Genomic DNA, 281869 nt, shown 5'->3' with positions numbered 1-281869 from the left:
CCCTCTAACCTCCCCAGCCACCCCCTGCCCTCCCTCCTGGTCCCTTATCCCTCCAACCCAGCTCTGTGCAATGATGAAAACTGGGTTAATAGATGAAAGAGGAATTGCTAAAGCAAATATTTTCTTTCCAAAGCTCTCTTCATTAGCTATAAACACAGGGAACTGCTGCAGATAACCAGCGTGTTTTAGAGGGTTGTGGCTCTGTGGTGAAAGCAGAGATTGGGGACATATGGATTTCTGATTTTTTTCTTAAAACCAGCATTGCTCCAGCACCTCATCCCTACTTTGTGGCCTGTCCCTAGGGCTGGAGTGGGAACTGTGGCACAGTTCCAGCATGGTTCTTTCCTCCCACAAGCACTGCCAGGGTGGAGGATGTCATTAAATCTTGATAATCCCAATTTGGTGGGCAAAGATGTCTTCAGACACCTTTCAGGGAGCACACCAGCCTTCAAAAACAACCCCCTGGCCAGGAAAATTTTCTGGCAGCAGCAGTGGAGCAACAAAAGCCAAGGAGCAATAAGCACAAGATGCTCCCCTCACTTTAACATCCACTTAAGAGCAGTGGTGATGTAAAAATCCCCCCAACCTTTGGGAAAAGGGAATAAAAATGTGATTTGAACACCTGAGGGGCATTAAATCCCCAAGAGTTCTCCTGGCGTCTCTTGTCCTGAGCTGGAGTCGGCTCACGAACCCGGCTTTGCCGTGATTATAATCCCTAATTTCTGATTTTGCCACCTGCGCTATGTTTCATGAAATTTTAAAGCTAATGCTCTGCCAAACTCAAATGGCAGTGGAGCAGATGTTTAAGTGCAGCCAAGGATGAATAAATTATGGGGCTGGTGGCTGTATGGTGAAGGAGGGAGAGGGCGGATGGCTCCAAATAGGGAGATAATTGATTTAAATGACATTGTCTGTTGGAGTCACCTGGGATCAGCTCCTTGGGCACAGGCAGAAGAGATGCAGCAATTAAAGACACTGGTCTGAGCAGCAGTGACTTGCCTCCGTGCAGACTGTGCTCAGCCTTTCTTTTTTGGCTGTTCTATGGCTTTTCTACCTCTTTATCCCATCTCAATATCAGGCAGGGAGAGGAAGATGAGGCTGATTTTGATCTTGGTCCACCTGTAGTTGAAATAAGCCTGCTTGGGTTATGCTGGGGCTTTGGGAGGGAAGGGAATATGTTGAATCTTTAAAATGCATTTTAATTCCACAGAGAAATGTGTAATAATCATTGATGGCTGGACACGAAATCCAGACCTAGACCAATCTGTATTTTTTAATCACAAGATGGATCAAAAGTGATGGTGACTCAGGAGCGCACAGGATTTTTGCTCTTCTCTGCTACAGACAACCCTGGTGACCTTGGGCAAGTTACTTAGCCCCTTAGCATGGCCCAGTCCTTCTGGAGGGCACGGTGCTCACCTGGCAGGGGTAAATAAATTCCCCTGGCAAACCCATAGCTGCCATGGAGATAAGGATTCTCTGCAATCCAAGATCTTGGTAATCCATGAGCCCTCTCGTCCCAGGGATGCTGTGGCTGGTTCTGCTCTGTGCCCTTCCAAGGACCTAAGTTTTGGGGGCTCAGTGCCACCCATGCCCTCACAAACCGCAGCCCAGGCGTGGGACCTGCCTGAACTTGCAGTATTTTTTTTTGCATTTCACCAAAACCAGGTTTTTTCCAACTCAGACAAGCCCTGTTGGAACGTGTTGGCTTTTCAATCATCTGCCTGTCTGTGGCTCCTGGCAGCTTCCTGGCACAAGCTCCAAGCCAGAGCACAGCCTCTCTCCAGGTGCACACTGCCTTGGGAGCAAAGGCAAATCCAGCAAAAAGCAGGAAGTGAAGGATTCCTGCCTCTGAGGATGTTCACCTCCAGCCAGAGCCAGGACTGGTGGCAGAGGAAGGGGGATCCAGCATGCTGCCAGCAGCAGTTTTGGGGCACTCAGAGGTGCTGAGGTTCTGACCTGTGCGGAAAGGACACCAGGCAAAAAGGGCTCAATCCTGCTTATGACTCCTGGGAGATGCTGCCATGGAGAAAATACAGACGAAGGAGGTTTTCCAAGAACAAAAGCAGACTGTGGAAACTGCAGGAAGACTTCCAGTTTTGCAAGACAAGCTGAGTAGGTACACAGGAGGGTGGGTGCTCCTGCATGCTGCGACACAGAAACCAGTGCCAAGTCCCAGGCAGACAGTGGCTACTCCCGTGGACACAGTGATCCCTGCAAAGGGAGTGATGTCCCATCTCAGCAGGCATGTGAGAGCCAGGGCTGCCCCCAGAGCAGGACATGGTCCCCAGGAAAGACCTTAGCAGCCTCCAGTTCCACACACCATCACAGTCCCACGAGGGAGCTCTGTGGAGCTGTGTTGGAAACGCTGGCTCTTGGGAACACCAATCCCGGGTGAGCGTGTTCAGCACTGACACAACACCAGCTCCTTCGGGAAGTGGGGCCTAGGGGAGCTGCATGGAGACTCCCTGTGCTGGAAGCTTCAGCTATGCCCAAGCAAAAAAAATTATCCCTGGGGATTTCCTGAGTGTGTCTGCGTGGCAGGGATGGGGCCATGCCATCCCCTCTCTGCAGCTCCCTCTCCTCATGCCAGCAGGAGTATCCAGGTGCTAAATCACAGTAGGAACTCTGCTGGGCTGCAAAAATAACCAATTGCTTTTCTCCTTTGCACTGCACTCGGCAGGCAGCTACCACTCTTTCTGGTCCTTCAGACCAGCACTGGGCTTGCTGTCCCTCCGGAGAAGCTCCAAGCTCTGCAACAAGGCACAGAGAGGACACAGGCTGTTTCCTAATGCTCCTGGCACAGGTTGCCTCATGGGAGAACACTGATTCAATACAGCCCCCTTCATCCAACAGACACCCAGGGCACATGGATTATCTTCATCTTGCCACCAGCTGCAGGAAAATACGCTCACTCCTGCCCTCTCTTCTGGGAGGCAGCTGCAGCAGAGGGCTGGAAAATCCTCCTCTGGCCAGTCCCAGCTCTGCCACCAGACAGCCGCATGCAGGAGGGGGCTGTGCTTGTGCTGAGCCCCTCAGCCCACTGAGACACCCTTCAGAAACTCCCTGTTCCCTCTCTACCCTGCCCCATGTGGACAGTGCTGGGGCAGAAGTGATGTTCCATGGATGAGCTGAGCAGGGTGATTCAGTGCTCATTGTAGAGCCCAGAGAGCTCAAGGTGCCTCAGTACCTCTGGGTGACAATGCTGAGTGATCCAAGTGCCACTCTGACCCTCGTGCTGCAGGGCACATCTGTCTGACTGTCATTGTCTCTACCAGACCAGGGGCTGTGAGCAGAAACAGCAGGATCAGAGACTCCCAGAATTATTTAGGCTGGAAAGATGTCAAAGATCATATAGTTCAACCGGTGACCAATCCCCACTTTGTCAATCAGACCCAGGACCTGAGTGCCAGGTCGAGTAGTTCCTTGAACACCTACAGGGATGCTGACTCCACCACTTCCATGGGGAGCCCATTACAATGCTGGACAACCCTTTCCATGAAGAAATTCTTCCAGAAAAGTACCTTTCCTCCTTCCAGGGGAACAGCAGTGGCCAAGGGCAGGGCGCTGTGCAGCAGCGCTGCTTCAGTTTCGGGTTTGGCGGGGACATCCGTCTCCTGCCCACTGTGGCAGATTAGCGCTGCAGCCAGCAGGGTGCTTTGGGGAGAGCTCATGCTCCCGACCTCCTCAGCCTCTTAGAGGTTCAGGATCACCCCCTTTCCCCTGGATTCCTTTGGAATGACAGCTCCTCAGGCAGACCCTCACCTCCGGCTCTGCCCGGAGCTCCACGTGCCAAGGGGGAGCCGGCTGCCGTCCCCCCCCGGCGGCTCCCTCCTCCCGCTGGCGCTGGGCCGCCTGCCATTTCCCTTTGGCGAGCACGCTGTTCCAGCCTTTTTTCCCCCATTCAGGCTGACAACTGGGCCTCAGCATCAGCTGCTTGTTGCTCAGCATCAGCCTTTCAGCAAACAGCAGGTGCAAGCGGGGCGACCCTGGGCTGCGCTACAGTAATCCTGCAGCCCCCCTGGGCCTCCCTCGCACAATATTGTGCCCTCGGCTCAAGAATGTTTTTGTCTCCCCTTCACAGTTGTGAATTCTTGTATAGATTGAAAAGAAATCTCTTTCTAATCTTCCTGCGGTGCCGTGGCTGGGAGGAGCGGGTGCCTCGCTGCGAAGGGAGCGTGGCCGGCACAGCTGTGCGGGAGGAGCGGGCAGCTGCCGCCCGGGACGCAGGGATCGCGTCCCCTCTGCCTGCATCCGTGACAGCGGGTACGTGTGGCTCCGTGGGCTCTCACTCCGGCCTGGGAAAGAAACCGACTCGTCACCCACATGAGCAGTACGGCGGTGACACAGCAGCAGGTCCCTGCTCCGGCAGCGGCGTTGAACCGCAGCGAGGGCTGCCCGGAGCCCCGGGGAGGCTGAGGCGAGCGGGACTCTAAACACACGGGGATTTTGAATAACACATCGTGCTGGGCTGCAGGAGGGAGGCAGGAGCAGGAGGGAGGCTCGTGAACAGGGATGGAGCATCACCGTAGGGCTTGGCTTCAGCACATCTCTGTACAGTGAAATCAGGACGCGATGACACTTTTGTTATGTGTCACCCTGTACTGAAATTGCTCAAAGCCCAGCACGGGAGGGAAACATCATTCTTCCCACAGGCTACCAAAGCCTCCCTTCTGCTCGTGGACCAGCTCCACAGGCAAGAAACCACATCCTCTGTCACACATATACACAAGCACACGCACTCCCCACTGCCCAGAAAGCAGGAGGACAGGCAGTGAGACAGAGCACGGGACAGAGGGGCTCTCCAAGGAGCTGCTGAGAGGGAGACACTGGTCCCACAGCAATGCAGTAGGCTGTGAATCCCATCTGGCAGCCCCAGCGGGACTCAGCACCTTTTTTTTTGGGAGGTAAACCACTGCAGCCTGGTCTCTGTGGAGGACTGGGGAGAGCCACTGCCTTGCCTGAGGTGCTGTGCAAACACGAGTTCCTCTCCCACATCCTGTACCTCTTGGTGTGGTTTGACCTCGCTTGACAAGGCAAGATTTGCTTTAACCACAGCCCAGCCCCATGACGGGGCCATGGCTCCTGGGGCAAAGGGGCTGTAAGCCCAGCTGGCCCCACAGACCCCGTGCAGCAGTTTTACCTCACAAACTGATTTTAACACCATGTCCCTTGTGTGTGCATAAAGCAAACAAGTCCCTCACACTGTGGGCAGCCCCCCAAACACAGCCTCTGTTTAAACTCATGCTCTGTCCAAAACTGGAAGGAGATGTGGTCCCTTCTGCCTGGGAAGCATGAGGCAGAACACTGGAGATGTCCAAGCCCATCTTCCCCACTGCATCTTCCACTTTTCCCTTGAGTTTCTGGATGAAACTCTAGCAGTGCCCCAGCTCAGTGTGAGCCCAGCTTTTCTACCACAAGCTGATCACCGAGTCCAACTTGTGCCTGACCCCCATCTTGTCACTCAGCCCAGAGCACTGAGCACCACATCCAATCATTCCTTGGACACCTCCAGGGATGGGGACTCCACCACCTACCTGGACAGCCCCTTTCACTGTCTGACCACTCTTTCTGTAAAGAAATTCTTCTTTATATCCCACCTGAACTTCTCTGGTGCAGCTTGAGGCTACACCCTCTTTTCCTGTCATTAAATGAACCTCATTCTGAATGCCACACTGCTGAAATAAACTCTCTGTTACCTTGTACTGGGTTTGTGGCAAGGTTTCGGTAGCCAGAGGGCTACAGGGGTGGCTCTGTGAGAAGCTGCCAGGAGGTTTCCCCATGTCCAGCAGAGCCTATTCCAGGCAGCTCCAAGATGGATGCGGCAAGGCTGAGCCAATCAGGAATGGTGGTGACACCTCTGGGATGACATATTTAAGAAGAAGAAACTTATTAGGCAGAAAGAATTGGGTCTAGATAGGAGCAGGGTGAGAATGTGTGAGAGGAACTGCCCTGCAGACAGCAAGGTGTGGTGCAGGAGGAGCAGGAGCTGCTCCAGGTGCGAGCTGAGGTGCCCCTACAGCCTGTGGTACAGAGATGGTGTAGCAGGTTGTCCCCCTGCAGCCCACAGAGGGCTATGGGTGTGTAGAGATCCACCTGCAACATGCAGAGGACCCCACACTGGAGCAGGGGGGTGCCTGAGAGGAGGCTGTGAACCTGTTGGCAGTCCATGCCTGTCCAGGGACCTGCAGACCCATGGAGAGAGGAGCCCATACTAGAGCAGATTTCCTGGTAGGACTTGTGAACCTGTGGGGGATCACCTTGGAGCAGGCTGAGTCTGAAGGACTGACCCCATTGTTCTGTGGAAGAATGACCCACACTGCAGCAGTACATGGAGAGCTGCTGCCCATGGGATGGACTCACATTGGAGAAGTTCATGGAGAGCTGTCTCCCGTGGGAGGGACCCCAAGCTGGAGCACGGGAAGGACTCCTCTCCCTGAGCAGCAGCAGAAACAACTTGTGATGAACTGACTGTAACCACCATTTCCGTCTCCCTGCGCTGCTGTGGGGGGAGGAGTTAGAGAAGGGAAGGAGGGAAGATGTTTTTGAGGTTTTTTACCTCTCATTATTGTGCTCTGATTTTGTCAGTAATAAATTCAATTAACATCTCTAATTCGAGTCAGTTTTGCCTGACAGTTTTGGGTGAGGGATCTCTTCCAATCCTTATCTCAACCCATGAACCTTTGTTATATTTTCTCTCCCTGTCCAGCTGTGGAGGCCAGTGATAAGCTTTGGTGGGTGCCTGGCACCCAGCCAGGGTCAACCCACAGCATATCTTCATTCAATTATTCAATTCCCCCCACTGCTCTCCATGCCTTCTCTGCTCAGCAGCCAGCCAGCTGCAAACAGGGCAAGGATCTTGAAAAGCAGGGAAGATGCAGCACATCCAGCCCTGCCAGCAGCCAAAGGCTGTCAGGCCAGGGCAATTTCCATCACATATCCCCAGCAGAAACCATGCAGGTGATATCCAGCAGCACAGCCCCCTGTGTTTTCCCTGTTAGCTCTGCTGCTCTCCAGAGGAGCTAAAGCACAGCCTGCATGATCTCTGTGAATGTATTTCTTTTAAATGAGAATTATGGGGAAAAGCTGTGGTTGGGAAGACAGAAGGACAGGCAGGGAAAGCAACACCGTGGCTGTTGCTGCTGCCAGCCTGGATGTGCTTTGGTGGGTAGCAGAGCCTTCACTTCCCCTCTGCTGGGGCCCTCCCAAGAGCACAGGCCACAGCAAAAGCTTATTTTTTTAGTATAGTACAAAGATTAACCCTCTTTTCCCCTAAAAAGCTCTCCCATCCCTTTCCCAAGGCAGCTGCTATGGAAGGGAGTGAGATTTGAATAATACAACCCTGCTGAGGATTTATGAATCTGTCCCTGCCCCTGTCCCAAGATCTGTTAGATATTGATTCATTTTATCTTCAACTCCAAGGTGCTGATCAGCCTGGAAAGTGAAGGCATTATTTATTATGTGTATTAAAACCAGACCTCTCCAATGCTGAAGGACAGGTTTAAAAATCTCTGGGTTCCTTCCACCTTAGAAAACGTAATTTTAACAATCTGAATCTCACACCATCCTGTCAGGGCTCTGACACTCCCTAGAAAAGTTGCTGTGGCAGGAATGGATCTTAACAGTGGTCCAAGATTAATTTTGTGACAAAACATAAATGTCTGGTCATATAACTAAATTCTTACATCCGTGGACACCAATGCACTGAGTATCTCCTGTCTGAAGTGCACCTCAAGATTCACTTCCACAGCATTTTCAGATGCAGCTCAACAAAATATTCCTGACAAAGCACCTCTGTCCACCCCCTATCCAGAGATTTAGGCTGAAAATTAAACCCTGGGACACTTCCTGAGTGACAGCCACCCACTGAGGCTGAATAAATATGAAGCTTTGGAGGAAGGTGTTACCACCAGGACTTCAGAAGCTCTTTCTGACTCTTTGTGACTTTTATAAACTCTTGGTGACCTACCTGGCAATCCAGAAAAGTGAACTGTCTTCCATCTGTGGCATTTTAAAATTCTAGTCTATTGTCACCTGGTATAGACAGGAGTCAACTATAACTAAACAAATACACACAGTGGAAAGTGAGTTTTGTTAAAACTGCTGGGAACTGCCTACATGGCAACGGTTTAATTAACTGTTCAATCAACTGTTCAATCACATTTCCAGCAGCCCATTTCCATTTCTGATTCACACTTAAAGGCTGGCAGGACGCTGGGCAATTTCCTTTAAAAAGCTGGATAAGCCGTGATTTGCTGGATACAAGATGCACTGAGATAACTCACAAACACATTGCTCAGCTGCCCAGAGTTGGAGTGTGAGGACAGGCTTGGCCAAAACAACAAAACCAACAACCTTCAGAGGGAACCAAACTCCAAAGAAATCAGCTCTTTCTGCCTGCTTCATTCACAGATGGCACAACACAGCTCTGATGTGTTAACTTGTCCCCAGAGTGATGGATGGTGATGACTCTGAGAGAATGACCTGGTGGGAGCAGTCAGTCAGCGCAGCAAGGACTTGGGCTTGCACCCAAATAACTCCAGAAGCAGCCAGAATAGGAAAGCTGCAAATAGGAAAGGAATTCTGCAAAGCAACACACATGGGAATTAAGGAGGTTTTAGGAATCAGCACCTAAAACGCTGCTTATGCACAGATGACTTTAAGTGCTCATGACAGCAACCCTTCAATGTGGTTGGTGTCACGTTCCCAAAATGGAAGGTATAATCCCATTGGAAGGACACAGCAGGAGGTTTCACCTTCCGATGGCAATATGCTAAATCCTAACTGTTTAATGGCACTAAAGGCTTTTTGGTAAGAACAAAGTTGTTCCCTTATTGTCCATTTTGGTGGGTTTGGCTTGACTTTCTGTGTGCAGTGGCTGCACACCCCTTGCCAGCCTGCCTGGTGGGGTGGATGAATGTCTGCCTTGCAAAACTGAGAATCAATAGCTCATGGACACCATGAATCAGGATGATCACAAAAGAGAAAAAACACTTCTTCCATGTACCCTCTGATTCATTTTGTCCAAGCCAGTCCAGCAGCATCTCTTCCCAGAGCAGGCAGAGGGGACTCCACAAGTGACAAAGCTGGAATGGCAGGCAGGAAGAAGCCGAGTTGTGCGCTCCAGCCTCACGGTCAAGGCCTCATGGTGGTCGTGGTGCTGCCTCTGCAGTGGTGGCATTACTTGAAGGTGGCGTTGAAGGCCCTGCCGATGACAAGCCTGCGCACCTCGCTGGTGCCCGCCCCGATCTCGTAGAGCTTGGCGTCGCGCAGGAAGCGCCCCATAGGGTAATCATTGATGTAACCGTTCCCACCTGCCACACAAAAAAGCCACAAGTCACTCCTTGTCCCTGATTCCGGGGTGGGACAGCAGAGGGAAATGTTCTTGCACTGTGCTTGGCTCTGTCCAGCCATCAGTGACTCACCCAGGCACTGGATCCCGTCCAGGGCCACCTGCGTCGCACACTCTGCTGAGTACAGGATCACTCCGGCGCAGTCCTACGGGACAGTCACAAAGGGACAGTCAGGAGAGGTGTCACCTGCCCATCTCCAGTCCCTGTGCTGCCCTCATGCTGCCATCACTCTGCAGACACCTGCCAAGAACCCTGAACTACTTGAATACAAAGCACAGGGACAGGGAGCTCCAGCAGTGTTCCTGTTACTACAGAACACTCACAGCAGGTCTGTAAAGGTCCCATGAAGACAGAAGAAGGAAAAAAATAAAAAGTGCACCAGAGAAGATGGCTCTCTCACAAAGGCCCATCAATCCCCCAGGAGACCAACATGATTTGCTTTGGGATGCAGGGATTTGTGATCCCACTGTTAAACAGCATCCTCCTCCAACCGAAGCGTGGTGACAGGTGGAGGTGATAACACCTCTAACAACTGCTACAGCCCTTACAACAACCAGGACATCTGTCTGGGCTTCCAATAAACACCTACTGATGCTGCTAAATCTTCTGCCTTGTAAAAGGAGGTTTGCTTTTAATTTGTGAGTGAAAAAAGGTACTTTAGGTGTGAGAAAAGGACCCTTTGGGCTGTGGGGACTTGTTGTACAGAGGGTACCCCCAGCTGAGGCTCTGGGACTGGAGGAATTGCCCCAGGACATACAGCCCAGGGAGGAGTTGAGCTTACCTTGGCATTGAAGTGGCCCTGGTCACAGGCTTTGGCCACGTTGTAGACGTACTGCCGGCAGGCCATGAGCCGCGTGTACATGTCTGCCATCTTGCCCTGCATGAGCTGCACGGCCCAAAGACAAGGGACATTAATTAGCGGGGGTGAGGGGAACCACCCATTCCCCAAAATACCTCAGAAGAATTGGACATGGGAGGAGACTTGGACCCAGCAGACATGAGGGAGCTGGAGGTTCTGTTAAGCCACAGACCCCTAGATATCAGCTACAGTCCCACATCCACCAACAGTGATTTCAGGGGAGCAGGCTCAGAGATCTTTCCACCTTCTCACCACATCACAGCATCCCAGGATTCCCTGAGTTGGAAGGGACCTTAAAGTTCATCCAATTCCATCTCTGCCATGAGCAGGAATCTTCCACTACCCCAGGCTGCTCATTACCACATCATGCAGCCCCAGCACAAACAGCAGGTGACCTCCTCCATGCAAAGCCCTCACCACAACAAAGCTCTCGGTCTTCTTAGTTTTAAAGAGAAAAGAGGACAAAAAGTCCCAATTCCTTTTCTGCCTCACCTGGAAGTGACCAATTTTCTGTCCAAATGCTTCTCTGACATGCAGGTATGGAATTGCATGGTCAAGAACAGCTTGCATGAGCCTAAGAAGAGAAGAGGGAAAAGGGAAACAGTGGAACTATTAATTAATAATGATTTACCTTTGGAAATGTAACCCAAGGCAAAAAGGTCCTCATAGATAAAGTGATATCCTGCTGTCTTCCTACAGCTCCACTCAAACAAGATCCCATATTTCTCCCCAGTGCTCATTTGGGACATCCTGTGAGAAGGTCTGACCTTTTAATTCAGGGGACTGAGATTTGAAGAGCTTTCTCATAACCACAGCCAGGACAGTTTGTGCTCCTCTTACCTCCAGAGGCCCTCAACTCAAGGAATAACAACCAATACCATAAAAAAAAAACAAAAAAACAAGCACAGGTAAGAAGGAGGAGGGGAAAAAATCCTCCTCATGCTTTGTGGAAGTTGATCTTTCCACAAGAGGATTAGCCCAGAGAGACCACTCAGGAGGACAAAAGGACTGTGGGGTGCCAATGATTACTGGGGAGCGTAAGGATTGAATAAATGAGGAACAGACCAGTTTTGTAGTCTCTAGATAGTGTGTTAGATTCTAAGGAATTGATAACACAAATGTGCTGGTTATTCCCTGAGTAATAACATAGGGATACACAAACCAGCCACTGGGGACTGAAGCAGACTTATATCTCTGGAAATTTTTTTTATCAAGACTGATAATTTCCAAAGCATGCTCTGGAGTGACAGTGGACACTGGCAGGCAGACTTGCAAATGTTCTTTCTGGCATTGCTTCTCTCATCCCTTGCCCCTCACATGGGGCTTCACAGAGATGCTTTCAAATTGGAAAATCACTACATGAGGAGCTGAGAGCTCAGGGATGAGAGCTCAGAGCACATTTGAGTGAGCAGTGGCTGCTGAGAGGGCCTTGAGCACCTTCAGGAGAGCCCAGTTGAGCAGCTGTGCTGGTGCTGGAGTTCTGTGCTGGTTTTGACTGGGACACCCAGCAGCCACAGGACCTCCTTGCACCTTGCTTCCTTCCCACATCTGACCCAGCCTTTTCTCTCCTGCTGCCCCAGTAACCCAGTTCTCCATCCAGGATCCATCCTACCAAGAGCTGCAGGCCCCAAGGGATCCTCACCAGGTCTGGCAATCACCAAGGACCCTTCTGGCCTTACAACCTACAAAAGATGACAATCCCTTACCCCAGGGGGCCCCCGGACAGCACGAGCCTCTCCAGGTCCAATCCACTCATCAGAACATACACTCCTTTGCTCAGTGTCCCCAAGACATTTTCAGCTGCAAAGAGCAAAGGAAAAGTGATTTATTTATGTGTAAAACTCAGACAAGCTGCTCACTGAGGGCCTGTGTTCACTGGGGAGAGGAGCAACCTGGGCCAGTGGAAGGTGTCCCTGCCCACGACACGGGGTGGGACTGGATGAGCTTAAGGTTCCTTCCAGCCCAAACCATCCTGGGATTCTATCAAAAATGACTGAATAGCCTGAAAAATTTCCTGGAAAAAAACTGTTTCAACTTCCAAAGCCAAAGATTAGAAGGAGCCAGAGTGCCAAGTGCATTAACTTCCAACACTGCAGTGATGTGCTTCTCCACGTCATCATCCTCTTTCCACGAGAACATGCTGTTCCCTGTGGATGACTCCTGGGACATGATCAGAGCACCGGGGCACTGGCCTTGATGATTTCAGGGTGGAGGCATCCAACACAGTTAGAAATGTTAGGTTTCAGCTGAAACTCTTCCACTTTAGCTTTTGGAGGTGTATATGGGGAGCAGGAGAGCTCCTTGCTCTGCAAATGTGCAATCATTATTTTAATGGTAAGACATCTTCTCCATTTGCTCTAGAAAGGCTGGAATTTTTCTATCAACAAAAATTGCCACTGGAATAACAAATACTGCTATTACAGAGGCCTCTGTTGTGCTTACAAACATGGGAAAGGATGTCCATTTTCAGGCCCTGGCCCCAAAAGAACTCAGAAGTGTTACAAAGCCTGCTGGAAAGTCTCCGGTGAAAAAACCTTTAGGGCAAAGTAGCTCAGCTCCATACAAGACAGGACCTCTAATGGAAACAAATTTCTTGGAGAGCTTCAGCAAGGCTTTGGAGTAGCTGTGGTTAAGAACTAGGTCCATGAGGGTGAAAGAGCAGGGTGAAGAGGGTGAAGGGAGCAAACGATGTGCTCCCTTCCCTCCAATCCAGCAGATTGCACTTTTCAGTCCCATCAGCTCCCTCAGAGGCTGCTAGAGAGAGATAAGCATCTGCAAAGCCCTCCAGGTCACAGGCTGAACGTGTGTGCAATTAGTGATCCAATTAATCTGATCAAGAACACAGGAAACTACCATGATTTGAACCCAACTCACCAGGGACCTTGCAGTCTTCAAAGATCAATTCACAGGTATTAGACCCTCTCATTCCCAGCTTATCCAGCTTCTGGGCTGTCCTGAAACCTTGCATTCCCTGCAAAGTCAAAGCAGTAAAAATATATTTCACATCTTAGTTCCAACAGACTTAAAAAAAATTATGAGATATCTGTGAAATTCCCCTGACCACAGGAACACGTGTAGGGTGCCAGGAGGGAGATAAAGTGACCTAAGAACAAGACCAGGTCTAAGTGCAAGTGCAGAGAAAGCAAATGGACAAAGAAACACACACATATGAACCCTGTGCACCCATTTTCTAATGCACATAAACAGCAAATAAATAAGTTATTTGGACAGCTGCCCACATAGGCTCTCCTACAGCAAGGGTTGGAAGCTCTGCCAGGAACTGAACTGTTCTAATAATGAAGTTATGTCCATCAGAAGGTTTACTGATCTCAGATTCCATTTTATTGAATGTTCCTTTCCTGTCTGAAAGGCAGAAAGTAGTTTGTCTTTGAGGAAGAGGCAGCTATGGAAGGAAAACCAGCTGACTTCCAAATGAGGCTGTTAAGGTGAAGGATTCTGCTTTAAAACCCTGTGGGAATGAGTGTCCCTACCCTCTCCACGATGAAGGCAGTTATGCCTTGGGAGGCCGGGACAGCGTTCATGTCGGTTTTAGCGTAGACGATGAGAACGTCCGCATCCGGCCCGTTTGTGATCCAGAACTTGTTCCCATTCAAAACAAAGAAGTCTCCTGGAAGCCAAGAGATGAAATCTGTTAGCTCATGACAGCAACACTGCTATTTCCACTCCATTTATTCCCTAACAGGCTTCCCAGAATCACTTAGGTTGGAAAAGACCTCCAAGATAATCAAATCCAGCCTTTGGCCCATCACCACCTTGTGAACCAGACCAGAGCACTGAGTGCCATGGGCAAATTCTTTTTGAACACCTGCAGGGATGTGGCCTCCAGCACCTCCCTGGGCAGCACAGGACAAGCTTTACCTTTCTTGTCTGCTTTCAGCTTCATGGACACAACATCAGAGCCAGAATTTGGCTCACTCATGGCTAAGGCTCCAATGTGCTCCCCACTGATTAGCTGGAAGAAAGGACAAATATTAGCAAAAGATGAAGTCCAGCAGCATGGTTTGTGTTCCCTCTTTAGCCCCCTGGCCTGTTTTCCTGCACTGCACCTCCACAGTCACTGCTCTCCACAGGAACTCAAACAAGAGCTGCAGCTCCCAGCACAGCCCGAGCAAGGAGCTCCCTTGCACTGCACGAAGGAACAGAACCAAACCCCAGAGGGATGAGAAGGGTGACTCAGCTCTGTCTCAGCTACACAAGCACAGCCCTGCTTGCACAACACATGAGGAAGGTGCCAAGGAACCATGCAGGCAGCCATATGCCTGTCCCCAGCTCCTGCCTGGGCTTTCTGCTGCCCTTTTACACAAACATGAGCTGGTGAACACAGAAGGCCAACGAGGGGGTGAAAAGGCATGGGGAAGTTCTCTGCAATGTTCTCATAGCACAGTCCCCCCACACTCACCCCACAACAGCAGATGGACCCTCCTCCTGTGCCTGCTCACACCAGGCTCTGACAGAGCTGTTGCTTCTGCCTCACTGTTATTTCATCCTGCCCTTTTCTCCTTGCCTTTTTTTTCCCCTCCCTGTGTACTTTCATCCATCTTCTCCTCCTTTTGATCTCTATTTTTTTAAAAAAAAGACGACTCAATGCTTAAGATATGTTCAACCAATTCAATACATCAGTGCATTGCTACAGAAGTCCCCATGAAGTGCTCAAATCTAGTTAAGCACATTTAAGTGCTCTGTCAGGAGCCAAAACAAGTCAGAGCTGAAGTGACTTCACATCTCATTGAAAGGCAGAGAATGAAGCATGAAAATATACCTGAGGAAGGAGGACAATTTGGGGTTACACATTTGCAGGCTGCACAGTGCTTTGAGGAAGTGACACTGTACTTTGCATGTTGTTTAAATCAAGTTTCTTGTGCTGATAATTCCACTGATAATCTCAGTAGCTGGGATTCAATGTGCTCATTGTTTTTATATGCATTTAAAAACGGAAATCTAATTAATGCACTTCTGAGTTGCAACATCAATGCCCCAAGTGATGATGAAGTTTCACATGTGGTTAATTAACAGCCAAACCAAGCATTTAGGCAGTGAGAAATGGAGAAAATAAAATAGAAAAGCAGTGACTTTCATTCAGAGATCTTAAAGTAATTTGGGAATTTGAAAGAATATTCTCCAGTGTCACCTCAAAGCCTCCCTTAGTAACATGACTGCAGACAGCTGGGCTGTGCTGCCTGCAGACAAGGACACGGGCGTGGGATGAGGTCAATATGGATTAATAGGATAAGAACTGACAAGCCAGAGAAGGGCAAGTTTGGCATGTTCAGTATTTCCTAAGGTTTGGTCACTGAAATCTGCTGCTGCTTAAGATGCCATCCTTGCAGCCAGGGCCCAAAAGCTTTGCAGTGCTCCCCTCCTCCAGGCACACACCTTGGGCAGGTACTTGTGCTTCTGGGCCTCGTTGCCGTTGCGCACGAGCTGGTTGATGCACAGGTTGGAGTGGGCCCCGTAACTGAGCCCCACGGATGCTGAGGCTCGGGAGATCTCCTCCATCACCACCACGTGGTCCAGGTACCCCAGGGCAGAGCCACCGTATTCCGCTGGCAAGAGAGGAGAAAGCTCATGTTACCCACCACGTGCACGAGATCCCAGGGCTGGGCTCAGTCTCCAATGAAACCCAAGACACTGAGAACGCCTCTGGGTTTGACTGTTGCCATCCCTGAGCTGGGCACTTCTGGCTTTCCCCACCCTTTCTTAATTCCATTTTTCTCATCCTAAAGTCACAGGGATATTTTGTCTTTGGCATAAACCATAGTTGACTTGTATAACATAGTTTATATGTAGAACATGCACAAGGACACATCTTGAACATGCTACTGACATTGAGTAATAATGAGTCCTTCTTATCACCCTTAGTATTGTCACAAAGATTAAATCACCAAGTTGCAACCTCTTTAAGGTGAACAAAGGAACACAGGCAAGGTTTGTGAAATCCATATATGTTTGCCCCTAAACAAGTGAGGAATTATCAAACTGCTCAAAAATGTGACACTACGGATGTCTACAAATGTGCAGGACACCAGAATTTTGATGAGCGGCCAACTGAGAACGAGAATGATCCATAAATGTAATTTGTCAGTGACAAGCACGTAGGTTTCAAGAGAGGATAAAGTGAGACAGAGCAGCACTGAGACCCCAGCTAGGCACACAGAGTTGAGCCTAAAACTAATAGTAAAGACTAAAATCACAGAGTAGAACAGGGAGAGAGAAGGCAGGTAAAAAGAGAAGGCTGAGAAACGCGCAATGGCCTTCAGAAGGCAACAGCCTACATAAACATACACACATGTACCTCTAAACACATTTATAGACACACAAATACAGTTACCTCCCAACCTAAAAGCTCTGTTCTCCAGGTAGAAAGCAAGTGGTTGTACTGCTAAGAGAAGCACTACAACATGAATGCCAGGGAGCAGCTAGGGAGATAAGTATGGAGCACTTACTCATCATCAATGTGGAGGCTGCAAGCAAGAGCAACAAGGTAAGAGCAAATCTCTGTCTGTGCTCAAAGTGACCAAAGGGCACAGCTCCAAGGGGCTGCTGTCCCAAATTCCTCAAATTAACATCGCAGCCACTGGCATCACACACAGCCTTTGCTCCTATGTCCTTCATTTTGACTCCTGCTTCTATCTGCAGGGCACTTTATCCTTTAAAATCTCTCCCTACCACAAACCCAAGTTTAAGGGTTTGCTATCAGTATCATAAAATATGGGCTTAACAATTTTTCATGTATGCCAAAACAAGAGGGTTTTTAATTAATTCCTATATAATGGTTGGGTTTGGTGCTTTTGCCTCAAGAAAGGTGGGGTAACTGTGAGCAGCACAAATCCAGGACTGCTTTGCACTGCAAGAGGAACAGGAAAAATGATCCTGCCAGACATCTCCTCATATAACACAAATCATGGTGTGTTCAAATGATGCTGGGCTTTCAAAGCTGCTCTTCGTACATGATATGCCTGTATTATCATTCCATGGAAACAGCATATTTACATTTCTTCACTTTGCACTTTATAAAACAAATGGAAAGTTACAAACACCACAGTTATCTTAGTTTTAGGAAGAAAACAAACAGCACTGTTATACAAAATGTGCCCCTAATAGACTTGATGCACTGGCACCCAAACATGCCATCTAATTGTGTACACCCTCCTAAGATTCCACATGATCTTTACATCCTAAATCCCACTCTCCTCCAACAAAATCAACATCAATAAAGAAACACAAAACTCCACAATCCAAAATAAAGTGAAAAATCCTGGGCATAGGAGGGTTTGAGAGGTAAACCTTTGAGGAAATCAAGAAGGACAGGACTCGCGAGGGGATGGCTTATTTATAGTGTGGGAAACTGCTGTAAGCCTCAGGCACAACATCAAAGAAGAAAGAAGGTAAGAGTGAGGAAAAACAGGAGCAGCAGTAAATGGGGAAGAGGAGAGAGAGAAAGCAGAAATGCAGAGTCTTTCAGCACTGAAAGCGAGGCAGAGGCATTATTCCAAGGCATTGCTATTCAGCTGGATTCTGCAGAGCCTTTGCACAGCCACATCCAGCAAACAGATTTTTCCATGGGGAAAGAAAGGCCCCATCAGCTGCTTTTCTCCACTAAGGGCTTCTCCTCATTACCCTGCCTTGGTGCATTCAGCAGATCACACTCATCTGTAACACTCATCACAACACTTTTCACTAACCTGCTCAAGGCTGAATAAGATTTCCCCTGATTTTTTTCCGACTGGTTGGCTGTGGTCACTCCCCATTAGTTATCACAGCTTTTCAGGGCATTATTTTAGAGCCTTTAACTTCTCCCATTGCAGATGGATGTTTGTTCTGGGATACTTTTATCTCTACCTCTCATTCTTCCAAACTTGCTTCATATTAGAAAGGCACAAATACATTTGAACTACGTATGTTACATCTGGAGAAACCATTTCTGAGCAGTGCTTTTAAATTGTGAAAGGCATTTTGTCTAACAGTGAAAAAGGATCCAAAGTCAGAGAAGAAGAAAAACAGTTGAGAAAGAGTTTTTTTAAATGCAAAGATGGGACAAAATGAATGCTGCATCACAGACAATGAAGGCTGTTGTGAACTGGAAAGTGAGAGTTTTAGTGGTCTGTCATTTGTTTGAAGTATCACCCATCAAAAGGCAAAAGATCAAAAGAAACTTACCAGGGGCTGTGATTCCCAGAACTCCCAGTTCTCCAAGTTTCTTCCAAAAGTCCTATGAATACAGAACATGCAATCAGCCCAAACTGGCAGTCTGGGCATCAGCACAACAAGTTTCCCCAGGGAGTTCACTGGACACATCCATTTATCTGCGAGATATCACAAGAATGAGGCAAACACAACCCTAATTCCAGTTCCTCCCCCAGTGCAGCTCCATCCTTGGAACTGAGAAACCACACAGATTTAAGGACAGTAGTTATGCTACACATGGGAGGAGTTTGTGGAATTCAGTGAAAATTCACATGCCTAAATTTAAATCTGGAAGGACACCTCCTAAGATTTCACTCTCTGACCACTCCAATGAAAATTTTTGTGTAACAGCATAAACTATCCATTACCAAAACTCTGGAAATATGGAGCTATGAGATGGCACTTTAAAACCCTTCCAGTAAAACAGGAGCTGGCAACAAGGAAGCATCCTCGGGGGATATAAAAAAATGGGAATGCCACAGCCATGATAAAATGCAGTAGCAAAGGATGCTGTCACCAGGGAGGCACACGTGGCCTGGTGCTCCTGTCTCTGCTGCTCCTTTCCTCTGCTATGTGGTGGACACATAGGTGAGTGCTCCTCACGTGGCCTTGGTGTCCAGCAGTAATTATCAGAGACTTCAAAAAGTATAATTCAATAGCTCTGGATGACATCTGGAATGCCAGGCTAAATTTATACACTTCACTTCAAAGCTGCACATACATCCCTGGAAATGTCAACATCAGAGCTCTAGGAAATGCTGGCAGATGTTTAGAGCTTTTTGAGTCTTGTGGAGCTTATAAAAACCAATAGTCAGATCTCTCATTTCCATCAATCACAGCACCCTGTGGCACAGGATTTGTTGGGTTTATTAGAAAGGCAAGTTTCAGCATTTGTACACAATATTTTCACAACAAATCTGAAGAGGAAATTCATGTCCAAGAAAGGGACTGAGCCAGGAGTATACAAAGCACACTTGGGGAAGGAGCCAGAACAGACAGGCAGGAATCCCATGATAAGAATCCAAACGAGACCATTATCAATCTTTATTATGAATATTATCGCTGGGTTCTGCCCCAGGTTGCTGAAAGTTGGTAACAAATGTTAAAACAGGAAATCAAAAAAAGGTTTTCTCTGTAGCTTTTAAGTTTGAAAAGTTAATGCACATGTTCCTGTGGTGTAGCTTGGGATTGTCTGGACTAATGCAGAGATCAAAGCCCAGAGAGGCTTTCAGAAGCACACATGGAATACTTGCCCGCATGCCTTTGAATTCATTTTCCTGGTCAATCTGTTGGGCCTTTGGAGCCAAATGCTCTTGGCAGAACTTTGTCATGGTCTGTCTAAGCTGGGAAAAGGAGAGGAAAAACACATCCATTACATCTCAGCAATATATTGTCATCTTCTTCCCCTGATCCTGCCAACACTCCCTCACCAGGCCGCTCCAGCATCCCAAACCCAGAAGCACAAGACCATAAGGAAATCCATGGTTCAGGTAACTGGCTGAAATACCACATCAGAGGGTAACTGCTTTAGTCTTTTTTATAAAAGACTTCATGTACCTTAGTCCCTCTCAGCATTTAACCTTAACTCTACCCTGACATGAGAGAATGTTCCTGAACTCCTACCTGCACTGGGGTTTCAGGCATATTTTTGGGCAGAGAACTTTGGAAGCTGATGAACTGAGTTTATAATGTGCCAACCCATCCCACAGCTGCTTACAGCATCATTTAATGGTGTGCAGATGCCTGCAATAAGCAGGAATACTGATTAAAACATGTTTGTGTCCCAAGCTAGAACTACATTACCTGCCTTGCTACCTTCTACAGTGGGGAAATTTGATAGAGCCAGGAATGTTCATTGATCGTTAATTAACATTAAGTGTTAAAAACTTAATATTTTTCTAAATTTTATACTCTGAACACTTACATGTATGCTATAGAAGTCTATAAGCATACTAACACAATGTATACAGTATCTCACATGTTTTTAACAGGAAGATTTAAAAACTTGGTCTTGATCTTATGGTAGAATTGAACAATAGTTTTTTTTTTTTCTTTTTGGTTCCTTATTTTCACACATTAATTCTGATGAAGCAACAGTTTTAGAGACTGAAACACTGAGCTGTTAAACCAGAACCTGTGTAAGGGGCAGGAACAACAAACCAGAATATGCCCATACTCCGTCTTTCTCTGACTACCAAAACCTAAGTATCCTCCTTTTTACAAGAGAAGATATGTTAAATTTCCAAAGTCACACAGAGCCTGGATTCCAGTACTAGCAAACAAGCTTTTTCTCCATTGCTAGATTTATAAACCTAAAGAGAACCCCAAAAGACATTAGATATCTTTCCACTGTGACAAAGCTGAATGCATTACACTTGGGCAAAGAGCTTAAAATAAATTAAGACAAGCTTAAATCATAATAAAAAAATGTCTTAATCAATTAGAGATTGAGGATGAAGTCAGACAGGCAGCCCTGGCACCCTAAGCCAGTTTATAACAGCTATATTGCCTTTAATTCACAATTTCACTAATATTACTGGAGATTATTTCTGATGTTTTTTGTCTTTTTAGCTTTTCCATCAGACAGATAGGAACAAGATGAATATTTTGCATCTTCTTTTAAATCTGCTGAATATAATAGTACAAAGAAATGTCAGTTTGAGCTGATAAGGCCATAAACATGAACACAATCATGGCAAGGAATAATTCTGCAGCAAGAAAGAAAAACAAGTTTAGTTTGCACATCCATGTGCTTGCACCATCAGAATTGTCTGGAAAGTGAGGCTGTAGCTCCAGTGTTTCACTGGCAGGAGCCTGTGTGGAACAGTCCTGGGAAGACACTGCCCTTCACTCCAAGCCCTGGGCAGAAGGGAATACATCTGGAATGGTCAGCACTTGGCTGCTGCTGCACACAGAACACAGCAAAGCTAAGGATCATAGAACACTGAGCTGGAAGGGACCCACAAGGATCATCAGTCTGTTGGAAATGATGTAACTTTCCTAACTAATGTCTCATTAGCTGCTTTAATTAATTGTAAGCATGCCCACTTGTAGTCAGCATTAGTTAAGCTCCTTTTTCACAGACACTTACTCTGATCATTAAATCACTGAAACCTTAGGTTTGCTAAAACTAATCCTGACAAACTCCAATAAATAAAGCCTAAGGAAGTTGAAAATTGGACAACTGAGATCTTAAATTTATGGCCCTTCAAAGATGTGTTGAAGCAACCAGAAGATACAGACAAGACTGAAGCCTAGAAAGCTGGAAACTCCCAATTTAAGAAAAAATTATAAAAGGACTAAAGAAAGTTAGCCAGATAAGCATGAAGAGTGAGAAATCAACAGAACACTAATTAATAAAGAGAATGGTGCAACTCAGATGATAAACTTTTGCTTGCTAAATATGTGTAAGTGAAAAAGTTTTGTGTCTTGGGATTGTGTGGAGGTCAGAACTTTGTCAGCCACACAGACACGTCTTGGACAAGAATAAAGTAATGCCTTACACACTAACACTAAAGACAGCATAAGAGTCTTGTTTTTCCCAGTGTTTTCAGTAAAACGTCCAACTCCCAGCTCTGTACAGGAAATCCCAACAATCTCACCCTGTGCCTGAGAGCGTTGCCCAAACGCTCCTTGAGCTCTGGTAGCTTCAGGGCTATGACGATTCCCTGGGGAGCTGTTTCAGCGCCTGACCACTCTCTGGAGGAAGAGCCTTTTCCCAATACCCAGCCTAAACCTCCCCTGACCCAGCTCTTGCCCTTCCCTGGTTCCCGTCACTGGTCACCACAGCAGAGATGTGCTGCCCCTGCGTGTCCCCTTGCAGCACAGCCGCAACCTGCATCGAGTTCCAAGAATGATCCTAAACCTTTATATGCCACATTGGGCAGGAGAGCAAGCCGGGAGAGCTTCAACATTCCATTTGGGAGGATGTGGCGCAATCCCACCGAAACGTTCCTTGGGCGATCACGCTTCTGCCGATTATCGCCTCTCCGGCAGGCCGCAGGCGGAGGCAGGGGCCGTTCCCTCGGGCGGTGCGGCGCTCCGTGCCGAGGCCACGGCCGGGCCGGGCCGGTCACCGCCGCGGGCCGCGTGTCCGGGGCCGCCGCGCCCCCGCCGCTCGCGCGGGGATTGGGCGGCCCGGCCCGGCCGCGGCCAATCGGGGCCCGCCCGCCCCGCCACACCCCCGCGCGGCGCGGAGGGGCCCGGCCCGGCCGTACCTGGCGCTGCTCGGCGCTCAGCCCGTTCACCGTGTCGTCCACCGCCAGCCCCGCGCCGCCGCGCCGCGGCACCGCCAGCGCCCGCCATCGCCGCGCCCCGCCCGCCGCGCGCCCCAGCGCCGCCGCCGCCATGGCCGCTCCCCGCCGCAGCCCCGCGCGCAGGCGCGGCCCGGCCCCCGAGCGCCCCGCCCCGGTGCCCGCCTCCCGCGCGGCCGCGGCTGAGCCCACGTCCTTGGAGCGCCTTTATTGAACTAAAACCCACGGACACCCGACACAAGGCCGACCGGCCATCGCTGCCGCCTCAGCCCCCCGTCCGTCCCCACCCCGCCGGGGAGCAGCCACAGCTCGTCCTTTGGATCACCCAACGCAGGAACCGGGCTTGACAAACAGGGACCACTGAACTAAGGGTGAAAGAGCAAAAATCCCAGTCCATCCTCGTGCCTCACATTGCCAGGAGCTTCCCCAGCGCTTCAAGCCTGGATTTCCATTCCTTAATTTGAGCTTGGAAGCCGGAGTGCTTCTCCAGGGCGTGCTGGTTCTCCTCTTGTGCTGATTTCCACTTGGCCTTGGCTGTCTGTGGAGAAGTCAGTGCACAGCACGTTTTACTAACATCAGAGTAAGGAACAGAAAAGCCAAGTCCTAAAGCATCTGAGCTCTTCCTCCTAAACTAAGATAAATCTGGGATTTCTTTTACCTTGATTATTGTGGAAAATGTAAATTTATCTATGGCCAAAATTTAGGAAGTCTCCTATAACGATTATGTTTTAGCTCTAGGTCTCCTTAAGAGTTGTAGAACTGAAATTTAATGACTGTTTTGGTCTCTGTATTGGTAATTATTGAAGCCACTTGTGCTTGCACACTTCTCAGTTTCCAGGGTCACTGCTCTGCAACATTTTCCAATTTAAATCAATTCTCTGGCCTCCAGAATAACAACCAGGCTGGTGGATCCCTCTATTTAAAAGAGGAGTAACAGTTTCCTTAACAAGTGTGTTTGTATTAAAAGAGGAATACTGCAGGTTTTCATCTGGGCTCATGTGGAAGAAAAGAGAATTAGGAGGGGCAAAATAACCTCCCTGAGGGCCTGGTGCTCACTGCCAGGCTGAGTCAGTCTTACCTCAAGCATCTCCTTCTCTTTTGCAGCTCTGTGACAAAATAGCATCAATTCTTCTGTGACCTTGCTAGTTAGCATCTGAAAAGTCAAAAGGAAAATGACTTTTAATATGATGCAAATAAATGTGAGTCTCAGCTGTTTTAGCATCAGGAGAGAAGGGTGAGGGCACACAGACCCCTCAAAGCCCAGTTCAAGCTTTTCTTACTGTTGTCTTTTCCCGGCACGCACGCATCTCTTCCTCCTCCTTTATGCTGCTGCCTGTAAGGAATTCAGGAGGTGCATTAGTGAACTTCTAACATACACATAACTCTGAAAAGCTGTTTGTTCTCCAAGTGACTTTCTACAGCAAGAAATACTAAGTTAGTTTATCCAGGCCAGGGCTTACTACAGGAAGCAGTTCTTCACTTAAGCCACAAAAAACTCCCCAAAACCCCCAAACCCTGGAATTCCAGCAGTATTCCCTAAACAAGGAAGCACAGTCTAAATTTCTTATGAATAGTCAAAACAGAAGGAAAAATAACCATTCCGGAGAAGGAGTACCAGGATGTAAGCAAAGTGCAAACTCCTTACCAGGACTGATGTTTCTGCTTTCTAAAATCGTCATGCAAGTCTCCTGAATTTTCTTGAGCTTCTCAACCTCATGGACCAGCCTCTGGTTCTCCTTCTTTAACTCCCTTAACTTGAGAGTGCCCTGGTTAACACAGGCTGTAAGTGAGACAAGCTCCCAAGGAGATTTTCTTCTCCTTAGTAATACTAACACAAACAAATTCACAGTAGTGCACTTGACACCAAGAATCAGACATTGCCTTCTGTCTTTACCACCACAGCAAATAAGGCTGTTGCAGGTCCTTCCTCCTGCTTCTTGACAGGAGTAATACATTTATTACATCCACACCCCAGAGCAATTACTACAAAAATCTGATCATGGGCAAATTCCTTTTAGGCAACTCTATCTTTGCTTGTGCTCCCTCTCATTTATGTAGACAATGCATGCACTGAGGAGCCTATAAACGTTGTGAAGAAAAGGGTGTCTCGGGTCTTTAAGCCACAGCATTATTCCCTACACAATCCAGATATTACCAGGCAACTGGATAAGCTGATCAGCCTCCCAAGTTGAATGCAATTCTCCAAGAGGATCAATAAGCATGTGGATTAGGGTGATCTGCCTGATAGTGCCAGAAGCTTTGGGAACATTTCATAGAAGTCTCAGAGGCTCTTAAGAAAATCAAGCTGTGACATGAGAGGAATGATCATCCCACAGACTGAGAACTGGAAAATAAAGTGAGATTTTACAGCTGTAGGTTACCAGGTGGGCCTCCTGTACATGCCAGAAGTGGTACTAAGCATGTCCTAGAGATACCTCTGAGACCCAGGGAATAAGGAAGTGCCAATTCTGACTCTAAACCTGATTCCACAAAATTGGGTCTGTTTGAAACACAAGTCCCTGAACAGTCCCAGCTCTCTCAGCCTTTCCTTTCCTCCAGTCCCTCTGTGGCCCTTTCTTGGACTCTGTCCAGTACATCCATATCTCTTTTGTACCAGGAGCCCAGAACCAGACAAAACATTCCCAGTTTGGCCTCCCCAGAGCTGAGCAGATGGGAAAACAACTTGAAGAAGATACAAAGACAAACAACTCAAACAACTTGTCCAGAAGAATACAAAGGCATTCTGACGAAGACAAGAATAAAAGCAAGACAATCCTTAACATGACCCTGTATGGATCAGAATACAGGAATTACTCAACAATTTATTTATTTTTCTCTCCTATCCTTACCTCTCCTCTTGCTAATTGTTGTTTGAGTGTTTCCACCAATTGATTCTTGTTTTTCAGCTCTGCTTCTACTTGGTATCTGCTGAGAGGGCTGTGGAGTTAAAGAACAAAGACTCAGGGGCAAAAATACCAGCGTTGCACACCTCCTAATTTCCCTTTGCCTTTTTTTTAAGCATTTGTTCTGACCAACAGATTTAATTAGCAAGCTTGGCAGGAAAGCTGCACATGGGTGAGAGCTCATCACCAGCCTTCACAGGAGAACACCACACACACCACAAGGACAACTAACAGAGGTGGGAGGCACATACCGCCTGGCCACTGTCTTCTTTGAAACTGGTTCCACTTTCTTCGCAGACTTCGGCAACCTTAAAAGAGAGATAAAATAAAATTACCAGAAGACTACAATGTTCTTGCAAATCACCAAGCCTGTTAGTTTGACAAAATGTGCAAAATGAGCCATCTTTAAGACATCTGCCAAATAAATCCGTCAATATTTTGCTTTGATTTACCCTTGGTTTGCAGGCTTGAAGATGCTGTCTGCTGGAACGTTTGAGGCAAAGTGAAGACTGGGAACCACGCTGAGCTCTGGCTCTGATGTGCTGACATGTTTTCTCTTTGAAGGAAAATTCATTTGCAATTCTGCGAGAAAAAGACAGCTGTGAAAGCACCACAGACTAGAAGTAACCTCCTTTAAGGTCTCTTAAGCCTTTAATTTGAGGTAAAGCAGTTATATCTGGCTAGAATGGAGACTTCTAGATAGAAGTAGACGTAGAAGTAACTAAGAGTAGACTTCAAGTTTTATCCAGGACCAAGGGTCCAGAATAAGCCAGAAACAGGTCAGATGTAGACAGTGTTAAAACACAATCACCAGGCTAGCACTAATGAGAATTTGAAATGATAATACACAATAAAGAAAGTCTCAACATCAAGCAGACATCGTGCCACAAGGTTGTTGTTCAATGCTGGAAGCAAAACAAGCACAGCCCACATTAAATTCTGTTAAGAGACCTCCATATTTTCTAAGAGTGAATAGCTACTAAAATAACATAGAAAACTAGCTTTTTATGTAGAGTTTATTTCTCTTAAATCACAACTGTTTAAGTATATAAAGCTTTGTTCACTCAGTGAGTTTAGGAAGCTGCTTCTTCTCCCTCAAGTTAAGTATTTTTCAAATTAAACACCCATGCGCACATTTACATTACAGCAATGCAGAGTTTCACCGATACAGCCCAGCTCCCATATTTTTAACGCTAATCCTGGGTGCCTTCCGCTTATAAAATGCTACAAAGTGCTGTAAGCAGCATTTAACGATTTAGAAAGGTAAGAGACTGTGAATAAAGCATCTTTCGCATCAAGGGGCCGCTGCCTTTAGCCGGTGGAGGGTACACACAGCAGGCTGAGCGTTAACTTAAGTCCTAAACAGGGACCAAACAGTGGAATAAAGCTTCTAATTAGATTTTGGAACAGCCACCACGTAGGCAGGGATGGAGCACCCTAACGCCGGCGCTCCGCTGCACCCCGGGCCGAACCCCGCCAGCCGTGTCCCCCGGGTGCCCGTCCGTGCCCCGCGCTCACCTGCGGGCGGCTCGGGCCGGTAGAGCCGGGAGTGCACAGGGATGCGGGAGAGCCGCCCGTCCATGGCGGCCGCGCTCCCCTCAGAGGTTCAAATAGGAGCGCGCCGGGACGGTTGGGCGGGCCCGCGCATGCGTGGGGGCGCGGCGCAGGCAGCGAGCGCACGGGGCGGGGCCGGTCCGGGCGGGGCGGGGCGGGGCGGGGCGAGGAGGCGCGCGCGGGCGGGGATTGAGGGCGTGGGCGCTCGCGACGCTTCTCGCTCGCGCCCCGTGTGCCTCGCGCCCCCTGCCTCAGGGAGGCGTTGGCGGCCATTACGGGGGCAACAGCCGCGCGCGAGGCTCCTGCCCTCAGGGAAAGGCGGAGCGCACTTCCTTCCTTCCTTCTTTCATTCCTTCCTCCTTTCCTTCCTTCACTGCTTCCCACTGCCTCTCACTGCCTCACCCTGTGCTTTCAGCACTCGAAGCCCGAAGATCAAGGAGTTTGTGGCCCTCTGTGCGGACGTGCAGGAGTCAAAAGCTGTGAGGGTGCCGGTGCTGCTGGTGTGTGAGGTACTAAAATTGTGCTCTAATGCTGCAAGGTGAAATGAGGCTTCTGTATAAAATGTTTCCGGACTTAAAGACATTTTTGCGATGTTTGCTAACATGGTTTTCTTAATGGGTGGGCAATCTCTCCCGACAGCCAAGGGGAGCAGTTCCTTGAGGAGGATGCTGCAGTTCCAACCTGAGGGTGGCTTTGGCTGCCTAAATACCCATCTGAACATTCACTATGACAATCTCAGGATAAAACCCTAAAACTGAAACGTGAAAAATACAGAACCATGCAACTGACATGTTTGATATGTTTCAAACTCTGGTATTAGCTTTAAAAGTCCATGTCCCTAATGGATATCAGGGAGTTGCTGTCTGTCAGCACAGGGATAACTCCTGGATGTCAGAAGAATAAGTATTTTAAAGATGTGTACTTCCCTTTGGAAAATATTGTGGGCACTTAAAAGATGAATAAGCACAGTGCTCTTGGTAACAATGAAGCATCACACAGATTTTAGGAAAGGTTGTTATAATCATTTATTGCATGTCAACTTGTAGAGAGAATGTTTTATTTTTCAACAAATAAGGGCAAATAAATATTTGTTTTCCTGTTTATGGTAGAGAGGGGAAAAACCCTAAAATTCAAGATTCACCAGATATGTGAATTTTAAAAAGTTACATGTTTGAGGGGAATGCCTTGAGTGGAAACACTCTGTAAAGAGGACACAACAAGGCACCTGAGTCTGGGGGGGACAAGAACTTAATCCTTCAAGGGGGAAATTCACACTGAAAATCTTTGGCAGTATTAAAATTCTTTCAGATAAAACAAGCAGAAGTTGTTACTGGAAATAGGTTTGGGCCGGATTCTGCAGCCTCTTCCACAGTCAGGAAGAAGCTGTGTCAACTCAGAAATCTTGACAGGACTTTTTGTAATATCTGAGCTATTTTGATGGGGTCTGTAGATCTGGACTTTGCATAAAATAGAAAATTAAATACTTTATTTTTTATTATTCACAACACACTTCACTTGATACCTAGATTTTCAGTAGTTCAGTTTTGGGATTTTTTTTAATTTTTTTTTTTTTTAACATGAGCTCTCTTTCTCTGTCATTAAATACCTGGGGAGCTTCACCTCATTATTTATCTCAAGCAAACAAAACCTAATGACCTTGTAGGAAATGACAAACCAGGTGTACTCGGTAAGTCCTGTGAACAGCTCTGAACATGGCACCACACACTGGAAGTCAAAGGGCTTGTAGTCCATCATGATGGCTCTCACATCCTCACTGGCATCAGATCTGCTGATTCCTGTGAAAACACATGGTTTGCACAGCTGAAATGCTAAGAAATAGTCTCAGTCTCAGCTCTGGGAGAGGTGGGAGGAAAAAATTGATATTTACAGCTCTAAGGACATTCAGGCTTCCCATTTCCCTGGCAGCAGCTTTGCTTTCTGCGAGGTCTCAGCTGTTGTAACCAGAACTTTGTGCACTGGATCGTTTGATCCAGACATCAGGCATATCTGGTTGGCTGTTGGGCAGCACGACCGGCCCTTCGTTCCCCACTCCAAACCGATTTTTCCACGAAGAGCTGTTCTGCTGTGATGCAGCTGGGGAGACATCAAAGACCGTCTCCCTCAGGTCCAGCCGCAGGGTATCTCTCTTCCCGTTCAGGTAACCGCGCTCGGCGGCACCGTAGGAGTCAGACAGCTCTAAGGCATCGGGACAGGAACTGGCTGATTCAGCCAGCTTCAGGCCTTGCTCGAAATCGCTGATTGACGTCTCGCTGGAGATGTTGAGCATATCAAAAGAGCTGCCAAGAGAACAAAGGCATCTGTGAATTTTGTAGATGTCAGCAGCAGGGAGAGGGCTGTGGTCTGAGGTATAATCTGACTGCTGCTGGGCAGTGTCACTGGAGCACTGGGATTTATTGAGCTGCCCTTCTTCCTTCATGCCAGCTGGCTGGATGTGGTCCAGCCCAGACCCATCCCATGCTTTCAGACCATACTTTTGACAGCGGCAATCTTGGCAGAGTCTCTCCCTGTGAATTTCTGTTTCTGAGGTGCTGTGCTTGTAAGGAGAGGAAGTTTGCAAGGCAGGACACTGGCACAGGCTGACCTGCTGGTCTCCGAGCGTGTCCTGCAGACTCTGTCTCTCTCTTTCCAGGGAGGGGTGCGTTCCCACTCGAGGGCATCTGTTGTCTTCAACTTGTATGTCTTCAGAGAGCACAGAGGGCCGGTTGGACAGCTTGCTTGTGGAAGTGCTGTTGTCAAAACTGTCACTGAGTTTCCTGGACAAGGGTTGGAGCTCGTATTGCTCGTTTGCAGTGTTGGACTCCTGGACCTTCCGCAACCGGTTTTGCTTCTCGCTGCCCCCACAGGCAAAGTTTCCGTTCGGCCCGGAGTCATCAGAGTAGTCTTTCATGGTGTGGGCACAAGGCCAGAGGATCTGCCCACAATTCTTCTCTGGGCCAAAGAAGCAGCAGAGCGACTGGAAGAAGAGGCTGGCAAACCCACAGCTGATACAATTGATCATCATGATGAATATGCCCAGCTTCCTGTACGCCAGGACCGTGGCAGGCAGCATAATGACCCCTGCAGAGAAGAGAGCAGAAGCTGCCATGGCTGTGGCACAGCTCATCTGCTTCAGGGAAAAGGCCACTCGGCTCAGGCGGTCGGAATGGGGGCACAGGTGATAGGAGATGCAGTAGTTGACAGTGAAGTCAACAGAGAGACCGACTGCAGCTGAAATGAAGAGAGACTCCACTGCGTTGAGCTGCCACTCCAAGAGGACCAAGAGGCCAGTGGTTACCAGGACGGTGCCTGCAATGGCAGTAACGGAGAAAACACTAAGGAGAACATTCCAGGTCGTGAGCAGCAGCACCACGAAGGAAATGGCTATGGAGAGCCCCATGACCACCATGGTTTCTGTGCTGAGACTGTGCTGGAGGTTGTACAGCTCTAATTTACTGGTAAACCATCCGTTCTGAAGCCCCACAGGGGCAGTTTTCATTTCCTCTGTTATCCAGAGGCTGATTTCCTCATAGAATTGTTTGGCTCTGCTATAGTTGAAGGTATAATGATAGATAGTTTGAAACTGCAGCACTAAGGCAGCGACATTTCCCTCCCCATCAAACCTGAGGCCCATATCATGTGTTTCTGCCCCTTCCCTGCCCTCTTCCAGGAGCATCATTTTGATGCAGTGCAGGAAGACTTCGCTTCTGTAAGGGAAGGAGAACTGGTTACAGCAAAGGTTGAAGCTGTGGTCTCGCTGGGAGCACTGGCGACTGTTCATCCACCTGAGGAACTCCTCCATGAAGCACACAGTAGATTTCTGTTCTGCATCAGGGTAATAAAAAGTTTTGTTCTTCACTTTTTGGCAGAATTCGAGGAGCCACTTCTGGGCATCAGGGTTTTGAATGGTAAAGGTGGTGTCTGTCACTAGGGTGCCATTGCTTTTTGGATTGAAATGGTCCCCATTATCCACGGGCAGAATGCCCCAGACTACGGTGACAGGCATACGCTGCCCTTCTCCGTGCTCCAGCCTCTCAAACATGAACTGGTGGCAGTACTCGGAATCGTACCTCTCAAAGGGATGGCTCAGCCTGAACACTTGGACAGACGACGTCTCCAGAGTCGGGAGTTTGAGTTTGGGGTTGGAACAGGAAATGTAGGCACCTCCTATGGCTAAGGCAGCAAACCAGCAGATCCAGATGTACCGAAACTTGATGACCCCACAAGGCAGAAGCTTTTCAAAGAGCAGCTTGGAGGTTTCAGACAGTGTGTTCTGGAGAGCCCGGAGGATGTAATGGACGGAGAGAGCCACTCTCTTGTGGCTGCTGTTGTTCCAGTAGGCTTCTGGCTTGTAAACACAGGTTGTTGCGATGTAGCGCTCGTAGAGCACGGCCGAAGAGGGGAGCCAGGTCATCATGAAAACCAGGTTCACCAGCACCGAGGTGCCCATGTAGACAGCGAAGCAGCGGATGGCTGTGATGTTGCTGATGTAGCTGGCGTAGAAGGCAGCACCAGTTGTGAAGCACGAGGCCAGCATGAGATAGGCAAAATGGTGCATGGTTTGACTCACCCACTGAGCAAGCCCGGCGGAAGGGTTCTGGCTCTTGCTGAGGTTCCACAGGTCGAAGAAGACAAAAGTGTGGTTGGCACAAATGCTGCTGAGAATGATGACTGCTGTAAGGTTTACAAAAGGGAAATAGGTGAATCTGAAGGCCACCTTGTACAAGAAGTAGGAGATCATCAAAGAACTGACAACAGCGAGCAAGACCATCAGGGTAATAAACACTGAGCGTAAATAAAAAGAAATGCTTAGAAAAATAGCTAATATTGCCAGGACTGGATACTTAGTATCGAGTAAAAGGTAGTGCTGGAATAGTTTCTGTTTAAGGCCCAGGTCCATTCCAGTGATAGATGTGTAGTTATCAAACAGATCCCAGGTTTCAAGGTTGTCTAAGTAGATCCCCATCATAGATGCACCTTTTCTTGTAGGCAGGAAAAGCAGGCTGTATTTGAGAGAGGGCACTTGGTACTCCATTGTCTGGGGACTGAGAAAGTCCCTGTCAACCAGGAAGTGAAGCAGCTGGTAGATGGCATTGAAGCGGGTACATTTTTGTGGGACTTGGGCACACTGAGAGTGTTTCTGTCTGGCAGCTTCGGGGCCTATGCAGGAGGGAGTGAGGACACCTCGGTGGTAGTCTGGAGCACAGGCACGGAGCAGGGCCAGCGTGTGGGAGATGTCCCCTTGGGTTATCTCCAGACACGAAGACCTGTTGTACAGGACAGCAATGTAGTTCCCCAGGGACCAGCTTGGGCAGCATTCATTGGCTTCAGTGCGCTGGCAGAGGTCTCTAAAATGCACGTGGGAGCGTATCTGAAAAACATGAGGGGGCATTGGGTCAGACCCTCTCTGGCAGCCTCAATGTTCCTTACTCACTGCAGTAATTCTCCTCTCCTCTCCTCTCCTCTCCTCTCCTCTCCTCTCCTCTCCTCTCCTCTCCTCTCCTCTCCTCTCCTCTCCTCTCCTCTCCTCTCCTCTCCTCTCCTCTCCTCTCCTCTCCTCTCCTCTCCTCTCCTCTCCTCTCCTCTCCTCTCCTCTCCTCTCCTCTCCTCTCCTCTCCTCTCCTCTCCTCTCCTCTCCTCTCCTCTCCTCTCCTCTCCTCTCCTCTCCTCTCCCCTCTTTCCCCTTTATGCAAGGTGTACCACCAATCCCTGGCCATCCTCCCAGGGACAAATCCCAAACACCAAAATTTTGGAAAGTTGTTAGCCTTTTGCAAAAATCAAACCCTGTCCATTATTTATATTTTATAACTACAGATTTGAAATTTTGGCTTCTATAGCAAATACAGCTCATCCAATTAAACTTCCCACTTACAAAACTTGCCACCAGTCTCCAGGCTGGTAGCTCAATTTCTGTAATTATGTTCTGCTGCCCAAAATCCTCAGCAGTTTCTGATGGACACCTTTAGCTTCTGGACCAGCTCCTGTTCAGTCTCCATTTATTCTTGTTTAATTTGCAACTGGCAGGTGGGATTATCCCCATTTTGCCAAGTAGGTGAAATGTTTTGGAATCCTCCAGGTGAAACCTGTTGCATGGCCTGTTTTTTGTCTGGCATCCTCTCAGCAAGACATCAAAGACTGCAGCAGACAGAAAAGAGACAGCCTGTACATGTGTTCTTCCTGCCATCACTGACCTTGTCTTGTTCCATTTGACACATAGACTGAATTGCTTGCAAGTTCCATAAGCTCCCAGCAGTTGTGGACATAAATACCAGCTGGGAATAGCTCTTTTCTGAAATAAAGAAGAAGGAAAAAAATCATAAAATGAGGTAATGAAGATGAATCAGCCAGGCTGTTTGGAGTAGACTCTGTCTTCACAGAAAAAAGGAATATATCTCTGTCTGTAGGACAGCTCTGGAGGGCTCCCTGGAGAGAAGCAGGTCACAAGACAGTAGTGAGCATGTGCCTTGTGTGACCTCGCCCCTGCCCCTTGAAATAGGTCAGCAGCATCAGGGCATTCTCAAAATCAAATGTCAGCTTTCCTTTAGTGACTGCTGGCATCTGGTTCTGCATCCCTGGAACAAGGGAGGAGCTTGAGCCCAGCCAAAAACCCTCAAGGAGCTGTGGGCTTCGTGTGTGACTTGTATCCAGAGGTGGATAGAAGGCAGGGAACAAAACAAAAATACCTTAATGCTGTTCTTCTTTCTACTTACTAGTGCCCATTTTGGGACAAATCTGGGGGCTGTTGGGAGTTTTCTGTTTTTCTCTCCAGATTTTACTGCCATGTACACTTTTCAAGAAGAAAAGAAGGAAGGAACAGAGAGGGAGAAGGAACAGACAAGGGGAGGGAGCAGACAGCAAGCGGGGCATGTGCTGTTTTTTCAGAGTATTCACTTTTGAAAAGGGTAAATGGTAAATGGGTCTTTTAATATGTGTTTGCAAGGTATATTTCTAAAGGGAAAACAAGAAATATGGTGAAGAGTTAAGAAGAAGAAACAACTCTTCAGAATTTCTGAACCAGCCTTTTGTGACCACTGAAGTAAGAAGTGCTGGGAGGGCGCTGCAGAGCTCTCACAGGTGGAACTGCACACACTGCTTGCTTAGAGCAAGTTCAGAGTATTCCCTGTGTCCTGAGCTCTGACAGTTCTGTCAGTTGAGTTCTGGGTGTGCAGTATTTACTGCCTCACCAAAATTTCAGTCACCTGGGGGACCACAGAAGAATCCATCTGCTCCATAGCTGGTTTCCACCATTCTCCGTGTCCTCGCTGCTTGTTCTCCCTGAGCAGCCTTCTGTCCTCTGCCAATGCCAAGGTCATCATAGCTAGCAAGAGGGCAGATTATTGTTAATAACTGTGATTATTAACAAGAGAGTGTCTGGCTGGGAGTTGCATTCACTGACAAGGCTCTGGTGCCAGACACAGCAATAGGGAGCCTAAATCCATTGCAGGCACAAGGACTTCAAACCCTCCAATGCCTCAGTTGCTTTTAAGCATAGAATGTATGGAATTCACATAAATATTTTGGAATATTGAATATGTGACTTTACAACCAACATGTTCCTCAAATCCCCCAAACCAAGCTCAAATACCTTTTCTTCTTGGCATAGGGAGAAAGGGAAAGAGTCTTCTTGTAGCCTGTATGGCTCTCAATATTCCTCCACACAATGAGCTTCCTGCCAATGTCAGTGTCCCGTGGCTCGAAACCCTGCACCAAGGAAAAGGGCTTTGTCACAGCTCAGCTATCCTTAGGCCTCCTCCAGCACATGGAAACTGTAGGAGACTATTACTGCATCTTGGAAAGATACAAATTGAACTTTCCCTGGAAATACTGCATCCCAGAGATAAGAGAAAAAATATGAACCTTTTCCCTTTCCCCTTCCCTTTCCCTTTCCCCTTCCCTTTCCCTTTCCCCTTCTCTTTCCCCTCCCATCAACAATGGCTACAATTATCTCTCCCTGATCTACTAAGAATTTCTCCTCCTTTTTAAGTGTAGTAGTTCCTTACAGAAATGGCACTAATTCTCCTTTTTGTGGACAAACTCTAGTGTATTCTTATTTTCTCAAGATTCCTCCATGAGCCAGAGGCAGGGATGATTTTAGGGAATGTGGCATTTGTCATGGAAAACATTCCATGAGCATAGTGCTCAGAACAGGGCATGCTCTCCAAAAGCCTCATGCACAGACTGCAGGAGCCAAAGCCAGCTCCTCTATCCCGGCTCTGCCAAGCCCAGCTATTCACTGTGGGCAATCCCAGCCTTCCAGCCTTGGAAAGGGAGCAAAGGGAGCAATCCCAGTTTGTGCTGGCAGTGTCTCCACACTGGAGTGAGGGCATGGTGGGAGTGCACAGCACAGCTGAGGGATGAGCGTGGGCTGTGTTCTCCCTGTGTGTCAGGGGCAGCTGTGCAGGACTGGCACGTTCTGCTCATCTTGGAGGGATGATTGATATCGCTGGTTGGGCGTGGATTTTCCTTGCATTCCTGTTGATCCCTGAGCTGTAGGCACTCACCATGAGGGGCTCTGCAAAGTCAGGCAGGTTCCCAAGCAGCAGCCCAGCCACGGTGCAGATGGCTGCCGCCGCGGAGCACAGCAGCAGCACGGCCAGCGGCCACTCCGCCATCAGCTGCGAGTAACTGCACACAACAGGAGGAGAACAATGCAGCTGGTAAGGTGCTTCTGCTCTGAGCACAAACCTGATGCTGAGCCAGTGAGCTGTGAGTAACTGGAAGGAAAACATCGGGGTCTCTGGTTTGCACAGTTATTTACTGTGAAGCTTGGAGGCTCTAGTGCAGCTATTAATGAACATATTACACCTCTAACTGGATATTTGCAGGGAGCTCTAATTAAGTCGGGTAATTACATTTTGCCTCTCTGCGTTTTCCAGCTTTTTCAATCAGAAATAATAAAAACCAGACTCTTGTGTCCTCAAGCAAAATGAAGCTTTAAACATTTAAGTTCAAAGATTGCATTTAGAAAGAGCCTCTTAATTTCCCCCAGATTGTGCAATGTCAGCTGGTGGCTGCAACAGTTTAGGCTACAGATTTCCAAACTGGACCCTGAGAAATCTTTGGGTAATTCTGAAGAGTCCTTGAAGGTAACTGACCAAGCAAGCCCACTGTCATTGGTCTAAATTAGTGTATTTAGACACTGCTCTAAATTCATACATATTCACTAGAATACATTCAATTTTAATGATGTGTCATAAAATTTTGATGACATCAAAACCCTTCCAGGGAAGCAGCTTACTCTGGCCCAAGTATTATTTGTCAGTTACTTTTGTTCTTAAGGAGCTTGTGTAAAATTTTCTCTCCAAGTTCTGTTTTTCCTTTGGGACAAACTGTCTCACATATAGGATGATCTATGAATGTTACTCTCCCACATTTTTTACCAGTGCAAGTTTTACTGTGTCAAGATTTTTGTCTTCCTCAGGAATATCAGTTGAGATGTAAGATAGCAGAATGGGTTCCTGCTCTGGTTTGGCAGGCTAGTTCTTTCTGATGTACTTCTGAAATATAAAAAATTCTTTGTTCAAAAATAGCTGACAAATATTTGTGAAGGGAAGTGGAATAGTTAGGAACTTTATTTGAGATGGAATGTTTCTCCTTGCCTGCTCTTTTCCCCCTTTTGCCTGGGACTCCACCACAGCTATTTCAGAATTAGAAGTCATCACAAGCACTTCAAGCAGCTTTTCACATGACTTTGGATTTTTTTGTTATTTTGCCTTTTTTGTTTCAATTTACAATTGCCTTATCAAGTTTGTTTTCACAGATGAAGTCTTTACTATAAAAATGAACAAAACTGCTCTTCACTCATTAGAGTACTGAATTTCTGGAGGCTATTTTGGATATTTCCATGTCCAATTACCAGAAAAAAGAACAAAAAAATCAGCTGCAGTCGCTGATGACAGAAGGTGCTTATCCAAACCATCCAGAACCAATAGTTTACAAAAGTCAGATTTTAAACAGAAGTAGAAGGCAATCAAATTATTTTAATTTTGATAAATGTATTTAAAATTTTCTGTCTTTTGAAAAGATGAGTTTACTTCATGGACGGGCTCTTTTCCTTATTGCTCCTCTGATGAGACAAGCTGGATTAATCTTACACACACACACACACAGACACAGACACATCTAGAATTATTATATATATATAAATATATATATAAAGCTACTGTATGGGTTAGGGCCAGGCACCTGCCCAAGAACAGCTACTGAGACAGTGTTACTATTCATTAATGCAGGTTAAATTGATCTCACAAGCAAATGGAGATTTTTCCAAGGAGTGGAAAGCCCCAGGAGCGCTGACCTCGCCTCTGGAGCCAGGCCTGCTGGGATGTCACCAGCAGTAGCACTCTGCTTCTCCTAATAGCAGGACAGGAGAGCACTGATCACAGGGTACAAGGACAAAGAAGCTTTTGCTGTTAAACATACCTTTTTGGCATCCTGAAAGCTTTGTCATGTCTGCAGACAGAAAGGAAAAAAGATGTGTTCATTTATTATTTTCCTGGGAAGCCCTATCAGTGCTGGGCTGATCCCTGAGCAGATTAACCCTTGCAGTGATGTAAGCACCAAGGTGAGCGAGTGCTGACACAGTTCTGTCACTGTGTGAATTAGTTAAATGAATAATAGAGCCTTTTCCTCTCCCATTTTAACCAAACAGGATGGGAAGCCATGTAGTCACTCCTCCTTTTGTCCCTCTCAGAAAACCTTCCAGAGAGAACTGAACATTAGCGATGCAGTCCTATAGAAATCCATTAAAATCTGTCTGGTTTAAGTGCTTTCCCTGCACTTCCTAAAGTGTTTCTTGACAAAAGCAAACCTCTTTTTCAAATCTCATGAGCTGGGCTAGCAACAACTATAGTTAGTTTTTATTTTCTCTTTAGCCCAGCTCACCAAAAAAGTGACTCTCATTTGTTTCCTGGGTCCCTCCAAGGACTGTCTTTTCAGGCTATAAGAGCAGAAAGCCAGTGGAGCTGCTAAAAATATTTGATTTGGATTTTCTTCACAGAGGAGCATTTGTTACTCCTACTTGAAGGGCTCTAAGAGGGGGAATAAAGAAGCCTTCTCCAGGGGATCCAAAGTTTGTTAATGAATCCCTGAGGACAAGCCTTCCACCAGCATCCTGGCAGAAAAGCTGCATCTTGTTGGGTCAGGTATCTCCAGGACCTTTTGTTCTGCTCTCTCTTTCTGCACTGAAATGTCCCCTTGAAACATAACCCAGTCTGGCACGGCCTTGGCTTGGTCACAGCTCCCAGAGAACTGCTCCCACCTCCTTCCACAGCTGTGCCAGGCTCTGCTCAGCCAGTGCTCCCTCCTCCTCTCACCCTCCCACAATCCTGCTCAGCCTGGGAGAAGGTCCTGCTGCACTCCAATATCTGTGCTGGGCAGATGGTCCCCCCTTCCTTGCAGCAGCCAACCTTGAGGCAGCTCATCCTTCCTGGCCTTGTTATGAGTGGGAGAAATGGAGCAGCAGTGGAGGAGAGTTCCCCATGGCACAGTCGCTCCGGGTGGCTCATGTAAAAAATGATTCTGTGTTTTGCTCGTCACGCTAATGCTCTGCAGATTCGGGACAGAGAGGGGCAGAGCAAAAGCCTGCCCAGATTATCAAAGCGAGCTCTCTCTGCAGCAGTACACTGCCCATCCTGTGCTAATTCCCTCACAATAGCTCTTCAAGCAGATTTGCTTGGATTAAAAACCTCATTCTGGCATTATTATGTTATCACTTTTCTGACTGCTGGCGCTGCACACTCTGCCAGGGATTTACAATCCAGTTGTGCTTCCTGCTTAAATAACCTGTTACAGAGGATGTGGTTGGCAATTTTGTTGATAGCACATGAGTGAAAAAGGATCCAGAAAAAGCATCCAGGAAAACGATTCAGAAAAAGGACCCAGGCTCCTTTGACTGCAGTTCCTCTATACAAACACAAGCAAATTAAATTCTGTGTAAATGGCTGGAAAATGAGACTCTAAAGGGCCTTTGTGCCTAACACTGCAATGCTGTACACAGGCAAGAAAGGGATCCTGTGCCATCTTTTATCAGGATTCAGTGGCTATGGCTACAGCAGTGAAGGGATCACGATCTCTTGTGCCAGAAGGGGACCCTAAAAAGCACACTCAGGAGGAAGGATGGTGCTGGCTGGAAGGAGCAGAGGTTGTAGCTCAGGCTCTTGTTACCCAGGCACTGCACACAAATGGATTCTGTCATGGACAACAAAGAATACATACACTGGTTGCTGCCCAACCTGGAGAGCCAAATAATGTTCTCCCCTTTTGTATCTCTCACTGCTCAGCTGTAGCCAGTGCTTGTTACCCTCTGCTGCCACTCTCTCCCAGCACTGGTAGCAGCTTCTGTGGGGGCAGGAAAAGAACAAACTCTATTCCCACCGCTGAGAACTCTGCCAAGATAAAGGACTGGCAGCTGGGTGGCTTGGAGTGCAAAGGGAGAAAATACAGAGGTAAAGCAAGATGGGCCTATTCACAGCTGCATGACCTAGGAGTGACTGAGTGACCTTGGCTTTAGCCAGCCACTCCCTTGAGAAGGAAATCCCACCTCTCCCTGGCGTGGGAATGGCTGCTCTCTGTACACCCACACAGAGGTAGAGAGCAAACTGGATCCTTCTGTGTGTTTTGGAGCAGCTGCTGCCCCGAGCTGAAGAGCAAACCCACGTTCCATCCATCACAGCTCAGACCCTGCTCATCCCTCCCAGTTCCCCCCACCGAGTGTGGAAGCTGCTCTTTCACGCCGCCCTCCCTGTGCCCCTTACCTGACTGTGACAACGTGGTGCTGCACCGGCCGCCGCTGCCCGGGGGACCACTGCTTCCAGGGCGTTTCCGAGGCCTCGGCGTGGGAGGCGGCCACAAGGTCCCCGCTGGAGAGGTGGGAGCACAGCACGGGCCTCTCGCCGTGCCCAGGGAGCGAGGGCAGGCCGTAGCTGCCTCGGGACTCCTCCTGGCTGCAGGGGTAGTACGGGTGCTGCTGCTGGGAGTCCTGGGAACTGGCTGGCACCTGCCCGTTGGACTGGGTGGAGCCTGGCCCAAGCGTGTGGCTGGAGGAGGGCAGGTTGTCTTCTCCCAGCCCAGGGGATGCAGGAATGGGGCAGTGATGGACTGGGCAGATTTTTTCCCAGGAAGTGCCACTGTAGCTGAGCTCAGCATTCCCAATCTCTGGCATGGCAAGGCAGGTCTGGCAAGGTCCTGCATTTTGTTTTTCCCTATGAGAGAAATGAAGGGAAAGGTAAAACGGGAGAGGTTGAAAGGCTGCGCTGGGGAGCTGCAACCCAGAAACTGGAGATGCTTACAGACCTCCCACATAACACAAATGTCAAACCTCACCCACTGTATCCTCTACCAGGAGTCTGCCTGAGGGCTGAACTGGATTATGCTTTTTATAAAGACATCTATGACTCATTCAGGGATCCCAAGCGATGGAGAATTCTTTAATCCATCCTTTGTGTGTGTTGCTTCAAAAGTTTGAAAAACTGGGTAATATCCCACCCAAAATTTCTCTGGGATATTTCATTGTGCCAGGAGGGTCCTAACTGAGGACCCAGAGAAATTACACAAGTCTGGACAAACAGAATTGAAAGGAATCTGCATATGAAGAAGCCACTCAATTATCTGCACTCCTTGGGAGGATTAATTAGTGTGATTGCTCTGCAGGAGGACTGGCACTGCTCCATGTTGGGTCAGCAGGAGAGTGAGTCATCCCTGGCACTGACACAGCTGAGCAGTGAACCTGAGGGCTGTGGCATCTAACAGGGCCTTCAGCCTCCAGCCTGGCACATTCCTTCATGGCTCCCATGTCCTGCATGCTCCACTGGGCTCTTCAGGAACTTTTTAGACACACATCTCCCAGGGGTGACAGCAACAAATTTTATTGGTCTTACCTTGTAGGGAGGGGATGGACTGGGATCTCTATAGATCCTTTGAATCTTGACTATCCTCTGGCTGCTGAATTTACTTAGACAAAACATTTGCAGACTCTAGTTCCCAAGTAATGAGGTTTCTGCAGGATACACTTTCTTCCCTCCAAGGAATGTAAAACATTATTTCATTCCTATAGTTCTTGATTTATGGAGCCTGAGAGGTTTTGCTAGCTTTGAGAAAGTTTGAACAATACTTTGAGGGATTGCTTAGTATGTGTGACACCAAAAACCCCTTCACACACCATAGACTGAGGTCCTTATGACCCCAAAAGTGCTTTAGGAATTACTGTCCCAAGAGATGCGAACAGCAGCAGTTTCTGGTCCTTGTTCAGAGCACGTGCCATGGTCTCTTACAGCTGAATGATGTGTCTTGCTGCAGTGCCTGGCGTCCAGGATTAAAAAGGACAAACAGTTCAGGCCAGCCAGAATCACAAAATGTCTCAAGTCATCAAAGAATTATGAGATTTGGAACAAGACTGCAGTGAAATGAACTTTAGCCTAAGGCATCTTGTGTGATCTGGGAAAAAATGAAGGTAAAAAGTTGGGGAAAGGATATCTTTTATATTTTTCTCACAGCATTGGAAAAGGGCAGAATTTTAGTGATTACATGTCTCTAGAATTGCACCCAAAGTTAACTGGCATGAGATTTTTAAAGACAAAAGAATCTGGAGAATACTATTAGCTCAGTATTGCTTGAAAATTGCTATTTTTTCCAGAAAGCAGGACATATTGGCCTTGGCAGTCTGTGCTGTGTACTTTCCAACATCAGCTGAGTTTATCAACACTGATAAACTCTATTTCATGATTGTACCAAATGGGCTTATTTCATTACAGTCATGACAGCAGGGTCATGTTTGTGGTAGCAGTTACACCACTGCCAATGTGGACACTCATGGCACAGGCATCACATGTAGCTTCACGTGCACATTGTACTAGTTCAGGGAGCAGTAACAGAGAAATCTTGCCTGATTAAACCACCATCCAATGCTACATTTAGTTTCTGAGCCTAAAGAAAGCTGCAGCAGTTACAGACACAGATAGCACATTCCTGGGTCCTGACTTCAGAAGCCATAATTGATGTGGTGTCTGTGCTGAAGCAGGTGCCAGAAAACCAGCAGACAGGTGTGTGCACACACCTTATCTCACCACAGTGAGATAAGGTTGAGATAAGGTTGTCCCCAGCAGTTCCAGTGCTCATTTGCCTCTAAGCTGCAATCAAGGTACTGGTACTGAGCTGGTTCAAAACAGCAAGAGGGAGAGCAGCTGGCAAAGCGGAAGCTCCTGAACTGTGACAATGATATCCCAGTAACCCACAGAACTTGTCAAATAACATCAACAATAGGCTTGAAGTCCTTGCTGTCCTGTCCCAGGTGGATTAGTGACAGGATTACCTGGCCTTTCAAGCGTGTGATTTGTGTTAGAGCTCTGTGTAAAGGTAGTTCACAACAGGAGATTCCACACTTGTCATATATGAGATTACAAATGCAGAGCCAGCAAAGCTGCTCAGGAGGTGCAAACTGAAATCATGTTTGGGGTTCTTACAGCCCCATCAGAGCCCAGGGAGGGATTCAGGTGCAGCACGGGGAAGGAGAGCTGCAGACAGAGCAGGGAAAGATCAGGGTCTGTGGCAGTCAGCACATAAAATTACACCTTCAATTAGTCATTGCACTTCTCTGCTAATTACAGCAGCAACCTGATGGGAGCATGCTAAACCACCATGTCCCCTACAGTGCTGGTGAGCTGCAGGGGCAGAGGTTGTTTGGGACAGCTGACCTGGAGGGTCCCTTAAGCCACACTCTCAAGCTTTAAGTGTAAATCATTTCACTCCTCCCATGTGTCCAGTGACTTTGTGGTTTGTAGTTTTGTGCTGCAGGGAATTTTCATCAGAGCTGAGGTCATGGTAGTGTTATGATTTGACAAGGTCTAGACCTTTTCTGACTCCCTTTTTGTTGCCTCTAAGTTACTCTTTTTCCTCTACCTTGATCCCATTGTTTTCCCTAGCTGCACGCTTTAAATAGGTGATGTTCTCCTACAGTGCATAATAATTCATAAAGACACTGCTGCACTGACATCTTGTGTTTTGGTGTTCCTACACCTGTACTATATTTCAGATTTTTTTTTCAAAGGAAAAGCAAAATTCTTATCCCTTTAAACTACTGTATCTGCACGGTAATCTGGGACCAGAGGCTTTTCATGACTTAATTAGCCTGTCTGCCTCATCTGAGGGTGAGTATGTGACACTGGACAGAACAAAAGGGCTTTTACAAAATACACTTTGAATGTGGTCAGGGAGAGGCAGGAGACCACGCAATGACAAATTCCTCCTCCACAAACCTCTCGGCTACAAAACCTCCTGGTGGGGAAAGCAGATGCCAAACTCTTGGATATTGCAGATTGCCTCCAGGTTTTCTGCACATACATTGGTAACGTTGAGTCTAATATTTCACACAAAATCACGCTCTCCTTGTTTACCATCTTTGCTGTGAAATGCTGTCAAGTTCTGCTCTTCCCCCGCATGTCGTTTCCTAACTCAATCCCTGACCTGCTCAGTGACTTCAGATTCTGGAATAACTTTGGCAAGTTTGGATCATTCACTCCTGACTTCTCTCCATTATCTCTTTCTCAGACTAAACAATTACAGCTCTGTCAATCACCCTCTGGATATGAGTTCCCTTATGCTCACCCCTCTCCAACTCCATGACGATGTGACCTTGGCTATCCACAATCTCCAGGGAAACCTGGAGCTTGCAAATAATGATGGGTTTGGATAATCACTGCTGGCAGCTCGGCAGAGTTCGAGTCTCCACTTGCTGCTCTCCCAATTAGCTGTACTGCTGGTGAGCTTAACCTTTACTCTGCTGAGGTCTGCACCAGACACGTAGGCTGCTCCTCCTTTGCCTGAAACCGTGTCACTATTACTTTTCTGGGCCCTCAGAACCCTGAACTATGTTAGAAGAATGTTTCTGGGGATTTTTGATGTCTGTTTGCTGTCAGACATGAGGAGAAGAGGGCAGAGCACCACACTGGACTCTGCTCGCCACGCTGACACTGACAAAGCCTTCTATTTTTAAGATTCATTCCCACTCTGGGCTGTGTCAGATATTTGATATGTTTGGGATTAAACAGGCAGAAATTGTGTCTCAGCTGCAGAAAAGCCTACAGAGGCAGCTGATGGCCCCCATTTTCTTTTCCAGGCTCAGCTGGATGCAACCACAGAGATGCTGGCAAAGGAGAAAAGAAGGGGTGTAAGGGAAGGGATGGACTAGGGTTAACTGCTCCTGTTACCACACCAGTGAGCTGTGTTGCTCTCACTGTTTGCTTCCCTGTCCCTTGCCCTGAGATGTCTAGACAGAATAATAATCCAATTTGTGGACCTGCCCAAGCCACTCTGAGTGCTGCAGTGCTTCTCTGAGATGAGTACCAGGGCATAAACACCCCACAGTATGTGGGGGACCCAGCAAAAGGACTGGAGCTTCTTCCCACCAGGAAACAGGAAAGAGAAGGTCAGGATTCCTAAGGAGACAGTTTTCTGCCATTCCAGGTCTGCAGGGATGTGGAGCAGTGGTGGCATACAGGGTTTGTGGCAGGAGCCAAGGGCTGTATGCTGTCAGTCTGTCCCCCTGGCAGGGATTATCTCCCTTTTCCAGAGACCAGCATCCATCTGCCCCACAGAGAATGGCTGCAGGACCTGCCTTTAGGGTTTAGCTGCTCACTTGGCCCTAGCAGGGTGCTTTACTGGAAATATGCCATGTTGGCTTCTTGCTCCCACACAATTCCCCTCAGGATGGTTTTGTTCTGCAGCACACAGAGCCGAGCTGGGCTGGAAGAAGATTTGCAGGCAGGGAAATAGTAGCATATGACCACCTTCCTTTTCCTAAGCAACTCCAGTTTTTGTCTCTCTCTGGTCTTGCTGTCCCCCCCAAGCCACAGCAGCAGGAGAGCAGCAGGAGAGGTTCTGAGAGGGTAATGGGCCAAAAATATTCAGCCTTTTGCAGGACTGGCCCCTTTCTCTGCCTAATTCCACCCTTGTCACCAAACCCATTTCTATAAGCACTGGGTTTTTTTTTTAATAGATCATTTCCCCCTTTGCATACTAAAGAGAGGATCAAGAAAGAAGCACTTTGCATATGAAAGATGGGAAACACCTACCGAGTGAATGGAGCTGTCTGATGCCTGACTCAAACTACAACTTCTCCTGTTGCCTGAGGATTCTCAAGGGGGAATAAAAACAAGTGGAAAAATGGCAGAAGTCTGTACCTTGCCTACAACCAGAGCCCTTTTTCATCAAGAACCTTTGCTCAGTTAGACATTAAGTGCCACAAAATTTCATTCAGCAAAAAAAAAAAAAAAGCTAGTTTGTTTCTCTTTCCCCTTTTTTTGTTTGCATATCAGCTGTGCAAGTGTTCCCCAATGAAAAAGAAATATGAATTCTTTCTGGATTAAATCCATGTGCTATAGGTCAGCTTCCATCTAGACTAATAGCTTTTTCCTAGAGAGCTGTAAATGACTTTTTAAGAATGTGCTTTTATAATGGAATTTAAATTTCTCTTTGAACATACCACCAGCAAAACTGCAGTGGAGCTCTTGAGAAAAAGAGCTTTTTTCTTTGTATTTTCTAAGGAGATAAGAATGCCCTTTCCCTGGGATTAGGGAAGGGTTCAGTGAGTTTCACTGTCACCTCGTTATCTCGCTCCCTGTCTCCCTGACAGGGAGAGACAGGCACTCCTGAGCAATCCATCTCCTGCTCTGGCTGCGGCAAATCCTTGTGCACTGAACAATTCCTGCCGAGTTCTTTTGTTTTGCTTTTTCAGTCTAGCAGCAGGATCATGCATACCCTTGAGAAGACCTACAGTTTTTTTGTTAGTGAGACTCCTGAGTATGTTAAATCATCATGAAAAATTAATGAGACTGCAAAACTCTGCTTCCCACATAGTCTGCCAGGAAAAGTTTAGTTTTATAAACCTTTCCGTTGACTCGTGCAAACAGCCTTACCTTTACGCCAGGCAGCTGCTGCTGCTGCTGTGGGTACAGGTGTTTGTGCTGGGATAGAGCCAGAGGCAGAGAGCTCAAGGCTCCCACCCAGCCTTCAGTGCCAGAACAGCTCTGTCTGCACTGGGAAAATCATACCTGCTAAGCCGTGTTTAGAAGGAAAAAAAAAAAAAGGACTTAAATAGAAAGGGAAAGGAAAAGAAAATCACCACCTTAGTGTCCCAGGCTGGAAGAGGCCAGGAGGAAAGTGGTGTTTTCTGACATCTGTGTTTTTTTGCTGATGCAGTGAGCATTGATGATGAAGAGCCTTGGCTAGGGCAGAAGGTGGAGACCACAGAGCTAAGACTGAGTGAGCAGCGTGGATGAGAAATGCATCTGTGTCAGGTGGCTTAACTCTCTGTAACTTACCTCTTGCAGGCTGCAGTGTTCATTTCAAGACCTGTCTGAATGGCCAAGGAGTACTCAGACAAGCAAAGAAAATGGCTCCAGTGACAGCTTTGCCCCCATTGAATGCACGAGGTCTAAACCAGTGCTGGACTGTGTGAGAGCCACATGAGACTGAGACCCCCAGGCACCGCAGCCTCTGGCCGGGGACATCAGAGCTGTCTGACAGCAGTGAGTGCCCTGCCAGTGCTCCCGGGCGGGTGGGGCTCCCTCAGCCTGAATATCCTGTACCAGACAGAAATGGAACCCTTGGGCTTTCAGAAAGGATTTGTGTGCTGCTGACCTCGGGGTGTGCTCCGTCAAGCAGAATCTGAAGAGCTTAGGTCTGTTGCCCTGGTCTAACAAATGCCAATGTACTTGTGAATATGGGATGGCTCCTTGCCCATGATTTTGGGCTTGTTGATGTTTCCAGAAAATGTTGATGATTGTGGCTGCTAACCTGGCTTAAGACACCAGGTAAGGGAGCATATGGCACAGGGGGATGAGGGATGTGGGGGTTTATGGAGGAGATCTTTGGACTGAAACCCATGTTTGCCCACAGCTGATTGCACTGAGGCTCTGTCTGAAACACGCTGAGCTTCCCAACAATAGCTCTCCCGTTGCTGCAGAAGGGAGAGCACACCATGTTGCAGGATCAAAACCTGCCCGCGAGGCCAAACCAGGAAGCCCCCCGGCACAAATAGCTTTGCTGGGTGCTCCTGGCCCCAGGGCAGGAGCAACCAGGACCCCAAATGGGCAGCACACGTCGCCAGAGCCCGAATCGCGGGTGGGCAGCCTTGCAGGCTGCGAGGGACTGTCTGCACCTCCGGTGGGAGGATGGGACACACCTCGGCAGGACTGGGGGGTCCCGGTCCCAGGAAAACCCGGTGACACCGACCACTTCCACACACAGAACCGGTGGTGGCGGCAGGGCTGCAGTTCTCACCCCCCGGGGCCCCGGCTCCGCGTCCCTGTCCCGATCCCGCAGCTCCTACCTGGGCGAGGCGGGGTCGCGACCGCGGCGCGTCCCCTCGGGCCGCGGCTCCCGGGGCGGCGGGGCGGGCGCGGCCTCCATGGCCGGCGGCGGCGGGCGCTGTCCGTGCCCGCGGTGCTGAACACTCCGGAGCGGTGGTGGCGGTAGCGCCCCGGCGCGTCCCGGCTCTTGCCCGGCTCGGCTCGGCTCGGTGCGGCGCGGCTCTGCCCGATGCGGCGCCGCTCTACCTGGCCCGGCTCGGCTCAGCGCAGCTCGACTCGACTCGGCTCGCCTCGGCGCGGCTCCACTCGGCTCGGTTCGGCTCTGCCCGGCTGGGCTCTGCCCGGCTCGGCGCGGCGCTTGCGCGGCCGCGGAGGCGGGCCCGCCGGCGCGGGGGGGGGGGGGGGGGGGGGGGCACGGGGGCGCAGCCGCCGGCACCGGGAGGGCTGCCAGGGGAACTGTGAGCCCCGGGCCAACCTGGCTGTCGGGGATGGGGCTGAGCTTAAGGGTACGGAACAGGAGCTCGAGGCACCGGGCATCCTTTGGGCGAAAATATTCCCTCATCCCTGCAGTTGTGCTCCTGCTTGGCCCGGGCTGGGAATGCTCCCAGAAGTGCTCCTGGCCCTGTGTGGCAGGTGCAGGGCAGCGTTTTGAATTGTTGGCTTTTAGAAGTATTAAATAGGTAAAGGATCTTTTGAAATAGATGGTAAGTTTGAAACAACTGAGTTGAAAGCATGGAGAACACAAGGAGGTCAGGCGTGTCCACCTCCTTGCAGGATCCTTCAGTCCTTGTCTATCCATACTATGACATTGCTCTGAGCTGGGTGGTAGCCACACGTGTCTCCTTGTGCATGAGGATAGCTTCCTACAGAGCTGGTGGAAGGTGGCTGCTCCTTCTGTAGCTGCTCTCATGCCAATAACCATGTCAATGACTCATGCAGGAAGGACTTGGGGCTTTCTTGTGGCTGTGTGTATGGCCATGGGAGTGACAGCGACCTTCTCTGCCTTGTCACTATCCTTTGTGTGGCTGTGGGGATGGCTGTGACCTTCTCCTTCCTCGTAGCCATGTCTGTGGACCTCACAGTGGCAGTGACCTTCTTTCTCATGAGGGTGGCATCCTTTTGCTTCAGACATACAGAACAGCTGAAGCAAAAAGGGAAAGTATTAGAGTGGAGAGTATCCTATAACTTCCACTAATCCTCTAGCTGCTTAGAGTAAGCCCTTCCTGCCTTAATGACTTAAATGCCCGAGGCAGTTTAAAGAACAAAAAGCTTTTCCTAATGCCAGGGTGGGTGACTCTCCCACCGAAGGCTGACACCTCTCTGAACCCAGCAGGAGGGAGTTTCCAGGACAGCCTTCGGGCAGCGCTGCTGGCCCAGCGTGGTGCTCTCTTCTGGGCAGGGCCGCAGGGAAAAGCCTGCTGTTCTGAGCCTAGCCACAGAAATGTCACTTGCCTGGTAGGATCGGATCCACTGCGAGGAGCAGCTCCTGAGCAGCTTGTATTGGTGTGGCCCAGCAGGCAAGACTGAAACCTGGTATCTGCTGAAAAGATTAGCTAGCATTAATGTGGTGACAAGGACATAGGTGATATTTCCTTTTCATTCTTGCCAATGCTAAATAAAAATTCTTGCAACAGTAATGGTATTAATAGAGCCATGGGAGCCGCAAGAATGGTGGGAATCAGCTGGATTCCAAATATCCCACTGCTTCTGACAGACAGGCACATCTTACAGCTTTAGTTTGGCTCAGCCCGAGGTGCAAACTCCTTGTCTGGTAAGTGGGGGTGATCACGCTTCCTCAATCCCACAGCTTGGCAGGTTTCCTCTGTACTGCTGCAAGGTATTCAACACATGGATTAATTATTTTTCATTGCCCTTAGCCAGGGGCTATAGCAGGGCTGGTGCTCCCAGCTGGCTGCAAAGCACTGCCCTAGGCAGCAGCGGTGTTGCCCACATCTCTCCTGGGGCTGCTGCTGCTGCTGCACTGCCAGGGCTGGGGGGACCGGCTGTGGTGGCCAAATCCGGGAATCCAGGAGTCCCTTACTTCAAACCTGCTTGGCTCCTGCCCCTGCAGTGCAGCAGAAGAGGAACTGCCTCTCCCATCAGCCAGAAGCTGATACTCTCCTTAATGTAGTTTGTCGTTTGGAATATTGCCACTCTGTGACCTCCCTGTGCTTGGCCAGCTTGAGACTGGTGGGGCAGATCTCAGTGTCATTCTAGGGGAGGCATGTGCTGATCCCAAGATGTCCTCTCCTTACAGAAACAACCTAAGGGTGAGCAGGAAGAACACGTAAATGGGGTTCCCAAACTATTTTAGGAACTAGGGACATAAATGCTTCCCACAAGACAATTCCATCAAGATGTAAACATCCTTCATCCAGAGGAACTCTTTCTTTCACAGTGCCTGGCAAACCACAACGGGTAAGTCAGCAGCATGGAGGCCAAGTGGTCCAGAGCAGTCTCTTTGGATTGGGATGCATCCCCGCCTCTTTTTCTGCAGGCAACACTACCCCAAATCTCAGGGAAACCATGCTCAAAGCTGACAGCTTGAAGTGGTGACACCACCATGGTGTTTTGCACAGTGCAAAAACACTCATGAGTTTCGTAGACACCCAAGCCCCTGAAGTCATCATGGCCAAAGCAAGGCTGGGGATCATTGCGCAGCTGCCTTGGATTGCAGCAGACTGCTGGTTTCCAGGCAATGTGCAATGGCTCATGGATCTGCAGCCAGCTTATGAACCCTGGTTTGTCACTGCTCACTGGAGCAATGAAATAGCCAGGGTATTTCTGCTGCTCAAAGCCAGTGACAGTGTGCCAGACACCTCCCGTGCTGGAAGATTTCCATGGGTACAGCAGCAGTCCTGGCTGCTCCTGCTGCATAAACCTCCCATTGTCTCAGCCACTGAAATTGCTTCCTTAGCCAGAGAACAGCTCTCTGGCGGGGGCAGCACTGCATTAGCCAACTGAGCCCCAGTCATTTCACTGTGCAGAGCTTATTTTACAGGTGAATGTACCTGCCCACTTCCTGAAACTTCAGGAGGGATTAATTTAGAGATATAAAGTGCTTTAGTCATGGTTTCAGTGCCAGGACCTGAGACAGAGCTGTTATCTGAACATTTACATTTTACACCAAAGCCATTGGTGCTGGGTGCCTGAAGAGAAAGGCCCAGATGGATGCTGGGTCTCCACTACACAGCCAGTTTGATTTGCTCCTGTCCCAGCAGCACAGCACAAGCAATGTCATTGTGCACAGAAGGATGTGTGTCTCTGCAGGTGTCTGCACTCCATGGAGCCCACCTTTTTCTGAGTTCTTAGGAGTATAACTACCTAAAAGAATAAGATTTAGTGCCTTTTTGTTCAGTGCTGTTTGTGACCACTCTGTACTGGGACGGGCTTGGAGGACTCATCACCTTCCAAAATCTGTGCAGTTGTCTGTGTTGATAAGAAGCATCTTCCCCAGTATACACCATTTTAAGGCACGAGGTTGAAAAGGGCTCAGGAATCAGGCTCACAGGTTGTTTTTGGTTGTCAGTCATCATTTCTGCCCAGGGTGTGTGCTGGAGCATGGCCCACATGCTGCACACAGATGAGAGATCCATGCAGGGCCCTTCTCTCTTTCTCAGGCTTCTGTGAGGCTCCTGCAGTGCTGGAAAGCTCTGAATAGTTGTTGACCCAGTACCAGGGCTGAGAAGGTTGCAGGCATATGGCAGTTATGTTTCTGGGCACTGGTACATTGAAAACTGAAGCAAATAAGAGATGTGCTGAATTTGCACTGTGTTTGAAGGGGCAGGAGGCCCATGGAGACCCAATTCCATTTTGTCTTGGCAGGGGAAGTCTCACTGTGGCAATATTGTCCCATTTTTCCTGGTGCTGTGTGCTGGGAGTGCAGCCACATTCGCTCTGAAGCCGCCCATATGTTCACACCATTTCCAAGCGTGACTGACAGTGAGCCAGTTCCCTCCAAGCATCCTGAGATATCCCAGACTAATTCATCCTTTGTACATAAATATTCTTCCTGTGACATTTGGGACACAAATTCTCAGCCTGGGGAAAGCCAAAGAAGGCACTGGGGTATGTGACACACCTTGACTAACTGCCTGTTACAATACCTTCACAGCCTAAACAAGGTCCCAATGGCACCACTGCCAGCGTGTCAGTGTCATCCAGAGATGGCCCAGTTGACATTTGGCTGAGGAAATTGGCCAAAACGGCTCATTTCAGGAGGATCAGAGCCTTGGGGGGATGAAAACCAGTTCTTTTGGCTCAAGAGCAGATATATGAGCAGAGTGGAAAGCTTACACTTCTCATATTTGTTGAAATGTTTCTGCTTTTTTTTTTTTTTGGTTAGTAACTGTGCTTCAGAAATGCTCCAAGTATTTCATCTGGTGCTTCCAGAAAAAGGCATCTTTAAATGTTTGTTCCAAACCTTTCTTATCAAAAGGTTTCAATAACAACAGGGCAAAGGAAGAGTGCTTTTAATCAGTTCCTTCTGAAAGTACTGAAGGGAACAAAATATTCCAGGGAGAAAGGAAATGGAACTTTTCCTTTTTTCAAACCCAGTTCTGAACCCTAATTATATTGTAGCCCACCCTAATCCAATGTGTTTGGACTGCACAATGTCTCTAGGCCTGGGCAAACCCTCAGCCTTTCTGCAGAGATCAAGTCAGAAGCGCCAACAAAATATCCACATTCCTAAAGGAGAATCACCTGGCTCAGGATCTCACTCAGGGACCCCAAAATGGTCATACCCCAGAGAAAGGTATCACCCTCTTGAATTATGATTTCCATCCTGTTGGAGCAGGGATTATTTGCACTTTCAGAAGTTTTCTGCCACTTGAGTGAAGCTCTCAGCAGCCAGGCACAGCCCAGCAAGTCTGCAAGTGATGCTTAAGATTTTTAGCTTTTTATATTTTTAACATATTTGTAGCTTTGTAGATTGCTAAAGCATGGCTGTAGCTTCTAGTAGTTTTCTTCTCTTTCTTCCCTACATTTAGGAACAATAGGATAACTTTACAAACCTAAGTATTGTGTAGTCTTATTTCAAGAAGAGAACAAACTACAAGGATGTTCTGTTTTCCAACCAGAATCTGGACTAGACATAATAAAAGTGGGGCAAAAGAAAGCTCTGGACTGCTTCCAGTGGACACCCAAGGAATTATTACCTAATCAACTAACCTTTTAAGTGGACAGTATATGATAAATATACTAATTGACTAACCTTATAAAAATTGTACAATTACTATATCATGTGTGATTTTTGCCATATAGTGTACTTGCAAGCTTTCAAGTAAAGGTTTGCTTTTATATTCACTCTAACATTATTGGAAAGATCTATTCTATTTTCCAGGCACCTCCACCCCTTCCCTTCACCCAAGTACTAATTATTGTTGAACTAGTCCTTTAATATTTAATTGCCACCTTGACTCCCCTTTTCATCTCCTCCCTTCCCAGGCTGGTCCATCCTGTGTTTGTGCTCCCAACCAGCTGCACACCTTGACCCTCTGCACAAGCAGAGCCAGTGTTCCTGCTGAGCCCAGTCAGAATCCATGCAGCATCCCTGTGAAGTGGCACCGCTGGAGCCCACGGAGATTCTTCAGTCCAGCTCAAACCCTGGAGCCAAGGTTGGTCTCTGGACTTGCTTTTGAGTTCTGCTGGCAAAGGGAAATGAGATGGTTTGTTAGGCTTTAATGGAGTTTGGCTGGGATGAGAGGGACCGAATTTGCCACTTTTTTCTTCTTGCATAAGACCCAGAGTGGGTCACTCTCATTCGTGTAGCCCCAAAGCAGCCATACCTGGAATAATTGTGACTTTTTGGAGTTCACAAAGGGCATGTGACCACGTCAAGAGCAAGCTGGCTCTTGGCTGCTCATTTGCAGCTTGTAAGCCCCGGCCACTGGGCTATCCGTGTCCTCCTAGATCTGGGCTGAAGCCATGGCTGGAATGGGGAACCTCCCTGGGCCCCTGCTGATGACAGGGCAAACAAGTTGCTGTCTACAGCATTCCATGCTTTCCCCAAGGAAACATTTCCATAAAAGATGAAAAAACCTGCCTAACTGGCTGTCCCGGCCACTTTCCACATCCTCACACCCTCCCAAGGCTGGGTCCTGTGTCCTACATCTGAAGGCTGGGTAGTGAACAAGGTCAGCAAACCTGTATTTGTCCCTGCTGAGCGTGTCTGCAAGTGAGAAAAATTAAGTGGACAGATCAATTTTTCATTTGCTCAGCCTTTGACCACTTCAGGGGTCTTATACTGGAATGATAAGTTTTCAGGAGCAGAAAATATTGGAAGAGCTGATAAGATCATGGGTTTTTCAAGGTGGCATTAAACACAAGTATGCACAGAACTCACCCACAGGACTTGAGGCCGGACCCTGCACGCTGCAATGATGCACAGGGAAGGGGAAAAGAGGGGATGTCTTGTTCCAAATGAGAAGAGGGCTGCCCTGCACATCCTGAGATGTTTCTGTGCTGTGCCATGATTGGTATCCCTGTGGAAGTACCAATAGGCAGCTATGATCCTTACTGCTTTTAAATGGGACCGAGCTGCCATTACGTCCTTTAACTGTCTTTAGTTAATAGTTTTAATTTTGATCCATTTCGAAACAAATGTCTCAGCAGTGCTTTGATCCCCATGAGTCTCTCCAGTTAAAGCCCATTTAAGGTTCCTGCCTGGTCTCTCTTCCCAGTCTAGGGAATATGCCAACCTTTCTCCTGGCTGGAGGAAACACCTCAACCCCTTTTTAATCCTGCAGTGCAGCTGCTTGAAGGACCAGAGCTGGGGGAGGCAAGGGAGGCAAGAGGAATTGCCTTATTGTGTGTTTGGTAGGAAGTGTGCCTCCAGGCCTCCCGGAACTCTTCTTTGATACACTGTGTTCCCATCCCTCCCTCTGTCCAAGGCATGGAGAAGGATTGCTAGCTCAGCTCAGGAGCCTCGGGCAGCACATCGCTGTACACAGTGCCTGGAGACTCGGCCCTGTGCCTTATCTGCAGTCCTGACACATAATACAGAAACAGCCTCCCACAGCATCCAGACTTCAGCTCCTTCAGTGGGCTTTTGGCAGCTGCCTCCCAGATCCTCCCAGCAGTTCCCGAGTGCCATCTGTTGACTCGATAGCGGTCATGCAAAAAATGGAGAGGAGCCAGGATAAGGCTGGGTGAAGTGCACTTGGGAAAAGTGGCAACATGGCACTGAGTGGCTCTGGAGGAATTTCGCAGAGAGCAAAAGGAAAAGGAGAGAGGATTTCAAGCTGAAGTAGTTCCTGCTGGTGGAAGGGCTGATGAAGGAATGCCAGGAATACTTCTCGGAGCAGGCAAGTTTGCATTTTTTGAAGAATCAGATTCTTTCCTTCAGTCTTTGTGTAAGGCAGAGAGACAGAGTCTTACCGATAAAATATGGGGCAAAACTTTGTGCCAGATGCTGAGTGCTGTCCTGGAGCAGGGAGATGGCAGACTCCTGTCAGGGATGGTTCTTTGTGCCAAAACTGAAAGGCCTTGCAGCACACAATTAGAGAAAGGGACTATTTCACTGTCACAAGCACAAAATGGAGAGGTCATTGCCCTGCTTTCTTTCCTTGGCCCCAGAAAAATCTCCAGCAAACTTTGGCCCAAGTGGAGAGTGAGGGCTCCAAGTAGGCAGCTGGAGGCTGTGCTTAAGGACAGTCAGCTGAGCCCCTGTGCAATGCAGCCACAGCAGGGCAATGCAGAAAAGACCCTTTTATATCCTTTTGATTCCTCCAGCTTCCAGGCTTTCCTGAAGGAAGCTGCTGTCCACCCCAGCGACTTCTTCAGGGGCAGCCTGAGGTTAGCAAGAGCTGAGAGATCCATGAAGCAGAAACCACAGAGCCAACCTGGGTACACTTCATGTGCCCACTGTGCTGAGCAGTTTCAGAGATGGCACCAGCCAGAGCACAAGAGAGCCCAGAATTAGACCATCCCAGCAGGTCTTTTGGGATTTGAAAGAATAAAGAGATTCACTCTAGGTGTGGTGTACAAATTGCTGAGTGAGTAATGAGGCTGGTTTCTCCAGATGTCCTTCCTGTTGCTCATGGATGCAGGATACACTTGCTGTCTGAATACTCTGTCAAGCTGCTGCATATGGGAAGCGCTGCCACCAACGGCTGGAGAGGCCAGGATTGGTGTCCTGGAGCCACCCAGGTGGGAATGTGAACAGGATTCAGTGTGTCCTGAAGTCCTGCAGGACTCCCAAAATGTCACGCATCCAGCACACCCCGCTCACTAGAGCAGGAGTAATAGGAACCTTCTCTGGCTCCTCTCCTTCCCAAAAGCAAACCTCTGGGTATTGGAATCCCTGGTGCCTGGATGATGGTCCAGAAGGATTGCCCATAGCTTGATGTAGGCACGGACCTCATTGGAAGACAGTGCCAGTTTTGGGATTGACACTGCACTGTAGAGAAAATCAGGAGTCTTGACAGCTTTTCAATGGGGACAGCGGTGGTGTTACTGCAGCCCTTTCTGGCCACAGTGCTGGGAATAGTTAAATGTACATGCATATTCATAATCCCATAAATCTTGGCACATTCATAGAATTCTGTTTTCTCCTCTGACTGTCCCAAGGGCACCGGCAGGTCCCCAAACCAGCCTGTTTTGCCTCACTGCTGCAGCTGCAGAAGCTGCTTCCTTGACTGGGCCCTTTTGCCCATGGGTTTCTGTGTCTGCAGTGTTCACTGAGGGTTCCCATTGATGTCAGATGATGATGCAGAAGTAGGTGCCTGTCATTTGTACCACTCAGACATGGTAAAGGACAGCTGAGACATGTCAGCTCTTTGTATTGAGGTCAGGAGCAGCTGAGACTGCCCTGGAGGGAAATGCAGCTCTCCAGCAACATCAGCAAAGGCAAAGGTATTTTAGGGATCTTCGCCCCTGGTTCATGGCACTGCTCATTGCTGGAAGAGCTTGGTCACACTGCCAGGAATGGCAGGGACATAGGATGCCATGGCTGTGAGGTCTGGAGAAGTCTGGAGAAATTCCTTGTGAGCAGTTGGCTTAAGCCTTGATAATTTGAGCATGACATGGGCAGCACAACAGACCCAGCTGCATGTGGTGTTCAGCCAGCAGTGCACACAGAACCTGGCCTTGGAGTTTGGGTAATGGTTTCTGTTTTAACCTGAACCTCAGCATCAACATAGTCTGCAGTGTCCTTGAGGCAAGAGACATGACCACCTCACAAAGAGGACAATGCACAGGATAATGCACTGGGGTCCCTCACCCCAAAAGGCCACACAAAGACTTGCATTTCCTTCAGGGTGGCCTTTCAGCGACTGTCACTTTGTTTTCTTCCCTTTCCTGGCTGCCAGCAGGCACGGGGGAGCAAATAAGCCATACTGCACTGCAGGAGGGGTGCTGGGGGGACACATTTTTGGGGCTGGGGTTTACATCCCTGGCCAGGGCAGGTTGTGATGGCTGGTCAGGACAAGGTGCCTCCCAGGAGGCAGATAACAAAAAGAAATGTAGGCAGTGCTGGATGGTGCCTATACTGATGAGGGCTTTAGTGTTTCCATGAACCCTGACTCCCTGACTCAACCCAGTCCTGGGTGACCTTGTCCCTGTGGTCTCCAGCCCAGCTAAAAATGGGATATCACTCTGCCCTCAAAAGAGAGTGTGCCAGCTTGGAAAACCAAGGCAGTGCCATCCCACAGTTCCCCTCTGTTCCCAGGTCAAGGTAAAGCTCCCCGTGACTCTGCATCTCCTGCACAGCTGTGTCCACTACAAACGTCTTGACAAGCACTTGGGCTCCAGCAAAGCTCTTTTTACTGATTTTCTGCCCACAGCTGAGTCTTCATTTCCTTCATCAAGCCTGAATCCAGAAGCACTGCCTTGGAAATGGTTTCAATTTCCCTTCATCATTGAGTACCTACTAATTAATATAAGTCAGTCTGTCCCTCCAAGAGCTTTTACTAAGCTGTGCTTCCATCTCCTTAGTGCCTTAGCCGTGATGTCCAAGTCATGTGCAAAGAAGGGACCAGATTCTGAGTTCTGCAAAGTCTTTGGCAGATTTCCCTTCAACTACTCCAGGTTTCAGGTTGGTTTTCTCGAATTTTGTGAGGAGTTGAACTGCTTAAAGGTTTAGAGTGGACAGTGGGCAGCAGTGGACCAGCTTGGTTTTTTTAACATACAAACATAGAAGAGCCCACATTAAGGGGGGGCTGTGCATCAATCCTTGGGCAACAAAACATTCCCTGGTGTACTTCCATCTGCTGTTTGCCTCACACTCGATCTGTGTCCCTCAGGATGGAGGGAGAGGGCAGCCAGTCTGTGCTGAGGGAGAATGTAGCACATGGCCAGGACACATGGCTGAGGTTTGTTCAGCCTGGAGGAGACTCATTGGGGTCTGCAGCTTCCTCACAAGGGGCAGTGGGGGGGCAGCTCCGATCTCTGATCTCTGTGACCAGGAGCAGGAGCCAAGGGAACAGCTGGAGCTGTGTCATGGGAGGGTTAGGCTAGATATCAGGAAAAGTTTCTTTCCCCCAGAGGGTGGTCAGGCACTGAGCAGGCTCCCCAGGGAGTGGGCACAGCCCCAAAGCTGGCAGAACTCCAGGAGGGTTTGAACAATGCTCTCAAACACAGGGTGGGATTGTTGTGGTGTCTGGGCAGAGGCAGGAGTTGGGCTGGATGATCCTGTGGATTCCTTCCAACTCAGGATATCCTATGGTGAGGTAAGGGTTCATGTGGTGACTCAAGATGCAGCAGCTGAATGCTGTTCCCTCAAAACCCCGTTGCTACTTGTGACTCTCCTGAGAGTTGTTTTGGCAGCTTTCAGACAGGGACTCATAGAAGTCCCTCTGCTTTGGCTGTGTGCTTCCTGCTAGTCCTGCTGCCAGCTGGTGATGCCCACCCCACAGCACTCTTCTGTTCCTTCCTGAAAGAAAGGCCCACTTTAACAGTGGGGAAATCATTCCCAGAGAATACTGAAATTGAACAGAAAAAGGCAAATCTGACCCATGTTTGCCCATGAAGGCTCGTGCACACACTCACGCTCACAAGACGTGCAGGACCCCAGATATTTCCCGGCCCCGCCAGGCGTGGAGCCAGCCATGCATAACAAACAACACGACCCCGTGAATGGCCACGCAGCGAAGCCAAGCTGTTTGCCTGATCCATCCGTCATTGTTCAGCCGGCTTTTCCCACTTTGAACGAGGGTTTGTGGCATCAGGAAGTTAAAAGGAGTCAGGAGGGGGGAAAAGGGGGAGTGTTTCTTTTAAAAAGAGAGTGAGATTGGAGAGGAGGACACAGGCACTCCAAACCCTGTCTGTGCTTGGTATATTAGGCAGCCAGTGCTCTTGGCTGGGAGCCCAGACGAGGCTTTTGTAATCAAAACATGATCTTGTATGCTGTGCAACCAGTGCTGAGAAAGGCCGTCTGATGGCTCTCCTCTTTTAGCTCTGCTCTGGAATCCGCCGGGCTCCGCCGCCGATGTCCAACATGCACCGAGCTGTGAGTGCTGCCTGCGCGGGGCCTGGGAGGGGCGGGGGCGCTGGGGTCCCTCACCCCAAAAGGCCACGCAAGGATTTGCACTCGCTTCCTTCAGGGTGGCCTTTCGGCGGCTGTCGCTTTGTTTTCTTGCCTCGCCTGGCTGCCAGCAGGCACGGGGAGCAAACAAGCCGTACCGCACCGCGGGAGGGGTGCTGGGGGGAGCGCATTTTGGGTGCTGGGGTTTACATCCCTCGCCGGGGCAGGTTGTGGTGGCTGCCTCAGAATAAGGTGTCTCCCGGGAGGCAGATAACAAACAGAAATGCAGGCAGTGCTAGATGGTGCCTGTGCTGGTGAGGGCTTCAGCTGCAGCTGTCAAGGAAGAGGATATTTCTTAAAAAGAGCGGATACATTTGCTTACACAGAAGAGCGTTAGTACGGGCCGCTCCTGTCCCCTTTCCCTCCCCCCCTTCCCCGCCATTCACACTTTCCCAACCCCGCTGTCTCCGAGGTCTGGCTGTGGAAGCAGGCGATCGTAGAAGTGTATGGGAAAACACTGCACGCAGAGACAGTCTGGAGCGAGGTGTCCCTCCAGCCCCCAAGGAGCTGCGTAGCCAGTGTGTGTGCCACTTAGGAGAGGGGCTGTCACACAACGGGATGTCGTCATTTAACTGAAGCCTAAAGCCGATAGCTTTCAATTTTCTCCTTTTGTGACATTTTAATTTGCAATAGAATGAGGCCTCTCGTTCCGTGGCTGTGCCCTGCTCTCGCGGAGGCTTTGGGTTCAGCTGATTGCTGATTCAAAGCCATCGCACGTTTATTCTGCCAAAACCATTTATAACTCTGTCGCGGTGACATACGGGCACCTTGGCTCCCCGGAAGAGCTTTACTCTGGGGAGGGCACGGTGGAGCCACTTTCCATCCTGAGCATCAGCTCCAGCACGGGCTGGAGCAGCGGGTTCGTTCCAGAAAGGGAGGACAGGGCCCGGCCCCCTGTTATCGGCTGGCTCGGAGCGGCAGCTGACGAGCAAATGCTGACTGGGCTGAAGTGTACAATGGGTGAGCCCCTGGGAGCTGAGCGTGGGCTCCACACGCTGCCCGGCGCTTCGGCCGCGGGGCCCGGGTGTGCGGGTCAGCGACCCCTCCCGCCCACAGCTTCCCAGCATTCGCTGAAACAGGTTGTGCACGGAGAAACACCATAATGGCTTCGTTAATAAAGGGAAGGAGAAGTGCTGAACACCAGCAAACTTTCCTTCCAGTGACTTGTTTCCAGCTGGAAATGGAAAGACTCCCTCCCCCCCAATACCAGCCGTCTTGCAGTGTAGACAAAATGCTGACAAATGGGCAGAGGGAGGACAGCCTGACAGGCCTTTTCCATTTTTTGCCTTAAAAAGAGAAGAGCACGAATAAAACCTCTGCAGGAATTTTAAATTTTTTCTCAAGCCGGCAGCTCTGCCAGTTCTCCTTCAAAAGAATCTGAAGATGAAAGGGGTGTGTTTGAGGGCATGCACCACTTTGATCCCACCCTCAGCAGCCAACACCCCAGAGCTCAGTAAACAGTGAACCTGCCAATTTAGTGCTCCCAGAACAGCTTCTGTTCAGGTAAACACCGAATTTGGCTTTAATCAGCATTGCAAAATGCCCATGGAACTGTATCCACCCACAAAGGCAATCTGCTCACCTGTCGCATATCCGATGATGAATGGCAGTGGAAAAGCCATTTGTTTCCCACAGATCTTGACAAAATCCCATTGTCCAGCAGAAGAATGTGTGGAGGCAGTTTAAATGTTCTCGTTGTCCCACCGGGACACAGATGTGTGCCTGTGTCCCTGTGTCCTGGTGAAGCAGCCCTTGGCAGGGGCTGTAGGATCAGATACCCCTCACAAGGGATGCCTGTGGGGATGGGATGGTGCAGGAGCTGCGGTCTGTGTCATGAGCAGGTTCTGCTGCCTTTCCTTCACTGATGTCTGACAAGGTGCCTGAGAACACGTGAAGGTGAGGGTCATGTACTGCATGCAGATAAGCAGGGTGTTAACTCTGGAGCCCACTGACAGCCATCAAAGTGGGGCAGCAGCGCTTTGCTCAAACTACCTCATTGCTGAACAAAAATTGTAAGAAAAGGAAATGTGAATTCTGTCAGGAAAAGTCAGGGAGAAGTGATGGGAAAGACTCTTTCACTTCCCACCTTGTCCAGACAGAAGGAGCAGGCTTCATCCTGTTGGTAAAATGACTGAGAAGAGCTTTGCTCCTTGTGTTTCTAGGATGCTGCTGTGGATGATGCTGTGTTAAGGAAGAAAGAGCAGAAAGATGTTGAACTTGATAAGAAAATCTTGGCTTTGCGGAAAAAAAATGAAGCACTGATACGAAGGTACCAGGTGAGTCTGCAAGTCTTTACCTTCCCCAGCTCTGATCTGGGGTCCTCAACTCACAGTGTAGATTGTCAGCACAGTCAGAATGACTGTGTTACTTAGATAGCGTGTTTGTATTGGAAACACTCAGAGAAGGTGGGTAGAGCTCTGCCTTTAGCTTAGGCTTTACCTTAGCCTTTAACTACAATTCTTGAGTTGCTTCAGAGAACAGACACTGACACTTGTCTCACTGCTGCAGCATCTCCTTACCCACTGCCACCTTCCTCTGTCTGCATCCCATAACTGGGACACAAGTTGGTCCACTCCCTCTTAGAGGTGGAGGTGGGTCCATTTAGCAGAATTAAACAGGAAAATGAACAACATCCAGGTACAGGCTTGTGATAAGGGCTATCTGTGTTTCAGGAAATAGAAGAGGACAAAAAGCGAGCGGAACAGGAGGGAATGGCTGTTACCTCCAGGAGGCCCAAGCAGGATGGACTCACTATTACCATCACCAAAGCTCACAATGTAAGTGATGCCTCTCCTTCACCACGGGCCAGCTCTCACTCCAGTCCTGCTCCTGCAAAATGGCATTTCTGAGAGAGACCACCCACAACAAAGTTCTTTGAGCACAGGAAATACATCCTAAGCCCTGAAAAGTGTGTGTGAGTTCTGCAGAGATGTGTGATCAAAGTGATTTTAGGTGCTGCACATATGTTTCCAGCCATGCCCAGGCACCTCTACCCATGCACAAAGAGATAACTGGCAGATGACTGGGTGTGTGAACAGGCACACTTGGCCCTTGACAGGTCCCAGGTGTCAGCATCACTGCAAATATGTAGGCAGAGTATATCAGGTGTGTGTGTGTGTCACTGGAGGCATCAGGAGTGCCTCTGAGAATGCCATGGAAAACTTATGGTCTCCTTAGGCTTTGGGAGTGAGCAAAGCAAGTGGCCCTGGGCCAGAGACTGTGAGTCCCAGGTTTCCTTCCTAATTGGATCAAATCTGATAAGCTCTGTCCACCCATCCTGGCAGCATGGGGCTTGGGAAGCCAGTCCTGCCTTAACCCCTTGGTGAACTTCTCTGCCAGAGCTCATGCAGAGCCTGCTGAGCCAGCCCACCCTGCTTTCAGCATTCAGGGTTGTTGGATCCAGGCCAGTGCATTGCTCTCCTCCCACCCTGGCCACGGCCCTCACCTCTCTCGGGGTGCTGCTGCACACATTTTTCTCTCATACAGGACCTGAAAGATGCAATTACCCAGACTGAACACTATGGACAAGATAGCCCAGGCCTCTCGATGGTGAGCACCACCCTCAGCCATCCACTTGGCTTCCAAGGCCACCTTCAGCAGGACTTGGGCTTTCCCAAGCTAACTCAGTGTGCTGCAGAAAGAGATGAGGATGGCATTTCTTTCCCATAACTCTGGCATTTTAGTCTGAAATGTCAGATTTGTAAGTGCAAAGGATTTTTCAGCCCTGCTGTCTTTGTGGGTTTTGCTGCTGAGCAGACAACAAGCCCCTTGTTCCCCAGGAATGTCACAGCAGTGTGCCGGGCACAGAGAACTTCCTGGGGGCAAGGGCTGTTCTGTAGCTGCCTTCCCGCTTGTGTGCACGTGTGTTTGGGGAAGGGAATCACATCCCTGAGTCAAGGCTCTGGGTTTGCTAATGGAAGTGGTTCATTTTCCAGGACAAAAGGGTGGTGAGTGAGAAAAGGGGAAACCCCTGTCCTACAAGCCCTGGGTTTGGCATTGCCAGTGAGGAAGAGGAGGAGGAGGAGGAAGCAGATCATATGTTCACATTCAGGATGGGGAAGAGGGTGCAGCTGGCTGTTACCATGGACAACAAAGCAAAGGTGAGTAGGGAAGAGGATTGCTCTCACACTGCAGCCTCTTGCCTTACAAAGGAGCTTCTGTTCTGCCTCTCACTTGAGCTTTCTGTCCAGCGTGTCACATCCAAAGGGAGCAGTTCCTTGCTGCTTGTTTCCTCTCATTTCACAGTTATTCAGCACAACCTCAGAGCTACCACATGCTTCCCTCTCTATATTTGATTCCCAGGAATCAGCCCTCAGGCCTTGCTAGCCCCCTCAGCAACACCCTCCACCCAGCCAGGTGGAACCAGTTCCCTTTCTAAGGGATCAGTCAACTTATTGCCCTCCTGGGCCAGTCTGGTGGTAAACTGTATTGCTGTGCCTGGAAAGAGGGGCTTGCTTGGTGACACTGGTGTGACTGAATGAGGCACCACCATCCTTCCTGTGACCACTGCAAGGTCCCAGCACCAGAGATCCTCGGCTGTGCAGGAAACCACTCACATCCAATCATCAATAACCTAAATCATAGTCAAGCGAGATGCCCCAAAGGAAAGCCAGCTGGAAAGTTTCACAAAATGGACGTAAGTCCAGGAGTTTCCTTTGTTCCCCTGTTCTTTTTCCTGGCATGCCCCGGATGAGTATTTTTAACACTGCCTCTGCAATCTGGGGCATGCCTCAGGCATGAGATGGGCACAGCTCACCTTACAGTGACTCTGTATGGGGAGTGGTGTAGTTCTGACTAAGCTAAAGAGCTGGTGCCAGAGTCCCAGATCTCTGTCAGGCAGGGAATGACCCAGGACAAGCCCTGTGGAGAGGAGGAGTTGGCTCTGCCAGGCGCTGTGGCTGTAGACCTGCTCTCTGTCCCTCTTGGCTCTGCATGGGTGCTCTCCTCATATGACATCTCTCACTCTGGGAGCTGGGGCACCAAGGACCAGGATTTCCCAATGTGGGACAAGCAGGCTGAGAGATCACCCAGACTGTAAAATAGGAAACAAGGAAAGAAGACACATGTCAGCAGACACATTGAGCAGAATGTGCCTTCAGGCGAGGCAGCTTAGCCAGAAGCAAAATGGGGAGGAAGGGAGGGAAGAAGGGAGGGAAGGAGTGGTAAAGGGAGGGAGAGCAAAGGGTGTTACACAGAAAATCTGGTGGTCTCCCAGCCTGGATGTGTCTAGCTGCTACATCTATGTTAAATAGCTGCTTCCTGTATTTCCTTTGAGTCTTCCTTGCCATCTGCTCAATAAATGCAGGGTTAAAGACTTTGTCAGCACACCAGCCTTCACACCATGCCTTTTAACATCCAGTAGCCCAGGGATGGTGTCACCTCCCTGTAATCCAGTGATGTTCTCTGAGGCTTCTGTTGAGCTCGAGGTGTTTGGGCACATGGTTCTTTGTGTTGGGTCTCATGAGAGACTTTCTCAGACAGCAAGTGATGAAGTCACCTTCAAATATCCTCCCAGTGCCAGACCTCCCTGGCAAGAGGTATCTGTGACCCTGTTACATGTCTAAAGGATGAGCCATCAACACCTAAACACTGAAGAGCTCTAGGGAACAGCTGTTGACTTAAGATGAATAAATGCTTGATGTACAACTTGTGGATTAATAGCTTGCTGTTGCCTTCTAAACCATCTCTGGGCTTACTTTCTTAATAAAAAAATTATGTTAAGTAGAATGCCAAACACCTCACACAAGTGCTCTGAGTAGGGCAGAGCCAGGCCAGTCTCCAGTTCAGGCTCTCACCTCAGCAGTACAGCCTAGAATTACTGAACCCAAAAGCAGAGCTAGAAATCCCCAAGGGAATATGTAACAAGGTTCCCACCATGTCTGTTTATCTGGGGCTGACAGGACAGGCAGAGCCAGACCACTCCTCTCCCCTGCATCAGGCTGACTCAAGAACTATCTCTGCTGAAACAGCAAAATCACACAAATGTGAAAGATGAATAAACAAGAGACTGAGGTTCTGCTGCTGGAAATACTCCAGTGTCTCCTAAAACATTTATCATGTGCTAGGAAGCCTGATGACTGAGAAGCTGTAAAAAAGGTCATGCTGATGGAGGCTTGTGAACAGGAAGGCTCTCTCCTCGCTAACATCTGCGCTCCTGGCAGAGCTGAGGGAAAATGAGGTTAATGTGAGGCTTCTTGGTATCACATGTCATGGCAAAGGCCCTGATTGCATGTCTTCCCTACAAAACAGAGGTCTGGGTGTGCTTTTTGTTTTTAAAAACAATTTTGTAGCAACAAAGTTCCCAAGTTTCACTAAAGTTTCCTTGGAGATTTTGAGTACCTTTTAAATCAAGGCTTCAGTAAATGTGAAAGATCAGGGTGGAAAACAGAGTAAAATGCACTATCCTTTAGAGAGGGAAGCTGCTGAGGTTCCTTCATCCCTGGTGAAGTTGAGCAGACTTCATATGGATGAAGAGAAAAGAAAAAGATCAGAGATAACGATGGATATGACTTATTAAGTCTCTCATTTCCTTGTAAGGCAAAAATAAAAAGGCACATGACTGGCCTGAAAGATGATACTTTTAAATGAGAAAAAGAATGAGTATCTTTTTGTACAAAAGATGTGCTCATTTTGTGGAATTGATGGCTGAGGGCACTGGCAGGACATCAGCCAGCAACAAAGATCATTAACAAAATAAGAAACAGATGTAAATCCATGTAGTGAAATCATGACACTAATACAGACAGCTGTAAATAATATCTGAGAAGGGTAAACTGCCCTTGCTCAAGGAGCTTATATATCAGGTTTCTTAAGTATTCCACTGCTGAATAAATAATTCCAGAAATACAAACACACAATGACTATGAATCGATGAATTATCAAATGCTAATCTAATACATTTCAGGGGAGTAACTGCTATGTGGACAAGGTTGAAGAGAATGAACCCCACTGTTCTCCTTCTCCTCCACCTTCTAGGCTTATGCTCTAAGGTAGCCTCACATTTTATTGGGACATGTTGTATGGGGAGGGGACAACCTCACATTTGTTTCTAAGACACAGACACTAGCTTAAAATAAAACCGTCCTTCAGTGTTCATGCTACAGATTATCTAAGCAGGGTAAATCCCACCATGCTGGTGTTGTGCTCAGGTAAACACACCTCTGTAATATCACAGATCCCTTGCAGTGGGGTGGCAGCTTTATGAGCCAAGGGGTCTGACTGTTCTGCTCCTTTTCTGTTCTGCCAGGCTAAAATCCTTTGCAGTTTGGGATGGCCACTCTCCTAGGAGGGCTGATGTGGGTGTCCTTAACTGAGCCTGTGCCTTCCAGGGCAAGAGGATCGTCAGCGAGAAGCGTGCCGAGAGCTTCCCTGGCCCGGGCCGAGTGCCGGAGCTGAGCGAGGAGGAGATGGACCATTTGGTGGCTTTCCGACGGGGAAGGAGGATGCAGATTGCCATCACCATGGACAACAAGGAGAAGGTAAGTACAGTGCTAGTGACTGGGCCTGGAACCTATCCATGGCATCCACTTCTGCTGGCATGAGGAGAGCCTAGCCACAGGATGTTGGGAGACACTCTATGTTAATAGGGCGGCTTATCTCCTTATCTCTGCCTTCCATCCCTGTGAAAGAAGAAAGTCACAATCTTTTCCCTCCCCTGTGATCCTAGCTAAAGCTAGAAGCCTCCTAAACACACTGAGTTCATCAACAGATGCTGCTTTGGAAGGATTGATGAAAGCACTGCTAGATATGGGGCATGAATCTCACCTTGTCTCTTACCAGCTTTTCTTTGAAGCTACACCGCAGACTGGAACAGGAGCAGTGTCCTCCTGACTCACTGCACCACTTAAACGTTAACAGAGCTGGGCTATATCTGCCTCTGAACCACATCCTGCTGTGCCTGGCCATCACCTGCTGAGTGAACTGGCTGAACTTTGTTAATCTTTGAAACATATTTCAAATACTTCTTTACAAATACCTTTCTCTTTACACACACAGAGGCATGTGCTATTTTCCTCTTTGGAAGCTTTCACAGATAAGAAAGAATGCCTGCAGCAAACAGGGTCAGAGACTGTGTAGGAAAACACACTTGGTGTAGCTACCAACCACCCAGGAATGCTGGGAGACATCTGCAGCCCCTCTCTGGAATAGTGCCAACCATTTGCTGCTACTACCCACACTCATCTTCAGCTTCTCCTCCTCCCCAGGGCTTACCTAGGCTCCAGGAGTTCAGGTGCTCTTTTCTTGTGGCTGCCAAGCTGTGTTTTGAATGCCATAAAGCTCAAATGAGCTGCCTGCTTGAGCCACTGGTAACCCCAGAAGTCCCCATGACAGACATCATCACCAGCATTCCTGGATGTAATGGGATTGACCTGACTGTGCTGTTTCTGCCCTTAAGCTTGTCAAATGTACTTCTGTAATGTGCCAGGCAAGTGTCTTCTGCTCTCTGCTGGACCTGTTCAAACACTTGTCTCTGAGGTCATCAAGGTTGGGGCTGTACTAGGATAGAGCAACAGGAGGAGTGCCTGGATGTTGGCTTTAGATCCTGTGGTCTCTTAAGTGTATGGACTGCCCTGGAAGGTCATCTCTTATCTGGTTTTATTATGGAATATGAAATTTGAGGCTTAGCATCCATGTATGTGGTTTTGGCAATGCCTTGCTCATACTGGCCTCAAAGCATCTAGATTCAGAGCATATGAGGGTGGGCCTAAGGCTGCACTGGCTAAAGCCATAGAACCATGGAAGCTTGGAATCCCAGACTTGTTCAGCCTTGTTCCCTGACAGCTCCATGTGCTGTTCCTGCATCAGGGGAAGTAGTGAATAGATCATTCCCAGCACTTCCCAAAGCACAAATGATTTTATCGACCTGTTTCACATCTTCCCTCAGCTATCTCACGTAACTTAAGAGATTGTCCCTATTTAGACTTGTCTGCTGAGGACTGTTCTTTATTTCTGATCATTCTCATTGTCCCCATTTGTGCTTTTGTTATTTTTACCATATTCTTTCAGTACAAGCAGACCAGAACTGCACATGGTATTCCAGCTGTGAGCTCTCCAGGATGTACTCAGTGACATAACAATGTTCTGGTTTGTTCTCTATTCTTCTCCCAGCAAGTTTGCATTTTCTTTGCTTTTTTTTTTTCCTAAATAATTGAGCTAACATTTTTAGAGAACTAGTCACAGTAACACCAAAATTTCATTCCCGACTGTTAATCATAGCTCAGGACTCATTACTGTGTGTGTGTATACAAGAAGGGACATTTTTCTCTGTGTGAGTTATTTTCTATTACTGATATTGAATTTCAGCTGTAATTTTATGATGCAGGCATTCAATGTCAAGAGATCTTTCGCAGCTCTTTCCGGGCAAATTACATTCTTTGCCCTGGATGATTTAATGTCATCAGCAAACTGTCATCCCTCTCTTCAGCTCCTTTTCCAGACCATTTATGAGCATGTTGAGCAGCACATGTTCCAGTGGCACACTCCTGCTAATCTTCTGCCATGGAAATCACCATTTTCTTGCCACTTTTTCTTTTCTCTCCTTTAATCAGTTGTTAAAAGAGAAACTTCATTTTCATCCCCAAATAATCAGCTGCTGGGGAGCCTGGTGGGGTGTCAGTGACTGGGTAGCTATGTGATTGGACCTGAGCTGGGACCCCTGATTCAAGAATTAACTTTCAGTCCCTCATTAACCCCAGCATGGTTCATCCTTTGGGCCTTTTTACCTTGTGCCCCAGCTGGTTCCCTGCTCTTTTGGGGTTCCCACAAAGGCCTAGGAGAAAGAGTCACATCCATCACTCCCCCTCCAGTAGCCTGGCCCCTGTCAAATTTGCTTCCTCCTCTGTGCATGTGTCATATTTATCCAATAAAGTATTTGATGGGCATCCTCATTACCACACATTTTCTCTATTTTTATTCTTGATGAAATTCAATAAAGAAAAAAAGACCAAACTAACAAAACAAAACAAAACAAAAAAATCTCCAAAGAGGAAACCTGCTCCCATTCTTGCTGCCCGTGGTGCTTCTGGCTAACCCCACGCTGTCAGTCCCAGACTGCAGCAGAGCTGAGATAGGAGCTACCAAAGGAAATGCAAGGGAAAAAAGATGCTTTCATGATCTCCTTTTCTGAGACAGCTCCAGTGCCATAAGCAGAAAGACTCTTTCACTCTCTGTTAGTCCACAGGGCTGAAGGGACCAAATTATCCTGTCTCCTTGCAGAGTCCATCGCTCTACTGCTGCAGCTTCATGACCTCCAGTGCTGCTGCTGGCTTGGAAGTGCCACATCTGGGACCCATCTCTGCCTGGCTGCCCCTAAACCTGCCTCAGGGCTCTCCTGCATGTAGGGCTGGAGACAATCCTTCATTTTTAGCCCTAAAAAGCCACTTTGGCGGTGTTTCAGACTCATTAGTACATTAGAGCTGGGAGCCAGCAGCCCAGGACCAGTGGAGCACAATGGTTAATTAACAGGTTACAAATCATCTTTTAAATGGGCAGTTGATAGAGCTTCAGGGCTTTTAAATTGTCCTTTTATTAACAGAGTTTCCCAGGATGGTGTATAAGAAATGACTGTAATCAAGAGACACAAAAACTGCTTTCAGGGACTAACACAGAGAAGTCCGACTTGGTGCTTGCAGAGGAGAGGAACCAAATCTGTGGCAGGAGAAACACTTGCTTTTACATTGCAGATGGGAGGGAAAAATAGGCAGAGAGGGTGGCTGAAAAGTCTTTAGCTCCCTTCAGGCAGCACAATTAAGGAGGCAGATTTTTCAAAAGAGTTATAAAAAAATCCTCTCATGTACTAGTTTCAAAAAATCCTGCCCAGTGGGGAATCTGAGCACTAGAAAAATGGCTTTAAGCTTCTACAAAAATCTCCTCATTTCTTCAAGAAGAAATGCCAGTTGTGGTGCTGACATGTGCCTGGAGAGGTGGGTACCAACGGGTTTGTTTAACTCATCTGATTGTCCTTATTTTTAAAAAAAGAAGGCGTTGAACTAGCCTAGAGATATGGAAGCCTGTCAAAGCTTCTGGAGAACTGTTAGTACCAACCAGTACTTGGCTGGATAATGGCATCAGTACTGTCACCACTGCACAGTGACATTAGCTGGGAATATGTGTGCCAGGGAGTCAGAAAGACCCAATGGCAAAAGGCATTTGGGATCCCAGGGCTGGTTTGGAGCAGGCTCTGCCCCACCTTGGGCCCCACCCTGGGCCACTCTGGACTGAAAAACTGAGAAATCTTGGCAGGAACCTCAGGATAAACAATCATAATCTTCCTTGACTGCTTCAGGCTTTTGTGTCCTCCTCCTGCTCTGCAGGAACAGTTACACTAGGAATGATAATGTCCATGTCATTTTTCTTAATTTTGGGGGCAGAGAGGAGAAGAAAAAGAAAAACATGTTTTGCTCCCTCTTGGCCTGGGTGTGTGGTAACAGGAGGAGCAGTTCTGGGACAGCAGGACAACAGGAATTCTGCTCCTCAGCCAGTGCAAGAGCCAAGCTGACTGTTCTCTGCACAGCTCAGACCCGCTGTCCTGGTACAAAAGAACTACATTTTTGTGGTCTTCTCCATTTTCCACAGTGCCCTCTGAGAAGCAAAAATAGAAGCAGACTGAGGCAAAAGGCAGCTGACTTGCAGTGAGGGTGTAAAAGGATGAAGGGTTGTGCAGTGTCTCTGTGACCCAGGTTTGTGGTGGGCACTGATGAGCGACCATTCCAAATGGGACAGCCACTGGGATGTAGGGCCCTGGAGAGCAAAGTTTCCAGATTTCTGCTGTTTGATCTCTCAGTAAATGCTCAGTTTGGGACTTCAGAGAGCCATTCAATCTCTCACTACAGGGTTCTTCAAACAGGGCTGCCAGAGCAGGTGATTTTGAGTCCAGAGGGAGCATTTTTGGTTATAAAAGTTTTCACAGCAACATTTTGAAATAAATCCCCAGTGTCATCTTTCACCATATCCCCTTTTGCAACAGGCAGGATGTGGTGAGGGGCAGCTTCTCTGAGCGCAGACCCATCTGCATTTTTCCCAAATCTTTGCAGAGAAATCCCAGGACAATATAGCTAAAATTTTCCTTGTTATTTCCAAGTATCTGTTTGAACAAACCTCCATCTGTACTGGAGCTACAAGTGAGACCAGTGAAGCTGTCATGCACCAAGTGCAGTGACAGTCCATGAACTGTATGGCCACACTTCCCACCTGCCTCAGACTTAGCATGTGTGGGCAATCCCCCAAAAATGTGTCCCCAGCTCATTCCCTGCATGATTCCATGGGATACATGAGAACAAGCTGCAGCAGCATTTGTTGCCTTAGGAGATTGGGCAGAGCTGCAGGTATCAAGACTGATATCCCAAGTTTTCCCTGTAAAACTAAAGCTGTGTCTGGTGAATGCATGGAATAAAAGTCCTGTTTCCAGCCTGGGCTGGACCTCACCACGCTGCTGCTTTCTGGAAGGGCTGAGCTGGCAGTTTGTGCTGCCACGTTCCTCTTTGTGTTTCAGTTCTGCTTGGCACTGCAAAATGGCAGCAGGACAAGCTCAGCCCCCCACAGCCCCAGCCCTGTAGCTGTCCAAAGAGGCAGAAAGCCTTTCCTAAAAGATCTTTATGCTCTGCAGACTGTTTTGTTAAGACCCACTGCAATCTCACCCTGGCCTCTGACATGGCTCTATCTCAATTATTCATCATGTGTGGGGACAGAGAACCCCTGGCTTGGCCTGTGTTTGGTGCCTGTAGCTCACTAAGAAACAGAGGCTGATTGTCACCTCCTGCCAGGCTGGGGAATATCAGCACCACAGTAGAGCTTGCCAGTCTGGTGGCAGCATGGGTAAACCCCATGGGAGCAGGGATGGACTGTGGTAGAAGGATGCCATGTTTGCCAGAGACTGAAATCACTCCTAGTTTGACCATGCTGGGTTGTAGCTGCACCAGATAGCTCCTGTTTGTAGCTATCCAGATCTTGTACAATGGAATTCTAAAATGGCCCAAATCTGTAAAAGTACCTGAAACTTGGTCTGCCTTGGAAAGAAACAGGGCCATGCAGGACACCACTCTGCTTCCAGCCTGGGAGAAGGAACGACCTCTGGGAATGCTTTTCTCATGCACCCCTTGCTTTCTGACTTTTTTTTTCTACATCAGTTTGATTTGGGGCCCCAGAAAAAATCCTTCCTCTTTTGCTGATCTTTTCTGAGAAGTTCTTACATGTCCTGGTCAGCATAGGTTCAGGTGCTGATTCCCCGGCAAGGAATCCTTGCTTAATCCTGAAGTAATTCCTGTGTCTGTTCTCTTGCAGGGAGAAGAGCGGAGAACAGCAGAGAAGAGGAGAACAGAGAGTGACAGAGGCCCAGAAAGTGAGCACAGCCGGAAGGTGAGTGGAACCCAGGTCCCTTTGTGGGGACCTTTGTCTTGGAAGAGGAAACCAGTAGAATGTGCCTTCCCACCATAATCCTAAAGGAAGGTGACCTTTGAGGTCTCTTGAGACCCAAACCATCCTGTAATTGTGTGAAGCAGCCTTGTGCTCTGATGTGGCTCCTGCTGTTCATCACTCTCATCATACAAAACTTTGCTAAGCAGCTGACACACCTGGAGCAAGCAGCACTGGAAAGGTGACAAGGACCTGCCTCCACACCTTGTCATGGCTGCTCAAGCCCTTCAGACAGCCATAGGGATGTTAGGAAGGGTAACATGCTCACCTCTGTGGCAGCACAGTTTTGGCTGTTTCCTCTCTCAAAACCATTTCCTTGTGGATTGAAAAGCTCAGGCTGTATTAGCTACAGCTCCTCACTTCAGCAGGAGCTGAGTAGGATGGAGGTAAATTAAAGCACAGGCCTTCCCACTGACTGTTTAATGCAAAGCCTGGAGACATGCTGGCTCCCTCGAGCCTGCAGATGCTTTAATTAATGGAGCACAAATAGAATAACCCCACCTCAGTGTGATTCATTAGGAGGACACAGATGGGCTCTTAGACACTAAATCCAGCTGAGCCCCCCAGAGCAGGAAGGGGGAGCACAATAGCCTGTGGTCCAGCTAACCACAGCTACGCTGTAATTGAGGTGAGGGACTGACTCCTCCTGCTGCATGGGCCCCCAGCCATTTCTGCCTCTCCCCAAAAGGGAGCACAGGCATCAGCCTCAGTCCTTCCCTTGCTTTTGGCTTTATGGATGCATCAGGGTCCATCCTGGCAGGACCCCCTCATCTCTCCCTCCTTGGGGACACGGTGTCAGGTCCCCAGCTCCTGCCAGCTGAGGAATGCAGGAGCAATTGGTGCCACCCCAGCTCCGGCCCACGCAGGTGAGTCACCTTGGTAACAGGGCTTTCAGTCCCTTCTTCCTGCTGCTTCTCTCACCCGCAGTGCAGGGCTGAGGAGTTAATTCCTCTTTGGGGAAGGTGTGAAGGTGGCTGGCATGGAAGGACACGTGTATGAGGTGATGAATTATCTGCTGGTAATTAGCACCCCAGGACTCAGCTCAGCACTAAGCTATTCCCTACACACTGTTGCTTGACAACACACCACAGCCTGTCAGCTCCTGCTTCCACCTCATCCATTAACCTGACAGCTGGGCTACTTCCCCCCCACATGCTCCATCAGCTCTGAATTGTCTTTCCATTAAGCTTTAAATTTTTGAGCAGTGTCAGCCCTTAACCAGTCTGTCATGAGGAGTGATAAACCAGGAGCCTGACAGCAGTGAAGGTAAAGAGCCCCTTTGCTCTGAGAATGCTGCTCTTGAGCACAGGGTTGGCTGCAGCTCTGTGACTGTGGGCTCCCATGGATGCCTGGTGGTCACACAAGGCTGGCTTCCTTCCCTGCCTTCTCACTTTAAAGGACTTCACAGGCATAACTTCAATTTATGTATCCCAAAGGCTTCAGGTTGGGGGTCTCATTATTCAGACCCTGTTGAGAGATATTGTAAGCACTCCAGGAACTGACTCTATGCCATAAGTAAACCTTAGCAAAGGTTCCTGCCTCAGTTTCCCTTCTGTAGAGCCAAAAAGCCCCAGTGTATTTGGGCTTTGGGTAAAGCACAGTCCTGGTGTGTACACAGCACTTCAGAGAAAGGAGCTGACCTTGTCCAAAGTTGTTTTCAAATATTCCTGAGTATTTGTGATGGTGACAGTACAAAGCACCCTGAATGCAGCTGTTTCAGACAGTTTTATTAACCAGAAGCTCTTTTCCCTCCCCTAGGATGGTGGGAAGCAAGTCCAGAAGAGCCCTGGAGACCCGAGTTTCCCCATGAGTGGCCGGGAGCGCTCGGAGTACATGCGCTGGAAGAGGGAGCGAGAGCAGATTGACCTGGAGCGCCTGGCACGTCACAAGAATGCCAAGGGCGAGTGGCGACGGGCTTGGGATGTGGAGAAGTCGGAGCACATGTAGGTCCTTCCCTGTCCCAGGGTGCTTTGCCTGCACCAGGCCTAAAGCTGGAGGTGGGATCTTGTGCAGATACTTATGAATCCCATGCTGTCATGTGCCTGACCAAATCCACACTGCTGCTTCTTCCTCCCCAGAGCATGCCCATAAGTGGGATCTGGTATCAGAGTGATTCTCATGTTTTCTTCCTAATATGAGCTCTCCTGAGAGGGGATACCATGTGCTGACAAAGATTGCCTGCCTTTGGTCCAACCAGGATATGGACTGTAGGAGGGAGGGGAGCATGAACCAAGGTTCAGTCTGCATCTGGAGGATGCTTCCATTTCCACACAAACAAATCCAATGGCAGGAGTGTACAGGTGCTCTTCCAGAAACCTGGGTGGACAAACTTGCATTGCTAGTCCATAGGTTCTCTAACTGCCCCCACTCCTTTGTCCTTTTTGTCCTTTTTAAGCACAGGAGAGCCCAGCATGCCTAAATCCTCCCCACTCTGCAAACTGAGCCTGTTCAGGCATTGCAGGGCAAGGGGGTCACTTCAAAAGGCCACCTGTGTCATACAGGGACAATGCTGAGCACAGCAATGTGGGACAGCTGGGAATGGGGCCGGACACGTCCCTGCCTTAATCACTGTCCCTCTGACTGTGCTGGTTCAGCTGGGTCACACCAGCTAGAGAGCTTTGGAGGATGACTTGGCTCCTGTAGCAGGAAAAGCTTCTGGTAGGGTGCGGAGTTAGATTGTTACAAAGGTTTGGTGATAGAACAGTTTGCACAGGACAGGTAGGTGGGACAGTCCTTTGGTTGAGGAATGGAATCAAACACATCAATTTTCAGTCGCTGAGACCCCAATAATTAGGGGTGAATTGACTGAAGTGGGAGCTGAGTGTTGATGTCAAGACAGCCCTGAGCCCTACTGTTTTTCCAAAAATCCATTTTTAAGAGAAAAGCCATAATATAAAACAAGCAGGGCTAGAAGCCAACCAAATGGTCTGATTTGAGACGACAAATCCTGAAGCTACTTCAGATTGTATTTGGAAGCTTGGGAAGCTGCATTTGAGTGTAGTACAGCTACATCTATACATCTACAGAGTGGAGTACACCCTACATCTATAGGAGGTTCATAACATTCAATATATACATATGGGTACTGATGAAAGGTTTTAGAGGTTCTTCTTTGGGGTAGAACTACCTCACAGCCTCAGTTAGCACATGCTGCTTCAGCTGCTGCTGAGAAACCTGCACAGGTTTGCCTGGGGACAAGTGCAGAAGGCCAAAGGCCGGAGCTTGCATCGTGCCAAGGGCTCCTGCCCACACTTTGCACACTGGAGGAGGATGGTCAGGTCTGACAATGCCTGTTTTTAACCTGCAGGTTTGAAGAGGACTTTGTTAAAGATGGGGAGCCAGCCTTGGATAATCCCAGCAGTAAGAAAGGTTGGCAAGGGACACCTAGACTCTGTCCTGATGCTAGTGAACGCTGATCGTGCGCATCCCAGTGCCACAGCAGCTGTCATGGCTGTCAGCTGTGAAGCTCTGCTTTCCTGGGCAAACACCTCTGAGCTGGGGGCTCAGCCCTCCCTGCTGGGCAGAGGGCTTGGGGGATGGGATTTGAGCAGCTGCGTGCTAGAGCTTTGGACCTTCCCAGGGAGAGCAGTGGCTTCTGGAAGCTGGTACAACACAGTGTGGAGGCACAGCCCCGCCTCCTTTCCCACACACTCCTTTAAGAGGCAGTCCTATTCCAGAGCACATCATCTCTGATCCCTATGGCACATGCTGGCTTCTTTACAAGCATAAGTCCATCCTGATTCCTGTTTCTCAGGAGATGGACTGGCAAAACAAAGCTTTCCCTCATGACACCATATTTGAACATCAGGTTTTTTCTGCCTGTCCATTACAGACCCTCACTCACTTTAGTTCTTCCTTTGTTGTGTCCTTGCAGGGGGAAGGAATGCAAGGAAATTCCAGCACAGGTCCTTTCCTGCGGATGGGAGAGGTGAGTAAACCACAGAATTGTGTTATGTCACCCCACTAAATGCCAGCACCTCTGATATCCCTCAGGGAGAATGTTCTCTCCAGACACTTGCAGATTTGGAGAGCCTTTTGGAACATACCACATGGCTGCTCTCATAGCTGTGTGCAGGGGAGAAGTTTTCCAAGAACAGCACAAGTAAGACTGTATCCAAGGAATAAGATTTAAAGTTAGAATTGGAATTTGGAATTTAAAAAAAAAACACAAAAGAAACACCCTAAAATCTTTATTGTCTTCATTACTTTAGAAAATATATGTGCATTATGCACACAGCTTCAAAGGCTTCCCACCTCAGAGGTCCTGTCCAAGATTACAAGGGTGTTGGCCTGTTCAGTGGTCCATCAGCTGCTTCTGCCTGCTTTTGCATGGCATTCTAACTTGTTTTCTAGGTGGAGGACATCATGGAGTCAATGTGAGCGACCCTGGGCCGAAGGCAGTGCCTGCTGTGAGCAGCCGAGCCAAGGGGAAGGACAGACTGACAGGCAGAGCCAGAAGGTGAGGAGCTGGCAGCACTGCCATGGTGTGCACATCCACACCTCACTCCCTGCCTAGTTATGAAGAGGCAACCTGTGCTAGGGCCTCATCACACTCACATGGAAGCATATGCCACCTAACACTTCCCTGTGTCAGTGGGAAGCCATTGGCCCTTGTCCTGTCACTGCAGGCCCTTGTAAATAGTCTCTCTGACTTCCAAGCTACTTCAAAGTAATTTTAGCCTTCAATATCTGCCTCTGTGATTGCTGTCGTGGAGACCTGGGACACTTGGCCACTGTCAGGCAAGCAGGCCCAGACTCTGGCAGGCATCAGCACAAGCAAACTCTGTCTTCTTAGTCTGACTCAACTGTCTGTTCTGTCAATTGAAGTTCATATGTTCATTACAACTAGAATTACAACAACCAGTTCATTAAGATTTAGTGATCTCAAATGAGTGTCTCTGGGTAGGCGTGGACAAGAGGCTCAGACAAGGAATACATGGCCCTGGAAGAAATCCCTGTCTGGGTGTCAGGCAAGGGACACTGGCTTTTTAAGAACTTCAAGGCCTAAATTCTGATTACTTTTTCTTGACAGATGGGATGCAAAAGAAGGCGAGGACATGTCTCTTGTGAAGGATGACCTTGATGGCCAGGTGAGTTCCTAAGTTGCAGGCTGGCAGCTGAGATTTGCAAACACATGCACTATCAGGAATATTGGATAATTTCAGCAGTGAGAAAGGTTGGCAAGGGACCAAGGAATCTCTATTCTATTCCAGAGCTGGAATAGAGCTGGTTTTGGGTAACTGTACTCACCACTAACACTCCTCACATGGCCTGGTTACTTCTTACCCTGACCCTCTGTCAGCACAACCACCTCACCTATTCTGGTCCCTGAACACTTCTCCACCTACATCCTTTTACATCCTTTTTTCTCAGGTTTTCAGAACCATCACAGACTAGAAATACGATATACTGGTATTTTAATAAGCTAAACTTAATATGTCCTTTGTTTCTCAGAGGAGCCTTGGTATGGACAGGCAGAAGAGCAGAGGTGACGAGGGGGTGGAAGAGAACTGCACAGCTGAGCTGGAGGAAAAGGGGAAGCAGCCAAGCCTCCAGGATCACGGGGCCTCCTCCTCCCAGCGGCTGCGAAGTGGGAAGGTCCAGCCTGCCCAGAATGGCCAGAAGGAGGAGCAGAGGGGAGTGAGGGGCTGCAGCACAGAGGTGTCTGTGGCCAGCGCTGGAGATTCAGAGCCAGGGCCCACGCCAAGCAAGGAAAATGCTGGGGAAGATGCCAATGGGAAGCCTGGCACTGCTGACGTCTCCCAGGAGAAGGAGAGCACTGACAGCACTGCTTCACAGAGCAGCCTACAGAACACTCTGCAAGGCACCAGGCCTGGCAGCGAGGAGACCTTGTCACTGCCCGTGGGAGCGAATGTAGATGGAGCTGGGTTGGAGAAGCAGCCAGCTTCGGAACAGGAGTCCTCTGAGAACTCTTCCAACAGCCACGGAGGAAAGCTCGACACTGCAGCAGGAGACAGGCTGGATGCAGACCAAGGACAGCTGGTGAGAAAAGGAGGGGAAGAAGTGACCCAAACCACTGTTCTTGAGGGACAGGCACTTGCACTGAAAGGAAGTGAAGATGCTGAAGGCACTGAACACCACGAGCCTTTGCCCCCAGGGAAAGCCAGCTCTGACAAGGCTGTTGTGCCTGAGCAGGACATGGCAAAATCCCAGTCTGGGGAAGGGGACCAGCCTGAGGACTGCAAGGACAAGGACAGTGGGGACACTCACAACTAGCAGATTGCCCCAGCTTGCCTGAGACATAAGGTGAGTCATCACATTAATGCTCTCAGCCATAGTACAGAGCCACAACTCCATTTTCTGAGGTACAAAGGCATCACACCAGATAACTGTTTAGAAATGTTCATTAGCAGTGCTATGGATCTCTAAGGTAATTAAATCTATGGATCACAAAGGCCTGTCCTGCAGTGGGTGGGGAAGGAATGCAAAGTCAGACAAAAATTTAGACAGAAAACTGAGCTGCTGAAGTTTGTTGATGACACACATTAGTTAAGGCACATACTGATCTATTCCTGGGAAACTATGACCTTAGAAAGGATGGGAGGAATAACCTCAGTGGGATGAATTTATTTCTGTCTCTGGGGTGATCACAACTTGAGGTCAGTGTGGTCCTTCCCCAAAACACTTGCAAAGCCACAGGGGTCCACCTCATGGGCAGAGCTCGAGAGAAGGTTGACTGTATGTGGGATTCTCTTCCAGTAGAAGATCTGTGAGTGCTACACTTTGAATTACACATGGTAACACTGATGTGCAGGGCAGTGTATAAATACACAGGGTGAGATGATTCCTGGTGTAAAGGCCCACGAACCAAACAGAAGGGAGGGAGAGCAGAGCCAGTTATGGAGCAATGCTCCAGGTTTCACACAAACAAATAATTTTTCTTCCATAAAGGCAAATGCAAAGCCAGGAGAAGGAACAATGGATGACAAGCACAAAGTTAAGGTAGAAATTAGGAGGAAGGGGAAAGGAGAGAGGGTAGGGGCTCTTTGCAAGGTGTGCTTTTTCCAGGCAATGTCCCACAGAGCAGAACATCACACTAAACAGAGATGAGTATTCCCAGAACACAGTTCAGCTTGCCTAACATGGGAGTGGCTCTCAGGATACTCGTGCCTCTCTCCTGCACAGAGGCAGCAGCTCTGTTCCATAAGTAGGCACGGGAGGCAATGAGCTGCTCAGAGCCAGGCAGGCAGATCCCCCCACCAAGTGCCTTTCCCGGATTCCAGAAGCTTTTCTGCAGACCCTACACAGCAATGTGTCCCCTGGTGTTGCTCAGTATTCCCCCCAGAGGTACAAATGAGCTTAGGGATGAAGTGGCTAAGCTGCTAACAAAGACTCTCCCTATAATCCAATCCATATAAAAGGCAGGGAGAAGTGCAAGCGTCATAGTGACTTCAAAAAGACAAAACATCAGGAACCAGCAGGAGCTGGTTCTATGTTTGAACTAAAATTCCTTCAAGTGAGGGAAATTAATTCCAACAGCATTTAGGAGTATGTTATGAAACACCTGGATGGACATAGTGGGAGATTACTGTCCAGCCACGCCTCTCCAATCTCCCAAAATTCCCACCAAATTAGAGGATGGAGGAATTAATGACTGCTTTGCATACTCAGGATAACTTTAATTAGACACCAACTAAGAGGAAATGATAAATTAGAGTAGTCCATTTTCATCTCAGTGATGGAGATTCCCATGTTTTGGTAATAGGGCCCTGAGTCCACTTCAGAGCTCAGCAGGTATGTGTAACAGCTGGAAACATCTGTACTCAGTGATAACGATGTGCTGGCCCCTTGCCCGGCTCGTGGGGCCCGTGTCCTACTCACATTAAATGCAGATCTCATATCCCTTCCTGCACAAGTGCAGCCCTGTGCAGCCACCACGTGGGTTTCACAGCTCCCCCTCCCAATGTCTATTTATGGCACTAAAAATCTCCACCACCTTCAAATCAGTGGGAGATGCTGTGCAGAGAGTGTGGTGGGGCTTTCATCCTTCGCTTCAAATAACAAGGAATAAATATTTACTCGAAGTGCAGGACTGGAATCCCTGGAGAATGTCCAACAAGTCCCAGAGAAGTAAACGATACACAAAAACCACAGAAGCTTTTCCCTGAATTCTCTTGAGAAAATTAATCTTAACATCTTTAGAGAAAATGCAGCTGGGGGTAGATTTCCAGAGCAGCTCCAGGAATCTGACCTTGCAGCACTGGCTGACGTAAACAGGAGTGGGGCAGGCAGGGCCTGAGTGCTGCAGGACGGAGGAGGTCAGCAGAGGTCGGCTCTGATGCAAACCAGCGCCCAAGGTTGGTGCAGGAAACAGCACAAGCAGAAACCAGCACTTCCCAAAACAGCTGTGGAGCTGCTGAAGGACAACCAGCTTCCTTGAGGTTCAGGAGACAGGAAGGTACCATCTGCTGGTATGTTTGGGGAGTTGGCCTAGGATTGGCAGGGTCAAGGGCTTGCCTTGAATAGCATTGGCTTCCCTGGTCCTTCCTGCAGCCCACACCACCCTCTGGAGCCCATCCTCATGCCATGGGCATTTTAAATTCCCAGAGCACCTCTGAGTACCACCTAAGTGGAGAGCTCGGTCTTTATGCAGTCAGGGAGTGGGACTTGACATAGTTGTCTCCATATCTCTAGAGTCATGGCACAACATGGGAGGAGAGTGTTAACGTTGGAAAACACAGGGATTCTGTGAGAATGGTGCAAGAGACTAGGGACACACAGGGAAGGCCCCAGAGCTGTTGAGGGAATGTTGTTTAGTCCAGGAAAATGAAGGCAGAAAGCAGTGGAACTGTGATCTCTGTAGATATGTGGGTAGTGAACATCAGCAAAGGGGAAGAAACATCCAAGCCAGAACACAATGCTGGGGCAGGGACCAATGTATTGGAGAAGCCCAGGAATAAATACGGGAAAATTAGGACAAGGTGGCTTCCAGAGCACTTGGAAGCTCACCGTGGCTGAATCCTGAGGGCCACTTACTGCAGCTTAACATGTCTAAACATAACTCAGGGCTCTGATGGGCGAGCTGCTGCCATTCCAAACACCAGGAATGGAGCTGCTCTCATATCCCACAGTTGTTCCTGCTATCCCAGACCTTCATTGGTTATGTTCAGCTGCAGCTTCAGGGAGTTCTGCACATCCCTCCATCACATGGGGCCTGACCAGTAGGTCCCACAAGGACCTGCTGTTGGCTTGGCTGTGAAGGCCATCCCAGTGACATCGCCCAGCCAGCCAGGCTGGGAGGTGTGAGACAGACAGCAGTGATCTGTGACAATTCTTTCCTGTGACACTGACACACAGAGGGAATTCTGCCACCACACAATTCCCACTCTGGTGGCAGAGCCCAGGCAGCACAAGGTGGCATTGCCGCCCTGAGCCCCAGCTCACAGCCAGCCCACAGCTGCTCCATCTCCCACTGGCCCTGGAGTTATGTATGGGAAAGAGGATACAGTGGGAAATGTGAGAAAGGCTAATCACTCTGGCTAATTACCATGAGAAGTAATGACTTTAAAGCCCACCAGTGTCTTGGCTGTAAAGACTCACTCATGCATGGGAAGAAGGTGTCTGTATTGAAAGGATAGTACTGCAAAGCGGGAAAGGGAATTGTCTCCCAGCACTGAAACACAGTCAGAGCCTTCTGAAAGCATCAGTGATCAAATAGATCCACAATAGAAGAACTCGTGCTGGAGTCAGCTCAGACTCATAAACCACATTACTTTACAATATCTGGACCACCAAGTGTGACTGACAGTCTGCTTCTGGCCCTTCCCAGTGTCATTAAATCCCAGTGTGCTGCCACAGCACTGAGCAGCCCTGGGCAGCAGGACACAGCCAGCCCTCACTGCTGCACACAGACAGGAGAAGGAATTAAGTCTCCAGCAACAATCTCATCTCAGCTGTACACAGCATCAGTTGTGTCAGCACCTCGGGTCTGATTTCAGTGCAGTTCCTTATTAAATACATGTGGCTGTGTCTTTAGATGATTCCTTGAGAAGTTTCTTTTTTATGCAAGCCAAGTTTCCTGTGACCTCTCCTGCCTTTGGAGGATTTAATCTCTTCTTTTTTATATCCCTCTCCCCAACCTTTCTTGAGAGCTTTGGGTGCTGAAATCTGCATCAGCAAAAGGCAGATCTATGGATTTAAACATGGATGCAGGAAAATGCCAGCTCAGCAATTATGAGCAGCACCCAAGCATCTGGCAACTAGAAAAGAATAAAAATTCTGTCTTTCCCAGTTAAATTCAGCATGTCTGGGTCTAGGACCAGCTCTAGGACAGCAGGCTCCACTCACAGGATAGTTTTTCATTAGGAAAAGCTGATTCAGCCTCTGCCCTTGGGGTTCACAAGTGCTGCACACCCAGGCCAGGTTCACCAGGAAGGATCACAAAGCCCTACCTGAAATCAGCCTAATCAGCCTCTTCTCTTGGTGCTCCAGGTGCTGAACCAGCACACACAAGAACACATCAGGATTGCTGTTCCTGAGATATAAGGAAAGAGTAAAGTTGATGTATCCCAGAGGAGGACTGAGAGTGTTTAATCCAAACTGGTACAGTCAGCTCGTCCCCTGGGCTGCAGAGCCTCCACTGCTCCTGTTCTGATTTGGCAGCAGGTATCTGGGTTATGCCCCAGTGGTGCCTCCCAAGCAGCCCCAGCCGTGCAGGAAGGGCAGGGTGGAATCAGCAGACATTTTAATTTACAGCTCAGCAGTCCCCTGGAGACTGATAATCCTGCGGCTGTCTCTGCTCTTGTTTCACAGGATAACGTGCTGGAGGCAGTGGAGAAGAGGAGCACAAGCTTGTCCTCACTCTTTTACCTTCTATGAAATCAGCTTCAGCCCCTGTGCAGTGCCCTTCAGCACCATTCACAACGTGGGGTCCCCATCAGCACCCACTCACAGTTCTGGCATCCCCCTTCCCTATCTGTGTGTCAAAGGCCAGGGAAGGGTGCACACACTCCCACCCTACAGAGAAAACATCATCACTTATCTGTTTGTTTGGCATATATTGCAGCTGCGTGGCAAGCCAAGGAAATGTCTACTGGATGCACTTTATTTTATTTAATGACTAATTCTTTTTAAACTTATGGCTTGGGTTTCTGGGCAACACACGCTGTTTTTTCCCCAAAGGCTGGAGGCACGTGCCAGGGGCTGTGCCAGCAACTGGAACAGCAGGAAGAGGTGACTGGCAAAGCAGAGGAGTGAGGTGTTAGGGTGTAGTTCAGTAGGTGGGTGAAGAAGTTGTGTTCAGAGCTCTTGTACTAGAGGTTTGCACGTGGTTGAAGTGTTGGCAGAGGTGTATGGTAGTGGCAGGGGCTGCAGGGCATGAGCAGGCTGGATGGATGGATGGATGGATGGATGGATGGATGGATGGATGGAGCGCTTCTGACAAGCACAGATCAAGCCAGCACCTCCTCCTTGAAGAGCCTCCAGCTGTCCTCCCCTTTCAGAGGCTGAGGAGCACATCAGGACAGTGCTTTGTGCCAAGGAAGGTGCCTGCTTGGGTGACCAGGTGTGTGCATAACCCAGCAAACTCCGTGCCCCCTTCCTAAGCATAACTGGGCATCCCTGCAGCACGGCAAGGAGGGGGACAGCACAATAATCTTCCTCCCCCACCACACTGCCCAAAGCAGTTGGCAGCAGGACCCAGGCCAAACTGGAGCTGGAGGTCCAAGACTTTGTATTAAACATTTTCACCTTCCTGGTTGTGCCTTCCATAGCCTTGTGTTTCATTAAGAGAGCAGGAATCCTCTCTAAGCTGCTCTGTAGACCTTCTGACCTGGCCTTAAAGATACCTTTAAAATGGAGGATCTGGAGGAGCTTTACAAGCACAAACATGCAGGAATTCTAGCTGCTTGGCTTTCCAGTTACAGCAAGCTAGGACCCAGCTGGAATACAGCTATCAGTTAAGGAGAAGGCACAAGGAATAACACAACATAATTTGTGACTTCTGAATGACAGGGCAGAGTGGGCATGACCCTCACTTCAAGGATGCTCTAAAATCTGATGCCAGAGTAAGCATCCCTGGGACAGGTATATGTGGAGACTGCCTGGAATATCCTGCAGGATGTTGGCTGACCAGGCTGGCAGACTGCCCTGGAGATCAGGTTGGCACATGTGGACTGAAATACTCTATGCTGCTTTAATAAACTAATATTTGCACAGACAAGCATTTGTTTTCCCATGTGACTCAGACCTGTGACACCTATCATGAAGCACAAGCCTGGGAATTTCCTCTATGTGCCAAATTCAGGAGACTTTACTGGCATCACACCAGGTATTATCAAGAAACAGAGCATGCAGCTTTTGTGTTTTATCAGTAGAAACATCTCCACCCCACCAAAGCCCAGACTGGGTTTATTTGGACTTATCCAACAGATAAAACAGATAAATAGAAGATTGTAAAACTGCTCCAGGTCCTGGAGCTTCTCCATCACTGTTAAAGGCTGATTTTCCTTATCTGACTGGCTCAAAAACCTGCTTGCAATTGTTTAGTTTTTTAATTCGTTATTATTTTGTACATCAGGTCTCTGACCTGGCTCTTAGTCCAGTCAGACTGAGTCATTACCAGCATTTCCCAGGAGCCAGCTTGCCTCATGGCCCATGGAACACACAGGCTCAGCTCAAGAGCTGTTGTGCCCCAGGAACAGTTGGACACATGGCCAGGCAGGAATTTTACATTGCCCTGGTCCAGGACTGTGTTGAAGAGATAAAAAAACCTTACTGCCCTAGACTCCATTCTGCAAGGAAAAACCATCACTGGTCCTCCATTCCCTCCTTTTTTTCCTTTCTTCCAAGTGACTTTGCAGGTAATGATGCCCAGGAAGAACTGAGTCTGATCCAGGCTCTGGGAATGGGACTGGACAGCTTGTGCCTGTTCTAAGTGTATTTTTTCCTGCTCATTAACACTTTGCTCAATGCACTTTGTTTGGTGCCTGGGTTGTGATTTTTCAGACAACTGTGGCTTAGCTGTTTCTTCTTTATGGTGAGAGAAAAAACTGAAAAGTTGACAAATCTGATGTAGAGGGATTATTTATATGAAATAAAAGTTGGAATGAGGAAAAACCTCCTGTGTCTTACTATTTCTCAGTTCCACATGTAGAGATTTCCAAACAGAGTCAGTAATCTCTGCCTTTTAGAGCAACAGCTCTGGTTCAGAGCACTGATTCCTTTGGGAAGCACTGAACTCCTGGGCTAGCTCAGCTTCCTCACCACAAAAGCTCCCTGCAACAATGCCAGGAAGATGAGGATCACTTTTTCTATGAGGCATCAGAGCCATCACCTCATCACCACTGGACTTTTCCTGCAAGCAAATGCAAGGACAGCTCACAGAGTTCAGTCACCTGCCTGCACAGGACCTGTTCCTTCCCAGCAGTGGCTGATAGCTCAGGGATTTCGTGGAACTTGTTCCAGCTTTTCCAGACACAAGGGAAGCAGCAGCACTCCCAGGCAGAATGCTTTTTCCTTCAAACCAAAGGATCAGCTGGCCACTAGACAGCGTTCTTTTCCTTAAAAATTTGGAAATCAATTTCAACACAGCCACTCTGTAGCTAAAACTATCAGAATTGATCCCAGACTGGTGAGTCAGCTCTTGCATAAAGAAGGTAATTTAACAAACTTCAAGCCAAGGACAAAAATACATTTGGATAAAGTTGGAGATACTTGTTTCCAAAGTAATTACTGAAGGAGGCAATAACACAAAATCCTGACAGCAGTTCAGCTCTCCATTCCTACCTCAATAAGTCCAATACCTGCAGCAGGAGCATACACACAGACCACTAACCAGTAAAGCCCAATACAGAGTCTCTAGATACAAAAATAACAGAAAATTTCACTGGTTTTCCACAATGATCTCCCTCCAGATAAACTGGTTGCAAGTGGCAGAGGACAATGAGGACACTGAGGACACTGGCACTTAGCTATCAATTTTATATTTTAAGTGCATAATTACAGTAGTTATGCTTTTCAAGTCAATGGGAGGCCCAGAGCAAGAGAAGGATACAGGACTGCTGGGAAGTTAAGGAAGTTCAGGCAGCCTGCTGCCTTCCCTGGAAAGGTTTTACAGCAGCAGCTCAACCAGCTCCCAGGCTCTGCAGCACTGGCAGGCAACACTGGAAGTCCATGGCTGATTCCTGCTCACACCATCCCAGTGCAGTGACACAGCACCTGGCCAGTTTTCCTAAAACTACCTCTGAACGTGTGTGGAACAGACACAAGCCAAGCTTCATCCCCTTAGCTTCATGCTATGACTGTTTCTTACGCCATTCCCCCCTCTGTGTGCTCCAGCAGCTCCAGGACTCAGAGCCAGCCGTCGGTAACACCCCCCTGAGCAGCCCACTGAGATCAGCTTTGACTTCTCTGGAGGAAATCCCCGATGGCCAGAAGCAGCCACTGGTTTTGTTATCATCCCTACACCACACAACTGCTTTTCAGCTACGCTCAGGGATTAAGCCAAGATTCCCTGTCAGAAATACTGCACAGGAATCTGGGATTAAGATCTGATGTGCATTGCATCAGATGAGCCCGCAAGAGAACGCGCACGGGGAAAAAAGAGCTTTTAGAGATGGAAACGTGAGCCAGCTGCTGGAGCACATTACATGCTCCAGTAACTCTTCCTGCTATTTCCCTTCTTTCTGGTCCCTCTGCATGTGAGTTATACTAAATGCTCTCCTTGGACAAACTGGACTCATTTGGACAAGACCAGTCTGCACAGGCAGAGGGCAGGTATTAGATGTCTACCACAAAAGCAAAAAGCTTTAAGGTAGACTCAAATTTCAGTCACATTTGAGTATTTCCTTCATCCAACTGACTTCCAGATGTCTTCCTTCCTCACCGACATGGGAACATGGCACAGCTCTGTTGGTAGGTGACATGTAGGACAGCAGCTGTGTGAAGGGAATAACCTTCCCCAGCAATTCCAAGGAATCAACATCTTGAATCACAAGGTTACAGTAATTTCTACCTGGGAAGCAACACACAACCCCGTGCCTTGTCGTGCCTGATACAATCACACTAAGTGAACCTGAATTTTATTATTTTTTTGAGGAGCAATGAAGGGAAAGGGTGAACTGGAGCTGAAGTAACACAACAGACGACACAACCATCTGCCTTTTAAACCTCAGCTTTACCCCAGACTGGTGACTGCACCATTTTAGGGCACTAAAGCAATTCTGCTGAGATGCAGATGACTGTCTCAGTACAATGATAGCAACATAATGTAAAAATTCGCAGTCCAAGTATCTGTTGCAGCCAATCTACTTCCCAAGAAATCCCTAGTGCCCTGAATTTTAAGTTAGCTTACATCTAGAAACCAGTCCAGATGAGCCATTTTTGTTACTGGAGTATTTGCAAAGTACACTTAGTCACTGATTTCTTCGACAGTCTGTCATGACAAGAGTAAGAAGCACAGCAACGGGCTCATCACAGGCTGACAACAGCATCCCAATGGGAACACATCTGCCTCTGGAGGACTATGACTCCTGGCTAGGAAAAGGATGGAGAAATGATTATAGCTGAAGAATATATGTCCAGAAGATTTGGAAAACCAGGCTGCTGCAATCACCAGAGCTCCCTGGCTGTTAGGCTGGCAGCACACAACCCTTCTGCATCTTCCCCAGGCAGCTTCCCCTCCCTTGCACACTCAGTACAACCGGAGTGAAGCCCCAGGATGCTCCAAAGCCAGTTGTAATAGGTACAGAAATAGCAGCATTTCACTGAAATCTGTTTGTCAGCAGAGGAGAAGATGCAAAAACACAGTCTGGGAACTCACCAAGCCTGCACTTTCCTACAGGAATGCAGACAGCCACAACCATCCTCATACTGGCTCATCAACTATTTTTAGCACCAGAAGGGGAGGCAGCCATCAGTGAAGGGCCTGTTCCCTTTGATCCAGTGGATCTGAGCACTGTCTCTGTCCCAGAGATCCTTTGCTACCAAAACCACAAACCAGGTAAAGAACTTTAGGTTGTTCCTGCTCCCGAGTACAAGGCATCTCTCAGCAGTTACACGACAGGTTGGAAGAGGGCCACACAGCCCATTTAATTCCATTCACTTCCTCTCCCCTCTGCACCACGCAGCCAGGCTCTATTAGTCTTCTGAGAGCAACTGTAGTTAAAGTGAAGGATGCCAGGAGGCCCTGGGCACTCAGTGCACAGAGTCACCAGCTCCAAGCTGCAGGCCAGCAGCACAGAAATCCCAGCATCCATGGCATTGCACACAGCTTTATTTATCTCCAAGGTTTTACAAGTTAAACACAAGCTCCTTCTCAGAGACACTTCCCAACTGGTTCTGCATTGCCACCTGAGCTGAGAAGCAGACTAAACTCAGCTGGCACCACAAGGAGCTTGGTTTCTCTGTCATTCATTTCTCCCTTGGGAAGCTGCAGGAACTTTGCCCCACAATCAAAGGTGTACGCTAAGGCCAGCAAAAGGCATTGATGTCACCACGAGCAGAACTGCTGTGGGTGTGAGCAGCCCCACAGAGGGATCAACACGCTGCAGGCAGAACCACCAAAGGAACACAATGCCCCACTCACAGAACAGACACCCATGGGGCCTGGAGCCAGTGCTGCTCTGGGACACTCAGCCTTCCCCCTGCAGATGAACAGGGAGAGCAGAGAAGCACCTCAGGAGGTGACAGCTGCAGGGCACCTGTCTGCTGACTCAGTGCTTCCAGCTCTTCCACCTGCCCTGCAGGAGGGTGGCAGTGATCCCATGATTTTGGCTAAAGTGACTAAGCGGGATCGTTTTGTCCTTCCCACCAGCTTTTTGCTCCAACAACACAAAGCATTCCCTGCATGCTCTCCAGAAAACTGGAAAAGAGGGTGAAAAGAAGATCACAAACCACTCTCCATTTACCTCATTTCTCCCTGCAAACCTTCTGCTCCTGGTTCTACCTTTCACAGATGGTGTGAAGGCAATGCCCAGTTGATGATGCAGCCTTAACAAACCACCAGTCCCAAACCCCAATTTTGATATGAAACAGCTCTTTTCAAGCAGCCAAGTGCTGTATTTTATAGTACCTTTGTGATCTGCACAACTCAAATACATATGCCACGTTACACCACATTTGCATCCCTCAGCAGAAGGAATCTGAACTGCTGTGATTCTTTCATAGGGATGCAGCACAGCCTGGCAGCCTCACAGATTCAGCTGAATCCATCCATCTGGAAAGCAGCAGCTTGGAACAACATGGCTCTTAAGGTTTCCTAGTTTATATCCCACATCCCAGAATCATTAAGGGCCATTTTTTCACCCTGCTCATCAAGGAATAGAAGATTTCTGAGGACCACAGGGCAGGAAACCATGGAGCTGGGAGGACAGCTTTCCCAGTACTCACCAGGAGCTGCCTGGGCCAGACCTACCCTGGTTCTGCATGCCCCAGAGGTGCGGGCACTGCCATCCCTTGTGGGCAGCAGCACGAGGGTACAACCACGGGTACAACCAGGCTGCAGCTCAGAGCCCACCAGCACCCACCGCCACAGCTCTGCCAGCACAGATCAAACCTTTCCAGCACCACTGCTTCGTTTCCACAATTAGCCACCTACAGAGGTTTCTCCAGCCTCACCTACAGAGACCAATAACAAATGAATCAACATCATGTACCACAGCTGCCCATTGCAGTGGCCAAATTTTTGTTACTCAGACCCCTTCCAGTTCAGCATTCCTCCTCCCACCACCGAAGAGAACATACTTTGTTACAGAGACTTTCATATTGGGAAAATATTTTAATATAGTAAACAAGTCAATTTACCTTCCACATATTTTAAATAAGTTTATGCTCATCGTTAAACAAAACTGTTTTTACTTCAACAATGGATTACAGCCTCTAAATTCGTATTGTTCCCAGCTGATCCTGTAAATAGCGAGGAATTTTGGACACCGATATCCTTGTATAGGTAACAGACTGGCATAAACAGCGCAGGAATTCAATGCGGGTTCAAAGGGAGAGAAGCTAGCCCTGGTGAGGAAGAAAACGAAGCCACAAAATTCCCTTTTGAGGAAAAATCGGGGGGGAAAAGAAGATACCGCAGTTCCACCGAGTCCAAACGGGGCCGAGTCAGTCTCCAGGTCAGTCTCCAGTCAGTCTCCACGGGCGCTGCACGGTGCCGCAGGGACGGGCGAGCCATCGGTCTCCATCCTCGGCCGAGCCCCGCGGCCGCATCCCCGGCGGCGCGCGGCCTCCCGCGGCCCGCCCGGCTCAGGGGCTGCCGGCGCCCGGCCCGCTCCCGGCCGCGGGCGAGGGGGACGCGGCCGGCGGGGCGGTGGCGGCGGGGCCGGGGCCGGTGCGCGGCGGCGCGGGCGGAGGCCCCGCCGTAGGTCCGGCGGGCGCGGCGCGGAGCTGCGCGGGGGTGGCGGCGGCGCCGGGGCCGGGGCTGGAGGAGCCGCCGCTGCCGCGCACCGGCTGCCAGATGAGGCTGTAGTAGACGGCGAGCACGATGGCGGCCAGCGAGACGGAGAGCACGTAGGCCAGCACGGTGGCCAGGCGCACCCACTTCTTGTTGGTCTTGGCCGCCATGCGCGCCTTCTTGTCCCCGGTGTAAGTGGCGGGCTTGCCCCGCTCCGCGCCCGCCTCCTTCTCCTTCATGGGGGCCCGGCCCTTGGCCCGCTGCTCCACCGAGCCCTCCGTGCTGGCTCCGGCCCGGATCGGCCGCCGCCGCCGCTCAGGACATGCCGGTACCGCCCGTGCTGCCACCGGTGCCGCTGCCCGCGCTGCCCCGCCGGGGGCGAGGGGCGGAGCGTAGGGGGCAAGCCCGCCCTGAGGGGTGGGAACGACAGGAGGGGAGGAGGGCAGGGGAGGAGAGGAGAGGGGCGGGCACGGGGAGGAGCCTGGGCCACCTTTAAAAAGAGCCCCCTCCCCCGCTGCCCATGTCACCGCACCCTTTACCCGCCCCGCAGTGAGGCGTGCGCGGGAGCGGTGCCTCAGGGATACGGGCAGCGCTCGCCGAGCCGCAGGAAAGCTTCTGGCACGACCTCCTGGAACGTGCCCAGCGCTGGAGGAGGTCAGGAGTCTCCTCTCTACCTTGGCTTCCCGACGGAGTACTTCTTGCGCTCTCCCTAATGCAGGTATGTGCTGCCTGCACCTCTGTGAGGCTGCAAGGGTGCCCGAGCCAAGCGGCAGTTTTTTAGAGGAAAAGACTGCCTTAGTTTTGTCCAAATTGGATTCTTCCCAAGCCCGTTATTCATACAATCTAAACCTCCTCTTAAGTTATGGCTTCACTTACTCTACAGGTGTTAGTTCCCTACAAAATTGCTCTATTGTCTTGTTCAAAAGACAACTAAAATGATGATTTGGGGCATAAATTAGTTGGTTTTTTTTTCTTTATGCCGCAAGAAAATTACTTTTTGGAATGATGTAGTTGTGCCTTCTGCAATCGTTTTCTCCCTCCCCTCAATCTGAGGTCAGTCAGGTGTAGTGGTTGCAGCAAAAACCTCTTGTAAACCACAACTTGTAGATCTGGAGGAGCCTACAGCAACTGGAGAACTGCCTGTAACCCAGAGGCTTCCCTAAGAAGACATGTTATGGAATAAATGGAGTAGCTGCAAAATAATTCTAATTCTTGGAAAGCAAATTTATAGCACTTCATACAAAATGGATTTGCTAGTAATTTTTCAATGTGTTTTCCCTCAGTGATGGGTTTGCTCCAGCTCCTCCTTTTTTTTGGTTCAGCAGGTGAAATGATGATGAGTTTGTACCTCCCACAAGTCGCTTCCCTACGCTCTTGCTTAATTCCAGTTAAGAGGCAGAGGGTTGACATGTACCAAGAATGCCTCTGGGGCTGCATGAGGTCTCGACAGTTTTTGCCTGGTGCTTGTAGGGTTGAAGTACTGAGGCTTGAACAACAGGCCCTGAGCCAAAGCTGACCTCTCGATGAACCTTCCAACCAGATGTTGTATGTGTCCACTCATTTCAACCAATACCATTAGCAATATGGTAGATGTATCTGGTCATTCTCAAAGCATGTATTTGCCTTTCCCTGTTTAGGAACGAGATAAGGCTGGATGTGCAGGGGAGCTGTTGGAACATTCTCAGCAAATGTACAGAGTGTGATGGGCTTGCGATGTTCTGCCTTCAGCCCAACAGCCTCCCCTCCCTGTTGCATTTATTTGTGACTCACTCATGCTGCACTGGAGACTTGCCCTTCCTAAAACACACAATTCCATGGTAATATTCAAGAAATTCAGTATTCTTAAGGCACTCTTCTCCCTGCCAACGCTTTGCTCTCAGGGCTTTGAGTAGGAGCAGGCTTGTGTTCATTAAGTGTGAAGTCTTGGCTTTCACCAAGGTCAGGTGAAGGCTTTTCATTTTATTGTGGACAAGTAACTGCATGTGAGCTTCTCTGCAGGCAGCTGTGAGCAGGTCTGTGCCCTCTTTCCTAAAGAGAGCTCCTTGCTAACAACCATCCCTAAAGAGCTGCAGTAATGGTGCTTGCTTTGGCCTTGTGGTTTTAGCAAAAACACCAAGCTGTGCTCTGAGTGGATTCCTGTGGTACAAAGCTGGAGCTCTGGGGTCTTGTAAAGTCAGTGACTATGTTTGACACTCGACACAGCTTGCAAATTATCCCTCTCTGGGATTCTTCCTAAAGAGCACAAAAGAGGTCACTTGGAGACAGAGTCAGGGATACGTGATGCCCTCAGGGACTCCTGCCAGGGAAGAACTGCAGAGTCCCTAAACAGCCTTCCTCCCACCACTCCACACACTGCTCTGCAGGCTCCTGTTCTTTATAAGCTCCTTTAATTTTGACTTCTCATGTCGGAGGGCCATAGAAAGCTTAAATTCTGCTGCTACCTCTTGCAGTGGGATGTTTGTTTGGTCTCCAAGGGCTCCCGAAGGATGTAGCTAAATGAACCTGCATTATTGATTTCCCACAATCACAGTCAGTGAATAGCTTCCCAGTGCTGCAGGATAGGGAAAACTTAATTAAGGGAAGATTGCTGGCCTGAGATAGATTCTCTCCATGCTTCTGAGAGTAGCAGAATATTGGATGGGATGCCTGGGACATCTGTCTGAGCTGTGCAAAGGCCTTTGCAGGGAGGAGGAGAATGCTCTAGGTTAAGGCTGGATATTGCAGAAATGAGAGCTTTGGGCTAGCATGTGGAGAAGTGAAGGGAAGACTGTGGTTGACACTTGTTCAGTTTCATGAACCCAGCAGGCAAACAGAGTAAGCTGGGCTGGTGCAGTGGGAAGTAAATGTGGATGAGCTTAAGAGCACAATGGGGCTTTCTCCCCCAGTATCCTGATTTCCTCTGCAGTGTTTTGTACTGGGGGTGAATATGGGTGGGAACAGGCTGCATTCACCTCCAGGTGTGGTACAAGTTGCTTTCCTCTTCTTGTTACTCTGCTACTGAAGTGTACCATGAAATGGGCACGTTGTTTGTGTGCCACTGCTCCTCATGCTTCCTTTCCTGTTAATGACCTGTCTTGGAAAGTCTTGTTCTTTTCCCAGCAGTCAGGAATGGCATGGTACAGCCAGCCCTGGGCAGCAGTGACCTGTCACTGCAGGAATGTATGGGATGTTTAAATGTGATCCTGCTTGCAGCCTCACTGTGCTGGCTGGAAACATGCTGAAAGCTGTCAGTGCTGTAAACACAACACACTGCCCAGTGAGCAGTTAATTACAGGCCTAACCATGTCTTGGTGGTTGGACAGATAGTTTATTGGGATTTGGGTTGTTTTTGCACAAGACCTCACTGCTTTTATGGTTCTGTGGCATCTGTGGTCACTTCTCTGTGCCATAGTCCACTGTCCTCTGACTTTTGCAGATCAAGCTGAAGAGTCATGCTGAAAGCTGTCAGGAGTCCTTGGCCTTGTGGTTTCGGCTCAGAATGGGACACAAGATATGTCCCTGTACACACACTCAACAGTTCTGCTCTCCAGGGTGGTAAGAAAATACTGTCTTTGTGGTCTTAATGGGATTGTTAATCCTTTCCGGATCGCCAGCGCTCTGAGGGCAGAGCAGCCACAGGAGCAGTGGGATGGGCTGGCGATTGCAGAGCTGGGAGTTCATTGCTGATGTGCAGTGTCACAGCTCTTCACTAGAGGACAGCATTACACATGGCAAAGCAATTCTCCTGCAACAATGCTGGGAGAGATTTCTTACAGATTTTCTGTGCCAGGAGTAAGCTGGGGTGGAGGTTACAGTAATTTGCTGGAAGTCAGGAGGGAGGTTTAACGGTGTGGCTTAAATGAGTGTCTGGAAACCTTGTCTCCTAAACCTTGTCTGAAGGGTGATGCTGCCTGCCTTGCTGCTGCATGCACCCTGAGGGGGGGTACAGGCTGCTGGATAGGTAGGTAGCACAGGGAGAGAAGGAAGAATATTAAATTTTAAAAAGAGAAATGTTTTCATATCAAAACTATTGTAGCAAGTGGTGGGTAGCCTGGCAGGGAAGGTATGGGAGGAAAGCAGGGAGACAGGGATGTGGGACAAGTGTGCACTGAGCGATGTGCCTTACAGGACAGAGAGAATAAAGGATGCTTTGAATAAACAAATACTGCTCAAGTGCTGCTGTTCGTGCCTGCTCTGATGTTGCAGCTCTCAGCAGAGGGCAGGACTGCTGCTCTGTCCTATCAGGGCTCCATCAGCCATCTCTGCATGCAAGGGACAGAGGCTCCTACAGAGCAAGGAGTGTGAAGTGGAAGATAAGGAGGCTGGGTTGGGCAAGAGGAAGGGAGCTGCAGCTTTTGTGACAACCTTTGTGCAAGTGGGGGTTTGGCCCTTGCTGTTGGGCATCACGTGGCCTTGCAGGGCAGCCACCAACTTGGGCACTGATCTTCTTACTGCTTGTGTTGAGTCTCAAATATGATTTCATTATTCATCGAATTAAGGTTTTATTCCTTAGGGGAAGCTGACCTTGAGTGACATGTAGAGTTAAGCTGTGGCAGGATTCTTGCTTACTTTGTTCATGAGGCAGAGAAAGCTGATGAATATCCTTCTGAAGGACAGAAGCAGCCTCTCAGTGAGGCCCTGGCAAGAAGCACACTTGGTTCACAAAGCTGTGATAACTGACAGTACCAATCAAGCCATGGGATCCAGTAGCTATGACTGATCTCACCTGCCCTTGGCAGTACCAGGTGGCAAAGCTCATCCCACCTCTCACTGCTTTGCAGCTGTGACCTGCAGGGCCTTCCTGCAGTGCTGTCAGTGTTCCAGAGGCTGGGAGGACTGCAGCACCTCTGAGCAAGATTAATGCTCTCTATTCCCTCCATTGCTGCTCCCTAATTTAAGGGAAGCGAACATGAAGCTGCTTCTGCAAGCCAGAGCCTTGCAGAAGAGATTAGGTGAGTCTAGAGAACTCTCACTGCACTCTTTATCATCTTCTGTTTCTCTCCTTGGGAGTAACCAACTTTCCTGAGTGTGGGATCCTGGTGACACTGGCTTGGCTGGGCCTGGAATATCCCAGTGACCCTAAGGAAAGAGAGCCAACTGCCTTCTGTTAGATAGCCAATTCCTGTAAGTGCAAGATTGATAAGTGCAGAAAATGCCATGGTAGCTGGAAATGCGGAAGCTCTCTTATTCCCAAGGTTTTTTTTTTTTTGGCAGACCCCTTGAAAGACAAAGGATGTTGTGTTTGCTCAGGGTTCTCTTTTCCTGCAGCAGGGAGCTCTGATTCCTGCTTTTACTGTTTTACAGTTGGAGCACTTGCTAAAGTTCCACTTTATCTCTCCTGCCTCATGTCAGTAGCACCTGAGAATGCCCTTAGGATTCCTTCAGTGACCATTCCCCAGCTGTCCAGGCTGCTCCAAACTGCCAGACTCATCACATCAGGGCTAGGAAGAAAGGAAAGAACAAAACATGCAGCTGGCTCCTCTTACAGAGTTGGGGGGGGGTTGTTCTCCACTTTTTCTGTGCTACTTTTGCAGCAGCTTGTCCCTTTTGAGCCATGGCAATCTTGGCTTTGATAGGAGGTGAGGATGACATCCCATCATGTGCCTGGGAATCCACAGCAATCATAGCACAGTTATTTCCACTTGTAATTAGTTGTGGGGCTCTGCCTCTGACTAAAATTGATCTTGGCCATGTCAGACCTTTTCATAAGCTGCTCTCTAGGTTAGCCAGTGCCCATCAGCCAGTGGAGCTGCTTTCCTCCTCTGCTGCCCACATGGAATTCCTTTGTTCCAAGGTCAGAAGCAGAGACTTGTTTTGGCCCTGTTTGCCTCTAACCTGTTCTGCTTTTGGTCCCTTCCCTGCTGCTTTGTCACTATAATCCCCATCTTGCCCACCTCTCCTGTTCTATGTCCCATGTATCTGCCACAGAACCAAGTGAGTGTGTGGAACAGTGCAGTTCCTGGGACTCTGGGAATGTTTCGTTTCATCTGGGGAATTTCCAGCTGCCCTGCTGGTCTGTCTCATTTTGAGGCTGACATTCAGAAGAGCCCATAAGAGAAAGGAAAACTGTTTAAGATTGGACAGTGCAGTGAGTGGCCTCAGAAATGGCATCTGTCCAGAGCAAGGAAGGAGTTTATTTCCTGGGACATCTGGCCTCTTGCATGAAGGGGGCAGTCTGCTTGTAGCCAGAGCTGAGCTGCTCCGTAACCACAGCTGCAGAAGCAGTTGGAGCGTTTCTGGCAATGCCTGTACTTCGTCAAGAGAGCATTTAAGGAAGTTGAGTTGCGGAAGTTCACTGAGCCGGGTGCCTCACCAGCACAGCTCCAAGGAGTGGATCCCTCCCGGAGGGACGGTGGCTGTTTGTGCCCACCAGCACGCCAGCCATCGCCAGCTTTGCTCTGGGTGACCTTGGGTGAGGCTCTACTTGCCTGGAGAGCTGTTGATTTACAATGCAGATTCATCGCTCCTCGCCTGCCTGCCCCTGCCCCTCCTAAATTGGACTGGGATATAAGAGGTTGTTTGCTCTCCGATGCCAACAGAGGCCATGGCAGAACGCCCTGCCACGTGAGAGGCAGAGATAGAGGAGAGGGGGCTAAGGAGGAGTGAGCTGTGCAGTTGCTCTTGCTTGTGGTAGCTGAGGAGCACATCTGCAGGACCATGTCTGTGCTGAACCCTGTCCTGCAGCCCACGAAGGTGAAGGACTACCTGTGCAAGGGCGGCCGTTTCATCAAATGGGATGATGTGAGTACTGGGGTGTCCCTTCCCTGGGCTGTGCCTGTGGTGGCAGGGAGACACTGGCTGGGTCACAGTTTGTGGGGAGGCTGGGGGCCTGTGTTCTGTGTGGGATCTCACCTGACAGCAGAGATCTCTAGATGGGGAGAGGGAACTGGGAAGAACAGGAAAGCTGAGGACTGAAGTTAAGGGGATGTTGTGTGTGTGTGTGTGTAAGGGGCTGGGGATATGTTTTCTACATCTCTTATAGTGGAGGATGGAAACAAATGGAGCGAGTGTGCTCTGGGTCTGTGTGTGCAGCCCCTGGTGTAGGACACAAGGTCCAGCCCTGAGGAAGATGGTTGCTGCTGGGAGTCTCTGTGGGGTGATATGCAAATGCCACATTTGGGCTTTCTGGAGGCACATAAGGGGTAGGGTAGGATCTACTCCAGAGCAAAAAACACACATTGCACTTTTCAGATAGAGATGAAATCAGGCTCCAAGTTGCTTCCTCTTATGGCCCTGTTGCCTGAGTGGATCGGGGGTGAGCCATGGCCTCCCACGCCTGCCCGGCCCCTGGGCCTGGGAATGACTGAAGAGCAAAGGGCCTGTGCTTTAACAGGGCTGAAGCCTCAGGGTGCTGCAGCAAGCTGCTGCTCTCTCCAGCTCATTGTCCTCTATACCTTCAAAACAGCTGCTATGCAGTCACTGCCTTTCTGTGTGAGGGGAACAAAGTGTAGAGCAGCAGCAGTTCATTGGAACGTAAGGGTTCCCCTCCTCACTTTCCAAGGAGGCGAAGGAGTGCTCACCCCAGCACCCACAAACCTGAGCAGGAGGAGAGCTGCTGCCCATCTGTGCTGTCTGGAGATGGACTGTCTGCTGTTGGGCAGGGATGTTGATAAAAGGGGGAAAGCCCAGATTATGGTTATTCACAGGGGTCTGGGGAGATGGTTCATGTGGTGGTGCAAATGAGATGATCAGAAGGAGCCTGCAGCAGCAGTGCAGGAGGGATTAGCACTTTTGTGGGTGTGAAGCTGGAATAGAGTGTTAAGTCCCAAAGGAGCATGTGGGGGAGTGGATCACCTGTGCTCAACATCAGTGGGGTGGTCCAGCAGCACTGAGAATGAAAACAGTGTACTGTGCAGCTGGCAGGAAGGATGGATGTGAGGAATAGGAGCTGGAATATGGCTGCCAGTTCCCCTGTGAGCAGTACATAAACAGGAGGATGACACTGGGTACAGTGAAAAGCACAGCCTTCCTCTTTCCTGTGGGCCTGCTCCCTGCAGAGTGCACTTAGGGCTTCTCAGAATTTGAAATCTGCTTTCTCAGAATCACAGTAGCCAAACTTCTCTAAAATTGCTGATGACTTTGTGTTCAGTCCTTGGGGGCCATTCTCCCAAGCATTGGAAGCTGTTAAGTTCATCACTGGGTATTCCTGGGTTAGGGTCCCCTGAAAACCAACGTGAGTCAGTTGGGCTTCCAAGACCCACCAAGTGTTTATTTCCTGTTGTAGCTGTTGATTAGGGAGCTCAATTCCTGTCTGGATCTTTCCTTAAGGTTTATATATTTGTAAACATTTCTAAGTGGTTGCCTCAATTAAGTAGTTTACAGGCTTCATCTCCGCCAATAAAGAAAGGCTTCTCCATGAGTGGGCTGTTCTGGTCACATTGCTCCATCACATTGGGCTTTCCCAACCCATGGTTAGAATAGGCTGCAGAGGATGATGGTGAGAGCTCCAGACTGCAGGATTGCTGCACTTTAGAATTCACAAGTGTTACATTTTTTGTATCTCTTTCAATTGACAGTACTGTACTGTTGGTAACAGTTTTGAACTCCCTCCAGGATAAGTGAGGCAAAGGAGTTCAGGAAGATCAGGCTGGCCTCTTAAATCACTGTTCAGCTTGGGACTGAACTAGGGCCTTCCAGCAAAAATGCATACCCACACTTTTTCTGCAGAGCCCTCACCTTGTCCAGCTTTGGTAAGGCACTGTCCAGAGGAGAGAGCAATGGGTCCCTGACAGGCAGGACTGTTCTGACCTGTCCCATGGGTTAGTTGCAGAACCTTGGGGTAAAGAGCAGCTCTGCAGTGCTTTGGTCAGCATCCAGCAAGCTGGGGCTCCTAAACAGACTCAAGAGGTGAAGTTCTGCTACATGGGTGGTAGCTGGGGTAAAGAACCAGCTGGGAACCCTGTCAGAACCCCAGGCAGGGCACGAGGCAGTAGATGCCCTCTTGGGCAGGGCAGATGGGTATGGGTATGGTTCTGTGCTGCCTCTGAGTCCTCACAGTAGAGTCAGAACTGTTCCTATCTCTGAAAGATTATGGATTACAGGATTTTAGCAGGCAGTGTTTGCTTTTTGCCCCACAGAGTGAGAAGCAACCAGGTTGGCTGCCAGACCATCTTCTGTAGGATTGCCCATTTCCTTTGCTGCCAGGAGCTGCCCCATGGGAGAGGCTGCCTGCACCCCCTGCCAGGAGTCTGGCTGGCAGCAGCTTCCTTGCAGCCTCAGCTTGCCATCCAGAAAGCTGCTTTGTGGGAGATAAGGGTAATCTAGAACATGGCACAATCCTCTGTGGTGGTACTGTGAGACCTGTTCTGCTCTCCATGGCCACGTGTGCAGGGAGCAGCCAAGAGCTCTGGGAACATGGACATGGTGCTGGGCAGGCTGGTGCTGGCCCTGGCACAGCAGGGGAAGACAAGAGGCTGTAAAAGGACCACACACAATGTGCTGTGCAATGAGCACTTTACTGCAAATATTGTGTATGGAAACGGAGGTCCCTGAAAACATAGATACACTCTAGAGTGAAGTATGAGTTGAGCAAAAAATGGAAGAATCTGAGGCCAACAGACAAGTACAACTTCCAGATTTCATTACTGGTTTCATATTAGCAGTGATGTGCTTCAGCTTCCTGAATTGAATCTGGAGCCTTCCCAGAAATGGCTGTGTGGGGTTCAGGATCAGCCCCAAATGATTTCATCTTATTGCAGCCTCTGGTGTGGGTGTTTGTGTAGCTGCTTCTTTCTATAGTCTGTGTAGAGACTGAGTGTACAGTCTGTGGAGTTTCAGAATCTCCATCTAAAGCAGCATAATGATGCTGCATTGATGTATCCCCTCCTTGAAGCCTTCCTGACAAGGAGCCCAGAAAATCTGCACAAACACCTGGATGGGAGATGCCACAGATGAATGCTTTCTCTGCTTGGCCTGGGTTACTCCTGAGCTTGTAGAATGGAGCAGGTCAAAGAAGACTTATCACATTACAAAATTAATTGAATCTCCAGATACTTTATCTCAGTTCTTTATGTAGAAAACTCCAAGACAGCTGTTATTGTTAAACGCACAGATTAGGTGAGACTCAGGATTCAGCTTCCAGAGCCTCGCAGGTGTCACTGTGGAGATGTCCTAAAATCTTTGGGTTCATTTTCATGAATCCCAGAGGGTGTTCACCTGCTGGGTCTGTATTTGAACTGGGAACCTTGTGTCCCAGGATGTTTTCTCCAAGTCACCCAAGGTGCCAACATTCTTTTGCTGTTTTTTTTCTGTCAGGAAACATCAAATGCTTCTCCTGTGATTCTACGAGTGGACCCCCAGGGCTTTTATGTGTACTGGACCTATCAGAGCACGGTAAGTGCTGAGGCTGCACAGCTCGGGCTCCAACCAGCCAGCTTAGGTTTGTGTGAGGTGACAACACTGCCAGTACTCGAGTCCTGCACTTGGGAGCAAACTGCCACACTTATTCCTCTTAGTAGGGACACTCCACCATGGAGTGAGAGCTGCTCAGTGGCAGGTTGGTCTTCACAGCACCAGGAAAGTGCAAGAACTGAAGGTGTGAGTGTGGTCTTTCTGTGCCTTTCACTCTTTCACATTTTTTGACTCCTGCAAAGCTTATGTGTCCTTCAAAGGACTTCATGAAGAACAGTTTTAGTGATATCACTGATACCAGTGAAAAGCCAGTGCTGATATACCTGTCACCCAGCAAGATACAGGATTCTCCTAACCTGTGCAGTGGGGCCATTAACTGACTCATTGGGCTTTTAGACTTTTTAATTAAAAAAGTAGTGACTGTAGTGATGTAGGGCCTACATGGAGTCTGGAGAGCAAGTTGTGCTCAGGGTGATGTTTGCAGGCTGCTGGAGGAGAGGGAGAGACAACGCATGGAGGAAAGAGAATTCAGTTCCTCACTGATGAGTACATCAAATGATGGAGAGGGAGGTGGAAGGCTGGCCTTACTTCCGCTTTCCAGAGTGGGCTGTGGTTCAGCTCTACTTCCTCCGCCTGCCCTACATGCCATGGCAGTCAGACAGTCCTGCCCAGGCCTGGCCAGGGACCTGGTGGGTTGGGTGGGCTCTGCCTTTCCAGAGATTGTGCCCAGTGCCAGCTGGGACCGGGCACTGCCACAGACACATCCCCTGAGAACAGTGTCACAATGCTGGGGACTGTCACACCCCTTGGTGTCACTCCCGTTCTGCTTTCAAGGTCCACTCAGGCAGTAGAATATCTGCTCTAAGGGTGCCAGCAGGATGAAGAGGAGCACAAAATGAGACAGGGGGAGCTGGTGTCACCGTGGAAGGGAGATATTTCATTGGGATACCTGGGGAAAGGGCTGGGGAAAGGAAGCTTAGCTGCCACAAGGAAAGCCAGACTGGAAGGGGTCACACATCCTGGAAAATGCTGTTGGTTAGCAGCTAAAGTAAACTGAACTGCTTTTGCACTAGAGACTCAGAACGGAGTGGGATTAGGACTAAAATTACTTCCTGCTTAACAATAAAATGGGGATACAGCCAGAAGACATGGCATCCACATTGTCCTGTAATGTGATCTTGGAAAATAATATTATCTGCTACAACAAGTATAATTTGTTCTCCAGATCCATGGTGAGAAGAAAAATTAGTAACAGAGGAAGGAAATTCAGGTTGGATATTAAAAGAACAAACAAGACAGCAAGCCAGTAGTGAGGACACGGAGGGGCTGCCTGGGGAAGGCTGTGCAGTGGGAATGGCTTCCCTCCCTGCCTTGTTCCTGCTGGGAGAGCTCTTCCACAGGCAAAGACACTAAGCCATGGAGTGCCTTCCTTCCTCCTTTGTCTTTCCTCATTTTTTTTTTTTTTGTTCTTATTCTGTTTGTAGGAAAGAGAAATTCTGGATATCACCAGCATCCGAGACACCCGAGCAGGGCGGTTTGCCAAAACGCCCAAGGTGAGGCCACAGCTTCTTTCTGTCCTGTGTTTCAGTGGGAAGGCAGGGCTGCCTGAGGTTTTGGTGGGCTCAGGCAGCTTGTCCTGGATTTCTGTAGGAAGAAGCTAGAGAGGATCTCATCTCCTTACATCACAGCTATGTAAATACAGAAAAGCCATCTTGACTCTTGTCCCTGACCTCCCAGGGGCCCTCTGTGCTCCCAAAAGCAGCACTTCCAGACTGTGGTAGATGGGCTCATTGGGAGGAATATGTCAGAAAGCCAGGAGAAACAATTCCCCTTCCAAGTGCCCTGCTGCACTGCTAAGTCCTGCTGGAGACTCTGATGCTTCTGCTCTGAGACACTGGAGCTGCTCTTGTGTAAGGATACACAGGGTACCCACAAACCTGGAGTTACAATGCCACTCCAACAGTGTGTGCTGGGATCTTGCCTTTAAAGGGCAGAAAATGCATTTTCAGAAAAAAACTTTTCCCCCCTCCCCATATATTTTTACATTTGCACATGATCAGTGCTTTGTTCTCAATTTCAGTTATAATTGAAGATTCTTGCAGCCCTTGTTAGGACTTTGCTTCTGGGACTTTGTTTGTTTTTAACTTTTCCATGTATGGAAAAGACAAGCAGAAAACTTAAGTAAAGCACAAAGGTGGAAAAGGGACCAAAGAAGTAAAGCTGATGCATCATGTGGTGACATAGGTGACTCTCTAAGGCAAAAGGGAAAGGTTTTGCAATATCTCCTGAGCCTCAAGCAGCCTTTTGCATAAGTTGTGTGGCTGTTTTCTCAATCTGCTCTGAAAATGTCTATTCAGAGCTCCCCAAGAGTGGTATTTTTCAAAATACCATAAAAAGGTGGGTGCTAAAGGCACAGCAGAGCTCAAGAACAGTGCCCATCATAAAAATCATATCTCCTTCAGAAAAAATGCCTTTCTCCTTAGAAGCTCACTAGACTGCAACATACTTGAGTTTTCAATGAGCCTGAAACTTTGTCAGCAACTTGTTTTGTGGGAATTGTGCTTTAAAAATGCTGTCAGAGGTTGGATTTTCATTTGAGAGAATAAAATATTTGGGGCTGTTTGAGTTGGTGCTGCCCTCCAGATGGGTCACACTAAGAGGCTGACTTAAAGGAGATACTCTTTTCTAGGGTGTTAAACTTTGAGAAATAACTTGTTGACAAAATGAATTGATCTTTGATATAGATAATAAATTGCTGGGGGAAGCACTGAGGCCATGGCTGGATGTCCTGGTGGTAACAGAAGGTTGGAGATGGCCTAGATTTTAAGAATTAGTTAAGGAAGACTAAATTGAAGAGTACCAAGAGAAGACAGTTTGCCAATGGTACAGAGTTATTTGGGGTAATAAAATCAGGCTGGTTTGTAGGAAGACCTTGAATTGCTGATTGAATGCATGATCTAATGAGTGATACATTTTATACAGATAAAAATCAGGCAATGCATACAGAAAAAATCCCTCATCCTTCTGTAATAACAGGCCCTGAGTTGACTGTTGCTACTCAGAAAACATCGTGGGTGTGTGGTAAAATATCAATGTAGTGTTCAGCAGTATTTGCCTCCTAAAAGTAAATTGTATCTTAGAGATTATAAGGAAATCATTACAAAGTTGTGCTATTGTTTACACCCCAAATTGATCCATATTTATGTGCAATTCTTAGTGTACTCTCAAATTTAGTGAGAACTGGAAAAGGTATGGAAGAACAGCAAGATTAACAAAGGAATGAAGTGGCTGCTGGGGGCAGAGCATCTGAGTGGGAGGGACTGTGTTCTGGCAGAAGGAGTAAGGTGAAGGGGATGTGGAGTGCTGTAATATCAGCAGTTGAATGGAGAAGGGGAGCACGAAATGCTTACTCAGAGTTTGAAGCAATTACTCAGGGTTTCTTCCAGTGCAGGATCTCCATATAAGGTGGAATTTTCCAGAGGTAGGAGTGGCACAAGCAGGAGGTGCTGCTGACTGTCCCACCTCAGATCACCATGCCATTGGTAAGCTTCCTGCCCAGTCATGGAAATGTGAGTATAAAAAGTCAGTACAAGAAGGAAATGCCCTGAGGGGGTTATTAAATGTGAGATAATGTCTCTGGGTTAGGAAGCTGCTGATTCCCAGATTGCTGGGAGCTGCAGGAATGTGTCAAAGAAGTGCCAGTGCATATGCCCTGTTCCAGTGCTTTTCCCTAGGCACCTGGATGGAGCTGCTGTGTTCTAGTTGTTGTAATACGCCAGGGATGGGATTTTAGAGCCATGGGAATTGGCTGCAGCTCATTTTTGAAGAACAGTGAAGCAAGGGTCAAGCACTGACTGATTTATTAAATATTCTCAGTGGGCAGAAGTGATGCACTTGATGACAACCTTTGCTGTGAAAATCCTAAGTGCTCTTTGAATTCTGCATTTTACAGAGACTCATTTGAAATAAGTCTCCTTTTTATTTCAGGGAGTTTTCTGGAATTCTGTGATAACATGTAGTAAAATACACTAGATTGGCTCCTTATCCATCTTTTCCTCGTGTATGCTGGGAGGCCTTATGTGGGTACCAAAGGGGTGTTGAACCAAGATGTGCCATCTGGGTCTGGAAGATTGTTACTTACACATAGCTCTGCTATCCTTGATGCCTCTGGCTTAAAGCCCTCAGGGTCGTGTTCATTTGGCTGTCCTGAGAGCAGAAGTTCACAAAGGAATGCAGAAAGCAGGGAAAAATTCTTCACATGAACCACCACACCCTCCACATGGGGCAGCTGTGTCTGGGGTGTTGTTACAAAAGGCATTAATATAAAAACTGGTGTGGTGAAGCAAATAAAAATCTGTTTAGAGGTGGAAGAATGAACACGGGTGCTCTTCTGCCCTGTTACAAAATAGTGGTTTGGAATGGTTGTAGAATAGAACTGTTGCAATTAATACAAAGAGTTAATTTTTTTCACTGCCTGAAGGTGAAGAAGAAATGAGCCATCAGCCTTGTATAGGACTGAAGAAGAGCAGGATCACAGCTGTAGGAAGAACTGTGGATGGCACCAGCAATAAAAAGAACATCCTTTCCCCTTCCCTGCAAGTGATGCCCCAGTCAATCTGCAGCTGCTCTGAGGCAAAGCTTGTAGCCTGATTTTCCTGCTGGATTGTTACTGAAAGAAGTCCAGAGGAAGGAGAGTGCTGTATGGAGAGCATCTGTACCACTGCTTTTCACAGCAAGGGGCTGTGCAGGTTTGGGCTGTGGCACAAGGATGTAACCTGCCCTCAGTTTTCCAGTCCTGTGGCACGGAGAAGTCTCCCTGGGAGGGGGTGGGTCACTGTGGGTGTTGGGAGTTCCCTGCTTTCAGCAGCACCTTCCCACGACTGCCTGCTCAGAGGTTTGGGGTTTTTCTTTGTAACCTCTACACACAGCAAGAATAATAACACCAAAGCAGCCACGTGAAAAACCACTTGAGAAGAGACCTGCTGCTGTGGCACTGCCAGCACAGGTCACAGCTGGAGCCCTGTCCATGGTTAGGGATGCTTAGGGAGCAGGTGAAGCATGGAAAGGGACTCACCAGGGGCTGCCAGCCATAGGAGCAACCTCCAAATGGAATTGGCCCTTGCCTGCCTTCCCCAGTCCTTGCCTCACCACAGAGCAGAATCTTCCCCGGCCCCTCGTACGCAGGGCTCCCCTGTGAGGTTCTTTGAGGGTGGCTCCGCGTTTCTGCCATGACTTTTCTTTGCAGAATTTTTTTTTTTTTTTTTACGTGGGGCAGAGCGAACTTTGGCATGTGTTCAAGAGAATAATAAAGATAAGAATGAGCAGTGCCTTTGAACAGCAAGGAGACAAGATTTAAAAGCTATTGACTGTAGTTCAGCAGTGTGCTGATACAGATTGGGCTGTTATTTACAATCGGGTCTGTGTTTTCTTTTCAGTAATGAGGAACAATAAGGGCTGCTCCATTTGTGGGGCTTCTTGTGGTTTCTTTTTTAAGGCACCAAGACCCTGGAATGCTGACAGAGAATCTAATAATAATAAAGGCCAAAATAGATGATGTTTTAGGCCAGACTTCTGGCTATTGGCTATGTCTTGGGGTTTGTTTAGATGTTTTAGGAGGCATTGGCTTTGAGACAGACATTTTTTAATAAAAACAAAAGTTGTACTTTCTGACTGTCATGATTATAAACCATCTTCACGCTCTGTCCTCATTCTGTTGGTGTTGAACCTGGAGCTACAGCCTGAACTGCACATGTACAAGAAGAAAATTGTACCAAAGCATTTCACTCATCATGTTTTGAGATGATAAAGTTAATGCCAGTGGGATTGTTTAGGAACCCTGCAGGACAATCACAGTGCCCTCACAGTTGTGGCTGTGAGCCACAGGCTCTAAACACTGTGGGTGGTCAGTGGTTCTGCTGCAGCACAGGGGCTGACCAGCTCTGGCATTGGGATTGAGCAACTTGTGAGCCCAGGATGGAGCTGAACTAAGTCTAACTCCAGCCCTCCAACTGGAGAGTGATCATATGGAGGCACCAATCTGTGAGCGTGCAAGAGAGAGGCAGGTACCAGCCTGTGTCTGGCAAAGGATTTATGAGTGGTGGAGCAGGAGCTGAGCAAGGAAATGGGCATGTGTGGGTGATGACCTTTGCCATGCTGGGCCCTCCTGCTTCTGCCATCGTTGTGCAGTGAGTTCTGGGGCCACAACATCCACAGTGACACATTCTTCTCTGTCCCTGGCAGTGTGTCCCTGCTGGATTGCAGAATACCATGGGCTATTCTGTGCCTGCGACTCTGAGCTGCTGATTTTCCAGTTCCTTTAGGCAAAACACTGAGGGCTGAGAGTGCTTCACGGTGGATTTTTGTCTGCCTGTGTCCCTAAGATGCTTGGCACAGGGACAGGTTGGCCCTCCCCATTCCACAGCCGATATCTCCAGTGTGGAGCAGCAAGGCTAACAGGGACAGGAGTGTTACCTCCAGAGTCAAAGGCATCCCCCAAATATCTTGGGGCTTCCTTTTTCCCTTCTGACAACCAAATAAGAGCTCTCTTCTCCAAAAGAGAAGATGTGTTGTCCTTGTGCCACAAGACACAGCTCTGTCAGGGCACAGTGACAAACAGGTCCTGCAGTCAGTTGGCTCTGCCCCCTCTCAAGGACCATCCCTCTCCATCCTGTGTCTGTCTCTGACTCTTTGTTTATATTTGCATGAGAATTTGCTTCTCTCTGGACTATGGATCTCTGTAGAGCTGAGGATTTTAGGGAAATCAGGAGGGTGGCACATGAAACTCCAGCTGACTCCATATTTCAGCCACTCTGCTAATAGGTTGTTTTTTGCTTGTCTGGGTTTTTTTTAGGAGATTTGCTAAGAGTGTTTCCCTTCTGATTTGCATGGCTAATATGCGTGTCCTGCTTTTCATGCAGCAGTTCCTATTTTTCTTTCATGGCTGCCTGCAAGGTGACAGTGAGTAATCCCAGAGTAAAGCTGTGGCACAAGGTGCTAAACGAGTGCAGGTTGTGAAAGAGCCATGATGTGGCATCAGGTTCAGAGCTCCTGCACACAGTCTCTGGTCCTCTCTCCACATCTTCCTTGGGTGTTGGATGCATCACTGCCTGGATAAGGGCAAAAGTGCTCGGCTTGCTGGGGACATGGCCTGGTCAGAGAGGTCTGGAGAGAGCCAGGTAACAAATGTCTGCTAGGGAGTAGCGAGAGTAGCGTGCGGAGAAGGAAGGGGTGGGTGGAGCCCCGGATAACAAATACAGGAAATGAGTTCAGCACAACCACAAGTTCACTATTGTTTGGGCCTCCTCTTCTGTACAGCCCTGGAGCTGAACAAATGCTGGTGCATTTGCAAGATGAGTTAAAATCCCAACATTTTGCTGCTGGCACTGGAAAGTTGAGCTCCAACATGGAGTTACCACGAGCCTGGAAAGGAGATGTGGGTGTTTGGTGGTGCTCAGTTCTGTGAAAGAAAGTGGCTCACGAGGCAAGAAGGAGCCATTTTTGAAATCCCCTTGTAGAAAATAGGCAAATCATATTCCTTCCCTTCCCTCCCTCCAAATGCTCTGGGATAAACAGGTTGCAGAGTTACCCCCTTGGAGAGTTGCTTTTCCAAAATAAGAGACAGCAGTCAGATGATCCAGAGTTACAACCCACCTTGTCCTGTTTTTCTTAAAGATGCCTGTTTGCTACTGCTGTGACAAAATAGCAAATGCTTCAGAAATTAGGAAAATTGAAGTAAAAAAATTCTGCAGTTCCTTATAAAATGTGTATTCAGCTGTGTGTGTGATGTGGTGCTGAAACGTAAAGGTGCTGTCAGATTCCAGCTCCAGTTTAACTTCCAAGTCTGACCTGCTCTAACAATCCCAGACTGTGGATTTGCCCTGTTTCTAAAGGAGAGCAGGTGCTCTGACAGCTCCCTGTTTGCTTGGCTTGGACTGGGATTTGTCCTGCTTCAGATAAGGGATTCCTGTGCTTTATTCTAGGAATGGAAATTTTTATCTTCCCATTATAAATAGCACCATCAGTAAAACTCTAGGATACCTTGGATACCTTGGCTTAGTGACACCATGCATAGGAATGCAGAAAATTATGAATAATTTAAAGCATTCTATAAATACTTTCATATGGTGCTGCAATCCAAGTACCACTAATCGGATGAGCCTTACACTTAACAAAACAAGTCTCTGGTGAGCCATTGCTATAGGGTACTGGAATTGCTATGGGAAAAACCACTACTACCAACTGACAGCAGCAGAAGATGGGGCTTGGAGGGGAAGAAGCCAACTCTGAAGTGACAGGGGGTCCCAAAAACCGGGTGTCACACTAATACGCTTTCTAATGTGTGTATTTTGATAAAATCAACTGGTTACACCTGGCACAAGCAGGCCAAACCCTCCCCTGCTTGTTTGCAAGTCCAGCCTGAAGTTTCAGAAGAAATTTTTTAAGAGCAGTCTCCAGCTTTGAGTTTTTCAGGGTTGTGCAGGGATGTTAGTCATGGTGATTTGTCCCATGGAGGATCCAGTAATGCAGACTCCAGAATAAAGATAAAAAATAAGGAAAGCCAAGGAAAGGAAGATTACACTAAGCAATTTTGCAACCCTTCAGATGCTTTCTGTGAATCTGAACCAATGTGTGTATCGGAGTCTGGTTTTTTTGGGTACAGTTTTCCCTCATTCTCCAATTACTCCCCTCTGTTCTGTTTCTTTTGCAGTCCCCGAAGCTCCGAGATGTTTTTAACTTGGATCACCCTCACAGCACCTTCCTGCTGAAGAACCTGACAATTGTATCTGGTTCTGATATGGTTGACCTCACTTTCCATAACTTTGTGGCCTACAAGGAGGAGATTTGCAAGGTATCACGGCCTGAGGTCTTGGAAGTACTGGGAACCTCTAAGGATTGGGATATTCATTGGGGAGCAGGAAAGGAGAGGAGGAAACATGATAATGTAAGACAGGAATTTAAACATAAAGCTGAGCTCTTTCAGCATTACTGACAAGGTTATAAACAAGCAGGTTTATGTTCCAGTCAGGTGTGGTATCTCCAAAGTTCTAGAAGCTTCTGCCCTGTAAGGAGAAGGACCAGTAGAAACTGGTCATTGTTGTCTTTCATGTGTTTTGTGTGGATGAATAGGCAGCTGAGAAGTAGAAAAGTTTTAGCTCCTAATGTTTATAGGCAGGAGGAAGGTGATAGAGGAAAGCCCAGAAGTCTCAGACAGAATAAGGGGTAAGAGTTTTAAACTGCAAGAAGGTAGATTTTGATTGTATGTGAGAAGAATTTCTTCCCTGTGAGGGTGAGGGGCCCTGGCACAGCTTGCCCAGAGAAGCTGTGGCTGTCCCATTCCTGGAAGTGTTCAAGGTCAGATGGGGCTTGGAGCAACCTGGGATAATGGAAGCTGTCCCTGCCCATGGCAGGATGTGGCACTGGATGGACTTTAAGGTCCCTTCCAACCCAATGATTCCAGGATTCTGTGCCCTTTCCCTGTTTGCTGTGTACTTCCTGGAGCAGTTCAGTAGTGCCCCACTGCCTCTGCCCTGTTTGTTCCAGGACTGGGCTGAGGATATCATGGCCATTGCCCGGAACCCCCTCACGTACAACGCTCCCCGCTTCACCTTCCTAGAGAAAATGTAAGTCCTTTCTGAGTAACTTTTTTCTCTGAAATGTCCATGTCCTGCTCTTTCTGACAGTGCTTGAAAAAAAAAATACTTCAAAGCATCCAGGTCCCTTGGCAGCCTCCAGACCAAGGCCTGGGTCATGCCAAGGTTAAGCTGATGGTCTGTAGGACCCCGATTTTCAGTTCACTGTTAGATTGTTTTCCCAATTGCATGTTTTTCCTTTCTTCTCACTTAGTGGGATCTCTTAAGATGGTACAAATGCATTTTTGTAATCTTGTTTGGGTTTTTTTTCACAGTCTAGTGAAGCTGAAGTTGCAACTGAATGAAGAGGGAAAGATTCCTGTCAGGAAGTGAGTGTGGATATTTGTTTCATTGTGTGTTCAGTCAGACTACAGGCAGAGCACCTGGTGAGAGGATGGTTGCTCAGTGGCTCCACTGTCTGCTCTTCCTGCACTTAAGAGGAGGAGAACTTTCCCTCTGTGTCCAGAACATGGAAGTGCTCTTGCTGCACTGCCATAGGTGACACATAATTTGAGTCTGGAAAGGAAACTTTGTGGCCTTCATTTACAGCAAGAAATGGCTTAAATAGCACAGATATAATTTCCTGCTTGTTGCCAAGAAAAGACCAACAAAACAAAGTAACTTTGGTAAAATTCTGATCACAGATTATTTCGCAAACCTGAGCTGAAAGGTGGATGAGGTGCACGATTGTTTCCCTTTCCTGTAAGGAGTTCTCCATCTGGAGAGCTCTTTGCTGGACTCCCCAGCTCACCTGCAGCAGGGCTCCTCTGCTTTTCTTGTCTCTTTCTCCCTGTGTGAGCACTCCAGTCCTTCCCCACTTCCTCCATCCCTCAGCCTTCGCTCTGGATGTGCATGAGAGTGAAGCAGCCTCTGGGCCAGTGTTAGTGCTGGCTTAGGAGCAGAACAGATGGAGATTTGTCCTTCCCTGTCCCCAGCTTGGCCTTGTGCATCAGGTAGGGCTCCCATCAGAATGAGAAACAAAGCCCAGCCTGTCCCTTCTCCCCTGCACTATGTGGCATGAATCTGGAATTGATTTTGTGCCATTCAATGTCTTCCCAAGAAAAATTGCTTCAGGGCTGGTCCTGTGGTTCCTCTGTGTTGATTTAGCTCATAGAATGACAAAAGGCAGCACTGCCATGTTGAATTCCCTTTTGGGTCCATAAATTATGCTTTGTTTTAAGAATAAGAAGCTGCAGACAGTGCATTTGGGAAGTTCTGAACCACTCTGCTCTAGGTCTATGCTGTGTTACAGCATCACAAGAGGTGAGCACTAATTACCCAAATAAATACAGGCTCCAGGGTGTCTTGTAAGGCAGACCTGTGCTGGATTAGGGCTGTGCTGACTAAATGGGCTCCTGGAGGGCTGAGCTTTATTCAACACTAAACATTTTTTGTTATTTGTTTTCTAAACCACCAACCAGCAAAATTTCATTGTCAGAAACCAGAATATTCATCAAAGGGCTGTTAAAAATGTGTAGGTCTATAATGAATAGCACACTAGGGAAGAGCACTTTGAATTAATCTTTAAAATGCAAGCAAGGTAGCATTGCTGCAGGGAGAAACCAGCTTATTCCTCTGGAACAAACTAGAAAAAAATATCTGATACAGGATGTACCTCTCCTCAGTGCCCACTTCTTGCAGAATGGTATAAATGCAGACCATTAAATAGTCCACATTAAGAGCAAGGTTTATAAAAATACTTAGTACTGCAGGGTAAAAAAATTCCAGTAAAGGCTAGCTATAGGTAAACATAAAGCTTTCAAAACTCCTAAAATTCTGAAAATTCCACAAGCATTTGCCTTTCCTTTAAATATGTAAATCCCTCTGGAATCATACCAAGGCTGCTGCAGTTTTGCCTTGCAAAGGGCAGGGTTTGCATGAGCTGCTGCACCCCCACCAGGCACTCCCACCTGGCATCACAGGGCACTCCTTGTTCCCCTGTTTGCTGTGAGCACCTGTGACTCCAGGAACTTAACAGAACTGAGGCTGTTAAGTGCCTCCATGCACTTACAAATCCAGGTGGATGTATCCGTGGTAGAGACCATGGATGTTCTGGGTGGATGTGCTGTTGACAGGGATGCTCTAAAAGGAGGGGAAGTTCAGTTATTGTTACTTCTCCCCAGTACCATAGGAAGCACCTCCAAGAGGGGCAGCAAAGGACAGGAGAGGGATTTTGAGTGACAGGGCTCTTACAGAGTCCACTGCAGAAATACAGAACTTCTGCTTTAAATCAGCAGTCAAAAAATGCTGTGTAGGTTTATCAAAGTCAGTACCTCAGTTACTGCCCTGGAAAAACACTGTCTGTCTTTGCTGGTTCATGTTTGCAGTTATCTTGCCCGTCTCCCTTGCTGTGTATGTGGAGTGTCCTGCACTGCCTGCAGCTCCAGCCCCCCAGCCTCTGTCCTGCCCCATGGTGATGTTTGTTTGCCTGTCTGGTCAGTATTTTTCAGATGTTCCCTGCAGACAAGAAGAGGGTGGAAGAAGCATTAAGAGCTTGTCATCTGCCTAATGGCAAGGTAAGGGTTTCTCTGGGTATCCAGAAGTCTCATGAGCTTGAGAAGGATCTCTTTCCCTGCCCTGACTGGGATGCCTTTGGCTGTGAAAAACCATCAGCCAAGATGCTCACAGTTGTTTACCTTACCCTACCACTGCCAGGCTTTAACTCTGGCCTGCTGGCCTCAGCTCTTAGTGTCTTCCAGTAACACTTGTGACTCCAGCATGTGCACTGTGTGGCACAAGGAGCAGCAACACCTGGCCCAGATGTTCCAGTCATTACTGGGGTTGTCACAGCCAAGTGCTGAGCTGTGGGTGTTCATGACAGGTAAGAGCTGTCCCGGGTTTGTGGTCCTGACACATCTTCATTGCATTCTCAGAATGATGCCATCAACCCCGAGGACTTCCCCGTGCCGGTGTACAAGACGTTCCTCATGAATCTGTGTCCACGGCCTGAGATTGATGAGATATTTACCTCACAGTAAGTTTCCCTCGAGCCACAGCCCAGAACTTGGTCTCTTGTGGCAAAAGATAGACAGGAAGGAAGGGATTTGGTGTCATGGGGTTTGTGAAGGGCAGGATCCCAGGTCACTTAATGCCTTCACTCATGGCCTGAATAAAAAGGATGAGACCTCAGTGTGCTACAGGACTCTGAAATATATGGGCCCAGAGGGAGGATCAACCTGAGGAAGGATCAACCTCTCCTGTGTGAAAAGATTTCTGGGGTAATTCCCAAGCCTTACCTCTGCCCCTCTGTGATTCTCTCACTGCAGCCATCTAAAAGCAAAGCCCTACATGACCAAAGATCACCTGGCAAAGTTCATCAACAAGAAGCAGCGTGACACCCGCCTCAATGACGTCCTCTTCCCACCAGCCAAACCTGAGCAGGTGCAGAGCCTGATAGAGAAGTATGAGCCCAGTGGGTTTAACATCCAGAGAGGTGAGTCTTGTTCAGCCCAAAGCTCTTGCTATACAGGTGGGATGACAGAGCAGAAGATCTTGTGCCCTCTGCCATCCTGCTTTCCAGGGGAGCAGCCAGCCTGCTTCCCACAACTCCCTGTTGTTCCCACAACTCTCTTTCCACCTCCAAAGAGAGGCCAGAACCGTTCTGTTTGGCGACTGAACAGCTCTGTTTGCCATGCAGGGCAGCTGTCTCCAGAGGGGATGGTCTGGTTCCTCTGTGGCCCTGAGAACAACCTGATAGTGCTGGACAAGCTGATGCTGTACCAGGACATGACCCAGCCACTCTCACACTACTACATCAATTCCTCACACAACACCTATCTGACAGGTAGGGCTGTGCCAGGCCAGGCACACCCAGGGACAGGGAAGGGACACAATCAGCCTGGCAGATGTGTGTGCCCTGGGGGATTTGAGGGCTGGGCTGACTCTAAATGCTGTGTGACATGAAGCAGTGTCACCCTGCAAGCAAAAACATCTTGTCAGTCTGCTGCATCCACCTGCTGAAGGCTGGCAGAGACTCCTGTTGCCCCTGTGTGTGCAGGAGCTGTCCTGTGTGAGTAGCTAACACTGAGCCTCTCTCCTGCAGCTGGGCAGTTTTCTGGGATGTCCTCTCCCGAAATGTACCGGCAGACGCTGCTGGCCGGCTGCCGCTGCGTGGAGCTGGACTGCTGGAAGGGCCGGCCCCCAGATGAGGAGCCCATCATCACCCACGGCTTCACCATGACAACTGAGATCCTCTTTAAGGTAGAGAAGAGCTTTCTCCATGGATGCTTTCCCCTGCCTGCTTTTAGACTGATTGCTGAGGGAGCCAGATGGCTGAGGATGTTTGAGAGGAAAAGACTGATGGCAAGGTGACAAGTGAATGAATGTGTGGGTAGAAGGAAGAGTGAACAGATAAGCACTAGGCTGGAGTTTGTACAGTTTTGGAATGGGAGGAGTAGAAGAGAGGTTGATAGCTAGATGAAGATGGATGGATGGATGGATGGATGGATGGATGGATGGATGGATGGATGGATGGATGGATGAGGGAGATGTGGGAAGTCAGGCAGAAGCCATGGAGAGACGGCTGAGCAGAGGTGTGTGTGTACACAGGGCTGTGCCACAGGATGGATGCACAGAACTGGCAGGAGGCTGGGGGGTTTATAGATAGAGGCACATCAGAGGAGCGAACAGGAAACACAGTTAAATGAGTTAATCTTCTGGTCTGCAGCAGGTTTCTGTGGCTGACTGCCTCAAGTGGAGGCTTTTGGAAGAACAGGGTTCAATTCCTTGTTAATGACCTGAGTGTTGGAATGTGTTTTGTGTGGAGCAGCTGGCTTCCCTGAGGATTCAGCTCCCAGCCTTTGGAAGCACAGCACAAAGCCAGGCAGTACAGGGCATTTATCCACAGCTTGCAAGTTACATATAAAGGCATCACACTGACTTTTTTTCTGCACTCCTTTACACAGCTGCTGCCAACAGGTAGAGGCACTTTAGATGTTTTTTTCCAGCTCTTTATTTTTCTTCTGTATCTTCCTCCCAATTCCCACACTTCACTATTACTAAAATATTTATGTGTGAAGGGGAAAAAAACAACAAACCAAAGCAGTCCTTAAGGTCAGAGGTATTGTCCTCAGACTCAGTTATTTCCAAAGCCCTGTGCTATCACTGCTGCTTTTTGCACAGCAGTTCACTGCAGATGGAACAGAAATAATGGCATTTGTAGCTGCTGTAATTGCAGAGTGCTGCTGAAACCTGGGACCGTTTCTCAAGGAAATTATAACCTGCTAACACAGCATGTGCTGGGTTTGGGTTTTACATAACACATAGTCCTTCCTTCCACTACAACTCCTGTGGCCTTTTAGTAGCATTGTCTGAGGCTTCTCCTGAGAGCCTGGAGGCTTCTGTGACAGACTCCCAGTGGTCCATGGAGGAGCAGCTATGGCAGCCTCCCTCCCTGCTGAGGTCATGGCTGATCCAGGATTTGGGATGATCAGGGGACTCTAATTGCAAAGGAGCAAATGGCACTTCTTTACCAATTAGCAGGACCAAAAAGGAAAATAGTGGAAAGTTTGTGGCAGTTTAACAGGGGCTTGGGGAAAATATTATTTTTTCTTACATCATTAATGCTGGAAAGGTTTCCATGGTATTTGCATTTGAAATGTCAGCACAGCTGGTAACTGAACACTCCAGCTCTCTTTGCTGCCAGGCAAAAGGATTTTATAAGCAGCAGAAATTATAGAAAATTGGGCAGGTTCAGAGGTAAGTATGGATAGAGCTTGCAGTGGTTTAATGTGGTGCTGCACACACCTTTCTGTGCCAGTTCAAGGTGCTTGGGGCAGGGGTTTGTCCCTCTGGCCACACACTCTCATGTGCAGTGATGTATACACTGATCTGTGCAGCAAAACCAAAATCTCACCTTCAGCTTCATTTTGGTGCAAGCTGTTGAGTTTAGCTCAGAGTGCATCCTCTGGAACTGGAAATCTGGGCAGGCGTGACAAAGACAACACTTCTCACCTTCTTACTGGGAGAAGTTTAGTCACTTTGAAAGGAGCTCCTGAGAGACAGTTATGGAGTCTGTTCAGTGGGAGGTCAGCTGTTATTAATGACTGCTGAGCTTCTCTCTGACCATGGCCTCTCCCTCAGGATGCCATCGAGGCCATTGCAGAAAGTGCATTTAAAACATCTCCGTACCCTGTGATCCTGTCCTTCGAGAACCACGTGGACTCGTGAGTATTTGGTGATTGGGAGAACTGGCTGCTGTGTCCAGAGCAGAAAATACACAGGCAAGGGCTGCTGGGTTTTAAGAGAGTGCTGAGCTGAAGTGAAGCATTAATTGAGGTCTCTGAAGCAACCAAAGGTGGGTCAGAGCTGAAAGATGAGCCTTAACCTGCAGAGTGGGGTTATCACAGTTGTGCAGCCTTTTACCTTAGGATTACAGAGTATGAACATAGGAGTTGGCTTGGGAATGGGACCTTAACATCTGCACAGCTGAGATGGTTTTCTGGGTAGAGGACATGGACACCTTTTGTTCATGCCAAACTGATTTTGGGCATTTGCTTTCCTCTTCACTCCTGCCTGATCTCTCTTAGGCCCAAGCAGCAGGCAAAGATGGCTGAGTACTGCCGAACAATTTTTGGAGACATGCTGCTGACAGAGCCACTGGAGAAATACCCGGTATGAGGAGCTGGGGCAGGAGACCACTGGCGAGGCCTTTCTGGAAAACCTGGTCACTCCTGGTGCTGGGAGGTGCCACAGCAACAGATACAATGCCATGGACATGGATCCTGGTTCATAGAGATAGGTGGAAAACTCCTGTTTAGCACTCTGTCACCTGAGGGGCTCTGGGCACTGAGCTCTGGGTGGCTAAGGATGTACAGAGGGTACCAGGTGTGTTCTGTATGTGACACTGGTCCAGCCCTGTCTGCCAGCACTTGGAAACAGGAGCAAAGGCCTAATCCTGCTTCTAGCCTGGAAATATTCCCTTCCAGGCACAGGTGGGCAGGTCAGTGTCATGTGCTTGGAAAAGCTGAGGAAAGCTCCCCCTGTGCTTGACCTCAGTCTTCATCTTACCTGTACAACAGGTATTTCTGTGGCCCCAGTGACACCTTTGGTGAGACAACTGCCCTGCCAGGAGACATGGTTTTAAACATCTGAGCAGGATCTGTGTTCTGCAGGACATGAGGCAGATCCTTGGGGTGCACAGAGGAGGGATAGCTGAGGTACCTGGCCCAGGCATCTGTTTGAAAGCACTGAGACCCAAAGAAGAGCTGGAAAGAAGCAGTGAGCCAGCAGCAACTGCCCACTGTCCAGCCCCATGTCCAGGCAATAGGAACAGAGGGATGAGGGGGGAACAGTTCAAGAGATCAGCTAAGCTATTTATTTTTGCTGTCTGTGCAGTCTGTCACATGTCCTTGAGCCATCTCCTCTGGGATCTTTTTTAAATCTGCTGCAGGCAGTGTTTAAATGTGGCCTGAGTACTGAGGAGGGACTGAGGATCTGGGATATAATGAGAGAAGTAGGTGGAATGGGAAGCCAGAGGTATGTGGCTTCAGGCCATCTAGGTGTTTTTTTTAGCAGAATGGGTGGCTAGGCAGCATGGCAGAGCTGAGAGGTGCAAAATGCTGGTCTGAAACCACAGGTGAAATCTTAGGAAAAATCTGCATTGATCTAGCTGGCAGATGGAGGAAGTTAGGAGTATAGTGGGTGAGAGATGTGTCTGTGCACTGGCAATTGGCCAGGGGGACAGGAGAGGTCAGTGTTTGAATTCTGTGATGAAGTTTATCTGTTACAGCTGAAGCCAGGAGTTCCTCTCCCAAGTCCTAAGGATCTCTTAAGGAAAATCTTGATTAAAAACAAAAAGAACCAATCTATGTCTGGGAAGAGGCAGAGCTCTTTGAAGAAAGGGAGGAATGCGGAACCAGAAACCACTGAGCAGCCAATCTCTGTGGATGCTGAAGATACTGGTAAGTCTGAAGGGAAAGTGGAATAATAAAACTGATGGGCAAAGGCTTCTAAATCACTCAATACTTGGTGAGCTTGGGACAAGCCAGCACTAGTAATTAAGTCAGTTATTCCAAGCAGCAGCAGAAAATTGGAAGAGAAATTAAATCTTCAGAATACTTTGAACACTTAGTCCAACCAAAAGAGAAGATCATTTACCTGCCCATCAGGTCATCCCTTAGTGATCCACTGATACACTCTGGCTTTTGGGTTGAGGGAAGGGGAATAATTTGTTACTGCTTGTAGCTCTCTGATAGCCACAAATTCACCACAGCCTAGTTCTTCACCATGAGGGTCTTGGAGGTTCATAAAACCTTCAGCCCCTCTCTCCTCCCTTCCTATCACCTCCTGGGCTCAGGGCCCCTGTGGTAGAACAGTCCCAGTCATGGTAAGAACACATGATGTCATGTGAGGACAAGGTGAGCATCACTGCAGAACACCTGGAAATGGGCATTTATTCCCACAAATATATGTGACCTAGGAGGGGAAACTGCCCAGTGATTGTTGCTCCTGAGTGTGAGGGGAGCCTGCAGCCGGAATGGTTTGGTCTCTTGGGTGTGCTCATCCTCAGTGTACCAGTTCAGGTTTGGATTTGGCCAATAAAATTGTAGGATTCTTCCCCTCAGTGTTCCAGCATTACTTGGTGGTGAAGTTTGGCAGAGCCCTCCACTGCCAGCAGCCTGCAGGGTCCTGTCTGTGTCCTCCTGATCCATACCACTGATAAGGGCCTGTGTGCTTAGTCTGGGCAGGTGATGTGGCTGAAGAGGAGCCAGAGGAAGAGGATGAACAGCTCAGAAATCTGGATGAAGAGGAAATTAAAAAGATGCAGTCAGATGAGGTACTGTCACTGTTGGTTCTTTTCCTTTTCTGTTTGGATTTTTGCTGGCTTCCATTTTTCTCTGGGGCCTCACCCTGTTGAATAGAGATGAACCCAAAGTGCAAAGGGGAATGAATCTGTGGGGGACTTTCCATCACCCACAGGACAAGACCTTTGCAGTAAAAACTGAAAAAGAAAAATTTTGTTGCAAGCATAAAGAATGTGGCAAAGGAGTTACTGCTGACTGTGTATGATTTGGAGATAACTGTTTGCCTGGGGGGTGTTGGAGAGGCTTAGCCTTGGTCTGAGAAGTTGTTACTGAAAGTGCTGCTGCTGAAGGGGGAGGGAGGAGATCAGCATTCCCTTGAATAAAATATCTGATCTGTTTCCCATTTCCATCTCCCTGGTATCCTTTGGAGAGGAGGAAAAACAATATCCCCATTTATCCCAGACTCCATGTTCTGAGGGGTCAGAGAGATCCTGGGCTGTGTACATCCTCCCTGGAACCTCTCCATGTGCCTTAATTCCATTTTTGCCCAGCCACATGGAGATCCTGTGCCCCTGCTCACCATGGAGCTGTAGGACTGGGGAGCCAGAGAAACTGGAGCACTTTGGTCAGGGCAGACACCAGAGCTCTTTGAATGGGAGGCCCTGGTGCAGTTTGTTTCATCTCCAGGGAAGGTCTCTTCATCTGTTCCCTTTTGAATTGTTCTCTGCTCAGGGCACAGCTGGCCTGGAAGTGACGGCGTACGAGGAGATGTCCAGCCTGGTTAACTACATACAGCCCATCAAATTCAACTCCTTCGAGCTCTCTGCCAGTAAGTCAGCCTCAGTCCCTTTGGAATGCAGGCCGAGTGCTTCCTGCCTGTGTCAGTGCCCGTGCAGAACGGGGGCTGGGCGTGCCTTGCTCCTGAATGCAATCTCCTGTTTCTAGAGAAGAACCGGAGTTACGTCATCTCTTCCTTCACCGAGACCAAGGCTTGTGATCTAGTGAGCAAGTTCCCTGTGCAGTTTGTAGAGTATCCTTTTGGCAGCCCTTTCTCAGTGCCATTGGGTGCTTGGAGTGTGAGGGAGATTCCTGACAGGATGCATCCTACTGTAGCAAATGTCAAGGCTGCCAGATGCTTGTCCTTAAGTGAAAAGTGTATGGACAAGGAGCCTGAGTCTCCCTGGGGTCTTGTCTGGAAGGCTCTGAGCATTTGGCAGCAGAGCTCCAACAGTTTTTATAATGGGAATAAGTGGGCTGGCCCCAGGACACAACAGGAATGGTGTTTCCTATAGAGCTTGTAGATACAACAAGTGGCAGATGAGCCGCATTTACCCCAAAGGCACCCGGATGGACTCGTCCAATTATCAGCCCCAGATGTTCTGGAATGTCGGCTGTCAGATGGTGGCACTCAACTTCCAGACCATGGGTGAGTGTCAGGGTGTGCTCCAGCCTCTGAGCAGGTGAGGTCAGGCACTGCTGGTCCCCAGGTGCTCCTGGTCTCTGTCTCTTCCTTTTCTGCCATTTCCCTGGTCATTGTTCCATGAGCCTTTTCCCAAAGTGCTGTTCTCCTCTGATTTGATCTCCCACAGACCAACAGCACTTTTCCATGCCCAGCACAGACCTGGCATGCACACATATGGACTGCTGTCGCCCTGTGTCCGGGCACTGTCCCTGGCTGTCCTTTTCCACAATGTCACACTGAATCATATCCATGAGGGCACCTGCAGCTCCCATCCCCCAAGTTGCTACCTCTACAAGGAAGAGGCAGAGCTCCATCTGGCCACAACACTGACCTGTCTGTGCCATTATTTCCAGAATTTTGACCTGATCAGGGAGGAAAGGCCTTTCTTTGCTGCACAACCAGCATAAGAAGGAAAGAAAAGCTTTGAGAGAAAGCTGTACCTTACCCCTCTTCCTTCCTCAGAGGGCTGTGTTATGTATAGAGCATAGGAGACAAAAGGGAGCGAGTGCAAGGTTGGTTCTGAAGAGGATGGCAGTGCAGACAGATGCAGCAACCACCAAGCAGTGTCCTCACTAGTGTCAGACAGAAGACAGCCTCAGAGGAGGCCCAAAATGAAAGGGGGAAGGAGCAGAGGAGCTCAGACAGTTACTTATTCCCACCCAAAAATAGCAGGTGGTCCTTAAAGCAGGTTTTAATTTAGTTCTGCCCATGACTTAAGGTGCAAGCACAAGCAAACCACTTCCCTTCCTTACAACAGCTGCTGTAATACTTTTCCCTGTGGGGTGCTGAGAGGCTTAATTAGTTTTCAAGATAGCTTTGTGAGCTGGGGCTGGCAGGGGCTGGGAGCTTCCGGCAGCTTTCAGCTCCCTCCCAGCACACGGGCTGCCTGTCCCCCCCAGCCCTGTCTCACTGTGTTGCTCTGCTCCCAGATGTGCCCATGCAGCAGAACATGGCCCTGTTTGAGTTCAATGGGCAGTGTGGGTACCTGCTCAAGCACGAGTTCATGCGGCGCCCCGACAAGCAGTTGGACCCCTTCTCTGTGGACCGCATCGACGGGCTGGTGGCCACTACTGTCTGTGTCACGGCAAGTACAGCCTGGGGACCCTGTCCTCTGTCACCCAGGGGGACTCTCAGCGCCACATGAACCCATGGAGTCCTGTGAGAAAGCGTTACTGTGGCAACTCCCAGGCTTGTCGCTATTTTAAATTAATCATAATCACATGAAAATGGAAAATGAGCATCTGCCGTGCAGAGGGAGCCAAGGCTGTGCTGGTAGGGAGAGAGGAAGTGCTGAAGCAAGAAACAGAGGTGAAGGTAAAAGAAGAGCTGGAGCAGAAAAGCTGTTTTGGAGTGGGAGAGTGACTTTAAGGTGAAGGAATGGGTGGGTCCCTCTGTTTTATTCTTCCCAGCAGTTGCTAACTCTGTTTGTTTTGTTCACAGGTACTCTCTGGTCAGTTCCTCTCGGACCGCAGTGTGAAGACCTACGTGGAAGTGGAGCTCCTTGGGCTGCCAAGGGATGCCAAACGCAAACACAGAACCAAACTGACCTCCACAGCCAACTCCATTAACCCTGTGTGGAAGGAGGAGGCTTTTGTTTTTGAAAAGGTGAGAACATTTGATAGTAATTTAGGCAGAAAATCCTTAAAGCTCCTGATGGCTATGAGCATTGGCTTGGCAGAGGTCAGTGCCAGCAGAAGGGACTCCCCTCTGGAGACCTCTGGCCTGGCTTTGGACACTCTCAGGTAACAATCCAAACAATATCCAAAACAACTCTGCATCAGTATTTCCCAGAACAGACAAGGGGTAGCTGGGAATGGTTCTGGAGATATCAGACATCCAGTCTCCCCTCTATGATGCCCTCTTCAGACCGATCAGTTTGGAAAACTTCCAGCATCAGAAAGGAACTGAATTTCTGTGGTTAAACTGTCAATGAGAAACAGCCAAGCTGGAGCAGTAATGGGACCAGTTTTCAGTTGTGCCAAAACATGGAAAGCTGCCCTGTCTCTTCCCAGGAATTCAGTGATCACCAATCCAGCTGCAGGGCACAGGGAAGATAAATCAAGAATACATTATACAATTCATCTGTCAGGCACAGTATGAAGCTACAGATATTTTCAGCCTACTTGGCTAAAATATCCTCCTTTCAGAAACGCTCTGAGGCTTCACTCCTGGCAGGATAATTTTGAATTCATTTTATGGCACAAGAATACAGGGAAGGATGGAGTCAAAAGCCTTTATTAACAATGTTACCATGTTTGCTGAATTATCCATTTCAGTTCATTCCAGTGAGTTCTTCGTGGAAGCAGTGGTTTGGAGGGTTTGTTGCCCTGTTTTTGTCTTTAGGTAACCTGTGATCCTGGGCAGGCTGAGAAGACTCTGTTTGGTGGAGTTTCTGGGCATTCAGAAATAATATCTACGATAAACTGTGCCCTTAAATTACAAGGATTACAATTTCCAGGATGGCACTGCCATCCTGGAAGAGATGGAATTGTTTGGTTGGAAGGAGTAGGATGCTGCTATGAGGAGTGAGGTGAGGACACTGGTGCCTTACTCTGCTTTTCCCTTAGATCATGATGCCTGAGTTGGCATCTCTCAAAATTGTGGCTTGGGAAGAAGGAGGGAAGTTCATTGGCCAGCGTATCATTCCCATCATCGCAATGCACCCAGGTAAATCAGGGGAAATTGCTTCAGCTTTTTGTGCCCTTCAGACCTGTCCAGTGGGAGCCATAAAGACCATACAAGCAGCTGCATACTTTGCTCCTTAATCTCCATGCCCACTGGCAGAGGAACCTTGAAATCCATCTTTTTATAGCCTTGGCTTTATCCCATGATATACAGGCTCCTCCTGTAAAGAGGAGCCTTGGGCTGCTGGAGCAGACAGGGAGGGACAGGATGCCACCAGCTCAACTCCCTCCCCTCTGTGCCCCAGGCTACCACCACGTGTGCCTGCGCAGCGAGAGCAACATGCCGCTCACCATGCCCGCCCTCTTCGTGTTCCTGGAGATCAAGGACTATGTGCCAGATGCTTGGGCAGGTAGGGAGCGCTGGAATGTGGGGGGTGTGTGTGTGCGCGCGCGCTTCTGGCCTCCTCCAAACTCTGATTCAGAAGTATTTTTCCAGCATGGGAAGTGCTTTCCTGCTGCACCCTCAATTCCTTGTCAGGGTGGGACTTGAGTGCATGCCAGCATCCTGTCACAGCCTCGTTGCCTTGGGAAGAGCGTGGAGGCTCCCACTGCAGCTGTGCCTGCACCTGAGGCACAGTGCAAGTGGACCAGGCTCCAGGGTGGAATGGTCAGCCCTACCCTTGCTCAGAGGCAGGGAGAGGTTTCCTTGAGAGAATAGATGACATCTCTCAGGGGCTGCAGAGAACAGGGCCTTTAGGGAGGTTTAAGGAGTGATTCTCTTCCCTACTGGAAGAGAAGGGAGGTTCTTGCTGGTACTGGGGTATCTCAGAGATACGGGGACCTTCCTCTGAGAAGGGTCAGAGCTGGATGTGACAGAAGCCTCACCAGAGGGATCAACTGTCATGACCAAACCAGAGTGCAACAGCATCAGCCACAGGAGCTCTTGTGAATACTTCTCATGTTTGCTCTCTCTCTCCCTGTGTTCAGACAAATAAACCTTATTCACTGGGGAAATCCTGAGAAATTTGATTTATCACATTTTTATTACAAAGATGAGGTTTATACAATGTTGGGCTGGAATTGGAGCAAGCAGCTGTGCAGGTGGGAAAAATCTTAACCTGGCCCTGGCTTTTGGGAACAGAGTTCCCAAAATCACTTCACAGAGCTACCCTGAACATCAGTTGTGAGCCATGGCCTTGGACTGGCACTAAGGTGAAGGAGGTTCCCTTCCTCCCTCCCTTGTGCTGTCAGGGAGACTTTGGTTACAAGCAGAGAACACAAACTATTCCTTCTTCACAGTGTCCTGCACTGGGCAGGGAAACGAGTCCATGAGTTGTTTGCTATCCAAGCCAAGCCCTGCTCTCTGTTTCCAGATCTCACTATTGCCCTCTCCAACCCCATCAAGTTCTTCAACCTGCAGGACAAGTGCTTGATGAAGCTCAAGGATACCTCAGGGGAGGTGAGTTTTTCCAGGTTCTGTTCTCTAGAGCACCTTGTATGGATTCAGCTTGAAATAATGGAGTTTTCATTTACCTCTGATCTTTGTTTTAGAAGCCTGGCACACAGACAAACCTCTCATCTGCTGAGACTAATGGGGTGGCAGGCTCCACTAGGAAACTCAGCATTCCTCCCTCTAAGAGGTCCACAGGTAAGTTTCCAAGAGTTTCCAAGCATTTAAGCATGTTGGCAGTTTAATTCATTCTTCTGTACTGACACCAACATCCTTCACACGGGCTGTGTTCTGGTGAGCTCTCCTCTGTCCCTTTCCAACCTGGACATCCAAGATGGGACAATAACAGGAACTTCTTTTGGGATTTCAGGAGCAGCAGCGTTCACCAAGGATGAGGCCATGTTAGAAGTAATGCAGATGGCAGGTAACTCCTTGTGCTGGTCACCTGGGCTGAGGCCCTGCCTGTCAATTTATATTTCCACATTAAAAAGACTTGTCCCAACCCTTCCTGATGTAGCCAGCACTAAAGATAAATCCCAGGAATCTTGGTGTTCCAGGACAGGTTTCCTTCAGCACAGCTGCACTCCCTCTGCAACATGTTGTTCACCTGCTTCTGGGTGCCTGAATGCAGTGTAATGCCAATTCCTGCAAACACAAAGCCTAATTGTGCCTGAAAATGAACTGAAGGCACAAGAGGAAACCTGTTTCACTCAGGATATGTTGGCAAATTACTGTTATGTACACTGCTTTTTTAGAAGTTATTCCTAAAGAAAAGGGTTTGCCAGGACAGAATATGTACCTGGGGAGAGGCATCCCAAGGTGTGGAGCAGAGGGGGCTCTGGTTTGGATGTGGTGATTGAGGCGCTTGTATTGGAGCTGTATGCTCCAGTTTCCCCACTCCAAGCCTTGGGAAGGAGCTGGCACTGTTCAGCCTTTTTATTTTGTGTTTCAGAGCCTGAGACAATCACCCTTGCTGAGCTGCAGCAGAAGAAGCGCTTCCTGAAGCTGCTCAAGAGGCAGGAGAAGGAGCTGAGGGAGCTGGAGTGGAAGGGAAGCAAACAGAGGGAGGAGCTGCTGCAGAAATACTCGGTGCTCTTTTCAGAGCTGGCCTGCTCTGGGGGCAAGAAAAGGACAATACGCACAAGGAAAACACAGAAGAAGAGGTAACCACAGCCTTGGGTCACCTTCCCAAACCAGACAAGGATCCCCAGTGAAACATGGCCTTCCCTTCTCTGCAGGAAGACGGAGCAGTGCAGGCATGTGCACATGCCTGGGTTGTTCTCACTGAGGGTGGGTGGGAAGGTTGGGATTGTGTTGGTGTGGCGAGAAGCAGCACGGCCCCTGTTCCTGTTCTGCAGGAGCGTGACCCCAGGTGATGCTGGTACCAGTGCAAATCCTGTGAAAGCAGCAGAGAGCATCAACTGCCACTGGCTCATGGAGCTGAGGGAGAGGCTGGAGAGGGACCTCATCCACCTTGGGGAGGAGTACCACAATTGCATCCGAAGGAAGAAAGAGCAGCACGCTACCGAGGTGAGGACTGCGAGTGTCACCTCAAAACGTGTCTTGGGATAGCCCCAAAAAGCCCAAGTTACTCACTAAACTGAGCTTGGGAATGTGGGCCCAGAACATACCTGACACATGCACACACCAGGTAACTGAGAATGAAGACATGAAGCTTATTATATGTCTGCTATTTTTTAAAACAAGAGTAGCATTGCCCTGGAGCACATCATGCTCCATCTGTTCCAGCTCTTCTGATGCCTTAGCATGGAGTTAATGTGGTGTTTAGTGGTTTCACACCTTGCCAGGTGCCACCTCTCCAGAAGCCCAGGAGCTGGGGTGATGTGGGGGTGGGCTGAGGGCTCACCAGTGGCACCATCAGAGCATGTTCTGCTGTTTGACTTGGTGGAAGTCAGAGTCCAGGCGAGGGGAGTCCTGCAGGCTGAGCTCAGCAAAGGCCAGAAGAAGCCATGGTGGTGCCTGGGGACAGAGTGCAGGCCGTGGGGGGTGGTGATGGTAAATCCAGCATATGCTATCTGTCCCAATGAAAGGGGAGTGATTCCAGGCTTGGGAGGCCTTTTCCCATTCGTGTTTTCTGAAGGAATTTGCACAGATATATCTTAAATCTTCAGTTCCCTGGTGCACCTTAGGCTTGACAGGCCTCTTGCAAGCTGTGTGCAACCCTGAGGGGAAGATAACACTTGGGCACTGGCTCACCTGGGAATCAGGTTTCTTACCTGAGACAGGAGCTAGGGATGAAACCTTCCTGTCTCACAAGTGCAGTCCACTGGCACAGTGGGGCCTGCATGTACAGCTGAGCTCACTCCGGTGCCAGTGTTTGCACTGAGCCTCAGGGTTTCAGAATTTGTTGCTCCTGGAATTCAGTGCAGGGAGGTGTACAGCTGGCTTGTGTGCAACTGGATGACGTGCAATGTCTCATCCTGCTTTGTTCCCTTTTGGTTCTTGTGTTCATCCCTTAAACAGCAAGTTGCCAGGATCCTGGAGCTGGCCAGGGAGAAGCAGGCAGCTGAGCTGCGGGTGCTGAGGGACACATCAGAAAGGTAAATATGGCAGTGGAATCACAAACAATGCCAGGTTCTGCTCCAGGCAGCACTTTCTGCTAGATCTCACAGCTCTGCTCTGCAGCCAGGGAGGGAGAATGGTGAGAAATTGAGGCAGGGGGATGTGACAGGGGATCTCACACAGTGGTATGGGGGAAGATGCCTCTTGTGATCTCCAGAACAGTGTTCCTGCCATGAGGCACTGAGCAGAATATAGTGTTCCATCTGCAGTGAGCAGCCTGGAGCCACTGATGGGGAAGGATAGGAAATACACTGCTGGTGCCTGGCTGCCACCTCTGGCTCTTACAGTCGAGACCTCACATTAATCCCTTCCAGGGACTGATGTGCTCTAAGTGAATTGACCATCTTGCTCCAGTATTGAAACTAACTGGCAGAATCAATTGACCAGTTTCTAGCCAGACATGTATCCATTTGTTCTTACAAGAACTTTGCCCTGAAGCTGGAATCCTCACTCATTCCTACTTCCCATTAAATGTCGTCTCAGTCTTTAGTTGCAAATTCATATAAAACTGCCTCTTTTGTGTCTGTACCAAACCAGAGTCCATTTACTCAGCTATTCAGCATATTCAGGCAAGTCTAAGGAAACAGGTGAGTAGCCAGGTAATGTTTTGCTGACAGTAGGATGTCATTAGTATAGTCACATCTCCCTGGCTGGGAGAAGCTCCAGAAAGATTCCAAGATCTGCAGCAACAGGCAGTGAAATGGCAGTTCAGTTCAGCAGGAATAAATATACAATAATGTGAATGGAAAACCCTGGCCATAGCCCACCAGTGCACTGGTTTTGGCACTCAGGTAAGAGATCTTCAGCTGCTGTGGATGTTCTTCATTCCCAGCTCTACAGTGGCCAAAGTGGCAAACGGGATTTTGGGAATTGTACAGGGAAACAAAAAAAAAGATTGAGTCAGCCTTGTGCCACTGGATCCATCTGCATAGAGCTGTCCCCTTCTCAGTGTGCCATCTCAAACAAATGAAGTCTTTGAAAGGCCAAGAAGAACAGCCAGCACTGGGGAGGAATTTGTGCACAAAAAGGAATTAAATGGGACAGCTAGGAGAACAGATGTTTGAGGGAATGTGACAGGAATGTGTAAATCATGAATGGTCTGGAAGAGGGAAGTGATTGCTCACTGTTTCTCAGTGGAAAGAAGGATGGGACATCCAGTCAATGTCTTGGGCGTGTCTGTCACGTTGTGTATAAATTAAGTGCTGTTCTTCTCACAGCAAAGAGCTGTGAAATCCAAAAGTGAAGGTAAACTCTACAGTACAAGTGACATCATGGAACATGATACCTGTATAGATACTGGAGGAAAGACTGGAAACTGGGAAGGTGGAGGAGGGAAAATTTCCTGTACATTTGTTCTTTCTTACACTTGCCTTTAGCATATGCTGCTTCCACTGCTGGGCCAGGACATATCCTGACTCAGGACTTAAAATATCCTTGAGACTCCAGGCCTCCTGCTGCACAGTCTCCCACATTTGGTGTTTCTGGACAGTGGAACACTCCAGAAGGCTGTGGCTGGAGGACTGCTGTGCTGTCTGGGGCTGGTAACCAGGCTGTATCTCCTCTCTTCTCTCCACAGCAACATTAAAGACATTAAGAAGCGGATGGAGGCAAAGAGAGTGGAGAGGGTCCAGGCCATGCTGAGGAATACCAGTGACAAGGCTGCTCAGGAGAGGTGGGGGAGTGGATGTTCCTGGGCTCTGCCCATGCAGGGTCTCCTGCTGACTTGGAAGATGAGAAAGTAGAATTTTGCATCCAGTTATTTGCCTTATGGCTCAGCCAACTCTGAGTGGTGTTTTGGTGTTTTATTTGTCCTTTGTAGCAGTACAGCAGCTTCTCTCTGTGGTAGGACAGGGTGGGGATGTAACACACCTGTTGATCACTATAGAACTGATCAGTCCTGACAAATGGGTTTTATGGAAGGAGAAGAGCTGGATTTTACAGGGTTTTATAATTTTCTTTAAAGGTTGAAGAAAGAAATTAACAATTCCCACATTCAGGAAGTGGTGCAGACAGTCAAACGGGTGAGTTCAGGGGGGTCAGGCTGCCCCAGCGGCTCTGGGTTCTGCAGGGGAGGGGGTGGCCAGGGGAACTCAGTGTCCCGGGCATTTGTAACTCATGACTTGGGAACAATGGGAAAGCCAGGTGGGAGGAAAGACACCTCAAGGACCTCAGCTCTGCCCTTTGAAGACCCAGTGCCAGTCCATGTCTGTCTGTGAGTGTCAGCATTTGAGTCCATTTGTCCATCTGTGTCCAGCTGTGTCTGTGTGCATTCGTGTGTAGCTGTGCCTGATTGTCTGTGGGTGAGTACAGGTATCCCTGTGTCTGTGTGTGTCCAGGTGTCTGTCCTTATGCAAGTGTGTGTATCCATGTATCTCTGTGTGTATTCCCCTGTATGTCTGCAACCCTGTCCCTATGTCCCACATGCCCATGTGCACTCAACCTGCCAGGCTGTCGTGGTATCCCTACATCCAGGCTGCTGCTCCTGGCCCACCCTGCTAGGCTGAGCTTGGGATATCCAAAGCCCTTGCTTATAAAACTGGAACTTGAGGGGGATTAATTTATTCTTTTTAAAGATGACAGAGAAGACTGGCAGGTTCCAGCAGAAACTGGAGGAGAAGCAGGCAGCAAATCTTCAGTCCATCAAGGAGAGAGAAAGCCAGGTAAGAATAATGTTTAGGGTCAGGGCTGTTCCTTGGCACAAGAAGTCCCAGAGAATCAATCTTGATGGCTGCTCTCAGCCCACTCATTCCCAGGGGGTGAGAAAGTGGATGAGAGAACCCACACAGACCCCAGAAGGACTAACAGCTCATCCCAGAGCTCCTGCTCTCTCTGCTTGACTCCAGTGTGTAGGAATGACCTGATTCTCCATTTGCAGCTCCAGCAGCAGGTACGGGTGGAATATGAGGAGAAGATGAGAGCTCTGAACATGGAGGTTCAGGAGATGGTGAAGAACTACACCAAAGTCAGCTTTCCTGGAGAGCCACAGACTGGGAAGGAAGCAGGTCAGAGCATTCCTGAGGGAGAACAAGGCTCTACAGATCAACTGGAAGCAAATATCCCAGTGGCAGAGGTGTCCAGGCTTACACTGGCAATGACTGAGCCCTCGGGAGCTGCAATGGATGTGGAGATAGAAGAGAGCATATTCTGAGATGAGGCCCTTCCTTACTGCTCACTGCAAGAAGTTATACGGTGAAGTAACAACCAGCTTCACAAACTACTGCCATCCCTTTCCATTCTGGGGAGCTCCTGAAATCCTTCAGGAATGTACCACATTATTCCAGATATCTGGAAGCAGTCTGGAGAGCTCACTCAGAGTACTGCACTTTCTGTGTTCCCCAGCCTGAGCTCTGAGGTATTTCAGCAGTGGGAAAGGGCCTGTGCCTGCAGACCAACGCTCCCTGTTGGCATCTCAGCAGCAGCTACAGGAATATTTACTTTGCATTCAGAACAGTTTTTAGAGTCAGTTCCCTCATCATTCCTCACATCCATCTCTTCACATCAGTCCAGCTCCTCCTAACACCTTCCACACGGTTCAATGAAACAGCAATAAACAAACCTAAACACTGATACAAAGAGACACCACAGGTGGGGATAGGGGTGAGAAATGGGCTCAGTCACAGCAAAGCACACCATGCTGTGTGTACTACAGGAGAACAGTTACACCGAAGCTGCATTAATAAACAATTACAAATGCTGCTAGAAAACAAACCAAACCCCAGGTCAAGCAGGTATGAGACAGCATGTTCCAAGCCTAGTCTGAACACTCAACAAGAGTCCACCTCTCCCCTGTGGTGTCACCAGAGTACTGGAATTATGGATTGTACATTTCTGAGCTATTTATTTTCTAAAAAAAATAAAACATAGCAGTTCTTAAACAAGGGGTCACTTGTTACTTAGCTGCAGTTAGTGTGTGTGTGTCCAGGTGTCTCTGTAGCTGTATCCATGTCCCTGTGTTCATGTGTGTGTCTATGTGTCTAGGTATGTACGTGTATGTCTGCATGTGTCCATTTGTGTGTTTGTGTGTCTGGTGTCTGTCCATTTGTGTCTGTATGTCCACGTGTGTGCGTGTGATCCATGTCTCAGTGTGGGACTGTGTGTGTCCACATGTCTGTCTGTGTCCATCTATCCAGTTGTGTCCCTGTGTACTCTCTGTGCCTGAGTGTGTTTGTGTCTGTCTTTGTATCCATGCATCTCTATGTGTCCATGTCTGTCTGTCTGTCCATGTCTGCAAGCATGTGCGTGTGTCTGCATGTCTGTGTCTCTGTAGCCAGGTATGTGTGTCAATCTTTGCGTCTGTCTTCTGTGTGTCTGTCCATGTCCCTGTGTCTCACATCTGTCTATTCATGTCAATGTCACAGTGTCTGGGCCTGTGTGGCTGTGTCCATGTGTGTGTCCCTGTGTGCCCATGTGGGTGTGTCTCTCTGTTCCATGTGTGTCTGTGTGCACGTATCTGTCTGCGAGTCTGTGTGTCCATGTCCCCGTGTGGCTGTCTGTCCACCTGTCTCTGTGGTGTTTTGAGGCCCTTACTCATCAGAGAACAAAGATCCCAGCAAGGTCTAACTGCAGCCAGGGAGGAGTTGGAGATTTTACCTTAAATCCAGAGAGGCAGCACTGGCAGTTCTAAGGTGGAGCACAGGCGCACTGAGCCCTGCATCCTACACCAGTGTGTCACCAGCTTTGGCCACTCAAACCCCTCCAGAGGAGCTTCTTAGAGGTTATTTTAAAGGAAAATTTGTCCCATCTCTCTCTGGGGGGAACCCAGACACCAATGTCAGACCAGAACATGGGCACAGGGTGGCCCCTTTTCCACATACTGCCAAAGTTTCAGGGCTGGTTTTTTTCTCCTCAAAGCATCTTGGAAATGAATCCTGCAGAATAAACCCAAGTCAGAGAGAGACGCAGGGAAAGCCAGCACACAACAGCAGAGCCGGGGCTTGCAGGTTTTCCTTCCTCCAGGATCACACCCTAAAGATTCTGTTGCACAGGGACAGTGGCAGGCAGGACATGCTCTGTCCCTTCACACAGCATATGACAGGACAAACACTCCAAGTCAGGCTGTCCAGGTTCACTCTCACAGACTGCTCCTACCAACAGCACCAGCACAAGCTGTGACACTGGACAGCACCACTGCAGTCTCCTTCCCTCCATCCCGCCACAATTCCCAAACAGTTTCACTTTCCAGCTTGGAGACCTCTAATTCCTGCCTTGCTTCAACTGCCCCCCCAGGAGCCATTTGAGAGCCAGCAGAACCCATTGCTCTGCCCTCCTCAAGCTGAGCTCCTCTGTCCCTTCCCCATGCAGAGCATCAGTGCCCCCACAGCTCTGAACAGCACAAACCCAGAGGCCAAAGCAAGGCCTGACACAGCACTGGAGCAAAATGCTCTGCAGGGGGTTCCTTGAGGCATGGGCATTTCAAAATTGACCAGAGCTCAGCTGGACTATGACAAAGGGAACTTCAGCACAGAGAATTTGTGGCATTAATGTCCACTGATGTTTGAAACCTGAGCAAGGAAACCCACCACAACAACTTGTGCCCTCCCACAACCCCAGCACAGTTTCTGCACTGCAACCCTTCTGTTATGGAACCCAACACTGGCACAGGGGATTAATGGCAAATTTCATTAAAAACAGCTGTAATCTTTTACACAGATTTCACCTCAGTGCTAAATAACACCTTCTAAATGTACTTTTCAGCGTGCACCAGAAGCATCACTAAAAGCAAAGCCAGGGCTCCCATGAAGCACAGACCACACTCTGCATCACCCCCTTTCTCCCCAGGGTGCCTCTGAGCCTGTGTGCCGTGCTGCCTCCAACACCTCCCTGCCTGTCTGCACAAAATGGGGAAAATTCTGCAAGATGGGAAATGGACAAACAAATAAATAATAAAGAATAATAAATAAAGGCACTAAACCAAACGTTACTGCAAGGGTTCCTGAGCACATCTTGAACCCGACCATCCCTCCCAGCAGCACAATTCAGTCACACTATGGTTGGTTACTCACAGACTCCAGAGGGGAGAGGCCATCTGATTTTCCAGCACTGTTTCTTCCCACGGGATTCAGACATCCTTGAGGATTCCTTCCTGTGCAGCCCTGCCCATGTTTTCACTTACCTGCCAAGCACAGGGCAATGTGGTATTTTGCTCAGACAGGCCTCCCATCAGGCCTGTCATTACACACAGAACTCCAGTTCAATGGCAATTGAGACAGTAACATCTAGTCAGACACTGAACAGCAGCAGATTCAGGTACAATCTCTGATCCTTTCCAAATTTTCATCTTTTAAATGGAATATTTTAGATCTCATCCTGCACCCAAAATATTTAAGTGAGGCCAACCTTTGTACTAAATAATTAAAAATTAGATAATAAGGATGTCTAAAGCAGAGGAGGACTCCAACCCCAGCAAGGGACACAAACAGGAGACACTGTACCTAAATGACCCCAGTCCTTTTTACCTCCATAGCAAAGGTACTGCTGATGTGCCTAAGGCATTCAGAGAAGGAGCTGCTGCACAGTATCTATTCCGTTTTAGAGATACTCTCACTGCCCCACATGTATCTCACATGTCAAGATTCCCTGAGATTATCTAGATTATTACTTGTTATCCCATTTATAACCTGGTCAGGGCATAACCAGCAGCTCTCCCCAGCCTGCAGGGGAAGGGTGGCACTTGTGTCAAACAGTGTCTCAAACCAAACTGAACAATGTCAAATTCAGGAACCTCATTTGAACCAGGGTCCTTCTGTTGCCACTGGTTAAAAAACAGGGGCCTCTACACAAAGATTTGTTTGGTTCCAAAAGAAATGGGATAATAAGCTGCTGCATCCAACATCAGAGGCCTGTCGGAGGGAGACAGGCACCATTATAGATAAACCAGTGCAATTGGGATGTGACAGCACTGACAGACTCCCTGTTTGATTCAGCAAATTGTTCATATAAATACCATGTGCCATCTTCAAAGGCCTCCGGGATGCTGATTGCCAGAGCTATGCCAGCAAGGAAGAAGGCTCTATACCAGCAAAGCTGACAGGAAGGAAAATAAAAGGGAAGGATTCAGGGGAAACATGACATAGAACAGCAGCAAACCCTGTGACACGAGTGCACCCTTGTAGAAAAGGAAAGATACTCAGAGAAAACAGCATCTCTGAGCATAATTACCCACTGAGTAGGCTCTGGGCTCTTCAGAGAAGAGGCTGCACCTCGTTGTACAATCAGATGTCACCAAGCACACATGAAATCCCGACCTGAACACTACTGCAATACAAATTCCAAACCTGCTCTGCATCCTCATTCTCCTGCCTGGCTGCCTGGTTCCTGGGGAAGGAGCTGTCGGCCCTGGAGACAGAGCTTCAATCTCTCAGCTAATCTAGATTTATCTTAGGATTTATGTTTGATTCCACACTCATCTAAGTAATGGAGCAGTTAATTGGTGCTGGGCCGTGCATGAACTGCAAAGAGAGAAACATAAGAAGCAGGAATTTAACTCTACACTGCACAGGAAGATGGATCCTTTCTGCATTCCTCAGAAATATGGTAATGAGATTTTAAAATTTTATAAGATACTTGAAGGCAATTTTTCCAGGACCTTCCCTCACTGTGTTTAGTTAGATTTGGACTAAAATATAAAATGGTGTTAAATGCTAAACCTGTCATCCCTGTCTCCCAGAAGCCTTTGTTTCAGGACTCAGGATCCAGGCTCCTGCCCCAGTCTCCTCTTGTTTTAGAAGCCATATAGCCACAGAACAGGGAAGTCAGAGCAGACTCCAAGGTTCACACTCGCATCTCTGAACTACAGACACATTTTTAAGCATCTCAACACTTTAACAGGTTTATGAATAAATCAAGAACTACTTTAATTTAAAACACAAGTGCAAAGGATTCACAACTAAAGACGAGCAGGACTGTTTGTTTCAAATTATAAATCTTTTCCAAGCCCTGCTTTTTTTGCATTAAAAAAAAAGCAATATATCTGGAATACAGAAACATTTTACATCAAAAATTTTCCAGTGCAGCTAAGGAGGAGCTTAATGAATTGATTTCAACCAACTCCATCAGCCCAAACTTAGACATCCAGTTTACAGAAACCCCCTATGACCTCTCTACCTGCCATGGGTGAGAGAGAGAGTGATTTTGTCCTTCAGCAGATGTCTGAACCAAGGGGATGAACCACCTCTGGAGCTGTTCCCCCAGGGGTGTTCCTCTCCCCATGGGCTACAGAGCCAACCTACACATTCTGCAGACTGGGTGCCCACCCTCTGCTGGCTGGCAGCGGTGCAGATGAATTCCATCCCAAATTACTTCAAGTAATCAACCATGGCTTCAATTTTGAAGCAGGATCTGTAGCTGGAGCAAATAGCAGAGGACAGAGGTTATGAACATCTTCTGAAGAAAATGCAGTTCTGAGGTCAGTTTCTGAGACAGCAGGACTGTCCTGAGAATACCTAAAAGTCCAAAATCTTGGTATCTGGAGTTTCAAAACAAGATCCCAGCTCCACATCTACAAATATATTCTTGAGACCTCACAACAACACACACCATCACTGTACAATGTTAATCCCGACCTAGAGTCCAATTACCTTGAGGATCTCACTGATCAGAGAGTGCAGCATACAAAATACCTAAAACTACATCAAAATAGCTGAAAGAGCTGTTTAGACAACCAGAAACCTTCCAGATTAAAGGGCTGACGGGGAAGGGCAGACCAATAGCCAGACAGCAGCACACAAACACAAAAATCAATCCTGGGATATGCAGGATAGCTCACATATTTCCATTTGGTCTCCTACAGCATCCCCAAAATGCTACCCAATAACTGCCCCAGGGCAGCACTTCTCAGCCTCTCCACAGAGAAAGGACTGGGAAAGCAAGCCACAGGAGTATGCTGTTCACATTCCAACCAGCACACAAGGTGTTGCAAATGGTGAATTTTTAACCATAAGATCCTGGTGGTAAGAGCACCTGGTCTTCATAGAGTCCACTTTGAGGACCGTTTCCAAGGGTTTCCCCCTCCAAAAGTTTAAAATCATGAAATGGATTCAAGATTGACCACTAAACCATACACATTCTGCAACAAAAGAGAAGCATGTTGATGCAAGAGAGCCACTTAGAAACAAATATATACATATCACATCTGCTCCCTAAGGAAGTGTGTGCAGGTTTCTAGGTCCATATTTAACCAAGGGAAATTAAAATAATCTGTGAAAAAGTCTCAGAGGAAAAAAAAAATGGTATTTGTGCATTGACAGTTTAAAGGGGTCTGTGCCCCAAAGTGAGTCAGCTCATGGCTCCAGTGCACAATGAAGGAAACAAAGATCACATTTCTAGGTGGGAAATATCGTTCCAGCTCAGTAGTCAGCAGCCTGGGTGTGCAGAAACCCACAGACATTCAGAAACACAACTTCAGACTCCACTTTTGAATGCCATCCTTCGGCAGCAGTGATCCGCAAGCCATGGAATACCCGCTTTATCTTTGAGACAGACTTGGTCTCACTCAGATCCAGTTTGTATTGATTGTCTTCAGCAAAGGAGAAGCCACAGGAGGCTGAGGATGCATGGATAGAATTCATATTTGTCCTCCAAAACAATCACTGGCAAGTTCCAAGCACCATTCACAGGTTGAGACTGCCTGGGCTCTTTAATTTTTTCTATATATTTCTTTTATAAACACTCCTTTTCCCTAGAGTTTCCCCTCATATAAAGTCAGCAGGTGGAGGTGCGCTTCCTGTACTGTTGGATAAGGGGCACCAAGCACTCTGGAAGTCCTGTCTGGAGCAAAAAGGGGTGATCCAGAAGTTCTTGTGCTGTTGCTCTTTCCAATGGATCCCGTGTCAACATCCTCTCCAAGAAGTCTCTCAGAACAGGGGAGGTCTGTGAAAAAGCAACCAACCAAGTCAACCCTGCAAAGGGACCAGGCACAGCTCATGCAACACCAGGCTGCCAAGGTGGGTGTGGTTAAAAGGATCCTGCACATTCCCAGTCTGTATCCCTGTTTTTCCAGCAATGTGACATGGGTCACATGCTTTTTATGCTATGGACATAACTTTCTGTCACTACTAGGCACAACACTTAGGCTGTTTTCTTTTCAGTGGGATACAGTCAATTAAACTAAGACTAGCTGCCACATCCTTCCATTTGAATTACTTCTGCTTCCCATTTTGTTACTTAAACTTTCCTGGATTTCAGCTAAAAAATTCTGCAGGACTCCTGCTACCTGGGCACAGCACTTGAATGGGAAGGGGGCATCAATGCATTCTTTTACTGGTCACAGATTATGGAAAGGTAGTTAAATAGAGTTCTCTGTCACCCTGATTTCTTAATATTTTCTAAGCCTTCTAGTGTTGACATTTTTGTATCGAACTTTCTCACACACTTTCTGTAGATAGTTCATTGTTTTGCATTCCTTTATAGAAGAGGAGAAAGTTGATAGACTGTTAGTTTGTGCAGTGTCATTTGAGAGGTGGCACTGTCACCCTCCAATCCACTGTCACTTTTGGAAAACTATAAATGTTAGAGTAAGAGAACAAACTTCCCTTTTACCTTCACCTTGAGAACAGCAATGTGTGCTTGTGTTCTTTCGTGTCCTATAGCCACAGTTCTCCCCTAGGTTCTGAGAGCCTGAAAAACCCTCGTGCTAATGGTACAAGAAGATGAAGAAGCTGCAGCACCAGTACCAAAAAAGCTGAATGACCTCACAGGTTTGTCCTTTGGAAGAGGTGTAAAAACCTGGTAGGCAGCCCCAAGCATCACTTCATGACCCTGCACATCTCTGACTGGTTTAATGCTCTGCATTATTAAAATGGAATTAAAAAATTATCTTGGCATATATTTATTTATTGTAATGCTGATAATTACACCCAGTTTAGACTGGGGGCATTTTCCCAGCTCTGGTTCCCTCAGTAGATCCTGAAATACTGTTCACACTGAGATATTGCTCATCTCAGGAGTGCTTTGGATGACTTCACTTAGGATTGCTGGAGAAGGCACCACACAGCTCAGGACGAGTGCCAGGATCCAGCCTGTATCCCTGTCTATAAATCTGCCCATGCTTTAGCAATGCAGCAGGGATTATCCTAGGTCACATCCCTTTAACCTGCTGCCCCCAGAACTGCAGTCACCAACCACAGTGAGCCATGAATGGGCACCGGAATGGAAGGCTGGATCCACAGCTGGAGCTGCACTCCAGCAGGACACTGGGGAGGATGCCCACCAGCCTGTAAATCGGTCTGCTGGAAGCCAGTCTGCTTCCCAGTACAAGGTGGAGCAGAGCAAGATCGTAACCAGCTCTGGTTGTCATAGCCTGTGGCATGCCCATGTCACCAAGCAAGGTGTGACCCAGACCAGGATGGTTTTACACTGCCCAAGGAGAGCAAGCACCAGGTCCAGAATGTGACCGTGAAATTTTAATTAGTGTTGCTAAGGCAAAAAGGAAAGAACAGCTGTTGATGTTGGAATGTGTGCTGTTAGTTCAGCAGTCTCCTCTCTTAAATAATTCAGTTTTAGCAGCTGCAGATGCTCTGATTAATTGGAAAGGCTGGGTAGCTCAGGATGCTGCAGAAGCTGTTTGATCTCAGAGGCTGGGCATGGAATGAAAGGAAAACTTCTTTAAGCGGGCACTGAAAGGTGAGCACTACTTCTCATGTCACTGCCACTTTTTCCTAAGAAACCATGGAGCCAAGTTCATCTTCTGAGCTGCTGCAGTGTCTCCATGAGTTTGCATCTGTCCTGAGCTCACCTGCTCTGACCATAATGCATCCTTTGTAGTCCTGAGGGTCATGAAGCTGAAAACTCTCATGAGCAGGGATCCTCCTGTTCCCTTCCCTGGAAGATAAGCTACTCAATCAACATCAGTAAGCTGGGAACTGCTGGGTCAATTTAAACAGCTCTGACCTGCACTCTCCATTTATGCCCAGGTGCCCTCACACTGCCAGGGCTGTTTCCTAAAGCAGCCACCAGCTGTCAGCAGCAGCTTGCAGCCACTAAGACCCTGAGGCCAAAGCTGTTCCCCAAGAAACATGTCCTAGCAAGACCATTTCCACAGCCAGCTGTACTGAGAACAGCTGATATGGATATTTGCCCATGATAACCATCAGGCTTACAAGTGTTTGGCAGCATGCTCACCCTGTGGAAGTTTTTCAGTTTGGGAGGAGGGCTGTCACGGAGTCTCTTCATTGCCTGGACTGGAGAATCACTGAAGTAGGGGGGTTCTCCATCTACCATCTCTATGACCATGATCCCCAGGGACCAGATATCCACCTGTGGGACACAATGTCATATCAATACACACACTCCAGAGGAGCAGGTCTTTTATTTTGTTGCTTTCACAAAGACCACAACACCCCACCTATGACAAATGGTACTGAGAGTCCGACACTGATGCCCTTAATGCTTTTGGGCTCCTTACAGAAGTTCAACAAAGTCAATTTTGCACCCAGGACTGAGCCATGCTGGTGTTGCAACATGTAAAGGTGTGCAAGTAACTGCCTGTACCTGGCTGGTTGGTAAACAAAACTAGTCAGTCTGCTGCCACCTGCCCAGAACTCCAGAGTTCCCATGTCTGCTTTCCCTGAGGTGAGCCTCTCAGACCTCACATCTCCCCCCCTCCACCACCTTTATGGAACTGATTTACTGATCCCTATGTCACAGGCTGCTCCTTGCTCGCATCGGTCCACAGCAAAGACAAGTCTAGGCCAAGCTTTAGGTGTAAAAATACAAGAAGTTGATGCCTTGTTCCTAGAAGCAGAACAATCTGGTTTTCTACTGATTTAGGAAATATTGATGTTAACACCATCAAAGCTGTAGTCATAGTTGGGTTTGTTTTCTAAATAGAATCTAGAGACTTCCTAGAAAAGCCAATCGTTATTTTCCTGTGACACTTCAGACTGTCACTTGCTCTCCTGCTATTAGGGAGGTGGTCCCTTACCTCGGTGGTGTATGGTATCCTTGCAATGACTTCTGGAGCCATCCAATAAGGAGTACCCACCAGGGATTTTCTTTTAGGTACATCTTTACTGATCTGAGCACAGAAGCCAAAATCAGAGAGTTTGACCTGTACAAAGAGAAAAGCAACCAACCTTAAAAATAAGCCTTAAACAACACAGAGGGAAATGCTACAGACAAAGAGAGTAAAAGGACAAGGGGAAAAAAAGAGATTGGGAGCAGAAAGGAAGTAAGAGACACAAGCTGCAGCAGCAGAAGACAGGAAACAATTTGTCTGAGGAAACACACCCTGCCATCCAATGTCAGAAGGATGGAGTCGCTCTTGATGTCTCGGTGAATGACCCCCTGAGAGTGGAGATAGGTCAGAGCCTGCAGCACCGACTCACACACTGTGGCAATCTGCTCCTCGTTCAGCCTGCAATTACAGACAGGGCACTTAAACTGTGCAGAGCACAGTGCTTCTTCACAGGGGCTCAGGGGTTGAAACACAGACACTTTGGTTCCCTGTGACAATCACCATCTCACCATCACCATTCTTCCATGTCTGTTATTGAGGAAAACATTTTTTACTTGAGGCTTGATAACTTTAAAGTTTTCATAGGTTTAATACTGAGAAATTGCACTTCGAGTTCTGTACCTAAATTCATTCTGCAAGATGCTGTTTCAAGCAGTTCTGACAGGCAGCAGTGCTGCTTGATGCCAAGGTGCTGCAGTAACTGGTGAGACAGCTTTTTTTAAGCAAACACGGTAAAGACATTATTCACAAGGCTTATTGTGCAACTGTATCCACAAAAAAATCCAAACGCATAATTCAACAGAGAACATAGGGATCCTTTAGGTGTTGGCAGACACCTGGGGTACACTCACACATAACTAAAGATAGCACAGGCTACAAGCAGGGAAGGCACTACTGATTTCTACCACTGTTAGCACATGGAATATGAGCCCCAAGAAGCCCCTCTTTAGAAGCTGTTGTTAGAACAGCAATACAGAAACCTTCACAATCAAGTGAAAATGGTAGAAATGAAAATTCTCTCCTGTACCTGGGGACAGTGACAGCTCTCCATGTTTACACTGAGCAATGCTAGAAGTAAATTATTTCAAAGAATAGCTGAAGTACCAATTTGTGTACTGTGGATTCTCAGCCTGTCTCTAGCAGTTGTTCTGAACAACCCCTGGTTGAGGACAGAAATGAAACCTCCTCAAATTCGGATCTGCAAGTGAGCCTAAGGAGAAGAGAGCACTCAGAAGGCAGAACTGTGCAGTGAACAGTACCTTCTAAACCCGTAACAATTCCTATACCATCAGCTGAGAAATCTACATTTGTGCTGCTTGTCTGGCATCCCATACCTTACTCTTCCAAACCAGGACAGCTACAAGATTGTACCTGCACTGTGCCACACTGATGGCAACTAAATCTGAGGGATATCAGAGGGCTACTTCTGTCTTTAAGATTTAACCTGAAAAGGGAGAGGGAAAAGGCTACCTGTGGCACTTCCCAGCACAGAACCCAATGCCTTTAGGAACAGTGCTTTTCCTTTCATAGTGCCTGAGCTGATCCACCTGAAAGCCCTGGGGTTCCCAAAGATCACAGGAGGTGCACTTTCACCCTGTCACATATGGAATTTGGTTTCAGTCAAGTGACTGCATAATGTAAAACAGATTACTGGAGGATTACCTCACTCCTGGAGATGTAAATCACTTATCCCCCTCAGCAAAAGTTTAATGACTGCAATGATGGCATTTTCCTTCCTGGGAAAAACTGATAAAGGTTTGCAGCTTACTTCTGATAAATGTTATGGTTATAACAGATCCTTCTTCCATCATGAGGTTAAAAAAAAAGCATTCACTAACAGGTTTAAAGGAAGCTTCTTTAAACAAATCATGGCTGAGGTATCACTGGTGGATATAAATACACAGACCATTCATAAACTTCTTCATCACTTTTTATCTGCAATTCAGTGCTGGCCAAGAGCTACAGGAGTTTCATTGGCCCTGTAAGCTGTAACTGAGCACTCCTCAGAATTAAATGTTGGCTTGCAGACCCTGAGATGCCTCTGAACTCAATTCTGGAAGGGCCTGCCCAGGTAAGTGTCTCCAGAACACTCCTTCCAAGTGGGGTTGTGGAGGCTACAGAGGACAATGTGGCTCTTGATGCCTCTCAAAATTGTACTTCCAAAACTCAGAATCCAAAGAGCAAGATACATGCCTTAAATCCACCAAGCAGAGTAAGATACATGCCTTAAACCCACCACAGGACCTAGGCCAAGCACATATGTGAACTAAAGGTAACTATGGTCTTTTAAAAACTGAATACAATTAGTGCTATCAATACTGCCTAACTGTAATCCAGTTAAGATCCTGAATCTTCCAAAAAGAAACTCTCATCCTACAGACCTTCTTGGTCAGTCTTTCCACTGGCATTCCCTGTCCCATTTTCCAGCCTTGCAGGACTGCTCTGAAGCAGGAGGAGGGTGCTCCAGAGGCGTAGGTAAGACACAATCACATAACTGCATCATCAGAACACCTTCTGAGAGGGACCAGAGGCCATCTGAGAACAAACTTATTTGCCCTACAGAAATGTCTTGGGTACTATTGAACATGAAGCAATATAGATAAGGAAACAAATTTAGGAGAGTGTCCAGTAGTTGCTATCTTTAGGCAATGAAATTTGGGAAGGAGTCCAGATCTCAAGGCTTTGCTGCACTTCTCCAGAGGAGTTAGTGAGGTTGAATTTGTGGCTAAGGTTGCACCACTGAAAACTATTTCTTTAATACTTATTCAATGAAGGTCCTGGCCAGGATTCAACAGATACAGTAAACACTTTTATAAAGTACTGTGTTTTACAGGGAAGGTCATCAAGGAGATGACTAGTGGGTATCTAAAGGGATCAGTACTTTAAATTAGTCCCTTCTACATCAGAAGTATTATCACATACTCAAAATTGATAACAGTTATAAACTGTAGTAGTTTCAGGGCACTGCAAACACAAGATCTCTGAGGGAACCAATTTGTCCCAGAAATCCCCACTCTGCTGTCCTTGCTCTCCCATGTTGATGTCTGGGATTTTGCTTTATACCTGATCTGAGACACGATGTCTGTGAGGGCTCCTCCCTGCAGGAACTCCATCAGCACCCAGAGCTCTTCTCCCACGAGGTAGCTCTTGTACATCTCCACAACGTTGACATGTTGATAGTCCCTCATTATCACCACCTGTAAAACCACAGTGGACAAGTGACCACCACAAAATCACCCACTGCACTTCATCCTATCCAACCAAGTGAGCACACACAGCCCTGCAACTACAGCACAGAGCCTCCATCCCCCAGCAATAGCTGTTCTTGGTATGAGCATAACACTACTAAAAGGAAGATGATCCTGCTCTTCCCTTCCTGTTGCCACACTGATGGTTCCAGTGAGGACAGCAGAATCCCGCTGTCTCCAGCACTCTCACCTCATTGAAGAGGAGCTCCCGGCGCTGCTGCTTCCTCAGGTCCATCATTTTCACGGCCACCTGGCGCCCCGAGTGCTTCTCCCGAGCGATGCACACGATTCCTGTGGAGCCTTCCCCAATCTTGATGTAGTTTTCCAGCAGTGCCCTGGGATCTCCCTGGTCCACAACCATCCTGAGGGCAGCTTTGAACTGCTCGTGAGTCACAACCACAGGGTCTTCACTGGCTGGCTGCCCCTTCCCAGCAGAGTCCTGGGGCAGGTGGAGGTTGCTGGAGCTGGTCTGGGTCTGTCTGTTCCTGGGGGACCCTGCTGGGGAGGGCCGGCCTGGTGGCACTGCCACAGCCTTCTCTGCTGTTGGGGACTTCTGGGGGGTCCCAGCTTCGGAGATCATCCTGGGGAACTCAGAGGCAGGTTGGTCTGGAGGGAGAGACTGGGCTTTGGCTGCAGGGCTGTGCGGGGAGCCCCACTGCTGGGGCTTGAAGAAAGCATTAGGCTTCAAGAAGAACAAAGAAGAAGAACAAAGAGGAAAAACAAAGTGATGGTTGGATTAACAAGCAGAGAGGAGAGAAATCAGCTCTGTGTCATCCCACTCTGCCCTAGCCCACCTTGGAGCAGACTGGAGTCAAGAGCTTCAGGTTCTTGTCTCCAGGTATGTCCAACACATGGCTTGGATGAAGATCTCCTTAGATGCAAAATCTTCAAGAATCCCTTAGGGAATGGGTGCTACGCTTTTGCGGCCTCCAAATTGAGTCAGTTTAAAGGGAACATGCTTTAAAAAAACCACCAAGACACAAAACCCACAGAAAAAAACCCCAGCTGCTAAAAAGCATTCCAACCTTGCCACCAAAAATCAGGGGCAACCTGTGCTGCAGAGAATTTGAAAATCCTTTATCCCTCCATGCCTCTGATCTTCCTTTGTATAAAAGGAAAGGGGATTCATGCCAAGGCTGTAAATCACTTTGAAGTCTTGGCCTAATTCCCTTTGGGTAATTACACTCTGACGACTGAAAACACTCTCTGCACTTTCCACTGGTACCTGCAGAGCATTCCTGTCGATCAAGCATGGAATTAGCTCTCCACTTTGGGAAAAGCACCAGGCACCAGGACAGCTGGAGGCAGCCAACATAAGACTCCTGCTACACAGAGCTACCTGCCCCCTTGCTGGCTTAAAACTGACCTGCAGTGAATTTGGATTAGCAATGCTCGAGGTTTTTGGAGACCTCCCACTCAAATGACAAGCAGGCCCAACCCTATTTAGTGTAGGATATGTAGTAAGATCACAGCCTGTGGGAATGTGGCTTCAGGATATGCATTCCCAAGCCAGGAAGGATAAACACTGTTGTGCTAATACTCACCCTGGAAATGTTGATTAATTAAAATCAACAACATTTAGCAGGTGAGGTACAAAATACATTATATACGTACATATGTATATGTAAAATATACATAGCATATGTATATAAATATATGCAAAATAATAGTAGATCTGTCAAAGAAGCAACTTCAGAAAGAGCAAACCCATCATTTATATTATAGGGCAAAACAGAAACTTCAAAGCAAAAAGCTTTTTCTCTCTCACAATTCAGAGAGATTTATTAATAAAGTTAATAATATGGGCATGGGAACTGAAAACTGCCAATCGAGAATTTTTTACAAGAGCACTCATTTTCCCTGTCTCAGACAGGGAATAATTGTGTAGGATTCAATTCTATGCACTTTGGGTTTTAATCAAGGATTTTTGTCAAGAGCAGAATCTGCATAAGCCTCACACACAGAGAGGCCCTGGAAAACACAATTGAGCAGCATCAGGGCACAGCACAAACACAACTGCCTGTCAGGAGCTCCTTCCTCCCCGTTCACCAGCTCCACCCCTGCAGTCCTGTGCTGACATGCTCAGAGCAACACAGAATTTACTTCCCAAATCTTGTTTTGTCTCAGGAGAGAGAAAAAAACCACGTTTTACATAACCCAGAGCATGCAGAAGGGCACACAACATGCATGCAAGCTCACACATGTTTGCTTAACCACGTATAAGTCTTATTTCCTGCTCCTGTAATCTGACAGTCCCCATGTATCTATTCTCTGTCTTGGGACATTTTGAGGTGTCACTGGTTCTACCACTCCTTCCCTTCATAAGGAAGGTGCAATCAAACTTACCATGGTGCTTTTCAAGGCACCACCTTTTCATTCCAGCCAGCTACCCAGCCAAGTGGTGGATGCTCCATCTCTGGAAGTGTTCAAAATCAGGCTGGAGCAGCCTGGTCTAGTGGAAGGTGTCTCTGCCCATGGTAGGGGGTGGAACCCAATGGACACTGAGGTCTCTACCAACCCAAACCAGTCTGGGATTCCATGATTCAGTTATATTATTGTTCCTTTAATCTGCAATTACACATTTCTTACACATCTTACACAGAGCAGGAGACCCAGGTTTTCATCATCAGAAGCTGGTAAGAACATCTTAGATAAACAACTATGGCACAGACCCCTCACTGGATCTGTGGGAGATAGATTAGTCCTAAAGGTCTTCCCTGTTCCTCTCCTCTGACAAACAGCTGGAGCTCACACACTCCCAAGCACATTCACTTGGCTGGCAACTTCGGGTCCTGCTCCTGGAAGTGCTGAGCATGGCAAAGACACTCTGGGGAAGAGAGAAGTGGCCAGTTCTAGGTACTCAGGGGACAGGCCTCGAAGCAGTTTAAATCAGCCCAGAGTCACTGAGACAGCAATAAGCGCAGTTTGTGTTACACAAGAACTGCATTCTTTCAAAATCCTCTCCCTTGGAAAGAAAAGCCGCTGTGCCCAAAGCCTTGAGCCTGGATCCTTATACAAACTGCAAGAAACTGGATTGGAGACATCTCCTCCCTACAACACCCTTCAGAACAGTCAGGTTGGTTTGGACAGTGGTTCCTGTCATCATCCTCCCAGTTCACAGCTGTTGGGAATCAGCCAAGCCCAGCATCAGCTTTGAAGCCATGCACAGAAGACAGATGCTAGGTCAGCCCAGAATGGAAAAGAAGCAATGGGTGCATTTCCTATCCAGTACCAGGAACCAGAGATTTTCAGTTTAACAAGAAATGAGTCATCCATTCAGGACAGCTTTCCTGGGGGAGCTGTAGCTATGAGCTGTCCCACCCTTTACAAAATCCAACAGTCTGACTTCCTGTGTGACAGCACCGTGGGTGCTGCTGCAAACCCTGCTGCTGTAGTGGCCTGGCAGATAGAGCTATAACCAACACACTCCCCCAGGTTAGTTCTGGTTTACACAGGCAGAAGAATACTCTGCTACTGCAAATCGTGGCAATTTCCCAAAAGGCAAAGGCTTTTTGGGGCCAGCAGAATGGCATTGCAGCTATGCCTTTACCTCACAGAAGGCAGTGACTAAGACCCCTCGTCCTTCCCAGCCCACGCTCCTGCAGCTCCGCCAAACCTTCTGCTGGAGATCTGGCTGCCATCCTGAGCTGTGCCTTGCAGCATCTTATGGAGCTCAGGCGGACCACACATTTCCTCTGCTCAGGACTATTTAATTCCAACATTAATCATAACAAGAACAGATGGTTACCCGATGTTTGCAATTAAAGTGGCTGCATATGTAACCTCTGGAACTGTAAAGTCAACACTGCAGTCCAGTGAATAACTCTTACCTTGATCTGCAGGGGAGGGCCCGGCTTGTTTGAGGTGCTGGACGAGGGGAACACGCTGCGCAGGAGCCTCCTCTTGAGGCTGTTCTCCCGTGATTTGGAGTTGGGGCTGCCTTCCCCCGAGGGCCTGGCGCTGGACTGGCGCTGAAGCCAGCCCTCCTCCGGGCTCCTCATGGCCGTGTCGCTCTCCCCTGGCACAGCGGGCACGTGCTGCAGCCCAGAGATGCGCTGCACACAGCTGCCATCGGCGCCCTGGAACTCAGAGGGCCCCAGGGACTGGGCTTTTGTCACCATCCCGTTGGGATGAGACTGCCCTTCCAGGCGGGGCTTGTAATCTGGCCACATGGTCTGCCTCCGGGCCACCTTGGACCCACCATTGCAGTTGAGGTAGTTCCCATACTTGTCTGCCCAGTCTCCTTCAGGACTCTGAAGGTACATGTCTGGGGGTCTCTCATCTCCCAGGAGCCCAAGGGACTGGGCTCTCCTCCTGCTGGTGGGGCTCCTGCCTCTCAGAGTGTTCGAGCTGATGGCAGAAAGCTTCTGGATGTCATTGAGCAACCCAGAGATGTAGCCTTCCACTTCCACGGTGCTGCCCCGCACCACGGTCTGGGAAACACAGGGAAGGTGAGAAACAAGTCAGTGTTGTAAGAATCAAGGCTCAATTTGTCTTACCAAAGGTTAGATTTTGTACATATAGCCAAAGACAACTCAAGGAATTCAGGAAAAATTACCAATTTTTGTCTTTTGTTTCAATGTCCTTTACTGAGGGAAAATAAAAGTCCTTGGGTTACATCCCGCTGTCAGAGCAGCAGTGCTGTCAGCCAGAACAGTCAATTCTGCTGTTGTGCTCACATTCTAAAAGACTATGTTAGAGCAAAACTGGGATATTTCAACACTCCTGGCTTTCTTGTGCTGAAACTGTGTGACACTACATACATCACTAATGCACTCACCAAGCTCCTGAAATATTAGTTCTCAGAAGTTCCAGCATGCTGCAAGCTCCATTTGCAAAATTCACCTTTGCTGTGCCAACACAAGGTTCATCTCTCCCCTGAAGCACTCTCAATAGCGTTGTAATCAGCGTCCCTCAGTCTGCTTCTCTACAATTTCTGCTAATACATCCCAATCCTGACCACTGCAGACCGTGCTGTTCCAACTCTGCCTCCCTGCTCTACTCTGCCAAGCTATTATAATTAAAAATGATGAACAAAGGGTCACAGCAGCTCACAACTGCCTTGTAAGCAAACACTGAAGAACAAGGCTTCCATCCAAACAGGCACCAGCTCTGTACAGTAGGACAACCTGAAGCTGTTGGTATATTAGGTAGTGTTCTACCTTGTTTTTTTCTGGAACTGAAAAGCTTAAAGAAGCTTTTCTAGTGCTGGGAACCAAAATGTTTCATTTCTCCACAGAAATTTGCAGCACAGGATCACTCCTACACTTTCCTGAACCTCTGCTTGAGGAAAGTCCTTCCCTGGAGTGACAGCAATCTTCTGTTTGCTAACTGAGCTCCAGGGATCTTCTAAACATGCTGAATTAATTACACTGAGACTAATACTTAGCTGGTGCAACACAGTAGCTCCAGTAATTTCAACAGAACACCACCACAGTGCACAAACGAGCACCTGGTTTGCTCAGTGTCTGAGAACGAAAGGCAGAACAGAAGATTTTTGTTCAACAGGGTGAAGAAAGGACAACTCAACTCACTCCATGGCAAACACACCAGCTGCAGCTGGAAATTCTGGTCTTCACTCCTACTCTCTCACCACACACACACCCCTTCCTCCACAGCCCAGCTGCTGTCATGGAACAATCTGCTGGGGACATGAACTTTTTGTCCAAAATGGACAAAAGTAATTCCAGAAAGACATGGGTATTCTCAAAATAAGAAGCCTCCAACAACATGTTATGGCCTCTCCAGAAAATCCCCTGCAGTGCTCTTCTCCCCTTCTAGCTAAAACTCCCTAGAATTAGTCTCAGGTCACTCCCATGAAGTCAGACCTAGCCCCAGCAGACAGGGAAGATGGGAGTTAATCTTGCTTTGCTGCTATGTTTAAGCATTGCATCAGATTAATGAGGAAACATCCAAATTTGAGCCAAATGTATATGGAGTGCTCTTACATAGCTCATGCCTTACTGACCAAAACTGAGAAATTCTAATAAGTAAAGCATCTTTTTATAAGCTACACACAAACCCAGGAACTACTATGATAATTTAATCCAGGACTATATACAAGGGCTTGGCCAACTAGCACTTGACAAAAAAACGAATTGATTGGTATCATCGAACCAGAGTTAATTCAAATGGAGTTTACCAGAAACAGTCAGCTTTGTTATGCAGTCCATGAGAGTGCTTGCATTTGGAATTACTGGGAAAAACAATGTTAGTTTAAAATGATTCTTTAGTTTTTTAAAGCCTGTTGGGTATTCTGTCCTTGTTCTCTAAAGGATTTGCACCTTCTTTCAGCTTTTACCATCCCCAGGTTTAGTAAGTCAGACATGAAAGTCCTGACCAGAATAAGGCTCAGGGCAAACTCCAGGAAATCTCTTCACACACATTTCTGTTTCAACAGTGATGCCTCACTATTTTTTGAGCATCCATGGCCTAATACTTAAGGAAATTTGGCTTGCTCTGGAAACACCATCGGTGCAGTGCCCAGAGGCTTCCTGAAGTCAAGACACAGGGGAGTGCTATCACTTCTCCCTGACCCAAAGCCCCTTACCCTGTGATTAATGAAAATTGGGTTGCTTCATGTGATTCTTTTCTTGATAAATCCATACTGGCTGCCAGCTATTACCCTGCTATCTCCTTGGAAGTGGTTGCAAATAGATTACTTGCTTATTTGTTCCAGTCTCTTTCTGGGGAGAGAAATTATTCTGACTGATCTGCAATTCCTTGAATTTCATTAGGCCCAGCTGACTTGAAAATATGCAACTTCTTAGCTAAGTCTCATTTCTGTTCCTGTTCTTTTCTTATTCTGGTCTGCATTCTCGTCCCTTCATCCTCATGCTAATTGTCAGCCCACTCATCACACTTAATGAAGACCAGAGAAAAATCATTAAACACTTAGGAATTCTCAGTATCATCTTTTAACTTTCTTCCAAAACCCGTAGTGAACAAATTCTTTCCTTCATCCTTCTTCTCCTCCTCATTGCCCTCATGATGTGTCCTCAGTGCCCTTTATGTTCTTTGAGAATAACATCTCTTTTTTGTGCATTGCCCTTCCAGTTTTGCTCCTACATGAATTTCTTTTCTCTTTGCCCTTTATAACTTGACCTAGTTTCCACCCTTCTGAGCAATCCTCCCGCAGTTTAAGCTCATTACAGAGCTCCTGATCTAACCAAGTTGGTCTCTTATTACGCATTTTATCTCTCCTCTGGATTGTGCTCCTATCCCTCTACTATATTTTGAACCTCAAAGCACATTCAGGACACCAGGCAATACCTCCTGTCTTTTTTTTCCCCACCTATTCTTCTTAAGCAAGTTTTTCCTTTATAAACCGGCATTCTGCTCCAAGATCCTGATGAGCCATTTCATTTGTAGGTTTGATTATGTACCAAAGCTTACATTATACCAAATATAGTCCTCTTTATTCCCCATGCTTTAAGCACCTGTACACAAAAAGCTAAATATATTCATCAGATAGCCAACTCTTTTTTTATATCCCTCCTAAAACCCAAGTAGCAACATCTCTGTTTTACAGCACACCTTCCAGTTTTTAGGCTCCTGCAGGGTTTTTTGGTTTTTTTTTTTTTTTTTAACTGGGAACAAAAACTTCTCCCAAGCAAGCAAGATTTTAAGCACAATATTTCTGTCACCATCTTTCATTTCCTTTCCTGAGAGGTCACCATGAAGTTGCCTTTTCCCACAGCATGTTCCTGCTGTCGCTTACACAGTCTCTAGATGCCAGTACCAGCAGCCATCTAAACCCACCCATCTACAGGAATCACTTATTTTTCCTTACTGAAGGACACTGTTCCATTACTATGTCCCACTTTCCATTAAAAAGCTGGTTTATTAACCCTTTTAGCCCAGACCCTAGTTTAGTCCTTGTGTTCCTTACTTGTCCGTGAACAGCAAGGCAGTGCTACGTTGCTCTCTCTCCCACTTAGGCTTCCCTGGCAACTAAATTACCAGCCAAATTTGCTCATCCACAAGAATGACAAGCGTTCTAAAACAGGTCTCTCCACAAATTCTTCTCTTCTCTTGTACAGGCTTCCCTGTACAACAACTGAACGCATCCTGGGTCCTGTCAGCTACCACAGGAGCTTTCACAGGTCCCCATTACTGTGACAGACAGCCAGCTGGTTATTTCAACAGCAACAGGTCAGGATCTTACTGTCCTTACTCCTGATGAAGTTACTATCACTTTGGGCTATCAAAGCCTGCTATCCACTGAATTCCATACAGATACCACCCTTAGTCCCATTCATGGGGCACCAGAAGCAGAGCCTCAGCTCGGAGGCAACTCCCTGAGGAACAGGAAAGAACTTTCTGCATCCCTCACCTTCATAGGCTGGAGCTGCATCCTTGTGATTCTTGAAGGGTCTACCACTGGCTTGGGGCGCCTCAGCGTGTCCAGAATATTCTGCCATTGAGGAGGCAGGCCCACAAATTTGCCCTCCTTTGGGTCAAATGAGGTGTGGACACGGTGCTCAAAGTTCTGTGGGGCCGAGATCTCCGGGCGTTTCTTCTTCTTCTTCCGGAACATGATGCCTGAGGGGGAGAGGGCAACACAGTCAGTGCCTGTCAAGGGTTGAAGTGCCCAAGCAGTAAAATCAGGTATCAATTCTACGAGTTAATTATGTTGTATTGAGAATATTTTCCAGTGAAAAGCACTTTATCAGGAGTCGATCACCTGCTTTTATAGATGAGGAAACCGAGACCAAGAGAGCAATGATTTTGCCCAAGGCCACCTTGCAGGTTCATGGCTCAGATGGGATTTCTAGTGACTTCCCTTATTTCTACGAATTCATATTGCCTGATAAAACTATTTAAAAAGTAATTAAGAGATACATATTTATATTTTACCTGCTTATACCTACATTAAATGGCTTTGGAATCCACCCAGCTAAACAGCATTGATTCCACCACAAGCCTGAAATTTAAGGTGGCAATGAACAGGGCTCAGGTTGTCTTCCCACTGCTTACTCCAAGTAAGTAATATCTACTTGGTTCCCATTTAATGACAGCAGAGCTGTTGCCAAAGGAAGAGCTGCCAGAGACTGACTCTGGATCTCAGTTTTTCTTGCTTAGACAGAGGGCTCGGGAGGGAGGGAGGAGGTGGTAGGTGGAAATCAAACTCTGTCAGCAGGTAGCTGAAGAAGCTAAAATTAAAAACTAAGATTCTTTTCCCTTGAGGGCTTGAGAGAGACAGCTTGTGTGAACAGCCAGTGCAAGTGCAACAAGCCAAAAGCACCTAACACTGAAATATACCCAAACACAGGAGACTTCAAAATCTGAATTAAGAATTTATAAACAAATTTATAACCAAAAAATATACTTAGACAGAAAGCTCAGAGACTGGACCTTTCTGAAATCAGGCAGATATGAAGGAAAAGGAAGAACCAGAGTTGTGCATGCAGACAAGAGGTGGGAAAGCTGGAGGACTGCAGTGGATTGACACAACCTCTTCACAAAAACCAGATAGGGAAGACAGGGTGAGGTAAGGAGATTTTCTATGGAGAGCCAGGTTTTTCACAGTGGGGAGTGGTGGGAGTGAGAGACAGACAGGCATAAATCAAAACAGGAGTGGTCCCAACAGTATAGAAGCAAAAGCTTTCCTGGGACCAGGAGAGTCCAACATTGGAGCAGCCTGCCCAGACAGGCTGGGGAGGCTCCATCCTCAGGGGTTTGCTCTCAAAGCCAAAGCCCTGAGTAATCCAGCCTGACCCTCCAAGCTGACCCTGCCTTGAGCAGGGGGGTTGGGCTGCACCTTTCAAGGCCCCTTTTCCCTGACTCTATTTACTGCTTTAGGAATAAGCTGCACAGGTTTTTTAAAGCAATTAACATCTGCCAGTAAACAAAAATAACAATATTTATATGCTCTTCCTTTTCCAAAGACAACATTGCTACTGGCATTTGCCTCCCACTAACACTGTTACAGCCACGAATGCCATCTCTTCCCCAACATCAGGCTTAGGATTTTTACCACTTAATCTTCAACTTTGTAGCAGTCACTCTTCTGTACAGGACCTCAGTTTCCAACTATTTGTGCTGAGTAAATATTTACAAGGGTCAGAGAGACAGACCACATAGAGAGATAACCCACTGCGGTGTAGACATGAACACACTTCTGGAGGACACCAGTCTCCAAAATCAGCACATCCCAGTGAAATCTATGTCAAACATTTCCCAGATCGTCCCACTCTAAACTTGTTTAGGGAGCAAAGTGCAGCCACCGCCTGAACAATGGCTTTGCTCCCTGGTGCTAGACTGGGATTGGATTGAAAATCCAACACACAATGGCTCCCAGTTTGGTTACAATGACCCTGCAGTCACAGGGATAGGAAGTGTTTGTATGGCAGAGAAGGACTTTGCTCCATCTAACCCCCCATTCATGCAATCCACCCTTGGTCAAACACCAACTTCACATGCACTGTCCATTTCAACAGCCTACTAAAGATACCTCACAGGTGAAAAAGAAAACAAAAGGTTAGGAAAGAAAAGAAAAAAAACCAAAAAGCTTACGAAAGAGCTGGAAGCAACTGCTCTGCCTAGAAGAGATTTTTCAGCCAGAATAATCTTTGCTTAGAACAAGCTCCAATGAAAACCCAAATAGATCTTAATGGAGAGCTTATGGGAAGGGTGTCTGTGCTCCAGGTCTGTATTGCAGCTCCTCAAACACAGTGATTCATCTCTCAGGCCCCTTAGGTGCTGCTTATTAACTAATAATCAAGACTAAAGTCAGAGGGCAGTTCTTTAAGGAAAAAAAAGTGCAGACAATCCCAGAAAGGAAAGATACTCTAATAGCTCGTGGTGTTAGTAGTGCTCAAATCAACAGCTGGAGCTGCTGAGGAGCTTGAGAGCCTCCAAGGAAAGCAGGGAGTAACTCTGTAGTATTACAGCAAGTGGTTCAGTTCTGAATCCTTGACTACATGTGAGTTATGACAGCTCCTTGATCCACCTTAACCCAGCCACAGCAATCCCAGGGATCTTACTATTTCAACTAGTACCTCTTCTTCTGCTCCTACTCTCACAGCCTCATAATGAGAGGATACCCAGGGCACAGCAGACTGTCTTAAGTTTGCTTTTTAAGTGCTTCATGTGGCAAAGGGTCCTGTAAAACAGGGTGTTACAAATGCCACAATCATTAGCACTTGTAGCATCAATGGTTTTCTGAACCATTTCCTGATTTCCTCATAACAAGAATTATTCTGGCTTAAGTATTTCAAAACACAAAATTTTAAAACCCAGGTGATATTTTGGCCCTAACCAGAACAGTGGCTCTATTTCACCATCTCAGCTTGCAGAAGCATAAACACAACACTACATTTGTATATTTACATAAAATCCCTATCCCTGACAATCAACATGTGGACTACAGCTGGATCCCATAGCCAAAAGCATGCTTCCAAAACCCAGAAAGGAGCACCTACTGAGTTCCTGGTCAGTTTTAAGTGACTGGTTGGCATGGCCTGCATCTGCCTTATTGGCTTAAAACAGACAGCTTAAAAACAACAAAATGTAATCAGCTCCAAATACAACACACCCCTGGGCATCCAGTGGCATTTGCTCTACATGGTCAGCATCAATCCCTGATTATAAAGAGATCAGACAGGTGGTTTAAAGGTAAACTGCATTAGGATCAAATGAAATACATACACTAAAAATAGTTATTTGAAATCCAATGAATTCTAATAATCTTGGTAGGTTTTGCATCTCATTGAGGAGGTCTGTATTTAACCAGTCTCCTTTCACTTTGTGGTTTTCATGCAAGATCTATTTACTTGTATTTCCAATGCTCAGCTAAAGAATATTTATTGTTAAATAAAACACATAAATCAGGCCCTTTCTAAGTCAGTAAGAAATTCATAAGAACATTTTATGCATATAAGATTTTGTAAATCAAGCCAAACCTGTATTTAAACATAGACAGCATCCCTTTAATATAACAACACAAATACTGTAACACTGATTTTATAATAATCTACTAGACTTTAGTCTTTCATTCAGTGCTGACAACTGTACTGTAAGAAATGTCACAAACATAAATAATAAAAGTCACTACCACAAGACAAAAGCAGTCGGAGATTGAAATTCTCTCAGCGATCCATTTCTGCTGCCTGGGAAACCACGTTAGGTTTTCAACTCCAGATATAGCTGTTCCTGGATGATACAGTTCCAAAAGCTGTCACATCTGCCAGTGAGCACGAGAAAAAATCCCACAGCCAGCAGATCCAGAGCAGGGGGAGGGATCAGCTGGGAAGGAGGGGCAAGAAGAGAGAGGGGTCAGCCTCAGATGAGAGGAAGGGGTGGGAAGATTAAGGATGGAAGGGGAATGAGTGTTAGTAAGGGAGAGAGGAATGGTTGGGAGACAGGCAACCCGAGGAGGAGGGCACAGAAAAGAAGCAACATCACCCGGAGGGGGGGAAAAAAAAAAAAAAGAGAAGTAGATAAATGTTATCAGGAGTGGCTCGTTCCAACGCCCACAAAGGCAGCAGCATGCACTGCCTTTTCACCCGACCTGCCTCCACCCTGCTCACGTCCAGCCACACGTTCCACTAGGACACCGCGCCGTACGGAGCCGTGCTCATAGCCTCCCTCACTCACACATGCACTTGATGATAGCACGGCAGCACAGAGCTACTTCAGTCTCACTTGTGCAGTTTCCAGTTAAAAATAAGCTCTCCCTCCCCCTCCTTGCTGCAGCACTGAACTCGCTCATCAGCTCATTGCGTCGCTATCGCAGATCTGGATGCAGTTCCCTACATTCCTCCTGCCCCGGACGAGAGATAACGCTTGGTCCCTGGGCTCAAGAAAGCCATTCCCATCATTTCCAAGTCCTCCCACAGCTGATCTGCCAAACTGCTCTGGCCAGCTCCAAGAGGAGAGGGAGAGAAGGAGAACTCTTCCGACAGGACCTAAGGAACTGCAATATGCAGATTGAGTTTGCAGTGGGAAGATGAAGATCCCAGGGAACACACCAATTAAAAGGAAAAAATGTATTTCCATACTCTGCTGCTCAGGTCACTGTCATGTGCTGCATTTGAAATGGATTACAGGTTAACTAGGCCATTATCCATGCATGTCATATGCATGTGTTCACACAAATGTATGTGTGAATATGCACACATGGAATTTCACTGCATCCCATACCTTCTAAAATACTCATGTTTGCCTTCCTGAGGTTTCCAACACTCTTAGTATTTATAACAAGCCATAAACTATCACAGCAGTTTGCAAATAAAGGGAAATGACAGGTTAGGTCCCTGAAGAGCTGACAAACTCGAACGTGACTTCACACAGCAGGGAGTGGCAACAAGGGTCAGTGAAAGGGAAAAAGAAAAGCCAAATGGTCCAAAATCTGAAATGGGATCTAAGAGCACTGTCCTGACACCTTCTACATTTTTCTGCAATTCTAGTTTTAGAAATATTGGTTGAAGTATTTTTTTCCTCCTAAAGGAAGAGTGAATATTTCCTAGCTGTGCTATCCCTTTCCTCATTGCAAGTCCTTTCCTTCTATTACTTTCTCCCTCACCAGCCCCCCATGGCAAAGCTGCATGTTGGAGCAAAGCAACAGCACAGCAAACTGATGTAATGCTCTAAATCCTGCCCAAACACACACGAGAGCACAGATTAATATTACATTAGAAATAAGCTTAGGGAAAGACATATTTGTTATATTGGTGGGTTTATTTCTGGGGAATGAGAAGAACAGCACAACTGGTTGGACATTTTTGGCCATGTCTCCACTGAGCAGGGTCTGAAGGTGCTGCCTCTCTCTCCTCTGCTCCATTTCCTTGCTCATAAATTAGGACTAAATCCCAGTGAACACCTGTTTGCTCAGCTTGTTTGGGACGCTGCTGGGTTACATACTTTTATATGTGTTTTAGTTATACCGTACCAAATTCATTCTGGGACATATATAAAAGCACTTGCATAGAAAAGACCTCTTGAACTTTACAAAACCAGCACAGGCATGTACCAAATGCTAATGTGCTTTACCCTTAACAAATAAAGTTTTCCATTATTTACAGTCCCCCAGAAATCCCAGCTGAAGTCACCATCCCATTGTGTCTGTCTCTGAAGTCAGGCCCCACCCTCTGGAGGTTTCATCTAAACAGACTAAAGGTGAGGAAAGGGAATTATTATCCTCATTTGCAGATGAGACAAAAAAAATTACTAGCCCTGTTTCTTCCCACCTATGTCTAGATGAGCAGATCTACAACATCTTTGAGCTATGTCTCCTGGCTGCTTTTTAACTTTATATTAAGGCCAGATCCAGGCCCAACACACCCTGGCTTGGATGGAAAACATGGGTGCAGGGCCCCAGTGGAGGCCAAGACACTCTCTGACCACAGGTTTGATCTCAACACCAGCATGTAGGTCCAGAAGCCTTGACAGAACTAAGCAGCACAGACAGAAATCACACCCAAACCTCAGCTGCAGTGCCTTCATTACAAGACCAGCCTCTCCCCCTTGAGCTCAGCGTGTGAGAGGGTACAGCCACCAAATGCTGCTGCAGCACCAGGGAAGGCAGCTCATTCATCGTGTCCTTGGCACACAGAGCCAGCAGGACGTGTGCTGCAGGTCACCAGGCTGAGACCAAAGCCACAACAACTCTGACCCTTCTCCCCCACCTTTTATGTGATTCATGTGGCTCATGTCCTGTTCTAGCTATACCAAGCCATGCTGTGCTGCGCCTGACACTCACCTCACACCCACATCCCCTCCCTGACCCCTGTCCAAAGAGCAGCTACATTGTTCCACATGGATTTCTCCATATTATTTTGCTATGAAGGATGCATCAGGGTTAAAACCAGGTTGCTGTATTTTGCTGTTAATCCAAAGCCCCACAGAGCTTCAAGACAGGGCTTGATGGATTCAGGGCTTCACTCTTCACTGTCTTGTGTGACAGATCCATTCAAAACCAGCATAAAAGTACTACTGAGATTAGAATAAGAACGTTTAAGGTCCTCTCTCCAAAAATCCACATGAATAGCAACATCTTGCATATCAGACAAGAGGTTACATTGGGACAAGCCAAGGGGCCACATCTGGCATGTGGGGTCACATGGCAGGGGAAGGAGCCAAGGCACTGGGCTGCAACACTGGGAGCCGCATCCTGCAGCTCCATGTGAGCCCTGGAAGCTCAGCATGCTCTTGCACTGCTCACAGATGCAGCTGCCTCTGGCACACGGGGCTACGAGAGGGAAGCTGCAGCTCCATGTGCAAATGGGCACAGCACAGATTTTACTGTGTGCAGGAAGAGTCACACACTCAGGGAGCAGGGCTGGATTCTCACAAGCAGACCTGTCCCAGCAGAGGCGCTGGTGACCACCACCCTGAATCCCTGTACTTGCTCCAGTAGCACAGCAAAGGGCTGACAGAGACACCCCAGCAATTCCCCAGATGACCCAAGTATAAAGATGCAAGAGTTAAACTTCCTTCCAGCCAACACTAAACAATCTCAGCCCCTAGTTATGCTCGTCATGTTCTCCCAAAGAGAGATACAAATATATTTAATTGCTGTCAGCAGCCTGCAAGACAGTTTGCTTGTGTTGTCCCCACAGGATAACCGATGGGAAAACTCCAGCCCAGGCAGTGCCCCCCAAAACATGGAAGGACAGATCTGCTTAACCCCACAACCTGCCTGACTCTCAGTGCCTTCCTGCTCACTGCTGCCAACACTGAGATGCAAATTTAAATTACAACAGACAAGTCTTCTCCCAGGGAATATCAGTTATCCTGCTCTGTTTGCCACAACTATGAGTGTTCACACAGCCCTCTGTATGTTAAACCTGAGGTGCACTCCAAACATGAGATAAATGACTGCTATTGGCTACAGCTACATTTTGTTCATCAATTAATTACAAAATAATCTAATTACTAACACTACAAGTTAAATGGCTGAGCCCTAGGGAAAGTGTAATTTCCTGAGACATTTTGAGGGAAACAGATTTCAACTTTTAGTCTCTGGGCACCCTCCATTCCCAGTGTTCTTTTTTGCCAGACAAATGGAAGGTCAGTCTAAGAACAACAGTACCATTGGTAAGACCAAATGGCAGTGCATTAGTCCTTGAACCACATGGTAATCCTGCAGCTTAAGAAACCATAATGAGGAATTCTTTAAAAACAAGACCTGTAGCAGCCAAGTGCTGATTTTGTGCTCCATTGCACTAAGTCTGTGACATTATAACTCAAAGTCAGCGAGACTGGGGCAGGAGCAGCGTTGGTGGCACAGACAAGGAAGGGGCTCCCCAGGCCAGAACCCCCCCTGACAAGGTGTCAGAGGTTGCTGGGCTCTCTGCAGCCCTGAGTAGCACAACTCCTGGTGAGCCTTCAGCTACTCCTGCTCACTTGTGTCCTGTCCAGGTACAGCACTGATGTGCTGCTCTGAACAGGATGGAACTTCAGTAGAGTACCCCTGTGGGTGCCCAAAAAACCCTCAAATGCAATACAGAGCTCAGAGCCTGGCTGTGTGTTTTTTACTTGCAGTTGGGCTAAGCTAGTCCAAGCCGCTTTAAGCAATTTTGTTTAAAGCAATTTACACAAATATTTAGCTCTTTTCTCTGCCTGTGAATTTCCCTAAGCATATTACAGAAGTAGGTTAAAAAGAGCTCTTTTTTCAGATTGGAGGCAGGACAGCCAAACTTTAAAGAATTCTCCTTAATTTCATTCTTCTTGGGAACGAAAACCATTTTGTGGCCAAGTAAGTGTTGTTTCTCACTTTGCAAGCCTTGGCAGCAGGACCCAGGGTAGCCTTCCCAGGTACATCCATACTCACACCCAGCTAGACAGAAACAGCTCCTGTGCACAGAGCAGACTTTCCATCTGGGAGCACAGTTACTAATCCAGCAAGCTATTTGCTGATAGTGCTTTCCACTATTTGATCAGCTTTGGTTCTAGATTCATAAATAATTGTTCACATAGCATGCAGGATGTACGTACCAAGGCAGTACTGAATGTTAAAAGCAATATAAAACTTCATCACATCATCAGGAATGAGATTTTTCTGTGGGACATGGCTGGAGAGAGAGCAAGGCAGCAGCTTCCCTTCCCCAGGAGCTGTGTTAGGGACTGACAGGTTGTACCCAAACAGAGAACCCAGAAAAGCAGACAAAGAGCGGCCAAAGGTCTCTTACTCTCCGTACAACCCCCAGCTTCACCTGAGAGCTCACACTCACCAGACACAAATTGCTCTTCTGTTTTTTCAGTGCTCTGTCCCCAAATATATTAAAGCATTAATGCCCTGGTAAAGAAGAAAGCAAATATTAACAGACAGGACTGTTTTCTGTCACTGCAAATACCTGCCTGTATGCACTGGTTACCTGACAAAAATAATTAAATACAAATGCAGAATAAATCTGTATATTGTAACTTAAATAGAACAAGATTAGGCAGCTTTCAGCCAGCCAAAACACACACATCCAGCCCCACACAAGTACTCCAGCATAGCTTCAGGAGGTGTTCTGAAAGGATCCTGGCCAGCACAGCTGCCAGAAGGTTGGGAAAACACACAGGAAGGGTTTAACTAGACCTCTCTGTAAGGTATGGTGAGGGTCCTTGCAGATAGAAGATACTTAAGAGCAGACACTGCTCTGTCTCCCGTAAAGGCGATGAGCATGCATGTTCCTGACATGCTGTCTGCTCTCTCAAGCATCATCCCGAGTAATTTTTAACCCCTTCTTCACCCCAAGTTTTAAGAGCATCACCCTGCGAGATTGAACAAGGCATTTTCCCTCCACATTCCCCATTCTCTTGAGTGTCAGTTGCCTAAACTGCCAGACCTCAGCCCCACACGTTGTCCCACCTCATAGACCCTGGAAAGTAAAAACCACAAGATCTTACTGGCAGTCCTGCTGCAACAATGCTGGTGGTGGACAGTTCCAAGGGAGAGGAGAAAGAAGGGTCTGGAGGTAAACTCTCCCACTGTCATGCAGCAAAGCCGATTGGAGGACGGTGTTGCTGGGCTATAGGAGTAAAGATGAAGCAAACTCCTTCCCAAAGGAATCCAGCTCCCAGTTTTTCTTCTCTTCCAGAAACATCCCTTGAGAGAAAAAAATTGTATGACCCCCTGAACTATTCTACTCTCACTTCACCCCAGGCGGGCACTGCCAACACACGTGTGATCATTACACTAATCCATGGCGGTGGCACGGCTCAGCTCCGAAGAGAAGGGGTTAAGCCGAGGCAGCACAGCCACTGGGAAGCAGAGACTTAGTTTAAACTGACAAACCCAGTCCTCCGTAAACACAGGGAACAAATCCCACGAAACAGCGGCCATTAGGACGGTTGTTCTGGCTTTAAAGCAAGCAAGCAAATCAATGTTGATCCCCAAATCTGCGGGAGGGCGCTTACCCCTGACTCCTCATTGCTCCGTGACCAGAGATGAAGTGAGAATGCTCCGCCACTGGAATCCGCTGACACGTCGATAAACTTGAGCGAGAAAGACGGCAGGAGAAAGCGGGAGAAGAAAAAGGGGTGGAGGCAAGTCTGACATGTTTGTACAGTGCCTGATTCACCTAAGCTGCCGAGTTTGATTTCAGGGTGTGGTAGCAGATGGGACACAGGAGCACTCAGCGTAGAGAAGACTCAGATTTCTGTTCCATGGAAAACGACAGATGCCAACAGCAGTCTCTTGGGACCATCTCGCCTTCTTCTCACAGTCTCCTCTCTTGGTCCCTAGAGGGGGATGAGAGAGAGAAAGAGCTCAGAGTCACACCTGGGCACCCCGATGTGCCACGTCTCAGGCAAGAACTTTGGGGCGATCATCTCCTATTCCCCTCCACCCTTTTTCACACTCCACTTCACTGTGAGTTATTAAAGCTCCGCTCGTCAGCTCTTCTCCCTCAGCTCCACAGCCTCAGGGCCGGGAGCTGCTGAAGCTTCTAACAAACCCAGCATCTCCGCCTGTGTCGCCTAGCTGCACATTTCGGGACCTGCCACCAATCCCTTGTCATTCCAGGAAGGAAAGCTTTGATTGCTTGCTTTATGGCTCGCTGTAGAAGAATTCATCCTATTTATTTGCATTGCAGATGAGCAGCACATGACCTGGTGCTTTTACTTTTCCCCTGTCCTCGCCATGAGTCAGTGCTGCCAGGTCTGGAGTCTGGGATCACCCTCTAATTCAGTTGTGCTGCCTGTGCCTCAGGCTTTACTGACTACTGGAAATAGACTTTCCACAAGCAGCAGGACACCAGCTCTGGCAGTGCCGCCTGGGCTTGGTGACTGGGCCATCATCAGAGGACACTTTGGGGATTACAGCCTGGAGCGTTTAGAGTTCATGGCAGCAAACTCATCAGCTGCCCTTGCTCCACTGCAAACAAGGAGGATTCTTGGCCTATCCAAACCACTGACAATGCTGGCTTAACCCTCAGATATTTTTAGGTCCAAAGAACAGAGATATAAACCATAAAAACCCACCCCTGTGACTTTTTAGGGTTTTTAAAATTACATTGGTTTTGTTGAACCACCCTTAAATAAATGAGAGGCATGCTACAAATAATCATTAGGCGGCCATTATTATTGCTGGGAGTGGCTTGTCCCACAGTGATGAGCCAGCCCAGTGACCTTTTAGCCCTGTTCCCCCATTCCCATTTTCCTCCCTACCTGTCCATTCCAACTAAAACAGCTGCAGTATCTTTGTGCAACCACCTCAGTCTCAGCTCTAGTTAGAATTCATGAGCTCTACAGTACTATCATGGAGAAGGAACAGAACCAAGGTTTGTAGAGACAACCTTTTGGAGCTGATGGTCTGAGGTTCCTAATCCTCATTTCCCAACCTGCTGGCTAAGTTGTGGAAGGCTGGTTCCCGAACGTGCAGTCACTGCTTCTACATTACACTGCAGGTCCCTGCCTGCCACAGTGACCCAGGTTTCCTGCCTGTTCCCTCCCCAGGGTATAGGAAATAGAGCCAGCCAGGTTCCTTTCTGTCTGGGGATTAGCTTCTCCCTCCTACGGGGCAGGCCCCATACACAGATGTAATCAAAAGCAGGAAAGTTCCCTTTAATAGTAAAAAATCATAGTAAATAACAAAGGGGGACAGCATTCTTTCCCAGCACACTGGAACTCACAGGGCAGACCAGTGTGGTGGAGGATCAGGGATGAGGAAGCAGAGTATGAACGTAGTAGGTGTGGATGGCAAACTATCCCTGTCATCTGTGCACCTGGGCTTTGCTGCTGTGCCAGGCAGCGCGGAGTCATCTGCACAACCATGGCGTGGGGAGCGTCACACACAAACAGCTTCTGCAGTCTACAAGGAGTCATCCAGCCTTGGAGCTCCACATTTGCATGAGTATTGTATTTCCTGGCTTACATGCTAGCACAATCTTCTAGAACAAGACTTGAGTTTGTTATAAATGGCAGAGCCTGATTTTACTTGTCAAGGCACAAGCTTAGATGAAACCAAGGCAGTTCTGAATCAGTGTGAACCTCTGCTGCCTACAATCTTAATGAAAAATTAGGACACTTTCCAGTCTTTATATTCACAAGTTTGGTCCCAGCAGTCCTGCACACTTTGAAGAAAAATTTCCCAGTAAAAGTGACACGTCTCTAATTTTCCCCTTCAGCAACTATCCCTTTATTAGACATTTTACTGCTCCTTGCCTGCCCACTGCTCTCTTCTTAGCTAGAGAATTGCACAAGACAATATAAATAATTATACTGGCGCATTTATATAAACACACGATACACGCCCCACTCCTCCTACAGCAGTTCTCTCAGGTCCCGTCGGTCTCCGGGACAGCCATTCCTGGCAGCAACAAGTGCTGCAGGGTACGTTGACTAAATGTCTGCATTGCAGCCTGCCTGATTTATCTTCTCAGCAAAGGCCATTCCATATTCCATGTCCCATCCCCAGACACAAAGCAAAGCAAATTTCAGATCCAAAGTGCTGATCTCACCTCGTTCCTCATCCTGCCCAGCCACATCACTGTGCTAGGAGAGCTCCAAGATCTCACATCCTGCACAATAGGTTCCATTTAATCACCACTGGAGGAAGATTTTGTGATGAAAACCCAATTTTTAAATGTTTTCCTACTCCAATAGACAAAACTGGGAACTTTTACCTTAAAATATAAAAAGTCTGAGACAGCCAGGCCAACTGTACCATATACAATGTCTGTCTTCTGCCTCAGCCAGGAGAAACATACCTGCTCACCTGTCTGAAACTTGTGGAAACTGAGCAAACTGCTAAGGAAAATGGATCTGTAGTCAACAGAGCTTCCAGGATAAACCTAACACCAAGGCACAGGAAATCTGATACATTTATGAAATCCCAGTAAGAACTACAGCAATTCCACCTATGAAGCCAGGCTGTGGCTCAGGACCGGACTTTCCATCAAGTCTTCCCTGTGCTCAGGGATCAGATAGGAAGCAGAAATCCTCTTCCACACAGAATCCCTTCCTTCATGGTTCTGTAAATCTAGAGAAGCTGGGCAGGGAAGTGAAAGAATACACTTAAGGATTGGGACAAAGGGGTCCCTAGGAGAGAGGGTGTGTTGCACATCAGAACCAACCGGTGTGAGGAAGCACGAGATAGGAATCAAGTCTGGGAGTCTCAATCAACACATGACAGTGAACCCAGGACTGCAGATAAGGAGGGAGCAATCCAGAGGCAGTTTCACTTTAAAAAAGTACTTACAATTTAGCCACCTTTCCTTAAGGGTATCCCATTCGGAGGTGGGCAGAACATTCCAAGAGAGCATTACCTGGATAGCCAGCTCCAGTGTTTGGGTTATCCTCCTGCTTAGATGCATTGCTGCCATTATCCAGGTAGGATCCTGAGATGCCAGCAGGACAAAGTCCTGCTTGTACTCAAGCTGCATGAGCTCACCCAGTGTTTTTATCCAAGGTTTTGGATAAGGTTTTTTCCAATTCAAAACAAAACACAAATGCATGAGAGCTGAAGAACTGGAAGTTCATCGAGCAAGTCCAGAACTCTGAGTGCTGTCAAAGATCTGGACACAGCCCCACACTCCTATCTGGCAGGGCACTGGGGAGCTGAGTGTCTTTCTTTACCCTATGCCAAACAATGCAGATTGGGGCACATGGAAGAAGGGAATTTGTCCTGCTTCAGGCTCACAATGGGTTACAGCCAGGCTCTCCTGGCCAAACACCTCCTGTGGTGGAGCAGAGTGTGGCCAGCAAGGAAACAGCACAAGGACCTGCGAATTCTGCCAAATTTGCAGAATGCCAGAGGTAAGAAGCACAGAATCATTAAGGTTGGAAAAGACCTCTAAGATCATCAAGTCCAACCTTGGACCCATCACCACCTTGTCAACCAGACTAGAGCACTGAGCACCACATCCAGTCCTTCTTTGAACATCTCAAGGATATAACTCCACCGCTGCCCTGGTGCAGTGCCCCAGTGCCTGACAACTGTTTCAGTGAAGAAAGCAGGTAAGCTTAGAGAGGGTAAGAAAACACCAGACTCTTTGAAAATTTTAACTCCTGCTCTGATGAGAAACTGAAGTTAAAGCTCAAGAAGATCACCTGAACACAGCACATGCTATTTTGCTACTGGTTAAATTCCTGTGGCTTGGTAGATGTTCCTGCAGATAATATCAATACAGCTTGGAACACAGCCACCTCACACGTCTTCCAGATCTTTTACTTGTATAAATTCACAGACTTATTTGGTTATAACAGAAGTAACATCATGGTCCACCTCACAAGGCTGTGCCACCCTCTACAAAAGGTGCTTCTTCTGCTTCCCACAAAAGCCACGATGATCAGTCCTGCAATGGCGACATCACAACAGAAAGCCCACATTGCCTACAGATTCCCAGGTCACCTTGGGAAAGGCATTCTGCATGCTGCTAAAATGACTGTGACAATGCTCTACTCCCCCAGAACAGAGGCGGCTTAATCTGTTGTTTTTCCAAGCATGCTGCGATCCTTAAGGATGCTATAGAAATGCAGATTGAAATCCCTCGCTGGCACCAGAGGAATACAGACCGCAGCCTCTGTTCTGAATAACTAGGTCAGTCAGCTATCGCTGAAGTATTAGCCAGAATCCAGCGAATTCCTAGTGGCTAAAATAACGGCTGCCGAAGTCTAACACCATTTGCTGCCATTAGTCACTCTACCTCTAGGTACATTCAAACCCAACTCTGCAGAGCTTAGAATAATTTGAGGGCTGGAGCCTATGCTTGTCAAAATCCAAGCACGTGCCTCCGTGCAGCACAGGTTTCCCATCCCACTTGCAGCCGTGTGGAGGCAGGGAACAACTGTCCTTGCAGCCAACTCAGCCTTACCCTGAAAGCATTCAGCCCAGGAAAATCAGGAAGATGTAGTGCTAATTCCATGCCAGGGAACAGGCGTCACCCTCCAGCAGCAGCTTCCCTACAGCAAGTACGAAGAGGCTTTGACCTATGGTGGTGAGTAGGTGACATTTTGGGGGGGGGAAGGCTGATAGAGGCAGAGCAGCTATTCCTCTCTGTGGAAGAAAAGAAGGAAAGGGCTGACAGCTGCAATAGGAACAAGTATCCAAAATATATTTCAACCCCTTCCAGCTGCTGACACTGGATCAAGTATTTGGTTTCTTCTCCCTAGAAGCAGGAGGCAGTTGAAGGGTTAAACCTGGTTGGGGTTTTTGGTTGTGTTTTTTTTTTTTTTTGGTTTTTTTTTTTTTTTTTTTTTTTTTTGTTTTGTTTTTTTGTTTTGTTTCGTTTTGGTTTTTTACTATTACTTAATTTATTTTCAAGCTCTGGTTGTCTCAGGAGCCTGGCCTGTGGTTCAGCTGCATGAAGTCATGCCACAACACAGCAGCCACAACCTGCAATGCAGGAACTGGACCTTCTTGTTCTGCCACTGAGAGCAGCATGTCACAATACTGAACCCTCGGTTGCCCTTATCTCCACAGGCAGCAAATGCTCTGGAGTCCACAGGAGGGGTTGCAAAGGATTAAATGATTATAATCCCCACTTAGAGATTTATTGATATAACACAGAAAAATGGTAGCTGAGACATCCTTGTCTTGCATTCTAACTGCTACGACAGAGGAACAAGTTAATTCCTACTTCCCTTAAGAGTGGGTTTTGCTTTCCTGATAGTAGTTACACAAGTCTTACTTTCTCTATCCTCAGCAATCTCCTCCATCCTTCATTTAGGCTGGAATTTTAATAGCTTGAATACTGCCCAAGCCAGAAGGAGGCACTGGTTTGTTCTGAGGTACCGGTTTCAGCACAGCACAGACTAGTGGGCAAACAGTAAAGTTCAACTACCACAGTCTCCATTAAAAACAAGTTTCCAAACTACCCAAAACATCTGTGCAACTACTAAGGCTGTCAGATTCCACAATAAGGAACTAAAGCATGCACACAGTCAGGCAATGCACGTTAGAAAGGACTGGAACACACCAGCTGTCTCTGGTACTGTAGGAACATTTTTCTACCACAGCCCTACCCTACAATTAAGGGAGGCCAAACTGAGCACAGGCACAGCCTGAGCACATGGACCTGCTGGCACTTGGCAGAGTGAATGCCTGTCCTTTGGAAGGAGTCTAGGTCCTGCTGGCTGCTGAGAGGGGAACCATGGTGGAACAACTCAACCAGAACCCTCTTCAACATGACACCAGAAACTAGTCCACTGATATACACGCGTGTGTGTGTATATCTAAATATTAAAGAAAATCTCCATCATCACCATCATCCTTAAAGAAGAGCAATATAAGACATAGCCATTTAAGTTGTAAATAAGATGTAATATTTCCTAATCTGCACATTTAGAATTCTGAGGCTAGCAAAAATAACTGAAAAACTTCAGTTGATCTTCTACTTAATCACCATTCCTCAAACTACTAATCCAAAAAAAACTCCTTTTCTTGTTCACGTGCTCTCTGAGGTGCCAAATAAATTCTATAAATAAATTAATTTTAAAAAATACATTCCAACACAAAAAATATTAACTAGTTTGTCTCCATTCCACATGTGATCTTTGGGGGGAAAAAAGGCTTCTTAACACTTAAAATTACCATTTTTAAATTTAGCTCTTGAGAATTTTATTGAAAACTGAAAGCCTGGGTAACAGTTGTGCCCAAAGATGTCCTGCAGAAATACTTGAGTATTTATCTGGAAAATTCCTTCATTTTCTTCTTTCCACAAGTAGCAGTCTCAGTCTAAGCACAGCCACAGACCACTGAAGGTGATCCACAGGCTAGGAGTAGCCAGAAAATTCAGGTGAGCCCAAGTTCTAACAGACTCTTTAAATGAATAAAATGTAATATTCCTAAATAAGTTATTGGCTCAGCTTTATGTGACCCAGGCTGCTGTTTTGAGATGCTTTGGGAGAACGTATTTAGAACTTGGAGAGAACACAAAAGGCCAAAGATCTTTGCAAGTTCCTGGTTCAGGAGCAAGCAGAATTATTTTCTTTCCTTTAATTCCAAACAGTATTCTATAAGAAAGTGGCAGAAATCAGGAGGTTTTCTCAGCAGCAGTCACAGACAGGAGCATTTTGTCTACTGACATCATCTCATGGCTGATGAGGTGCCACAAGATTCTAAGCTATTTGTGCCATTAGTTAATACATTTAGGCTTCTAATGAAATAAACACAAGCAGGCGTTTTTCCTTTTAGGCCCCAGTTACTCCATCCCAGTGCTAGGTTTGCAGTCTGACTTTTCTCCTTTCCCTGCACACTCAGGAGCTCTGATGGCTGCAGACTGAGAGTGTCCCCAGAGCGGACAGCCTGCTGCAGCATGACCAGCTCAGAGATGACTTGCCCAGAGAGACTTCTTCCCAAAGTCAGCTGTAACATCTGTTCTTCGGATGCAATCCAAAATCCCTTGAAACCAGAGCTTTTTCACTGACTTCCACAAGTGCTAGAAAGATCCTCATTCTAAGCTGGATGTTACAGGAAAGAAGTTAATTTCTAGCATTATTGTATGCAGTGATGTACTTTCTTGGCCAGGGCCCAAAGTACTCATTATGAAGTGTAACACCCTGCTTAATTCTTCCAGAAGCCAATCATAAGGCTACTATGAATTTTAATGAGCACTGAATCAAGACCCAGATGGTTTTTTAAGCCAAATTATCCTGTTCTTGGTTATTTTAAGATCTGTGTAGTGCCTTCTGGCCACTACATGTTAACTCCTCTGTTCCTGGCCCAAATTAAGGACAGATTTGAACCCTTCTCCTCCTCTAAGCACAGCTTTCCAGCTGTGCTGTGAAGACCCTCAGCTCCTTCTGTGCCTTGAAAAGTCACAGATTTAGAAGACTCAAATGTTGATACAGGTGGGGTAAAAAGGTTTCCACAATACTTGGCAGGGAAGAAAGTCAAAAAACTAGAAGGCCGTCAATAAGGGAACACTGACCCTACAGACAGTCAGCTCTATTTATCCAATTCTCAGGGACAAACAATTGAGCTCACAGCCATCAAGTTGACATTATCAACTTATGGAGTCACTGTCCCTGCTCAAGTTGCTGTGTACCATTTGCTTTCTAGTTTGCAATGCCATGTTTCATTTTAACAATCACATAATCTTGTCTATACATTCTCTCCGTGCCATATGAGGAGGTCACCTGCCCCTGGCCAGGAGATGCTGCTGCACTGCCTCGGCTGGGTCTACACCAAAAATGACACTGCTCAAAGCCACAGTTTAGCTAAATTGATTTTTCAGAGCAGGTTAAAAATTGCCTTCCACATCTACCACAAGCTACTATCATCTTACTCTGTCCTTTGACTAACTTGGGGGTTCTGGGGGAGAGCTGAGGGTAGTTGGTTGGTTGTTTTCACAGGTGGGGTAAAAGGGAGAGGAAAGGAAGAAGAACACAAAAGGAAAAAGATTCAACTACCTGCTTTCCTGGTCCCCAAGTATCCAGGATCTTCTCTCACTGCAACAGCAGGTCTCATTCTAGTGTCCCAAAGCCTCTTCCTCATTATATACTCATAGAATCACGGAATAGTTTAGGTTGGAAGATACCTTAAAGATCATCTAGTTCCAGCCCCCTTCCATGGGCAGGGAACCTTCCAATAGATCAGGCTCCTCCAAGCCCTAACCAGCCTCACTTGTATGGATTTTTCTTTTTGTATTCTGGGATTATTTCCACTCCCCTCACCCCCTCCAACCTTGTCTGGTAAACAGATGGATGTCACAGAAATGACAAGCATGAAATGGAAGGAGTAACCAAAACTGAAATGCAGCATTATGCAAGGCAGTTATGGAGAAGAAACATGTTATGTCACTGGCTGTTACTCAGTCAAGAGTGGTTAATGAGTTCACACTATTTAACCACCTCCCCAAAACGGGCATCACAGCTTGAGGAATGCAGATAGAATTCTAAGATGATCGAAAATAAGGAATGGGAGGGAAATAAGGAAACCAAAAGTGCTTAATGCTCTTTCTTGCCTTCAGATGCATGACATGGGGCACAGTTGTCCTAAGTCTGGGTCTGAAATATTTGTTTTTAATTCACAGAAAACACCCTGACTGAGCAGCAGGAGTGCAAGTGACACACAGAACTTGCCATCATTTCTTAAAGCAGAGGGAGCTCAGTCTCTGTGCTGGGATTGCCAAGTCCTGCAAGAACATCCAGCTCAGAAATTCAGACAGCTCTGTCTTTGGAAGTGGCCTGAGGAACGTGTGCTTTAACCAGCATCTGTCCCTTTTCACTTGAACCACATTTGAACTTCTTAGCAGTGAAAAATCATTCTGCCCTGTTTCTATTCCTCTGAGAAATTGCACACAGGCCCCTCTTATTACTACATTAGTGTAATTTTGTCTCTGACATTCCCCCTGAGAGGAATTACTCGTGTCCTGCTATTATTTATTTTACTGCTAAGAACCTGGGTTTTAGGAGTAGTTTTAATTAAATACCAATGCTCCTCCTCCTCAATTAGGATCACCTTTATCTAGGTTGCTGTGCTTTGCATTCTCTAGTAGCAACACTTGTTTCCTCTTATTTATCCATCCTACCACGGTTCTCTCTGGAACTCAAAAAAGCCCCCCTCTACCACCAAGTCATTGTCAGGCAAAATACAAGGTTTTACCAGATATAAAGAACCATCCCATGGAAGATAACCTGATGTTTAATACTGGCTATGCAGAATTCCAGTTTAAAATTATGTCAAGTGGCACTGCCAAAAGCAACAGCAGCAGCTTTCATAATCCCCCAAAGGCTCCTCTACTGGCCTGTCCACCAGTCCACAGCATGTGGCTACTACTGTCCTTTTCTGATTTCCCTGCTCCTCTGGGGCCTTGCTTCCACTTCCTTTGCTCCCCCCTACCCTCTCATGTCGTGATTTTCTTTGGGAGTTTGAAGTGCAGCACAGCCACCTCTGGGTAAACACCTCTTCAAAGTCTTTGCTGTCCCTGGATAATGAATCAGATCACAATGTATTCCAGACTTGGGTACACAGGATTCTTGGAAGCTGCCCTAGATTAATGATTTAAGAGTTATTCATTCATGCTCCCCAAGTGACAGAGGCAGAACTGATGACTCCTGACTTAGAAGTTGGCAAGAATATCCTCAACTATTTCTACAGAGTGGAATCAAGCTGCAGCAACTACATCCAAGTGTGTGAGCTGATCCAGTGCCTGGCAGCGACAGCTGCAGACACAGCACAGCGTTACACAACCACTGCTGGCACCAAGGCCCTCCTGGCCACCAGCCCCTGCCTCAACACTGGCACAGGTGCCCTTCCCCAGGCAACCTCACTCAGCCATTCTGCAGCCTGCCCAGGGCACAAATTCCCTCCAGGCACTGTTTGGTTCCCACCTTCCTAGGGAAAAGAAGAGGCAACAAATTATTTTGATGTCTCTCTTCACAGACTTGACAAGGCTTTTTTCCAAAAGTTTACTGACTATAGTTATTTCCCTAACCAGAAGGTGGTTTTGTTTTATGAGCACATTATTCCTTTTCCAAGAGCAAAATGGAACTGCATTCACATATTAGCACCATTAGCATGCAAAGAGAAAGTGTGGATGCTCTGCCCTGCACTTCTGGGCTCAGCAAGTGCCTTCCCTCCATGGCTCCAGCAGCTCTGCCAAATCCATGCTCTGCTGTACTCCCATCAAGGACTATCATTTATATCCATGACCTAAGCACACATTTCTCAGGCTGGAGGGTTCCCAGCTAGGAATCATTTCAGTATATGGAAGGGACACTGATGAGCAAACATTTTTTAGGTGTTACCAGTTTTTTTCAGAGCCATCTCTGTACATTCAAGCTATTTTTTCGCTACCTTTAACAGGCTTTTCCTACAGCTAGGACAAGCTCCCTACTACTTTCTGGCCTCTCAACCAATAGTTTTCAACAGCCATAAACTGATTGTTCAGGTGTCATACAAATTTAAAAAGAAGTCTTATCTCCTTGCTCTAGGTTTCAACAGCATTTCCTCAAACCTTGCCAATTAAAAAACTTTAAGTCCAAATTCCCAAGGCAGGAACCATCTTCATTTCACCTCCTACAGAACAACAAATAATCTAGCAATGTTGAAAATCACTAAATTAAAAAACCATAAGCTGATGTCTATTTACTAAATTTTACTTTCATTCACCGACTGTTCTTTCAATACCCATCATTCTGCTACTTAAATGTAAGTTTTACAGGCACAGTCCCCGGCATTTATTCACCACTAGAACACAGGCAGTGTTAAAAACACCACAGGCACAAGGCAGTGTTAAAAAAAATTCTCTCCCACTCATTTTTATGGCTTCAGACCTCAGAAAATTAGCTCTTATTGGTTGATTTTTCAGCCTAAAAAGGGAGTACCAGAGACATAATACATTTATCTGAATTCTACAGACCGGGAAGGTAATAAAAATGCAAGAAGTCATTTTAGTTTCAGTGTCCAGAATGCTGAACCCTGTTGCCCCATCTACCTCCCACAAAAGCAGGCTTACCTTGAAAAAAGATCCCAGAGAAATACTTCTGGAGTAAATTCAGTCCCTTCTTCCTTCTGACTGCAGGTTGCTGCTTGTCTTAAATACGGGAAACATCCCTTGCTTCAGGCAAAAATTCTCAGCAATTTAGTCTTAAAGCTTCTGCAGAAAACTCCTCATGCACGTGCAAAGCCCCCGGCTCCAGCTGCTTCCTCAGCGGCACTGCCCCTTGCCAGGTGCTGAGCAGTGATCCCAGTGCTCCCATCCCTGTTCCTGGCAGGCAGTACAGGTGGTAGCACAACTCAGGGAAGGTACAACAGCCTCACAAACACCAATTCCATTGAAACCTTGCAGTTCCGGCTGAGGAGATCTCATTGCAGACACATAGCCCTGTCAGGATGCTGGGATGCAGTGAGTCAATGTTTTCTGGGACCTTTTTTTATCGTGGGCTGATGCTGTGAGCTCAGCAGAGAGGATGGCACAGTGCCTTGAGTGGCATTTTGCACAAAAGGCAAAAGCAAGATACTAATCAAGATTCTGGTGTGTAGAGACTCCATGCATTTTCCCCTCAACCAAGCCTGGAAAACACAGGCTTAGCATCACACTGGGGTGGGGAGAGAGCTACAGACATAACAGCCTTACACTTTGAGAATCTGTGATTAAAGACTCTCATGCCTGTAAACTGCAGGCCACAAGTGGCAAATAAAGTGTCATTCCATCACAGACTTGTTTCTCTATGTGGGGAGCATTGCCACGTCTTTTTGTGGATGTCAGGACTCTGGGCATTGTGCTGGTCTTGCATAACTTGCCTGGGTCCCAAGTAATGCAATTTCTAAAATTGCAAAAGCTAATACAAAGTTGACACTTCTGCAGGCTAGGTTTCAGCAACAGTTCGCCTGGCACCTTGAGAAGGAAGGTAAACTGTTCTATGGCTTCAGACTTCACAGGGATGTAAATGAGGACAGATTTATTAAACTGATTGAAACAGCTCATACTGGCTGAAACTCTGCAGCTGTAACCATTATATTCCTGATCCTTGAGTCCAAATGCAACCCAGCAGAATCCAATGTTTTAATCAAGACACCAAGTGCCATGGCTTCTCCCCACTGCAGTCAGTTTAGAAATCAACACCAGCAGGGCTGCCAGGGAGGCAATTAGGTATTTTCCATAGGTATCCTGATAAAGAAGCCAGTTATTTACAACTTCCTGGCACGTCAGTTACTTCAGTATTTCCTACACAACACTCAGAAAAGAGAAGCACTGTTTTTTGGTGTTTTTTTTTTTTTCTCCCAGATAAAAGTGTTGTATTCCAGAGCCAATTCATTTTTCTTGTTCTTGAAGCTGGCTTCTATTTCCTCACCTGGATAACCACAAGCACATTTTTGTGAACATTAGGTAACAAGAAAGCCTGCTGCTAATTCCTCCTCATCAGAGCCTGGGGAAAAATCTGAGCTGTTGGGTGAAAGCTAAAAAAACAAACAGAATAGATGGGAGGGGGAAGAGGAGTGAGAAATAATTCAGGAGTGAGTCAGTCATACTCCTCCTGCTTAGTCACCTGTAGTTGTGCTCTCCAGACACACTGAAGATCGGGAATAAGATTGCTGCCTGCCCTCCACCTACCCCCTCCTGACAAGGACTTGGAAAAAGAGATAGAGCAGAGTTTGGGGAACCAGACACTAGAGATGCTTGTTTTCCAGTGTAAGAGAGCTGCCAGTAGCCTCTTTGTTTCCCACCTCCTTCTGTTGCCCCTGCACTATTTTGCAGTTAAATCATCTTGATTCAACCTGTTAATCTGCTGGTCTGAGTTCCTCTGATGGTGCTCTGCAGTTTTGACATCGTAGGGGGTTGCCATGGAGCAGAGGGTGATGTCATTGACACAAAAAGCACCGAACTTACAAATACAACAGGAACCGAGCTATTTATAAGAGCTGCTTCTCTTCCCCCACTCTTTGCTGAGGTGGGTGGAAGCAAAGACAGCAGCTCCATTCTTGATGTTTCTGTCAACAAGTTTCAGAAATGAATTTTCTTGTCAGAAAATATCCCAAGCCTGTGAGATTACTGAATGCTGTCAGCTTTCGGACTTCATTCATTAGAGCTAGATTTATCTTTCCCAGCCCCTCACTGGTTTGAGGTTAAATAACATTCATGTTTGTAGAGTAACTTCTGCCCTGAAAATCTCTGCAGCATTACTGATATACAACCACTTCTGGAAGGAAAGACATGTCACAAAAAGAGAGGGGACAGAGACCCTGGTTTATGTAAAGGCTTCATACTGCTTATAACCACTCAGTAATAACTCATGGAATCACAGAACATCCTCAGCTGGAAGGGACCCCCAAGGATCCTGTAACTATTGGTTTGGCCTTGGCTGTGTGGGGTTTGCACATCAACACAATTCTTACAGAACTAATGTTTAGTGCATGTAAAAATGGCAAAACACAGAAGAGAGAAAAGGGAAGATTAAGAACTTAAAGAGGAACAAAAATAATTTTAGAATGCACTTGGAATAAGCCAGTTCAGTTCACATACAGGTAAAGTACTAATCCAGGTTGGCTCTTTAGGGGTAGATGCAGAATAGTCCAGTGCCTTTACTGCATATCAAGGAAGCATACCAATACTGAACTCTGCAATATTCCAACTCTTTTTTTCCCTACAAAATGATTCCTGAGTGAATGATAACATAAAGTATTGCACAAAGTACATTACTAGTTTAACTTCAAGGAAATATACAACCCAAGGTACTGAAAAATCAAGAGAATCCAAAGCACTGGGAAAAAAACCCATCACCTCAGGCCTAGAAACTGAACACTAACGTTTGTCTTTTATCAGCATTGTGTCATCCAGCTCCTGATCCTGCTCAGTAAATCACACTTCCACACCAGCTGGAACCATGAGGTCAATAATTAAATAGCTTTGGATCATAGTTATTACAAAAGGAAAGCAGGGAACAAATATTTCTAAAACCAACAAATGAACAACATTGTTCCTCAGCCTTTACTGAATGACCTTGATGTTCATGTTGTTTAATAATTTAAACTATTATGGAAATGAAACCTTCATATTTCTAAGCTTCCAAACAGCATCCAGCTTCTGCTGGATTAACTGAGCAGAGGGGCAAAAAGTGTGAAATAGTAAGAACCAAAAGAATGAAACTGTTAAAGGAGTTCAGTGTTCCTTGTCAAGCTTTAAGGGTGATCTGTACAAACACAGGCACACCCATGTGACTGCAGTGCCCATAGCCCAAGGCTAAAGGAAAGACTCCAACCACCAATTCCCAGCCCACAGGCAAATAACTCACTTCAAATAAGAACTCAGCTTTTGTACATTGAGGCATCCTTGGGGAAATCACTGGGGCACAGCAGGGAGCACTGCACCTCAGGAGCTGCACCTTAGCCCAAATGCATTTTGGAATATTATTTGGGAAAGCAGCAGCAGAACAGAAGAAAGATACAGAATTACTTGCTGATGCTCATGCAGAAGGGGTGATTTGTCTTCTTTAAATAATAGAATCATTAAGGTTGGAAAAGATCTCTAAGAGCCCACCCAGCACCACCAGGGTCACTACTAATCCAGGTCATCCCCAAGTGCCACCTCTATATATTATTTAAATCCTGCCAGGGACACTGACTCAACCACTTTTTACTAAAGAGTGCCTTAAAGTCCCATAAGAATGGAGATTCTTCTCAGCCCTTTTTGTTGCTCATTTATTTATAGAGCCATTTTTATACTGTCTTTCACAACAGTACCCAGATTAAGTTTTAGTTGGGGTTTGGCCCTTTTTATTTTGTCCCTGCATTACCTCACAACATCCTTATAGCTCTCCTGAATTGCCTGTCCCTTCTAGTTTATTCTGGAAACCCCAAAAATCCTAGTTTATTCTGTGAAATCATTTTATCTGCTAGCACAAGCTCAGGCTTACACTTCTGATAATGTACCAGTTATCAGGTGCATCTTTCTCTTCTGAGGTTTTCTTGATCTTTTTATTGAACACAAACCCCAGGCTGCAAAAGTCTCACATACATATATTCTGAGTGCACTTATCTGATAAATTTTAGATTTCCCAATTATCTCAGAGTTAGGATTTTAAATCTACAAATCACATACCTTTGAAGACCAGCAGACAATCAGTACTCCTTACCTTTCCTCAAGCTTCCTTAAAATGATCTCTTCAAATGTTAAGTGAGAAAATAAAGTGAGTTTCAGAGATCCCAACGAATTTGTAAATGCTTGCAGGTGTACCTTAAAAAGCAATTAAGGTTCTGTAACATCATTGGTCAGTCCACTAAGAGCCACTAAGGAGGTAACCTGGACCACTTGTATTTCACAGGTGTAAGCAATGATCTTGGTGAGCCCTCAGAAACAGGGCAATCAACTCCAGCTGCAGCTTCCAAAGCTTAAGGAGAAGAAAATGGCTCACACCTGTGGGGTTTGTCCCATTCACAGCTCAAGCACATTAAATCAGCTCCCATTTTTCACCTTTAGCATTTTTGGCTGCCCAGTGATTTCCTGCAAATATTTCTAGACCCCTTTTTGCTTAACAGAGTGGGCATTAATTTGATTATTTCAGTTTCTGAATCAAAGCAGCTGAAGCCTGCAGATATCTTCCAGACATCCCTCTTGTATCTCTGGTCAAGTTCTGTTCCCAAGCAACCTGGTACAATCATGACCCATCACATTCCTATTTTCCTTTCTGCACTTTTATTTATATAATAGGCATTAAAATTTTCCATAGCCCAGATTCCATCACTCTATTTTTTAATGATAACTTCACTAGGACTTCTACAGCTGGCTGTCACACAATTGCATTTTTACCCTCTACCTGGTGTGGAACATTTTGTCCTGTCAGGATTTATAAATGCCTCTTTTCCCTCAGAAAATATTAAGACAGTTTTCATCTCCAAATATCCTGCGGGCAAGGCTGGTGTGTCTCCTACTTCATGACACATCTATGGCAATCCCAGCCTGCAAGGTCACAGAGCACCTGTGCGTTACACAATGATTCAAAAAGTGATGCTCAGGACAAGCTTGTTTAAGGTTAGAGGCAGTTACTTGAACAGACAACAGGGATGTCCCAAGAGCTCCCTCAGTTCCTGTTACATGTTGGTGCAATCAGCACATGGCAGAGGGGAGGCAGACACTGACCTGTGCAGCAGAGAGGCAGAGTTCATCAAAGCAGAAGTGGGAACAAACATCAGAAGAGATGACTGCTGGTTCTTTTTGTACCTGCTTGCTCCTCTTCATTATTTGGGTGTGTTTATTATGGAGAAATTTATAATGCCATGGCTGTTTCTGTTTTTACACTACTGGGGGGCAGTTTTGTGTTGTCAGGGATGTACATGAAGAGTAACTGATCATAGGCAGCCATATTAGACAGAGAAGGATTAGCACACTTTTTGTTTAGAAAGAAAACAGATGCCAACAAGAAACTAATAGTGGAGTATTGCAGCTGTGATTTAGATCTCATTTAAGTAAAGACAAATAGGTTCACTTACATATTTTAAAGACCTGAAGAACAGATTTCCTCTACTGAACTTCTGCTGAGAGCTCTTATCTCTGTTCAGCCTGTCCTCAAAAGCTTTCTGAGCAAATTAGACACAGTGAAGTTGTTCTACAACACACACTTTGTCTGAGAAGTCCTTGGGATGACTGAAACTTTGTTAGGAGCCTTCTCTTTCCTAATCTACCTGGTATTCAGCTCAGTGCTGCAGAATATAAACTGAAAAAGTTGCAAGTGAGAGGACAGCAAGTGAGATTGCCCAGATTTTGTCTAAAAGGCAGTTAAAGGATCAGCAAAAGCAAAAAAATTCAGTTAAATAAAAGAACAAACATGGCATCTTTTTAGAGCTAGCAGAAGTTAGCTGTGCATTGGATTCCTGATTGCTCTACCAGTGATCTTGGCTCTAAACTCTGGTTAGAGACAGAGCATTGTTTATCTGCTAGCTCAACAGATGACTAATCAATGTACTACAAGAAGCATTAATTAAGGCATTAATGGACCAAAATAAATTCTTCAGCAGCAGTTTACATTCGATATTAAAGCTGGTCTACCAGGGCATTTAGGTCCTATTCCTGAATTAGAATATATAACCCTAACCCTCTCAGAGAAAGTGTAAAAAGAGGCATTAGGAATCCAAGACAGCAAAAAAAAAAGACAGGCCAATGTAAGAGGAACAGTGATGGAATATGCAGAAAACAAGCAGGAAAGAAGGTGGCTTGAAGCAATGTGGAAAAGACAAAACTGAGTTCCACCCCAAAATTTGAAAGTAACACAAAGGGGGAGAACCAAAGAACAATGACTGGAGAATTCAACAAAATGAAAAAACACAGTCCATTTGGCTTCTTAGGGAGAAGAAATTGCTAATGATGCAGTTGTCTACTCTCACTTTCCTGTGTGGGAGAAGCTGTAAGGAAGTAAATCCCAAATCTGAGAAGTTTCCCTACACTTCAAAGTGCATAGTACCACCCTGGGTTTAGATCTGGTAAATTCTGGTAAATGTTGTCTTGAATAAAATGAAGCCTTTGTACTGGTTTCAGTAATGCAGTACATAAAAGGTTAACACATATAACTATCCCCAAAACCTCCCACAAAAGCCTGCCAACACATCACTTAGGGCAAATTGAGATTTCAGGGATGCTCAAATCCAGTCAGGAACTCTAGCCCTTGCAAAAGTAAACAAAACTCTTGCCTTAAGAAGAAAAATTGTTTATGTGTGCAGCTTTTCCACTTCTGACTTCATCTACTTCTTCTTGTGGCAACTTTCTACAAGAACACATTCCAAGTAGAATCATTCAATCTGTATTCAAGTGTCCAGGAAATCCCACGTAGTTATGAAAGCTGCCACCAAATGAGGGGCTTTTGCATCCAGCAGCCACAAAATATTCCCAGTCAGGCAGCAGCACTCCTGCATGGATTCTAAATGAAGTCTTTTGAAACCACTTGATAGCAATGTTAAATATGATACTCGCTACCAAAACACAACTTTATTGATTAAACACCAATAAAAGACCAACTGAATGCAGGACAAAGACATTTCAAAGAGTGTGGTGCAAGTTAGGTGTTAAATTTTTAAGGAGCTGTACAAGAAGGGGAGGTGGCAGTTAGGACAAACAATTTTCTCTCACAAACTGCTCCGACACAAAAAGGTTCATGTAGAGGCTCAGGAGGTTTTCCATACACTCATGCAATAGAAACATTCTTGAGCAAGTCCCATGTTAAGTATTGCAGAAATGGCTCCAATCACTCTCATGTTTACATTTGAAAACATAAGAAAGCAACAACAAATTCTTCTCTAGAATACAAAATGTGTTTGTTTTCTATGAAGTCACTGGAAGTTCACCAGGAGGAAAGTTTCTCCCACAGCAGCTAAGGTCAACAAAAGTCGTTCTTTGAAAGAGCTGTCAAACATTTCACTGATTTCTTCTCTTAACTCCCTCAGCAGAGGTACTGTGGACTTACCATCTGCATTCAGAATTCTCTCAAAAAGTTTACTCCAGAAATCACTGTCAGGAGTCCTAAAACAAACAGAGCAGCATTCAGTGGAACAATACACACACACACATATATATACAGTGTGTCTATCAAGGTCTCCATTTATATTCAGCACCAAACATCCTGGGAGAACCATGCCTGAAATAATAATTTCACTCACCTGAGTAAATTTAAAGGAAAACTAGGACTGTGTTGCTCATTTTATATGTATGGACCCCATTCTCTTTCTCCAATAGGTTTCTAGATAGTAACTACACAGGTCTAAACCAAATGTTTATACAGTTACCTCTACTAGCATACCTGACCACTACCATCATTCACACTAAGCCACAGCAGTTTTAGTTTACAGGAATTATCAAGAACATTTTTGAACCAAACAACTTGGGAAACTCCTTTCATGAATAAAGGGCAGAGGTAAATCTTATTTACCCACTTGCAAGCTAAGTTAACAGGGCAATATTAAAGGAAAGCTGCAAGGAAAAAAAAAAAAAGAAAAAGGTGGTTTAGAGCCAGTTTTGCTTCCTTTTTACCCCGCCTCCATCTGCAAGAGTTCTGTACAGATAATATTTTGGAGACAATTAATAGTAATAAATCCCCTCTCTCCCAGATGTACCCACACAACACGAATAAAAAGGTTAAGTGACTCATTTAAGTTTCAGAAAACTGATATTAAGAGCAAACCCTTTGTTCTTCAGTCTTGCACTGCTACTGACTACTGAAGCATTTTTCTCCCTCGAGCTAGGAGTTACAGTGGCTTTGAAACAAATTATCTGCCTCTGCTTTATCTAAGTGACTCACAAAACAGCAGCAGCCAGTCTCAGAATGAACCCAGGCTGTACTATTTGTGCTATTTCACTGGTAACTCTTATATTTGCTAAAATAATCAATGCAGAACCTAACCAAGAAAACAATATACAAGACTTGAGTCCATTTTCTTTGTGGGATTAGATGAGCAAGAGGTGTGGCACAGGAGATGAAGTGTTGCTAAGGAGGTGTCAAGAGTTCCAAGTGACAAAAATAGTCCTAAAAATTCAAATGCAGCTTCTATATCCTCCTCACATAAACCTGCACAGATGACATTTCCTAAAATAGTAGTGAAAAAAGAAAAAAAATCACCATATCCATTCCTTAATAATGGATTTTTTCAGGTAAAAATCCTCCCCTGATAAACAGGCTGTCAGTATTATACTTGAAGATTAAAAAAACAACTTGATCACAATTTACATTCTACCTTCTGCTAAATCTCTACCACAATGTTTCAGTGGTTTCCATTCATTCTGTCACCTTTTAAGTGGGTTCTCTTTTATTGAAAGCCATTGACCTTGGAAGAAAAATGTTGTGTTCTACTCAGCAATTCCCCATTGTTTTGGTAATTTGCTGAACTGGTAGTAAAATCAGTAGCTCTTGCAGTCATTCTGCTATATCTACATTTGTTTAATAAAAATAATTAAATCCTGTTTAAAAAGCTTTCTTAAGATAAGAGGATCATGGTTGTTGTATTTAACCTCAGTCAGCCTTCTAGGAAGAAGCCTTATTTCTAGGTGTCAATACCTGAAATCTCAGAACATTTTTTGAAGAACGTTATTCTGTCAATAAAATCCTTGAAAAAAAATACCGCAAAACAAACCACCAAACAAATTCAAATGAACCTCAAAGAAATAAAAAAACCACTTTGAGAACTTTGAACACAAAGGACAGAAGCAATGCCATCTTTACAAAAGCAGAATTACTAAAAGCAACAGGAAGAAGAATCCTGTGTCTTGGGGGGTGTTACAGTGTCACCAGCACGTGTGGCTGTCTGCACAGGATGAAGAGCAAAACTGATCTCCATCAGCTGACTCTTCTCCCAGGGAATACTCAGCTGTGGAGCCTCTTCTGGTGGATGAAGGCTCCCTACAGCAGTGAATTTGCTTGTCACAGATTACTTGAAAGCTTCAAACTGACTAGAGCAAATGTCATCAATCAATAAGAACTAGACAGACTAAAAGATCCATGTGTGAATGGAAATGGATTCAGTGCAAATTCCTTATTCCCACATAATGAAATAGCTCATTTACACTGTTGATATAAGACTTCAGTACAATGTGTAACTAAAGCACTTATGCAGACATTTATTGGAATAACTGATATTAAAAAGTAAGTATAGATAATAAATGATAAGTCTATAACACTTCAGAAGCAAAGCAGAAGAGAGGGTGGAAAATGAATTCCTTATTTGTACTCTGAACTCCCAAATTATGAAGTGTTGCATGCAGGGGAGCGAGAAGCCATTACAGCCTGGTTCCAGCTCCACAGAATTTGTGCCCAGGCTTTATCTTCTTCCTGCTGTGTCTCCTGTAGCCCTTCACAGGTCTCATTCCTCAAGACTCCCTCCAATTCCTACCTCAGCCAAAAATCCTAATTTTTTCAATCCAGCATCCCCAGCTTTGACTACAATTCCTTTCCAATACACTCCTCCCCTTCAAACTCCACTGAGGGACAGACAGCCCTATCCTTCCCAACTCAGACTTACTATTCCTCTTGCTCCAGTTATCCAGAAGTTACTGCCCTTTTTCTCATACCCACAACCTGATCATGTCCCTGACACCATGTCCCAGCCTTCTCATCTCAGGCTTTATGTGGCTTCATCTGCAGTAGCTCAATTTAATCTCCTGCAGAATTAAACAAAGGATATCATAGTAAGAAACCAGACATATACCCATAAAAAAAAAAAAAAAAGACATTTTTTCCTCTGTACACAGCTTAAGAAGATTGGATTTTTTCCAAAGGCTGAATACAGCAAACTGGGAGATGTAAGCAGTGCAGGTTGCTAGGGAACTGGACAACTCCCACGCTGTAGTGGGTTTTCTTAAAGCAATGGTCCTAGGAGTGATCCATGATCCTGAATCAGATACCTGTCCAGCAACTGCTGTCATGAGTGCACAGTTCTGGAAAATCCTTATGAAATGTCAAGGCAAGAAAAGCTGCAGTATGTGCCTAACAAAATAAACAACTGATCAGTCTAAGAACAAACAAAGGGCACAGGAAGGCAGAGCAGACTGATAGTCAAAACATGCAGCTAAAAGTGAGCAGTAGAATTTAATACCTGAGACAAACAGCAGCTTCCAAAAAGCAGCTGTTTGCACACTTGCATCTTAGATGACAGTTTTAAATTATTTTCTTCGCTGCACAAGTGTACTGTTTCTACAGCTGTTACACCCTGCCATCAGTGTCTTAGTAGAATGAAAGAAAAAAGCAGAAAGCCAAATGAATCAATTTCTGAGGCAACATGCTCATGTGATCTCTGCTCCCCTCACCACCCACCCACTTACAAACTTCTCCAAGCTTGATCTGTAAGGTGCTGACTAAGTCAGTCTCATCTGAAAGGATGGAAAAAGCAAAATCATCTCAACCAGATTATTCATATTCAACTTAAAATTGTCTCCTACACAGCACTGAAGCTACCAGTGAACAAGTCCAACAACTTCAGAATTTCAGGCCCCACAAAACTAACACTTTCTGGCAAAACCAGCCCCAAGTTGCTGTACATTCCAAGCTCTGAAGATAGCACAGTCTAAGCTCTGAAGATAGTATCACTATAAAGAAAATGAAGTTAGAGGTCTCTTCTTTCCCAGCAGCCCCTTCTGCAAAAGGACTTACTTGGATAAGTCTTGGCTGATTTTCCAGATGGAATTCTCCTGATAGACCTGGATATGGTCCCCAAACAACAGCAAATGGACTATATCTGCAATGCCAACCAAGTCTACCTGTAATCACAACAAACACCACAAAATTCAATGTCTATCACTTCCTGCTCTTACTGCTTTCACACATTTAAGTTGGAAGCATCTTTACACCAGAATCTTCCAGAGACCTGTTAAGCAAGAAAACTTCAAAAGGTAAAATTCTGTTTTCATTATAGGTTTCTAAATAAATACAGTAGCTACAATCACTGAACAGCACTGCTAATCCTTTCACTTAATGCCAAAGAGTCCATCAGATGCAAAATTCTCTTTATTCAGTATTTATTGATCAGAGCTTTCCACAGCACTTATAAATTTTAACTTAATAGGTTTTGTAAAGGAAACACAGAAATTAAGATGTCCTACTAAATACAGACTCACCTGATAAGGAAGAGAACTTTCTGCCAGAAGCTGCTGCCCATGAGGGGTCTGAGCTGTGGGAAAGTTATAGGGCAAGCTGACTCGAGGCAGTACCCTCAAATCCAGGCTGTGAGAGAAATCCACCACCTTCAGAGCATTTGGCACCTCCTCATTAGAAAAGGCATCGCAGATCCTGAGCAGAAGAAGCACATTAGGCAGAAGACAATCCAACAAACTTTTCCTTTTTTTCAGAATTAAATTGAACAGCATAATGAAGGTGAGTCTTAGCCATGTCAATACTCCCCTCTGATGGCTGCTGTCAGAACTACTGCTGCTAGGGCTGCCCTGGATGGCAAGAGCTCACAGCAGGGAGCTTGGGGATGATAGCGCTGTCTCCACAGTAAGCAATGGGAAACAATAAAGAGTTGAGGATGATGCTATTTTTGTATTTGTCACAGTTATCAGAAACAAAGTCTATGGACTGTGGGAGTAGTATGATGCCTTTTCACTGGTCCTGAAATGATGAGCCAGACACAAGTGATAAAAAGGGGTTATCTTTGGAAGGATCCTTATGGTGCACAACACGCCAGATGAAAAGAGCTGAAGATGCACACATAACAAAGCAGATACAATTTTTATATGTTTAGCAAATTAGCATAACTGACAAAAATCTTTAATTAGAGACAGGTAATTCTCCCTGGTTCCACCCATTTCTGAACAACCCCCCTCAGATGGGAACTAAGATTTGTTGATGAATATGTGTCTTGAAGAGCTGGTTTTCAACCCTGGCTCTCAATAAGCCTAACCTTGGACCCTGGGGCTTGGAGCCACTGGGGAATTTATTTTGTCTTTCTGTCTAATAGAGTAGGTTAAATGCTAGCTATTAATGCAATAATAGGCTACAGAGCTATAAATATACATATGTAAATAATATAGAGAATAGATAAAAGCAAAAAGGCAAGAATCAATTTGGAATCAGTGTAATGTTTTACACTTCTCCAAATCTCAAAATACTTGATACAAAAAAATAATTAGGCTTGATAATACTTCTACAAATTTCTCCTAGTCTACAGGTGAGGAAGGACAAACTAGAAGGGCAGGGAGGAGTCTCTCTATTGACAACTGCCAAGCCAACAACATCTACATATCACAGCTCTCATGAGTACTTTTCTTACATACTTGTATGCTCTGAGCTTATTTTGTAAGTTGTACTATGCACTTGTCCTTTTGCTATCTGAAAAACTCCCAAACCATTACCCTAAGTTTTTGGCAGTTGTTTGTTTTGTATTTGACACACAGAAATACAGCAGGAGGTATCCAAGTCCATCAAACCACTCTTAGATCGGTGACTTCCAAAACAGGACACAGCACCCTAAGGGATGCCTAAGACAACCCATTGCAGGATGTGAAGAAAATATTAGAACTTGCACAGTACATGTATGTACTTTATAAATAATTATGTAAATAAGTTATTAATAAAATAATCACAAAGAAATGAAAAGTAAACTATGTTGGGAGCATGTATGTTAGATGACTGTAAGCTCCAAGTAAATTTAAATTTAATAGCTATTTTTAACATATCAATGATAACTAAGAACAGCCCCAGTGAATTTATGTAATGGAATTATATCTGATTCATTAGACATTCTGGTTACTGGCTTCCCACTGATGCCTGAAGTTTTTAGCTTTTATGTATTTTTCATGTATTTGTAGTTCTGTAGACTGTTAAATGACTCAGTGTAACTTCCAGTACTTTTCCAGTTTTCCTTTCCACAATGAGCAGGCACTTATTAACACATTCCTAGAATTTTGCTGTCTTGCTTGTAAGTTCCCAAGGACACTTTATTTTGTACCATGTAATCACTGGCATAATAAAGGTAGGAGAGGAGGGCAGAACCCAAGGAGATGACAAACCAACTGCTCCTCTAACTGGACAATATTGACCAGATATTCTAATTGCCTTATCTTATCAATTGCAAGGATCTAATATGGGACACTGGTTTTTGCCATATTAAGTACCTGAAGGCACTCAACCTTCATATAAATGTTTGCTTTTATATTAGCATTCTAACATGGTCTGGAAAAGTTTCTGCTTTATTTCCAGACATCACCACACTTAGTTCACAGATCACATTCCAAGGGATACGTGACTTTGTTAACATAACATGGGAAAGAGCTTAAAGAAGAAAAATAGGTGGGTGCATTAAGGTACAAGCTGGACTGCAGAGGAAGCTGAACACTTTGTTTAGAGTATCTGGATATTCCAGTCCCACCTGTCTTCTGTCTTCTGATCTCCTGGGTTTCAAGTATGCAAAGACAAGTTACAAACTATATTGTGACTTGCATTACTGGTCCAAAACCTTGGTAAAGCAGAAACTTAAAAATACAGCAAACCATAATAGCAAAACCATTTTGTTGAACATGAGTTTTACAAAGTCAATTATACTATTTCTACAGGAAGGCTTATTCCTAAATTAAGTGTGTTCAGTCTTATCAGAATACACTGGAGCCTAAAAAACCTGGACTGCAGAATTAGGCTTGTTTTGCCAGTGGGCAGGTTCAGCACAAGAGGCACAGAAACCAGCTTAAGGAATAGTGTAATTTTCTATAATGCAAGACCTTAAAGAATTACACGAGGAGAAGTTCAGCAATGCACCTCATCATTGCTGCCAAGGATTGCCTACAGCAATGAAGATACAGCACCAGTTACACCCTAAGACTTCACCATCCCCCAGAGCCACACAGCAGCTGGGGGACCCTGTCACAGCCCAGCACTGGAGATCCCCTCCCAGAACTGGGAATTCCTACGGGTGTGTCCATCCACAGGCAAAGAGGCTTCCAACTGTGCTGGGACAGGACCCAGCTTGACCAGGGGGCAATAAACAAACTCACACCTCTTCCAGTGCAGGAACATCTGGGGTCAGCCTCCTCCTGGGCTCCTCCCAAAGCCTGGCTAGGGCTCAAGGAGCAACCCTCAGAGTTGCCTTTTCTCCTATATCCCCAAACCCCAGGTGTGGCCTTATCTGGTTTCTAAATACAAGTGAATACATGTTTTGACAATGAGTGGATACATAGATGATAGTGCTAACGAGTCTTTGTTAATGTATATTTCCAACAAATATAACATTTGGTTGGAAGATCATCTAGAGATCAGCTTTGGCTCAGGGCCTGCTGTTCAGGCCTCAGTGCTTCAGCTCAAGGGTACAAGTTACAGCAGCACGGGAGCTGTAGCTGAAATGACTGTTCTGTACCCTCCCACACTGACAGGCAGAGACAAACCTGTCTCCCAGGAAGAACACCTCTGGCCTCAGATCTCCATGGACAATCTCAGCTTTGTGCAGCTTCTCTACCACATGCAGAAGATCATGAACAACCACGAAGATGATTTCTTTTGTGATGAACTTACGGTCACAGAGAATATCCTGAAAAGAGAATAAACATCTTTCTCTGTACCCTTCTACCTTCCATTAGGTGAAATATTTACAGCTCACTTTTTGTTTCATTATTCATTTGTACAGAGGTAACAGTCCCACCATAAATCCACTATAATCAGATTTTGCCCAGACAGAATTACAAGAACTGTAAGCTAGGAAACATTATTATTCAAAACTGGACAAAAGACCAGGAGGAGGAAATTGAACTGAAGACTGAAATCACTACTGAATTTCAGTCCTATTTATATGCAACAATTCAAAATGCACTTACAAGACTTAAAGTGCGAATCATTCAGCAAGACATTATTGCTATGACCTTGCTGTAGCTGACTGGAATGTATTGAAAGAGGTCAAATTAAACAACAGCTTTAGATGCAAATCTCACTGTGGAATAACATGTGGTTTTTGGCTCCAGTCCTTTATGACTCACAAAGACAGAAAATGTGAAAAATTGGTTCAAGATTGTCTCGGAGAAGCACATGATCTATGAATGAGAAACCAGACCCATCTGAGGCATTAACAGGCAGCCCTGATTTGTATACAGATAAAGCCCAGAGCATCTGTATTGCAGATTAGACAGGAGAAGCTATTCAGCAAGCAGCATAACACCACTCCAAACTCACTACTGGCACCCAAGCAGGAGTTTGGACCTTCCAACTGTCCCTGGTTTGTCTGTACTGACCCTCAGTGTGAAGCAATTTGTATCCTTGTGCACAATGGCACAGCCATCCTGGTACAGGTAACAGCTGCAATTCTCACTGAAGCTCTGGTCAAAGTCAGAATTCAAACGCTTCTGTAACTCAAGGGTGATATAAAAATCCCAAGGCACAGGCTGAGAATACACCTACAAGAAGGTACATAAGAAGAACATTTATTTTTGGAATAAAGTGAAAATTGCTCATCATTTTCATATTCTTCTCATCCTCTTTTTTTTCCCCTTCCCACTTGATCAAGGAAGACATTTTTCACAGTCAGAAACTTTTAAACTATATCCTCAACTAGGAAGAGGACTCAAAGTAGCAAACTTCTTGCATGGAATCCAGAAATTAAGAGTTTATATTAATAGATGAGATTTTACCAGTTCACACTTCTTGTACAATAACCATCATGTGTGTTACCTTTATTGCAAATCCCTTTGCATCCAACTGGAAAATGCATCCAGTTGGAATGGCAAAAAGCATCTTGTATTCTTCATCGTTCCAATATTTCATTTTGATGCAGTAAGTCTCATTTCCTGTGTGGAAAGTTTACATTCATAAACTGTCACAGTAAATACTCTTCCCAAGTCATTCCCCACCTGTGGCACATAAAACTAAGAGGGCACAAACTGCACTGCAGAGGGTCTGGCATACCTACCCAGCTCAACATCTTTCTCAGGCTCCATGTGAGGCAGAGCTCCAGCCTCCAAGTGAAAATCTGGAGAAGCAGCCAGTGATGACAGCACAGAATCTAAAAACTTTTTACGCTGTTCAGGGCTCCACGGGAACTGAGCCACATCATCATCTAAGAAAACAAACAACATGTAGAGATGAGCTGAAATTGTGTTCTCTCTCTGCAATTTGGTTGTATCTGTCAGTAAAAGTAAGCTGGATACTGGAAACTTTTGATGCACATTCTGATTTACTATTCATCTCTTAGCAAGTCAACTCATCTCTCTCCAATAGTTCTGGGAAGTCAATGTGACCCTTGTCTTCAAAACTGCCTTAGAGACTTCTATCATGAGGTCTCAAGGATTCTACTGTAGCATCATGCAAAATGTATCTTTCACAAGAGACAAAGCTCTGAATTATTTCAGCCACAGTAGAATTCAAACTCATTCTGCAAATCAACACTCCTTTTTTAAATCTATGCCCATAGCAAGTGATTAGTTTGGGGTTTAGGGAAATTTAGTCCTTTGATTATAGCAGAGGTTTGATGTAAGAAAAGGAAAACAAAGTTGGACTCCAACTCTGTTGTTCTTGGCAATGCTAAGAATTTATTGGCTTTTATGTCCTGGAAGACACCTGTAGGACTGGACTTATTTTCCTTCTTAATAGAACATAAGGTCATTCAATAGATGAGCTGATCTGTAAAAACCAAGATAGCCCCAGTGTTTACTCTGCTTGATCATTTGAGATAAAACACAAGAACTAGATACCTCTACTGCCTTCTCCCAAATGCCATGGCTGAAATGAGGGAGAAGATTTTAAACTTTCACAGTACACATGTAAGAACCAGACTCTACTGTTATGCCCACACTTATTTGAAGAGCATTGCAGTAAGTACTGCTCAGGAAGCAATTCTGTGAAAGAGCCAGGAAATAGTGTAGGCTGGAGGCTACAATGTGTTCCAAGCTTTTGCCATCACAAACCTAGGAAATTTACTGGCATATTTTGTGGGAATAAACTAACAGACATCTGAAGTAACTTCTATTTTTTACACGGTATTAAGAATTACTATATCCAGGGTGAGAGCTGCAGTTCAAGGGAGATGTGAAGAAATCAAGAAACAAAGGAACTGTAAGGATCCAAAGTTTAAGAAAAGACCATTAAAACATCTGAACAAGTGTTTTCCTTTTTTCTGAAGAGATTTATCATCTTGTTCTAAAGTTTAGTACATATGATAAAACAAGACAAAGATCCATCCAAAATATCCCAGCTATTTAAGTGACATGATTTCTAATTGTATTTTCCTTCCAAGTCCTAAGCATGCTTCATCATAAAATAGTGTGTAAGCACATAAGAACATAACTCTCCAGAGCAGATATACTGAAATTTCAAATACACAATTCTAATAAAGCATCATAAGCCAAAACCAAAGGAGTCAAAGAAAGTTAAACACCTTGAACACCATCATCCAACACACATCTAATTCCCCAGGCCAGATTTTGAAGGCTTTCTGTGACCATTTCTGTTCTAACTGTAATCTAAATATTTAGAACAGAAAGAAACAAATGTCTTTAACTGGAAGAAAAATAAGCAAAGAAACTGACAATTTTAAGTATCAGTACTGCTTTCCATCAATAGGAGTAAGAAGGATACTGTGAAGTAGCACAGCAGTTTACAGCATAGTTAAAATGCAGATTTAAACCAAAATTATGCAACTTGCACTAGACTCCAAATTCCTATTCATTCTTTTCAAAGTAGTAGCTCATCAGCAGATCAGGAGACACACAATATGATGACAGAGAAAAAAGAAAGACAGACCAAAACAAAGCTACCTTAGCAATTATTACTGACATCCAGTCCAAATAATTTTGGAATTTGACCTCATTACTCCCACAGACTGTATGCTTTACTACCCTAAGTAACTTCTGTCACCTTAATACTGACATGCTTGGGATGCTGCCAAGAAGAATCCTGTACTGCACCTCACTGCTGCTTCAGACAAGGGAGACAAGCTCAGTCACAGTAATGGGAAACACACAAAGCAGAGCAGAAAGGACAGAAAAATCCCCACATTTAGTGACAGGTGCAAGTTATTTGTTGTGAATGAAATTCAGTTTAGTACTAACCAGTAACCCCTTCAGCAGGCAAGCTCTGAGCCAGCTCCAGTTTCTCACTGATCTGCAGGTATTTAATAGCAGATGTTTGTGTAACAGAGGACAGAGAACCTCCTGAGACTGAAGCACCTGATGAGTGAGTATCTTCCAGGCTTGCTTCCATGATGGGGCTGTAAATAAAGCCATCAAGTACTCAGACTAAGCAAAGATAGAAGTTGTAGATAACATCACCCCGGGGACTAGGAGAGGACACTGTGCACGCCCAGATTTAATTAACATGAAGAAATTCTTTCCCATCCCTAGCAGAAAGCCAGAAGTCATGTCAGAGCTTCATTTCAGTTTTGATGATTGATTATACTCAGAATCTAAGTCTAGAGATTTCATTAATCTTCTTTTCCACCAAATTTAACTGCTACAAAAGAAGACATCCTGAATATTTATCACTACCTTTGCTACACAACTTCAGTGCTTTCAAAGCAGTGAAGGGTTGGGTGGGAAATATTTCTTCCTAATTATAATCAGCAAGGTTTTCAAGGAACCTCCTGAGTAAAAAACACATTCAGCATGGTATACATGTTTACATCCTAAGAGCCAGCAAATCAACTCAGCTCTAGATTAAGAAACTCCCATGTACCAGATGACTTCTTCACAATGATACAAAGGTTTCTCTTCTCTCCAGCATTTTTACTCTGTAGAAGAACTAAAGTACAAACACTATAATCATTTTATATAGTCAAAATAAGTACAGGAGCCAACAGTATAAAAGGAACTGATGATTCTGCTCTTCATGTTTGATAATGAAGATAGAAAGCATTTATTAAATTCTCTGCAAGTTATTTGGTTAAAAAACCTTGTACTAAAGTCCCACAGCACTAATGAAAAAAGCCAAGTGGGCTTGCTATTTCCACTTCAATCTGCTCAAGGCAAAGTGGACCCTGAGCTAAAGAAATGCCTCTCTCCACAATATTCTGGTCTTTTCAGAAAAACTCCTTCCACAGCAACACTAAAACCACAATATGAAAGGCATGCAGGAGAAGGGGCTGTAGGTCCTTTACAGTTATTTACCTCAGTTTCTTTACACTGAGAACTTCAGTGAATGCCTCTTCACCCACCGGTGTCTCCTGATTCAGAGCTGCACTCCTGGATTCTGGACTATCTTCCTTCAGCTCACCCTGAGAGAAAGCAGGAGCTGGGACTCTCTGAGCTCCCACCCCGTGAAAGGGCGTTGAGGCCAGGTGGGCAGCCCTGTTAAAGTCACACGTGTCCTCTGGGTTGGCACAAAGGGTCTTGTTCTTGTAGGAGCCCGTCACAATTGCATCCTCACTCAAGCGTTCAATTCCATTCAGCTCATCCTGGAAAAAAACAGAAAACACAGTGAAAGCCTCCAGATTTTATGACAAATCTTTCTTTTATGTAAAAGCTGAACATTGCTCTTCCCTTTCTTCTACTCCACCACCTTCCAACATGAACAGGACTTTCAGCCTTCAGGAATTCTACTTAGCACAGAATCCCAGAATGGCCCAGCTCAGAAGGGACCTTAAAGAACATCGACTTCCACCCCTCACCATGGCAAGGAACACCTTCCACAAGTGCAGCCTGCTCCAAGCCCCATCCAACCTGCCCTGGAACCCTTCCTGGGACAAGGCAGCCACAGCCACAACAGGATATTTCCTGTACAAGCTCACCATCACCCCCTTCAATTACTGCCATGCCAGGCAGCAGTTTAGAATCCTTGCTGCTCACACGTGATGCCAGTCCAGCCAAGCTGACCCAGCCTGACAGCAGCACAGGCTGCCTTGGTGTCTCCTGGGCAGGAAATCTGCCATGGCCCCAAGTGTTTCCTTACACAGGCTCCTGCTCCTGCTGCTGCCGTGCTTTCCTTGGCACTCAGAGAATCCACAGGATCACAAACAGCGAGAGGCTGACGGGCACTTTTCTCATGGGCACCGTCTGCTGAACAACTAAGAGGAAGTTACACTCAGTTACACATTTATTAGAGCAGCTGCCCATCTCCAACAAATTCCACTCGAGAGTGTAAGTCTATTGATCATTCCAATCAACCAATTTCTACTACAGAACTACCAGTAAGCAATAGTTACTTCTCTCCAGAATGAAACAAGTTCATAGAGCAGCTTAAATAGTTCTAAGTTGAAGACGAAGAACAGTAGACTATTTCCTCATCAGGGACTCTGACTAATCAAATAAAAAATACCAAGATAAACAAAACAAAACACACACACCCCTACAAGAAGCAGTTATTTTAGCTGCTACAGCAAGGGTTTGATGCTTCCGTTTGCCTTCCCTCTGAAATCCATTTCTTAATAATTCTACCTTGTATTCTGATTTGTCAAAGTAGAGGATTCATCAAATATAGAGAAAAATGGAACAGCAGCGGGTGGGGGAAGCAGATCTACACCTGTAAAGAAAAACCAAGAGGCTCTATCATATGCACAGTTCTTCCAAAATAGCATATCCAACTCTACTTAAAATAGTTAATATGCAGTTCTAAAAGTACTGCTCCTAACATGAAGCTACAGAGCTGGCATATAAAGAAACCCATTTTAAAAGGTTTGGTTTTGCCACGTTAATGAACCACCCCTTTACCACCATATTATGTGAGCTAACTTGCTGTGTTTAAACTATTCTTCAGAATTTGTACATTTTCCTGCAAGACTGTCTTATTCCTTTGTTTCTCCTTAGAGTTTGAAAATGTATTTCCACTGTGGCTGTCTGGGGATTCATCAGGAGTCTGGATAACCACTGTCAACAACAACAAAAGTCACCTCTGATCAGAAGTAAAGTTCTTCAGGATTTGACCTTCCCAACAAAACTTATCAAAATCAACAACATACAATTTTGGGATGTATTCCACTAGCCATACCTCTGAGGAAAAAGGACTTAAGGTAGTTATCAATTTCATGATAGATTTAAACTCTTCTGAAATGTTACTGAGACTGCAAATATAAAAGATGGAAGAAAACTTTGCAACTACTGAAAGAAAAATGCTCTTCTTCTTCTTCTTGAAAGTCCTTTCAAATAGTGACAGTTCTCAGATCTCAGATGCTCCATGATTTGGTCAATAAGGTAAAAGGCACTACTAGCACACACACTGTCATTCTTCTAACCCACCTAAGCTTTGGGTTTTACTTTCCTGCCTTCTTGGTATTCATGGAACACTTCCCTTTAACCAGACCTTCTTGTTAATGGTAAAAACTTGACTACTTACCCTCAGAACAAGATGGTTTATGTAGCTGAATATCTTCATAGACCTGGAATTCACTGTGAAAAAAATAAACGAGTTTGTATTCTACAGACCTTCAGAAAACCTAAATAAACTCTGTGAAAAAGGCAAGCCAAGATGACAAATGCTTCTTGCAAGAAGTTAAGATCCCTAAGACAAATAACCAAACAGATGCAGGAAGAGCACAGATATTGGTTACATGCCAAGGCTATATTCCATTCTAGCTGAGAAAACAGGCTGCTAGTGATCCATGTTACTAATTGTACCTACACAGCCTCACAAGTGCTCTCCCTGCTGTCACCAAACCTCTCTATTACCTTTGTGACTGAGGCTGTTTCTCCCCATATTCTTTTGCACTGGGAAAAGAAAATCCTTGCATTCCCAAAGGTGTGGAAGCTGCCATTACCTCTGCTGCCTGTGGAAACAAAGCCACATTTCAGTTCTACAGTGGTTGCAAGCCTACAGAAATGCTTGCAAGTGGTTGCAAATTCTACAGAATTGCAAGCCAGGCAAAAAGGTTCAAAAACATGAAGATATTTCCATGTAGCCATTAAAACCCTGATAGAAAATGGTTGCCTTTGGCCACTTTTATTTGTACTTCGCTTACCTGCATGAAGTAAAGTCCACTTTTATTGCATAGTGAAGTTAAAAGGCATCATTTATTCTTTACAACCATATTTATACTTTCATAGGAGATTTTAGTTACCCTGCAACTATTAAGGACATATGTAAGCAGTTCAGCAGCTTACAAAGTCACAGCTCTGTTTCATTATTTAAAGTACTTACTGTGAAGGCATTGTTTTGGAAACAGAGAAGGAAGAGATAGAGAATATAATGTACTAGTGAAGAATCCTTTCAAAAGAAGTTTAAAATGTGTTAGAATAATATCAGAAATTCTTCCTTTTGGCTTTCTTGGGTACTTTTATTTAAAATTGCAGCTATTTGCAGTTAAATGAGGACAATACCTGTTCATGTGGCTGTTGCTGCTTGTCATCTTCTTTCTTCTTTAATTTCTTTTCCAGCTCCTCAATTTTCCTTTGTATTTCTTCCTTCTTCCGTTCTATGGCTTGTATTTCATCTAAGAAAAAAACACCTCTAAGACCCAATGCCTATTTCACATACAATTGGTGGCTGCAGCCTAAATTGTCAAGGGGCCGAAACTTCTGGTGGTCTTTCCCTGTCCCACAGCTCCCACATAAAGCTGTTGAATGTGTTACTGTATCTGCACCTCACAGCAGTTAAACAACTATCCTGTAGAAATAGAGAAGCAGCTGCAGGAACAGAAGCAAATACAATTTTATGATTCCATCTGGAATGCCTTACTTGCTCCAGCCCACTTTGGAACATACCCTCATCTTTCTTTCTCGCTTTCTTCCTGTAGATTTCAGCTCGGATCTCTTCAAAAGAGAATTCATCCACTCCAGCATAAACTTTCTCTTTGCAGTACATCACCATCTCCTTCTTGGCCTGAGCATCCTGCTGCTGATGCTGCACTCGCTGCAGGGGGTCCTCCCGCTCCTCAGGTTTGCGAGTACTTAACACAGAGTTTATGCTGGGCTCAATTTTACAGGGAGTCCTGAAAAAGCAGCAATTTATTACTTAGGTTCTGTGAACTTCACTGTAGCACAGAAAAGCAGGCATGGGAGACAACAGGACTAGTTTCAGAATCTAGTTTTGGAGTAAAGACATTCTGTTCCATGCTTAGAAAATATACATGAGAAAACTGGAATGAGTAACACCAAACTACTCAGAATTGTGTGGTAACTAAAACAAACAAACAACAACAAACAAAACAAGACAAATCCAACCTAAAGCGTCTATAAGGTACAGTCAAAAACAAATAAAATTCTTATGATGTCTGAACTGCCCAGCATCCTGCAGCAGGACCTGGCCAATTTAGTTCCATTCAGCTGTGTGACGACCACAGGCACGACAGTTCCTAAACTCTGGTTTGTAGCATGATTATCTGGGAGAAAAGGGACACAGGAGAAAAGGGACTTAAAAATGGACATTCCTGGGGCAGATGAAACCAACATGCTAATTCCAGGAGAGAAGAAGCAATGCTGGTACAGCTTTACAAACATCAGCAATCCAGCTGACTTCAGCTGGATAAATTCAAATCTGGGAGCGATCATACGGCAAACAGGTGCTCCAAATATTTGGGGTTATAAAGCTTTATGGAGGAGTGTGGGGATCAATACAAAGATCCCAACAGGGTCCTTCTGCCAAGAACCCTAGATGACAGTTGATGGCAAGATTTGCATCACATTTAAACAGCTACAGCATAACACTTCCACATTTGAAGGTAATAATAGTATCATAAGGAAGTGGATTCAAAGACAGAAAAAAAAACCCAAAATCTAATTTTAAGATTTCAACTACATAATTTAAACCTACATGCCAAGTCTCTGCCTAAGGCCCTTAGAGATAACCTAGCCTGGTGCTCAGTTCTACCCACTCTGTCCCTCTCCCTGCTATGAAAAGCCGCTGCCTTGGTAAGTAACATATCTCCATCCCAGAGAAATGGGCATGCCAAGAGATTTACCCTTGATGTGCCATCACTGACTTCCAGGAGAAAGAAATAGTCTTACAGTTTAACAGGAATGCAGATTTTACACATTTGTCAGCTAAACCCTGGCACAGCCACGGGCAGAGCCACTCTGCAGTCCACAGGCAATCCCTGCTGCTCACCACTCCTCAGCATTCCTTGGTTCCATGCAATTCCAACCCCTGGGAACTGTCTGTAATACCAAACAGTCTTTGCCACTCCTCCCTCAGAAGGAGCCTGTCTGTTCCCTGGCCATCATTAGCCACAGAAAGGTAGAGCAACCTTGCAAAACAATGTGTTTCCCTCTGCTCTAACTAAACCACCCCGTCTCCTGGGATTTATCAGCATTTCAGGGAGCACTGTACAAGCACCACACTCACTCCTCCACGACCTAAGTAACACTGTTGGCATGGCAACTCTGACGGCTTATTGCAGAATAAAACTCCAGATATGCTGAGCACAGAGTTCCCAAGACAGAAAAAAAACAGCCACAAATCTGCCTCCATTTGGGGCTCTTTCACAGCAAACAGCACCCTAAGACACAGAGCTTGTGCTTCTGTGTAAACACACTGAGCTAAGCCATTAAGCTCATTAGCATATATGAATATGATACAGGCCCCCACATCATGAGCAGCACTGAACACTCCCCATGTCCTTATGCAACCTCTGCTGAAGCCTCTGTCTTCAAGCTGCAGCACTAATTGCTTCCAGCCCAACAGATTTTTAAATTCTTCCAGCTGCAAGAGAGGCTTAAGTACTCACAAAACAAGTCCCACTTTCAGGAAGCAGCTTTGAGAATCTCAGATGCAATCCCCCATCCCAAACTCAAACTCACATCATTTGTGGCTCAGCTGACTCGTCCACATAGGGGGTGAAACTGGGCACTGGCGGGGGCACTTCCAAGCCAGAGCTCCCAGTCCTGCCAGGACGCTGTGGAAGGAAAGGCAACATCAACAACACAGGGATTCATTTCAGTCTCCACATCCCTCTGCATTCTGCATCTCCCTTTCCCTCATCTACTGCTCATCTGGGCATTTTCTTACATTGAAAATTAAGCTTGGTGGAGACTTTTCCAAATTAATTCCCTTCTGACACAGTCACAGCCCACCAGCTGAACACTGGCACCTCAAAGGCTCCTCCTGCACGTCCTCACCAGCCACAGCTCCTCTTATTCTGAGGGAATGTTTATACATATTGAGGGATATATATACACACATTATCCTGGTCAGGCTGGGTATTCTTTATTTTCCACAGATGCCACAGTTGTCATTTTACAGCCAAGATTGTCGCAATTCTATGATAATATTCACTCCCTGTCCACCAACAACCTCCAGACTTGGAGTTTGGTTTTTTCTCAGTTTTCCCATCAGAGGCCATTGCAGCACCACAAAAATCCCTGAACAGTTTCTGAGGTCCATTAGTAAAGAGAAGAGGTGGAATTTAGTCTGGCAACACACTACTCTCATCTGCCTATTTCATCAGACCAAGAAAATTTACATGGTGGGAATACTTCACAAACTCAGTCCTCTTTTCCATCATTTCCCAAACTGCTTCCTGAGGCATCTTGAAACCAGCAGTAAGAGAAATCCTTTCTTCCCTGTGCAGGTTTTTGTATGTCAGAGCATTCACCAAAGGTTATTCTTGCACTGCCCTTCAATGGAGTGGAATTAAACATCCTTGCCTCTTCTGCCAGAATCAGGATATTTTATTTAATTAAATCTAAGGAATTTCATTAAGAGGGGAGCAAAGACTACTCTAAGGGCAGACACTAAAAGAAATATGGAAGCAGAGACCAGAATGAATGTTTTAAACAGCACAAAGAGACTGGCAAAATAAATTTTATATTAATAATTCTTCCTCACTCTTCTCAGTTATAATAAATCTATGATTTAGTTAACTTTTCCATTCATGTAACCAAACTGCTTTCTATCTGAAAAGAATGTTCTTGGAGTTTTCAAGAATTTTAGCCTGGTTGCATCCCTCCCTCATTAGAGTTTTTCTTACCAAGCTCCACTTATAACAATGTCCATATTGAAAAGATTAAAATACTTTTATTACCTCAATGCCTGAAGTTGTTAGCTTGTATGTATTCTTCATGCATTTGGAGTTCTGTAGACTGTTAAATGTTGCAATGTAACTTCCAGTACTTTTCCACCATTCATTCCCACAGGGAACAGGCCCTTATTGACACATTCCTAAAACTTTGTTATCTCTTGCCTGGTACTTCTCCAAGGACATTTTATTTTGCAATCAATGGCATAATAAGAGTAGGGGAGGAGGGCAGAAGCCAGGGAGGAGATTACCTCACCAGCTGCTTCTCTCATTGGACAACATTGGCCTGATATTCCAATTTCCCAATCCTATCAACTGTAAGGACTGAATTCTGAGCTGGGTTTTGCGATACTGTGTACCTGAAGGTTTGCAAGGAAAGCTTTGTTTTTACATTATCATTCTAACATGGTCTGGAAAAGTTTGTGCTCCAGCACATGTCCAACAGAACAAACCACAGGGGACACAAGCATCATAAAGTCACCCTAGGGCATCCAGGCATCAGCCTCGTGCCTTTCTATTCTTCTCAGCTACAAAGAGCATGGCAACACTGGGGCTTATCCAAGCACCTGTGAAACAAAGCTGATCTCACAGGATTGATTCCCTTCACACAAGCTCTTCCATCACTTCTCTACAACAGCCTGAACACCTGTAGCACAGCTGTTCCTTTTGGTGTCTACTTGAAGCCATTGGAAGCTCCTCTCTGTCATCCTATTGCCAGGATAAATATTCCATTGATATTGCTCTTGAATTCTTTTGATCTGCGCTCTTCTCTTTTCCTCACAAGCACTTCAAAACAAGACTTGCAGGGTGCTGCACAGCCCTTCTTTGCACAAGGCAGCCAACAAGTTCTTCCTTCAGCTTCTAGTTGCCAAAATAATTCAACTCTTACATTTCTCTCTTACACATTTAACTAATGCCTGCCTTCTCTCCCCTTCTCTGGCTCATGTTTTGCCTCTTACATTCCTTTTCTGCCCTCCAAACATTTCAGCAGGCCACCTCTGCCAATTCTTCTGTTCAGCAAGAATTTCCTTTTCTTGAGTTTAAAACTCCACAGAGAGTTTTTCAACCTTATTCAAGCAATATCAGCCTGCTAAACTTGAACAGAGTACACATGGCCAGGGACTCTTTAGGAGAGCAACCATTCACAAGGGATGCAGTGACAGGACAAGGGGGAATGGCCTTAAGCCAAAGGAGGGTGGCTTTGGGTGAGATATTGGGAAGAAATTCTTCCATGGGAGGATGCTGAGGCCCTGGCACAGGTTGCCACACAGAAGCTGTGGCTGATCCATCCTTGGGAATGCCCAAGGCCAGGTTGCAGGGGGCTTGGAGCAACCTGGGCTAGTACAAGGTGAAACCAGATATCTATAAGGTTCCCACTAATCCAAACAATTTCACAATTTTATTATTAAATCTGTATTTACAATAGATACAAACCACAGGCAAGGGAGAAAGAGACAACCTCTGTTTCAGCAATCAGAAGTCATCAACTTCCACACACCTTCCTCTCTTTTCGCTGTCCATTTTGAGCCTCCTTACCCTGCCAGAGTTCCACGGTCCTGCTCTGCGTTCATTCTCCTTGCCCCTGCCAACTGTAGGTGCTGGCCATGGCCCTGCTGTAAGTGTGGGCATCTCAGGTCCAGACACAGAATTGTCCTCAAATACAGCAACACTTCGAGCATTTGGAAGCTGTCGAGAGCCCTGAGGCTGGGAGCTTCTGTTTGGGTTGATGACTATAAACAAGAAGATTTATGTCAATTAACCTTCAACCGCCACATTCAATTGCAAATCTCACTATAAAGAGATTAAGCTCCTTCAAGAACAGGTTTTTGAGCTCTTTAATGTACCTTTAATTGCATCTCCTACACGATTGATGGGGGCTCTCTTCCCTCTGCATTTGAGTTCTGCCAAAGAAATTCTCTGAGGCTCTGCAACTTCCAGCAATCCCATATTGTCTCCATCAGGAGTATCCACAAGTGCCAGTAATGTCTGCCGAGAAACACGGGCCTGAAACTGCCTACAAAAAAAACATTGGAGAAGTCAGCATAGCCTTCCCTATCCCAGGAACCCAGGTGAGCACCTAAGCTCTTCCCTTACTTGTGATGAGCCTGGAGTTTGTCCAAAGGCTCAGCCTTGCGCTGGAGTCCTTGCTGGAATATCAGATCAGCTTTCCTGAAGCTGCCCCTGGCCTCGAGTGCCTCTGCCCAGGTGATGTAGAGCGCGGCCAGCGTGGTGCCGATCTCCTGGCTCCACAGGTAACTGTACAGATCCAAGGGCTCCTTGCAGCAATCGCCCTGCAATGACCCAAGGATGTCGGTAATCACACGGCACTGCGGGGGCTCACAGGCAAAATCTGCATTTCAATGCCTCCAGCAAGACCCCCATGATTTCAGTACAACTCTGACAGGAACAGCTCCAAGGCCAATACACAGAATTTTATCATTTCTTATTTGAATGTGAGGTAATTCAATGATTGAATTGCACCGTATTAGTATTGCTGAGAATGAACAGCTATTTTAGCTTCAGATGAAGTATAGCATATTCCTTGCCACTTTTAGAACTGGTAGATTACCTCAGCAAGCTAAAGATGGGGAAAAACTGCTTTGAAAAGCAATGGACAACAAAAATTACAGCACTGGAGAGACAGGACAGGACCAGAACACTTAGCATGCTTTGGAGTTTAAAAAGATGGGGATAGAATACAGCTAGAAGCTAAACTATCTGGTAGGACAGATATATTTTAGATGTTGTATCTTTAAATCACTTCTATCTCTCCTTAAATAAATATTTGAACTCTATTCAAGGCAGCTTTCTCAAAACAAAAACTTCTAGAGTTTGTAGCTGTCCAAAGTGAACAACCCTAAAAAAGTCTGGAAATGAGAAGCAGAATTCAAGAGTAACATTTGCAGAAAAATACATCCAATATTGCACTCATTGTTGTGAAATATGCATGTATTTTATGATTGGCTTTTTGCAAATATTAAAATGAATATTATATGTGTTGTGTTAGAAAATAATGCTGTATTAATTTTCTTAAGTACTGTGTTAAATATAGTTTTATGTTATAAAAATAGAAACTATGCTATGTAAGATGCTTTGTTTAACAGAAAGGGCTTGCAGCGAGATGGCAGCCACAGGACACCTAAACCTTTCAGAGAAAGGGAATTTATTGCCTTCTTATCAGAAGAAACGAACTTCTTCCCGCCTCAGAGGCGCTGTTAGGATTAGAAGGAAGAAGCTGACACTGACCAGACAGAATCCTGTATTTGAATGGAATTTATGCATCATGTATGCAGTGTATGAAGATGCAACAGGCTGTTGTTCTTAAGGGTTAGTCCTTTGTTAACGGGTGTCCTTTTTCAGGCTCGTGATGTCCAGAAAAAGGCACCCGGACGTCCGTAACTCTTTGTATTTATTGTCTCATATTGTCCTAATTAAATTTGTCCAAATTGTTATTATTCTAATTGTGTTACTATTTTTATAACCATTTTATTACTATTAAACTTTTAAAATTTTAAAAACAAGTGATTGGCGTTTTTCACATTGTACAACACTGTTTGACTCCTGTCACCAGAATTAATTTAGCTGTGTGCAGACAACAGGAAAAGGACCCAAGGAAAAGCAGCACACGAGAGATGTTCCCAAAGCACTCACAAACTTGAGCCAGAGATTCAGATAGCGAGGATCTTTGTAGTATCGCTGCTGCCCGTGGAGGGCTTGCACTGCCCTTTCCAGAAGTGCGGCCAGGTTGCCATCCTTGCCACCCCCAGGGAAGGCCTGCTCTATCCACTTGATGTACCTAGAGACAGAATGTGTTCAGAGCGAGTCAGTTCTTAATTAGCATCTCTAAAGTATAAAGAGATTAAGAAAAAAATAGGCATAACATTGAAACACAATATAATAATTAAAAACAATCATAAAACTTAGCTTTCAATTAGTTTCTTATTAAATTAGAATGTGTTTTCCTTGCTTTTGCAAGGATATGTGACCATTTCACTCTTTTTTCTGAAATAAAGAAAAACTTACCGTTCCCACACATCCAGAGGATCATCTCCAGAGTAAAATCGTATTTCTGCTTCAAACTCCCTAAAACAGAACATTATTCATCCAATAAATACATTTGTATCACTGTAAGTCGATCTTGTATATTACAAATTAAGAGTTAATTATTAATTAAAAAGCACAGCCAAATCTCTCTGTTTGCTGTTTAAATGCTCCATTGCAAAATGAAAAAGTTGAAGTCTGTACTACACAACACCTGCACTGAGTAGTTCTAAAATCCTAGAGCGAGTTAGTAGCAGAGACATCAGTTACTAAACTTCTTTTATGCCTTTTTTCATGCCTGTGAGATCAGTACAGTTAAAGAAGATATACATAAAATGAGGAGGGAGGAATATAAGGGGAAAGGAGCTGTTATAACATCACTTACTGTTTTTTAAGCTGCAGAGCAGTGTGGCTGGAAGAGTCCTGCTGAGACAGTGCCTCTTGCAAGCTGGACATCACCCGTCCCTGCCTGAGGGGCTGCACATTCTCCTTGCTCAGCTCCCACTCGTGGCTGTCCTCCTGGGACATGACCACCTCTCCTCCAACCCTGAACGCTTCTCCTTTAATCCTGCACTTAAAAAGAAATGGACACCTGTACAGCTGGGTACTGACCTGAAACCTGACAGAGACAGCTTTCCTAAGCCCATTCACCCCACATTTCTGTGCAGCCAGAACACACCACTCAGATACCCAACTTTTAGGGGGCTTTTAGAGGGACTTGGAGGTTTAATTCCCCCCTACTGGAAATACACCTTGACAATGAAGAACCGCAAGCAGGCAATATTAGCAGCAAAAGCCACTACGATTAGGCCATCTCCCTCCCCGGTGATTGCTCTTTTCCATGCCCGGAGACTCCCCCCACCCTTCTCACAGGGGTTGCCCACGGCTGCGCTCCGGCCAGGGGGAGCCTCAGCCAGGCTCAGTCGGGACCCCCTGGTCCTTCACCAGTTCGACGAGCGGCTGCAGCAGGCGGGGGCACAGCCGAGCCTCGGCTCATGCCGGGGACTCCCCGCTGGCAGCCGAGGCTGTTGGTGCCCCGGGACGCATCGCCGCACGCCGGGACCGGGCACCCCGCGCTGGCCGGGCAGGAAAATACGTCTCAGAGCGCCACAGCCGCGAGCGCCATGTACCTCATACCCTAAAGCCCCTCACGGACCCCCAGAGACACCCACAGCCCCACACACCTCACAGACCACAGCTCCTCACGGATCTCCCAGTGCCCCTCAGCCCCGCGCCCCTCACGACCCGCAGCCGTCAGTGCCGCGCACCTCAGTACTTAGAGCCCCTGAGCCCCACAGGAATGCCACAGCTCCTCAAACTCTATTCACACCTCACGGCTCCTCAACCCCACAGGGATCCCACAGCCGCTCAGCCCCTCATGGATCGCCGAGCGCCTCTCAAGGACGCCACAGCTCCACGCACCTCACAGCACCGAAGACCGCCTCATTTCCTTACAGACCCCACAGCCATGAGCCCCGAGCACCTTGCAGCTCCTCACGGACTCCACAGCTCCCCCAGATCCTCGAGGGCCCGTCACGCCCCACAGACCCTCACAGACTCCACAAGCCCTCAGCCGACGCCAGCCCCGCAGGCGCGCGGCCCTCACGAACCAAACAATTCTCAGTCTCGCGCACTTCCCAGCCCCTGAGGCCGCCTCGGTTCCTCAGGGACACCACACCCCTCAACCGCCGCGCGCGTCTCACCCCACACGGCCTCACCCCTCACGGACCCCACAGCACCTCAGCCCGCCTCAGCCTCTAGCACCGCAGGCCGGCCCAGTCCCGCGAAGCCCTCCCGGCCGGACGTACCGCACACAGCTCCCAGCGGCGCGGGCCGCCCGGACCGACACAGGACCCCAGCAGCGCTAAACCCGTAACGGCAGCGCCGCCTCAGAATTCAAACCTCTCCCACTTCCCCATTGGCCGCGCCCCACCCCACCCGATTGGCGCCGTTCTGCGTCGCCCCGGGGCATCACGGGAAATGTAGTTCCTGCCGCATCAGCGGCACCTGCGGGAAATACTAAAATTTTTTATAAACACTGCGCTCGCAGTTAATCTGAGTAGAAAGACATACTCCTGTTCCTTCTCCCGTATGTTCCCGCCCTTTCCCTCTGGTAACCACTGGCACTCACTGATTCTCCACATTATTTCTCTGTCTTAAATTCATCCTGTTATTTTTTCTGATGTGCTCACCTCATGCAACTGGAGATGTGGTCCACTTTAGTGTCACAGAAAACCTCACTTTTTGGGTATCCCTGAAAAATAAATACTTTGGCACTCCCTAAAGTGGCTCCCAGAAGTGTAAGACTGTGTTAATAAGATGTTTAGTCCCATTAATCACCTTCTCTCTACAAGTATAAAAGAAACTAGTGATTCTGCTTTTCACATTTGAAAATGAGGACAGAAAGCATTTATTAAATTCTCTGCAAGTTACTTGGTTAAAAAACTTTGTACTAAAGTCCCACAGCACTAATGAAAAAAGCCAAGTGGGCTTGCTATTTCCACTTCAATCTGCTCAAGGCAAAGTGGACCCTGAGCTAAAGAAATGCCTCTCTCCACGATATTCTGGTCTTTTCAGAAAAACTCCTTCCTCAGCAATACTAAAACCACAATATGAAAGGCATGCAGGAGAAGGGGCTGTAGGTCCTTTACAGTTATTTACCTCAGTTTCTTTACACTGAGAACTTCAGTGAATGCCTCTTCACCCACCGGTGTCTCCTGATTCAGAGCTGCACTCCTGGATTCTGGACTATCTTCCTTCAGCTCACCCTGAGAGAAAGCAGGAGCTGGGACTCTCTGAGCTCCCACCCCGTGAAAGGGCGTTGAGGCCAGGTGGGCAGCCCTGTTAAAGTCACACGTGTCCTCTGGGTTGGCACAAAGGGTCTTGTTCTTGTAGGAGCCCGTCACAATTGCATCCTCACTCAAGCGTTCAATTCCATTCAGCTCATCCTGGAAAAAAACAGAAAACACAGTGAAAGCCTCCAGATTTTATGACAAATCTTTCTGTATTTAAAAGCTGAACATTGCTCTTCCCTTTCTTCCACTCCACCACCTTCCAACATGAACAGGACTTTCAGCCTTCAGGAATTCTACTTAGCACAGAATCCCAGAATGGCCCAGCTCAGAAGGGACCTTAAAGAACATCGACTTCCACCCCTCACCATGGCAAGGAACACCTTCCACAAGTGCAGCCTGCTCCAAGCCCCATCCAACCTGCCCTGGAACCCTTCCTGGGACAAGGCAGCCACAGCCACAACAGGATATTTCCTGTACAAGCTCACCATCACCCCCTTCAATTACTGCCATGCCAGGCAGCAGTTTAGAATCCTTGCTGCTCACACGTGATGCCAGTCCAGCCAAGCTGACCCAGCCTGACAGCAGCACAGGCTGCCTTGGTGTCTCCTGGGCAGGAAATCTGCCATGGCCCCAAGTGTTTCCTTACACAGGCTCCTGCTCCTGCTGCTGCCGTGCTTTCCTTGGCACTCAGAGAATCCACAGGATCACAAACAGCGAGAGGCTGACGGGCACTTTTCTCATGGGCACTGTCTGCTGAACAACTAAGAGGAAGTTACACACTGTTACACATTTATTAGAGCAGCTGCCCATCTCCAACAAATTCCACTCAAGAGTTTAAGTCTATTGATCATTCCAATCAACCAATTTCTACTACAGAACTAGAAGTAAGAAACAGAACAGTAGTATACTACAGCTCTTCAGAATAAAGAAGAGCAGCTTAAATAGTTCTAGTTTGAAGAACAGAAGACTATTTCCTCATCAGAGACTCTGACTAATCAAATAAAAATACCAAGATAAACAAAACAAAACACACCCCCCTCCCCATCCATGCAGCTAACAGTTATTGCAGCTACTACAGCAAGAGTTTGATGCTTCCGTTTGCCTTCCCTCTGAAATCCAGGTCTTGAATAATTCTACTGTAGACAAATTCTGATTTGTCAAAGTAGAGGATTCATCAAATATAAAGGAAAATGGGACAGTAGCCCGTTGCAGAAACAGATCTACATCTGTAAAGGAAAACTAAGAGGCTCTTTCATATCCACAGTTCTTCCAAAACAGCATTTCCAACATTACCTAAACCAGTCTTAAAACTATACTGTTCCTCGCAGGTGTCCATTGTACCATGAGGAAACAGATTCAAAGCCAGGAAAACAAAATGAACTTATAAGATTTCAACTACATAATTTAAACCACACGCCAAGTCTCTGCCTAAGGCCCTTAGAGATAACCTAGCCTGGTGCTCAGTTCTACCCACTCTGTCCCTCTCCCTGCTATGAAAAGCCGCTGCCTTGGTAAGTAACATATCTCCATCCCAGAGAAATGGGCATGCCAAGAGATTTACCCTCTGATGTGCCATCACTGACTTCCAGGAGAAAGAAATAGTCTTACAGTTTAACAGGAATGCAGATTTTATACATTTGTCAGCTAAACCCTGGCACAGCCACGGGCAGAGCCACTCTGCAGTCTACAGGCAATCCCTGCTGCTCACCACTCCTCAGCATTCCTTGGTTCCATGCAATTCCAACCCCTGGGAACTGTCTGTAATACCAAACAGTCTTTGCCACTCCTCCCTCAGAAGGATGGTCTGTTCCCTGGCCATCATTAGCCACAGAAAGGTAGAGCAACCTTGCAAAACAATGTGTTTCCCTCTGCTCTAACTAAACCACCCCATCTCCTGGGATTTTGCAGCATTTCAGGGAGCACTGTATAAGGAGGACTCTCACTCCTCCACTGTGGGATCATATTTCCAGGAAAATGGACATGTGTTTAATGAACCAGCCTAACCTTCTGGAACTAAAGAACAAGGTCATCTTTGTGGATGGAAAAGCTGATGTTGCAAGAAGAAAGAAGCAGCAGCAAAGTTACTGACAAACATAGGGCTGTCCACCTGAGTAAAATGACACCAGCATCTACCAATTAGATTAATAAAAAAATGCATGCCTGCCTGGTGGACAAAGTAGAGCTCCCACTCAAGAGATGCGTGGACAAAGCAGAGCTACCAATTTACCAATGCATGACTGTGTAGAGCATGATAAGAAGTAAATATAAAGAACATTTAGAAGCACAATAAATGGCTTTTTCTTGATTCACGTTGTATCTGCAGTCCTTTTTCATCTCACGCCACATCCTAAGCATCATTATTGGGATAGCAACTCCAACAGCTTATTTCAGAATAAAACTCCAGATATGCTGAGCACAGAACTCCCAAAACAGAAGAAAAACAGCCACAAGTCTGCCTCCATTTGGGGCTGCTTCAGAACAAACAACACCCCAACACAGGTAGCTTGTGGTTTTGTGTAAGCACAATGAGCTAAGCTATTAAGCTAATTACTAGATATAAATATGATATAGGCTCCCACATCATGAGCAGCACTGAACACTTCCCATATCCATTTGTTTCACAGCAGAGACAGACACGACATGCCAAGGTTCAAGCAGGAACAGTGATCTTTATTGTTCACAGCTCATATTTATAGGGTTTTCAAAAGCAGCACATTCAATCCCAATTGGCTGGTCACTTGTTGCCACCCAGATCACTGGCCAATAGCTGCCTCCATACATGCTGGCCAAAGATTGGCCAGCATCCATTCCTTGCAGTTAAGTCCTTCAGCTTTTCATTGTTTTCTTCCTTAAAGCAGAAAAAGTCTTCCTTAAAGACTTCCTTTTTCCCACAGGTACAGGCTGATCAAGTCAAGGTTGCTTGTGTCTGTGAGGCCATCAGGTCAGCTGTTAGCCATCATAGTTCCCCCTTTTTGTATTTCAACTACCAAGGTGGTCTTTATCATCCTCTCAGAGCCCTTTGTAAACAGGATAACAAACATGGCACAATGTACAAAATAATTATGGTAATACAAAAAATTATAAGCCCAGTTTGAATGAGGCTCTTCACCTAGCCTGATAAACCAAACTCTTCCAGCCAGTGATCTCTCCCAGAAAATCTTCCATATAACACATGCCATCAAACTCTTCATAACTATGTCCATGAGCTAACAAAAGAAAACCAACAGCATGCCGCATGCTATCTACATCTATAGACATAGCACTCAAAATTAAGCAAGCTTCATTTACTCTTTCTGCTACAAAGCAAGCCATCTATTTAATCCAAAAACTACTGGGAGTAACATTTTGCTTTCCTGTTCCCACTTCTGTCCAACATATCATGTTCTGGTGTGTAATTAAAAAATACACACCCTTCTGCTGATAATGTCCCTAAAATGTCTGACTCTTGGGGTTCACATGAAGCAACAGGTAAATTATTATCATAAAACATCCCATAGTTCCCTAAGGGGGTTTTAGTATTACAAATGTTCTGGGAAGAGCATGGCACTTTGACAACATTTTGTGTTACTTGTATACTTTGTGTGCCATTCAAGGGTACCCCCACTAAGCAGGAGTGAAAAGGTTGTTCTGGCTGTGCCATAGACAAAAATCAATTCAATTCAATCTGATCAGTTGCAGAGAGCAACTGATACCCAAACATTGTTTCTGTTCCACAGCATCAGCTGAGGGGCCCTTAGGGAGGTGCTGCTGGTTGTGATCCAGAGCAGAGCCTCGAGAAGGCCCCAAGGACCTTCCCACTTGCTGCTAATGAGGTCCCATACCTCAGGCTTGGGCAACTGGATGGCACTAGAGGACTGAAATGATGGTTTTGGGAGTTTGGCGATATCATAAAGCGATGCAGTGTACACAGAACTTTGGCCACCCTACTTTGTGGGGTTTCACCAGACATTGTCCCTTTTTGTTTTTCAAGAATGCACTTTAAAGTGCCATGGGCAAGCTCAACAATGGCTTGGCCTGTAGGGGAATGAGGAATGCCAGTGAGATGTGACATGCCCCATAACTGCAAGAATTGATGAGTTTTCTCTGAGATACAGGCAGGGCCATTATCAATTTAATGGTGTGGCCAGCACTGCAGCAGAGCAAGGCCCAGCCCAGCCCTACCACGTCATGTGGGCCATGTGGTGAAGTGTGGCCCTGATCAGTGTCCAGTTACCTGTTCAGAAGCTGGAAGCAAGACAGCTTTTCCTGGGTTTTGTGTGGTAGCTAGGGAAGAGGCGCTGCGGAAGATGACGCGATGTGACGGAAAGTCGGGACCCTCTGTTTCCCGTAGATAAGACCCCCAGGTACTCATAGATAAGAAACTAACAATAGGAATGTGGCCCCACTAACAATAAGAATGCTGTCCCACTGAAGTCAGCAACTTTCTATCCCTTACCCAGCACTTTTCCACTCCTTACCCAGTACTTTTCCATTCTCTACTAACCATAGATAAGGAAGACAAACCCTTTTTGACGTAGAGACCCCCAAGACTATAAGACCCCATGGGAAGAAATAATAAACGCCTTTTGACCGTCCACCACATTGGTGTCTGCGTGTGTCATTGGCCCGAACGGCCCTGGAGAGAGGGCTGTCGAGCTGTACCTCAGAACCAGGTCGCCTGCCTTGACATAGAAGGCAACAGTTTTGTTTGTTTTTAAATGTGATTACACAGGGACGTGTTCAGCTTCCTTAAGTGGTTTAACAAGGTGTCAATATTCAAAACTAGCCAGAGGATTGGTTCTGATGGGCCCAGAGGAAGCTTTTAGCAGTCCTCACAGAGAATCACTTCCATAACTGATGGATTTTTTTCTTTACCTAAAAACCAAGCTATGTTAAACCACAACATTCACCACCCCTAGTCTCTGTGAATACACATTTAAAAATCATCAAAATTATATTCAACATGCAACTTCTACTTAGAACAATAAAAAATACTAAACTAAACAGAAGGAAAAAATTGCTTACACTAATCTCCACCCCTAGACATTTCACTATAATAACAATATAAATTTTCCACTATAATTCTATTTAAACTTATTGCTTAATACTTGCTTTGCCCTTTATTTCTCCTAATTATCTCACAGCTTTCACCAATTGCCTGTATTCTCCACCAAAAGATGCAGTGGTTTCAGTAACCAGGCAAAAACATCAATTAAGTGTAATGGTTTTCATTTGCCAATCCGAGTTTTCTGGCCAATGCACCAATTAATGAAGTGGGTCTAGCACTGGCCAAATGCCAGTGCACCCAGTAGAATTATTTACTCATTTTCTGTTGTGAGATAAGGATTAGGAGGAGGGCAAAACAGGTTTTAACTAAAAAAATAAGCTATGCTAAACCAGAACACTAGGGAAGTTAACTCAGGGTCACCTTACAGAATATTAAACAAGGGTGATAAATGTGGGGTAGTTAACCTTAAATAGGGTCATATCCAGCTGATGATACCTAAAAGTTTTTGTGCATCATTTAATGTTTGGATCTTGGTTGAAAATTTAATTGTTTGTGGTTGTATTGTCTGATGTAACATTTTAACTCCCCGGTATTTCCATGGGGGTTGTTGTTGCACCTCTTCAGGTGCAATGTGCAACTGCAACTCTTGCAGTACTTGCATCAGTTTTGGCTGAATCTGTAAAAGGCCTTCTTTGCTGCATGATTGACAGAGAGCACTGTAAATACAAATTTGGGATATCATCAAGACATAAAGGAATGGTAAAGAAACAGTTTTAAATCAACAATCAGAATGTCCCAGGTAGCAGGTATCATAGCAGGGCACGGCACTCCAGGCTGTAAAGCACCCACACTTTCCGTAACTGTATTCATTTTTCTTAAGTCATGGAATAACTTCCATTTACCTGATTTCTTTTTAATCACAAACACAGGGATGTTCCATGGACTTACTGATGGCTCAATATGACCTTGATTTAATTGCTCTTTAACCAACTATTAAAGAATGTTCAGTTTTTCTTTTTCAACCCACACAGGTCGATCAGTGAGTCATTTTAAGGCTAATGTAGCATGCTTTACACCCTTCAGCACAGTGGCCCCTGTTAAAAATCTGTTCCCAGCCAAACCCCCCATGCTGACAAGACATCCCTTCCCCATAGGTGAGTGGCACAGCAGTAACATAGGGATGGATTGTGCCTCTCTGTTCTGGATTTTCAACTAACACAGGCTTACTACTCAAATAACTTTGTGTGGTACCTCCAAGCCAGCAACAGATCCTACAGCTATGGTGGGCCATGACTGAGGCCATGTGTAAGCAGATATGATCATAACATCTGCTCCAGTATCTATCATCCCACTGACCTTGATGGGGGATGGATTTGCCTGAGGCATTGTAAGAGTACAAACCACGTTTGGTCTTCGATCAGACATCACCTGAGTCCAGTATACTTCAGGTTCCCCAGCAAAGCCAAAGCTTCAGTTTCCTCACAGCTTTGAGTCTGTTTCAGGAACACAAGACTTAAAAGGTACAAGTTGAACAATACAACTTTTAGCTGGAATGGATACAGGAGGAGTAGGTCTTGATACCATAGCACATATTTGTCCAGTATAGTCTGTATCTGTAACTCCAGGGTGGACAAAAAAAACCTGTAACATTGCTCTTGATCATCCTAATAATAATGTACTTAATCCCTCCCCAGTAGGCCCATGGGCCTCGAGGGGGATTTTATATACCTTCAACAAGTCTGTAAGTTATAATGCCATCGACAGACACTTCCACATCAGCAGATCCTCTTCTTGTCCCTGTGAGCTGGTTGCATAGACCTGCACTGGAGGACGGGAAGGTGCTCATGTCTGCAAGCATCTCCCTTTAGGACTCTTGTTCCTGTTTCCCTATCCACTAAGAGGCTGTCCGTTCACGTGGAATTTAGACCAGCATTGCTTGGCAAAATGACCGGGTTTTCCGCATCGGTAACAGTTTCCCACTGCAGGCACAGCTCTCCATTTCTGGCGTGTCCCAGATGAGTTGTACCTACGGGGACAATTTGCTTTTATGTGGCCTAGTTGCCCGCATCCATAGCATTCACACGACCTTAGAGCAGCTACCAAGTAATCAGCTAACTTAGTAATTTCAAAATATACAGTTCCAACATCAGCACATGCATCAATCATTTCATCTAGGGATGGATTTATTTCTCGTAATTGGTCTATAGCTTTCTTGCAGTCTTCATTTGCATTGCTTCGTGCAAATGTCTGTATCAACAGACATTTTTCTTCATCATTTGCTATTTGCTTTTCTATTGCATCTTTTAATCGTTCTATAAATTGCATATAAGGCTCTTTGGGGCCCTGCTTAATTTTTATGAAACTCTGAGTTGGCATCACCAATCCCATTTTTCCAACTTTCATCAGGGCCTGCATTCCTAAATCTCTTGCCTTGGCCAATATCAAAGGATTTAGGCGTGCTTGCAACTGAGGGTTATTTACAGGAGGCCATCCCAGAAGCTGAGAGACCTCTGCCCCAAAGCACGGATCTTGCTGCGGCAACGCTAAACTACGCAGCCCTTGCCTTTCCACATTTTCCTTCCAGGTGGACTCAAACATCTCATATTCCTTCGGGGTACAGAGCAACCCCGCTATTTGCTTGACATCAAAGGGTGTCATTTCACATTCAGCTAGAAGCCGTAACATCCTTGTTACAACCACAGACCCCAGGCCATGCTGGGTAGCTAGTTGGCGTAACTGGGTGAGAATTTTAAAGGCGACTTGTATATAGGATACAGTCCCATTGTTTTGCCCCTCTTGGTCATCCAAGGACTGCGGGAACATAGGTACAGAAATTCGTTCAGCAACTTCATAATCTCCACTAGTAAATGCCATTAATTTCATACGTTGCCAAAAGCTAACTGGATTATATGCTGAGATAGTAGCCCCAGTCGTCCCATTCACAAGCTCTTGGCCACTCAAGAACAGCCGGGGATATGGATCAGAAAGTCGTTCAACAAGTTCAAGATCCCCACTAGCAATGGCCTCTAATTTATGATATTGCCAAAATCTAACCCGGTCATATCCTGAGATAGTAGCTGACACTGGTTGCATGGTAAAATCATCCTTCTGAGGGCCAGCAGGGGGATGACAACTTGGGCCTCCCCTGTTAGGATTCCGCAAATCTACTAATAGAGGGGATTCCTTGGGCTTCTCAGGCTTTGGCTGTGGACACGATGAGGTGTGGCATCCTGCCACTCTGGGTGCTGGCAGCTCCCTGCTGGAACTGTCAGCACCAAGTGCCGCACGGCTCCCGGCTCCTATTTCCATGCCGAGCTTGCGATTGGACCTATCAAGCACTGGAGGGGCTGTCGGCAGAAGTTTATCGTCACTCCGGTCATCTGCAGGCAGAGGAGGAGAGGATGGCTTTGTGCTAACTGGGGGTGCAGGACGTGGGGGTGCAGGTGCACACGGCACTGGCGGAGTTGCAGGGATGGAAGGCGCGGATGACAGCTGCTTCCCTTCTGGTTTTTCACCCGTCCTTTTCACTCGTGAACTTGATGTGGCACCTATTCCTCCAACCGCTCGCTCCTGAGCTCCACCATCACTGGGTTTCTTGGCAGGTGGAGTCTGTGGTGCCTCAGCTGCTGTTTTTGCGTTTTGCTCAAGTTCCAGCAGTTTCAAGGTGTCCAGCACCAGCCTCCAGGTTTTCATAATATTTTTAGCAGTGTCATCACCTCGAGAGGCTGATTCAAAAATCAATTCACCAGCCCATTCCCAGATTTTAACAAGAAATGCAGCTTCTATGGTGGCATCTACCCCATGGTTCCTACACCACTGCAATAAAGTATGCAGAGCCTTTTTATCACATTTTATCCCTCGGTGGTCCAACATAAGGCTCCATACGTTCACTATAGCTTTTTCTTCTGCTGACACTTTAGCTTTTTCTTTGGTTGACACTAGAGATCCCATCATCCCCAGTGGATCACCTTCTTAATTTTAAGTCTTGACCTTTGCAGCTCACCACGCCGCTTACAGCTCTCTATGCTTCACTGTCTGGCCCTGCACCCACCGGTGTCTCCTGATTCAGAGCTGCACTCCTGGATTCTGGACTATCTTCCTTCAGCTCACCCTGAGAGAAAGCAGGAGCTGGGACTCTCTGAGCTCCCACCCCGTGAAAGGGCGTTGAGGCCAGGTGGGCAGCCCTGTTAAAGTCACACGTGTCCTCTGGGTTGGCACAAAGGGTCTTGTTCTTGTAGGAGCCCGTCACAATTGCATCCTCACTCAAGCGTTCAATTCCATTCAGCTCATCCTGGAAAAAAACAGAAAACACAGTGAAAGCCTCCAGATTTTATGACAAATCTTTCTTTTATGTAAAAGCTGAACATTGCTCTTCCCTTTCTTCCACTCCACCACCTTCCAACATGAACAGGACTTTCAGCCTTCAGGAACTCTACTTGGCACAGAATCCCAGAATGGCCCAGCTCAGAAGGGACCTTAAAGAACATCGACTTTCACCCCTCACCATGGCAAGGGACACCTTCCACAAGGTGGGCATGCCAAGAGATTTACCCTTGATGTGCCATCACTGACTTCCAGGAGAAAGAAATAGTCTTACAGTTTAACAGGAATGCAGATTTTACACATTTGTCAGCTAAACACTGGCACAGCCACGGGCAGAGCCACTCTGCAGTCTACAGGCAATCCCTGCTGCTCACCACTCCTCAGCATTCCTTGGTTCCATGCAATTCCAACCCCTGGGAACTGTCTGTAATACCAGTCTTTGCCACTCCTCCCTCAGAAGGAGCCTGTCTGTTCCCTGGCCATCATTAGCCACAGAAAGGTAGAGCAACCTTGCAAAAAAATGTGTTTCCCTCTGCTCTAACTAAACCACCCCGTCTCCTGGGATTTATCAGCATTTCAGGGAGCACTGTACAAGCACCACACTCACTCCTCCACGACCTAAGCAACACTGTTGGCATGGCAACTCTGACGGCTTATTGCAGAATAAAACTCCAGATATGCTGAGCACAGAGTTCCCAAGACAGAAAAAAAACAGCCACAAATCTGCCTCCATTTGGGGCTCTTTCACAGCAAACAGCACCCTAAGACACAGAGCTTGTGCTTCTGTGTAAACACACTGAGCTAAGCTATTAAGCTCATTAGCATATATGAATATGATACAGGCCCCCACATCATGAGCAGCACTGAACACTCCCCAAGTCCTTATGCAACCTCTGCTGAAGCCTCTGTCTTCAAGCTGCAGCACTAATTGCTTCCAGCCCAACAGATTTTTAAATTCTTCCAGCTGCAAGAGAGGCTTAAGTACTCACAAAACAAGTCCCACTTTCAGGAAGCAGCTTTGAGAATCCCAGATGCAATCCCCCATCCCAAACTCAAACTCACATCATTTGTGGCTCAGCTGACTCGTCCACATAGGGGGTGAAACTGGGCACTGGCGGGGGCACTTCCAAGCCAGAGCTCCCAGTCCTGCCAGGACGCTGTGGAAGGAAAGGCAACATCAACAACACAGGGATTCATTTCAGTCTCCACATCCGTCTGCATTCTGCATCTCCCTTTCCCTCATCTACTGCTCATCTGGGCATTTTCTTACATTGAAAATTAAGCTTGATGGAGACTTTTCCAAAATCGAATTCCCTTCTGACACAGTCACAGCCCACCAGCTGAACACTGGCACCTCAAAGGCTCCTCCTGCACGTCCTCACCAGCCACAGCTCCTCTTATTCTGAGGGAATGTTTATATATTGTGAAAAATGCATGTGTTTTATGATTGGCTTTTCACAAATATTAAAATGAATATTAGAAAGCAATGCTGTATTAATTCTCTTAAGTACTGTGTTAAATATAGTTTCAAGTTATAAAAATTGTTAAAATAGAAACTATGCTACATAAGATACTTTGTTTAAAAGAAAGGACCCACAGTGAGATAGCAGCCACAGGACACCTAAATCTTTCAGAGAAAGGGCATTTATTGCCCTCTTATCAGATGAAACCAACTTCTTCCCACCTCGAAGGCGCTGTTAGGGTTCAGAGGAAGAAGGTGTCGATGACCAGACAGAATCCTGTATGTGAATGGAATTTATGCACCATGTATGAAGTGTATGAATATGCAACAGGCTGTTGGTTTTAAGGGTTAATCCTCTGTTAACGTAGCCCTTTTTAGGGCTCCTGCTGCCCAGAAAAAGGTACCTCGGGGTCTGTAACTCTTTGTCTATTGTCTCATATTGTCCTAATTCAATTTGTCCTAATTGTTATTACTCTAATTGCGTTACTATTTTTTAACCATTTTATTACTATTAAACTTTTAAAAATTATAAAAACAAGTGATTGGCATTTTTCACATATATATTGAGGGAGATATATATATATGTACATACACATTATCCTAGTCAGGCTGGGTATTCCTTATTTGCCACAGATGCCATAGTTGTCATTTTACAGCCAAGATTGTCGCAATTCTATGATAATATTCACTCCCTGTCCACTAACAACCTCCAGACTTGGAGTTTGGTTTTTTCTCAGCTTTCCCATCAGAGGCCATTGCAGCACCACAAAAATCCCTGAACAGTGTTATGAATGAAGTTCTGTATGTCTAATTAATAAACAGCAAAATTTAACTTAGCAGCAATTTCACTTGAACTGCAATTTTATATAAATGAATACAATTGTTATAGATAATTAATTATAAAGCCAAATCAATAATAAATTTTTTTTCATGACCAGGATTCGGTCTCCAATAGGCGCAACCAAAGGGGCAGCGTCGAGCCTGGGAACACAGATCCGAACTCGAGGGCTGGGGAATCCGCTCTGCTCACCAATGCTGTCTGTGAAATACAAAGCTGTGTTTCGTGTCAGGCACACACTGGCAATGTGTGCATTTGTGATTGTGATATGTGTGGAGACCAACAATGGGACAGTTGCGAATTCTAATCATACCTGAGGAATGTAAAGTATGGAAGAAGGCCTTTGAACCTATCTTTTGTTTGCATTTAACCTTGGTTGATTTAGGAGCATTGGAATTAAAGCTTTAAGGATGTTGCTTTTTGCTTGTAGCTAATCCATAAAGAGTTCTGCAATAATAACCTTTTGAAGTATAATTTTAGAATATTGCTTGTATCCTTGAAACTATAGCTTTGGAATATATATAAAGGAAATATGTTTATCTCACGCCTTAACAAAGCAGAGAAAAACAGCTTGAGAAAGGATGAACACCTCAGGGTTTATGGTACTGACCAAGGGAAGCTGGACATCACTGTTATGAGATTTATAGTCTCTGCAATTAAAAGGTGGACACACATCTGGGGACCTGGACCCCACCAGATGGGATTTGTCTTTCCTCTTTTGGAAACCAGACCACCACCATCTGGGGATACTCCTTTTCTCAGGATACGTCCTGAGAAAAATTAAATCACAATAGTGTATAGAATTGTGACGTAAAAATTGGGACTAGAAACTGCTGATGAGTAGAAATTAGAACAGAAACTGTTGAGAAAGCTTTTGAGTACCCCTATAAATACCTGTAACCTTTAACTATCAGTGTGCAGTTGGAGGGAAAAATTCCCCAACTGCACCCAGCGCTGTATTGCTCATACTTTACCATATTAATAAATTGATTGCTGCTTGAATATTGGCCTAGTCAAGCTTCTTATTTGTAACATGCCTCTACCGGGCTCTGCCTTCGAGGCGGGAAGAAGTTCATTTCTTCTGATAAGAGGGCAATAAATTCTTTTTCTCTGAAAGATTTAGGTGTCCTGTGGCTGCTATCTCGCTGCAAGTCCTTTCTTTTAAACAAAGTATCCTACATAGCATAGTTTCTATTTTTATAACCTAAAACTATATTTAACACAGTACTTAAGAGAATTAATACAAAAACTACATGGGGTTTTCTTTGCCTGAGGCAGAGTTTCTCCTATTCCTCATTTCACTTTACATATTCATGCAGTTTCCTTTTCTCTGTGCTGGGCTGGACAAAACAGTTTCTGGGAAGTGATGAATGCTGATTGTCCTGGTATTGGGATGCACACCTACGATTACTCTATCTTGATCATGGATACTTATCAGGTGTTCATAGCTTGGGTGTCTCTGCACTGTCCTGGGAAAGGGCCCATCTCCACACAGAGCCCCCCCCCCCCCCCCGTCTTTTCATTTGCTAATTAGGTTTTTTCTCCTGGCTGCAGTCTGTGATTTCACAATTGGTGAAGCAATCTCTCAGAGGCTGCTTGTGGTTTTAAATCTTGAAGAATTTTTTGTACAAGCACAACTTATTTCATGAATATTTTACACAGGCACGAATTATTCCCTAACATATATCACACAATCAAGTGTATTAAATATAACCAAGCAAATAAAGTGGCTGTGATTAATTAAGTATGATTAAGATTTGTATAAAGCATAAGCAAAACCGACCAGGGGAGGGCTTCTCACCCTGACCCAGTACAAAACAAAGTAATCCAAACTACACTTCCATACTGTATGCTAATACATATTCATTGATATTTTTCCATGAATCTCCTCCTATTTTCAATTCCTGAAATCTATGTCACTATACTGCATAGATAGCACATGCTCCAGTTGTTGCTAGGGGGTCTCCTGGCTTTTCAGAGGCAGGCTTTCTGCCTTCCTCGCTGTCCTCTGAATAACCTCACAGGCCGCACATGCACACTAAGCTGTGTGTTATGTAAGTAAGCATTATGTTCCAAACAAGCCTTATTATTTCATAGATAAAACCACAACTTGGATTCCTCACCTGGAATCGTCCCAACTTAGCTCTGTTTTGGGATCTTGCTTATCTCAGTATTACATCCTGTATCCTGTTTTTCACGTGTAACAAAAGGACTCTGTTCATGCCAAGGCCAATTCTGTTTTGGGATCTTGCTTATCTCAATCCTACTTTATAACTTTATAGTTAAAATTTAGTTGACACAAATCCTATCCATTTATCACACACAGTTCTTATTTTACAGCCAAGATTGTCCCAATTCTATAATATTCATTATCCTGTCCACCAAGAGCCTCCAGATTTGGAGTTTGGTTTTTTCTCATTTGTTTCATCAGAGGCCATTGCAGCACCACAAAAATTCCTTAGCCATTTCTGAGATCTGACAATGACTGGGAGAGGGGCTCTGCCTGGTGCAAGCAAGAAGCCAATTTATTGTTCTACAGCTCAGTTTATGTACTCTTACAGCTTTAGGTGGAATTTTCCACTGCCAAAGTGATAACCACGATATTTATGTTTCCTGGTAACATTGCTTAACCACAGACTTGCATGACTTGCTTTAGACAAAGCACAATATTTTTCTGGTTTCTCTTTTACATTTCAGTTTGCTGTTCCCAGGGCTTTGGGCCCACCAGGTGCAAGATGGCAGACTGTGCAGTGCTTTTTGTTCTACTGCTCAGCTGTCCCCCACAGATGTCCAGCAGTAAAGAGAAGAGGTGGAATTTAGTCTGGCAACACACTACTCACATCTGCCTATTTCAATTCCATGAGACTCTTCAGCACAAAATAAGTTACATGGTGGGAATACTCACTCCTCTTTCCCATCATTTCCCAAACTGCTTCCTGAGGCATCGTGAAATCAGCAGTAAGAGAAATCCTTTCTTCCCTGTGCAGGTTTTAATGTCAGAGCATTCACCAAAGGTTATTCTTGCACTGCCCTTCAATGGAGTGGAATTAAATATCCTTGCCTCTTCTGCCAGAAACAGGATATTTTATTTAATTAAATCTAAGAAATTTCATTAAGTGGGGAGCAGAGACTACTCTAAGGGCAGACATTAAAAGAAATATGGAAGCATTCAGAGACCAGAATGAATGTTTTAAACAGCACAAAGAGATAGGTAAAAGAAACTTATATTATAATTCCTCACTCTTCTCAGCTATATTAAGCCTATGATTTACTGAACTTTTCCACTAATTTAATGTTATAAATGGCTATTTGGTAGTTGGCTCTCACTGCTATTTATATGTTTTAATTATAGAATTGCAATTCCTTGCAAATAATTATTTTAAGTTTTAAACTGTTTTTAAGTGTGGAAAAATTAGTAATAGCTTATGGGCAATGCAAAGAGAGAAGAAGGCTTTAACAAGATGTAAACAGGCTTGCAAAAGATGTATTTTAAGACATGCTTGCTGCTGCAAAACATACATTTAAAATAGCAGAAGTAGAGAAAGGAAAACCACAAAAGAAGCACCAAGCTTAAAGTGCCAACACCAGACCTTCAGAAGAACCCTGTAAACTGCTGAAGTCTGCAATCATTGAATTGTGCAAAAGGAATGGAAAGCTGAAGGAAGAAGTGTGGTCAAGGAGCCCAAAACAGATGTACGACAAAAACTGAGAAAGTGATGCAACTGCAACGCTATAAACAACCCTGGGCTGAAGAAGGGAGAGGGTACTGGCTTTACCAGGCACTTGCATCTTTTGCTTGAAGCCCTAAAGCAGATAGCCTTCCAGAAGTAATGGGTTAAAACATGGAATGAGAGGCATGTAAAGAAGGGCCTAGCACTAGAACACACGGAGAAAGCACAGCACTAGGAAAACAGAGCAATAAATTAGATAAAAGGTAGAGCATCATGACAGGGGAAGAGATAGGTATAGGAGAAACTAATAAGCTAAGCGGGTTTAGAGCCAGCAATGTCAAAACGACCCTAAGGGTTTTGCCAAGCCACGGGATCTAAGCCAAATACACCGGGAATTGACCAAATTAGGAAAAGAGTTCAAAAGTTTAAAGAGGAAGAGTCATCGGAAAGACCCCGTCTATGATGAAGGCAACAGGAACGACCACCTGAAAATTCCCCAAAAGAGATGTCTCCACCTACGCTCCGCCCACGCTCCGCCTACACCACGCCCCATATGAATATGCATGATTATGTATCTGATCTGATGTAATCCTATACCCAAAATTGTATATAAGGCTTGCTTTTGCTATGTGAACTCAGAAATCCATTTTGTGATTTCTCCGACGCGTCGCAATAAAATACCTCCTGCTTATTAGACTTAAGCTGAGTCTCTTAGGCAGTTATTCTCGCCTTTTGGGGCAAAATTTGGCATCATGCTTTATGTTTTATCCTTTCTAAATAATTTATTAAACTCTTTAACTTGACAAGTGGGCTTAGTTTCTCACATTTAAACAAACTGCTTTTCATCTGAAAAGAATGTTCTTGGAGTTTCCAAGAATTTTAGCCTGGTTGCATCCCTCCCTCATTAGAGTTTTTCTTACCAAGCTCTACTTACAACAATGTCCATATTGAAAAGATGAAAATACTTTTATTACCTCGATGCCTGAAGTTTTTAGCTTTCATATAGTCTTCATGTATTTGGAGTTCTGTACACTGTTAAATGTTGCAATGTCACTTCCAGTACTTTTCCACCATTCATTCCCACAGGGAACAGGCCCTTATTGGCACATTCCTAAAACTTTGTTATCTCTTGCCTGGTACTTCTCCAAGGACATTTTATTTTGCACCACACAATCGCTGGCATAATGAAGGTAGCTGAGGAGGGCAGAAGCCAGGGAGGAGATTACCTCACCAGCTGCTTCTCTCATTGGACAACATTGGCCTGATGTTCCAGTTGCCCAATCCTATCAACTGTAAGGACTGAATTCCGAGCTGGGTTTTATCATATTGTGTCCTTGAAGGTTTGCAAGGAAAGCTTTGTTTTTAGATTATCATTCTAACATGGTCTGGAAAAGTTTGTGTTCCAGCACATGACCAACAGAACAGACCACAGTGGACAAAAGTGTGATATTTGTTATGGAATAATTCGTGCCTGTGTAAAATAAACACAAAATAAGTTGTGCTTGTCCGAAAAATTCTTAAAGATTTAAAACCACGAGCCGCAGCCTGAGAAAGAGATTGCTTCACCAATTGAGAATTCACAGATGGTAGCAAAGAGAAAAAAACCTAATTAGTAAATGAAACTACGTGGCTCTGTGTGGAGATGGGCCCTTTCCAGGACAGTGCAGAGACACCCAAGCTATGAATACCCAATAAGTATCCATGATCAAGACAGAGCAGTCAAAGGTGTGCATCCCAATACCAGGTTCCCTTAACTCGACAATCAGCATTGATCATTTCCCAGAAAACGTTTTGTCCAGCCCAGCACAGAGAAAAGGAAACTACATGAATATGAGAAGAGACAAGAATAGAAGAAACTCTGCCCCAGGCAGAAAAACCCGTGTATAAAACTAGCCCAGCAGAGGCAGCAGTGGTGAACAGAGAGAGTTCAGAAATGTGGTCAGCAAGAGCTAATCCCGGGCTCGACACTGACCCTTTGATTGTGGCCATCGGAGACCAAATCCTCATCATGAAATATAAATTTTTTATAGATTGATTTGGGTTTACCATTTATTATTTATAACACAAGCATCATAAAGTCACCCTAGGGCATCCAGGCATCAGCCTCGTGCCTTTCTATTCTTCTCAGCTACAAAGAGCATGGCAACACTGGGGCTTATCCAAGCACCTGTGAAACAAAGCTGATCTCACAGGATTGATTCCCTTCACACAAGCTCTTCCATCACTTCTCTACAACAGCCTGAACACCTGTAGCACAGCTGTTCCTTTTGGTGTCTACTTGAAGCCATTGGAAGCTCCTCTCTGTCATCCTATTGCCAGGATAAATATTCCATTGATATTGCTCTTGAATTCTTTTGATCTGCGCTCTTCTCTTTTCCTCACAAGCACTTCAAAACAAGACTTGCAGGGTGCTGCACAGCCCTTCTTTGCACAAGGCAGCCAACAAGTTCTTCCTTCAGCTTCTAGTTGCCAAAATAATTCAACTCTTACATTTCTCTCTTACACATTTAACTAATGCCTGCCTTCTCTCCCCTTCTCTGGCTCATGTTTTGCCTCTTACATTCCTTTTCTGCCCTCCAAACATTTCAGCAGGCCACCTCTGCCAATTCTTCTGTTCAGCAAGAATTTCCTTTTCTTGAGTTTAAAACTCCACCGAATTTTTCAACCTTATTCAAGCAATATCAGCCTGCTAAACTTGAACAGAGTACACATGGCCAGGGACTCTTTAGGAGAGCAACCATTCACAAGGGATGCAGTGACAGGACAAGGGGGAATGGCCTTAAGCCAAAGGAGGGTGGCTTTGGGTGAGATATTGGGAAGAAATTCTTCCCTGGGAGGATGCTGAGGCCCTGGCACAGGTTGCCACACAGAAGCTGTGGCTGATTCATCCTTGAGAATGCCCAAGGCCAGGTTGCAGGGGGCTTGGAGCAACGTGGGCTAGTGCAAGGTGAAACCAGATATCTATAAGGTTCCCCCTAATCCAAACAATTACACAATTCTATCAATAAATCTGTATTTACAATAGACACAAACCACAGGCAAGGGGGAACCTCTGCTTCGAAGTTTAGAAGTCATCAACTTCCACACACCTTCCTTTTTTTTCCCCGTCCATTTTGAGCCTCCTTACCCTGCTGGATTTCTAAGGTCCTGCACTGATTTCTTTCTGCAGGCTGGACATCTCTTGTCCCTGTCAGAGGAGCTGCACACTCTCCCTCGTCAGGAGGGAGTGGCTGTCTCCTGGGACACGACCACCTCTCCTTTAATCTTGTCTAAAATGGACAGCTGTACAGCTGAGTACTGACCTGAAACCTGACAGAGACAGCTTTCCTAAGCCCATTCACCCCACATTTCTGTGCAGCCAGAACACATCGCTCAGATACCCAACTTTTAGAGGGACTTGAGCGTTTAATTCCCCCCTACTGGAAACACATCTTGACAATGAAGAACCGCAAGCAGGCAATATTAGCAGCAAAAGCCACTACGATTAGGCCATCTCCCTCCCCGGTGATTGCTCTTTTCCCTGCCCGGAGACTCCCCCCATCCTCCTCACAGGGGCTACCGACGGCTGCGCTCCGGCCAGGGGGAGCCTCAGCCAGGCTCAGTCGGGACCCCCTGGTCCTTCACCAGTTCGACGAGCGGCTGCAGCAGGCGGGGGCACAGCCGAGCCTCAATCCCTGCCTGGGGCGGCGGGGCAGAGCGGCGGGGACTCCCCGCTGGCAGCCGAGGCTGTTGGTGCCCCGGGACGCATCGCCGCACGCCGGGACCGGGCACCCCGCGCTGGCCGGGCAGGAAAATACGTCTCAGAACGCCACAGCCGCGAGCGCCATGTACCTCATACCCTAAAGCCCCTCAGGGATCCCACACAGACACAGCCCGTCCGCGCTACACACCCCACAGCCCCTCACGGACCCCCAGAGACACCCACAGCCCCACAGACCTCACAAAACCTCAGCCCCTCACGATCTCCCCGTGCCCCTCAGCCCCGCGCACCCCACGGCTCTCAGCCGCCAGTCCCGCGCCCCTCAGTACTTGGAGCCCCTGAGCCCCACAGGAATGCCTCAGCCCCCCACAACCTCTCAAGCCCTACACAACTCACGGCTCCCCGAGCGTCTCTCACGGGCGCGGCAGCCATCAGTTTCTCGAACTTCACAGCCCCTCAGAGACACCACTGATAACTCGAGGGCCTCTCACAGACTCCACAGCCCCTCAGCCTCCATCTCCGACCCCACAGACGCGCAACCCTCACGGATCCCACAAACCTCAGCCCCGTGTATCTCACAGCCCCTGAGACCGCCTCAGTCCTCCATGGACCCCTCAGCCCTGCATACCTTTAAGCCCACAGCACCTCAGCGTTCAACCCCGCACGTATCCCACAGCTCCTCCAGCCGCCTTAGCCCAGAGCGCTGCATGCTCCGCCAACCCTTTCCGGACGCGCCTCCCACCCAGCCGGACGTACCGCACACAGTCCCCGGCCGCGCGAAGCACCACAGCAGACACAGCACCTTCCACCAGCCAAACAGCCAAGTACTGCCGCAGCCTTAATATTCAAGCCTCTCCCGCCTCCCCACTGGCCACGCCTCTCGCCCCGCCCCGCCCGATTGGGGACGCCATCCTGCGTCGCCCCAGAGCATCACGGGAAATGTAGTTTTCATCTCACCAGCGCCAGCCGGCGGGGAAAAAAAAGTAATTTTAAAATTAATGCGGTCGCAGTTAGTCCCATCTGAAAGGCATACTCCAGTTCCTGCTCGCGTGTGTTCTCGCCCTTTCAATCTGCTAACCGCTGGCACTTGCTGATTCTCCACGTTATTTCTCTGTCTTAAATTCATCCCATCATTTTTTCTGAAGCACTCACTTCATGCAACTGTAGATGAGTTCTGCTTTGGTGTCACAAAAAACCCTCACTTTTTAGGTGAAAAATACATAGTTTGCCGCTCCCAGAAGTGTAGGTGTTAATGTGATTCTCAGCCTCATTAATTACCTTCTCTCCAACAGCATTCCAAGAAACAACTTATTCGTCTGTTAGGCTGCAGTAATACACAGGAGCCTGGAGTGACTGGAAGCGTCCAAGGCCAAGTTGGATGGGGCTTGGAGCAACCTGGGATAGTGGAAGGTGTCCCTGTTCATGGCAGAGGGTGGAATGGAATGGGCTTCAAGGTCCCTTCCCACCCGGAACATTCCAGGATTTTATGAATATGTCATCACTGCTTCCAGTGCCGGAGCACGACCGGGAAGTGAGACGAGATTTTTCCTGCTGTTGACAGGGCTGAGGGAAGAGCTCAGGAGAAACCACGGGGGCGGAGGCTGAGCGCCCGTAGAGGCCGCACGCCGACAGCCTGTCCTGCAGCACCCCCTCGTGTTCCTGCCGGGAACTGCAGTGAGCCGGGACTGCCTGTTGGCCTCTCTGAGAGCTGAGATCCTAAAATCCAACATCTGCAGAGTCTCAAGGCTACAGATGTCCTGTTCCCCTCTGCATGCAGGACCTGCAAACGCTGATGTATGAGGCAGCTGCAAAAAGAAATTGTCATGGACTTGGACAGGAATATCCTGCCAGGAACATAGATTAGCTGCCTGCTATTGTTGGAAATGTGCTCAATAACAGAGATATTTGTCATAAAGAAAATTGAATGAGCAGAAAGCAGGGTTTTTTCACATCTGCCCTTGACTCACAGACTCTGGAGGCCTTTGTGATGCTCATGATTAATAAAGTTATTGTATGCACAGAAGAAACGAACTGTGACGTAGTGTCGGTGGGACATTGTTTCTGCATGACACGGGCAAGAAACTCATGAGAGAACTAGGACTGGGGACGGCAGGAGGGGCGGGGCAGTGCCGGAGGGGCCCGGTCGATGCGAAAAATGCGTATTTTATTATTGCCTTTTGGCAAATATTAAAATTAATATTATATATGTTGTGTTAGAAAGTGATGCTGTATTCATTCTCTTAAGTAGTGTGTTAAATATAGTTTTAGGTTATAGCAAAATGTTAAAATAGAAACTATGCTATGTAGGATACTTTTTTCTAAAGAAAGGACTCGCACCGAGATAGCAGCCACAGGACACCTAAACCTTTCAGAGAAAGAGAATTTATTGCCCCATTATCAGGAGAAAGTAACTTCCCTCCTCGCTCAGCCAGAACGACGCCGTTAGAATTAAGAGGAAGAAGGTGACGATGACCAGACAGAATCCTGTATTTGAATGGAATTTATGCATCATGTATGAGGTGTATGAATATGCAACAGGCTATTGGTTTTAAGGATTAATCCTCTGTTAACGGGTGTCCTTTTTCAAGCTTATGCTGCCCAGAAAAAGGTACCCGGACGTCCGTATCTCTGTTTGTATTGTCTCATACTTGTCCTAATCCAAATTGTCCAAATTATTATAACTCTAATTGTATTACTATTTTTATAACCATTTTATTATTATTAAACTTTCAGAAATTTTAAAAACAAGTGATTGGCGTTTTTCACAGTCGAGCTGCGCGGGACTCTGATGTCAGTGTGTGTTTGTGCGGGTGTGACGGACAGCGACAATGGCGGCTCCCACGGGGGCGGAGCCGGCCGCAAATCGAATCGGCAACGTCCAGGAGGGCGGCCCGGGCCGGAGGTGGCGGAACCGCTCGGACCCGGCTGCTGCCAGCACACAAGATGGCGGGGCCGGGCAGAACTCACGTGATACCACACCTAAGATGGCGGACATCACGGGAAGTGACTTCTGCCAGCACACAAGATGGCGGACTTCGGGCGGAACTCACATCACCACACCTAAGATGGCGGCTTAGGTGTATCGCGCCCTTTCCAATGTGGCCACGTTTCGCGCACGCGCTTTGAGTAGGGAGAAAATGGCGCCAAGGATGGACCTCCTGCCCAGAAAGATGTCCCGGTGGGGACGGGGGTGTTGATCAGAGGCGCCGCGGGCGAGCGGGAGGCGGCGGCAGGCAGTGCCGGGGCAGCCTCTGTGCCGATCGCTGAGGCGAGAGGCCCCCTGAGCGGGCACGGCACGGGCCCGGCTCTGAGGGAGCCCCCGCCGAACCCGAACCCCGAACCCCGGCCCTGCCCCGGTGAGCGGCCGGAGCGGCTGCTGCGTCAGGCCCCTGGGAGATCGTTCGTGGCCTCGGCCTGGGGAAGACATGAAACGAGAAAATGGTCGAGAAAATAACACAAACAGCCTCTTCTGGACATGGTGGTGTTGGTCAAAGGCTCTGTGTCACCACAAGTCTGTAGAGCCCCTCTGAGGCAGACACCGCCCGAGGCCCCTGCTCTGGGCAGAGATGGAGATTTACCCCTGGCTGTTGTTCTGGGTCAGTGACAGTTTGTCCTGGTAATTGGTGTTGTTGAATGTCATTGCTGCAATATTCCTTCACACAGGGTTCCCTGTGCCAGCACTTACAGCCCCTGTGCTCAGGAGTGATTAATTAAGGTGTTTTAGTCCTTGTTATTAATTCAAGTAAATAATTTCTGTAATTTTTAGCAACATACCTGGTCTGCTGCCCTTAATCCTGACAGGATTGTACAGAGGTTTGATCACACCTTTAAAGCAGTTTTTCTCCCCGCCCAGTTATACTGACTGAGACCACACACAGGTGATGCCCTCGAACTCTTGGGTTAATGTTAATTCTTGCCAAATTATGAGGGTAAATTCCAGTGGGTCTGTACCAAAAGATAGAAGCCCTGAAGTACACACAGCTGTGCTGCAGGACCTGGTGGCAATGCTGTGCCCCTGCCAGGACCTGTTCAGGTGTTCCAGTGGACCATCGGGTCCAACTGCTGCTTTTGTACAGCCTTGTCATAGTTTGCCCCTGTATTTGAAACTCAGCTATCCAGGCCATAACACCCTTCCTATTGAATGTCAATCCCCAAACCCAAAAGGAAATGTGTGGTTTCAGAGCTTTTGCTGAGTTTCTCAGACTGTCAGTGACAAACCATTATGAGAACCCAGTGAAAGAGACAGACATGGATTTATAACTTAACTATTTTAATAACTCTTGTACAGTGCATGGTTATATCATTGTCTCCTTCGCTCAGGTACATCAATGTACAGTTCTTTATAGCAGAGTCTGCAGGCAGTACAAACAGAACAGATGCACAGCTCAGTCGCATGGAAATTTGTAAAAGTGACCTCTGCAGTGAGGCCTGCTGAGATGTTTGTTTTGGGAAGTGCTCCTGTGGCTCCCAGCTTTACAGAGCTGTCGTGTACACTCCTGTTAAAATGCCAGATAACTGTAATTCCCTGTGCTTTGCTTTCCTCTACACCCCAGGACTAGAAGGTGGGGTGTTTCCTAGCTCAACATTTGGTTTTATTTTCATTTTAGAAACTTTCGCCTCCTGTGCTTGCCGTGCTGCTTTCCTTCACCCTCTTCCAGAGCCAGGGCTTCTCAGGAGGATTGTCCTCTTCATCCCTCCCTGACAAGGTGAGTGCCCTTCTCAGATCCCAGCAGGGCTGTGACCAAACCCAGGATCCCCCCCTGCCTGCACCCTGATTCTGCTGCTGCCAGCAGCGTCCTCTTTCAGATGAAGAAAACAGATTATCCATGGGAGACAGTCAGGAATAAAGCAAACCTGAGGTGCTCTGGTGCTCTCAGATCGAGACACGAGTTCCCCAACGCTGTGTTAAAGCTTTTCCCATTAAATGTGCAAGGACAGACACAAATCTGGGCAAAGACTGAGCAGTGCTGAGAGAGAAAAGCCAACTGTCCCTGGGCTGTGGGCAGCTCTGGAGCTGTGTTTGCTTCACTGCTTTGCAATCAGCTTGGTCTGTCAGGTAAACAGAGACAGAAATGCAGTGTGCCAAACTTGCTGTGGACAGGAACTACGCTGCTTGCTTGAGTTTTGAAATTGTGAGTAAATTTTGGAAGCATAATCACTAATTCTGCCTCCAGGGAGAGAGATTTTCCTCACCCCCTATTTACAGATTGTTATATAGAAATGCACATAACTTTATGAAGGAAAACAGGAAGTCAAGAGCAACACCCTGTGCTAAATTAGATTTTTTTTCCTTGTGCCCACGTATTTGGAGTTAAGCCTGCCTCGCCCAGTGTGCTTTGGGGTTTCAGCTATTTGGGAATAACTTCAGCTGACTTTCTACAGTGAAAAGGTGAAGGTGGGGACGAGTGACCAACACCCTGGGAAGGGCTGTGGGTGTGCCTGGGACAGGAGCAAATGGTCAGGGCTTATCTTCTCCTGGTTTGAGGCCGGGTTTGGCAGCCCCACAGCATTCCAGGGCAGGATCAGTGGCCCAGGGAAGGGCTGCACAGCTTCCCTGAGCCCAGGCCTGTGCATCAGCAGCAGTGGGCAGGTGGAGCTCACCCATGTCCACGTTCAGATCCCTTTGTTTGTCACTCCTGCTCCTTTCTAGGCACTGACAGCTCATTTCAGCTGCTCAGAGGCAGCACCAACTGGTCTGTGGATTTAGGGAAGCAGCCAGTTTGGGAATGTGTGTTGCCATTCCAGCCTTGTCCAGTGAGGGGGCACAGGGGACGGGAGGGGGACAGGGAGTTGTCACCGGGCTGTGCTCAAGGGCTGCAGGGGACACCTGCACTGAGGAGGGAATGGAAGTGGGGCTGCCTTAGGCTGCCCACCCCTGGCAGTGTCCAAGGCCAGGCTGGACAGGATTTGAACAACTTGGGCTTGGGAAAGGCGTCCCTGCCCGTGATGGGGGGGAACAGGATGAGCTTTAATGTCCTTTCCTTGAAGCCAAAGCAGTGCAGGGTTGTTCCTGCAGCCTCATTGCCGGGGTGCAGGCTCCAGGCCCTGAGCTGGCCCCTCCTGAGCTGTGTGCCAGCCCTGCTCTGCCAGCCAGGGCTGGGAGCAGGGACAGGCCTTGGGGAAAAGCTCTGGGGTCTCTGTTTGAATCCAGCCCTTGTCGTCCATCCAGCCCCGTGGGAATCCTGCTCTGATCGCATGCACGGAAAATCTCAGTATAAAATACATAGTTATAAAAAAAATACTTCATGCAAAATTAAAACACCTTTCCCAGTGGGATGTGGTCTTATTGCCAACCCTTCCCAAGAGTGTTGGAGGAATTGTCACTCTGATGGCAGCTGGAGCCCAAGGGGAGCTCTGCTGCCTCCGGCCTGGGCCGGCAATCATTACTTTCATTCCCTTTTTTCTGCACTACTGAGGGCTAAGAGCTGAAATAAAGCAGAGAGACTTTAATTAGCAGAATCAATCCTTTCCTGGCGGCGCTTCATGATCTCTTGGAGCTCTGACTCCCCTCTGCTTTTCTGGAATGGAAACAAAACAGGAAGTTTGGATCTGAACTTCAAGCTGTAGTTAAATTACAGTATTTAATAAATGCTGTGGGAGGAGAGCTAGTTTCAAAGGGATTGGTGATATCAGTAAAAAGCAGATTAATTAGTGCAAATAGGGGGATCCTATGGATTTGGGGCCTTTTAGCTTAAAAGACACTTCAGAAATTTTTATGTGTGTTTTATTGCTTGTGTAGGTTTGGTTGCATTCTTTTTTTCCCCAATTGTGTTTCTTAAAATGTGTGTTTAATGAGCTATGTGACACTGCTGGTACAGCCCCCCATTCCAGCAGGAATTACCCAGAAAAACACTCACCTCCAGCTGGTTTTTCTCCACCGTGATCTTGCTGTACACTCTGTTCCCCTCATCACCACACACCTTCTTCAGCTCCTCTCTGTTGAGGGAGAAGAGCTGAGCTCCGGTGAGGATGCCCAGGTGTTCCACGGTCCTGGGGAGACACAAAGTGGGAGATGATGGTTGAGCTGCAGTGGCCTCGTGCCAGAGGTGAGGAGTGGGAGATGGGAGGCTGGGAGCTGCACTGGGGTCGTGTCACAGGGCCTGGGGCTGTGCCAGGCTGGCAGCTGTGATTCCAGTGGCATCTCAGGCCGTGGGTTTAGTTTGTGGATTGTTTTTCTCCAAGAAAAGGTTTATAAGATAGAAAGGGAGTGAGTTTGGGCTCTGAACATGCTGGTTATAGAGCCTGGGTTTAATAGGGTTGAAATCTAATTTACAGCACAGGCTCTGTAGGTAAATCCCAGTGATTTGTCCCAGGTGAGATGGTGCCAGTGGCCTCCCCAGCTCCTTCTCCAGGGAAGGACGAGCGTTTCATGTGGCAACAGAGCAAATCTTACTCTTTGCTGAATGACTTGGCCTCCAGCCAAGCTTTGACTTCTTCAGTGCTGGATTCAAAGGTGAGGGGCACAAAAACTTGCTGAGGCTTTTCCACTTTGAAATTCCTGTGGGGAGGCTGAATTTTATTGTTTGTGATCTTCTTTAGCAGCTCGTCATTCAGCTCATCCATTTGGTGAATAAGTTCTGCAGAAACAGGTAGGGAATGAAATCAAATCTTCACTCAAAAATCCCATTAAATGTGTTGGTGGGGAAATTGTTAGGAAAATGGGGGTGTGGCTCAGCAATTTTATTTAAATTCCGCCCAGAAAAGTGGTTCTCATTTTCCTGAGCCCCTGTGTTGCCATTTATTTTCCTCCCATCACCCCTTGGCTGTTGCCTGGTGTGGAAGGAGAGATGTGTGAGGATCTACAATTGGAGCGTTGGGATTGAGACCTTTTCTCCTCTCTGCTACTTCAAATCACTAAGTCGGTGATTTGCTGATCCCAGAGCCCCAGGTTTTGCTCCACAGCAGAACAGAAGCAGCAGGAAGCACAAACTGGGAGTTGAGCACAAAGTCATGATGAGATGAGCTTGAAGGTCCCTGTGACTCTGGGAAAACTCCAGTGACACTTCATCCAGTGTCACTTTCCCCATGAAACTCCTGAGGACTGTGGAGAATAACTGGGTGTTATGAACAGATTGGTGTCCTTGTATTGAGGGGCTTTCCATCGTTCCAAAAGGGCTCCTCCTTCCAAGAGTGGACAGGGTGGGATAAGGGCTGAGGAGAGTGGAGCCCCTGGTTTCTTTCCTGCTCTGTGACCCTCACAACATGAGCAGGGTGAAGGAGGGACATGGATCTCCTGTTTGGCTGGGACTTCTGTGGAACCACATAAAGGAACCAGCCAGGCAGGCACTGCATGTGTGGCAGGATATGAGCAAAAGGAAAGGAGAGAAAGGGACTGACCTGAGCTCTTCCTTAGACACATTTAAATGCTTTGGAAGAGAAAGGAAACTCTCTCCTTGGGAGGAGGAGGAGGAAGGTCAAGCTGGAGGAAGGAGGAATGTGGTGATCACTTATTGCCCTGCTTGTCCCGGGCTGCCCAAGAGCCTGGGAGGTGTCACAAGCTCCAGGGCTGCTCTCTTGGCTCTTCTCCTACCTGCAATGGCCTCCAGACCTGGTGCTGTTCTATATCTGATCACTGAAGGGTGCAGAGGAGCCCTTTGGGTAGGTCTGGTCCCCAGAGCACCCAAACCCAGGGGACCCCAGCGTGGGACACAGGGTGGGACACACACGTACGTTCTTTGGCGTCCTGTGTAGAGTTGCGTGACAACATCTCACTGCCCCACTTATCCCCGGCGTAGCTGGCAGGCAGCTTGTGAGTTGGACTGGATGGGCCATAGCCCCTGGGACTCAGGTCTCCTTTGTACCTCTGGTTAGACTGCTTAGAAAGGGATGGACAAAAAAAAAAAAAAAGTAAGACTTTTTTTCTGCCTTTTTTCATTTTCATTTAAGAGACAAACTGTGATGTTGTCCTTGTGCTGATGTGGGGCTGGTGAGACCTCAGGTGGAACTGCATGGAAGAAGTTAATTTCTGGGAATGAAGAACCCCAAGCAAAGTCTGAAGTTTGCATGAGGGAATTCTAAACATGCCAAACATGTTCAATCCCACTGGAAGGTGAAGCCTCACTGCTCCATAGCTGGGATGTGAAGCATGACCACTGCCAAGGGCCTGGAGCAGACTGGAAAGTTTTTTGACATTTTGATTAAACTAGCAAGGATTTATCCAGAAGCTTGCTGGGCCCCCTTTGGCTTTGTCCAAACTCTGCAACACCAAAATTGGGAAGCAATTCCCTGCTTCCCTAGGGTGTTCAGAACACTCCAGATCGACATTTCTGTAGTGCAAGTTGCAGTATTCACTTAATTCTCACTTAAATGGCATTTCCATCTGCCTCCACTGGAGTGATGTGTTCCTGCTGCTGAACTGAACTGGGTGAGGGAAGTGTCCATCTTTAATTTAATCCCCAGCAAAAAGTTTGACATGAAAAACTTGGAAGACAGGAGGCAGCTGCACAAATGGGAAGGATAGGCCTTGTTTGGGAAGGTGGTCATGGCAAAATGGGAGTTTTATCATAGGAGATTCAGGAATGTCCTGACTTTGTCTACTTCTGAGGGTTCATCCTGACTTGTGAATAGTATCCTAAGAAATCCAGGGAGATCTAATGACAAGATTATTCCCAGAGGCAGATTGTGCTCTGCAGCTGGTACCAGGCAGGTACCACCTGACTACAGACCTGTTCAAGCTCTTCCAGTGTCACCACGTCCAGGATATTGTATGGAACATAACCAGCCTGGCCACTCCGGTTGAGCAACTTCCACCATTGCTTATTATCTTCCAACACCTGAGAGAGGGACAGAAATAAATCTGTTAGTGGGAACATGGGATTTCAGGTATAGAGAACGAGGATACAGTGGGGATGGACCACCCAGAAGGTGAAGTTGTCAGAAGGACATCACTGAGGCCAGGAGCTCTGATTAGATCTGCTGCTCTCAGATGTAATCCAGGATTGAAACTTTTCCTGGAAGGCATCAGAATTTATCATAAGGATGAAGAGGAGAGCACCTCTGGGTGCTGAAGAACTCATAGTTGCTATGTAATGTCCCTGTTTCTCCAGATCTTTTTTTTTCCAATGACTTTCTGGTGTATTTTTGTGTTAAAATAAATAAATACATTTTTTTAAATTGACATTTTGCACAGAAACCTTTTCCCCAGGTCACAGATCAGTGTTAGCCCAAGTAATGTCCCACATTCTCCAGCTGCAGGAAGAGAAAGGTTATGAAAAAGGTATTTTTCAGAGAAAACAATTCCTCATGGAGGGGGAAGTGGTAATAAGAAGCACAGACCCAGCAGCGGATGAGCAGGGCAGGACAGGGAGTTGGTGTTGTCCTCCCTCCTCACCGTGGTTGGGATGAGACCAATGTGTCTGAGCTGAGGAAGGGACACAGCCCAGCACAGGCAGCCTGTGCCAGCCTGGATTGGAGCACAGCTCTGTGTCACTGTCACACACCACCAGGGACAAGGAGTTGGTGCTGGCTGCCATCCTGAGCCCTGTGTCACTGTCACACACCACCAGGGACAAGGAGTTGGTGCTGGCTGCCATCCTGAGCTCTGTGTCACTGTCACACACCACCAGGGACAAGGAGTTGGTGCTGGCTGCCATCCTGAGCCCTGTGTCACTGTCACACACCACCAGGGACAAGGAGTTGGTGCTGGCTGCCATCCTGAGCTCTCTGCTGCCCTGCAAGGGGAGGGGACACACCTTTCCCAGGAGTGCTCACGTACCTCCAGGATTTCATCCTTCAGCACCGACAGCTCGTTGGCGTTTCGTGCAGTGAAATCGTAGCGGATTTTGGCAAATCTCCTGGGCACAGCCACTCCCTGGGCCTCAAAATTCCTGCAGGAGAGAAAAACTGGAGTTTTAGTGGAGGCCCATCCAATTACAAGGCCAAGAAAATTAAAATTGGAGAAGAGAAATGATCCTTTCCCTGTTCTACACTGCATCTCTACCACCTGATGTTCCTACCAGGACCAGTGATAGGGTAAATGAGAAAAAATGTATTATTTTGCTGATATAATTGGGTTTAAGGTCTTTTGCTGCGGATTTAAATTCTTGTAGTAAAGCTTATAAATCTTTTAGGGTAGAACAGAAAACCATGGAAAAACTGGCTTGAGGTTTTTTTTTTTTTTTTCCCAGACTAGAGCTGGTGACAGAAAAATGAATGGTCAGCTGAAACCTTGACTCAAATCCCTGCAAAGTGATGTGTCAAGTCACGACAGAGGATACATGTGGAAGTCTGGAAGAGTTTGGTGACACTTAAGAGATGTGACAGTTTTCAAGGTGTGAGCTCATGTAAACAAGGAAGCAGATGGAGCCTCTAAACTCTGAACTAAAAGTACTTTGATGAAGGTTTTGTACCAAGGAGTAACTGGTGATGGAAAATGAGCATTGAAGTTGTTGAAAAGTGGAAGAGCCATCTTTCCCTTGGGAAAAAACCTGAGGCAAAAGAGTGGCCTGGTTGGTTCTGGGTTTGGAAGTGAACTTTCTGAGACTTCTGATGAAAGGGTTTTTCTCCATTTTCTAGAATTCTGTCTCATTAAGAAGAGTTGTCTGAACCTGGCACCCTGTCAGTTCCCTGGGGGAGAGGTGGGAAAGACTGGAATATATTCTTTTATTCAGCCTCTAATCAGTGGGTTTGCCTTTGGTTGTGTCTAAAGCCAAGAGGGAGCTGCTGTCTCCAGTGAAACAAAGCTCCTTCCTCAGCTGGAATGTTTTCCAGCAGCGCTGGGAGCTTGGGCTACTCTTCCCTGTGTTTCCAACAGGGCAAGGTTTGTGTGTGCCCTTCCCTTAGGGCACATTCCCCCTGTAGGCAGCTTCTGTCTGTGCAGCCTGTGGTGGCTCTGGGATGAGTGGAGAGATCCTCAAGGGTGTCAAGAGGAGGCCAGGAAGGGCCAGGAAGTGCTCCAAGGTATGGAGCATTACACAGACAGGCTAGGAGAGCTGGGAATGTTCAACTTGGAGAAGAGAAAGTGCCAGGGAGCCCTTAGAGCCCTTTCCAGTGCCTAACAAGGCTCCAGGAGAGCTGGAGAGGGACTTTGAGGAAGAGGCTGGAGTGACAGGACAAGGGGGAATGGCTTCTCACTGCCAGAGGGTGGGTTTAGATGTGTATTGGGAAGAAATTCTTCCCTGTGAGGGTGGGGAGGCCCTGGCACAGATTGCCCCGAAAACATGGCTGCCCCATCCTAGGAAGTGTTCAAGGCCAGGTTGGACAGAGCTTGGAGCAACCTGGGATAGTGGAAGGTGTCCCTGGCCCTGGCAGGGGGTTGGAACTGTGTAATCTTTAAGGTCCCATCCCACCCAATCCATTGTGTAATTCCATTATTCCAATGTCTGTACATATGTGGAGAGCCAAAGCACAGTGCAGCATCTTTGGCACATGATCCTGAAGGTCACTGGTGGGCTGATGTTGGAAAACAAAACGTATGGATGGACTGATGAAGTCAGCCAATATTTTTGTCTCCTGTGGTGGAAAAACACCTGGGATTCCTTTCCTTGCAGAGCTGCAGGGGGTTAAACAGCAGACAGTGCTCACAGGAATAATCCCTCAGCTGATCTTTATCTTCTCTTGGAGGTTATTAATAGTGGTAGGGAGTCGTCTCCAGGATGCCCAAACTTCCCATATCACCATATGTGTCTGTGTGTGTTCATGAGGTTCCAAGGTAGGAGCTGAAGCTCCAGGGGTGCAGATCCATTACCTGTTTCCATGTGGAGTGACATTCTGTTTGAAGGCATCCCCAGGCTGTGTCTGCTCAGCTGTCTGGCCACGCTTGAGTGAGGAGTTCCGGTAAGGATATCCATTGGCTGAGGAGAGCTGGAAAGGCAGACACGGAGTCAGTGTTACCAGGAAAGGGGAAAGCTGAACAGAGAAAAGGAAAGGGATAGTGGGAGATGAGTCATGGCCTGGCAGCTTTTGGTCAAGATGTTCTTCAGGGAAGCCTGTGTCCCTGGAGCTCAGTGACATTGTAGGGTCCTGTTGCCTTGAGTTAGGAGAGGCTGATGATTGCTGCCCTTTTCCAGTCTCACAATTTGCTTTCCATATTTAATATTCTGGTTGTTGGAGCGACAAGATCCAACTGAGTTTTGATCCAACTACTTGTTGTACACCACCACACCCCCCTCAGCTCCTTTCTCTGGAAGAGGGGGAGGGAGAGGGAAGAGAGGATCCCAAGGGACACAGAACTAACCTCCTCTTGCAAGTGCCCGATGTCTATTTCCCAGGGAGCTCCACGGAAGATTTCTGTGGGTGGTTCCCAGCCATTGCGGAACTTGGGGATGTAGGTGGGGATGTTCGCGTCTCGGGGCCACTCAGCTCTAGGACACAAAGTGGGAATATCAGGTGACATTCACAGGAATGTGTCTTTGGGAGCATCCTCCCAAAGGAGAAGCAGGAGCATGAGGGCATCCAAGCATCCCCTCTGCCTGGGAAGCCTGGGGAGATGGCAGCTCTGTCCTCACCTGGATCTGGTCCATGTCTCCCCCAGGGAATCCCAGAGGTTTATCTCTTTGGGTGTCAGGTGTCCTCTCAGGAAATCGGTGGCATCTTTAGAAAGCAGTGGGCTGAGGACAGACCGGGCCAGCTCGGGGCCACTACAGCTATTGATGATCTGGGTCACACACAAACCAGACAATGATCAAAGTGTCAAACCAGGGACACACAGAGGAGCAGGAATCAAAGACAAAGCTGATCCTTAGATCAGCTCAGTCACCTCAAGAAACACCAACCTAATAAGTCTTTGAAGGAGACTGGATAGTTCAGGGGAACATGACATTTTTTTAGATTGGAGTCAAAGTAAGATCTGATCTATAAATGAGCTGTTGCTACAGACAAGTGAATTGTCACAAGCTGACACTGCAAAAAATGGAAAGTATCTTGCTATTCCTGTGTCCCTTCTGGCTCCTTTTCCAAGTTGAAATTTCTGCTTCCAAGCATTTTCAGTGCAATTGCCTGATGGTGAGACCAGACAGATACCCAGTGGGAACCCCAACTCACTGCCCCTTTTGTTCACAGTAAAGCTTTACTGATTGGATGGAAAGATTCATATTTGCTGGGGTTCCTGTATTTACTTTAAGCTGCAAACCAGATCAGCGGCCAGGAACAACCAGCATCGCTTCTGGAAGTTCCTGAGAAAGCTGTGGACAGGTGTGAGCAGTTTTCTAACCCTTCTGCACAATGTGTCTCCTTATAAGTGTGAAGTAGAAATGAAAAGGGAGTTCCCAGTGAGACCTGGGAATAAGATTTACCAGTTCCAGTGGCCCAAATAGGAAATGCACCAGCTCCGAAGCGCTGGGGTTCTGGATGTGCTTCCTCAGTTTGGCCTGGAAAGAGAAACACAGTTTAACCCTAACCTGAGTGTGCCTTCTCTTTTCTGTTACATGGGGGGAGTGTTGCTGGCTGATGAGAAGAGTAAGGGATGGAGGAGTAGGAATCATTTATTTTAATTTTGTGTCCATTTCTAATTCCTGATGAATTCCTGGATATGCGGAGTACCCTCTCTGTTAAATCAGTGCCTTGGAAGGTAACTTGAGCACACACACAAAACCTTGGCTTATTTTGAAAGTCCTAGGGAGGAAAGGCCAGGGTTATGGTTGCTTTTGCCTCTTGCAGGGTTCAGAATCCCACTAGTTCCATGAATGAAAACAGGATAGGTGTTTTGAGGGTCCCTTTGCAATTGCTGACAAAGGGAAGTCTCCACCAAGGTCTTGCCTGTGGAGACACCAAGGCAGCACTTGGAGCTGCCCTGGCCACTGAAAGGCTCCAAATCCAGTTGTGCTTGAGGTGAACTGTGGCAGAATGGAGGAGCAAACACTTGGGATTAATTTACTGTAAGAATTGGGTTGTAAGCAGAGCTGTGGTGAGAAATCTCTCCAGTTTGTGCTTCCATTCAAGATCCTTCTCCTGTCCTGGGCTGCTGGCACTGCTGCCATGAGAGACAGGCTCCCTGCTCCTACTGAAATGCAAAGCATTTGAAATGCTGGAGATTAGCATTAATGTGGAGTGGGAAGTGAGAAACAACTGCTGGCAGCAGGGTGACCCAGTGAATGGGCACTTCCCAGGGACTTAGCAGCTATGTGGTGAGGAATGTGGCATGGATCCACCATGGAGTCCCAGCTCTGCTCAATGCTCAACCCTGGGCTCTTGCCAGGAGATAAGCTGTTCCTTCTGATCCTGTGCAGGCACAAATTATCCATATTTGCTTTTCAAAGAAAAGGCTGGAGCTTGGTGTCCTGCAAACCCCATCTCTGGGGTTTCCTTATTAATGACTGCCCAGGAAGGAGCTTGGATGATGTGTTTGCTGGACAAGTTTGGTCACAACTGACAGAATTCCTGCTGCCTTATTAGCCTCCCAGAGCTGGTAGCACTGGGAACGTCTTTATGCTCTTTCTTTTCATCCCTTCACAATACAGAGGGTCTGGCAGAGGAGAGAGGGGTCAGGAATATCAGGGCAATGGGGGACTTCAGTTACTGTCAAGCAGAGACTCCCCAGGCCTGGATCTGAAAAGATCTGGGTGCTGCAACCCTCTGGCTGCTCTGTCCCATCCTGGACTTGTGCTTCTAGTTTTGGTTTAACAGCTTGTCCCAGAAAACCTGCACAAGCCTGACACAATGTTTGTCCTGAGTTCAAAAGAACCTGGAATTCACACTGTTGTCCCTTGTGTTTTCCATTCAAGTTTCACTTTAAACACTCACTGCTGGGATACACAGGGAAAAGCCCTGTCCCTGCATGGGATGGAAACTCCTCTGTGTCTTACCAAGAGGTTAAAAGCCAGTTTGGTTTTCTGGAAGCAGTCGATGAACTCAGCCTCGCTCGGGGGTCTTGCTCGGAGAGTCAGCATTCCCTCTGCCAGGAGAAGGGGCAGAGAAGGACACGTTAGTGAGAGCATCCCCTCTGGGAAGCTTCCATCTGCCTGCCATGCAAAAGGCACAGCAGAAATGGGTGTTGAGACCAGAACTACTGAAAATCAGGGGTTCAGGGAAAGGCAAACTCCCTCTGTGTACCAGAGGCTGTGTGCTCTGCCAGAGAGAGCAGCACCTCCCAAACTTGTGTGCCTGGATGTGTGGCTGTGCCATGGCATTGATCCAGCCTTGCTGGGCCAGGAGCTGAGGTGTCCCCCCCACCTTCATCCCTGACCCCCCTGTGCTCCCCATTTGTTGTGGCTGCTGCACTGCACCTGCTGGCCCTTTCTTCTTGTTCTTCTTCCCTTTCTTCCTTTGGTTGAGCTGTCGGAATGCCTCTGCAGCCTTCTGGAGCCGGGCAACGAACACTTCTATGTCATCCAGGGTGCAGTTCAGGATTTGCTGTGAGGACAGAAACCCAAAGGACCAACGTGAAAGTGAGCCTGGGCTGCACACAGCTGGGAGCCTGAATCCCAGGGCCTGCTGCATTTCCCGGGAGAATGCATATGAGTGGGTAATCCAGGCATGAAATGCAGCTCAATGCTTCCCTTTGCTAGCACAGAGCTGCTGGGCCTGGCTGTGTGCTGTCCTTACCAAGGGGACAAGTGACCCCTCCTAATGGACAGCTGGAAAATAACCCAAGTGGGATGGGGAGGAGCAGAGCTGGAATCAGCAGAGCTGCCTCCGGTCAGAGGACATTGTCACTGATGCAGTGATGGAGACTTGCTTTTGGCCACCTTATCTTTATGCACAGCAGGTATCAATTGGAAAAATGCCTAGATGATGCACTAAATGTCTGCTCCCTGCCTCTGCTCCCTCTCCCTTGCTCCCTGCCTCTGCTCCTGCCTATGGACTGTGCAGTGTCCCTGTCACCCACCGTTTCCTTTTCAATCTTCTGTGCTAACATGGCACGGGATTCCTCATGGTCATGAGAGCCAGAGCTTCGTCGGTCATAGTCTGCAAACCAGGGAGAGAAAACAGATTTACTACCAGAGGCTGGAAATAGGCTCCATAAAAGGCAGGGGTCCATGAAATGGTAGCTCTGAGCTTGGGTGTTTGTTCTGGGTTGTGAGGGCACCTCAGGAATAATGTTTGTAACAGGTGCTAAGTCCCAATCATCCTGCAAAAAACCCAACCCCGAGGCACCTCCTGGCTTCTAGAAGCCACACACCCAGTGTGGGGGGGAATATTCCAGGGGGAACAATCGCTGGGTTGGCCCCTCATGCAAAGCAAACAGTGTCAGCTCAGGGCAGGGGCTTGGAAAGGGCAGCACAGCAGGATCTGCCAAGTGGGAGAACTGGGGAGGCAGTTTTGGCAAAGGACCATGACAAGTCCAGAGCATCTGTAAATGTGGGGATGAGGTGCCCCATCAGGACAGGTTTTATAGGAAAAGCAGGAAGGTGTTTCATGGAGAAGGAATCTCAGCAAACAGGCATCACTCAAGACTTTCTCCTGTCATCTGCTCTCCTGCAAGGCTCTGTGCACTCAGAGCCAGAAATCCTGCCTAGAGGAATTCCCAGCTCTGCTGATGCGAGCACCCTTGGAAGGGCAGAGGTAAGAGTGGCTGCTTTTCACCAGAATAGAGATGTTTATTCATGGTCCAGCTCAGAAATAGAGATATTCCTTTTATGATGCAGAACTGGGCCTGAAATAAGTTCTCCATTCAGCAGCCAGAGCAGTTGCTAGGCTTCAGAAGCCATCCCAGCAAATGAGTGTTTTGGATGTGTTATAGTATCCTATTACCTGTTTTCCTTGAAACTAGAAATGAATGCTAAGATAAGGTGGTATGATAGGCAGGGGTAAAAAATGCTTACAGTTTGTTCATCACTTTGATGTTCTGTAAGAGAAAGAGCTTGTTTCTGTTCCTAGGAAGTTACTTCTGTTACTTCTTTCTCCAAAGGAAAATACCAGGTTTTTCCAAGCCAACTCAAATGGGCTCTAGTCAGGATGGTTTTGGAATCAGACTTTAGATGAGCACATAAGAGGGGTGAGTTCAGATCTGCATTTCCACACTTGACTTTACAAGAATTCATGAAAACATGTTGATTTTCAAGGGTGAAATCTTGTCTCCTGTGAAGTCAGCAGAACCAGGAATTTGTCTTTCTAACCAAATGTCTTGTCTGTACATTTTAAGATCACCAATGCCTGGTTCAAATTTCATGTGATGGCTTATGAGGGGTTTTTGCTTTTTTGTCATTTCTGTATCCCCCAAATAAGGGTGTTGTTACAAGGAGTTTCTGGGAGCTTTTATTTGTTGAGCAGGAGACACCCAGTGGGTACAACACTTACTTTTACCACAGACCACTTCAGGAAGTTTGGCTGTCTGAGTTAATTAGTCTCCCATCCCCAGGACAGACTTCCTGAGTGCTCCCAGTACCTGGATCATGCTGGGAAGGAGGTGCCACCCTGTTCCTGTTCATTGCTGAGCCTCGCATGTCATGCTGGATCGGGATGGGAGCCGGTCCTTGAGGTGGGGGGAGGATGGATTGTCTCTGCTTGATCTTTTCCTGGTTTGCCCTGAAAAGAAAATGACACAGAACAAACCCATCAGTGGTTGCAGATCCCTTTTCCAAGAGACTGGAGTGTGACTAAACCACTGGAAACAGGGGTTTATTGTTGTTGCTCCCAGCTGTATCCCACAGCACTTACTTGAGTGTCTGTGGCCGTATCTTCTTCCCGTGCTTGTGGTCTGCCAGGGCACTCTCTATGTCCTCATGAACCATCTCCGCCTTAAGGATAGAACAGGGATGTGTTTAAGGGCTTTAGGAAGGATTGGAGGAAGGGGGAAAGGGCAGACAGCAAGCAGTGTGTTTTGTTCTGTTTCACAGCAAGCAGGAGGGCTCTGCTTACCTCCACCTCATCACAGTTGAAGAAGTGGATGTCAGGTTTGTGCTGCTCAGAATCCTGACACACGAGCAGGAGGATGGAGGAATAGCGCATCTGATTGAGCACTGTCTGGCAGTGCTGCACTGTTGGCAGGGGAAAGTCCTCCAGCTCCTCCTGCAAGAGAAGGGGGAAGGTGTCAGGCAATGGGGAACTGCTGAACTGAGAGGGAATGGTGCTGTGCAGGAACTCCTGGGATCCCTGGGCTGGTCTTCCTTAATTTGTCATTGCTAAAACCATCCTGTTCCCATGCTGCAGGGCTGACTCTAATCCAGGAGAGGATTTTGGTAGTGATTCACCCTTGTTTGTGCTCCTTAGAACTTGCTCTTTCCCAGGCTGAAAGGAAAGGGCACTCCCTGCACCCCACACTTCAGTCTGGGGTCAGCCCCACAGGGCTCCAGGTACCTGTGTCTCACAGTCCAGCAGCCGGATGGACTTGTCATTCACTTGCAGCAGCATCTCCTGTGTCCAGATCTTCTCTTTGGAGTTGAGCAGGATGAGTTTCCGGATTGCATCATCCACTGTCGTGATGGACTCGCTCTTGTCCATTATGAAGGTGGCCAAGTGCTGAAGTTGGGGAGAAAAAGGAGATAAAAACAGGTGGAAAATGTTTTTTGGGGTGTATAAATTGGTGATGAAAGCATCTCTAGAGGCTTCAATTACTGTTTGTAGTTTCTCAGAGCTCAGGCATGAAGTTGCTGCTGCAAAAAACAGTTTTGGTTGTTGGTACCAGCCTTGTCGTGGCAATGAAAGATTTGGGTTTCATAATGGGTTTTCATAACCAGTTTCACCACTTGCATATTACTTTCATCAATTCCAGCAGCTCTCATCCCCATCCAGCAGGGCAAATGCTTCACACACATGAGTTACTCCCCAGGCCCCTCTGAATCTAGCTTGGAAGTAGAACTATGGCAGTCAAACCATTGCTTTGCTTGCCAAGCCATAAATGCACTTGTGTTTTGCTTGTCTTGTGTAGCAAGCCTGCTTGTGTGGGATTTGTGCCAGGCAAAGAGCTCACACAGACCATGGACAAGTGTTGGTCCCCTGTGCCAAGTGGGATCCATGCAATGTGTAGGGTCCCATGCTCTGGGAATAGCTACTCTGAAGAGCTTCTATGCTGCAAAGCCTGCAGGAGCTCCAAACCTGGCAGCTCACTCTACACCAGCCCTTAAAGCTCCCCTTAGGGTTGGGGTTACCTTCTCCCCAAAAATACCCAAATCAGCCCTCATAGTAGTGAAAATGGGTGTTGCTGACTGTAGGAAAGGATTTTTTGCTGCCTGCCTGTGGTTTTGCTTGTTTATCCTGGTATTCCTACCTCCTTTCACCTCTCCTGTAAACCCAGCCCGTGGTCTTCTCCCATCAGCCAGGCTTCTGTGCTGTCCTCCCTTCTTTCCCCACCCTGTGTGAGCACTTTGGCCAGGAGCAGCTCAGCTACAGCACAGCCATCCAAGCTGCTTTCCCATCCCTGCTCCAACTGCACCCTGGAGTGTGTGGTGATCCAAACCTTGCACTTGGCACCTGTATGTTCAGAGTTTGTGTAATGGGGCAGCACTTGCAGCTTTGGTGGGACCCTGGGACTCCATGGGAAGGGAATGGTGGGCAGGGAGGCAGCTGTGGAAAGGAGAGATGTGTCACATCCAAACGTTGTGTCCCCACCAGCAGTGGGTGAAGGCCACTCCACAAGCGCAGGTGAGCAAGCGCTGCTCCCTGCGGATGGAAGAACTGGTTGTGTTGCCAGCAGAGGGCACTGCAAGGCAGGAAAAGCTGGGACTCGGAGCAGCCACGCAGTTTGCCCAGCTGTTGGCCCCGGGGCAGAGACAGCACAGCCAGGACACATGTTCAGGTGATACATGGGAAGGAAAAAAAACCTCAGGAAGGAAAAAAAAAAAACTCAGGAAGGAACAAGGTTCTGTTTCACCTTGTTCTTTTGTTGGCCAGCTATGTTCTTGGTAGGAAGGGAAGGGGAACACGCCTGACTCAAAAAGCAGCTGAAGCTTTTCTCTGTCTGTACCAACTTTCTCCAGCAGAGAAAAGCAGATTTTTGCATGAATAAGCTACAGGCCTGATCAAGGCATCTGTGCAGTCCAAGGGCCTGCAACCTTTGGAGGCTTATTGGACAAGATCTCAGCTTTTTCTCTTTTCCCGGGAATACTGAAGGCCCATCCACCAGCACGACCCTCTCATCCTGGTTTCCTTGTTCAATAGGATACAGAACAGGCACTTCAGCAGCAGTGGCTGAGCTGGAGAGCCAGGGGCAGATTAAGCCCTGGAGCAGGGGAATCACAAGGTGCTGCAGGTAGAACTGCCCTGGGGGGCCAGGGACAGCAGTGTGGCCACTCAAAAATGGTCCTGCTGGGCATTCAGAGTTTGTGGGGAGGGCAGCAGTGAAATGCCTGCTTCTCATTGATGCACACATCCTGGTTTCAAAGCAACAGCTGGAAAAACAGGGAGTGTTTTAAAGCTAAAGTGCTAAATTGATGGGAAATTTGTAGTAACAGGATGAGTTTTGCCTGGCTTTTTCTCCCTTTGATCCTGTATCTTCCTGCTTTCTCCCAGTGATCAGAAATCACCATTCTAGGGATCAAGTAGCTTCTTTCTGGGGCTGATGCACTCATGAGCTTATTCAGTAACCCAGTGGGTTGTGTCCACAGTTGACATGTGCATCAGTGGGCCATGGAGGAGGATGACAAAGTTGTTGGGAAGAATTCCTTTTTCCTTGTAAAAGCCCAAGTAAATGCAAACTGGGGAGCAGATTAAGAGGCAGCAAAAGCTGATGCTGCTCCAGCATGTCCTGCTGTGGGACTTGGAGAAGCTGTGGATGTTGGGGTCTGGCACAGACCAGATGGACCTGAGATGGATGTGTGCACTCCATCTCAGAGCCTTGGATGGTTGTGAGGAAGCACAGGCAAGAACTGTTGCTGCAGTTGGCTCCCCACAAGGTGGATGCAGGGAAAGGCTTGGATTTAAAGCACTGGTAGACTTTGCAGAAAATCTTTAAACATGCTCTTGGGCATTAGGGCTGTATAGGGTTTGTGGTGACCCATTTGCTATTAGATGTTTTCCAAAGACTAGAAAAAGGAGCAGAGCAGAGGACAATGCAAGGCCCATTCCTGTGTTCATCAAGCAAAGTATGGGGTGAGGCACTGTCTAAACAGAACTCCTGGCAGGTGTGTGAGCTGAAAGCTGAGATTAGCAATGCAATCACGAATGAAAAACATGCTGGGTGTATGTTACTGTAAAATAGTGCATGGGAAGGTATTTGCCAAGTCAGTTTTATCTGTGCAGAGGTGACAAGCCCTTTTCTTTCAGAGCAGTGAGGGTATGGGTTTACTCAAGATGACAGGCATTTTTATCTCTTCTATTATTTTCTCCACCACCTTTACAAGCTTCATAAATTCCTTTGCTGTTTACTGTTCAGTCAGTTCTCATGGAGGGGAAGTTACTTGTCTGACTCAGTCATCAGAATATTTTTCTGCTTTCCATTTTTTGTAAATATGGGTGGATTGAGAGGGAGAAGCTTGTTGCTGTCTTTGTTTTATCCCTTAAAAACCTGTTTTCATCCAGATAGACATTTAAATACAGCAACTTTTATTAGAATGGGCAATGACTCCACCCACCATTAAACTTTGATCTGATTACTTCAAAAGGTATAAAATGCCTCCTGTGAGGAAACCTCATTCTATCTCACTGCCTGCCACTGCAATCCTGTTTGCCTTGGTCAAAGGTCAGGGGAGAGACTGACAAACAGGCAGCTTATGGCATAATTAATAAAGAATTAATTTACATGTCACTGTTTAAAGTCCCTTCTCTGCATCCATGAGTGACTTCTGAGCCACTGAGTTGGTTTCTCCGATGGAAACCAGGACCTCTTTCCAAACAGGCACTTTACAAGTCTAAATGTAGGCTTTCAAAGGGCCCCATCTCCTAAATATGAACCTGAGAAAGTGTTCTCCTGTCTTGCCTTGCTCAGTTTTCAGTGATGAATGGCCCCACCTCCTCCATGGAGTCCTGCACCACCAAGTTACATTACAGGAATTGCCAAGGTCAGGATGGCCAGGCTGGCTTCTCTTTTTGGGTGGGTGTCTGTGGCAGTGGGAGATGGATTTGGCTTATTGCCTGTCTTGTGTGAAGGGTTTGTGTTACCTGAGAGGACACAGTAGCTGAGGAGAGCTGAAAGCTGATAGTCCATGTGGTCTCTGTTGTTTGGAAAGCTAAGTTCCAGTAACGACCATGGGAACTTTGCTTTTAACCTGTCTGTGCTGATCAGAAGAATTTAAAGCACAGGGTGACAGGACGGACAGCATTTCGTGCTCTCCTTCAAACACAGAGGAGGGAGAAGACAACAGCTTCTCCATTTCCTCTTTCCTTGTACAGAATTCCCCTTGTTTATTGAAATCTTCTTTCTCCCCCATTTACTCAGTGACTTGAGAGTTTAATGGTAAGGAGGTTCCCAACTTTCCCTTCTCCTCCTAAAGGTCCAGAGCTCAGGGAACACGCTGCACTGCAGGCACCCATCACTGACCCTGTCAGCCCCCTAGCGCTCCATTGCGTGTGTGTGCTCACCTGGACGTGGTACTGGGAAGTCTCGTGCATAATGATGTTAGAATTGGAGTATTTTTTCCTTTGTTCTGTAAGAAACAAGAAAAGAAGCATTGGTTGTTTTTCTTTGGATCTGAGAATTAGAACTCTTGAGTCTTTCTCACAGTCCCCGAGCTTCCAGCTCGGGCTCCACGGGCGCTGCCAGCAGGGGTCTCTCCAGAACAAGCACTGCCTTTCCTTGAGCTTTGCCTTGGGGATTTCACCTTTTCTCCTTGGCCAGCCAAGAGCTTTTAAATCGAGCTCCTCTTGGTGCACGGGGCTGAGCACAATCCTGCCCACGGCTTGGGGAGCGTACTGAGCACCCGGAGATATCCCAGTGATAAGGATCATGAAAAGATGCCACTGCTTTTCTTTGGAGCCTGGCAAGGGTGGGTAGAAGTTAATTCAAGCTGATTTCTAAAGCTTTTTAACACTTACCCTACCACTCTTTAGGCTGTGCCATCGATTGGCAGGACACAGGAGTACTTCACACCTGTAGCTCCGTGCCTGTGGCTGAAAACACAGCAGTGTTTTGCCTCTGTGCCTAACTGCTGAGCCCTGGAGTGGTGGATGTTCCCCAGTAGAAGAGATTTATTGATTAACTGGTGGGAATATTGGCAGAGGCATTACAGGAGACTGCAGGGCTCTGAGCCTGTGTCTCATACACCACCAGCACCAGCTCAGAGGTGGAGTGAGGATGGTTCAGGGGAAAGACCTCAGACATCCAGACCAGCTCCCTGCTCAGCCATTCCAGAGTGACCTTGAATAAACAAATTAGTATTGCAGCGCAGCCCCTTCCCACCTCAGGCTGGCAGGAAAGGCTCAGTGGCACTTTGTGGTTGCTGGGGGCTTTAATTGCAGTCTGTCCTACTTGCAATGTGGGGCAAGGTCTGGGATAGGGCACAGGCAGCGCATCCCACAGGGATTTGGGGCTGATGTGAGGCACTTTTTTCCTCTCAGTAACCTCAATTTCCTCCCTGAGCATTTCTCATGTAAATAGATGACACTGATGGAAATGAGAACACCGCATTCATGTGGGATGGAGACAGATTTGGGTTTTAAGACATCCCATCCCCTCCTTTTCCAAAGGGAGTGGAAAAGGCTGAAGTGGGTGGTCTGGAAACAAAGGGAGTTTACATTCGGACAGGCAAATGTCTCCAGCCCTGAGAGGAAGGGTGAGGAGCTGTGTGGGGAACTGGTAGTCCCTGAGGGAGGGAAGAAATACCAGGGGGATGAGGTTTCCAGTGGGAGGTTAGCACAGGTCTGTGTTCCTGGTAGGAAAACAGCCCACGGAGCTGTAGCAGTGGTCAGGGCAGCAGCTGGTTGCCCTCAGACTCCCTGGGATCCCTTCCTGTGCCTTTTCCCCTTCCTCCGAGCTCAAAGAAGCTGCACGTGTCACAGTCAGGGGAGATCTCAGTGTGCACTGCTGAGAAAATCTTCAGAGAAGCCCTTGGAAGTTTTGGGGGTTGACCAAAACCTCAGAACTCTGCATAGCCCAACTTCCCATCACCTGCACTCAGTGAGTACAAGAGAGCAAAGGCCTCTTTAGCCCTTTGCAGCCTTGTTCAGAGAGCAGCAAGCCCTGGGACAGGGAGAAATGCAGATGTTTCCCCTCCCTCTGTTGATTTTTCCCTGGGGGAATTTCTGCATTACCTCCACAAGCCACAGAAGTAGAACAAAGTGCCTCTATTCTGTCTCCCGATGTCATTCAAGTGATGTCCCAGAAGCTGCCCAGGGCAAGAAATGGGGTGTTTCTGCATGTTCTCCTGAAATCCCTTCTGTCTCCTTGGCTTCTACCTGTCCCCCACACCCATGGAAACTTTTAGTTTTGTGTTTCCTGCTGGCATCCGCAAATAAGACCACGAGGTCTGGAACCAGCCAGAGTTTCTGGGGACAGCAGGGTGCCAGAACACCAAAACCTCCTTCTTTTCTAGCACTTGGTTTTGAATTAAACACAGGAAGAATTAAAGAACCAGGTTGCTGATCATGAGAGAGTCATATTTGGGCCACATCTATCCAAGGAGCGTGGGTGCTTTAAAGAAAATGAGTGTTTTTTGGTTTATTTACTCAAAACAATATGGTGAAATACTGCAGGGCTTTCCAACATGCATCATTATTTGTCTTTGATTAAATTTGGCTCTGGTTGGGCTGGGCTGATCTGAAAATGCTTTTAGGAAGAAGTTCTTCCCTGTGAGGGAGCTGAGGCCCTGGCACACATTGCCCAGAGAAGCTGTGGCTGCCCCATCCTTGGAAGTGTCCATGGCCAGATTGGGCCGGACTTGGAGTGACCTGGGACAGTGGAAGTTGTCCCTGTCCATGGCAGGGGATGGAATGAGATGAGCTTTAAGGCCCCTTCCAACCCAAACCATTCTGGCATTCTGTAAATGATGCCTATAGCAAAATCTGTGGCTCTCTGACTTCTTGATCAAGGGGAATCCTTTGCCTGGCCCAGGTGAACTCCCTAGCCAGCCATACCTCAGAAGGCAGGTCACCTGTCCTGTGTGGCTGCACCCTGCCCTTCTGCACAGCTTTGTCCCTGACCTGCTGAATTTTGTATGAGTGCATGCTGGCCTGTTAGCAGCAGCAGCAGCAGCAGGAGCTCATTTCCTCCTGCTTCATCTGACACCTCACACCAGGACACTTGGCATTTCTACAGTGTCCTGCAACAGGACCTGGGTACCTTCAGGTGTTATCTGACCCCTAACCTGGCCCCAGGATGTGGAGAATTTGCATAATCCCTATGTGATAGATGAGCATTGCAGAAATATAGTGATGATTTCCCCAAATTAGCTCAGACAGCAATCTGCACCTCTTGTTTATCTCCTGCTATGACCTTCAGAGTGTGTGGCAGTGAAGGACTCTGGATATAACAAAGGCAAAGGGCAGGGAGAGCTCCAGGACTGTGGCACTGGTACAGCAAACATCCAGAGGTGATAAAGCTGGCATGAACCCACAGTGACCACTGTCCTTTTCCCCTTTTGTCTGCCAAGAGAGCCAAAGAGATGGGAAAACAATAGAGCTTTGTCCTGTCCTTTTTGTGTCTGGCAAGGAAAAAACCCAGCTCATAGCATGGGTGTCGTGGCAGGTGCTGGTGGATCCCCTGTGGCCTGAGGAGCAGTTGTGCTGATCCCAGACACTTGCTGTATGTATGGGATGGGGAATCCAGAAAGCTTTGAATGCCCTGAGCATGGATAACACGTGGGACACACACAGCCTCTGGTAAATTGTCTCATCTCTTGCCTCTCAGGGTCTGGCCCAGTGATCCCCAAGACAATCCTTTGAGGGGAAAAAACCCTATAAATGGTTCTTTAACAGAATTCACTTCAGTTCTCTACTAACCAGGTAGCTTTAATCTTGCCTCACACCCAGAGGAGGGGCAAAATGGGAACGAATGTTATCTGCCACTGGTATCTTACAGATAAACAGTGCTGTGGGAATGGTGTTTCCCACTGGCACCAGTGAGGAAATGGGAAGAGCTGAGACCACTGCAGAGGTACAAGGTGGTACCTGGGGGCTCAAAACAGTGCTGGGCTGAAATCCCAGTAATGATACTAAAATCTTGGCTAGCAGGGAAAGAGTCCTGTTTGGCTTTATGTTAAGGAGTGGAGAGGATGAAAGAGAGTAATAAATCAGGAAAAAAAGGCAGGATGGATGCACATCCTGGAGGGCTGGGGTTATCAGCTTGGTCCAGGAAGCCAAAGCACATCTTTAGTGCCAAGTTCCCTCCCCATTTCCATGCAAAACCTTATTTAGCAGGGAGCTGGGATGTGGCTGTGAATGTTCAGTGAGCACAGGAGATCAACTAGCGGGATAAACTGTCCGTGGGCCCAGCTCACAGCTGGGATCATTGGTTAAGGTCTCTGGGAATGCTGAGCAGTGCCAAGGAGGGCAGGAGCAGGCTTGTCTTTCTCCATGCACAGCCTCTGTCAAGCCAGAGGGGCACAGCACCCCCACTACAACCTGCCAGTGGCCTCTGCCTCCCCTCCAGGCACATCCTTCTCTGATTAATTAGTTTTACCACACAGGATCCTACCTGATCCTCCCTGTCCCTCCCCACATTTGTTTACAGCTGTTGCTGGGCAGAAGGCACAGCAGAAGACAGGGGGATGTATGGGCAAGTACAGAGCAGTCTCTGAGGAATGAGAGGCATTGGATTTGTTTTCTTTGCCAGAGCCACACCAAGGAGCTCTCCTCCATTCCCTGAATCACACTGCTGACCTCCCCAGCCTCCACATCCATTACAGCAGCCTAAGGGAAGTCCTGGTGGTTACTTCTGGAGCTTGCCAGTTCCTTATATAATCTTTACATTATCTATACATTATCTAGCAGTGCACACACTGTTTATAGGAACCTGCCAGCATAGCATGAGCTGCTCTGTGCCAAATGGCAGGTCAGGACCAGCCTGCTGAGCAGAAATGGTGCAGCAAATGCTCTGTGTGCTCCTGGCAGCCACAGAAACCTGCCAGGCTGGCTTACAGAGCAGCAGTATGGAATAACCTCCATTCCAGGATCCCAGCCTGGGGCCAGATGTGGCACTTGAACACAGCATCTGCTAGGTTCCTGCTTCCTGCTCCAGGTTACCCAGGGTTAGTCAAGGATCTGGTTTTGAGCCTTGCACTGACCTGCTGTGCCTGAGATACCTGACAGGGGAGAATCTGCAGGTCCTGCCTTGCTCCTTCCCTGCTCTCCATGGCCAGCACAGAGAGAGCTCCATTTTGGGATATCTTTGCAGTCTAGGGAGCATCAAGCTCCCTGGGTTTGCTGTTAGATCTGTGGTACTTGCTGAACTGCTGGGGCTGGTCTGTACTGGCGCCTGTGGCACTGGGAATGTCTGCCTGGTCAGCTCTCCCTCATGGCCGGTGTGAGCAGATGGATCTGGAAGCTCCTAGAGTGAATGAACAGCTCTCATTAAAGTGTGAATGGGCTGTGGCAGCAGGGAGCAGCGGCTCCGGGCTCCACACGGCTGAATTCCTTCTCGGCACGCTTCATGTTTGCCACAGCTCAGCCCCAAGTGCTCACATTCCTGCTTTATTAGCTGAAGACACAACCCACTCTAGGAAAGCAAATAAAAACCTGGCACAGCTCCTGGGTTGTGCAAGGACTGAGTACATGGAGGAACAGTGTGTGTTTGTGTTCAGTGTGTCCAGCAGGCTGCTTGGAGCAGGATAATCAGGGCATTGAGAGCTATAGTTTACCAGTAGAGATATTCCCTTTTGCCTTTACAACCAGACCTGGAAGAAACCTGCTAAATTATTTTCCACCAAAAAGCCTAAACTGGTGTTTTCTCAGCTTTCTGTAGCTGGTAATGACATTTTTTGAATGAACATAGTAAGATGTTCTGTTTTTTCAGAACATAGTAAGATTGTGGGAATCCTGATTTAATTAATTAGCTTTCTTTGAATCTTGAAAAAAAAATTGTAATGAAAAGTTCCTCTTTTTTTTTTTTTTTTGTTGTTATTTTTATGAACTATCACAACTTTAGTTCCCAAACTTTAGTTCCCAAACTACTTGGGCATATCCAAAACCCCATTTCCATTTAGGAAAAGGTTCCTCTATGTGAGCTTTACGCAGTTACTCCATGAAAGGTGAGAACTTGTGTTCAGCAGTTTCAAGGTGGCAAAGAAAAAGGGTCACTGGAGATGCTGAACAGCATCAGAGGTGGGAGATCCCTCTCCACAGCATCCCTGTCACTAACTGCCATCCCAAATCCTGGCCAGCAGCACCTGGAGCAGCGTCTGCTCTTCCCACTGGCTCCAGTCATGGCTGAACTGAGCCAATGTGTTCCCTATCTCACCCACCACTGGGGCTTGATCTGCAGGAACCAACAGGATTGTTGGCTTCCAGTTTTTCTTCCAGCCCTGTTTCCAGTTGGTGTATTAAGTGTCCAAGGCATTGAATGGAAGGGTCACCCACACACACAGTGTCAAAGGGGGAGCAGGATAATCTGAAGCTGGAATCTCAGGTGGGAAAGGGGATGTGAAGAAGGGAGCTGGAAGGCACCAAGGGACCAGGGGAAGGACAAGGGAGTTATTCAGGGCTAGCAGGAGGGGACAGCAGGAATTAATGACCTGGGCAAGAAGGCTGGATCTCTGCTGAACCTCAGGCCTTTTCTCCAGTATGATGAAATCTTTAAAGACATGACAGTGAGTGGCACTGTTCTGAATCCCTGTGGATTTAGGTATGGACCTGGTCATCTTGATTCAGCAGTGTGGCTGAGCAGGCTTGGCAGGCCACTGCTCCTGCCAGAGTTGTCTCTTGCAGACAATACCAGTGTGTGTTAAATCCTGCACAAATCCTCTCCTAAAGGTTGTGGGGAGGGAACAGTCCCTCCTTGCTCATGTCAATAATGATGTGACAGCTATGTGGCCTCCAGCTGGGATTGTGAACAAGCTCATGGTTTGGGCAGGGTGTGGGAGAGCCAGGAGCAGGGAATTACAGTCTGGGCACTGTGCTCAGGGCTGGAGGGTCTCATCTCAGGGACCTCTCCATGTGGCTGGGGCTGGAGGCCCTGCTGGGATGCAAGCAGATCTGTGGAACCCCCAGGAGTTGGTTCATGACCATTAAAGGTAAGTTCCTTCTTCTCCATTGGTGTGTTCTGCCTGGCCAGTGCCAAGCAGCTGCCTGTGGCTCAGGGGTGATGCTGGCACCAGTGGAGCCTCTCTGCCCGTGGCTCCCCAGGGAGATGATCCCTGTGCAGGGCACACTGGGCAGGAAGTGGCTCCTCTCTTTGTGCCAGTGCCTCGTGTCCTGTTACAGCGCCGCAGCCTGGCTTGGGTTACGGGTGTGCAGTGTCAAGTGATCAGCATCAGCACTGCGCTTCTCCAGCCCAACTCATTGCTCCCAAACCCCTTTTCCAGCCCTGTGCCCTATCAAGTCTGGTTCTTTCCCAGAAGTGAGTGCATGGAGGGTGGCTGAACAGGCTGGAACCAGCTGGCAGGGTCTCACAGACCCTGGAAGGAGGCTGAGCACCGCAGGGACAGACAGCAACCAAACAGAAATGAGCTGCTCTTCCCCACACCCTGTGAGAAATCACTGCAATCATCAGACTGCCCTGAACTTCTCCTGCTACGCTACCTAATCCGTCAGGAGAGCCAGCCAGTGCTGTGTGACACCTCTGGAAGCAGCTGGGGGGAACACCTGCATAAGCCCACCTGGAGTCACTCAGAAATGGGTGGCAGCAGCTTTCCTGCTGTGGGAAATGCTGTGCAGAAAGAAACACTTCCTGCCAGTCCTCCCATGGGTTCTGCTGGAGCCTGGTTCCCCCCCCACCAGGGCTGTCATCTGGGCTCAGAACAGACGCCCGTAAGCAGAGAAGCAGCCTAATTTATTTATGGTGTGCATTAACATTTATTCAGCTGGTGGCTGTGTGGGGAGAGGTGGCAACCTGAGAGGGGCCAGCCATTCCCTGCTGCCAGCTGAGGTGGGACTGCTCCCTGTAGCCACAGACTCTTCCAGAATGTGGAGCTGAACGAATGTGGTGCTGTTTTACTAAGGGGGGAGGAAAGGATGAGTGTCCTGCTCCCACAAGAGCCAAGAAACCTCACTGAGGATGGCAGAGCAGCTGGAAAGCATATCAAACTCTGCTAGGAACAGAGCCAGGAGAGGGTATCTTGGGGTTTTAAGTCAGTTTCATTGTCGAATTCCCTTTGGTCATCTCTCCTCATCCCTCTGTGCTCACCACAGTGAAGAATACACGGTGGTAGGCAACATATTTGGTGATCAAAGCATTTTAGCAGGCCAAATGTGACACCAGAGCCTTCCCCACCCATCAACAGCCGCGTGATGAGGCTGTGTCCTGTGAGCACCTTCACACTATGTCCTGGAGGTCCTCCACCTTCACCATCCAGATGCTTTCCTGTGCACAGACTGAAGCTGCTGCTGTGTTCCAGCCTCACCACAACAATTTTAAATATCCCTCTTCAGGGTCTCCCTGAGGTGGGTTTAATATTCCCAATAAGTCCCTGTTGATACTGGGGACACCTTGGCCCTCAGGTAGCACTTTTGTACCCACAGTTGGCACCCCTGTCATGTTAAGCCAGTATTACTGTAGAAAAAGCATCTTTAGAAAGGTAAACCAAAGGCCTTGTTCATTTAGAAATAATATTTAGACACCTGTGTGCATTGGAGCCATCATAACCCAGAGAGCTTTAAATGAGTGGATGCCTGTGTGCTGGCAATTTGGGAGTCACTGCACTCACTTCTTGGAGGCCTGGCAGTGTGCACAGGCTGAGGGTCCAGCCTGATTGCACAGGAGGAAAATAGAAATATGAAAAGTCTTGTCAGCTCCAAACATCCCTCAGCAGTGTTGTAATCATATAATCAAGGCCAGCTCAGCTTGGTGTGATTTGTTTCATTATGAAACATAATTCTCCCTGGATTTTTAGTTGTTGCTTGCCCTCTATCCCCAAATGTGCCAGCCAGCTCACAGCAGAAATTAATGCTGGGGGGGGGGGGGGGGGGGGGAGAATCCGAGTGGGAAAGGGACCAAGACATTTAAATATTGGTTTACACGTGCTAAGTGTCTTTTGCTGAATTAGCGGGTGGGTTTCAAGTGCTGCCAAGCAAAATCCCTCTGGATGTGCTCATGCCAGGGGCTGGGCTGGCCAAGAGGCACTGATTTGTGCAGGGAATCAGAGCTCAATCTGTATTTCAGTAGTGGCAGGGAAATAGCAGGCAGCTGCTTTACTCCTCCTGAGGATTTGGCCCAGGGACACAGAGTCCTCATTTCAGGTTTGCTGGAATTTGGTCAGAGAGGTCCCAACCCTGGTGAATTTGTTTTTGAGGTGTGTTCATACAAAAAAATGTGGAAGATGAAATTCTGTGTTGAAAAGTGCTTATTTGAGAGCTGTGTTTGTTTCCAAGGCAGTCTCTCAGCCTTTCCTTGCACTGCCCTTTGTGGCAAGGACTGAGGGGCGCTCCCTGTGCCATGGCACCATTAGATCCCCCTCTGGAATTCTGGTGGCTGGAGCCCTGGGTTTCCTGCACCCATGGGTGCCAGCCTGCAAATCTGCTTGGCTTTAATCCCGTTGTGAGCTCCCAGGTTCATTTTTACACATCTCTGTAGGGGTGTTTACCTGGAACCTGCAGCCCTCCTGCCCCTGACAGGATGTGCCAGTGTCAGTGCACAGCCAAAGGAATGTGCACTGTCTTGGAGGCAGGAGGAGTTTGTCTGCACTAGCAGCCCTGTGTGCACCCAAAATTCCCACCCCTCATCCTCTTGCTTCTTTATCATGTGTCCTTCCATGTCCAGAAGTGACTGCCACAGTTCAAACCCCTGCTTGGCACCCGCCCACCCTGCAGCATCCAGGCCACGAACAGCCAAACTTCTGCTCTGCCATTACCCTCATGTTTCATTTCTTGGGAGCTAATTGACATTAACAGTGGCTTTGTTTAGCACTAAATACAGCCCCTGCCATCCCACTTGTCCCCAGGTGAGGTTGGCCTCTCTGGACACTGCTCCAGGCCACTCCACATGGATAATCCTCCAGCCTTGGGCAAAGGGAGTCACTTCTCAGGGACAAATAAACCACACTGGCAGTTCATAGCCACCGAAGACAATCTCTGATCAAATAGAAAATATTCAAGGAAAAGCACACACAGCCTGTTCCTTCCCAATTAAACATCATCCATGTAAATCCACAGCTCTCAGGTGGGAGAGCTGGCGGGCTCAGACACCCCAAAAACTGCTTGTGTTAGCCTAGACAACCTCCAGCTTCTTACCCAGGAAATAACTGGGGGAGGTGATTTCTCACATGATTTATGCTTGCTCTGCCCACCCCAGAGGCCACATTTTCCCCTGGGATACTTGGATCTGCTGAGATCAGGAATAACTGTTATTGATACCTAAATGTGGTGAACCCAAACAAGCTGCCTCTCAGACTGTGCACAAACACCCATCCTGGCCATTTCCTGCACTTCCAAAGAGCCAAAGGGCATAGAATTTTCATGGTTCACTAAGTAGTTAGGAGAGGATAATCATTAACCTGCTGAGGACAGTCTTTCTTTTGTGAAGCCCTTTATCAGGTGATCTTGCTCACAGACCTGGGGAGGATCTGGGTAAGGGAAGCAACGTTCTGTTCCCACAAAATCCCAACTGTCCCCAGTGTGTGAGGTGTCGGCACAGATGTGAGGTGTCTTTTTGCTGCCAGGTCAGGCCAGCCTGTTGCGTATGGAACTCTGGATTCATGTGGCTTTGACTGAGTTCCAGCCTAAAGCTCCCCAACATCCACATCCAGCTCTCCAGAGGTGCCTTTGCCATGGGAAACTTTGGATGTTTGCAGGCACAACTCACCATACAAGTCCTTTGCACTCAGCTTGGAGGCTCCCTCAGCTTTGCCCATGCTGCCACTGAAAAAGGAAGAAGGTACAAATCAACCATCAGCTCCCAAATATTTTTAACTTCAGTTTTCACACAGCAGCTCTGCAGTGCCCAGAGGGACCAGCCCTTCCCTTCCTTGCAAAGCATTTCCTTGTGGGCCGTGCCGGCGGCTCCGGTGCAACTCTACCCGTTATCCACACCACAGGCACATGTCACTGAACCCAGCGGTGGAAACAGGACACGGAGCAGCCCAGCCAGGCCTGTCCCCTCTAGAGTTACCTTCACAGTGTCCCCTGGCAGGACAGCACTCCGGAGGGGCTGCGTCAAGGACAGCAGCTCCCAGTGTGCCATAAGTGGGAGTTACAGGGAGACTCCCTCCATGTATTCCTGAGCCCACCTGAACCTGAGGCAGTACAGCAGCCAAGGTGATGATCCCTTCTCAATGGACATGTTGGACATGTACCCCTTTGAAGGCAGGTGCTTGGATATAGAACATATCCCATGTAAGGGAAGGTGGAATTGTGTGAAAACAGTTGAGTTTTGGGGTGTCAAGTCTCTAAGCAGCACATGTAGGGCCACCCCCTGTGCATGGGTCATGGGTAGGAGCACCCAGGAGATAACAGAGTTTTCTCTGGCAGAGGAGGAGCCAAGTGGGATCTGAGGTGCTGTGGCTGGGCTGTCCTGCACAGAGCAGTGAGCCCATGGGTGCCCAGGGGCTGCTTTGTGCTCTGTCACCATGTCCCCCTGAGGGCAGGCAGTGGATCAGGTGCTCATACCCAGTGCAGGAAGGAGGGAGAGAGCTGGAGGCTCTAGCTCCACTGGGAGGTTGCCATGGGCTGCTGGTGGAGAGGCTCCTGGTGTCCCTCTGCTCTCTCCACCTCATGTGCCACTATCAAACCCCAGTGCACAGGGCAGGTGATGTGTGAGGCAGTGCCAGCTTGTGAGGTGCCCAGGGGAGGTGAAACAAACACCAGGGACTTTGGGGATGAGTGGGACTGCTTGGAGTATCCTGAACAGTAGGAAGGTGCAGGGAGATCCTTACTTTGCTGAGCCGGGGTTGCTGTTGAGGGATCCCTTGTGACTCATGTTGCTTCACAGGCCAGGCAACTGCAGCAGAAGCACAAGAGACAGGGTCAGTGGTTATAGAATAGGCTCTCAGGTGATTTATCTGTGTGAATCCTGTCCTCCCTGCCTCCAAGCTGGGGTCTCCAAGCAGATCAAGCAGTCAGGTGAGTACAAGGGTGTTTCCTCCCTGTTCTCAGTCACCTCTCACTGCTCCGACCTAGGCTGAAGGTGACACATCCCAGGATGCTTTTTCAAAACCTATTTCCACCTCTCCCTCTTGCTCTTCCATTCCAGGCACACCCCAACTTTGTGACATTCCAGCACATCTTTTTCCAGCAGCACTGTCCTGCCTAAGGTTAACAGGGACTGAGGTGCCCTTTGCCTCCATGATCTGTCCCAGATGCCTGTGCCCATGTGCTCATGGCTGTGTGTCCCAAGTAATTTTTCATGCCTAGAATGCCATTAGCTTTTGTTATGTGGTAATGTTAAGCTCTACACCAGCTGTTAAATTATCTTTACGAGGGGATTGACCGCATAAAGAAAAATGGGATAACTAAATGCTGCTCCACTGGCAGCTCAGGGATGAAGGAAAATGTACTGCGGTGAGTGGTTAGTGAAAGGCAGACTGGATCAGCACAGATCATTTTCCTTTTCTTTCCAGTGAGAATTAGAATGTGGGAGAAGATGTGAGTGAGATCCAGGCACTGTTCTGACAGTATAACTGCAAGGGAAGAGAGACAAATCCTGAAAACAAGATATAATAAGATCTCGGGGAATTATTTGTTTTGGTATCCAAGCTCTTCACCTCTGCTGCATGTGTGAGCTGAAGGGAAGCCAAGGCAATGTCTTAAATTTTTTTTAAGTCTCTTTTGGAAAGTTCAGGGGCACTTCTGTGCCTGTGTCAGACCCTGCTTACCTCATGATAAGGTTGTCAGAATTCAAAGGTTTGGCTTTGAAATACTTGTTGCTGGCCTAAAGGAAAAAATTCCTCAGTGTCCTCAGTGGGATTTCCTGCAAGGGAACTGCTGAGTGTGCTTGGCATGTGCCAAGGGCTGCCATGACAGCCGTGGGCAGGCAGTGGAGCTTCCTCCAAGGGTTTGTCTTCACTGAATCTAGGCTAAAGTGTGTGTAATCCCCAGGGAACACTTTGGAGTCATCCCTGACACCTGGGATTTCCCCTCTGGAGGCTGACTATCTGCTGTAGGGCTTGTTGTATCATCAGCAGAGCTGCCCTAGATTCCTTACGTATCCGTATTTATTCCTCATGTTGGAACACTTGCGGTATTTTGCTCTGTGTGTTTCACCCTGAGGTGAGGGCAGAGAGAGTTTTCTCACTGATCTTATCAGAACTGTCAGTGGGATGTCAGAGGGATGCATTTATGAGGATGCTGGTGAAGTACTTGGCTGTACACAGACTGCATGGAGAACCCCAACATGTTCTGGGCTCAGCCTTCCAACTTTCAGCCTGTTTTCTGTCACAGTAACACATTCAGCATGGACACACTGCTAGAAAGGACTCTCAAGTGCATTTTAGTAGCTAGCATGTTAAATTCCCCCTTTTTTGTCTCTCTTGTGGTTGATACTGAAATCTCTATGCACACCTATAAGAGATAAAAATTCATAATCACATTAGAGTAGAAACTTGGTGGTCTGCCAACCCCTCTGAGTGTAATAAAACCCATCCCTGTGCCCAAGCTTGGATACCTGTGAATTTTTCCTCTGTTAATAGCTGTCTGCTGGTTTCCTTTTACATTCCTCAAACTGTTCCTATCTCCTGGATCTCTTTGTGCATTAGCATAAGATACTTGGAAAAGAGAACTTGGGCTCTTAAAACCCCCGCTCTGTTCTGTTTACTCTGTGCCACCCAATCACTTGAGTCCCACATGTGATGATAGCTGGGAGTGTTTCTGCATATTAGTGTCATATTTCTGGCTCCCTTTTTGTTACTGCCCCAGGGCCATGTCCTAATGTTCTGAAATCCAGAATGTGTCACCAGGTTTGGCCTATGGAGCTCAGACCTATCCCAGCCCCAGCTGTGAAGTGCCAGGAGGAACCAGGGATCCAGCTAAGGTCACCCTGGCTTTTATTTCTCCTTCCTATGCTGCGTCCAAAAAATAAACCTCTGGGATCTGCTCTTTGAGGAGCCCATCTGGGGCAGCCCAGGGTGGCTGCCAGAGGTGCAGACTCCATGGTAGTGGCAGAGGAGTCTGGTTTCATGGGTGAAGCAGGACCAGCCCTGAATTCTTCATCTCATGGTGATTAATAAAGTCCTGATGGGATCAGCTGGTGTCCTCAAATGATAAGCTAGCCTGGAAGGCTTCCTCTCTTCCGGGGTGCCTGTGTCCCAAAGAGGCCATGAAACTGGAAACAGTGCACACACCTGCCAAGTCAGCAGGTCCTTATCATGCTGGGCTCCCTTTTCTTTGTTTATTCCTGCTATTTTCCTATTTGCCCTTTGCTCAGCTCTCCCCACTGTGTTCAGGCCGTGGCCATGCTCAGCCTTGTGCCGGTCACAGTGAAGGTGTGGTGAAACCAGGATGGAGCCTCATGCCAAAGCTTTTAATTCGGCCTTAATTGCCAGATATTAATTGAATCTGAACTGGAAGACTGCAGGGGGGAAGGGCACATTCCTAAGGAGTTGGAGACTTTCTAATGAATCTGCTAAATCAAGAGGCAGCTGGGCTTGTGAAGGGTGAAGGAGGGCTAAGAGCACTTCACCTGAAATGTGGACAGAACCAAGACACGAGAGATGAAGCTGTGGGCTGGCCGTCCCTAGGTTCTCTCTCCCCTTGGGAGCATCCTTAAGAGCTCCCACAGTCTGCAGCCTCAGCCAGATGTTGTCTTCTCCCTGCCCTGATTAGAGGGTTCTGCTCTCCCCCTTATCTCCCAGCAGGTGTGGCTGCTGCCTCCTCCTTCCCCAGCGGGAGCAGCGTAGGAAGGGAGGTGAGACACAAGTGTCACCATGCCGTGTGTGGCTGTGCAGGTATTAACTTTGAGTCTGCCTAATCAAAGCAAATTTCAAGACCATCTCCCACCCTTTTGCTGGTGCAGGACAGAGTCTCTGCTTGGGTCACCAAGCAAGGCAGCTGAGCCTTGCACACAAGCATGGTATGGAATGAGATACAGACTCCAGGAGCTAAACCAGGCTCCAATTCAGTCCGCTGCCACTGGAGCAACTACAAGGAAGCTAAACTGCATGGCTAAAGCCTAGCACCTTGATCTGGCCCAGGCCAGGAGGTCCCAGAGGGACTTAGGGAGGCCAGCCCAAATCAGTGCTGAAGGCCATCAAGGTGGGTGAAGACGTTGTACTTTAAAGCACAGGAAGCCCCACTCCCTGACTTTCCGGCCAGTCTTATCCTTGGAGGTCAAATATCCTCCCAAAGACACGTGGAGCCGTGACAGGAGCCTGGCATTGTCTGCACCACATTTCTGTACTTTTATAGCAAATGGAAGCTGGCCATGCATTGTTTTGGCTTTCTCTGAGTCTCTTTGAAGAGGGAGCTGTGACATTGATCCCTCTTCTCCAAGGGTGGAGAAGCACTTTGTGAAAGGAAAAAGTAATATCTCTTTCTCCTCTCTGGGCTGATCTCTGCTATTGTTTTACTTTATTTTTATTAGGTATAGCTCTCCCTTATCTGCTGTGGTCAGACTTCTTATAGGGCATGGAAAGGACATGAAAAATTCTGGATTCTGGGCAAAGACTGGACAATGTGCAAATGTGAAATACTAGTGGGGTTTTTAGGGCTATTATTATTATTATCATCACTGTTAATAACAGCAGCATCTGCTGTTTGTGGGTTTTTCTCTTCATGGGTCTAAGACCTTTGAGACTGGGTTTGTTGGTATCAGAGAATATTAGGATGTGATTGTAGCAGCAAGGATTTATGCTTGTCAAAACAGAACAGTTTTTGCTGGCACAGTAGAAAAACATGGCAGAACCCCTAAAAACCTTAAACTAAGTGACTCGGAGTAACACCAAGGTTTTCCAAGTATACTCTAACCCTTGCCTGTGTTTCCATCAGTCATGCCACCAAAATCTGCCTGGGGCAACAGGACTTCTGAATTCCCCACCAGCCATGCTGAAGGGAATCTCTGCAGCAAGAGGTGATGGGGCTTGGGCACGGGGGAGATCCCTGGGATGGAAATGCTCCCTGGGATCCTGCCTGGGGTGAGGGGTCCAATGTAGCCCTGCTGTCTGTGTGTGTATCCTGTGCCAGGGGGATGGGCCAGGCAGAAATGCTGGACTGGCAACAGCCTTGGCAGTAACATAAAGCTCAGGAAGAAACATGAGCTGGCCACCACACGATGTTATCTCTCAGGCTTCTCAGGCCCACAAAAGCTGTCTGTTAGGGCTGCTGAGTGTTTTCCTACAGGAATGTCACACTGGAGAAAGCTGTTTGAGGGGCTGTGCTGTAAAGCTTGGGCTGCTTGGATTCACAGGAGAGCAAAGGAAGCACAGGCACTGTGTTGTGCGTGTGTCCTGCACTGCTCCTGCTCCTGCTCCAGACAGCTCCTCCAGCCCCTGGGAGTATTCCACCAGTTGCCACAATCTATCCTACCCTCTCTGATGGTATAGCAGGAGCTGGCAGGTAGAGAAGGCCACAATCCCACATCAATTCACTAACAAAACACCTTTTGGGCATTAGTGAGGCACTGGGATATGTGTGCTCAGGGCTCCTCATGAGACACCAAGAGTCCTAAATTCACACAGCCTGGTTTAGATCTCTCAAAGTGGTTGTGAGAGGGACCCCAGGAGCTATGGTTGACTTGAGGACTTCACATGGGTCTCTGGTCTCCTGGAACCACTCTTCTCGTGCTTTTAGTTTCTTTTCTGAACCTGCCCATAAGGATGGCTTCGGGGCTTTCCAGGAGAAACTCAGGGTCTCTGCCAGGAACATGCACTCATAAAAAAAATAATCTTTGGGTTAGTCAGAAAGCATCAGGAAATGCAAATCCAGAGCAGAGAGGCTGACAGCCAAACAGAGGAACAGGTTGTTGTTTTTCCTTGGAGAAGCAAGCCAAGATCTTGTCCCATCCAAAATTTCCAAACCCCGTTTTTGCAAAATCGGGCCTTGGTTGTTCAGCAGGACCAAGTCAGAACACCACTACTTAGAAAGTGGCAAGTCCTCTGTTTTTTCCTTCTTCCACCCTTTCAAGTTACCTTTACAGTGATGGAGCCACTCAGGATCATGGGTCCCTTTGGAAAGACACAGGCCTATGGAAGGAGGGGAGTGGAGTTCCAGGGTGTGTGTGGCACGTGCCACATTCCAGCAGAGGCAGTCCCCAGGTACAACCTGCCAGGTGTCTGAAGGATACACTCCCTGCTCTGCACATCACATTGTTCACATTGTGGAGATTCTCCAGAAGACAAGCACCTGGATAAATATAACCCAGCCCAACAGGTCTGGGCAGAGAGGAACCAAATGTTCATCAGCCTCCACGGCAGAAGTGGCAGCAGCTCATTTGGACTGAGGCATCTCAGACCTACAGCCACCCCCATACCAGCTTTGGTGGATCTTGACCCCCATTTGAATCCCATCTGGATTTCCTGTTGGTCTCCAAGGGGCTGAAATGGAGCCTTGGGAGCTCAGGAACACAAACTGGCACTACAGAGCAAAAGTGCCAATATTTACATATTCCTGATTGGAGATTCATGAACTGCCTACAGAGAGAATGTGTCCATGGTGATCCACAAGCAGACCTTAATTTAGGTCCCAGTCCAGAGTCCAGTGGCACTGCAGGCCATTGGTGCCCACAGGCTGGAGTGGGAAAGAAAAGATCTGAACCAACCAAATATTCCTGCCAGAAAGTAAAACATTCCTCCCAGAGTTACAACCAAAACAAGTCTGGACAGCGCCCTGCTCTATAAATACCCAGGGAAAATGCACAAATGGCCACAGTTTTCAAGATCTTGGGAAAAAAATGGAAGCTGGCTCCACTACCCCTCAGAAAGACTTGTTTGCAGAGTCCTGGTGCCGAGTCACAGCTCCTGGATTTACACCTTTCCTTTCTGTTGGAGGAATTCTGCAGGACCTGGGTGGAAGGAAAACAGGGAGCAGGTTTGGGCTTGCTGTGTGTCTTGACAGGGGTTCCAAGGTGAGCATTTTCCATGCTTGGGCTGCAGTTTAGAAAGCTAGAGAGCCAGGCCCAGAAACAGCACATTAAATATTAATGGATGCCTTTGGAAAGATGGAAGAACATGAATGAGCATTCCTTACATAAAACCTCATTAAATGGTTTAAATTAAAAGACCCCAGTTCAAAACTACCCGACAGGGAGAAAGTGTCATGTGAGTCACTTGTACTGCCCAGGAAGAAAAACCAGCATGACACGTTCCCTTGGCTTCCTGGGAAGAGAGGAGTTTTGTGAGGAAATTTGTAGCTTTTTCCTCTCTGTCCTGTTTTTGTTTTGTGCCCACACCTTCTGTGAACTAATCCTTCCCTAGCACCACCCAGCTCCTGGGAGGTGGGAGCCAAGGAGCTGTGGGAGGCTGGAGCTGGCCGTGGGACTGTCTAGGCAGGATGCAAGGGAAAGGCTGGATGGCTCCAGAGCCGCCAGGACCTGTGGGTGTAGCATGCCTGGTATCCAAAAGTTTGCTGAAGAAAGCACTGGTTGTTGTCATGCTGAAGGTTTCTCTGCTCTGCATCCTTATTGAACTCACAACCCCCTAAAATTATCCCCTTTTCCCAGCCTGGTGCTGTACTCTGGGCACTGGTTCACCAGCAGCAAGGGGTTTAAAGCTGTGATTTTCAGACATGGGAAGGATTTCATACTTTTGATGAAAGGGAAGCTTTTTCTTTGCTCTGTCTAGAAATCAAGACTCAGAGATCAGGCCAGTAAAAATAGGGAGTGACTCTGCCTGTGCGTGTCATATTCCAGAGCAGGACGGATAACAGCCGAGCCCAGACTGGAGAAGGGCATTAATCTGTGTTCAGGCAAAACACCAAAATCCTAAAACTGGCTGTATGCTCGTGTTCCTGGCTGCAGGCACCAGCTCTCAGAGCTGTTCCTCATGTGCACCTCCTGCAGAGCTGGAATATTTCTCTGATGGCTTTTCCAAGTTCGAAGGCATCTGTGGAACAGCTGGGAGACTTGGTGAAAGGCTGGCATCGGTGGGGATTGCAGACTGCCCAGCCCTGGAAGTGTCCAAGGCCAGGCTGGATGGGGCTTGGAGCACCCTGGTCTATGGGGAGGTGTCCCTGCCCATGGCAGGGGGTGGAACTGGGTGGGCTTTAAGGTCCCTTCCAACCCAAACCATCCCAGAATCTGAGAGGATGGGCTAAAGCTTGGATGGAGTTGTGAGGGTTCCTGTTGTGTCCCTACTGCTTCCCACAGTAATGTCACAGCTCTGATGGACAGAAGCACAGTGGAGTGGTGTTTGTCATGAGGAACAAAGCTCAGGACTGTGACATCCGTGCTGGAAGGTGGTGCTCTGTTTATGCAAAGCACCCACGACAAGATTGCTCCTTCCAGAAGCTTCAAAGCTGCCTGGTCCAACAGGGACCATGCTGATATCCCCTGGGTGATCCTGGTGGGGATCAATAATTTCTCACTAGGTGTGGGTGTACAGGTAGGGAACAGGTTGACCTTGCTGTTTGAGCTAATCACTCAAGTGTCTTAATTTTCCATTAGATGACTGCTGTAATGTGTAAGAACACACTGCCCTCCTCACATCAATCCTGTGCAGTCCCTACAGCCAGCCTCAGCATTCCTGCCTCCTTACCCCTAACAGGACAGCTGTAAAGCCCAACAGATGCATTTGGCAGGCAGACTCATTTTCCACAGTAATTCCCAACCTTTAGCCCCAGGCAGAGCATGATACACCTGACCATCCTTGCCTAGCTACTTCCAGCCCAAACTGGGCTGAAAAGCACCAAGCAAAGCTGGGGTTGTGGTTGGTTCCTCATCGCCTCAGGAGGGGCAAGAGGGAGTCTTGTTTGTCAGTGCACTCCCCGTGCTGACTGGTTCATGAGCAAGAGAGAGCAGCTGAGATCCAAGGGACCTTTCCACTACCTCCTCCTAAGGAAGGACATTTTTGGTCACTCCCTGAAATGCTGATTCACTTCCCTGGCAGAGATTCAGGCATGTAGCAGGGCTGTTGGTGTGCCAAGAGCTTTTTCTCTATTAGAGAAAAGCTGTTATTAGGCTCAGAGCCACTTTGGGGCCAGGTTTAGCTTCAGTTTGTCTCCAGCAATGTCAGCTCAAACTCTCTGGGGTTAGATGAAGATTGGTAAATCTGCAGAAGTAATTGGGTAATCTGAACTAAAAATCCTTTTCTGCCTAGGTAGGAAAGTCACAACATCCCATCTTTCCCCAAAGAAAGGGAGAGGGTTGCAGCCCATCTCCCTCTGCCCATACCAGGGAGGAGCTATTCCACTCTGCTCCTGTTCCAAATCTTTGTCCATAGCAACAGGGGTTTGGAGCTTGGGAAGTTTCATTTCCTGCTCTAAAACTCATCCTGGGCTTTTTGTTGGGAGGGTGGGGCAGAAGAATTAAGGGAGGAGATTCATCTCTTAAAAATCCCATTTGATATTTAAGGCTTTTCCAGCCTTTTTAAGCTAATGATTACAACATTCACTGCTATCTCTTCCCATCCTATGTTGTGCTTCCTACTCATATCCTGCTGGGTATTTTTGGCTATTTGTAACAATTCATTTGAGCTAAACTTGGCACATGGAAAATCGGCTCTGAGTGTCACTGCAGGAAAACATCCAGTTTAACCAGCTCAGTGGTGGCTCCTGGAGATGTGGTGGGGATCAGGTCAGTTTTTGGTCTGAAAACATCACTTGAGCTTTTTTAGTAGTAGTCTATTGTAGCTTTTTCCTTCTGTAGTTGGTATTTTCATATATATTATCATGGTAGATAAAATTTTAAATGGAAAAATGGTGATTTATCCCTTCCCATTCACCTCTGAAAGGCAGAAATGGGAGTTCATGAAAAGGGATTTCTGCTGTCCATCACTGATTTGTTTTACATGCAAAATGCTGAAAATTTTGGATTTTCACAGAGTCCCTATAGGAACCATAATATCCATTGATGGTACAAAACACGTTCTACTTCAAAATACTCACACCCAGCTGAAGGATGCCCTGCTCTGTTTGTGGGGTCAGAAGACAAGATGTACAGTCACAGGAAATCACTGGGTTGATTTCCAGTGTTTGGGCTTTCAGTGAAGCTGTGGACAGGACCACATAAGGGTTTTTCAGCCTGAACATCCAGTTACCCAGTAACCAAAACAGTCCCAGGAGAGCTCATTCCAAAACCAAAATAAACCCCATTCCCTTTGCCCTTTGTTCTGTATAGAATAGAAGGATGTGTGAGGCTGGGTTTATCAAAATAATTCAAATGGCAGTTTCTAATCTTGCGGTACAGAATTGTTTTAACAATCTTGCCACAAAAAAAAATTTAATCTCTTGCAAGGGCGAGGAGGAAAAAGCACAATTGGTCCATGCAGAGGCTGGGATGGGAGTCTGAGCTGGGCTAGGAGGAACCAGACTGATTCCAGGGCTGGGAAGGGGAGAGAAGAGTTTCTTGCAGTGCCTTAGAGAGGAAAGGCTTCTCTGGCCACTACTGTGTGCCCACAGGGTCTTTGGCATGGAGATTTCCAGTTCCAAAGGCTAAAGCTGTGCAGGGCACATGAAGGGCACATGAAGAGTTTCTGCTCTGGGAACCCCAGCACTGTGGAGCAGGTTTGCCCAGGGAGGTTGTGCCACCTCATTCTTGGAGATTTTCAAGAACAGTAGGAGTGAACTGTGCATCCTGCTCACCTCACCAGAGGTGACCCTGGTTGAGGTTGGACTTGAGATCTCCTGAGGTGTCTTCTGGCCTGGATAACCCTGTAATCCTCAGAGGAGGGGATGAAAGGAGCAAGAAATCCCTTTTATGCCAGGTGGGCAAGGTGTGTGTGGAAGGATCGGGGCAGCTGGCACGCAGTGGGGCCAGCACAGGCCACGTGGGTGCTCCTGCAGCCAAAGGGGAGCCAGGTGGTGTTACCATGACCTGGGGTTTAAAACCACTGAATTCTCCTTGCTGGCCTGACTGTCACTGGGGTTTGATCCTTAAATGAGCCACAGGTTTATGCATCCCCTCTGGAGCAGAGAAGGGCTGGCAGGAGCAGAGTTGTGCCTGAACATGCACACTGGAGAACCTGGCATATTCTGGGAAGGTTGTTCTGAAGGGAGGGACAGGGGACCCTGAGAGCACAGGAATATCTGTGGTTTGGGAAGGACAAAGGGCTGTTGCTGGTGCTCCCCGGCCAGGTGCTCCTGAATCCTGCCCTGGGGCCTACAGCTGAGCTCATGGATGCTCAGGGATGTCATGAGCTACCCAAGTGCTCCTTTAGCTTGGGTTGTCAGGAGGATTCCAAGAGAAGGAGCTGTGTGTCCATCACCCACATGGCACTGGAGCAGAGCATGGCCTCTGTGGGCAGCATCCTGGCAGCCACAGGCACCTGGCAAGGGCAGATCATGTTGGAAGCAGCTCTGGGAAAATTCCAGGGACTGCTGAGGATGGTGGCAGCCCAGATCTCCCCCATAACCTTCTCCTGCTCCACATCATCCTTCTCACCTCTGACTGTTTGCTCACCAGCGGTTGGCAGGCAGGGAGAAGGGACTGGGGAGCAGGAGTGTCTCCAGGCTCGTGCCAGGTGTGGAGCAGATGTTCTGGGACCTGTCTGGTCTAGTCTGCACGTGGCTGTGGCAGGGCTTTGGCTGCTTGGCTCGTTTCAGGCCTCCCTTCCTGGGCTCTGACTAAACCTGTACAACATTTCCTTCCACTGAACAGTCACTGAGGCCAGAGCTCCTCTCCTCCCTTCCGTCCTCCCCTAGGCTCAGAGGAGCCAGGAGCAGCTGCCTGAACGTGAGGTGGTCTATCACCTCTCCCATCACCTGCCCTTAGTTCTGCTTGGTGGCATGCTGGGGACACACATGGCTGCAGCACTCATGGATACCTGGAGGAGAAGCCAGGAACAGGACAGAAGCACAGGAAGCCTCTCTGCATTTCCCAGCCTCCAGCAGTGAGAGTGAAGAGCTCCTGGTGCCCTTTTCCATCCCTGAATTTCTCCAACTGCATTTGCCCAAGCTCTGTAAACTCTGGCCATCCTGAATGGCCTGTGGCAGGATGCTCCGTGCTTGGCTCTGCACGGTGCTCTCAGCCACCTCCTTTTGTTCCCGCTGCACTCACCAGCTGCTGGTTTCATGGGATGCCCCCCAGCTGTGTCAGCAGGAAGCAGCTGGTCCCTCATTCGCTGTCTCCATGCCACAGGCTGTATCACAGATCTCAAGGAGAGCAGCATCTCAGTGACCCCCTCCCAAGCTGAAGAGCACTGGAAGTTTCAGGGCTGAAGTCACAGATACAAAGGCTGCTCCTGGTTTGTTTTTAAGCTCAGAGCAGACACAGCAGCAGCAAAAGGTGCTTCCTTGTCAAGAGATTGCTCGGGCAGCCGATGGCCCAACCACACCTTGGGTGTTACCTGCAGAGACCAGCAATGAGCACAGCTCTGGTACATTTGTTCTCAATTTATCCTGTTGAACCTGCTCCTGCCTTGCTCTGTGCAGCAGCTTCTCTGACAGAGGCACAGCTTTTCTGGCTTTTTTTAAGCTTCTGAAACTTTATCAACCTATTTTCCAAGCATTAGCAACTCACAGCAAACCTGACAGTCTTGAAGTTATCCCTGAGAGTCTTTCATGCTACTTTTACACTCCTGCCCTGCACCTTCTGTTGCAAAACAAACAAGGGGGAAAAATCCAACTCAATATTTTCCTTGTGTTTTGATTCTGGCTTGAATGCCAGGTTGGAGTGAGCATATACCTGGATGCTGGACTAGAGCCTTCCTTCACCAGCTGGGTTTCCTGCTATGGAAACTCTGCAGGGCAGCTGGAGATTCCTAACTTACTCTCTTTAGGAATCATGGAAACATAGAATAAATAGATAGAATCATAGAATCAGCCCTTTGACTTCAGTGGGTCAAAGTGTCATTTCCATGGCTCAGATGTACCACTCCCCTCCCACAGTTTGGCAGGGTTTCTGCTCTCCTGAACTGAAACAGAAGTGAATCAGGAATGTGCCTGCCTGCATGACCAGGTCTCAAACCCATCAGGAGATCAGGCAGAGATGCTGGTGTGCAGGTGCTGCAAGGCTGCTTCCCCCACCAGCCTGAGGGCGTGGACTCTCCTCTCATGGGGAAGTGGATCATGCCTGTTAAAGTCCACATAAGTCCAACCAGAGGATTTGTTTGGGTGCACCCTCTCCATCTCAGAAATCCAGCCTGTGTCACATATCAGGGGAGAGTGTGCAAAACCCTTTTGTGGTCTGTACCTGGACTGAGGAGCCACCCCTACTACCTAACCTTACCTCCACTCCTGCACAGGCTGCCTGGGTACATGTTATTGCCCTTCCTTTTCCAAGGACTTTTGAAAGTCCCATATCTCAGGCCAGAAGCCATGCTGAGAGCAGCAGGTACCAAAAACAGGACAAACTGCCTGGCTGTGTGAAAGTCAGAGTTACAGATTAACCCGCGGGAATGGCCACAGACAAGGCCATTTGCTTCTGCCCCAGAGGAAGACATTAATATCTTCCCAGAGAAAAGAGGTTTTAATTAGTGCTCCCTTCTGCAAAGAGCCCAGCTCTCCTCCTCTGTCTCCTCAGCTGAACACAGCTATAATTAAGAGGCAGCAGTGTCAGGAATGAGAGTAGGCTCCAGCCTATGATTTATTAAGGAATATCGTGGGTGCAAATTACCTTTCTCTCTTCTCCTCTCTCTGGTGATTTTATGAAGTGAATTTGCTGATAAAAGGATTGTCTCAGGCTCAGGCAAATGGACACCTCTGTGTTTATCTCAGCACAGACAGTGAAGTCACTGCTTTGCCTCCACATAGAGTCGCCACTGAAAGCTTCAAACCTGATTGAAGCTTTCATAAATTGAATGGTTCGGGTTGGAAAAAAGTTCCATTTCCCTTTATGGAAAATGGACCATGCCCTGTCCCTCCCTTCCACTAGGCCAGGTTGCTCCAAGCCCTGTCCAGCCTGGCCTTGAGCACTTCCAAGGATGGGGCAGCCACGGCTTCTCTGGGCAACCTGTGCCAGGGCCTCAGCACCCTCACAGGGAAAAAATTCTTCCCAAAATTTAATGTAAAGCCACCCTCCTTCAGCTTAAGGCCATTCCACCTTGTCCTGTCACTCCATGCCCTTGTGTAAATGGCACAGAGGAGTTTGGAGTACCTGGAATAGTTTGTATCCACAAGTCACAATTCTGGCTGGCAGCACTGGTGGGACAAGGATTGACCCAAGAGAGTCCTGATGGTGGCAATGAGGAATGAGTGACAGACTTGGACAAGCCACTGGCATGTCCACAGCAGTGAGGTGGGTCAGGTTTGGGATCCACCTTGTATTTGCTGGTGAGGGAATCTGGAGCCACCTTCAGCTCTAGTTCCAGCAGCCAACATTTGTAAGAGATTCTCAGCTCCCAGATGATTCCCACTTCAGTCCATCCTGAGTGACAGGGTAGCTAGGTGTAAACAGTCTGGGGGAGGGTGGTGTTGACTCAGCCTGATCCCAATCACATCCCACCAGCAGCACTACTTCACTTTCTGAATCAGCTGTGGTGCCTGAACTTTGGTTTATTGCCATTTGGATGGGCTGCACTTTACCTTTGTAGGATATAGATCTGGACAAGTTGAGACTGATAAGACAGAGGAAGGGAAAAAAGAAAAAAGGAAGCAGGAAGGACTAAACTTAAATTCAAATCATGAAAGCTTTTGGGAGTCAGTGCCCCAACCAGAAACCAAAACTAAATAACCAAAAATAATAACCAGAAAATTCTTCCTGTCCCACTCCAAGGCAGTGCTGGAAGACCTCAGACCACAAATGTGGAGTGTTCCTGTTCCACCAGCCATGGAAAGTTCTGCCTTCTCCTGGGGCAAGGCTAGGTTGGAGGCTCATGAGGGCTCATTTTGTGCCACACCTGCCCATCACAACAGCCAAGGATGTTGCAAAATCCCATCCTGTCACCTTGAGGGTGCTCAGCTCCTCCATTACAGCTGAAATTGCTGCTAGAAGCTGTGGCACTGTCCAGGGAGTGGAAAAGAAGAGGTGAATAGGTGGGCTAATACCTCGACAGTGAAACCCCAAGTGTGGACTGGATGGGGGAATGTACCCCTGGCAGTGGAGATGAGGATTTCCCACATGTGAGATGTGTTTGCCCATCTCAGCAGGACAAGGAGAACCTTTGTGGGAGATGCTGGTGAGAGGGGTTGATTTGGACCCTCCTCTGAAGGCAGGGATGGATGTAAGGGCACAGAGCATCCCAGGAAGGGTCGAGCTCTGTGACAGACAGGCTGGAGCAGCCCAGCCTCTGCCACCAGCCTCTTCCCTTGTGAGGGTTCCTGCATCCCACTGTGCCTGCAGAAACAGGCACCTCCAGGCCTCACCTGGTGCTTCCAACCAAACCAGGGCCCCAGCAGCTTGTCTGGGCACTTCAGTCCCTGTCCCAGGGCAGCTGAGCAGGCAGAGCCTGTGACTCCCCACTTCTTCCCGGGGGTTGGAAGCTTTTGTTCTGTTCCTCAGCAGATCCTCAGTGGCAGTGAGCACGTTGCAGAAACGCCCTTGGGAGCACTTGGGGAATGGGAACAAGGGCTGGGCTCTCCTGAGGAATTGCAGTTCAGGTGGATGGGAAATATCTCCAAACCGGTCCAGCTCAGCTACACACCCTTCCCTCCCTTCTTAATTGCAATTCTTCCTAATTTATCTGGATTACCAGGAAGTAAAATGCCAGGACTTTTTTGGTTACCCCCCTGGCATCGTGCATTTCAATTTTGGAGGCGGTACTGTCGCCAGCCCAGGAGAAAGGAAAACTCTCTCTGCCTTGGGAAAAGACAAACCCTCACCTATGTGCAGAGGCGGCCATGTCCATGTGGGAGCAGCTCTCCCTGGATCCCCTTTCTCTCTTAACACCTAAATATTTTAGGGATGGGTGGCAGCATATTTTTCCCTGACCCTGACATATTAAATACACTACAAGCAGACAGATATACTGTTCACAGCCTCCCCACTCCATGAAAATCCTTCTGCTCTGCTGCATTCCTAGCTATGGTCTTGTGGGCAGGTGGAGATCCAGAGCCAAACTGTGCTCTCAGGTCTCCTGGGCCTCCTTGGGGGGGTTGGATCTCATCTCCTGCATCTCTCAGGTGTGGTACAGTGCCTGGCACCATTTCTGATGGTGCAAGGATTCCCCTACAATGCAGTCAGATGAGCAGGGAGGGTTTCCTTCCCTTCCACCCTTCCCCTCCCTTGCAGTGGGAAACATAAACACCTCCTGGGTGGGTAGATGGGTGTTTCTGATCATCTGCAGTGCCTTGGCCAAACAGGTGGTTCAGGAGTCCATGCTGGCAGAGCCAAGTGCTGTTGGAGCTGCTGGCACTCCATGGGAGCTGCCATGCCAGGCAGACACCAAGCTGCTCTAGCAGAGTGCAGGAGGTCATCCCTGTCGCTCCAACAAGTTGTAGCAGTGGACTTTACTTGGCATTTCTGCTTGGGGATCACTAGGCTAGGCTGGAGAATTTTCCAAGGGTGATTGTTTTATTGCCAATGACACCAAACTCACAGGCTAAAGGCCGTGCATTCCTGTCCACCCTGGAGGGAAGGGCAGCGCTGCTGACTGCACTTGTGGAAAGGAGTCATGAGCCCTGATCAGCCCCGTTCAAGGACTAAAACACTGAGTCTTCTTCAAAACCACAAACCTGCTCTGGCCCAGGACTTCAGAGAGAGCATGGCACGGAAAGGAGAAAGCCAAGAGTATCACAGAAAGTGCTCCAAAGCAGCAGTCCCAGATCCAGCCCTCTGGGAATAATACTCCAAGAGTCCCCCACGCACTCAGGACTTATTTCATATGGATGTTTCTCAAGCCCACACAAGCCAACACATTTGTTCTCCCTGTTTCACTCCTTTCCTTTTTGCCACAAGGACTGAAACCTCCCCAGTCCTACAGTGCATTAGTGTCTCTTCTGAATCTTTCTTTTCCAGAATGATCCCGTGACCCTATGAAAAGCATTTTGTTTGCCAGCACATTCCAAGCCATCTCATCCAGCGGCAGATGCCAACAAACCTCTGGCAGGTTTGGCCCAGCAACCATGCCCCAGCAGGGTCTCCTCTCAGGATCCACTGGCTGAGTGACCATAGCAGAGCAAGCAGGACAGGGTTCCTCCTGCACAACCCTTCCCTGTCTCTTCATGCCCTTGGATGAATCCAGGCAGGCAGCCATGACAATTTGTCACAGCCTGACAAAATGGTGGCTGCTGTGACATCACCAAAGACAGCATCTGCTCTGCAGTGTCCTTCACAGAATCATCATGCTTGGAAGAGACCTTTGAGATCATCTAGTCCTACCCTTGACCCATCACTCCATCCATGGGAGTTGGGCAGATGGAGACCCAGGAGCAACAACCTGCCGGGCTATTTCAGGCTCAAGGCTGGGCTTTGTCACTCTGACTGATGGGGAGTGGTTTGCAGTCAGCAAAGGTGGGCACTGAAGGCACATTCTGTCTGCCCCTGCGATACCTGTCCTGTGGCTCAGAAGACATTTCCTCCTGGCACTGAGCAGGATCCCTGCTGCCCTCCTCTCTCATGGTGTCTGTGTCCACCCTCACATGTGGGGTGATGGCAGAGGGGCAGAAAGCCAAGGACTCAAAGCTTGTCTTGGCAAACTGCTCCATGGCCCCGCGCGAGCAGTGCGCGCACGTCACAGCCGTTCTCCAGCGTCACTCACAGCTGCTCCCTTCCCGGGACTTCACCGACAGCCCGTTCAACAATGCTGGTGCCAAACTTTTCCTTGGGTGCCCAAAAACATCCCCTGTTCCTCTAAGCTCTATGATTACGTGACAAAGCCACCCTGCCCTGATGAGTGCAGCAGAGTAGATCATGCTCCAGACTACCTGGAGAGCTGAGGCACAGTTGGGACAAGACGAGCTCCTTCCCAAGGCTTCAGCTGCGGAAACCAGCAGCAGGAACAATGCAGGCCTGACCACAGTGGATCTGAGCTGCAGTGTTGTCCCAAACACCAGCTCAAGCCTTGGTTTTAAACATGGCCAACCAACAACCTTTGCCTCTCACAGACACCTTCCCACAGTGGATCCCAAGTCCCTCTTCCCAGTCCTGTTTTAAAGGGCTCCTTGGTTCAGCACTGCTGCCTGCCCTTTCTGTCTGTGAAGGACTATTTTTCCTTCCTAATCAACCGAAAACTCACAGAGCAAAACAGAGCCAGGAATGCTGTTGCCTGTGGCATCTGCAGGCAAAACCGTGCGTGGGTCCCTGCTGTATCAGCTGGGGGTTGAGCCTCTGTCTGTCACTTCTTTACTCAGAAAAAGTCCTTTTTGGGGTACATGCCAGTCAAGTTCAGGCACTCCTGGATGAGCAACTACCAATGGATCTGATCCCTGCTTTTGGAGCAGCCCAGCAACACAAGTGTTAACTCCCTGTTGCCCTAATTACAGCAGGGCAATCAACGAATTTTACTACTGTGCTGTGTCACAGTTATTTCCAGTATTTGAAAATAATGTCAGTCACATCATTTGTCCCTGAGCCTTATCCTCAGTGGAGTTTGCACCAGCATTTTCCAGGAAAATAAGAGAAAGGGGATGGGAATGCTGTGACTCGTTAACGTAGATGAAATCTCCTCAGGAGGCAGAGCTGTCACGAGAGGGAACAGGGCAGCTCCGAGCTTCCCTCAGTGCTGAAATCGAGTGGCAAATCCTCCCAAGATGAGGGGTAAGGAGAGCTGGCCGACCAAAACCAGCAGCTCTTTGAGGGACCCGGTGGGGAACGGCCTGAAATTCTACACATTTCCCCAAAAGAGGAAACCCCGAGGTTTGCAAACAAACAGCTGCTCAAAACTACGTCTCTAGACTTCATTAGGAACAGAAAAAATGCCTCGTTCTGTGCCAAATGGACATTTTGCTGCCAAGAAAGTGCCACCTACTGGATCTCACCCGGTGGGGAATCACCAGGACGGGGAAAAAACTCAGAAAACACAATGCTAGGAAAAGTACGTTTTTTCATATTTTTTAACTAAAACAACAGAAAACTACATTGATAGTTCTCCCAGCCACAACTCCTCTCCGGCCACAGCAGAATCAGACAGACTTTTGAAGTGAATAAAAGCTGGGGAGGGGGATGAAATTTTAGGATTTGCAAAGAGGGACTCACCGGTGCTGAGAAGACGCTCTCGTCTCCCGCAGTTCGCTCAGCTCTCGTGAGTTCTCTCCCAGTTTCCCGTGCCTTCCTAGTTAAATCCTGCTGCCATTCTCCAGCAGTCAAGCTCCGTGTCCTGCCTGCACAGGCTGTGAGCCCGATGCCCCGAAGGCTGAAGGAGAGTGAGTGGGAGGCAGAGCCCACCCGGCACCCCGGCCTGGGGGTCCCCTTGCCGTGGCTCCCCGCTGCCCTTTCCTGCCGGCGCCGCTCGCTGCGGGTGTCTGAGAGCAGGTGACAGAGGTTCCTTGGCAGAGGAGAGAGGAGGGGAGGGATGTGGAGGCAGCGAGAGGTGGAGCTGGGACCCGGAGCAACAGGTTACTGTATAACCAGGAGCCGGTGGCCCCGGGAGCGCCGGGGGCTGCTGCAGCCTTCGCCCACTCCCCAGGCAAGGCGACCAAGAGCCCAGGAGGGACGTGTTAAACTTCGGGTTTCTTGCTCCCGAGAACATTTTGTACCCAATGGGAAGGGTGAAGGTGGCGAGGGGAGGTGAAGGAGTGCTTGGAGCTCAGTTTCCATCGCCGGTGAGGGAGGGGACGTGCTGCCCGACCGCCTCATGGGGGGAACAAGGCACCTTTTGTGCAGCCCAGGGCTCTCCTCAGCGCTGGCTCGCCGCTTGTTTTCCTCCAGCATCGCCCCTGCCTGCTCTCCGTCCCGACGTCTGCGGCAAGGAAAGGTGTTGGGAGACGGAGGGAAAAGGCAAAGCGTCCTTTCTCTCACACTCCCCAAAGCAATCAGGAGCAGAGTCCCCTTTGGGATACCCCCTCTGTGGCACTGCACTCCTTGGGGTTATGTGGCCCCAGCACCTCCATGAAAGACAGTAAGTTTAGATGGGATACTTGGAATAAATTCTTCCCTGTGGGGATGCTGAGGCTCTGGCACAGAGAAGCTGTGGCTGCCCCATCCCTGGAATTGTTCAAAGTCAGGGCTTGGAACAACCTGGGATAGAGGAAGGTGTGCTTGGCAGGGAAGGTACCAGCTGGGTCATACCGATGGCAGGGTGGGATCATTCTGGTTAGCCATTCTTCTTCCAAAACTGAGGCTTTTGAGAGTGTTTTTATGGAAGTGCAGGTGTCCCCCACCATGCCCACGCTGAGTGTTGAATCACTGCCATGTCCATGTGAAGTGAGACCCCATGTTGCTGGCCCTGGGAGGAAACAGCTGTAAGTGCGACACTAGGGAAAGAAACAAGGAAAAGCTTCCCCCTCAGGACAGAGGTCTGGGAGAAGCCCAAACTCCTTAGCTTGACATTTGCTGAGTTCCCCGCTGCCGTGGGTTTTTTTGAGGGGCTTCTGCCCAGCGCAGGGCCTGGCCGGGGTCCAGGCGCCGCACGCCCGGAGGAGCCGCCCCGGTGAGTTCCTGTGGGAGGAATGCGGCCGGGTGAGCCGGGCGGGCAGGGGGAGAGCAGCTCCCTGCTGACAGCCGGCATTTCTGCAGCTCGGCTTTGACAGCGCCACGACCTCTCCTGCTGCGGGAGAACACGAACCGATACTCGCTGTGACACTCCCACCCAGCGCCCCGTCATCCTCCTCGCCAGGATCCCCGGGGACAGATTGTGAAAATACGGCCAGCCCCAGGAAAGGCAGGATTTAGGGAAGGAATATCAGTCCAACACAAGAGAAATGCAGTGGGAATGTCAGCTGTGCTGGAGGCTTCTGAGCCTCAGCAGCCAGAAGGTTTTGTGCAGGAGATCTCTACTCCCTGAAATGCATCACTGGGGTATTTCAGCAGGACTGCTGGGCTGGGCTGACTTTCCTGGGATGCAAACAGGGAGTTGACACGATGGTGTTTTAAGGCACTGCTTCCTATCCAGCTCCACATTCACAATGAGGACAGGGCTACTGTGAGCTGCTGTGCCCCACAGCAAATCTCTTAACTGCTCCGCAGAGGCAGCAGCTTTTCCTCTGGGCAGGGAAGAAAACCACAGCAGAGCTTATTACACCTTCCCAGCTGTCCCACCTGACAGCTGGTGCCGGTGGGGGTGGGCCAGAGGCAACTGCAGAATCATGCAATGGTTTGGCAGGAGGGAATCACCCTGTGGTGTGGTGGTGGTTCCTGGCATGGCTCCCAGGTGTGGAATCAATTGAGTGCGTGTCCTCGACCTCCCTCCTTCACTGGAGCACCAGGCCACTGCAGAGGGACATCATAAAGTCATGGACCCATAACACCCTATCTCCAGAGGGACATCATAAAGTCATGGACCCATAACACCCTATCTCCCAGTATCTCCAATTTGGAAATCCCGGGAGGCTGACTTGCCTCTCGGGATCAGCCTTTTAAATCAGGTTGGCGGCAGACACCCCTGTGATGGCTCGAGAACAAAGACTTGTCGAGTAAACACCACCCAAACCCAGCTCCTCAAAATATGTGTTCCTCTAAATTTTTAATGCTGTTTGCATCCAACTTGCTTGTCCTGTTTCAGAAGGGCTGGGCCTCGTAATTAAAGGCTCCAGCGATTGTATGTCTGGCAAATGTCATCAATGGCTTCACTATGTGTGCCCTGCTTCTCCAAGCACTGGGAACGGTTTGGAAAGGAGCTGCTGGTTAGGGAAACTTCCTGAAGCTGATTCATTTTGAGTCTTTGTACCACCTCGGCATCAAGAGATGCCACCATGAAATAAGGGACACCAATACAATGACAATTCCCATTGAAAGCCTGGAAATACTTGGGATGGAGTTCCCAAGATGAAGCTTCCAGGCTTCATCTTTCATCATAGAGCACAGGGCTGTCAGCAGCAGCAGCACCCCACAAGAGTTCATGGACAATTTTATCTGGAATTGGAAAACTGCAACCAGAGCTGTCCTGCCCTTGTGAGAATGCAAGTCCAGGTTGGTGCCAGTTGAGCCCAGCAGGCACTGACAGCCAGTCAGGGCTCTGAGCAGTTGCAGCCATCAGGCTCTGCCCTGAAACGAAGCTAAAAAATTAATGTTTGTTGTCCTATGTGCATATTTACCCCATGCCTCACTATCACTAAGTACTGGCACTCTCTGCTGATCCTTGTTTTTCACCCGGGCAATGGGAAGGGAGCAAAGGGTTCACCATGTTTTATAATTCATATTTTGTGTTTATTTTGTTTGTGGTGATCACTCAAGAAGGTGAAGCACAGGAGCTGTGACTCAACATTAACCTGTGTGACCCTGTTTGCTGTATCACCTGCATTCAGGTAAAAATTCCACTTTGCAATATTCCTTTTAGAACCTGT

The 281869-nt window shown here is 47.4% G+C and overlaps 10 protein-coding genes across 22 annotated transcripts; 2 read left to right on the top strand and 8 right to left on the bottom strand.

Moving 5' to 3' along the window:
- Positions 1-7423: 7423 nt before the first annotated feature.
- On the bottom strand, positions 7424-22766 carry IVD (isovaleryl-CoA dehydrogenase). 2 transcript variants are annotated; one of them, XM_059473998.1, is made up of 12 exons: positions 22635-22766; positions 19671-19760; positions 18391-18442; positions 15607-15776; positions 14092-14185; positions 13704-13840; positions 13087-13183; positions 11919-12012; positions 10705-10786; positions 10135-10239; positions 9426-9498; positions 7424-9314 (listed from the first exon to the last, which is right to left on the bottom strand). In XM_059473998.1, exons 1-12 carry the CDS (start codon positions 22764-22766, stop codon positions 9181-9183), a joined length of 1260 nt encoding a protein of 419 aa, XP_059329981.1. In that variant the 3' UTR covers positions 7424-9180. The 2 variants fall into 2 exon arrangements, with proteins under 2 accessions (XP_059329981.1, XP_059329982.1); XM_059473999.1 differs by lacking the exon at positions 22635-22766 and adding an exon at positions 22283-22364.
- Positions 22767-22869: 103 nt separating this feature from the next.
- KNSTRN (kinetochore localized astrin (SPAG5) binding protein) lies at positions 22870-27210 on the bottom strand. The gene is made up of 8 exons (XM_059474000.1): positions 27092-27210; positions 26026-26155; positions 25825-25881; positions 25520-25607; positions 24316-24436; positions 23951-24003; positions 23749-23823; positions 22870-23208 (listed from the first exon to the last, which is right to left on the bottom strand). Exons 1-8 carry the CDS (start codon positions 27153-27155, stop codon positions 23077-23079), a joined length of 720 nt encoding a protein of 239 aa, XP_059329983.1. The 5' UTR covers positions 27156-27210; the 3' UTR covers positions 22870-23076.
- Positions 27211-28127: 917 nt separating this feature from the next.
- Positions 28128-35647, bottom strand: DISP2 (dispatched RND transporter family member 2). The gene is made up of 6 exons (XM_059474394.1): positions 35626-35647; positions 34710-34825; positions 34324-34442; positions 33316-33413; positions 29016-32495; positions 28128-28948 (listed from the first exon to the last, which is right to left on the bottom strand). The coding sequence occupies exons 1-5, from the start codon at positions 35626-35628 to the stop codon at positions 29076-29078; spliced, it is 3756 nt and encodes a 1251-aa protein (XP_059330377.1). The 5' UTR covers positions 35629-35647; the 3' UTR covers positions 28128-28948; positions 29016-29075.
- Positions 35648-58655: 23008 nt separating this feature from the next.
- CCDC9B (coiled-coil domain containing 9B) lies at positions 58656-85438 on the top strand. 2 transcript variants are annotated; one of them, XM_059475165.1, is made up of 14 exons: positions 58656-58876; positions 61114-61227; positions 61624-61728; positions 62438-62500; positions 62887-63051; positions 66280-66429; positions 72230-72304; positions 74120-74304; positions 75669-75730; positions 76236-76289; positions 76715-76820; positions 77394-77451; positions 77816-78628; positions 83135-85438. In XM_059475165.1, exons 1-13 carry the CDS (start codon positions 58856-58858, stop codon positions 78596-78598), a joined length of 1941 nt encoding a protein of 646 aa, XP_059331148.1. In that variant the 5' UTR covers positions 58656-58855; the 3' UTR covers positions 78599-78628; positions 83135-85438. The 2 variants fall into 2 exon arrangements, with proteins under 2 accessions (XP_059331148.1, XP_059331149.1); XM_059475166.1 differs by lacking the exon at positions 62438-62500.
- A 4640-nt stretch (positions 85439-90078) lies between these two features.
- On the bottom strand, positions 90079-91116 carry INAFM2 (InaF motif containing 2). Its single transcript, XM_059474602.1, has one exon. It carries the CDS (start codon positions 90956-90958, stop codon positions 90572-90574), a length of 387 nt encoding a protein of 128 aa, XP_059330585.1. The 5' UTR covers positions 90959-91116; the 3' UTR covers positions 90079-90571.
- A 184-nt stretch (positions 91117-91300) lies between these two features.
- On the top strand, positions 91301-133382 carry PLCB2 (phospholipase C beta 2). Of its 3 annotated transcripts, XM_059474753.1 has the most exons (33): positions 91301-91437; positions 94135-94253; positions 100953-101030; positions 102533-102601; positions 109756-109896; positions 110589-110668; positions 110953-111006; positions 113118-113193; positions 113551-113651; positions 113944-114110; positions 114315-114461; positions 114720-114877; positions 116759-116841; positions 117205-117289; positions 118407-118578; positions 119356-119453; positions 120154-120250; positions 120367-120451; positions 120723-120847; positions 121813-121967; positions 122324-122488; positions 123451-123550; positions 123813-123917; positions 124881-124966; positions 125059-125155; positions 125328-125381; positions 125910-126120; positions 126316-126487; positions 127442-127518; positions 129117-129212; positions 129504-129561; positions 130114-130200; positions 130416-131418. In XM_059474753.1, the coding sequence occupies exons 2-33, from the start codon at positions 94212-94214 to the stop codon at positions 130686-130688; spliced, it is 3594 nt and encodes a 1197-aa protein (XP_059330736.1). In that variant the 5' UTR covers positions 91301-91437; positions 94135-94211; the 3' UTR covers positions 130689-131418. The 3 variants fall into 3 exon arrangements, with proteins under 3 accessions (XP_059330736.1, XP_059330737.1, XP_059330735.1); XM_059474752.1 differs by lacking the exons at positions 91301-91437; positions 94135-94253 and adding an exon at positions 97018-97439; XM_059474754.1 differs by lacking the exons at positions 91301-91437; positions 94135-94253; positions 130114-130200; positions 130416-131418 and adding exons at positions 97016-97439; positions 133235-133382.
- A 1986-nt stretch (positions 133383-135368) lies between these two features.
- On the bottom strand, positions 135369-177735 carry PAK6 (p21 (RAC1) activated kinase 6). 4 transcript variants are annotated; one of them, XM_059475220.1, is made up of 12 exons: positions 177695-177735; positions 162092-162415; positions 161582-161780; positions 160918-160982; positions 152076-152284; positions 147571-148173; positions 143931-144422; positions 143556-143689; positions 140765-140891; positions 140460-140585; positions 139658-139792; positions 135369-137407 (listed from the first exon to the last, which is right to left on the bottom strand). In XM_059475220.1, exons 5-12 carry the CDS (start codon positions 152277-152279, stop codon positions 137240-137242), a joined length of 1989 nt encoding a protein of 662 aa, XP_059331203.1. In that variant the 5' UTR covers positions 152280-152284; positions 160918-160982; positions 161582-161780; positions 162092-162415; positions 177695-177735; the 3' UTR covers positions 135369-137239. The 4 variants fall into 4 exon arrangements, with proteins under 4 accessions (XP_059331203.1, XP_059331202.1, XP_059331204.1 ...); XM_059475219.1 differs by lacking the exon at positions 177695-177735 and adding an exon at positions 173578-174488; XM_059475221.1 differs by lacking the exons at positions 160918-160982; positions 161582-161780; positions 177695-177735 and adding an exon at positions 173578-174488.
- A 2775-nt stretch (positions 177736-180510) lies between these two features.
- On the bottom strand, positions 180511-205766 carry BUB1B (BUB1 mitotic checkpoint serine/threonine kinase B). 2 transcript variants are annotated; one of them, XM_059475288.1, is made up of 23 exons: positions 205733-205766; positions 204310-204492; positions 203907-203966; positions 203535-203679; positions 201978-202174; positions 201728-201897; positions 201420-201613; positions 198667-198761; positions 196633-196859; positions 196249-196361; positions 195601-195698; positions 195269-195321; positions 194374-194458; positions 193889-194003; positions 193108-193394; positions 192055-192212; positions 189918-190064; positions 189680-189795; positions 189244-189405; positions 188407-188549; positions 185149-185320; positions 184685-184791; positions 180511-181068 (listed from the first exon to the last, which is right to left on the bottom strand). In XM_059475288.1, the coding sequence occupies exons 2-23, from the start codon at positions 204450-204452 to the stop codon at positions 180879-180881; spliced, it is 3177 nt and encodes a 1058-aa protein (XP_059331271.1). In that variant the 5' UTR covers positions 204453-204492; positions 205733-205766; the 3' UTR covers positions 180511-180878. The 2 variants fall into 2 exon arrangements, with proteins under 2 accessions (XP_059331271.1, XP_059331270.1); XM_059475287.1 differs by having other exon boundaries at positions 204310-204497; positions 205733-205740.
- Positions 205767-209368: 3602 nt separating this feature from the next.
- Positions 209369-226529, bottom strand: LOC132074056 (uncharacterized). 3 transcript variants are annotated; one of them, XM_059473474.1, is made up of 3 exons: positions 226457-226529; positions 217092-217186; positions 209369-215997 (listed from the first exon to the last, which is right to left on the bottom strand). In XM_059473474.1, the coding sequence occupies exon 3, from the start codon at positions 215658-215660 to the stop codon at positions 213594-213596; it is 2067 nt and encodes a 688-aa protein (XP_059329457.1). In that variant the 5' UTR covers positions 215661-215997; positions 217092-217186; positions 226457-226529; the 3' UTR covers positions 209369-213593. The 3 variants fall into 3 exon arrangements, with proteins under 3 accessions (XP_059329457.1, XP_059329458.1, XP_059329459.1); XM_059473475.1 differs by lacking the exon at positions 226457-226529 and adding an exon at positions 226329-226416; XM_059473476.1 differs by lacking the exon at positions 217092-217186 and having other exon boundaries at positions 226457-226507.
- Positions 226530-229953: 3424 nt separating this feature from the next.
- On the bottom strand, positions 229954-278886 carry EPS8L2 (EPS8 like 2). 3 transcript variants are annotated; one of them, XM_059474468.1, is made up of 21 exons: positions 278625-278886; positions 260407-260471; positions 259338-259393; positions 249032-249096; positions 244874-245035; positions 244436-244585; positions 244235-244314; positions 243963-244102; positions 242463-242542; positions 241861-241987; positions 241441-241529; positions 239932-240006; positions 239146-239294; positions 238875-239001; positions 238386-238501; positions 236415-236526; positions 235366-235473; positions 234371-234515; positions 233094-233277; positions 232558-232690; positions 229954-232218 (listed from the first exon to the last, which is right to left on the bottom strand). In XM_059474468.1, exons 2-21 carry the CDS (start codon positions 260448-260450, stop codon positions 232147-232149), a joined length of 2214 nt encoding a protein of 737 aa, XP_059330451.1. In that variant the 5' UTR covers positions 260451-260471; positions 278625-278886; the 3' UTR covers positions 229954-232146. The 3 variants fall into 3 exon arrangements, with proteins under 3 accessions (XP_059330451.1, XP_059330453.1, XP_059330452.1); XM_059474470.1 differs by having other exon boundaries at positions 234371-234512; XM_059474469.1 differs by lacking the exon at positions 278625-278886 and adding an exon at positions 265591-265813.
- Positions 278887-281869: the final 2983 nt, after the last annotated feature.

This window comes from Ammospiza nelsoni, chromosome 6, assembly GCF_027579445.1.
Source record: "Ammospiza nelsoni isolate bAmmNel1 chromosome 6, bAmmNel1.pri, whole genome shotgun sequence".
In the NCBI taxonomy this organism is placed as follows: Eukaryota; Metazoa; Chordata; class Aves; order Passeriformes; family Passerellidae; genus Ammospiza; species Ammospiza nelsoni.
The sequence above is the reverse complement of the archived record's forward strand: the minus strand, read 5'-3'. Positions and strand labels throughout refer to the sequence as shown.

Excerpts from the sequence above, each read along its gene's own strand:
- IVD (XM_059473998.1), bottom strand. The coding sequence starts at position 22,766 with ATGGCGGCGGCGGCGCTGGGGCGCGCGGCGGGCGGGGCGCGGCGATGG. Across the intron at positions 13,184-13,703 it reads CTGCCTTCATCGTGGAGAGG|GGAATGCAAGGTTTCAGGAC; the intron begins GTAGGGACACTC and ends TTGACTTTGCAG. Across the intron at positions 9,315-9,425 it reads GGACGGGATCCAGTGCCTGG|GTGGGAACGGTTACATCAAT; the intron begins GTGAGTCACTGA and ends TTTGTGTGGCAG.
- KNSTRN (XM_059474000.1), bottom strand. The coding sequence starts at position 27,155 with ATGGACGGGCGGCTCTCCCGCATCCCTGTGCACTCCCGGCTCTACCGG. Across the intron at positions 25,882-26,025 it reads TTCAAGCCTGCAAACCAAGG|GTTGCCGAAGTCTGCGAAGA; the intron begins GTAAATCAAAGC and ends CTCTCTTTTAAG. Across the intron at positions 23,824-23,950 it reads CGTGCCGGGAAAAGACAACA|ATGCTAACTAGCAAGGTCAC; the intron begins GTAAGAAAAGCT and ends TTGACTTTTCAG.
- DISP2 (XM_059474394.1), bottom strand. Across the intron at positions 34,443-34,709 it reads CCCTATGCCAAGAAGAAAAG|CTATGATGACCTTGGCATTG; the intron begins GTATTTGAGCTT and ends CCCTCTTGCTAG. Across the intron at positions 33,414-34,323 it reads ATTCTTCTGTGGTCCCCCAG|AAAAGAGCTATTCCCAGCTG; the intron begins GTGACTGAAATT and ends TCTTTATTTCAG.
- CCDC9B (XM_059475165.1), top strand. The coding sequence starts at position 58,856 with ATGTCCAACATGCACCGAGCT. Across the intron at positions 61,729-62,437 it reads CCATCACCAAAGCTCACAAT|GACCTGAAAGATGCAATTAC; the intron begins GTAAGTGATGCC and ends TCTCTCATACAG. Across the intron at positions 75,731-76,235 it reads TAATCCCAGCAGTAAGAAAG|GGGGAAGGAATGCAAGGAAA; the intron begins GTTGGCAAGGGA and ends GTGTCCTTGCAG.
- INAFM2 (XM_059474602.1), bottom strand. The coding sequence starts at position 90,958 with ATGAAGGAGAAGGAGGCGGGCGCGGAGCGGGGCAAGCCCGCCACTTAC.
- PLCB2 (XM_059474752.1), top strand. The coding sequence starts at position 97,356 with ATGTCTGTGCTGAACCCTGTCCTGCAGCCCACGAAGGTGAAGGACTAC. Across the intron at positions 113,652-113,943 it reads GATGAGATATTTACCTCACA|CCATCTAAAAGCAAAGCCCT; the intron begins GTAAGTTTCCCT and ends CTCTCACTGCAG. Across the intron at positions 126,488-127,441 it reads AAGAGCAGCACGCTACCGAG|CAAGTTGCCAGGATCCTGGA; the intron begins GTGAGGACTGCG and ends TCCCTTAAACAG.
- PAK6 (XM_059475220.1), bottom strand. The coding sequence starts at position 152,279 with ATGTTCCGGAAGAAGAAGAAGAAACGCCCGGAGATCTCGGCCCCACAG. Across the intron at positions 140,892-143,555 it reads GACATCGTGTCTCAGATCAG|GCTGAACGAGGAGCAGATTG; the intron begins GTATAAAGCAAA and ends CTGTAATTGCAG. Across the intron at positions 137,408-139,657 it reads AACTGAAAAACTTCCACAGG|ACCTCCCCTGTTCTGAGAGA; the intron begins GTGAGCATGCTG and ends GCTTTTTCACAG.
- BUB1B (XM_059475288.1), bottom strand. The coding sequence starts at position 204,452 with ATGTCCCAGGAGGACAGCCACGAGTGGGAGCTGAGCAAGGAGAATGTG. Across the intron at positions 203,680-203,906 it reads CCTCTGGATGTGTGGGAACG|GTACATCAAGTGGATAGAGC; the intron begins GTAAGTTTTTCT and ends TTCTGTCTCTAG. Across the intron at positions 195,322-195,600 it reads AAACAGCCTCAGTCACAAAG|TGAATTCCAGGTCTATGAAG; the intron begins GTAATAGAGAGG and ends TTTTTTTCACAG.
- LOC132074056 (XM_059473474.1), bottom strand. The coding sequence starts at position 215,660 with ATGATGGGATCTCTAGTGTCAACCAAAGAAAAAGCTAAAGTGTCAGCA.
- EPS8L2 (XM_059474468.1), bottom strand. The coding sequence starts at position 260,450 with ATGAGTCACAAGGGATCCCTCAACAGCAACCCCGGCTCAGCAAA. Across the intron at positions 245,036-249,031 it reads CTTCCCAGTACCACGTCCAG|CACTTGGCCACCTTCATAAT; the intron begins GTGAGCACACAC and ends CCCCAACTTCAG. Across the intron at positions 239,295-239,931 it reads TATTTGGGCCACTGGAACTG|ATCATCAATAGCTGTAGTGG; the intron begins GTAAATCTTATT and ends TGTGTGACCCAG.